Source organism: Podarcis filfolensis (genome assembly GCF_964270895.1).
Source record: "Podarcis filfolensis genome assembly, chromosome: 2".
Taxonomy (NCBI): Eukaryota; Metazoa; Chordata; class Lepidosauria; order Squamata; family Lacertidae; genus Podarcis; species Podarcis filfolensis.
Window position 1 is genome coordinate 17,378,131 of NC_139605.1, and position 214,398 is coordinate 17,592,528.

A 214,398-nucleotide genomic window follows, 5' to 3' on the forward strand; every position below is an offset into this window, starting at 1 on the left:
ACTTCTTATAACATTTCTACTAAAGCCATATAATTTCATTCCAACATTTTTCTAACACTCATTAATTTTACAGTATTTCTATAAATAAACTTTAAACTTTTTCCAATCTTCTTCCACCGTCTCTTCTCCCTGGTCGCGGATTCTGCCAGTCCTTTCCATCAATTCCATATGGTCCATCAACCTGGTGATCTTCTGTCCGAGGCTCTTAACTCTTTTCCAAGTCCCTTCTGCAGGTCTTCTTCATATTTATACATGCACTTTACTTTGTCTTCTGCTGATCTTGTTCTTAATTTCCTTCCTTTGATGCCAAAGAGTAGATCTCGGGGAAGCTCCGACTTAGCAATGTTTTTATTCCTTCTCGACAGATCAGCCAAATCTCCGTAATTAAAACTAAAATCCAAAAGATATTTCAAGACGTGTTTCAAAATCCCTCCAAATCTGAAGGTCCCCACAACTCCAATCTCCTCCTGACCCAAGTCCAGGTCCCAAAGGTCAGAACATCCCTGCATGGGGGGATCTATCCAACTTTCCTTCTCCAGTCCAAGCAGGGCTCCAATCCTCAAAATCTGACTTTCTCTGAATTCAGTCATAGAAGGCAACAACTTATATTCATCAACTTGCCTCTGTAAGGCTGGGGCTCTCTCCCTCTCCACTTGTATTACTTGAGGTTCAACAACAACTTTCTCCCTCGCCTTCTCCACAATTTGCCATGTCAAAGTAGATTCCTGTATCGATTCCTGAATAGTTTCTGTATAGATGTTCACTTTTTGTCCCAAATTAGTCACTTTTTGTCCCAAGTTATCAATTTTGATAGTCATCACATCTGTCTTCTTATGGAGCTGTTCCAATGAATCACTTATCTTGCATAATGCAATCACTAAGGCTTCTTCTGTTGACATTCTTACCGATCCAAGGTCAATCCCTGGTTCTCACGGTTTTTTATCTTGCAGCTGGAGATTCCCCCAGCTCAACTCTTGTAACAGTTTCAAAGGCTCCCTCTAGAGGGAAACATTTTCTATTTGTATCAATCCTTTTAAGCACGGTTCAAGCGATAAATTTAGTTTCAATTTTCAGTTACTTTTACTCCTTTTTAAACGCAGAAGGAAACAATGGAAACAATGTATTTCTCTTATTTAACTACCTGTCAACAAACGTTTATTCACAGTCAATGAACTTTCCCAAAACGTCAGACTTACTAGCAGCCCGTTTCCAGGTTCAGAGCGGTGGTAATTTAACTTTCTTCACTCTCTCTCCTGCAGGCTTTCGCGGTCCAAAACTTCCCCCCTCTTCTGCCTCCAAGGGGGGTTTAATGATTTTAGCCGATTGAAGTTTAACCCTTTACAAAGGACTTTCCAAGACTTTAGCTTGCAGCCTCTTTGCTTCAGTCTATTTACAAAAGGGGAAGGCGGACTTCCTGTTTGAAACCTCCCCGTTTCGATGCCAAATTAAGACATTTAAAAATCCAATTTTCCGTTCTACTCATGGGTAGTTGTTTTAAGATCAAATTGTCCACAGGAAAAAGTCAGCGCTCTCCGGCAACAGCAATGTGGCTTCACTCCGTGAAAGAAGCAGTCAATTCGAAGCACCGCGCCACTCACCCCACATCGCTCCGGATCCCCGAAACCGGGTTTCCCCACGAGTAAGGGAGGCGCAAAAGGTGCCAGCCGAATCCCACGTTCACAGGCTTCTCCAGCCTGTGATTTTTAGTGGGTCCCCGCCTTCGCCGTGGCGGCCAGACCCTGATTTCCACGAAGCAAATTCCTCCCGATCAGAGGAAGTCAGCCATTGCTGGAGGCGCCAACCCGGAAGTATGTCTGGAGTCTTGGAAGCTTGACTACTCTACGTTCTCCTACAAATGGACCTTGAGCTTGTTTGGAGGTTCTAGCAGGGGAGCGCAGCTATCGTATACCCTTGACCGAAGAACGGTACACTCCTTCTATCTGGGATGGTCGTCCTCTTCCACCGAGCACGCAGCTTTGGGAGGGACGCACATGGAACGGTGAGGGAGGAAGGGGAAATTTTTTTTCTTTTTTGTTTTCTTCCCCGCCCCCCAAAAACAGTTATTCTCTCATTTCTCCATCTTCTTCTTCTTCTTCTTCCACACCCCTTATATAAAGGACATTATTGCACCTTATCAGAACTTCACCAAGGTGTCCAGATAATGCACCATCAATATATTCTTCTGTATTTGCAAGCTGCATGTTCATGTAGCCATCGACGGAGACGAGGTAGCCTTTGTATTCCATCCCCCACTTCAGCTTCACCATCACTGGCTTCCCAGTCAGCCCGTTTAGGAAGGGCTTTGGATTGAGAGGCAGACTCATAGCAACCAGACCAACCTAAGGGCGGCTGCAGCAACAAAAAAATTACTCGCAGGCAGCACGTGTGCCCGCCAAAGCTCTTTCTCATTAACATGGGAACAAAATCCAAGTTCTCCTTCATCCCTAGCAGCATTATTTATTGAGAAGTTACATTTGGAGGTGTGTATTGAGAACTAATATCCTTTTTTAAAAAAGATATGTTTAATTATTGTTGAAAATGATATGTTAAAAAAAACTAATAAAATTAGATAGATAGATAGATAGATAGATAGATAGATAGATGATAGATAGATATAGATAGATAGATAGATAGATAGATAGATAAAAAGGACTGCCATTAATACGACTGTTGGGTTGATGGGAATAAAATGGAGGATAAAATTTCCTTCCTACAGATCTACTGTAAGGCCAAAGATGGGAGGGGAAGGAAGGTGGGGAAAACAGTGTCAAACTGCTTCTGCAGGATGGAAGTCACCCCCACCAAAGTAGCAATAATGCCACATGGCTGGTTCACATGACACAATGACAATCAGCAGCTGTAAAATGCATTGAACAGAAAAGCAGTGTGTTGGTGTGGGGTGTGTGTGTGTGTGTGTGTGTGTAGAACTGGCAGACAGCTAAGATGAAATATCTTGGATCAGAAAGTCAAATTAAGGGCCCCTGCAGCTGTCCTTTTTAACACACATTCATAACCCTTTGTGCTCAGGATGCTTTTGGGGTGGTCACATACAATCCAACAACAACAACAATTTTATATGTACCCTGCCCATCTGGCTGCCCAAACGATGCTGGTTGCACCTGCAGAATTTGGGGGGCAGTCACACTGCTGCATTTCCATTCAGTGCAAACTTCCTGTTGAAATATTCTATACCACAAATGTTTGGTGTAGGGGGTTTCTCCCACATCTGTTATGCTATAGCCCCAGTAGTTATGTGGTAACACTGAGGAAGCATCACAGAACAACCTGAAGCAAATTCTTTATGCTACCACTAATCAGTGCTTTTTTCGGGGGGCACAGGGGTACGCATACCCCTAATTTTGTGAATCCAAGTTTGGCCTCATTGAGGGGCAGTATTTCAATATGAGTAGGAAAATGAGAGCACCCCTAAACAGTTTTTTAGGAGGGAAAAAGCTCTGCCACTAATACACAATGATGGTGTCAAATACATGTTCCTGAATATCACTGACAGGGCCTTGAATAGCAGTACATCACCACAAGTAGGGGTGAACTGTGTCGTATGCATAGCAAGAGACAAAAAGCCAAGGGGGAGAAAAACCAAATGTGGATCAGTTCCTAGTGAATTTTGTGGCTGTATGATGATGTGAACCCAGATCCCCCCCGGACTAAAACTAGTTCTCTAAATATGACACCAACACGAGGTGTCCAAAGAGCAAATCGGAGTACACAGAAATATCAATATGCAATGAAATAAATTTATCCGACCAACTTCGAAAGTTCCCGTATAGCTAGTTGATTCAAAGACTTTTGCTCCCTAAGGAGTTAAGTAGTATTTTTCTTTCCAGGTCTTCCCTCATACAAGTCACAGGCTCCAGAGGACATTGCGCAAGCGAGGAGGAGGAGAGTCCTTTGAGCCTTCGTAAAATTTTCCCCTAATTATTGAGTCTGAGTTCTGTTCCATCTGCGGCTCCATGGTGGTTCTTCAGGGAGCTGCTGAAGATGGGGGTGGGTAGCAACTTGCTCCACCACCTCCCTGCTGGATAACATCATAAAGTCACTTCTCCTGACTCCAGAAGGCCCCTTTTGAGAGAGATTGTGCTACTATGGTCATTTAGATGTGCAGGTACTAACAGATACTATGGGACATAGTGCTGAGACAGAAGGGCCCAGGCGCTGGACTGAATTAGGCAAGCCAACCCAAGTAAGAGTTTTCTGGGGGGAGTATTCCCTTTTTCTTCCACCTTTTGCACTGATCATTATGCAGATGTCTCCAAATATATGCATAGCTGTCAACTTTCAGATTTCAAAATAAGGGATTAGCAGCCTCGAAAATAAGGGATCAGCAGCCTCACCTGTCCCGGGGACAGTCTATGGGATATCTAACAATCCGGAATAGCAGTGGGAAGCAGCGGGAAACGGCGCTGGAATAAGGGAATTTCCCGCAAAAAAAGGGAAGGTTGACAGCTATGAATATATGAGATTCTGTATCCCTGTCTCCTGCTTTGAGCTGTCTCCCTTGACACTCTCCCCCTTGAATGCCCTTTCTCTTCATTCAATCTTATTTCATTCTTCATCTGATTCAACTATTTCTGTACAGAGCAGCCTTCCCTGGTGTGGTGCCTGCCAGATGTTTTCAGCAACAACTCCCATCAATGCCAGTTGACAAGACTAAGAGTTAAGAGGGAAGAGAGTTTTAGTCTTAAATATCTGGAGGGCATCGGGTTTGGACAAGGAGGGTGTCAAGGCTAAAGGTTTAATTCATTCATTTTCTTTGCAAATCTAAACTTAGGTGAACCGCTCGCTCTCCCCTCTCCGAGTCAGCCTTATAATCTCATCTCCCTGGCATCCTCCCTCAGGCCTTTCTTTCACAGTGTAAGCATTGCCCAGCAGGTCGACCACGATCGACTCGTAGATTATCTGACTGATTTCTGTCGATCGCAGCCCAACTTCTCTGTGAGGCAGCCTGAGGGAGCTCAGCACACTTCTCTAGAATGACGCACGCACCTAACAAAGGCAGAAGGAGAAGAAGGGAGCCGGCTTGAGGCAGGAGGCGGGAGGAGGAGGGGTACGCAGACTGGCTTCTCAGAGAAAGAACTTTTGCCTCCCTTTCCTTCCCCCCGCAACTTAGACTCCCCCCTGCCGTGTCCATTTAGCCACCTCCTTCCACACAGGCACCCATGCACGCTTCTCATCCTTCCAGTTTGTGTTAATCGAGCCTGTATTTGGCTGGTTTGGATGGCGCTGGTGCTGACCTGAGCAGGCAACGCAGACGTCAGTGGCCCACCTCAGAGTTGTGCTTGGGCATAATCCAGGGGTCAGCAAACTTTTTCAGCAGGGGGCTGGTCCACTGTCTCTCGGACCTTGTGGGGGGGGGCGGACTATATTTTTTTTGAGGGGGAAGAATGATTTCCTATGCCCCACAAATAACCCAGAGATGCATTTTAAATAAAAGGACACATTCTACTCATGTAAAAACACGCTGATTCTCGGACCATCCGCGGGCTGGATTTAGAAGGCGATTGGGCCGGATCTGGCCCATGGGCCTTAGGTTGCCTACCTATGCACTATAGCATGGACTTGACTTCTGTAACCCTTGAGGATATAGTTCATCCCATAGCTATGGTCTGGGTAGGAAAACCAGTCAGAAGAGCTAAAGAATCACCTCAGGGTCATGTGTGGGGTTTCTCCCCACACATTGCTATAGCAAGGTGTGAAGTATTAAAGCAGGGGAATCATTGGCCCTGCAGATGGTGTTGAACTAAAGCTCACATCACCCATAACTATAGGTGGAAAGAAGGAGTGGATATATCCTCCTCATGTGGTAGCCATGTATTCTGCAGCTGCTGCACTAGTCAAACTCATCCTAGATATGAAGAGCTGTTTGCCCCAGTGAAGCCTAGAGAGATTCCCTCTGAAGATCTCTGCTTACAGTTTTGCAATTCTGAATACTTCACAGCTACTAATACCAAAACAGAAAACCACACTATTCTCTCTGACTCCAGTCCACTTACAAAGAAGTCACTTATGTCATGAATGTTCAGCTTTTGAAAGAGCCTTTTGTAAGAGATTTTGTTTAAGAAACCAAACCAAACCAAATCAAACAGATGCTTTAGTGGGGATTCCTACATTGGGGTCCCTTCCAACACTACAGTTTTATTATTCTATGAAAATACTGTTATGAGTTTGAGGGGGAACAGGCTGTATGCCTGGGCCCCTTCTAATTCCTGGATCCAGCATGGATTCAGTTCTTGGACTAGCTAGACCAGCCTGGTAAGGTAAAGTTAAAGGGACCCCTGACCATTAGGTCCAGTCACGGATGACTCTGGGGTGGCGGCGCTCATCTTGCTTTATTGGCCGATGGAGCCGTTGTTTTGTCCACAGACAGCATGACTAAGCCGCTTCTGGCAAACAAGAGCAGCACACGGAAACACTGTTTACCTTCCTGTCGGAGTGGTACCTATTTATCTACTTGCACTTCGTGCTTTCGAACTGCTAGATTGGCAGGAGCAGGGACCGAGCAACGGGAGCTCACCCCGTCACGGGGATTCGAACCGCCGACCTTCTGATCGGCAAGCCCTAGGCTCTGTGGTTTAACCCACAGCACTACCCCTTCTAATTCCTGGATCCAGCATGGATTCAGTTCTTGGACTAGCTAGACCAGCCTGGTAATGGCCCGCTAAGTATGATTTAAGGTAACAAAGGAAGTGGCTCTGTGCAAATGGGTGGGCCTCCCTCCCTAAACTGCCTGCTAGCCAGGAAGACCAGGGCCAGAGTGCAGAATTGAGTTAGGAGAGCTAGAAGCTGGAGAAAAAGCTAGAGGCTAGAAAGACAGAGGGAGAGTCATACCTGATTTCTACTGGAATCCAAGGCTGTGGCTATGGGAGAAGAAAGACCCTCTTGGAGTGTAATACTGCCAACCCCTCCATCATAGGCCCAGGTGGTATATATGTGCAAATAAACCATCTCTCTTAAAGACACCACCGTCTCCGCTGTCCCTCAGAACCCTGGGTAAGCATCTGGGACCGTTTGAATATTCAGGGGGCATGGACCAATACTGTTGAAAGCAAAGCTACACCATGTCTTCATGTTGATTAAATGTGTATCGCCCGGGGATGGAGGAGACATTTGATTGAGGTTCTAATTTAAAATGAAGTTACGTAATTTGCTCCTTCTGAAATAAATATGCTAACCTAAACACGGCCATTCTTTGAAATTTACACAGCACAGCACTCCAGCCAAGTAATGTGTATAAAACTGCATATAAGTCTGCACCCTAGTCTTCTGACAATCATCTGGTTTAAATGTTGTTGTGTTGTTGTTTTTCAAAAAATAGCAGATTACCTTTGGCCCTCCAGATGTTGGTGAACTACAACTCCCATCATCCCAGTATTTGGCCATGCTTGCTGGGGCTGAAAAGAATTGCGCTTCAGCAACATCTGAAGGGCTGAATGTTCCCCATCCCTACATTAAGCTATGTAAAAATGAGACGGTTTTCTCGTTGTACACATGGTCCTGGTTCATATTCATACTGCATAGATTCAGAAGCAGTTTGGGTAGAGAGTATACTTAACTGGAGCTTGGATTTGGAGAACGGGGACGAGTTTCATGTCCAAGAATGAGAATCATTGGGTGATCACAGTCTTGCAACCATGCCACTATTGCTTTTGTGCCAACTGTTTATTCCAGCTCCATTTTCAGTAGGTATTTTGCTATTTTTGTTTCTTCCTTTTCTAGATAATGTACAGGGAAGGATTGTGGGAAGAAGGTAATCAGAGCTATGAAGGAGAATTCATTTTACTGGGAGTGGCTGACCGCCCACACTTGGAGATGTTGCTCTTTGGTCTTGTCCTGACCTGCTACACGATTACCTGGCTGGGTAATACAACCATCATTGTGGTGTCATGGCTGGACCCCCATCTCCACACCCCCATGTATTTTTTCCTCACCAATCTCTCTATCATTGATCTTTGCTTCACCACCAGTGTGGGCCCTCAGATGTTGGTGAACTTCTGGCGGGAAAGGAAGACCATCAGTTACGGTGCCTGTGTGGCCCAGCTCTACATCTACCTTGCTTTGGGCTCCACAGAATGTATTATTTTGGTTTCCATGGCTTATGACCGCTATGCTGCTGTCTGCCACCCACTGCGCTACACTACCATTATGAACCACTCTGTATGCTACAAAATGGCTGCTGTTGCCTGGGTTAGTGGCCTTTGCAATCCAGTGATAATAACAGTGATGACTCTTCGGCTCCCACGGTGTGGAGAGAACCGAATAGACAATTTTTTCTGTGAGGTGCCCGCCTTAATCAAACTGGCCTGTGTTGACACCACGTTCACTGAAAATGTGCTCTTTATTTCCAGTGTGCTGTTCCTTGTAACACCTCTAGGCCTCATTGTCGTCTCTTATAGCTTCATTGTGGCTGCTGTGTTAAGGATCCGCTCAGCTGAGGGCAGGCGGAAGGCCTTCAACACCTGTGCTTCCCACTTGACTGTCGTGTCTCTCTTTTTTGGAACAGCCCTTTTCACTTACCTCCAACGCCCGTCCAACAATGTTCGTGACCAAGCCAAGATGGCCTCCCTTTTCTATACATTTGTTACCACTATGCTTAATCCACTCATTTATACCCTGAGGAACAAAGAGGTGCACAAAGCTCTAAGAAGATTGATGAAGAGAACTTAAGCCCAATGTCTCCCAACTTCATTCGGAGCTCTGCAGTATATTTTAATAAAAAAGTCCTCATTGATCACTTATATGGCACTGTTCAAATGTACAAAGCTCCCCTTTCATTTTCGTCTCCCACAGAATAATCCAATGAATTAGGCTACTTTCAGCGTTATTATAATGGTAATTCCCGAAGGTCGACTACAAGTTGCTTAAGGTGAGCCAACTGGATCAAGCCAAAATCCTATCTAGACCACCGTTGCCATATGTCTGGGAATTCGCAGACATGCCCTCTTTTGGGGGTCCTACATGCCCATCCTGGGGCGGGATTTTATATTTTAAAGCAAATGTCCTGGATTTGGGGTTTTTTTAAAGAAAAAATGTGCACGGGTGACTCTGGTTCAAGCTCAGGCCCTGGCACTGGCTTCCCCTGGCTGTGGCATGGGTGACTAGGGCTCAGTGGCAGCAGAGGTGCTATTGGGTGATTGCCCTAATAAAGCTCAACAGATTTTTGTGTCTGTAGTTTTTCCCTCTTGAAATATGGCAACCCTAAGTCTAGTATCCTGTTTTCACAATGACCAATAAGATGTCTAGCAAGAAGCAAGACCTAAGTACACTCCTTACTTTTGGATCTTGTCAACTGATATTTAAAGCCTCAACACAATGGCTGTGCATGTTTATAGCATCTTTTAATAATAATTAAAAACCCTCTTTGATCACTTTTGTGGCACTCTTCACTTGCCTAAAGCTTTATTTTTTTCTTTCAGTTTGACTGTCATTAATTTGACCATTAGGTAGATGGGAATAAAAATGGAGGATCAATCTTCCTTCCCAAAGATCCACTGTAAGGCCAACGTTGCAGGGTGGGGAGAGGGGAAACAGTGCCAAACTGTTCCTGCGGTACTGAAGCTGCTCCCACCAGCAGTAATACAACACTCTTGGTTCCCCGGACATGATCAGCCATAGTAAAATGCTGTCATGGACTGGTTTGAAGTTGAGGAATGGTGGGAGGAAGCAGCTCAGAGCTTGGGGATTGGTGGTGGGACAACACTGAGTGGTCAAAGGGAGAAGAGGCAGAAGACTGGGAGGAGGTGTTGGAAGCTGAAGAGGTAGCAGGGCTTAGTGACTCAGAGGAGCCTGTAGCAGAGAGAAGTCCAGAATCAGAGACAGGAGCTGAAGCAAGAAAGGAGGGAGACCACGAGGTAGAGATGAGTCTGGCTGGTGAAGAGGCATGGGTGTCTCCCTCACCTGCTGTGATGAGCTCCCCTCCCTGCTGGTCTCCTATAACAAGGAGAGGCGTGAAAAGGGAGGAGAAGTTAGCTTCACCCAGGCGCAGTCTCAGATTTATTTGGGGGGGGGGTAACCCTGGTGAGGAGGGGACTTAGGCAGCTATGGGGAGACTTGGCAATTGCTTCATGGGGGCAAGACCTGCTGGAGATGAGTTGCTGTGCTCATTAGGTCTGACACTCCTCTACAGATTCTGTTTTTGCTAGTTAACTCCAATTTGCTCAGTGTGATTTACTGCTGGCTCACTCCAGTCAGATGCATTAACTCAAAAAAGGCTGGTGTTCTGCCAAAGACAGCGGACCTCTAAGATTCAGATGGACAACAAAGACCATCAAAATTGCTCTTTAATGGGTTTTATTAACAGGATGAGAAAAATAAAGAACGAAGGAAGAGGAGACAGACAAGATCTTATGGCCCCATCTGTTGCTGGAGAATCCCCCTTCTTGGACTGGCAACGGGTCGAATGGGTCTACAGGAAGGTCTGCAATGAGATTCCCTTTGGTGGGCTTGGACCTTATACACTCTATGGAAGTATTGACCCTCACCTTGCCTATTCCCACATAGCTAGTTAATTCAAAGACTTTTGCTCCCTAAGGAGTTAAGTAGTATTTTTCTTTCCATGCTTTCCCTTGTGCAAGTCACAGCCTCCGGAGGACATTATGCAAGCGAGTAGGAGGAGAGTCCTTTGAGCCTTTGTAAAATTTCCCCCTAATTATTGAGTCTGAGTTCTGTTCCATCTGCGGCTCCATGATGGTTCTTCAGGGAGCTGCTGAAGATGGAGGTGGAGAGCAACTTCCTCCACTACCTCCCTGCTGGATAACATCATAAAATCAGTTCTCCTGACTCCAGAATGCCCCTTTTGAGAGAGACCGTGCTACTACGGTCATGTAGATGTGCAGGTACTAACAGATACTCTGGGACACAGTGCTGAGACAGAAGGGCCCAGGCGCTGGACTGAATTAGGCAAGCCAACCCAAGTAAGAGTTTTTTTGGGGGGGAGCATTTCCCTTTTTCTTCCACCTTTTGCACTGATCATTATGCAGATGTCTCCAAACATATGAGATTCCACATCCCTGTCTCCTGCTTTGAGCTGTCTCCCTTGCCACTCTCCCCCTCTCTGCATGCTTTTGTAGCTGCAACATACTCTGCTTCTGTGGAAGATAATGCTACACAGTTCTGTTTGTAACTACCCCATGAAACAGGTCCATCCCCAAACATAAACACATATCCATCAGCCCAATCTGCCTCAGTATACCCAATCAAACTAGGATTACTGACAGCTGGTAACCTTAACTTAGAATATATAGTACCCTTTAGATACTGCACGACCCTTTAAACTCCTGCCCAATCATAGTGGGGGCATTTACTTTTCTACTAAGTATCCCTACAGCATTGGCTATGTCAGGTCTACATGTGGTACCTGAATACAAAGGTTTACCAATCATTGACCGATATTGTTGTCTGGCAATGGGTTTGAACTCTGCTGATTCTTTAAGAAGTCAGTGGTCATGGGTGTAGCAACTGTGTTTTCAGCTTGCATCTGCATGCTTTCAATTAGTTCATGGATCTTCTGCCTTTGGTTGGGAAGAAACGAGCTGTCTTCTTCTCTTTCAACTTGAATCCCGAGGTAGTACTGAGTGTCTCCCACTTCCTTGACCTCCACTTCTTTGCTAAGATGTTTTACAAGCTGTGCATAGTCTTTTTCATTTGCTGTAGCAATAATCAAGTCATGCAACTGAGCAGTTATCTCTCAAAACTCCCAGCAACCGCCAAACTGGTTGTCACAGCGACCGGTTAGAAGATGGAGGTCATTAGTCCTCTGTCGGAATGTTGCACTTGACTGTCCCTTCACATCCCACAGGGGTCCCTTCCAACACTGCAGTTCTACGATTCTATGAAAATACTGTTATGAGTTTGAGGGGGGACAGGCTGTATGCCTGGGCCCCTTCTAATTCCCGGATTCAGCATGGATTCAGTTCTTGGACTAGCTAGACCAGCCTGGTAATGGCCCGCTAAGTATGATTTAAAGTAACAACAGCTCTGTGCAAATGGGTGGGCCTCCCTTCCTCAACTACCTGCTAGCCAGGAAGACCAAGGCCAGAGTGCAGAATTGAGTTAGGAGAGCTAGAAGCTGGAGAAAAAGCTACAGGCTAGAAAGACAGAGGGAGAGTCATACCTGATTTCTACTGGAATCCAAGGCTGTGGCTATGGGAGAAGAAAGACCCTCTTGGAGTGCAATGCTGCCAACCCCTCCATCATAGGCCCAGGTGGTATATATGTGCAAAGAAACCATCTCTCTTAAAGACACCACCGTCTCCGCTGTCCCTCAGAACCCTGGGTAAGCATCTGGGACCGTTTGAATATTCAGGGGGCATGCACCAATACTGTTGAAAGCAATGCTACACCATGTCTTCATGTTGATTAAATGTGTATTGCCCGGGGATGGAGGAGACATTTGACTGAGGTTCTAATTTAAAATGAAGTTACGTAATTTGCTCCTTCTGAAATAAATATGCTAACCTAAACATGGCCATTCTTTGAAATTCACACAGCGCAGCACTCCAGTCAAGTAATGTGTATAAAACTGCATACAAGTCTGCACCCTATTATTCTGACAATCATCTGGTTTAAATGTTGTGTTTTTTAAAAAAATAGTAGATTACCTTTGGCCCTCCAGATTTTGGTGAACTACAACTCCCATCATCCCAGGTTTTTGGTCATGCTTGCTGGAGCTAAACAGAATTGTGCTTCAGCAACATCTGGAGGGCTAAATGTTAAGTCATGTAAACACTGGAATGTTTTCTTGTACACATGGTTCCTGGTATATATTCATACTGCAAAGATTCAGAAGCAGTTTGGGTAGAGATTACACTTAACTGGAGCTTGGACTTGGAGAATGGGGACTAGTCTCATGTCCAAGAATAAGAATCACAGTCCTACAACCATGCCACTATTGCTTTTGTGCCAACTGTTTATTCCAGCTCCATTTTGAGTAGGAACTTTCCTATTTTTGTTTCTTCCTTTTCTAGATAATGTACAGGGAAGCATTGTGGGAAGAAGGTAATCAGAGCTATGAAGGAGAATTCATTTTACTGGGAGTGGCTGACCGCCCACGCTTGGAGATGTTGCTCTTTGGTCTTGTCCTGGTGTGCTACACGATTACCTTGCTGGGTAATACAACCATCATTGTGGTGTCGCGGCTGGACCCCCATCTCCACACCCCCATGTATTTCTTCCTCACCAATCTCTCTGTCCTTGATCTGTGCTTCACCACTAGTGTGGGCCCGCAGATGCTGGTGAACTTCTGGAGGAAAAGCAAGACCATCAGTTATGGTGGCTGTGTGGCCCAGCTCTACATCTTCCTTGCTCTGGGCTCCACAGAATGTGTTCTTTTGGTTGTCATGGCCTACGACCGCTATGCTGCCGTCTGCCACCCGCTGCGCTATACTACCATTATGAGCCACTCTGTATGCTACAAAATGGCGACGGCTGCCTGGGTTAGTGGCTTTTGCAACCCAGTGATGGAGACAGTGATGACTCTTCGGCTCCCACGGTGTGGAGAGAACCGAATAGACAATTTTTTCTGTGAGGTGCCTGCCTTAATCAAACTGGCCTGCGCTGACACCTCGCTCACTGAGGCTGTGCTCTTTACGTCCAGTGTGCTGTTCCTTGTAGCACCCGTAGGCCTCATTATGGTCTCTTATAGCTTCATTGTGGCTGCTGTGTTAAGGATCCGCTCAGCTGAGGGCAGGCGGAAGGCCTTCAACACCTGTGCTTCCCACTTGACCGTCGTGTCTCTCTTTTTTGGAACAGCCCTTTTCACTTACCTCCAGCCCCCGTCCAACAATGCCCATGACCAAGCCAAGATGGCCTCCCTTTTCTATACATTTGTTACCACTATGCTTAATCCACTCATTTATACCCTGAGGAACAAAGAGGTGCACAAAGCTCTAAGAAGACTGATGAAGAGAACTTAAGCCCAATGTCTCCCAACTTCATTCGGAGCTCTGCAGTATATTTTAATTTAAAAAGTCCTCATTGATCACTTATATGGCACTGTTCAAATGTACAAAGCTCCCCTTTCATTTTTGTCACCCACAATCAATCTTCCTTCCCAAAGATCCACTGTAAGGCCAACGTTGCAGGGTGGGGAGAGGGGAAACAGTGCCAAACTGGTTCTGTGAGACTGAAGCTGCTCCCACCAGCAGTAATACAACACTCTTGGTTCCCATGACATGATCAGCCATAGTAAAATGCTGTCATGGACTGGTTTGAAGTTGAGGAATGGTGGAAGGAAGCATCTCAGAGCTTGGGGATTGGTGGTGGGACAACACTGAGTGGTCAAAGGGACAAGAGGGAGAAGACTGGGAGGAGGTGTTGGTAGCTGAAGAGGTAGCAGGGCTTAGTGACTCAGAGGAGCCTGTAGCAGAGAGAAGTCCAGAATCAGAGACAGGAGCTGAAGCAAGAAAGGAGGGAGACCACGAGGTAGAGATGAGTCTGGCTGGTGAAGAGGCATGGGTGTCTCCCTCACCTGCTGTGATGAGCTCCCCTTCCTGCTGGTTTCACATAACCAGGAGAGGTATGACAAGGGCAGAGAAGAAGTTAGCTTCACCCAGGCACAGTCTCAGATTGCTTGGGGGGGGGGAACCCTGGTAAGGAGGGGAGTTAGGCAGCTATGAGGAGACTTGGCAATTGCTTCATGGGAGCAAGACCCACTGGAGATGAGTTTCTGTGCTCATTAGGCCTGGTACTTCTCCACAGATCTTGTTTTTGCTAGTAAAGAGTTAATTCCAACTTGCTCAGTGTGATTTACTGCTGGCTCACTCCAGTCAGATGCATTAACTCAAAAAAGGCTGGTGTTCTGCCTAAGACAGTGGACCTGTAGGATTCAGTTGGACAACAAAGACCATCAAAATTGCTCTTTAATGGGTTTTATTAACAGGATGAGGAAAATAAAGAACAAAGCAAGAGGAGACAGACATTAATAAACATTAATAGAATTAAAATGTATCTATTAAAGATTAACGTATCTCTTAAAGGTAACAATTAATGCAATTTATTCTTAGAGAGCTGTGCTCTACAAAGCTGCAAATGCTAGGCCCAGCCTATGCCTGGGCACTTCTGAAGGGGGAAATCTTCAGAACTCCTTGTGATACAATGGTCTTCTGAATATGTCCCAATGCAGTTGCCATAAAGCAAGTCCGATATATCCTGGAACAAAGGGTTGGAGCTGTGGGCCCTTCCAGATGCCTCTTGTTATTACACATCTATAACTCTTTGTGCTCAGGATGCTATGAGCAGGCGTTATGTGCAATCCATGGGCGTTGCTGGGGGGGGGCAGGGGACAGCTGTGCCCCGAAATGAAGTCAATAAATAAAAATACTTATCTAACTGACCAATCAGGTCGCAGATAACTCAGTTCCCCCCTTCCCCCAAAAAACCCATAAAGCCTGTCTATGCCCATGGTGCAATCCCACTTTCAATACGGCTTGTACCTTGGAGAACTCACACTGCTTCATCCCCATTCAGTACAGATCCCATAACTTCCTGCTACAGTCCCATAACTTTTTAAAGCACAAATGTTTTGGGGTGGATGTAGGTGTCTCCAAACAGTAATCTGGAGTACTCGGAAAAATCAATGTCTTCTAGCAACTTTTAAAGTTTACTTATTGCTTGAGGATTTAAATACTGTAACGGCACTCCTCCACTGCCCTTTGCCCTTAAAGGGTTAAGCAGCTCTTTTCCTTCCAACCCTTCTCTGGTGCAAGTCAACTCCTCCTGAGGATGCTGTGGAAGGGAGGGGGAGCAGGGGAGTCTTTGGGGCTTCCTTGCTCATTATAATGTGTATTTTTTCTCTCCCTAATGATTCCATCTGAGCTCTGGTCTTTCTGGGGCCCCATGACAGGAGAGCCGCTGGAAAGTGGGAAGAGACATTACTGCCCTTCTCTGTGATGTCATAATAAAATCATCTCTTCTGACCCCACAGGTCCCTTTTGAGTTAGAGAAATCATGCTAGTGCACCCATGCAGGTGCACAGGTACATGTAGGTACTCTTGAAGGCAATGCTGAGCCAGAGAAGCCAAGGCCCTGGGCTGAATTAGGAAGGCCAACCAGGGTAAGAGCTGGCGAGGGAGCTCTCCTTCCCTCCCTCTGCCCCACTATCATCGATCCTTACGAAGCTGGCTCGAAATGCATGGCATTTCGACTCTCTGCATTCAGTTCCATTCTTCATCTGCTTCATCTCTTTCTGTACATAGCACAGAGGTGTCAAGCAGCCTTCCCTGGCATGGGGCCTTCCAGTTGTTACCATCAGCCCAGCTGACATGGCTGATAGTCAGGGAGGATGGGATTGTTATGCTTATTCACAAGAGTTGTAGTCTTGAAACATCTGGGGGGCACCAGGTTGAGGACGGAAGGCTATGTGTTGAATGCTGTGATTTTCTTTGCAAATCTAAACTAGGTCCACTCCTCCCTCCCTCTCCTCTCCCCATCATCAGCCTGACGGATTTCTCTCCCTAGCATCATCCTCAAAGCCTTCCCTTTCCCACTGTTCCACTCTGCTTTAGTTCTCTCTCTCTCTCCATCTCTTTGCCTCTATCCGTCTACACAGTCTCCTCCTTTGCTTGGCTCCCCCTCACTTGGGTGTCTCCCACAGTCTTTGTCTTTCCTTTCTGCCCCTCTCCTTCTAGTCACACAGGGAAGGCTGTAGCTCAGTGGCAGAACATCTGCTCTGCATACAGGCGCAATCGCCAGGAAGGGCTTGGAGGGACCCATGCTTGCAACCTTGGGCAGCTGCTGCCATCAGTGTAGACCAATGTCCTTCAAGCTTGGGTCCCCAGATGTTGTTGGGTTGCAAGTGCCACCATCAGCTAAGGTGGCTGGGGATGATGGGAGTTGAGGTCCAACAACATCTGGGGATGCAAGGTGGAAGAACATGGTACAATACCGAGATAGATGGCCTAACGCTCTAACATGGTGTAAGGCAGGTTTCTATCTTCTTGGTCCATAGGCACACCTAAGATACCTCTGGAATCCCCCTCACTGCAGCCTCATGACTGCACCTATGGACTGCAGAATCATGGAATCTTTGAACTGTAGAGCAGGAAGGGACTCTGAGGATCATCTAGTAGTCCTGCAAGGCAGGAATACGCAGCTGCTCCATACAGGGATCAAACCTGCGACCTTGGTATTATCAGCACCACACTCTAACCAACTGAGCTATCCAGGCTGACCTGAGAGTTCTATCCAGAGTTAGTCCAGTGAGAACTTCATTCGCCCAGGGTTGAGCCACCAGCTCCCTGAACAAAGGCTCTCCTAGCAGACCAAGAGACAAAACTATGGACCACTCCATGGAATAACGAGGACAACAGGAGGTTGGATGCAAGTGAGCTGTGCAGGAGCAGGCTGAAAGGCAAGCTTCGTGGAGCCTCTTTTTATTGGATAAAATACAGTTGGAAAAGAGGTAGTGAAACCACTCTGAACTTTTAACACATTCCATCTAAGCACATTTTAAACGTTAGCTAATACACGTGTCAGCAGGTGCTTCCTGCAGATGTTGCAAAAGTGGATTGTGTCTGTGTTCCTTGTCATGCTTCAGCCAAGCTTTCTGTCTAGTAAACGGATCTTATGAAAGGACAAAAGATCAGGGGGGAAATCTTGTCTTCTAGCCAAGGGGCAGGAGTTCAAGGAGTCTGGGCACAAGGCTCCTTGGCACACTGTTGCACACTGGGTGCGAGGTGTGCCTCAGCACAAGCGGAGTGTTTTTTTTTATAAGATATTTTATTAGCATTTTCCATTTTTTACAAACAATAAAAAGAAAAAATAAAAAATAAAAAATAATAAAAAAACACATAACGTTCAAAACTTATTTTTGAATAACATCTTTCACTGACCTCCTCATACCTCCCCTTCTTGTATTCCAGTTCGAATTGCTTATCCAGCAAATCCTTATCTCCCAACATTTACAATTAAACCCCTTATTTTCTAACCATCCTCTTATATTATTATATCTTAAGCTCTTAATTATTTACCAAGAAAAAAGGGACCATTTTTTCATAATCTTATTACCATTACAGCTAGAAACCAATTAATTTCAATCCTGCATCATTCAACATTCATTAATATTACAATATTTTTGTAAATAATCCTTGAATTTCTTCCATTCTTCTTCTGCCAACTCTTCTCCCTGGTCACGGATTCTGCCAGTCATTTCTGCCAATCCCATAAAGTCAATCAACTTCGTTTGCCATTCTTCCAGAGTGGGTAGATCTTGCTGGAGTGTTACCTCCACACTCTTGTGGGTTTCCCAAAGGAAATCTGGTCAACCACTGTGCGAACAGGACGCTGGACTGGATGGGCCATTGGTTTGACCCGGCAGGGCTCTTCTTCTTAATTTCTTGTTAATTTTATTTATTGCAAATGGCTTGTGTTTCCATGCTTCAATCATCCCCCACCCAGTATCTCGGAGATCTCAGAATGCAGTGCAGGCTACTCACATTTTAAAGAATTAAAATGATACCCGTAGCCCACATGCAAAACTAAGCTGGACATAATGGATCTGCTTCTCACTGAGACAGAGGTGAGGTAATGCGAGGAATGTCTTGAGAAAGAAAGGGGCTGTGAATTATAGAATTAAAGAGATTAACAAGATGAAATATTCAAAAGACATTTTTCCATTCCATTTCCATTCATTTCACAATATCCCGGTGTGTATTTTGCTGTGCTTTGCTTTCCTCCCTAAAGTTTCTTACTGTCACACTTTTGAGACATGTGCTTGGAAATGAATAGAAAAAACGTGTCAGTGGAAGGTAGTTTGAAAATGCAGGTGGGGAGCAGATTGAATATCTTTATTGCAACTTTCTCCCTCATTTTTTAAAAACAGCTTTAGTGGTTCTGTTACTTGATTTTGCAGCTAATGCGTAGTTAGGTCAATAATAATCTTTCAAGGAATCCAAACTCTTAGATTTTCCTAGTCTAGAAGAGCTTCTTCTTTTTTTAAAGGTTTTATTGTTAAAATAATTCAGCATTAATACACACATATTGCGAATATACAAGCATACAAACATACATTTCATACAATCCTTAAAAATGTTCAAACATACTGTAATGGCTTTAGGGGTTGCTTGTGCGTAAGTTACCGCCGCTCTGGGCTAGGTTGCCTGGTTAAACCGTTTCTGTCTGGACAGCCATCCACTCCGTGGCTGTTCAGTCGCTGGCAGAATCCGTCAGTGGGCGTTTCTTGAACCTCTTCCAGCAAAGAAGTTCTTTGACGCCAAGTCGCCGCCTGCTTTCCCTGCGTGGAAGTCTTCTGCGCAGGGTGGGTGTGGGCAGCGGAGGACCTGTGCTCTCCTCGCTGGTCTCCTGCGAAGAGTCCTGGAGCCTCCTCTCTGCTTCCCCCATAGGCTCCCCTCTATCCCTGGTGTTGCGCTGATTTTCTTCCCCAGCCGGAGACCTGCCTCTCTCCCTGCTTGGCCCCTCTCCAGCATCGCTGTGGAGCCTCGCCTCCTCCCCTAGTTCCGATGGCAGTTCCCTGACACATACCTACACTCATTCCCACAGATAATTCATTTTCCCATCACCATCCACCACCCCTCACCCCATCTTTGTATTAGACTTCCAATCTACTCAACTGCAATTTCTTTCCACTTCTATTACTTTCTTTCACACACCTTTAACCTAATTTCATGCTTCTTTTTCTATTACACATTGTTATCCATCTTATTTAGTATTTCAGTATTTAAAACGGAACTTGTTTATTCTAATAGGAGTTCTGATTTTTCAATATGGTTTTGCAAGTATCCTTTAAACACCTTCCAGTTCCTGTCTCTGTGGTATTATACCAACAAAAATAGAGTGGCTTGCCAAATTATTGGAGTACTACAATATATCCAAAACAATGGGAGAAATTGGAAGGATCTCGAAAGAGAAGATAGACAGGGTCTAGAAGAGCTTCAAATCCAGTAACTTTCTAACGATGAATTTGTGATATCTTGATTCATTTGTGATATTAAGCCTCAGTCTGGAAGCACCTGCAAGAACAAGGAGAGAGGCTGAGCTGCCGATGCCTAAAAGAAACAGGGGAACAATAAAATGGCAACTAATGATCACGAAGAAACGAGTTGGCTTCGTGGGTCATCAGACCTCTAAATGAGGCTGGATGTTAAGGAAACCAATACAATATAAAGTGGGGGAAGCATATCATTCAGTGCCATGAGAAGTGAAAATTTCGCCCCATTCCTTGTGACTGCTCAGTTCTGGGGTGGGGAAGACTTTTCACCCAAAGACATATTCCTTCTGGCAACCCTCATCAGTGGGAGGGGCCAAGGGCAAAAGTGGGTGGAACAGCAAATGTAAGCTTTGCTTTTCATATGTTAGGCTAGTTTCTACACACCCTACCCTCAAGCAAGAGACAGCAAGCGAGAGGCAGTAGCAGAATTCAAGGGCAGATTCCAGCCAGGGAGAAACACTTGGGGGGCAAAGCAGAGACAGTGGGGAGAACTCTTAAGAGACCTGGAAGGCTGCCTTTCACTGCTGGGCATGAGGTTTCCCAACCCTGGTTTAGTTGGTCAGATGGGACTCAGCTTCAAATATAATGTTTTTAAGTGTGTTTTAATTGTGTTATACAAATGTGACACTAGATGGTGATAGTGAGCTAATGGGAAATTCAATATATTTTAAAATGTTTTTTTTTTAAAAAAAAGAGCATTTTCGCAGCGTTTTTTTATATATGTCTAGATTCAACCATGGTCTCATCTTACTCTTACCTCTGGATCCACCCCCACCCCCCGGTAATGCACAAATATAGCTATCCTCAACCATGTATTATGCACTATAGCAGGGGTCAGCAAACTTTTTCAGTAGGAGGCCAGTCCACTGTCCCTCAGATCTTGTGGGGGATGGGACTATATGGGGGGGGATGAACGAGTTCCTATGCCCCACAAATAACCCAGAGATGCATTTTAAATAAAAGGACACATTCTACTCATGTAAAAACACGCTGATTCCCGGACCATCCGTGGGCCAGATTTAAAAGGCGACTGGGTCGGATCCAGCCCACGGGCCTTAGTTTGCCTACCTATGCACTATAACATGGACTTGACTTCTGTAACCCTTGAGGATATAGTTCATCCCGTAGCTATGGTCTGGGTAGGAAAACCAGTCAGAAGAGCTAAAGAATCACCTCAGGTTCATGTGTGGGGTTTCTCCCCACACATTACTATAGCAAGGTGTGGTGTATTAAAACAGAGGAATCATTGGCCCTGCAGATGTTCCTGAACTAAAGCTCACATCACCCATAACTATAGGCCATGCTTGCAGGGGCAAACAGGAGCTGTAGCTTGGCAACAGCTAGAGGACCACAGTTAAGCCATGTGGAAATAATAATGTTTTCTTGTTGTACACATGGTTTCTGGTTCATATTCATAGATTCAGCAGTCGTTTGACAGAGGTGGCACTTACTAGAGCTTGGACATGGAATATGGTAGGGTTGCCGTACGTTGAAATTTCCCGGACATACACAGAATCCTTCAATCAGAAGTAGTATCTGGGCAAAATGTTTGGGAAACACATGTCAGCCGTGTTGTTTTTGCAGATTTCCCTTAAAAATAGCTCAAAAATGTTGAACAAAGCTCAACAACATTGCCAAAAATGCAACCCTAGAATAGAATGTGGAGATCTATTTTCTTTTCAAGTACAGTGGTACCTCGGGTTAAGTATTTAATTCATTCCAGAGGTTCGTTCTTAACCTGAAGCTGTTCTTAACCTGAAGCACCACTTTAGCTAATGGGGCCTCCCGCTGCTGCCATGCCACCGGAGCACGATTTCTGTTCTCATCCTGAAGCAAAGTTCTTAACCTGAAGCACTATTTCTGGGTTAGCGGAGTCTGTAACCTGAAGCGTATGTAACCTGAGGTACCACTGTATGGGAATCTTGGGTGATCATAGGCTTAGAACGATACCACTAATCTTCTTCTGTCAGCTGTTTATACTAGCTCAATTTTAAACTTGTGTTTCACTGTTTTCCTTGTTTTCCTTTTTCCAGATAATGTACAGGAAAGCAGTATGGGAAGAAGGTAACCACAGTTACCAAGGAGAATTCATTTTATTGGGAGTGGCTGACCGTCCACGCTTGGAGATGTTGCTCTTTGCAATTCTCCTGCCCTGCTACATGATGGCCTTGCTGGGCAACACAACCATCATTGTGGTGTCGCGGCTGGACCCCCACCTCCACACCCCCATGTATTTCTTCCTCAGCAACCTCTCTTTCCTTGATCTTTGCTTCACCACCAGTGTGGGCCCTCAGATGCTGATAAACTTCTGGCGGAAAAGCAAGACCATCAGTTATGGTGCCTGCGTGGCCCAGCTCTACATCTTCCTTGCTCTGGGCTCCACAGAATGTATTCTTTTGGTTGTCATGGCATACGACCGCTATGCTGCCATTTGCCACCCGCTGCGCTACGGTGCCCTTATGAGCCAATCCCTATGCTTCAAAATGGCTGCCATCTCCTGGGTTAGTGGCCTTACCACCTCACTGGTGGAGATGGTGATGACTCTTCGCCTCCCACGGTGTGGACAAAACCGGGTGGATCACTTTTTCTGTGAGGTGCCAGCCTTAATCAAGTTGGCCTGTGTTGACACCTCAGTCAATGAGGCTGTGCTCTTTGCTTCCAGCGTAGTGTTCCTTGTAGTACCACTAGGACTCATTATGGTCTCCTACGGCTACATTGCAGTTGCCACGCTGGCAATCCGCTCAGCTGAGGGCAAGCGAAAGGCTTTAAACACCTGTGCCTCCCATTTGATTGTGGTGTCCCTCTTTTTTGGGACAACCATTTTCACCTACCTCCAGCCCCCGTCCAACAGTGCCCATGACCAGGCCAAGATGGCCTCCCTTTTCTATACATTTGTCACCACGATGCTCAATCCACTGATTTATACCCTGAGGAACAAAGAGGTGCACAAAGCTCTAAGAAGACTGATGAAGAGAACTTAAGCCCAATATCTCCCAACCATTCAGAGGCTCCACAATATATTTTAATAATAATAAAAACCCTTCAATAAAATCACTTCTATGACAGTAATCGCTTACACAAAGCTTCTTTTTTTGTCATCGCCCACACAATAATCCAACAAATTAACTGATGATGAGAATTATTGTGGCAGCACCAAGGAGGTATCCTAGAACAAACTAAAGCAGAATAAATCCGCCACTAATTCACAATTATTGTGTCAGGAACGTGTTGAAGAACAATAGAAAATAACTGGAAGGGCTCTGAGTAGCAGGATCAACACAAGTGGGGGGAGTGAACTGTGTCGTATGCATTGCAAGGAGACAAGCAATGGAAGAAGGGGAAGGAACCCTGATGTGAATCATCTCCTAGCGCAATGGTTTTCAACCAGTGTGCCATGACACCCTGGGGTGTCTTGAATGATGGTCAGAGGTTCTGTGTGCAACACTGGCCTCTGTCTCTCTTTCCTTCCCTCCCTCCTCTGATGCCCTCTCACTTCTCTGCCTCTCAAAGGCTTGCACAGCTGTTTATTGCAGCAGCCCTGGGTGCAAGCTACCCTGGCGAATGGTGCCTCTGGGAGGCGCCTCTCTTTGGGGGGGAGGGCAGCTCAGAAACCGGGGCGGCAGCAGCGGTTATCCATAGAACTCCCAAAGAGAGGGGAGAGGAGAGGAGGCTGAGGGAGCCTTCCACAGGGGAGGGTGTTTGAAAAAGGGTGAGAGGCTGCCAGCTCTGCAGCAAGGGGTGACATAACTGGGCTACACAGGGGTGTAGTAGTTGGTCAAGGGAGCCAGGGACTCAGCAAGGTCAAAAACCTTTTTGTGACTGCGTGGTGACATGAACCTAGATCTTCCCATGGATCTTCCCATGCGTTTCCAAGCAGCAATTTGAACTACTCTGAATATTAATAAGCAATAAAATAAATTTCTTCAAGCAACTTTCTAAGTGTCCACGTTGCTTGTTGGTTCAAAGTCGGCAGAGGCATTCTTCCTCCCTTTTCCTTAAGGGGTGAAGTAGTCCTTTCCCTCCCATCCCTTCTCTGGTGCAAGGCACCCTCTCCTGAGGAAACTGGGAGGAGGAGGAGGAGGAGGAGGGATCTCTAAGCTTCTTTGCTCATTGCTGCAGTGTAAGATGTAGCTTTCCCCTAATTACTCAGTCTGAGCTCTGGTCCTTCTGGGACTTCATCGGAGAGCTGCTGAAAAGTGGGGAGGCAGCTTCCTCCTCCTCCTTCAGGATGTAATCATAAAATCAGCTCCCCTGACCCCACCAGGCCCCTTTCGAGTTAGAGCAACCATGCTAGGGGGCCCATGTATATGTCTAGATGTATGCAGATACTATGAGAGATGATGCTAAGCCAGAAGAGTCAAGGCTGAATTAGGCAGACTGACCAAGGTGTCCTCTGGTCCATGGGGTCACGAAGAGTCGGACACGACTAAATGACTAAACAACAACAACAACAAACCAAGGTAAGCATTGATGGGGGAAATCCTTTCCTTCCGACCCCCATCCTTTACATTAAACATGATGTTGCTGATTCCAAACGTATGCCATTGTGTTCCGCTGCCTCCACCTGTCTCCTGTTTTGTCCCTTTACCCCCTCCCCCTTTTTTATTTTTTTTTAAATAATATTTATTAGAGTTTCAAACAATCACAAAAATAACAAAAAAATAACAAAACAAAAAAGAATAAGAAAAAATAAAGAATACAAAATACAAAGAAGTAAAACCAATTAAAAACAAGTCAATCCTTCCATGTCTTATCTTTCATTTGCTTGTTTCCCTGACCTCCTCACACCTCCCTTTTTTGTATTCTAGTTCAATAGTTGTTACAGCAAATCCTTACCATTTTTTCCTTTATCTTAATAGTTTATCTTAATATATTGTAACTTTACATTCTCACCTGTTAACAATCCATTTTTACATACCCCTTTGTAACATTACTGCTAAAACCACATAACTTCATTCCAACATCCCTCTAACATTCCTTAATTTTACAATATTTCTGTAGATAATCTTTAAATTTCTTCCAATCTTCTTCTACTTCTTTTGACCCCCAAAAATGTTAATGCCCTCTCTGCTTTTTAAAGACTTTTTGTTTCTTCACTTTCAACCTCCATCTGCTTCAGCTCCTTCTGCACAGACAGAACAGAAAGGTTTAAAGCAACCTTTCCTGGTGTGCTGCCCTCCCAGTGCTTTGAACAGCTCCTGCAAGCTTTCCCTTTCCAACCGCACCACTCCTCTTCCATGCTCTGCCTGCCATCTCCAGAAAGGGCTTGGCAAAAACATGTCTGCAGTCATGGACAGCTGCTGCCCGTCTGCATAGTTCTGAGATAGGTGGACTAATGCTCTAACTTTGTATAAGGAAGTTTCCTGTCTTCCTTGGTTCACATATCTCCTCAGGGTGTCTTCCTCACTGGAGCCTCGTAGCTACATTGGCCCATCTCTGGTCTACAGAACTCCATCCACAGTCAGTCCTGTAAGAGTTTCATGGGCGCAGGGTTGAGGAACCTGCATCCCTATCAAAGACCCTCATAGCCCACCAAGAAGCCAACCTATGGACGACTCCATGAAATTAATGGCTTATGCTACTTTTTTATCGCAAACGGATTATGTCTTATTGTCCCCTGCCCAGAGATCTCAGAATGCAGTGCAGGGTATATGCATTTTAAATAAATAGATATCATTTGCCAGTGTGCAAAACTGACCTAGGCGTAATGAGTGTGCCTCTTACTGAGACAGGGGTGAGTTAGTGTGAGGAGTGTCTACTTGAGAAATAAAGGAGCCATAAATTATAGAATGGATGAATGTGAAATGAAGAAAAGAACAGCTATAAAATGAAACAAAATGAAGAGCAGAGCAGAGATTACATATTCAATATTCTCAATTCATGGGATGTACTGTAGCACTTTTCACAATACTTTGGTGAGCTATTTGCTTTTCTTGTCTCCCTCCCTAAAGCTTCTCACCCCCATATTTTTGAGGTATATGCCTGGAAATGAACAACAACAACACTTTATTGTATTTAGCTAAAAGCCATTACAATCCAATTACAGATCCAACAAATAGAATAAAAATAAAACCTGTTAAAAGAGATCCAGAATGTATATACAGTGGTTTATGACCGTAATCCGTTCCGGAGGTCCGTTTGTAAACCAAAACAGGTAGTAACCCAAGGCACGCTTTTGCCAATGGGGCCTCCCAAAAAAGTTGTTCGTAATCCCAAAAAAATTGTTCGTAAACCAAAAAAAATCGGAATCCAAAAAAAAAGGGTCGTAATTCAAAAAAAGTTTGCAAATTGGGACGCGCACTTCTGAGTTTGAATTGGTCGTAATCCAAAATGGTTGTAAACTAGGCTGTTCGCAAATCCAGGTACCACTCTATTTGCAATAAATAAGATTAATGAATCCTCTGCACAGTCTACAGTATTGTCTTTAATGAAACTAGCGCAAATACTTTTACCGGCTTTAGTAAATAAGGCTGTTTTATATGTGACACGCTTAGTTCTAAGCTCCTCCTCTTGATCCCGCCCACCATCACATCTAAGGAAGACTGTTTGAAATCGCTTCTTGTGGATGCAAATCCCCAAATTTCACGTGGGGTGGCAATCTTTATAGTGCAGGCTTTGAAACTCAGGGCTACACTGACTGGGTAGTGTGTCCCAGACCTGGACCTGTTTTAATTCTTTGTATTACCTTTTTAACCTAATGTGCCGAGCCTATTTTGGGGCCATTATATGTTTTATATACATCTGCATTTTAGATTGCCGGCGCTGGCAACTAAATTTTTACATTATTGTTTTAGGGTAATTTAAATGTCACAATGCCAGTAATATCGTTTGAATCTTGTTAGGTTGCTTCTCTCTAGCATTTTTGTCTTATCCTGCTATGGCTGTATGCTAATGCAATAAAGGTTTGATGATGATGATGATAGGTGACACGCGGATCACAGTCAGATAAGAGCCGGCATATTTACACTTCAGGGGTCTGTCCCTGTAGCAGAGCCAGCAGCTGTTCCAAAAATCTCTTTCTGGGGTTTGGATCGAGCTGACAATGGAGTATATAATGGGGGAGATCTTCTACTTCGCCTGACCCGCAAATACAAAATCTTAAATGCCTTGAGACATTCCTATATCTTCCATCTAAGACTGAGGTGGGCATTGTTTGAAAACGGAGGGCTGTAAAAGCTGTTCTCAGGGAGGCAAAGGTAAGAGCCTAGGGAATGCCAATCAGAAGGTTGGCGGTTCAAATCCCCGCGATGGGGTGAGCTTCTGTTGCTCTGTCCCTGCTCCTGCCAACCTAGCAGTTCGAAAGCATGAAGTGCAAGTAGATAAATAGGTACTGCTCCGGCGGGAAGGTAAACAGCGTTTCCGTGCGCTGCTCTGGTTCACCAGAAGCGGCTTAGTCATGCTGGCCACATGACCCGGAAGCTGTATGCCGGCTCCCTCGGCCAATAAAGCGAGATGAGCGCCACAACCCCAGAGTCGTCCACGACTAGACCTAACAGTCAGGGGTCCCTTTACCTTTACCTATGGCTAGATTTCAGAAAGTGGTACCAGTAGGAAATTTTTGAGATATGGGTTAAAGATAGGTCTTGCTTGTTATCCTGTTTATAAATCCAATAGCAGTCTTTTAATTCCAGGTAATGCAAAGATATCTGTTGTCAGGTTTTTTGAGGCTAGGTGGTCTTGTACTATCTTAGCCCAGCCACACTTCTTCCGCTGTTCCTCCTGCCTGGAAATGAAGAAGAGAAAAGCCTCTGGAGAGGGGATTTTGAAGCTTCAGGTGGAACATTGATTGAGCATCTTTATTGCAAAATGCTCCCTTCTGAAGTTTCCCTTTAAACAAACAAACAAAAGCACCTTTGTGTTTCTGTTACTTGAGTTTGCAGCTAATACGTAGTCAGGTCATTAATAATCTCTTAAGCTTCCCTAAAATAAAAGGAACCCATTTTTTAAAGATCTTTTTAGTAGGAAAAGCCTTCACTGCCGGATCATTTTATATTTTGTCTTCTTCTTTTTTTTTACCTCTTTGAAGTCTATGTTCTTTCTGAGATCTGGAAACCAGAATACTATTGCACTATTTAAAATGTGGGTGATCGTATGTTCATATATAAGAGTATGATCACGGGTAGTTTATTTCATTCTAATAGATTTTAACTGGGAATTTTTATTCTTTACTTTAACACAATACATTGTCTTTTTCAGTAAGCTTTGTAATCAGACCCCAAGATGTCCAGTTCAGAGCCAAACAGTGTTTACTATTTATTTCCTTCCTTCCTTCCTTCCTTCCTTCCTTCCTTCCTTCCTTCCTTCCTCCCTCTATTTAAAACAGGTGTGCCTAACTCACAGTTTCTGGATTCCTGTCAGCAATGTACCTGCTTCATTTTGTACTAACTAAACTTCTCTGGTGCATTTTAAAAAAGCACCATTTAGCACATATTTATTTCTTTATGAAATATATATATTTATATACTGCTGTTAGATATGTTTACAACAGTTACACATTAGACCAAACAATTAACACCATAAAAAAATGGAAACCAATGATATTGCACTAGTCCTGCAACTTCCATCATCCTTGACTATTGGCCCTGCTGGCTGGCGCTTGTGGGAGTTGGAGTCAAATCACATCTGGAGGGGGGGCCACTAGGTGGCGCATCGGAAGATGGCTGACAATAACATCTCTCCGACCCACACGAGGTAATTTGGAGGCTATGATGGGGGTAATTAGCCTCCTTAACCCCCCCAGGATTGTGGGGGGGCGGCCCTTGCCTGCTGTGCCCTATACCACCCCCGAATTTGTGGGGGTGGGGGCACTAGGCACAAAGCCCTCCTGTGGGATTTCGGCACTCCTGGATGCCGTCCCTGATTCGCGCCGCTAGTTGCAAGCATCTTCAAAAGAAACAATTTGGACGAGATAAATTGCACATGCTTCAAGGAAAAAGGGGAGTAAAGACTGCTGACAGAAGAGAACTCTGATAACAAGACAAGAATAAAATAAGAGAAGATACATCAAGATACGGTATGACTGAGGGGGGAGGGGGAAAAAACCTGCCTTCCTTTTTATTATGTGATTTAACAAGAATCCCCTCCCCTAATGAGTCAGAAACTAAGGACTTAAGCTGTGGATTTAAGGCTGTGTGGAGATAAACTTTCGAACCAAAGCAATGTTTCAAGATGAAGCTGGAAAGCTAAGAGTTTTGGAATGACGCAGTTAAAAATGCCGTCGCCATTTTGGGAGGCATTGTTGGAGCTCTTGGGTCTGGGAGGAGAAAGAGAGAAATAGCGTTGTTTACATATCGTGGATCAACTCCTCGGTGGGACTTAAGAGCGACAAATGCCAAATTCATGATGGAAAGAGCGATGCTATCTACGAAGGAGATATATGGAAACCATCTGGACTTAGTGGAGGAACGGGAAATCCACACAGGATTATTATTTTGCTTATCGGCTTAAGGAGACTAACAGAAGAGATCGTAAAAGAAAAATAGAAATTATATGAACAAGATATGATGTGGAAACACCAAGATAAGACTGGATAGAATTATGAATTTTGTTTGGACTGATTGGGACTGATTTGGACATTAACGCAGTAATAAGAAGATGATCTGAATCCCCCTTTGGATCTTGAAGTATGGGTTCCCCCAACAAAATTTAAAAATTTGGCTTTGAAATTTGGAATTTGGAATATATGTGATGTGATTTAATTTGATGTGATTGGCCAGTTAATAAAAAATATTTTTTAAAAAAAAACAAATCACATCTGGAGGGCACCATGTTGGCTATCACTGTGCTAGAAAAAACTGGAGTAACCACATTAAAACATAGCAACAGCCCTGCTAGATCAGAGCAAATGCCTCCATCTAGGCAAGCAAGTAGCAAGAGGGACTCAGCTATACAGCGGCAAATAAAACGTTTTAAGGGTGTTGTAAAGTGCATTATGGACGCAGGTGGCGCTGTGGGTTAAACCACAGAGCCTAGGACTTGCCGATCAGAAGGGCGGCGGTTCGAATCCCTGCGACGGGGTGAGCTCCCGTTGCTCGGTCCCTGCCTCTGCCACCCTAGCAGTTCAAAAGCACGTCAAAGTGCAAGTAGATAAATAGGTACCGCTCCGTCGGGAAGGTAAACGGCGTTTCCGTGTGCTGCTCTGGTTCGCCAGAAGCGGCTTAGTCATGCTGGCCACATGACCCGGAAGCTGTACGCCGGCTCTCTTGGCCAATAAAGCTAGATGATTGCCGCAACCCCAGAGTCGGCCACGACTGGACCTAATGGTCTGGGGTCCCTTTACCTTTACCTTTAAAGTGCATTATACAAATGCGACTCTAGATGGCGATGGTGAGCTATGGCAAATTCCATATATTTTTCAAAACTTTTTTTTTAAAAAAAAAGCATTTTCACAATGTTTTTTTATATGTGTCTAGATTCCACCCAGCAGAGTTCAAGGGCACATCCCAGCCAAGTGAAAACAGTTAAGACAATGAAGAACAGGGTAGGTAGACCTAACAGAAGAGCTACAGAACCTCTGGAGAGCTGCGTGCCAGGTTGTTTTTCTCAAACATTGCTATAGCAAGGTGGGGTGAACTGAGCAGTAGCCTCTCCAAGCACCACCTTCCTGAATTGGTCCTTTGTATAGAAACTGAACCAGAACATGTGGGATTCAAGATGTTTCTAAAAGACAACTCCCATCATCCCTTGCTATTCATTGGCTATGCTTTCAGGACTGATGGAGGCTGTGGTTCAGGAACGTCAGGAGGGCTAAAGGTTCCTCACCCCTGTACGAAGAAGAAGAAGAAGAGTTTGGATTTGATATCCCGCCTTTCACTCCCTTTAAGGAGTCTCAAAGCGGCTAACAATCTCCTTTCCCTTCCTCCCCCACAACAAACACTCTGTGAGGTGAGTGGGGCTGAGAGACTTCAAAGAAGTGTGACTGGCCCAAGGTCACCCAGCAGCTGCATGTGGAGGAGCGGAGACACGAACCCGGTTCCCCAGATTATGAGACTACCGCTCTTAACCACTACACCACACTGGCTCTCAATCTCAATACGAATCAAGTGTAGCATGTGTTCCTTCCTCATGTGTGTGATTCCTGGATCGTATTCATACTGTTATTGAGTCCTCGGTCTTAGAAATGTGTCACTATGGCTCTTGTGTCAGCTGCTCATACCAGTTTCCATTTTGAAATGGTCTTTTGTTACTGTTTTTGCATCTTATTCCAGATAATGTTCAGGGGAGCAGTATGGGAAGAAGGCAACTACAGCTTCCAAGCAGAATTTGTGTTATTGGGAATGGCTGACCGCCCACACTTGGAGATGTTCCTCTTTGGTCTTGTCCTGATCTGCTACACGATGACCCTGCTAGGCAACACGACCATCATTGTGGTGTCATGGCTGGACCCCCACCTCCACACCCCCATGTATTTCTTCCTCACCAATCTCTCTGTCCTTGATCTTTGCTTCACCACCAGTGTGGGCCCTCACATGCTGGTGAACTTCTGGAGGAAAAGCAAGACCATCAGTTACGGTGCCTGTGTGGCCCAGCTCTACATCTTCCTTGCTCTGGGCTCCACAGAATGTATTCTTTTGGCTTTCATGGCCTATGACCGCTATGCTGCCATTTGCCACCCGCTGCGCTACGGTGCCATTATGAGCCAATCTCTATGCTTCAAAATGGCTGCCGTTTCCTGGATTAGTGGCTTAACCACATCAGTGGTGGAGACGGTGATGACTCTTCGCCTCCCACGGTGTGGAGAAAACCGGGTGGATCACTTTTTCTGCGAGGTGCCAGCCTTAATCAAGTTGGCCTGTGTTGACACCTCTCTCAATGAGGCTGTGCTCTTTGCTTCCAGTGTAGTGTTCCTTGTAGTACCACTAGGACTCATTATGGTCTCCTACGGCTACATTGCAGTTGCCACGCTGGCAATCCGCTCAGCGGAGGGCAGGCAAAAGGCCTTCAATACCTGTGCCTCCCACTTGATTGTGGTGTCCCTGTTTTATGGGACGGCCATTTTCAGTTACCTCCAGCCCCCGTCCAACTACTCCCGGGATCAGGGCAAGATGGTTTCCCTTTTCTATACATTTGTTGTCACCATGTTTAATCCACTAATCTATACGCTGAGGAACAAAGAGGTACACAAAGCTCTGAGAAGAGTAATGAAGCGGAAGTAACGCACCCGGCTTCATTAAGAGGTTCTGCTATTTATTTTTTTTTAAAAAAATAAAGATTCCTTGTTGATGACTTGCTTGGAGCTGTTTACAGTACAAAGCTTCCGATTTATTTTGTACCACCCATAGTTGAATCCAATGAATTAGGCTGGATTGCGTATTGCGATTAAAGTCCTTCTAGGAAGTTCTATGAGGCAACCATATGTTTGTGGGAAGGCAACATGCAGGACTTGAGTTCAGCGGTCCTCTACCTATGTGATTACTCCAAACCCAAAGATCTCCAAATTCTCAACTTGGCATTCCCAGCATTTATTGCCCCTGCTCACTAAGCCCTGTTACCTCTTCAGCTTCTAATACTTTCTCCTCCCAGTCTTCTTCTCTGTCCACTTATCATTGTCCCACCACCACTCCCTGGGACCCAAACCTTATTCTCTTGCTGGTTCCCCAGCTGGTTCACCACCACCATTTCTCTGCATCCAACCAGTTCATACCACATAGATTTCTCAGCTTTGATTATATCAAGCAGATCAACTCTAGCCCTGGTCACTAATAGTTGATAATAAATGGAGGGAAGATGGTCCCATCTGTGTTGTGCTTCCAAATCCATAATCTCTTTTCCCAACCCTTTCTCCCCCCCCCCTTGTGTTTCTTCTTTCCCCCCTGCAACTACAATAATCCTACGTATCACTGCTTTGAAAGCACTCCACAATATACAGAGTTGTATCATCTACCGATCCACAATCAAGTCTGAAATATTCGTGTATTTCCTTCTGAATCTGTTGTCTAGCTTCTCTTTTGTCCACTATAGTAGGGTCAAAATGACAAGTTATTTCTCCTCGGTGTAAATTCCATTCTGTCCATGGAGCATCAACAGAGGAATGATCCGAAACCAACTTGAGTTCAATTTTAGCTGCTGCCTCTGCTTAACATAATCTGGGAGATATTAATATGAGGTTTTTCTTTGAATAGGAGTTGCAATTCACTGAGAGAGAAACTTAGGGTAGCTGGGTAAAGGAAGAACAAAACTGCTGGACTTTACATTAGGAGTATGCAGGGGGAGTACAGTGGTACCTCTGGCTGCGAACGGGATCTATTCCGGAGGCCTGTTTGCAACCTGAAAAGAACGCAACCCGCATCTGCGCATGCGTGGGTCATGATCTGCCACTTCTGCGCATGCGCGTGATGTCATTTTACGCGTCTGCGCATGCGCGAGTGGTGAAACCCGGAAGTAACCCTTCCTGGTACTTCCGGGTCGCCGCGGGACGCAACCTGAAAACGCGCAACCTGAAGCAAACGTAACATGAGGTATGACTGTATATGGGAAAAGAGAGAAGAGAAAAGGAGGGGGAGGAATACTCTTCTACGTGCACCAAAACTAGGAGACAGAACACAGTTTAAAGCAAATTACAGCCCCAAGAAGGCTATCAATGGCTGCTGGCCATGACAGCTACGCTCTGGCTCAAAGTTCAGAGGCAGTAATGCTTCTGAGTGCCATTTCCTGGAAATTGCAGGAGTAGAGTGCTCTTGTGCTTGAGTCCCTGCTTGTGGGACATCTGGGTGGCCGCTGTGAGAACGGGATGCTGGACTAGATGTGTCATTGGCCTGATCCAGCAGGCTTCTTCTCATGTTCTCAGGGTGGGTCCTAAAACCTCTCAAGTATCAAAGCAACCACATTATCGTGTGGACGAGTTGCAAGATACACCTGCAAAAGGCCACCATTCCGGAAGGGCCCTAGATGATCCTCACATACCAGTCTCAGGCTTTGGGGAATCGGATCCCTCCCCCGGTGGCAGTAAATAAGCAGATCAAATGAAAGGAGCATTCTTACCAGTTAGTTTCTTTAATAATCACACCCAGAGATAAAGGAATGCATATCTCTCTAGAAATGGCATTGCTCCCAGTACATGTTCACCCCCTCCGTCCCCCTTAATCTACGTCACTCCTACATTGGGTAATCTGAGCTTGTTGCAGCTGAGCTCTCTGTTCTATCACTCTCAACGCCTGTCTAGTCTTAGGCAAAGGGGGCGGGGGCGGGTCAGGAACACTTTCCAAGGATACTGAATCTGCCAGCTCTCTCTCTCCTGGTGTTTCCTCTACTAGCTGTTCCTCACCCAGTATTTCCCAGCTTTTCCCCTCTGGACTATGCCCCTCTGCAAACCACTGTTCTAAATCAATACTGTCTTCCTGCCCTTAGGAAGGATCAGGAGAAGGGGGTCGGCCCCCACCATTCCTCCTCAGTCCTGCCCCTGACAACCAGCAGTCATTTGCATTCTTCCACAAGGTGGCAAAAGCCTCAGCTGAACCTCTGTAACTGGACTTGCAGCTCTCCTGGACTGGTGTTTCGATGGCATCTACACTTCAAAAAAAAGGGACGCGAGTGGTGCTGTGGGTTAAACCACAGAGCCTAGGACTTGCCGATCAGAAGGCTGGCGGTTCGAATCCCCGCAACGGGGTGAGCTCCCATTGCTTGGTCCCTGCTCCTGCCAACCTAGCAGTTCGAAAGCACGTCAAAGTGTAAGTAGATAAATAGGTACCACTCTGGCGGGAAGGTAAACGGCATTTCCGTGCGCTGCTCTGGTTCGCCAGAAGCGGCTTAGTCATGCTGGCCACATGACCCGGAAGCTGTATACTGGCTCCCTTGGCCAATAAAGCGAGATGAGCGCTGCAACCCCAGAGTCGGCCCGACTGGACCTAATGGTCAGGGCTCCCTTTACCTTTACCTTACACTTCAAAAATATTTTTGCATAGATGAGAAGCACCCATCCCGTGATAAACATCCATCTGGAAGCAGCACCATAGTTATAACTGCAATGTACTGCGTTTAGGGAGCTCTGTGGGGTTGTCGCCAACCACCCTGTTCCGTTTGTGCAAGGATTTCCGCTTGCACAACAAAACTCCCCTCCCTTTCATCTCCCCACTAATTTGCTCCAGAGTCCAGATGGAAGACCCAGAATGGATTTGGAAAGGCACATGGGGAAGTGTGGGTTAACGCTTGTTTTGACACAGCATCATCAGACCTCCCGGCAAACAAATCAGGATGAATGCTCACTAAATAGCCAACATGGTCTAATCTCCCTGCAAATAAATCGGGATGAAGGCTCAACAAAACAAGCCATTTGTAAGTGCCTTGACTTTCATCTGCCAGGTTTTTTCCCCCTCCCTGCTCCCCCAGTTTAAGGAGGTGCATTTAAATATCTCCAGTATGTCCTTAGGAAACACATACAAAGGCCGCAGTCTCAGGACCCCAGACATATCATTAGCTGCCAAAAGCCCAAGGGTGTAAAATGATTTTAAGTATGGCGCCTAAAAGACTGTAGGCTACTCAGGAGGTGGCGGCCTCTCCTTCCTTGGAGGTTTCATAGTGGAGGTTTGATGGCCACCTGTCATGGATGCTTTGGTTGAGATTCCTGCGTTCCAGAGGGTTGGACTAGGATGATCCTCAGAGTTCCTTCCATTCAATGATTCTGTGGCATGTGGGCCCTGCATGAACGTGGCCTTCAACAAATGTGTTTGGGGGGGAGATAGAGATTGCCCATTCCTGCCCTCTTTTACTTCCCTGATCTAAACAGCTCCATGGACTAAACAGCTCCATGGGTATCTGCAGCATCAACAATGGCGATTTAGGTTGCAGAAACAGCACAACAGGAAGGAGTTAACAAACATACCCCCCAATGTCTCTTCTCCTATTAAATTAGTATCTGAGATGTTGCCGGTCCAATGACAGGTCTCCAGAGCCATGTCTGTTTAGGCCATCTCTGTCTATAGAGAAGGTTGAATGAGCAGGGAGTGAAATGCCGTCCAAGGGATCCTGGTCCCTACTGGAAGCCATCACTGCACCCCACCATTCCTCATTAATTGCCACCATGTGGCAGAGCGGGCCTTGTTAGTGTCTCTCTGTTGGGGATGGCAACACCGGAGAGCCCTGTTTCTTCTTAATGCCGCTTGCTATTTATGAGAACGGAGACTGTAAACAAGCATTCAGTTCTTTAGCAAGCGGGAGTCTCTTGATGAGCCCCAAAGGGAGAGCCAAGAAGTAACAAAGTCAGAGAGTGTTGCAGCAAAGTTTCAGGGAATCCATAGGGGAGCTGGCACTTCTACAAGTACCCAGAAAAACTCCTTCAATGACTGCATGGAGCGATGGAGAAAATGTCCCCTGATAATGCAGCTCTTAAGTAGGGGTGGGGAGAACCTCAGGTTCAGGTGCTGAATAATAGATACCAATTGTATTTGCTTGATTGATTTCCATTCTGGATATGGGACAAATCTGCAGGCGTCAGCAGTTTCTTGTTTCTCTTATCGTTGGACATCCCCAGCTGCAACCACCTAGGATGGCCAGATGCGAAAGAGAGAACTGCGCTCTTGCACCTTTAATAATCTTCAGCGCAACTGCTTAAGGTGCAGGAACCCCTTGTCCTCTTTTGCACCTGGATACCTTAGACTGAGGGGGACCCGGGTGGCGCTGTGGGTTAAACCAGAGCCTAGGATTTGCCAATCAGAAGGTCGGCAGTTCGAATCCCCGGGACGGTGGGAGCTCCCATTGCTCGGTCCCTGCTCCTGCCCACCTAGCATTTCGAAAGCACGTCAAGTGCAAGTAGATAAATAAGTACCGCTCCGGCGGGAACGTAAATGGCATTTCCGTGCGCTGCTCTGGTTCACCAGAAGCGGCTTAGTCATACTGGCCACATGACCCGGAAGCTGTACACCGGCTCCCTCGGCCAATAAAGCGAGATGAGCGCCGCAACCCCAGAGTTGGTCACGACTGGACCTAATGGTCAGGGGTCCCTTTACCTTTACCTTAGACTGAGAGCATGTAGAGGATGGGCAGGAAAGACCAATATTGAACTGTTCCCATAACCCATGGCCCTCTAGATATTAGAAACCAAGATACTTCCTTTTATGGGTGACACTGATAGGGTTTTTTGTTTGTTTTTGTAGCTGTTCCAGACATTGTTTTGAAGATGCCCGGAGCATTCTTGTTTGTTTTTCCTGCATGGCCCCAGATTATCATTTTCCTTCAGGGCTGAGTACACCCTTTGAGCACACAGAGAGGGAGAGAAAGACGCAATAGTCCTCTTCAAGGGGAGCTTCATTCTTCAAACAGGAACAAAAGCCATCTGAGAGAGGTAGCGGCAGCTGCAACAGAAGGTAAAACTGGCTCCCTTATCTATCCCAGGAAAAGTAGAGACAGACCTTTAGTCATTGCTGCACTATTTTAGGTGAGGGGGGGGGACTCAAAAGTCTAAGTAGGAGAAAGACGAGATCATGCAGATCCGGTTTTTGATAATAAAGAGTAAACGCCAACTTGCTCAGGGTGGTTTACTGCTGACATTGTTGGAAGGAGGGAACACAGGAAGAGACATGTAGATATCCAAAGGGTAGAGAGAAAACCATCTCATTGTCCTATTCTGGTCTGCAGTGATAATCTTATGTTTAAATGTCCCCTAGGGACAAAAGTGAGATGTGGCCACAGAAATCATTTCAATGTACAGTGGTACCTCGGGTTAAGAACTTAATTCGTTCTGGAGGTCCATTCTTAACCCGAGGTACCACTTTAGCTAATGGGGCCTCCCGCTGCCGCCGCGCGATTTCTGTTCTCATCCTGAAGCAAAGTTCTTAACCCAAGGTACTATTTCCGTAAGCCAAGGTACCACTGTATCTGTCACAGGGCATAAATGTGTCGATTAGTAAACCCTCCCAGCTCAAAATGGAGAGAGAAACCACTTTCTTCTTCTGCTGCTGCTGCTGCTTCTGCATCTGCTTCTTCAGTGATCACTAGTAGCCGAGTAAGATTGTCTTCCATAAACATGGTTTTAACAATGACTCCAAAAGTGACTGTGGAGGCCAATTCTGGATCCACACGTCCTTCCACAGTGGGGACATTGGTTTCCGGGCAGGAGTTGATCACGGTGTGGATTTGCCAAGCGTGCCTTCCTCTTAGCACGTTTCTCCCTTTCATCCTGAGTTTGAGTGTCTTCAAAGCCCATGACACCTTTGGTAAAGGCTCTTCTCCAATTGGAGCGCTCGCAGGCCAGTGTTTCCCCAGTTGTCAGTGTATATCCTACATTTTTTCAGATATGTCTTCGGACAGTCTTTAAACCTCTTTTGTTGACCTAAACAGAAGGGGAACCCCAAAACAGTCCAATGGAAACTGAGCATGCTCAGTGTGCATGGAATGCTGGTTGGCTGACAGAGAAGGGAAAAGAGGAAAATCGGGGAGGGGTGAGTGAAATCGATTGCCTGGATCCCCCAAATGCAAAGCACTCCACACTGCAACATTTTGTTGCAAGCCCCCCCCCCCCGCTTCATATGCCTCCAACTCTTGTTCCGCCTCTCACCTGCAGGTCCACCGGCAAAAATGCTCATCAGAATCAACACCGCCCAGTTTCTCATTGTCTTGGTCCTGCTGCTGCTCCTCTTGTTCTCATCCTGGAGAAGGCTCGTGCCCCAGGAAGGAGTCTCGGCTCCCACCCAGACCCATGTGCTGATCCTTTCCAGCTGGCGCTCCGGCTCGACCTTCGCAGGGCAGCTCTTCAGCCAGAACCCTTCGGTCTTCTACATGATGGAGCCAGCCAAGCATGTGTGGCATCGCATGCCCTGGGGCAGCCCCGAACTCCTCCAGGGGCCCCTGAGGGACTTGCTGCGCTCCGTCTTCCTCTGCGACATGGGGGCCCTCCTTGCCTACATCGAGGAACCCAGCATGGTCTACCAGCTCTTCATGTGGCCCATGAGCAGGGCGCTCTGCTCCCCTCCGGCCTGCGAGGCCTTCCGACGCTCTGACATCATCGGGGTGAAGGAGTGTGAGTCCCGGTGTGGCCAAACGCCCTTTGAGAAGATTTCTGAGGCCTGTGCCACCTACAGCCACGTTGTGGTGAAAGCCGTCCGCTTCTTCCAGATGGAAGCGCTTTACCCACTCCTGACAGATCCCTCCCTCCGTCTCCGGGTAATCCACTTGGTCAGGGACCCACGCGCCGTGTACGCATCGCGCCAGGCCGTGTCTCTTCACCCCGATGACCTGGTCATCGGCAACGCCGTCAACGGCACTCCCAGCACCCTGGGAGTCATGCACAGGGTCTGCCGCGCCCAGGCCGAAATGTACCTCACGGCCTTGCACCGCATGCCTCCGGCCTTGAGGGGGCGATACCTCCTGACGCGGTATGAAGACCTGGTGAGGGACCCTCTGGAGCACCTGGCCAAGTGGTACCAGTTCACCGGCCTGACTTCCTCCCACAGGCTCGAGTCCTGGGTCTACAACATAACTCACTGGCCCACCGCCAACAGTGACCAGAAGCTTGGCATCTCCAGCGTGGACCCCTTGGAGATACAGAAAAATGCCAAGGTGGCTTCCCAAGCTTGGAGGAAGCACCTCAGCTTCCAGGAGGTGCAAGACGTTCAAAGCATCTGCAAGGAAGCCATGGGAGTCTTTGGCTACAAGCCAGCTGCATCAGAGGAGGAGCAGAGAGATTTGACGAAAGACCTTGTCCTTCCCAGGGGAAAAAAATAAGTCTCATGGAGATGGGCTTTAATGCAAGGGAGAAGAGGAAGGGTGAAATGGAACCCCCTAGCCACAGCCTCGCCTTACACTGGAGGGGATCTCTGGAGATACAGTGGTGCCTCGCAAGACGAAATTAATTCGTTTCACGAATTTTTTCGTCTAGCGAATTTTTCGTCTTGCGAAGCACGAAATCCCATAGGAATGCATTGAAAATCAATTAATGCGTTCCTATGGTCAAAAAAAGTCCAAACAAAGCCAAATTTGGTACAACAAGAGTTTATTAAGTGCTCTTTAAAGTCACACATACTGTAAAGAGCATTTCAAAATTCAAACCCAGAATTTTTTTTAAAAAACAGCAGAGTGGCCCAATGGTCACAGAAAATCATAAAAATGCAGAAAAAAAGCCACAAGCTTCCAGATTCTTGCAAACCCCTCCCCAACTGTTCCCCCAGCCACCCAGCACACAGAAATTCAAATCCAGATTTTTTTTAAAAAAACAACAGAATGGCCCAATGGTCACAGAAAATCATAAAAATGCAGAAAAAAAACCACAAGCTTCCAGATTCTTGCAAACCCCTCCCCAACTGTTCCCCCAGCCACCCAGCACACAGAAATTCAAATCCAGATTTTTTTTAAAAAAACAACAGAATGGCCCAATGGTCACAGAAAATCATAAAAATGCAGAAAAAAAACCACAAGCTTCCAGATTCTTGCAAACCCCTCCCCAACTGTTCCCCCAGCCACCCAGCACACAGAAATTCAAATCCAGAATTTTTTAAAAAAACAGCAGAGTGCCCCAATGGTCACAAAAAAATCATAAAAATGCAGAAAAAAAACACACAAGCTTCCAGATTCTTGCAAACCCCTCCCCAACACCAAGTCCTTGAATTCCAAACACCCCAACCGCAAATCCAAAACCCCCCCAAAAAGTTTTAAAAGCTTAACTTACCAAATGGCTGCAAAAGAAGTTTTGGAAAAGCTTCAAAAATCACCAAAGTCTTTAAAAACCTCAAAAAAGGCTACTATGTACACTGCGTTCTATGAGTTGCTCCTCGAAGTCAAGTCGCAACTGTATTAACGGTGTTAAGAAAAAGGAAACAAACTTGCAAGACGGTTTCGTCTTGCGAAGCAAGCCCATAGGGAAATTCGTCTTGCGAAGCAGCTCAAAAAAAGGAAAACCCTTTCGTCTAACGAGTTTTCCGTCTTGCGAGGCATTCGTCTTGCGGGGCACCACTGTATTTGCCCAAAGAATGCCCACTATATTCTAGAATTGTAATGTGCTGCAATCTGTCCTCCAATTTCCTCTGAAGTTTTATTCCTCTGTGAAAGAGGTTCTAACTCATTCTCACGGCACATGCAAATTCCATTCGCATTTTGGTGGGTGCGGGATTTTCAGGGTACCTTGTTGTTGGGAGGGGGATGGCTGCAGGTGGTGTGTGTTTTTTCCCTTCTGTTTCTCCAGCACTTGCAGCCCCCCTGGCTGCCTGCACTTCCTAATCTAAAAAAGCCCCTCCACCCGGCCTTTCAACTAAAACATAAACACCTGGGAAGGCTGCCGAACACAGAACGCTGATGAGATGATTTGCAGAATAGGAGAAAGAACATTGGCAAACACCCCTTGGTCATCTCAAAAGGAAGGTAAGCACAGGGTGAGAAGTGAGAACCTGTCTCCCGCCCATAAAGACTTCACCAAATTCTTCTCTCCCTTCTAATCATTTTCAGACACAAATTCTCATCTCATTAATTGGAAATACAGATTTTTTTTCCTTCAACACCACACTAATTCTGCCATCGCAAAAGCAAGCCAACATCTCTGTGACAATCTAAAGACCAGCCTAACATATTTATTGTGGCAGGAGCTTCTGTAGGAATTATTATTATTATTATTATTATTATTATTATTATTATTATTAATTTCTACCCGGCCCATCTGGCTTGGTTTCCCCAACCACTCTGGGCGGCTTTCAACAGAACAATAAAAACAGAATAAAACTTCAAACATTAAAAGCTTCCCTGAACAGAGCTGCCTTCAGATGTCTTCTAAAAGTCGGATAGTTTTTTATTTCCTTGACATCTGAAGGGAGGGCATTCCACAAGGCGGGTGCCACTATTGAGAAGGCCCTGTGCCTGGTTCCCTGTAACCTCACTTCTTGCAGTGAGGGAACTGCCAGAAGGCCCTCGGAGCTGGACCTCAGTGTCTGGGCTGAACGATGAGGGTGGAGACGCTCCTTCAGGTATACTGGGCCGAGGCAGTTTAGGGCTTTAAAGGTCAGCACCAACACTTTGAATTGTGCTCGGAAACGTACTGGGAGCCAATGTAGGTCTCTCAGGACCGGTGTTATGTGGTCTTGGCGGCCACTTCCAGTCACCAGTCTAGCTGCAGCATTCTGAATTAGTTGCAGTTTCCGGGTCATCTTCAAAGGTAGCCCCACATAGAGCGCATTGCAGTAGTCCAAGCAGGAGAGAAAACACCTCCTTCATTGGATGCAAACCTATGGAGCGTATGGAAAGGAGAGGCTCCTGGGGAAGCTGCTCCTTCCTTCCTTCCTGTAGGTACTTTCCTTGTTCGCCAGAAGAACCCTTAAACCCATGCTGCTTTAGGAAGCCTGCCAGGGAAAGCTTAGTCACGGGTAGTTTGGCTGCTCTCTCTTGACACTGAACGGGTTCCAAAAGTGAAGCAGGCACTCCGAAACAGGAGAGACTCCCTTATATGTACACACAACTGAAGAACCACATTTGAGTGCTTTCCAGAAGAACATCCCCTGCAGCCTCCATGTTCAGGTTTCTGCCACGTTGTGGTAGGCTAGTTTAATCTGGAGAAATCAAGCGGCTGAAGCTTTTCCTGGCATGAGAACAAGGGGTGCGGTGGGGGAAGCATGGCCTGTTCAATTCCTGTGCTTCAGGATCCTGTTAAAGCAGGAATGGGGAACCTTAGATTTGGCCCCCTCTGGTTCTCCATCTGGCCCTTGGGACTCTCCCCAGGGCATGCCCTCCTGAACCACACCCTTCTCCCGCTTCCTTTAAAGCCCTTGGACCCTTGCACCTACGGGACTGCCTCTCCTGGTACGCCCCGCGGAGGACCTTACGGTCTACAAATAATAACACCTTGGAGATCCCGGGCCTCAGAGAGATTAGGCTGGCCTCGACCAGGGCCAGGACCTTATCGGCCTTGGCCCCGGCCTGGTGGGACGCTCTGCAACAAGAGATCAGGGCCCTGAAGGATTTGACATCTTTCCGCAGGGCCTGTAAGACGGAGTTGTTCTGCCAGGCCTTTGGTCAGGGCTCAGCCTAACTCCCCTTTTCTTTTTGTATAAGAACTAATATGAAAGAGGCCTCCCAGCATTCTCACAGACCCATATAAGATCAGCGTAAACAGTTGGGCCGATGAGCATTTACTGTTCCCAACCCTAACCCTGTGGAAAGCCATCTAATTAGACTTTAATTTGATTTTGACCTGTTTTTAGGAGGTAGTTTAATTACTGTTTGATTTTATACTAATGTTATATATTTGATGTTAGCCGCCCTGAGCCTGACTTTGGCCGCGGAGGGCGGGATATAAATAAAAGTTTATTATTAATTATTATTATTATTATTATCGTTATTATTATTATTATTAGCTTTTGCCTGGTTGGAATGAGTCCTTGAACCCTGCTCGTGCTTCCTGCTTGCCTGATGGAAAACAGAGAGGGGTGTTTGACCGTGAAGGAAGTCGTCTACTGTACAAAGGACAAAAATAACATCCACTTTTGCATTTGAACCTGCCCACAAGCTGGAATGTGGTAACCCCAGAAGGTTCCTCCAAAGGGATTGCAGATATTTATAGAATTACAGAGTCGGAAGAGACCCCCGGGGTCATCTAGTCCAGCCTCCTCCAATGTTGCTGGCCTCCATCTGCCATCCGCCCCAGCCAGCATGACCAATGGTCAGAGATGATGGGAGTTGCCCAGCAACATCTGAAGGGCTACATGGCCCTCTCACCCCTCTGCTATAAAGGTGCAGGGAGGTCCCTTCGTTCCTTCATACCGCAATCATCCAACCACGAGCTTCTGTTTTAAAAGAACATAAAGACTTGCCCTGTTGGGTCGAACCAAGACCCAGAAGGTTCTGGGCATCCCCAAAGAGTGATGCTCTTTGTTCCTAGCATGCAGGTCAGAGATCCGGCCAGATGTTGTTACATTACAACTCCTGTCACCCATGACAATGGGCTATGCTGGCTGGGGCTGATGGGAGTCGGAGCCCAAAAACATCTCAGAGGCCACAGATTGACCATCCCTAATCAAGAGGCTGAGTCGTCACTGGACTTGGAAGTTCCATTTAGCTACAAGGGCTAATCACTGTTGGCTATCGGAAGTTCATCCACATCACCCACATTTCAAGCACATGGCTTCCCCACACAAGAATCCTAGGAACCATCGTTTACCCCTCTCAGGAACTGCAATTCCCAACAGCCTTGACAAACTACAGTTCCCATAATTCTTTGGGAGAAGCCAGGCCCTAAAAACGTGCTTTAAATGTACGGTGGCGATGTAACCGTTACACATAAGAAACACCATCTTTTTGTGCCAGTTGGCTGCCTAGGATTTGGAAGGAAGGAAGGAAGGAAGGAAGGAAGGAAGGAAGGAAGGAAGGAAGGAATTCTCTCTCCTGCACCCCTCCTCTGCCCAACAACCTCAAATAGATTTATAAACCCATCTCTCCCCATCAACCCCTCCTTTGTTGTCTTTTCTCTAAACTAAAAAGCCCCACAGACAAAAGCTGTTCCCGCCCATTGATCCAAAGGAAGTTTGTCAAACGGCTTTAAAAACAATATCCCCAGAACTGCAAAATGCACACGGGTAATCCATGTAAATAGTTAACGATGAATAATAGCTGAGATTAAGCTTTTGGTTTCATGGGCCACTGCAAACTCTGGTATCATTCTACGGGTTCACTGGGAAGAAGCCAGCCTGACTTTTCCATTGCAAAAGCTTCTGCTAGCAATCATCCAGCCAATTAAAAACACCTGTCTTGTTAGAGGCTCTCTCCCATATCCGAGGAGAGAAACCTGTGCCAATTTTTGTTTGCCTTTTTGAGGGAGGGCAAATGCACTGTGGCTGAATCCCTTGTGGGGCTCTGTGCAACCACACGAAAGGTCCCACTGGTCAAGCAACAGTCTAATGGCTAACTAGATGCCTCTAGGAAGGCAGCAAATCCCTTCCCCATCCCCCGCCGCTGCCACTAACCTGCCTGCCCGCCCGCCCAGCTAGACATATGCCCGTTTGTTGGCCGATGTCCATTGAAACTGGTAGGGTGGTGGGCAGGGAGCCCAACAGTAGGTGGCGCCAGAGCCAATGACTACTAGATGGCAACTTTAAGTTCGCCATTGCGAAGAAGGACTATTGCTACAAACAGGGATGCGGGCGGCGCTGCAGTCTAAATCACTGAGCCTCTTGGGCATGCCGATCAGAAGGTTGGAGGTTTGAATCCCCATGACGGGGTGAGCTCCTGTTGCTCTGTCCCAGCTCCTGCCTACCTAGCAGTTCAAAAGCACACCAATGCAAGTAGATACAGTGGTACCTCTGGTTATGTACTTAATTCATTCTGGAGGTCCGTTCTTAACCTGAAACTGTTCTTAACCTGAAGCACCACTTTCGCCAATGGGGCCTCCTGCTGCTGCCGCACGATTTCTGTTCTCATCCTGAAGCAAAGTTCTTAAGCCGAGGTACTATTTCTGGGTTAGCGGAGTCTGTAACCTGAAGCATATGTAACCTGAAGCGTATGTAACTCAAGGTACCACTGTAAATAGGTATCGCTGTGGCGGGAAGGTGAATGGCGTTTTCCGTGCGCTCTGGCTTCTGTCATGGTGTTTCATTGCACCAGAAGTGGTTTAGTCCTGCTGGCCGCATGACCCGGAAAGCTGTCTGTGGACAAACGCCGGCTCCCTCGGCCTGAAAGCAAGATGAGTGCCGCAACCCCATAGTCGCCTTTGACTGGACTTAACCGTCCAGGGGTCCTTCGCCTTTTTATTTATTTATTTTACAAACAGAATATTGTAAGTTCAGCTGCAGATTTTCCTGCATTAGGCTCCTTCTCAACACATTACAGCAGGCATCCCCAAACTTGGCCCTCCAGCTGTTTTGGGACTACCATTCCCATCATCCCTGACCACTGGTCCTGTTAGTTAGGGATGATGGGAGTTGTAGTCCCAAAACAGCCGGAGGGCCGAGTTTAGGGATGCCAGCATTACAGGCGTACTTCATTTTAATGAGCAGCCTCCATAGCTCAGTTGGTAGAGCGTGAGACTCTTCATCTCAGGATTCCAGGTTTAAGCCCCACGGGGGAAAGAAGATTCCTCCATTGCAAGGGGTTGGACCTCATGGTCCCTTCCAGCTCTATGTTGGAAGCGCTTTATTGCACTTCGCGGATATTGCTTTTAAAACACACACACAAAATGAAGGACTGGAGGAGTCAACATCGAGCCAAGACCCTCCATCAGCAAAAAGATCCTGACTTGCTGAAGGCTCAGATGATGGTTACCATTTTTAGCAATAAAGTATTTTTTAATTAAAGTACATACAATGGTACCTCGGGTTACATACGCTTCAGGTTACATACACTTCAGGTTACACACTCCGCTAAGCCAGAAATAGTGCTTCAGGTTAAGAGCTTTGCTTCAGGATGAGAACAGAAATTGTGCTCCGGCAGCGCGGCGGCAGCAGGAGGCCCCATTAGCTAAAGTGGTGCTTCAGGTTAAGAACAGTTTCAGGTTAAGTATGGACCTCCGGAACGAATTACGTACTTAACCCGAGGTACCACTATACATTGGTTTTTTAAAAAACATAATGCTATTGCACACTTAACAGACTACAGTATAGTGTAAACGCAACTTTTATATGCACTGGTGGGGGGAATTATGCAACTTGCTTTATTGCAATATTCGCTTTATTGCGGTGGTCAGGAACGGAACCCCGCAATATCTCGGAGGCATGCCTTCATTTACAAATATGACCAATGGACAGCAGGAACAATCCCTGTGCAACAAACATGCAATGGGCATAGCCAAAGGGGGAGTGGGGCAGCTGTCCCCCCAATCAAATAAATCAATAAAAATACTTAACTAACTGGGGTTCTGCTCCCCTCAACATAAAGCCTGCCCCCTATCATAAATCCTGGCTACGTCCATGAAACATCCCAAGCCCTAATTTGGTTTTGTCCTGCTTTTCTTCTTATTCCTGAGCTGCCCCACTTTTTCAGTTATGGCCACATCTCACTTTTGTTCCTGGGGGACATTTAAAAATTACCGTATTTTTCGCCCCATAGGACGCATCAAGTTTTTTTGGGGGGAAATAAAGGGAAAAAAATTATTTCCCCCCCAGGCGCTTGTGGTGCCGGCAGCGGGGAGAAGCACTCTTCTCCCCCCCGCCTGCCTTCAGACCAGGTCCGGGGACAGCAGGGAGACGCGCTGCGCCTCCCAGCTGTCCCCGGAGCTTGTGGGGCAGGCAGCGGGGAGAAGCGCTCTTCTCCCCGCAGCCCGCCTTCAGGCAGCGGGGAGAAGCTAATGGGGGGCGGCAGTTCTAAGGAACAAAGTGAGAACCAAAACAAGGCCATCCTTTGAAATTCACAGTTACCTGAATTCTGTGATGTACTTCTCCAACTAACCAATGCTCACGAAAAGTCAGATTATATGGGGAAAGCATGCATAAAAAATGAATGTTTTTGTAAAAAAAAATTTAAAAAGCATACAAAATGTGTTATATTAGGGGGAACTGTTTGCAAAAAATATAAATTGCAAATTTGCTGCAAAGATTTGGAGAACTGAATTTAAGATTCTAAAAATGTGAAACTGGGAGGACCAAAATAGACAGATCCTTCCATCTCTAGCAGCTCCGTTTTGAGTGTTTGTGCTGGAATGAGCTTGAAATAATTTGATATTCCTTGCCGCCTGCTCTTTATTGCTGCATTGCTTATTTTAATATTTTACATGCTGTCCAGTGATTTTATCAAATATCGTAAGCCAGTTTGGGAAAATGTTGCATTTTGAAAAGGAAGCTAACAGTAAATAAATACATAGGCATGTTGATGTGAGATTACTGTTAATCTGATGCCATGCAGATTATTAGTGTTATTAATCTGATTTATTAATTAAACACTAATTAATTATTAGCGTTATTAATCTGATGCCATGCAGTGTTATCTTTTGATTGTACTTGTCAGAGACTGACAGTGCAATCCTATGCATGTAACTGTGTTCTGGGGTCCCAGGTCTACATGATGGTGGTGACTCTAGGGCAGGGGTCAGCAGGGGGCCGGTCCACTGTCCCTCAGACCTTGTGGGGGGCCGGACTATATGGGGGGGGAATGAACGAATTCCTATGCCCCACAAACAACCCAGAGATGCATTTTAAATAAAAGCTCACATTCTACTCGTGCAAAAACATCAGGCAGGCCCCACAAATAACCCAGAGATGCATTTTAAATAAAAGGACACATTCTACTTATGTAAAAACACGCTGATTCCCGGACCGTCTGTGGGCTGGATTTAGAAGGCGATTGGGCCGGATCCGGCCCCCGGGCCTTAGTTTGCCTACCCATGTTCTAGGGCTTGTGGGAGTGGTTTGATACAGGGAAACCAAAGAAGGATGTCAAAAGCGCCAGAATGGCCAGTTCTAGCACTTTATTAAAGAAGGTGTCAATGTGCAACACACTGTACAGAGCCTTGCTACCTTTGCAGACACAGGTCGAACATCGCAGCCAATCTGGGCAGCTTCCAACATATATAAAAAACATGATAAAACATTTTTAAAAAAAGAAATTCCCTATACAGGGCTGCCTTCAGATGACTCCAGGTCAGATAACTCGATACCCTCCAACGTTTCTCCGATGAAAACAGGGACATCCTACCATACCCTCCAATACTTCTCCGATGAAAATAGGGATGTCCTAAGGAAAAGGGATGGCGCTGTGGGTTAAACCACAGAGCCTAGGACTTGCCGATCAGAAGGTCGGCAGTTTGAATCCCCGCGACGGTGGGAGCTCCCATTGCTCAGTCCCTGCTCCTGCCAACCTAGCAGTTCGATAGCATGTCAAAGTGCAAGTAGATAAATAGGTACCACTCTGGCGGGAAGGTTTCCCTGCGCTGCTCTGGTTCACCAGAAGCGGCTTAGTCGTGCTGGCCACATGACCCAGAAGCTGTACTCCGGCTCCCTCGGCCAATAAAGCGAGATGAGCGCCGCAACCCTAGAGTCAGTCATGACTGGACCTAATGGTCAGGGGTCCCTTTACCTTTAAGGAAAAGGGACGTGGGTGACGCTGTGGGTTAAACCACAGAGCCTAGGACTTGCCAATCAGAAGGTCGGCGGTTCGAATCCCCACGATGGGGTGAGCTCCCGTTGCTTGGTCCCTGCTCCTGCCAACCTAGCAGTTTGAAAGCACATCAAAGTGCAAGTAGATAAATAGGTACCGCTCCGGCGGGAAGGTAAACGGCGTTTCTGTGCGCTGCTCTGATTCGCCAGAAGCGGCTTAGTTGTGCTGACCACATGACCCGGAAGCTGTACGTCGGCTCCCTCAGCCAATAAAGCGAGATGAGCACCGCAACCCCAGAGTTGGTCACAAGTCCCTTTACCTTTAAGGAAAAGTGGGACATTCTGGGATCAAATCAGAAACTTGGGATGGCTTCTATAAATCCAGGACTGTCCCTGCCTGGAAAATAAATAAAAATTTAATTTTGTTATTTATTTCGACCGCGTCAGACCAACACAGCTACATACCTGAACCTGGAAAATAGGGATACTTGGAGGGTCTGCAGTTTGAGAGAAATTGTGGTCCTCTCTGAGACATGCTTTTTCTCGAGTTCCAGAGTTCCTTATGGATAGGCAGGGAGGAGAGAGAAGGGACACAGATGCCAGGGACAGTGGGGGCCAGTGCCATCGGCACAATGTGGAGGCTCGTGATGCGTGCCAGTAAATGTTTAGTATGCATGGGCATATACACCATGCGGCCACAACTGGATATAAAAACACAAAGTTCTTCTAGGGACAATTGACGTTCTATATAAGGAAGCTCTAGTTTTCAAATGATTATTCTGAACCGCCAGGGGGCGCAAGAGGCGCACGGACGGAGACGCTACTGGAGGGAAAAACCAGCCTTGAAACCAAGTAGGAAGATGGAGGGGGCGGTTCCCAAATGTGGGCGTGTCTGGTGCGGGCTGCTGGCGGCGGATTGGAGGAAAGCAAAAGGGGAGGGGCGACGAGACCTACCTACGTCGTTTTACGTCCCTTCAAGCGCGCGCGCGTGAATATACATATTTCTGAGGCGAGAGCGACGTCACCCGCCGCGCTTCCCCCGTCCTCCTTACGGAAGAGGTGACGCTTTTGACGCGGCGGGTCAAGGGCGAGCGGGGCGTGGCCGGCGCTGGATCGAACGTCCTTGCGAGTCGTGTGTTGGTTCGGAGCGCGGAGGGAGGGAGGAGGGCGTGGCCTCCGGCGAGGACGGACTCGCCTTAAGAAACCGCCCTCCAGTCTCCGCCCTCGCATGAGGGAAGGAAGGCGTGGCCTCAATCCGAAAGCGGGTGGGGTGGGGGGGGCGGGACGGCTGGTTGCCATGGGTTCGCTTCCGGCGCTGCCTGGCGGAAGTGGCTGGAATTCTGTTGCTGGCTGCCGTTTGCTGCCGTTGCCCTCGGTCAGTGCGCGGGGAGGCGGGGGGCGCCCCTCTCGCCGGAGGAGTTGGGGGGCAGCGCGGCCCCCCCCCCCAGAGTCAGGCGGGCGGGGGAGAGAGGGACCGGGAGGGCTATGGAGGGGAAGGGAGGGAGGGGAGGGGGAACCGAAGGACACGAGGGAGGGAGCAGGGCAGCCCTTCTCCGCCCCGCGCCCTATTTATCCGCGTATTTAGTAGCGCCTGTGCTTAGGGAGCGAGCCTGAGGGAAGCGAAGGGGCTGCTCGCAGTCGGCCGGGAGGTCGGCGCAGAGAAGGAGCCGCGAAAGGCCCTGTCACTTGACTTTTTAAAGGGGAGACCTCTTCCCTATAGGACCTCCCTTCCCCTGGTCAGTAAGGGCGCATATAAGCAGCACTGTCCTCACAATATATAGGTGAGCATAAGAGGCTGCCTGGTACATGGGTACCTCGGGTTAAGTACTTAATTCGTTCTGGAGGTCTGTTTTTAACCTGAAACCATTCTTAACATGAGGTACCACTTTAGCTACTGGGGCCTCCTGCTGCTGCCCTGCCACTGGAGCATGATTTCTGTTCTCATCCTGAAGCAAAGTTCTTAACCTGAAGCACTATTTCTGGGTTAGCGGAGTCTGTAACCTGAAGCGTATGTAACCCGAGGTACCATTGTACTGGGTAGCCCAGTATCGTTTTCTCTCACAGGTAGTAGCTGCCCCGAATCTTAAAAGCTGCACTGGTGTTTGTGTGTGCATATATATATGTGTGTATATATACATACATGCACACACAGTGTTGCCTCGGGTTACATACACTTCAGGTTACAGACTCCGCTAACCCAGAAATAGTACCTTGGGTTGAGAACTTTGCTTCAGGATGAGAACAGAAATCGCGTAGCAGCAATGGGAGGCCCCATTAGCTAAAGTGGTGCTTCAGGTTAAGAACAGTTTCAGGTTAAGAACGGACCTCCGGAACGAATTAAGTACTTAACCCGAGGTACCACTGTATACACACACACAAGATATATATATGTCTGTGTGTGTTTATTTTGAGCTGGGATCCATTGTGATAAAGGGTGGGCTAGAAATGTACCTAATAAAGAAAATTATTATTAATTATTAATAAGAGTTTGTTTATAAGCCACCCATCTGACTGGGCTCCCCCAGCCACTCTGGACAGCTTCCAACAAATCAAAACACTAATTAATTATGTGACCACTGCAATCTGTGCGAGGGAAGGTGTGTGACAGGCGGCCCCATCTGTCCTTCAGCGTCGGGCAAGAGGTTACATTTTAGAGAAATGATTAGATGACTGCCCTCCCGGGTGGTGTTTGCGCGAAGCAACAGAGTTATTCACGGAAATGTTCTGGTCTCAGTCTGTGTTTATTATGTTTTTATAAGTGTTGGAAGCCACCCAGAGTGGCTGGGGCAACCCAGTCAGATGGACAGGGTACAAATAAATAATTGTTATTATTAGTGGTAGTGATCAAGGCTTATGTAGGAATGAGTTGCTTGAAAGGCAGAAGGTTTTTAATCCAGTTTTATATGCTACACAGGGGCATGGTGACTGAGGCCAGAACAATTGGCAACGCAGTGTTGTGCCTCCGACCAGGGAATCCTACTGGCATTGTTTAAATCCAGCAAGAACTTGTGTCTTTTTTGAGATAGTCTAAAAAAAATCTACAGTACTAAGAGATGTGGAACCAGGCTTAAGGACAACTGAGAAGAACAGCTAGACACTGAGGACAATGAGAATCCTTTGCTCCATGGGTTTTCTGTAGCGGAGTTTATGATCAATTGTGAAGACTGAACTTCCCCTCTGTGAAATGGAAGATTCCACACGAGCCTTAAAAAAGACTTGAAGGGGATTATCCTGGCACCAGAAGACCATGCTGCCATTTGTTTTAGTGGTGGCTAAGGCTGCAGGAACATTTCACCCCTACCTTTAAGCATAGTGGGGTCTGTGTAAGAAATTGAAGAAAGAAGACTTTTTCTGGCTTATCTCACTCTACTGTTTCTTCAAGGTGGAGTCTTTGAAGGGGGAGGGGGGTGTCAAGAGACCCCCCTCCCCCAGGAGAGAAGAACATTAGACTGGCCACCCTATATCTATGGCAATATGACACCTTCCAGGTGAGTAGTTAGGTGCAATTCAGTCAAAGCTTACACTTGTTTTGCACTGTAACCATATTCTGTTTAGCTTGCAAGTGTTTGGATGTCATGCACTATGTGTTCAGTTATGAAAGTGCAAGTATGAAGTGAATGAATCAAACCCCATGTTTTTTACCTTTAATCTGTTGAAATCTGGGCTTGATAGGTTATGTGAGTAGGTAGGATTTCATGTACCTCTTGTCCCTAATGTCTGTAGTGTCCCATTTCTTTCCTAATAAAGTAGGTACGTTAAGTAGACTTGTGTGCATCTGTTTGGCTTTCACAATTTATACTTGGTGCAGAACTCCCAATCAGCTAGGCACACATAACCCTTCACAGTAATTGAATCTTGTTGCAACAGGAAGGGTGTGAGGGCCTTTTGAATACACCCTGTAGTAGATCTGGGTGCTTTCCTGTATCGGTTAACTGCAGTCATTCAGAGACAGGGACCACTTGTGCATGTACTGCCTGAGACCTGTGAAAGGACAAAAATAATCATTACAGGAACAGATGTCCAGAAATGTGGTATGTATTTCTGAATAAATCTCTTCGGTGGAGAACACATATGCTAAAATATGCTGGGCACATTGATCATACGTTTCTTTGTTTCTCTTTATATGGTTGTGTTGGGTGTAATTTGCATTTATTTGATCTAGAGGCTTCATTTAGTTTGGATATGAGATATTTCTAGATTGACTTAATGGAGTGGTTGTACTTATTTCTTTAGCCAGATCTATATTTCAGTTTCAATATATCCTATCAATATTTTGGTAATCACAGTATTATAATGGTTGTAATAATCACAGTATATGGATAGAATGCTTGTCAGAATGCTTCAGATTACAAGGCCTTTGTAAGTTAACATTTCAGTCTTCCTGAGCGTTGTTGTTCAGGGGTAGGGAACCCCTGACAGGGGGCTGGCTACGCATCCTCTTGATCCCTGTCAATCTTGGCTGGTAAAGTCTTGTGGGAAGTAATGACTGGATGGTCCATTGTGGTGAATGCCTTGCTATTGGAGGTAGTTATGCCCACTGCCTTGAAAGAGGTGGTAGTGTGGCCCCTTTTGAAGAGGCCTTCATGGGCTCAGATGTTTTAGAAAATTGCTACCCAGTCTCTAATAATTCCTTCCTGGGCAAGGTGATTGAGAGGGTGGTGACCAGCTAGCTACAGGTATACCTGGAGGAAGTAGCGTGAGATACCGGTCCCAGTCAAGGTGTTAGTAAGAGTATACAGAGCCTTAAACAAAGCATGGGACTGAGGTACAGTACCTAAATATGTGCCTCCCTCAACACCAACCATCTTGGGCCCTATGAAAGGGCCCTGTTAGCAATACCGCAGTGTTGACTTCCTGGTTGGTGTTGACCTGTGACAGAGCTTGGGTGGTTCCCCGTTTGTGGAATAACCTTCCTGCTGATGTACAACCTGTCTCCCTCATTATTAACTTTCAGGAAGATCTTAGAAGCATTTCTGTTCACCCTGCCATTGGATGGCTCAAAGATACTGTTCCTTAACTCCTTGAATTTGTTAAACATGAGGGTATGTGATTGTTCTGCAAGTTTCTGGGTTATTCGTAGTACAGTCATACCTCAGGATAAATAAGCTTCAGGTTGAGCGCTTTCGGGTTGCGCTCCGCAGCGACCCGGAAGTAACGGAGCGCGTTACTTCCGGGTTTCGCCGCTCGCGCATGCCCAGACGGTCAAAATGACATCACGCACATGCACGGAAGCGGCAAAATGTGGCATGCGCAGACACGCTGTCGCGTCTTACGTTCTGTTCGGGATGCGAACGGGGCTCCGGAACGGATCCTGTTCGCATCCCAAGGTACCACTGTACTTTTAGATGTTTTGAATGTGTTTTTATTATGAAATTTTTATACTTGGGTGTCTGCTGCTCTGGAATTATGGGATGGGATAGGAAGAGATAAAATTTAATACATAATAATAAATTGGCCTGGCACAGGTTCCAGTTTTGTCTGATACCTCCCCCCCCCCCGCAAACCACACCCACCTGATACTATATGTAATGCCTGGTGTGGAGCAGGTAAAGACGTGGCTGCCAAGGAACTATCAGGAGCCTTGGAAGTGTGTTGAGGTTGTACCTTAAGCTGACTGGGTACGTTACAGAGTTTCCATTTGGGAACTCAGTAACACAGCTGTCCCCTCTCTTGCTATGTGGTATGTGAATCTGTGAGAGATAGTAGTTTACTGAAGGCAACCTAATGTCAGAAGTAAGATCTGGGCCAGAGGCCTCTAGTTCACAGATCAGTCCCATGAATTGCAAACCTGTGTATGTTTATCTAGAAGTCAGTCCTAATGGACTCACTTGTACTCCCAGTAAGCATTTGCAGGATTGCAGCTTTGGCGACAGTGAAATTGAAATACTTTATTGCCACTTGTACAACTTGTATACAGTGAGATTCCACGAGCACCCCCCACTCAGCTCTCTTAGTCTTAAATTCCCCTAGTTTACTGACACACACACACCCAACCCGAAAGTCAGTTGCCCTGTTGTTATCTTTTCATTCAGCAGCCTAACAGCCCACGGATAGAAGCTGTTCTTTACCCTGTTGAAGCAGTAGATAGGAAACTGGAAGTTGAATTTAATGGTTTCTGTGACACGTGAGTCTAGGGCCCAGGGTTGTCTGTCCTGTCTGTTTAGTCTCTGAGTCCTGCCACACATGTTATTGAGTTCATACTAGCATAATTTTGCACTGAGGAAAGGGTGGTTCAACTGGCGTGGATAGGATAGTGCTCAGTGTGGCCACTGCCCTGCCTACGTGATGCCACTCTTGCCAAGTCTGACTTGATCAGTTGCACCCTGATCAAGTTGTGGTATCATGAGGTGTTGTGGTAGTGCATAACCACAACGCATGATATCACACTGCAGCAAAAGCCCAAATTGCTTCCTTACATAGCAAATCACATGCCAGGCTATTAATCTGACATGGGCAAAGCAGGGGCTGGCATGGGGTATTTTTGTAAAGTTCTGTTTATAGTGTCTATTTGCTCACTACTCAGTATACTAAATATTGCTTTCTGAGCACTATTTTTGGCACTTGACCCTCTTGCTTTGACGAGTCCCACAAGCCTCTGCTCTCTTTTTTTAAAAACCTGTTTGATTACTTTGATCCTTGCTTTAAAAATTCAAACTTGTGAAAGCCCTGATCACCTAGTGGGCTTATTAAATCAATGTGCACATTTCCATATATCTGAATACAGCAAGTCCAAACATGATTGTAATTTACTCCCAAGAGTTGTATATGGGCTTCCACAATACAGATGGTGCTTAGCTCTGATACCATGCTAAATTGGAGGGGAGGAGATATTAGGATGTCCCAGATGAAAGATGAAACAAATATGCAGAAAGCGCAGAAGGGGAGGGTGCACATGGAAATGCTTCTGTTTCACTGATCCCATAGAGCAGCAAGGATATGGAGCAAAATGGTTGTACTGCCTGCTACCTCGAATTTGCACAACAGGCAGAGTCATTAGGACTTTAGGGAGAAATTCAACCTTGCTCTAAAGTGATTGTTCTTTCATGGACTTGCCAGATGATATGGTCCCCCCTCTTCCCCCTCTGTGCACCGCTCCAGAGTTTGTATCTCCCCTCTCCCCTCCTCTGACAAGACTTCTGACAGGGCTTCCTCTGATGACTCATTAGCTGAATCCCACCGTAAGTCTACAATAAGCAGCCCCCATGTTTTTAACACTGCAAGATTGGCCTTAAATGGGGTCAAGTTGAATCCTCCACAGTGTTTTACACTGTATATTCAGTATTCTATGCAGCATGTCCTAATTTAAAGTTAAATGTTGGCTCGTAAGGTCAGTGATACTAAAGTAATTTAATAATGGTTGGCTAGGCATGTATTGTGGGCAAGATGTTTCAGCGACTCCCTGTTTAGTTCCAACATCACGTACAGTATTCCCTGTGAATACTGAATTCCACCCTTCTCTGGTTTTCTGAGATCATGACTGTACAAGTACTTTGAGGCCCTAATTAACTCAGTCTCTTCGAAATATGTTCAGCTTCTTATGACTTTATGCAAATTAATGGGGGAAGAGGGAGACTGAGATCCAGGTAACCACAGAAGCTAAACTGAAGATGTTATTCTGATGGTGGATGGCTTTGGGTAGCAGCTCCAGGGTCTTTTCTGAGGGATCCATGTTATCCCCTTACTTGGATTGAACCCAAGCAAAGCCTTGGACTTACACCTGTTCTTCACTTCCATGTGGTGAGGAGGAAGACTTTGCTTGCATTTACTTTTGGTTTCACAGAATCCTGCTGCCTTTTTGCATGCAAAGTAATAAACTATGGTTTGAAGTTGGCTTGTTTATTTGACCAGAATTTGTTTTAAATTCCAATCTTTGATTGGTATGAAAGAACAGACCTCTGTCAAAGTAAACACTAATGAATTCCTTTTCCCAACTGTTATAGGAGGAAAGGGGGAACATGAGATTTCACTCATTCTGACCTGCTCACGTATCACTGAACAATGGTTTAGTGTAACACACAAACAAGGTAGCTGTCTGTTTGGCTACTCAACATGCACAGCATAATAGTTTATCCTGTCTGACCAGAGGGCTATTTAGACTGAAATGTGTCATGTGGTTTCTCTCTTCTCTTCTGCAACACCTGAGAGTTGTGTTGTTATTGCCTTGATTGTGGGCGATCCCAAATTTAATTAGTGTGCCACTCTAAATCAAGATAAACTCTACTCAAGTATAGCCAGGACACTTCAACAAGCAATGCCTTGGCTGCATCTCTTACTCCCTCACTTGGAAGTAGTTGTATGTGTTTACTGTGTAATTTTGGTTCCTGGGAACATAAAAGCCAGTGGAGAAATAGTCTTAGCTAGCCAGGTCAGTGGGAAGGGACATCCTGGATGAAATGTGAGACAAACGGGGGTGGATGTGAAGCTTGCCTCCCTATAGAAACTATTTGTGCTTCATGAGGGTGGCCCCTCTCACAGCTGGAGAACTCTTAACATTTCACTTCACCTGTGAGCTGCTCGTCTCCATTCTTAAACCAATGAATTGTTTTCCTGCAAGATTATTGCGTAAATTACATTATTTCTGTTTACAGCTCTGCCCAGTATAACACATTTGTAGTAAGTAGACACAGGTACCTGCAATATGTTCTGCGCTAGAATGGGAAGCCTGTAGCTTTCCATGTATTTTTGGGCTCCAACTCCCATCAGCCCCAGGCCAGGAGTTGTAGCCCAATAACACTGGGATTCTCCATCCTTATTTTGTAGTGTCCTCACAACCTCAGGAAGAAGTCACAATGGGGCTTGGCCTGTAGATTCTAACAAGATTGCAGGTAGAAACATCTCTATTTCTCATTAGACCTACAAGAATTCCCTGGCATTCACTTTCTAACAGGAATCAGCCAGATGTTTCTAACAGGAATGAGCCACTATCTATGATTTACCCTCCAGCAACTGGTATTCAGATCTGTATGGCCTCCATCTGTGGTACCTTCATTTCAGCTTTCATGGCTAACAGTGATTGATAGGCCTATCCTCTGTAAATTGGTTTGGGCATTTTAAAAAGCCATTTAAGCTGCTGGCCATCTTACATTCTGTGAGGTGATCTGATTCAGAGTTCAGCTGAGACTGACTTGAATGAGTGTTCAGAACTCAGCGATGGCTTCTGTGTTCTGGGGAAGAACTCTTTTCATTAGTGTTAAATATTGAAAGCCATTCAATTAAGTCTCTGTTGCTTGGCAGAACCCAAGAAACATTGCAAAGGGCAGACACGTGTTTTCTGACAGATTGCTCTGATCTGCAGATCTAGAAACCTTGGCTGACTCTGTTGAGAATTCTGGTTACCATTTGACTGGTAGTAGGAAAGAGTCTGTGTAATACTGATAACATATTTTAAGAGCTTGTTTTTAGGAAGAGTAGCAGAACTGCTAATTGCAGAAATGTCTGCCTTCTAGAAGCCAGAAGATTTCTATCCTACTTACAACAGACATGTCCAAAGTCTGCTTTGGGAGCCTAATCTGGACCGCGCCGGCCAAGTTAATCCGGCCCCTGTGGCAGTATATGTCCTGGGGTAAAATCCTAAAAAAAGCTCATCAACAACTCTGGGCGGCCCTCATACATGTTCACTTCATCAAATCTGGCCCCCCTTGAAAAACATTTGGGCACCCCTGACTTACAACCTTTACAAGTCAGCAAGCCGGGTTAGTGTGATGTAACAGCTAGAGTTTCGTTCGTAGAACAGAGAGGCCCAGCTTCAAAAAGCAGCTCCGCCAAAAAGTGACTAGCCCAATGTTTCCCAGTACTATCTCTCAATCTAACCTCCCTCAAAGGGTGGCAAGCAAAAAAAAGGTGTGGTGAACGCTGTAGTTCTGAACTCCTGGAGAAAATATGGAATGGAAATTGAGCACCTTCCTCACCACCCCAAATGCAGTTACCTTGGTAATAAACTTGACTTCAGGGCACTTGTGGTCTGTGCTGAGTTTTGCTTAAGTGAGCACCTTGGAGAAAGGCCAACTTCCCCGTCTCAATGTTCATCCCCACCTGAAATTCTTTCAGATAAGGGCTCAAGGGCAAGTGTGCTCCCAAGCATGTTCAGATGGCCTTTCCTTTGTGAGGATAACGTTTCCCTGTCTGGGGGGGATTGTGTAATTTGGTGACTTCATCTCTCCTGCCTCCAGGGACTGCAGCCTCACAACTGCAGCACTGTCTGAGATGTGACCCAGTGTGAGATGGTGGTTCAGTTGACAGGGAGGGGATTGGCCCCTCTGCTGCACTTGCTGACTTATCTTTACCCATCTAGACAACCACTACCGTATTTTTCGCTCTATAGGATGCACCCAACCATAGGACACACCTAGTTTTAGAGGGGGGAGCAAGAAAAAAAAACTCCCCCTCTCTGCGCAGCGCACCTTCAGCGGAGCGGCAGGAGAAATGGAGCCCCTTCCATTTCTCCTCTCGCTTTGCTGAAGGGGCGCCGCGCAGAGAGGGAAAGCTGCGCATCACCTCTCCAGCGAAGCGAAGCCAGGAGAGCAAGAGGGATTGGTGCGCACCGACCCCTCTCACTCTCCAAGCTTCAGCGAAAGCAACATGAAGCCTCCGGAGCGCTGCGAGAGCGCTCCCGCTGCGCTTCGGAGGATTTGCATTGCTTTCGCTGAAGCCTTGGAGCCTGCATTCGCTCCATAAGACGCACACACATTTCCCCTTAATCTTTGGAGGGGAAAAAGTGCGTCTTACAGAGCAAAAAATACAGTATATACATACTCATGTGGTCTCTCCAGGTGCACTCTACAAAATGGTGCCTGCCACTTCCCTGATAGCCTCGTATTGAGAGGCAGAGCTGAATGGAGCAATACAATGTTCATTGCAGTAGCAGCACAAAGCTTTCAGTGCTTTCACATGTGTACCCCACTACAAATGCAGTTACTGCCCCCATGTGATGCCTCAGCGCTTGCTATAACGGCGCACATGGGCACAATAATAGCACAAACTGCTCAGCTGGAACTTTTTGGCTTTGCGTTCTCTCGTGATGGCAATTGGCCAAGCCTGTAAAATTCTCTCTAGTTGGCAGCACTAGACTCGTCCCCTCTGCAACTGCTTGTGTGTTTCTTTTTGTTTTGCTCCTAACCTCTCTTTCCTTATTTCTGTTCAGATATGTCAGTAGGAGAAGCTTGGTTGTGTAGTTTTAATTGTGGCAGTAGAACTGGAGGGAGAGTTACAGGGCAGATGGTGGCAGATTGTATAGGAAGGGTGGGATGCGTGACTAGGCAGCATGGAGACCTTACTCCTGCCATTGAGAATGGATGGCACTGTTGCAAGAATGCCACTTTCACAATTAGCCACAATTGGACACTATTAGATAGGCTGTTGGTTGACATTTGGTCTGTCACTTGGTCAGCATTATAATTCTAACCAGGTAAGGCTGGAATCTGTTGGATTAGTCTATCATTCTGAAGAACTTTCTCTAGGTTTCGAGGCTTCAGTGGATAAGCCTGGAAACCAAGAGGATGTCAGTCAAAGATGGGGCTTTTAAGAATCATGGGGGAGGCATCATGTGTGAATGTAAGTCTCTGACATATTGACTGACAATCCGAAAGCAACACAGTAGGCTAATAATATAATTACAATACTTTTGTATCACTATTGAATTATGTCTTAATTGGCAATCAGATAACGTACAATATATACATGGTGACACCAACTAATGTGAGTTAAGAAAACGTCCCAAAATAAGGGATTTTTAGGCTGGTAAAACATCACGAAGAATCACGAAAGCTTGAGGCAAATGTGCAGTATTTGCAGAGAGTAAGCTGAAGAAAGTTGGTGCTCCAAACACAGCAACAGGACAGTCCTTCCAGGATGACCGACTGTTTCAATCAATGTTCTTCCTCAGCTGATTGATAATAATACCAAATGGAATCAGTTACATTCAAATACAATAAATGAGATGATATACCTGAACATTCTGTAAATGGTTTATTACACAATAAGAGATACATTACCAAGTAAAACGTCCAAAAGGTACACAGGATACAATGTTGGTGTCACCATGTATATATTGTATGTTTGTATTGTATTGTATTGTATCTGATTGTCAATTAAGACATAATTCAATAGTGATATAAAAGTATTGTAATTATATTATTAGCCTACCATGTTGCTTTTGGGTTGTCAGATTGTTCTGTTCGCAACACAGTGGTCCTTTTTTATTTAGTCTCTGACATATTGTCAGGTATTTAGGAGCCCTCAGTGGCTGCTGTTGTGTAGAAATGTTGGCACATCTGAAAAAGAATCTGACTTACATCACTTTGTGTTTTTATTTTATTTTTTATTAAACCTAAAATGCATTACCCCTTTTGATGTAAAGACCCATATTTTATTATATGAGGTCTCCTGCCTATTCCCCCTGCACCCCCTCCCAATCTGCTTCCACTATGTTACACAGTTTATAAGGCTGTTTATTTGCATGTCCTGGGAGTACAGCATGACTGCAAAAGTTGTATGAAAGCTGAATTTTTAAAATTTGTGCCGGAAATCCAAGTTTCACCATCCAAAGCATGGAGATTAAGCTTTCTGAAAAAATTGAACTTGGTCTTCTGACATCTCTCTCCTGATCTTTGTGTCATGCCTCATCTATCCGTGGTGCAGTACAGAGATCCTAATGGTACATCAACCTGTACTAGTTATATTTGAAGTTTTCTTTGGCAGCAAATATCAGACTTACTTTTTCTTTTTAATTAGGTGACTTCCAGGATTCCTCAGTCTTTCACAAAGTGGATACAACATCTGCACACATGTCATCATGGGAGTTGTCTTACACGCTATACTTGCGTTTAAAAATATAAGGAGCTTTTTGTGCCTGCTTCTGAGAAAAAGGTAGGTGGGGACTCAGTGAGCATGGGTCTGTTGTAGAAGTGGGGGAGGTGGATCAAACTTTTCCCAGCTTACATTTTTTAGATGTGGGAGTGCCATGCATCAACTATCACTTATCTTTAAAATTGGCCGTTTTAAAAGAAGTATTAAAATTTTATCAAGGTCACTTATTTGGATGTGCATCTTGCATTTTTATGTTATGAAGCACCCTAAAATCTACAGATGAAAAGCAGTATACAAATTTAATAAATAAATATTGAAATCAGTGCGAAGGTGGCTTGTTGACAAGTTAGCTTTGCATTTGAGATAACCAAGTTTATTACCGGAGAAATTTCATGCACTTTGTCATGGCTTATGACTTTGAGCATATGACTTTATAACCCTGCTGTTTTGCCCCGAAAGGCTTTCATTGTCTCACAGAATGGCTGGGAATGAGTTCCCACATAGCAGTTAACTAGGGTTGCCATATTTTCAAAATTGAAAATCCGGACAGAATTGTTGTTGCTGTTTTAAGTGGACCCTGCCACCTTCCCAAAGCCTGCCTGATTTTGAGAAGGCAGCGTAAGGGCTCTTGGATGCTCCCACAGCCCTGGCACTGCTTTTCCAAAGTGAGACCTGCCTGCATCTCCCTTTCCATCACTGCAAACTAAGATGCCTGAAAGCGCTACAGAAGCCCTTGGAGGGAGGGAGTCTGCTCTAGGAAGCAGAGAAAGGGAGAGAATGGAAGAGGGATCCTGGCAGAAGGAGAGAGAGGGAAGGAAAGGAAGAGGGTCTGGAGAAAGAGGAGAGGGTTCTGGGGGGAGGGATGTCCAGACAGGAGGCGGGTAAAGGAGGGAGGGGAGGAAATTAAATCAGGTAGTCCTAGGTGGAGGCAAGGAGAGTCTCCCTGAGCCAAATATATCCTCATTTTCTGGAGAAAAGGATATTTGTTGGGGGGGGGAGGCGATGTTGGATGGAAATTGAGAGGAGAGGGGGGATGCAGAAGAGGCCTGCTGGGGAGGAAGGGGAGGGAGCCAGAGGGGGGGCTGCTACTTGTTTTGTCCTTGGGAGCTTGGATTGGGATGTGATGACAGTTGGGTGCTGAGGAAAAAGGCAGCAATTCTCATTTGTGATTTGGCAGTGGGATAGGAGAGGCAAGTGCAGTGGCTTAAAGGCTAGATTTCCCAAATCAATACAGTGCCAAAAGTATCTCTTTAGGGTCCAGTTTTTAAAATTGCTCAAGGTATTGGAACCGTTTTACCTACGCCTCTCTCATTTTTATTCTTTCTGTTAAATGCAGGTATGCTAACAATCTTGCCCTATATTTGCTGTTTGATCTTCCATGTCCATTTTATTTTTCTTCTGGCTCAGTGGCAGTCTGCTGCAAAGCATACCATCTCTCTCCTGGAGTCAGGCATGACATTTCTTCCCTTCTTTTGATGCTCAACCTTTGTGGATGTCTCTATTCATCTTAAAACGCGCCCTAGAAAGAGAGGCAGCTGCTGAAGGTAGATAGAATAAAGCACAGGGAGAAATGTAGCTTGCAAGTGTAAAACGAAATGGAATAGCACCCCATAATAAGATGACAAAAGAATGGGGGCCTATAATGGGTCCTGTTTCATTCTGTGTTGCTTTAAAAAACAAACACTATTTTTAAACCTTCCTGAGGCTTCCAGCAGACAATAGTATTCCTGACCAATAATCTTGATTATTAGCAAGTGTTGCACATCACCTTAAAGTGGTTCACAAAAATTACTTGCCAGCTTGGTGACTATTAGTCCTTTACTGGCATACTGGCAATCTGAAAGGGTTCATTCCCTGTTTCCCTGTTGGGTGGCAAATCTTCCTCAACCCAGACAGCCAATGCTAACTATTTACAAGGCTAGCCAAATAGTAAGAGCAGGTTGGGAAATGAGAAGGCAAGCCATGGGAGGATTGTTCAAGTAACTTCTGCTTTTGTACATGAGGATAGCCACTCCAAAACCAGCACATGGTTTGATGAAGAGGTGTCTGCCCACTGTAATGTGGCAGGTTTCAGGTTTGAAAAAACAGTGTGCAAATTGCAGTAAGTTGCTTGAAACTGAAACAGGCAAATAGGGTGCACACATCTGGCACAGGAAGTTGTTTTGCTGGTGTGATCAAAGTTATCCATCCATGTCCTAGACTAATACTGGGGTCAGATTCCTTTATTAAGGGTGCATATCCTTAAAATGCAGCAGAATGCATAGATAGAGCCACACTAGGCATATTTATTTAACAACATTTTATATAGGTAAAAATAAAGGTAAAGGACCCCTGGATGGTTAAGTCCAGTCTGGTGCAATGGGACACTGTGACAGAAGCCAGAGCGCATGGAAACGCTGTTCACCTTCCCACCGCAGTGGTACCTATTTATTTACTTGCACTGGTGTGCTTTCAAACTGCTAGGTTGGCAGAAACTGAGACAGAGTAACGGAAGCTCACCCCATTGCGAGGATTCAAACTGCCGACCTTCCGATCGGCAAGCCCAAGAGGTTTAGACCACAGTGCCACCCACGTCCCATTAACATTTTCTGTACCACTTGATTGTAATAAAACCTCAAAGTGGTTTCCAAAAAATACCAAAGTTATCAGAAAAACAATTTTAAACAATTTAAAAAATCATTAAAATAAACTGTAGAAAATATTAAAACACACCAACATTTATGGGTCTGGGTTGTTGTTTAGTCATTTAGTCGTGTCCGTAGGATTGCCAATACCTGTTACAAGCAAGTGCCAAAAAGAATGTAGTCAGGGCACCTGCCCAATGTCAAGAGGCAGGGAAATTCAAAGTATGGGTGCTGAAATACTCAAAGACTTGATTCCTTAAAACTGTGTAGCAGGTATTATGTGGCACCTGTAACAGTGCCAGTTCTGTAGATCAAAGTGGTTTAGAGGGCACATATTGGGTAAGGTGATCCCACAAGTAAACCAGTCCTAAGCCATTAAGGGCTTTGTATACTAATAGTAACACCTTGAACTCTGCCCGGTAAGAAATCAGCAACCAGTGCAGATATCTGAGCAGGGTCTCCTGTTAGCAACTGTGCTGCAGCATTCTACACCAACGGCGGTTTCTAGGTCAAGCACAATGGAGCGCCACTTAGAGTACATTGCAGCAATCCAGACTTGAAGTCACCAGTGTCTGAACTATTGTGGTCAAGTTTTCCCAGTCCAGGAAGAATAAAAGCTTTTGTACCAAGCGCGGCTGGTAAAAGGCGCTTCCGGGCACTGAGTCTACCTGTGGCTCCAGTGACAAAGCTGGACCCAGAAGCACCCCTGACTGCATATCTGCTCCTTTAGGGGGAGTGCAGCCCTATCCAGGACAGACAGCTGTCCAGTTTCCCAGACACCAGAACCACTCACCCACAGTGCCTTTTTCTTGCTAAGATTCAAGCTCAACTTTTTCAATCAAGCTCAGCTCATTACATAGTATGAGGAGAAAGACAGCAGGCAGTTATATATGTTATTAGCATGTCACATTTTTTCTTATATTAACTGCGATCCAACCTTGGCTCACCGATTGTCCACTTCTGCCACTCCATATTAGCATTACTTAGCCTAATAACCCATTATGACTATACCACAGTTCTCACGTTTTTGTTTTTTTTTAAAAATCAGGTGTATAAGCTTGTGTGTTAGCCAAGATCTCAAAGATTGCTCACATTGGAATGCAGCATAAAGGACAATGGAACCCCATCAGGAAAAAAATGTATTCCAAATTAACAGGCTACAAGGAAAACAAATGAGTAATAATTTTTTTAAAAATATGTAGGCAGATTCTGACATTGTTCCAAGAGGACAAAAGCTTTACCAGTCTTCTAAACTGTTTGTAGAATTGGTCAGGTGAGCTTTTCTGGATAAAGAGTTCCTATCATTGGGGCACCACTGTGGAGGAAACCATACATCTTAGGCGCATGGACTATGCTTCGTGGTGGAGGTACTTACAGCTAGCCTTCCTTCGAATATTTTTAAATCCTGGGGTGATGTGGAAAGCAGAAGAGCTGAAAGCAACACCACCCCTCATTCACCTATGATCTGATTACTTCCTTCCTTAAACCTTTTGAATTCCCCCTTTATGCAGAGATGGGAATCCGTTTCAAGTGTTCAGTCTCTTGTGCCCTGCCTGTAGCCCTTTATCATGCTGTTAGCTGGGTCACTGTGTCCCAAGCAAGGCAGATTGCTTACAGTGCCCATTATGCCCAGGGAAGGTATCTGTCACCAGTTCTTCTGAAGGATAAAGGAGAAGCTACAAAGCAAGACAATGGGTGTTAAAAACAAGTCTACAGATCGGATTCTCTCAGAATAATTTCCAGGGATTTCTGCCCATGGTGTGCATTATTCCTATATTTTTACAATTTTAGTTTTGCCTTTTCTTTCCAATAGTTTATTTGTTGTTTGTCTTTATTGATTTAAATATTACTTTATATCTCACTTCTCCTCCATTATATTCCACCTCTTTCCAAGGGAGTAAACATTCAGGCACTGAATAGACCCAGAGCTGCTTAGCTTCAGCAAGGCCTCGTGTGTGTGCCTTCAGATCATACACTAGGACCATATCTACAACAAAATGGTGCTTATTTCCAAGTAAATGTGTTTTCCATTCCTTTAGCAAAAGCAAACTGCATTTATTCATGTAGTCATGATACTGTTTTCAGTTTGAAATCCAAATTTCACATGCTTAAAAGCATTTCTATCCCATCAGCACAAGCTTTTCTACTCGGATAATGGGACTTCTTCTACTTCTCCACACCCTTGGTTCTGATTTAAGCCCATGAATACAGTCAAACCTGCTGGTAAATGCTATTCAGCAATTTCATGCTGGATTCTCCCTTGGAAGTTGTTGTTGTTGTTGTTTTTTTGCATGAAAAATATTTATGTTTACGTCAATGGTAGAGCATCCTGGAAGGCTGAAATGTTCTCCTGCTGGTTTCTAAATGTACATGGGATTTATATGTCTGGCTTGTATCCATTTACACTCCTGCATAGTGACTGATCTGTTTGCGCCATATAGAAGGGCTTTGTTGGCAGGTGATGGCTTTCATCACATGTTGAAGATGGGAGGGGGGCTGTGCAGGATCAGTCCAAAGTCCCATCTAGTCCAGCCTCCTTTTCTTACAGTGGCCAACCAGATGCTGCTGAGACATTTGCAAGCAAGACCTGAGTGCAAGGCAGTCTCCCTAACCTTCCCATTTGTTATTCCCAGCAACTGATGTCCAACAGTGGAGGTAGTTGAATGAGCCCCTGATGGTGTGGTGAATATTATTAAGCCCTACACCAGTGTTGTCTGAATGGATAGGCGGGCAGACAAAGTTAGCATCTGGATATGTTGCATGATCTAGTTGCTGGGTTTCTATCTGTCTTGGGTGGTCCAGTATTATTCATTACAGGTGTTTGTCCCACCTTTCAGAATACAAATTCATCCAAGGCATCTTACTAATAAGATTAAACTACATTAAAAAAAGCAATAAATTGCAGCAACATATAAAACGTAACTGGGATCCTTTCTGTGCTGCTGGTGGTAGTTCTGTGGAGTCCAGCCAGCGCAGGTCCTGATGCTGTTGTCTTTGCCTTTCTCCCTGTCTCCAACCTTGAATCCTTCCTACAGTCGATGCTGAAACAGGCTCAGTCTAAGGAATCTTTCCTGTTGCTGACTAGCTGTTGGAGATAAGACAGGCCAGAAGAAGCAAGAGACTTTGTTTCTAAGCCTTCAGCCTTCTCTTCCTCATCCCACCCCTTTTCCACCTGAAGCTGGCACTTCCTGAAAAGGGACAAATTGTGCCCGAGGACATGCGTATTTTGTGCTGTGTCACAGAGCACAGAACCTGCCATGGGATTTGGCTCTTTGAGCAATTGCACTTGCATGCTTTCCAAGTGACACAGGCTTTTGGTCTCTGCAGCTTTGAAGATTTAAAGCTGCGCAGATGGGGCGAATGAAAGGCTAACAAACCAGAAGGGATTTTCTATGAGGTCTTCAAGTGGCAAGGCTTCCCTGGCTCTGGAGCTTTTTATTTCCCTTTCTGTAGCTTGCATTCCTTAGCTCTGGTGGCCCCAATTCTGACGGGCTTGGTCAGCAGCCAAGCCTCAAGAGTCTGTTTCCGTTTTTCCAGCTTAGTGCTGCCCCTTCTTGGCGGGAGGGTGCTGTATTGCTCAGTTCCACTCAACAAGCAAGCAAAGCCACTGAGCAAAACATGATCAATTTACTCACTGAGTTCTCTCTCTTCCTCACACACCCCTCTTTAGATGGGAAAGGTTGATCCTCCCTGATCTGGTAGCTGATGCTCACAGCGGAGGGAGTTAGGTATCATGAGGGAACCAGCTGGACTAGAATATCTCCATCCTGGAGTCTCAAGGGAAGGCATTTTTTTTGTACACCTGTGAAACAAGGCTTCCTGGCTGCCTTCTTAACTCTCTGCGAGTTCACATGTCTTTCTCCTGTTAAGTGCTCATCTGGTCCAGAAAACTATCATGAAAATTGTTGACTCGTATTCCGGCAAGTGAAACTGAGAGACAAAAGGGAGGTTATCTTAGTCTGCTGCTGCTTCATCACCATCAGGGTGGAGAATGTGGCATTGGAGTTTTTTCCCTTTGGGCTCCTATAGCTGCCGTTCCTCCAGTCCCTGGGATTTGGAGACTTCAAGATTGGAGGTTGGTTTCAGTGGGGAGCTTTCTCTGATTTCCATCTGCCTGCTCTGCTCATAGGCATGAAGTGCTCCTCTTTTCTTGCTTTGAGGACTTTCAGCTTGAGACATTTATCCTCTAGAGCCCTCCAGGTGTTTTGGGACTACAACTCCCATCACCTCTAGCTGACAGGACCCAGTGGTCAGGGGTGATGGGAATTGTAGTCCCAAAACATCTGGAGGGCCACGTTTGACCATGCCTGGGCTCTAGAGCTGTGGCTAGAACAAAGGAGTCCTGAGCAAGCCTGAGCAAAATACTTGAACTAGTGGCCTGGTTGACAATTAGCTTCATACTGGGGGCTGTATAACTGAGCAACGGTGGAAGGGCCAGCAGTTTTAGACCTGCCTGCTGACTTAGTCTAGTACAATGTATGGGCAAATGGTTCTTTAATCCCCTCCTCTTCCTTAGTGCACAACATAGACTTGGACAGAGCTCTCCCCTGAAGATGAATCACAGCTGCACAGTCCCCTGTGTGAGTCAAAACACAGGCAAATGGGAGTGAGCAGCTGAGGTGTAGGTGAATGCTGCCAATGTTTCTGTTGCTGTTGGCACAGGAAGATTTTTTTGCAATATGTGAGCTCCCGTAGGACAAAGTGACCGGGTTGCCTAACGAAGAGCTGCCTAAGTAACAAGGAGGGTTCTATCTTGGCGGCCAAATGGGAAGCCCCGTGGGCCAAACTTGGGTTTGTTGCTAGCCTGTTTCAGGACTACTGAGAAACTAGGAACTGTGTCCTTGCACAGAGATGAGACTATTTCTCATCTCTAGGCTCGAATCACATCTCGACAGTATGACCTTTCCAGCCATCCTTCCTTCTGTAATTGACTTGGCTATATGCACGTTAGCTTGGGAGGGAATAGATCATAGGAATATAGTTGCCCAGACCTGTCTGCCCTCTGCTTTGGAAATGCATGTTGTCTCCATAGTCAGAAGGCACGGGATATAGCAGCTTTGCTAAAGCTAAGCAGGTTTGTGTCTGGTCAGTGCTTGGCTGGGAGACTGCCTTGGATGCCCTGTGTATGCTACTTGGAATTACATTGTGGAAGCAAGGTGAGAAATACATTTTAAAAATCCATGTTTTGAACCTTCCTCAACCTGGTGCCATTCAGAAGTCATCTGGAGAATACCGGGTTAAGGAATGCAGAGTTCCTTCAATGGTTCTGAGCTATTAAGTAGACATTTACTGTAAGGTTGCATATGGAGGATTATCAGTGACAAGATGACTATACGTTACCTCTGCTATCCAAAGTGGCATGCTTCTGAGTATCAGTGACTGAGGATCATCAGCAGGAGTACTCTTGTGCTCATTGTGGGATTCACTTAAGCATTTGGTTGGCTACTTTAGGAGCACAATGCTGGACTAGTAGGGCTTTGGCCTGATGTACCAAGGCTGCTCTTAATTGTCTGCCTTGGTTTTGTTGATGGCTTCCTGTTTTTTTTTTGTTTTTTTTTTGTCCATTCTGTTCATTTCCCCTCCCCCCCAACATAATTACGCAGAAGACCAAGCAGGCTGGGACAGAGTTCTGTTTCCTATTAGTGAGTAGGCAGCTGTGGTGGGGATGGAGTTGAGTGATCTGGTCCTAATTTTGCGTCTGGCTCTCCCCGTGTTCAATTGCAGCCTTGATCTTCTGATGCAAACTTGATCCAAATCATCCAATAAATATTTTTGTTGTTTGGTGTTACAGATATAACACCAAAGTCTGATTTGTCACGTCATAAAATCAGTGAGAGCAAGAGAGTTTGGTGGACTCAATGTGTCTGATTAGGCATTTTAACCGTCTTTGCCTTCCGTGTCAAGCTGAATCCTGTCCTCATAATTAAACTGGTTCCCAATGCAGTAAAGATTTTCTTCTTTCTCTCCCGCAATCCCCCAGCAGCCTCTTTGGTTAAGGAGGATTTTAAAATGCTCCAAGGCACATTACCATTGTATCTCTTTTCCTTCCTCCCCAGCAGGCTCTTCCCTTCTCTCACAGTTCCATTGTGCTGGTGTGGAAGACAAAAGTACACACCCAGCCATAGGTAACACTTCACTTTTTCCCTTGCTGTCCCATTGAGACTTCTGAGTGGTCTGAGATCATGCTCATGCTGCATCTCCCGTAATCCCCTTCCCACGATGGGACTCTGAGTGGTGGTGTACATTGCACCCTTAATGCACAGCTCGCCTAAAGTGGTCTTCCTAATTTCCCCACAATTATCCCCTCCCTCTTCTGTATCCTGTTTACCTCGAAACCAGCACATTCTCTCTCTCACACACACACGCACTTCCTCCACCACCACCAACACCAGAAACAGGCGACCAGCTGGCTGGGAAGAGAGCAGTTAATGGTTAACGCTCCTCTGTGGGGAAACGTGGCAGCAGAAATTAGCTCATTGCGGTCATTGCTTGCTTTGCTTTGCTAATCATCTCCAGGAGAACTGTTTTCTCTTCCAGACCTATTCCTAGTATTTTAACAAGAATATTGTACCTTTCGCCTGTGCTTCTTTGCTGATACTCTACTTCAACTCCACCAAAGCCCACTTTTAGCAAAAGAGGGTCGTGTTGATCTGTTTCCTTGGCATAAATGCAGTATGAGGGGTAGCTTGGCATCCACTTCTGTCACTTAGGTCAGAATCTGATCCCAGCTTTGACTCAGTAGAATCATCCGGACTAGTAACTGAGGTCAGAATCCAGGCTAGTAACTGAGGCTAGTAACTGAGGCCAGAATCCAGCCCTCACCTTTCCCATATTGGCCAGTGCAACAGTTTCAGGATTACATTAGCTTCACTGCACTCGCTGTAAGATGCAGACTTGAGAATCCAACCCCTTTATCTTCAGCCTCCCTATGGATATTCTGGGTATGTGAGGGTTAAGCCTTCCCTCTTCAGGTTGAAGGAGGAGAGGGGCCCTGACTTCCTGATAGAGAGGGCTGCCCTGTGGCAACCTCTTAACCCTGCCCCCTTCCCTCCTACAAAGGAGGGGCCACGTTTCCTGATTTCCCCGGGGAAGTGAAACTAGCTCTCTGGGTTCAAAACTTTGCAGCAGGGCAGCGTGCCTTGCCGTCTTTTTCCCCTCCCTCAATTCAGGCATCCAGCGAATCTGTCAGATTCTGCCCTGCCGCTCTGCTGCCACTGGAAATTGGATACCGGCGGAAAGATCTTTTTCAAGCGATAAAAACTGCCAGAGAGACAGAAGGCAAGTTTATAACACTGGACTTGGGCTGTTGATTGCAGAGCGGGACAGAGAGGGGAGGTAGAAGCTGAACATAGCAGCAGCGGCAGGGTGCTCTTGAAGTGGACTTATTTGTCGAGGCGCACAAGGAATGTCTCCTGAGCTGGACTTGCTAATCGGCTCGGGACAAACGCTGTGTGTTAACTCCACAGAGCTTCAGATAGAGGGGAAAGTGCTGGCACCATGTGGCAACAGCAACTTAATGGTGACGGTGGGTACAAGCTGAACTTCTAAGGCACTATGCAGAGGGGATTTAGGAACACTTTACAGTGGCGCGGCCTTTTAAAAAGGATCGAATTCTAGGTTGTTCTGGTAATTCTACGTTTAGTTGTTTATATCTGATGAACTTGGTGCAAAAGAACTGTATAAACAGCCCTGCGTGCATTGAATGTGTTTCCTATGTAGTAGTCGCTGTACAAGTCTGCAGTGGGTATTAGACATGGGAGCAAAACTTTTGAGAGACCTTATCTGACCGGTTTTAGATCTAGGAGTGCTTGTGTTTGTTGTGGCTCATGAGTACATGTACTTTTCCAGCAGTGCTGTTTGGATAGTGGGCCTTTTCGTCCTGCCTTCTGCCTTCTAATAGCGCTTACAGCAAGGAATTAGGTGATAGAATGGTCTGCACCCCTTAGAATCACTTGGAAGGAACAATTTTGCATGGTCATGGCCTCTCTCCTGTTGTCGCCTTGTCTTCTCCCATCATGTTTGCATCCCTCATCTTACCGCCCAGCTAGATCCTTATGGTGGTTTATAGATGAAATATACAAAATAACTGCACAGGCTGTCTTAAGAGCTGGCTATTTACTACACTGAGATGCCTTTAGCAGCTGAGCCACTATCTGAACAGACTTGCTTGAGCCTCTGGGACTCTGTGTGTTTAACTGTAACTAGTTCTAAGTCCAAGGTTAAAGCATGGAGCCGGTCATACTGATATCCTGTCTTGCTAGGCTGCCTCGTGATTAGTCGCTGGCCGTTTCTGTTTGCTGAACAGCTGAGACTGTTGTGTATTTTTTCTTTTTTCTTTTCAGTCTTTAAGTAGTTTTGCTTCCCATTAACCTCCTGTCCCCACACTTTGTAACCTCAAATGCTTTTCTTCTCATGCTCCATTTAGAGCAGGTGTAGATAATCTTTGGCCCTCTGAATGTTAGTGAACTACAACTCCCATCAGTCCCAGCAAGTGTGGCTGATGGCCAAGGATGATGGGAATTGCAGTCTGGAGGGCCAAAGCTTCCCCGTGCCTGTTTGTGAAGCTTTCACAACCAACAATTATGGCTTCAACTGTTTTTATGGGCCTGGCAGAGTAGAAAGTGGGACCTGGTTCCTGTGAGCATTAAACCCAGATGGAGGGAAGAGTGTTTCCATCACTTTGCCTTCTGAGCATTAACACCAGTAACCATGAGGCTGGCAGCTGCGCTGACTTCCTGAAAGGTTCAGTGCTGCATTTAGCGTCACGAAAGTACAAAAACAGAATTTACTTCCTCTGGGCAGGGCAAAGTGTTATCTAAGCTGTCACCTAACAATGATGAACTGAACTAGAATTTGCCTAGAGGCTACCTTTCAGGCAAGATCAAAACCCTACATCTATCCTGTTTTAGTAAATACATTACCCGTTTGCTTGTGGATACACACAACTAGAAAGAGTACTTTAACTCTCTCTTTTGGGGTGGGGTCCGGATGGGGGAAAGAATATGCTCAATTCTGGCAGGGCTGGAAAACCTGAGTCATGAAGGAGTATGATTCAATATATTTGGGGTTAGTCTCTTGCTCATCTGAGTAAGTTGCACAGGGCTAAATGTGTTGAGGTTTGGGTTGTTTTCCCAATGTAGCCTCAGGCTTGTTGCATGTAGTGTAGTTTCTCCTCAAATCCTGAGATGACCTTTGTGAAATTGTGAATCCCCAAAGTTCCCTGTCTTTGCACACAGTTCCATTGCATTGTCTGATGCATGGCTGTGGGTCATTGTGACAGTCGAGGCATTTGACCAGGCACCTTCCCAGTGTATGCATTACAACTCCAATATCAGTAACCTTGTGCCAATTGCAAAGGTAAAAATGGAGGCCCTGATCATCCAAAGCTCCTTGCATACTACTTTCTGATTTGCTTTTTATCTCCAGTTTTCCTATTGATTGTATACTCCAGTAAGCAATAAGCATAGGTAAAAGACACAAGCCCAGAGAGTGTGATTTGCATGAGTCTTCTGCTTCAAAATCTCCACCCTTCCCTTAGTAAGCATGACTTCTTCGTGTTGTATCTGAACACCACCATGCCCAGACCTGACCTTCTCAGGGTCTCCTCCGTAAATGCAATTGTGATAGGAAGTGTGTAAACCTTAGTCTGTAGTTTGGAATGTGAAACGCCTCCTCTTCATATTTAAGGTGTTTATTTTTTGATGAGAGAGAGAATTGAATTGTTAGAACTGATTGATTTCTTGGAAGAGCATTGTGTAGGCTTCTAAGATTTAAGGCCTCAAAGCCCATTGCTTAGAGGTGCTACTGTGGCCTGCCAAAGGCATGTTTCATGAATCTATTGCTAGGATCAGCCAGTTGCATATTCCTTCCCAGCAGCGTGAGGAAATAGAACTAGTCATAGCTCTCCAATAGAACAAGAATTTCTATTCACGCTGCCAAGAACCCTTTTCTTCCCCCTTCCTGTGTTAACCTAGCAAATGTTTGAAAAATCATTGTTATTCTGCAATGACTTTGCCCTGTGTACTTCCCAGATTTCAGAAAAATAGGAGCAGGTCCCAATTAGCTTGCAAAATCAATCCCCAACTCTGATACAGAAATGGCACATAGTTATGGCTATTTATGGCGAGATCCCTATTACTTTGTGTCCTTCATATCTAGAGGGCTGAAGTGTCAACATATGAATTTGAGGGAGTGCTGTTTTGCCATAAGGGGAACAAATGTGTAAGACCACAGACACTATAAAACCCTGAGCAGTACCCACAATTGTTACCCAGTATTTCAGTGATCCAATCCAGAGCTAAAATCCTGTTATTCTAATGTAAGGCGTGTATGCATACATATACATCTAATACAGAAAAAATGTTTCAGTGCTCCCTGCATTTTTTGAAGGAACCAATTTCTTCACTGATGCAAATAATGTGACTCATATCTGGTGCTTTGACAGTATTTAGTTGTGCATGTGGGGCTGTGAGGAATTTAACTGAAACTCAACAGTATCTGTTCCTAGGTTCCCTTTTGGGACCAGGGTTTTCCTCATGTGGATAGAGCTGGAGCCAGACAAAACAGGGATTTGTTGACCTTCCACCTTTGATTTTCTAATCCAGACCAGGGCTCAGCGTTGGACAGTCAAACAAGTTTGGCTGGGAGTTTTCCACTGACAGTTTGACAGATGCTTTGGAAGTTTCGGCATAGCTATTAGTCTGCTGGCGGGGGTGGGTGAGGGAATTCCTGGCTTTGGCTGGATGGACTTGTCTGGACCTCAGCTCCTGGTGGGAAAAAATGCTCAAGGTGTTTTGATTTGGAAAGTGGTATGTCTGGAAGAGGTCCCTCTTATTTGAAGTCCCCATGCTGAAGAAGCCACTATCGACACATAAATAACTCTCATTCATTGACTCAGCTTTACTTCAGTCATGCAAGACAGTAGACCAGGTTGGGGCACTTGGTTGTTGGTTCCCCCTTCCCGGCCATAACTGGAAAGTGGGGGGCTTAGAAGTTACTGTGGTCTGCAGCTCTCAAAGGAAATATCTGTTTGGATTCTGCTGTGCCTGTGTTGGGGGTTGGAAAGGAGGGGTGTTGGGTATAAAACAGACCCGATGCTCCAATATTCTTGAAACATGGAACTCAAAATGGGAGGGTGTTGAATCCTGCAAGTCTCACTGAGTCCAGTCGTGGGCATTACTAATCCATGCGACATGTGTTCATGCACTTGGAATGTTTTCTTTTGCTAGGGACTGAAGGGAATACATGAGGCAGCCCTGAGGAAGTCTTATTCAACCCAAAGAAAGAAGAGGCCTGTTGAAGCTAATGCAGTGGATGCTCGGGTTGCGAACGTGATCCGTGTGGGAGGCACGTTCGCAACCCGCAGAGTTCGCAACCTGCAGTGCTGCGTCTGCGCACGCATGGGTTGCGATTCAGTGCTTCTGTGCATGCATGAGCATCGAAACCCAGAAGTAACCTGTTCCGGTACTTCTGGGTTCGGCGCGGTGCGCAACCCGAAAACGCACAACCCGAAGCGTCTGTAACCCGAGGTATGACTGTCTTGTGTTTGGATTTGGTCATGAGATCCTAGAGTTATCACCCCAGCCCAGCTGGAGGCTTTGTAGTTGCCTCAAAGGTGTACCTAAAATTACTTGCGTCTCTTTCCAGGGAACTGGAAGATGATGGTGTGCTTTGATGAACAAGTTGGTTGAAGCATTTTACAAACTAGGGCTTAATTCCTGAACACACTTATCTGGGAGAAACTGAGTTTCATCCATTTTATAATTGAGATCATTTTACATCAATCTGGCCAAACTATGGTTAATACAGGCCAGGTTCTTCGCAGTTATTACGTGGCGGCATCTCATTCCATCATTCTCTTGCGGGATGGGTTTCCTGCCATGTTTGCAAGCACAGCAATCATGGCCTACAGTGTTAATAAATGTTGTCAGTCAGCTCTTTCACTTCAAAGACTTAACTTAGGGGTTAACACTCCTGGCTTGGTCTGGTCTGAACCAAGGGAAGCAGGCTGCAAGATGTCTTGGTCCCAAGTTGTTTATTGCTTTAAGTGTCTGTAACAAAATACGGACTTACTGGGTAGCTTATTAGCAGCCAGTGCAGATCTTTCAGTGCAAGTGCAATATGTATAAAGATGCCCAGAATTTATTTTATGAGGTGTCATAGAAAAAGCAAACAAAGAAATAGAAGAGCTGTATTTTGTACTAGCAGGAGCTTTCAAACCAGGTGCAAGTGTAGCCCCACATACAATACATTGCGGTACTCTAATTGTGAGGTTACCAGTGTATGGACCACTGTAGCCAAGGCTATCACTGTCTAGGTATGGTTGTAGTACAGTGGTACCTCGGGTTACATACACTTCAGGTTACATACACTTCAGGTTACAGACTCCGCTAACCCAGAAATAGTACCTCGGGTTAAGAACTTTGCTTCAGGATGAGAACAGAAATCGTTCTCTGGCGGCGCAGCAGCAGCAGGAGGCCCCATTAGCTAAAGTGGTGCTTCAGGTTAAGAACAGTTTCAGGTTAAGAACAGACCTCCGAAACAAATTAAGTACTTAACCTGAGGTACCACTGTAGATGCACGAACAGAGGTTGATGGGCACACCTAGCCACTGAGGGCCCCTGGACCCCTAGTGACAAATTAAATCCAGATCCCTTAGGGACATTGGATCACTTTTGCAGCTTCTGTAGGTGTGTGTATTCTGTGTGTATATTTGTGTTCATGCTGAAGGTCCTTTAAAAGATTTTATAGACCTGGCACATGTTACCTTTTGAAAAAGCACATCTTTCACAATCCAGACTTCATCCCACTTCATTTTAGTAGTGGGGAAAGAATGAGTTGCTCTGCGGTGGTTTTTTAGGGCATGAGGAGTCCTCATGCTAATTTTATAGAGGATGTTGTGTTTGGAAAGCAGAATCTGGGGTCAGTGGAGTTCGTCAAGTAATTGGGAAAGGAAGGAGTGTTTGGAAGATAAGACAAGAAAGGGGGAAGTTGAATTGGAGCAACGATTTTGCATTAGGCAAGGGGTCATTCACCACCATCACACACACACACACCCGACATGAAAGTAGTAGAAGCTGGCAGAAGGATACTTACGGTAATTGGGATTGTGCTGCTGCTGCACCTCTTTAAAATGCATCCTGTTTGAGGATTCTAAAGGGGAAGGGAGCAGGCAGATTCTGCTCAGGTTATGAGGATGATGGTATTTGACTGTACTGATACTTAGTATGGTGTAAGCTGCCCTGATCCTAAGGTATATAGGATGTGAATCTGAAGTCAAATAGCAAGAGGGCTTTACCTGCAAGCTTGCATATGTTTGCATATAATAACTGTTGCTTTCTCACTCCTTACTTATTAAACAAACCTATAGGGAAAAAAATCAAAACTCCAGCTCAAAGTATAGACAAAGTTGGTGGCTACTATGCACAATGGCTATGTTATTCCACCGCTTTGGGAGCAATAGTCCCCTGAATGCTAGTTGCTGGAAGCTGCAAGTGGGGATGGCACTGTTGCAGGCATCCCATAAACATTTGGTTGACTACAGTGAGAGCAGGTTGCTGGAGTGGATGGACTTTTAGCCTGATACAGTCAGGGCTCTTAACATTTTTATTGGTTGTGGGGGGAGGAGTATTATCCCTCCTCCCCCTTTTTTTGCCTCCCTAGAGGAATTCTAAATTTATTCTCCACCTATGTTCCCTAAATTATCTTAGTGGACAACTTTAATTAGAGCCTACAATTGAAATGGAAAGAGGTGGGACCTGTCCTACACATCTGAGGTTCTCCATCCATTTTAGAGGATGTTTTGTCACCAGGGTAGACTTCCCCTGCTTAGACATTATCCCCTTTCCCTTTGTTGCTCTTTCCCTGTCCCTTCTCTGCCTTCTAACAGAGAACAGTTTAAGAACTTGCTTTATGTTCTTGCATTTGAGGTGGCTTTGCAAACTTTTTGAACCTGCCTGCTCAGCTTACCCTACATTCTGCCGCTTGCCTCGGCTTACCCAATTCTAACCCTCTGCTCTACAGTAGAGTGCACAGAAGCCCTTCAGCACAGTACAAAGATCTGTGAAGGACACATGACACTCACGTGGCATACATTGGAGGGGGTTGGACTAGATGACCCTTGAGTCCCTTCTAACTCGTAAGATTCTATGATTAGAAAAGGAGTAGAATAAGACACCTCTGTGATCCCATCCTAAAGCTACTTTTCCCAAATCTGATTGGGATGGTGTTGTAAATTTAAGAGAAGGCATCCCTCAGCCCAGGATTACTCAGAGAGGATCCTCTTGGCTGGTAGGCAGAGGAAGGGTACAGTTTTCTCAGTCATATTCTTCCCTGGACATTTTTGTCCTCTTCCAGGTTTTCCACCTACTTCCCACCCAATCTTTCCTGCAGTTCAAAAGCCACTGTTCTAAAGAAATATAAAATGACTTTGAGTTGAAGTGGCCCCCTTGAGTAGGACGTCTACTGCTTAGGAGCTGCCCTTTGTCCTCCATCTTTGGTTCCATTCCTTTTCATGTGTCCTAGTTTCCCTTTCTCTTGAACATATGAAACTGACTTAGATTGAGTCCATCCAAAGGTCTATTTGGCCAGGGCTGTCTACTCAAACTAGCATCAGCTCTCCAGTGTCTCAGATCTTTCCTAGTGCTGCCTTTCAGTTGGAGCTACTGAGGATGGCACCTGGAGCTTCTTCTATGCAAAGCATCTGCTGAGCTGTTGTTCCTATGGCTCTTGCCTTGGTGTTCATAGCAAAGCTCTTTCGGTTTTACCCCAGGAAAAATGCAAACCTGTAGAATATTTATTTCGACCCATTTTTTTGTTATGCAAAAACTCAAATGCAGTGTTCAGAATTTGGAGAAGATTGACAAGGAGAAATTTGGTGCCAGGAAAGATACTGAAAGTTAACACCAGTTAGTGCCAGTACATGCAGGAGACGACAGGTAACAATGCAGACACTCTTTCAAATTTCACTCATCTAGCAGATTGGGTTATAAACAGCACAGCTTGCTGTAAGTTGTAGAATAAGCGCTGGAACACTGACTAGTAAGTCTTGAGATAAGTTCTAAGTATTGCTAGTTATTAAAGGTTAAACCCACAACTGCATCCCATGGATGGTGAAGCCTTCTCTTCCCATCATCACCCTCTGGTTTGTTTGCACATGATGTGTCTCAGTGACCATTGGGAAATAAAAATGAGACTCCAGGCAGATAAAAGCCCATACCAGAAATGTCCATGGTTCTCATTCCACAGCTCCCTTTCTTTGCTTTCCACCATGCTGCCCTTGCTAGTACAATCAACATTCTAAAAAAAAAGAAGAAGAAGTAACAGGGTTGGAATAAATCATGCAACTTAACTCGACAATTTGCATAATTCCTATTCTGGATGCAAGGTATTTGTCTGCGTGTTACCGGCCTTGCACTTCTTTGTTGGGTGTACATGGTTGTCTGGCTTTGCAGGAATATGAGTGCTTTTCTCCATTAAGACCTTGACAGATACAGTTGGACTTTCTCCTCATTTATATCAGTGGCTTAGTGAACTTGGCTTTTGAGATCAGTGTGCTGCTGGAATAATCTGCTTTAAAGCTGACTTGGTTCTCATATGCCTTGCAGATAAGGAAGGAGTGTGGTGCTGTGGCAAGAACACATTCTCTGCAAGCAGAAGATTGCATGTTCAGTCCCCAGCATCTCCAGGTTTGGCTCAGAAAGACCCCTCTCTGCAACCCTGGAGAGCTGCTGCCAGTTGGTGTTGAGTGATTAGTATTAAGCTAGGCAGACCAATGGTCTGACCTGGTATAAGGCAGCTTTCTGTGTTCTGTCACAGAGGGATGTAGGAAGAAGATGAGCATGTCTGGTGGTGCCATCCTGACAACTCCACCTTACTCAAGGCTCTTTTCTGACTTGCTCACTGCTGATTTAGGCAACCCTCTGCTTTCTCTTGTTGTTTCTGGCATCCATGGGTGGAATGCAGAATATATGCAGTCTTTGGTTTTGCGGAGTGCAAAGATGGAATTGTTCTCTCATCTCTCTGCTTTGCTGAATCAGAAATGTGTGGCTGCTTCTACTTCTGGCTCATTCTTAAGGTGGCTGCCCTTGCAAGAGCGTCAGGCCCTCTTCATTCTCAGGCCAACAAGTTAATTCTGCCAGTGCCCATGTCACTGAAAACATTTAGGGGAATTTCTCTTCCGACTCTGTTGACACCGATGTTGTAATGTTTGAAGAACAATGCTACAGCTGAAAGTTCTCTTTTGTATCACCATATCCTTCCCCAACCCCCTTCTAAAATCCTGGCTAATCTTTATTTTTGCAAGGCATATGGAAAAAACACGACTTCCTGTTCTAAACTGCCCTCAGTTTTTTAGCAAGGCGAATACAGTTCCTCTGAAACAGTTAAAAGCAAACCTGTTCTTCTGTATGACGCTTGCCTGGTCTGGCATCCAAGCACACAACTGTTTTCGGCCAGATTCATGAGGCCCTCTAAAGTTGTATCCAGAGCAGTTAATAGCCAAGCAGACTTTTTGCAAAACATGCACTCTGGAATAGAATCCAGGCACTGGAGATTGTAATCCTCATGGCTGTGAAGAAATGCAAGTATCATGTATGTGACTGGTGCAAGGCTGGGAGTTGAGTACAGTACCATTTGAGTGCCCTAGTGAGGGTATTGTTGCTGGGGGGGGCAGGGGTGTCTTCTGTGTTCTGCTTGTTCCTTTTTAGCAATGTGTTCCTGTGGGATCAATCGTTGCAACTGGGTGGCCAGTGGTGGGAAGTAACTACCATAGATTTCCTTCCTTGACTGCCCCACTTTAGTTTTGTTTTTCTGCTTCATTTTTAAGATCCCCATTCAAACTATAGGCATGTTTGGTGCAACTTCAGTTGAATAGTCAGGCATAGTATAGGGCGTCACCATTTATCATGTGCGTGTTGTGACAGAGATATGGCAGTGCTGGCTGGGCTTGCCTGGTGAGATAAGGAGATGTTGAGCAAATAGCAAACTTCTCTTTTTACTCTCTACTTCCTTTACTGGGGACTCTAATTGCCAAGTCAGCTTCTCTTTGCCTGTTCCTGTTAAATGCCAGATCAGTCTTAAAAGGAACAGCGGTAATTCAGCATTTGATCCTGGATAATGAAGCCACTCTGGCTTGGATCACAGAGCTGGTGGGATGAGGCAGCTGACCCTGCGACTGTCCTACTTTCTCCAGCCAGGTATTTGGTCTAGCATCAGTGTAGTGGTGGTGGAAGCAGAGGAGAAATCTATAAAGATTCTATCACTCTCACCAGACACCTTGTCCTGCAGAGGGTTTTATTTAGTACATTTATCTTCTATGGCAGGGGCAGCCCTGGGGGCTTGGTCGTCATTCCACCCATCATAGTGCCTGACTCCTTGATTGACTGTGCAGATGTAATCTCAAATTTGGTGTTTACCCACCTCAAAGCGATTCATTCTTCTTTTCTAGTGCAGTCCAAAATAACCAGGAGGCCAGTGTATTTTGAGCTCTACACATTCTACCAGTCATAGATTCATTTTGGGTTTTGCATAGGCTATGAGAGCTGTTTCTGGTGTCTTAGCCATAAACCGTGAAGGTCAGTATCACAGGATTTAGTTGTTTTCCGCAGGGGACCTGTTGAAATGGTCTGCCCCTGGGAGCAGTTGAATCTGTTGGATTTCCAAGCTACTCTTTGGGTTTTTCCAGCAGACCTTGCAAGCTCTCCTGTCAAATCGCTGGTGTGTTCCTAGCGTAAGGTATCAACATGGGTGGCTGACTATTGCTCCTTTAGTCCAGTGACTAAAATAAAGGCTGCTCCTTAGTTTTTTGAGGAGCTGTAGGAGATTAAGCAGTTGGGATGGCAGCAAAAGTGCAAGTGGTATACTATTCAAGGAAAATCTGCCTGAATGTTTATTCACACTTACCTTTTGCCCCACTCTTTCCAGGCACACGTCTGCGCTTAAAAGCTCTATGTGCAAGCATTTTTTTTTCATTTTTTTGGCCCCGGAGCTTTCCCCATAAAAAGCCATACTTTAGCACTCAATCAAAGCTACTATCATTTCGGGTTTTCTGTGGATTGCTGTTTACTTCAATAAAGCTTTAAAGAGTGGGTTTTCATGGTGAAAGCTCTGGAGCAAAAAGGGGGGGGAGGGGGGCTTGGACACAGAGCTTTAAAGCATGACTGTGCCTAGAAAGAGCAGAGGAAAGCTAAGTGTGGATAAGCCTGAATGTGGTTTAGGAAGAGTAGGCAGAATTGGTAACAAAGAAGCCTATTTGTCATGTTGCCCTATGGAGCTACACCAAGTGGTTAGACTGCTGTTGCAATCTTTGCATGGAGACATCTGCAGCCCACTATCACCAATTTTGCCAAGCTTGTTTGCACTTGAATCACTTGCCTCCATTCCGCTGCCACTTACTTTGGAGTCTGTTCATGAAATCACCTTAGCTTTAGTGAGTTGCTGCTGTTTGGATGAATTTCAATTGATTTCAAATGAGGAAAGGGGCAACGTTATAGGAGAGTATGGGGCACCAGTGGTTGCGCAGTCATTGCCCCTCCTTAAACCTTTGAAGGACCCTGATGACCTTAAGTACTTACTGGTTGTTTTCAGCATCTGTCACTCCAGGTTCTCTTAGGTGAAGCTATTCCCCCCCTCTCCATCCTTAGCAGTCTGATTTTAGCACCCACTGTTGCAATAAAGGAAACGACCATGGTTGCTCTGCCTGATGACTTCCCCCAAGAGAAGTATGGGGGAGTGTGACCATGTTTTATAGAGAAGTTATCTTTCCAGATTCCCTTTGTGGGTTGGTGATTGGAGACACCATATTGTGGCAGTTTTGCTCTTATGTGGAGGGTCGAATTCAGAAGGCAGGGCTAGGGGATTGTTACTCCTGTGAGATTCCACAGGGATCAGTATCGTCTTCTGTTGTATTTGGTGCCACTGGCTGAAGCCATCTGGGGATGTGGTGTCATCAATAGGCAAACCACTGGTTAGGTACTTGTTCAGACCATCCAGTTTTCTCCAGAACACAGGCAAGAAACTGATGCTAAGCTGCTTCAATCTGTGGGTGGACTAGCCTGCTTCATGTATCTTGGATCTGATCCAGTAAAACCCTCTGTATTCCTCTGCAGTCTTCTTGGATAGTTAACATGTTGTGTCTGGGTCCCAAGGGCCACAGCTTCTGTGCTTTTCCTTTCTGCTGCCAAACGTTTGGAAGAAGGCAGTGACTATTGGAGGGGAGAAAGGGGAGTGAGAGATCTGTGTTGCTGGGTGTAGATCCATTGGTGCTTCTGCCTTGCTTGTCTCTTTCAAGTACTGGGTCTGCTTTTTTAAAAAAATCTTACCCATGAAAACTGTGGAATCTTTCCTTAAGATCATCATCCCAGGTCCTCTGGCAGCTTGAATTCTTTATTGTACCTCCTGGGTGCTTGCTATCCTGACTGTGGTCTTTCTAACCCCTGCCTGGACAAGAGGTGGTCATTTTAGGAATCTGACTGACTTAAACAGATGTTGAAGGAAACATCTTGAGAGCTCTGCTGAGCAGCACAGAGGGACACCAGACAAGCACCTAAATGTAACTTCTGCATGCCTTCCTTGATCTCAGGGACGCCAAACAATTGCCTCTCCTTTTTTTCTGCATGCCACACAAGCTGCAGGCTGCCACAGGGCATTTTTATTTGTTTCAGGAGTCAAATTATGTGTGGGCAAGCCAGTCAATATTGATTGTCATCTCCTGTAAGAAGCTGAGGTTCCCTCAGAGTAGTCTGGCTATTAAGTGGGATTCCATGGCCTCAGAATAGCCAGGTTTTGCACAAGCCTGGCTGCAAAGTCCATCTCCAACCCTGCAATGTTAAATGTATATGTCTGGTTCTCTTACTGAGTGGGGATTAAGAAGGTTGCCCATGCAGCTGCTAAGCAGCAGGGGCCAAAGGGAGTCAAGAAGATTAGAGGATTGAGGATTAGTGTTTAAGGGGACAAGTGGTTATGGGGGTCAGCTGCAGAGTTGTGGGGGGTTAAATCGGGGGAGATTTGCAGGTCACTCACACCACAGACCCATAGCATGAAGTGTGAAGGTTTAGATGAAAGCCTATTGAACCATACACGTATGCCTCTCACAAAGTCGCTATCTGCAACCTCACATTCATGAAACCTGCAGCTCCATAGGTACAATAATATATGGTATAAACTTTGTTATGCTGTGTGGTTTTTGCCAGTATTTTTCGTCTTCCCATAACTAGGTTTATGGCTGCCGTTCCCCTATCACACGACAAGCAAATTATGAGCAAGGATGCTTTTAAGCCCTTGATAATTTACTGCTACAAACTCTTGAAGTTGATGCCACTGGAGACTTGACACGTAGAACAAACCAGCTTTACTTACTACTCTGAAACTCTTGCTGCTGCAGCTGATCTCAAAACACTTCTTTCATAAGCTTTCAGTTCGCTTTTCACATTACCTCTGCACACACCCACTCATGAAATGTGTTGTATTATTAGAATAATTTATTTATATCCCAATCTTTCCACTTACCAAGGTAGTGCTTAAGATGACTACTGGCTGTATCCAAAATTCCTACTGACATTGAGAGAGGCTGATCTGAGCCTTGGTTGCTCACAGAGGAACTTGTGGATATAACTTTACTACAGGAGGGGTCTTGGTTAGGCAGGGCCTTGCTCTCTTTCTCATTCTGAGTGTGCTGGTTTCAATGACTGGGTATGGCAGCACTGATTCATTGTGGAATAGTCAAGTACCAAGGTAGCCAACAAGGGTCCCTTCAAATGTTATTGGATTTTAATCCCCACCAGCCCCAGTTGGCATAGCCAATGCTCAAGGGCAATGGGAATTGTAGTTCAACAACATCTGGAGGTCACCATTTTGGCTATCCGGAGTCTAGCAGCACTCAAGCCCCTTTGTATAGAACTGTGCACCCTTAGGTGTGCATAAGTTGGTCATCTGCTTAGGACTTGGGTCCAGTGGAAAGTGTTTCACTTGGATCAGAGTTCAGATTGCAGCCTCCTTAAGGCTTTTGCAATTGCAGCCTAGCAAGGAGTTTAAGCAGAATTTCAATGGACAGGGGTGTAATTTCAGGGCTCCCTGTTTCTTTGTCTCACTATCCGAGACCCAAAGAAGCAAATGTGTACATCGTAATAGGGCCGCCTACCACAAAATGAATCCTGATTGATAATCAGCCACTTCTTAACTGATCAGCTGGTTGGTTAATAAAATAAATTTGCATGTTCTAGATTTCTCTCAAGAGCTTACATTTTTAATAAAGGCTGCCACTCACTGTTAGAAAGCTGTCTCAAATATTTCCTCTTTCCCTCCTTACTGCGGTGGCAATACCTGCAGCCAAAGAAAGACAGACCTGGCTTTGATTCACCCTGGTCTGTAGCAAACTGCTGCTGGATACTCGAGTCATGGCTCTGCAGCGCTGGGTTGGGCTTTGTGCCAGTCCGTGCCGTGCTTGGGTAGTCTCCATTCAGTTTTGTGGTTTCCTCAAGAAGTTAATTGTGCTCTTTCTTTGCCCTGAAAGGAGAGCTGTCCCTGCTTTGTTCTCCCAAAAGATCGGATTCTGCTTTCCAAATAAATTATGCAAATGGAAGTGCTACAAAATTGTCTTGTGCGCAACAAGCTCATGTTACTTTCTTTGTTCTGAACTCAAGTCCTTGAGGTTTTCTGGAGGGAGAAGCGTGGTGAAAATGGACTGTGCTGAGCAAAGGAACATGGGGACTGAATGGAGAAGGGGCACGAGATTTCAAGGCCACGGCCCCAAACACACACAGCAGGCCAGTTGGCACGTGTTGTGCAGCACAATTGCTCAGCAAAGTGAATTGTTCAGTCTAAGCAGGGGTAGAACTGATGTGCCCTTCCCCAGCATTTGGGATGTTGCCTAGTGGTGGGAAAGGAGATCCCCCCCCCAAGCTTTTAATCTCCCTCTGCCAAAAAACTATTGTCAAAAGAAGTGTTTACGTTCGCTTCTACTGGTTGGTGGAGATGAAAGGCTGGCTGGGGGTATAAAGAAGTGTGTTTCTCTTCTGCCCAACCCAAGCAGTTGAATGGCAATATGCATTTTTGATTTTGTCACTGAATTGTTTTATGTGGACGCTGGAAACATGTATAGCTTGACTCATCTTTTGTACACAGCCTGTGGATAGCCTTGCCCTGAAACACAGCATGCAAGGACTTAAAAAAAATATGTCGGGCTTTAGCAAGGAATGAGGGGAGATGGGAAGGCCTGAATTCGTTGTTTAAGCCTGTTGGTCGCTTTGCCTTAGGGCAGGAGGGTGTGACTTGACCAAACTGGCCTGTTGGGCCTAATTCAGCCTGTGGGGCAGAGTGGGGGGCACATTTCCAATGAAGAATTAGCTGATTAGTGTTTTGCAGGCAAAAAAGTGGTCATCTGGTGTCATTGTGATGCCTGGTGATTGACAGGTGGGTAGCACTACCCACCTGTCAAACTTGGCCCACCACAGGTGGGGTAGATAAGCTGGCCAGATTCAATTCCCCACCCCTGCATTAGATGCTAAGGCTGTCCTAACTCCAATCAGCAGGACTTAACTTTTGAGTAAGCATGACTAGAAATGTGCCTTAAGTTTTCAGGTCTCTTCTGGGTGGTACACAGAACGGGAAAAGAGTTTATGTAGGGCACAAAACCAAGAAACCCTGGGTGGTAGCTGCTGCCGTTAGCCAATACTCCTGCTTTGAAAATAGGCAGAGATTTTTCCACCCCACCCTGGTCTGTTAAACACACTTTAATTCAGAAAAGAATGGAACTGGAGGGTGTTTATAGGGCAGATGCTGGGATCGCTTCCAGTCTCCTGCAGAGATTCTTCTACTCAACAGGGGACAAGACTGTAGCAAGAACCAATGATTGTCCCAAAGCTGCTATGTGGAGAATTTGTATTCTTTGTGGTTTTCCCGCTATAAATTCAGATACTTTGCTCAGATCCTCCAAGTGTCTCTATTTTCCAAGGACATCCCTGATTTAGAGAAGCTGTCCCGGTTTCTGATTTGATCCCAGAATGTCCCGCTTTTCCTTAGGATGTCCCTATCTTCATTGGAGAAATGTTAGATGGTATAACTTTGCCCTGTTTTAAAGTTTTCTTATTTTCAAGAAGGCTGCACTGCAGACCAGCTACTTTAATTGCAGGCATGCAAATGCCCATTTAGCTGATTGCCTGTGGCAGAAGAATCATCTCCAAATGCCCAGACCAGGAACTTAACAAAACTATTTCTTAATCTACAAAATGACTGACATAGTTTAAAAAAAAATGTATGTGGGCTTGTAACGTTTTCTGGACTTGCTGGTACAGCTGCTTGGTCTACAGTGAGCAGTAGAATCTCTGTGCTGGGCAGGACCATGCCCTCAGCTGACTCCTTTTCTCTGCAAAATGATGGTTCTCAGTGATTGGTCATAAGAGCCCTGTTGGACTTTATCAAATAGATATTTATGGGTCAATTAGTGCCAGTCCAAGCAAGCTAAATTGTGTAGGCCTTTGATTTGACGTGACCATGTTTTCTTGCCACAATGACTCTGACATTATGTTTATTTCCTTGCAACAGTTCTGTATTTCAAGTAGCCCAAACATTCAGGCATGCATGCCTGTTGCTTTCGCTTAGCATAACTGTCTTGCTTCCATTGCCCTTCTCTAAAACTGCTAATATGAATGGTGGGGCCTACATGGAGCAAGGGAGCAAGGTGGAGTGGACTTCAAAGTAGAAGTGATGCTGAAGGTAGATGATGAATCGAGACTGAATATACCTCTGGTGTTTCTCTTGTTGAAATACCTGGAAAGCACTGAGAGCGCAGGCCCATTAAATCTCTCCTACCTACTGCAGAATTGCACCTTCCATTCAGAGATCTGTGTTAAACATTGCATGTATCATCTTTTTAATAGTCTGGGTTGGTAGGGGGCAAGCAGTGATGTGGGGTAAAAAATAATGAATAGATGCCAATCGCAAATGCAGTATTATGCAAGCTTGGCCGTTTTCATAGTTGTAATTGTTGTTTTTCAAGTACAGTGGTGCCCCGCAAGACGAATGCCTCGCAAAACGAAAAACGCGCAAGACGAAAGGGTTTTTCGGTTTCTGCGTCGCTTCGCAAGACAATTTTCCCTATGGGCTTGCTTCGCAAGACGAAACGTCTTGCGAGTTCTTGCGAGTTTGTTTCCTTTTTCTTAAAGCCGCTAAGCCGTTAATAGCCGCTAATAGCCGCTAAGCCGCTAATAGCCGTGCTTCGCAAGACGAAAAAACCGCAAGACGAAGAGACTCGTGGAACGGATTAATTTCGTCTTGCGAGGCACCACTGTCATTATCTCTGGCAATGAGATAGTCAGCATATCATGCACAAGCCTTTGGATTGCTAAAATGGATTAGTGTGTCAAGTTTTCAGCACCTCTGTTTTTTTGCTTAAATTTGAACAGTATAAGAAAATTGCATGCTATTAACGGTAAGTCTCTCCCAGTAATTCTTCCCCCACCCCCATAATGCAACACTTAAACCACATTAATTTAATAGATGATGATGATGATGATGATGATGATGATGATGATGATGATGATGATAAGGGAAGGCTTTGATTTTCATCCCCTCAAATATATCAGGTCAAACTTTTGTGGTGTGTTGGGGAAAAAAAAACTTTTGTTTACTAAATGCAAGCAAAATAAACGTGATAAATTAGTACATTCTCTAAGGTATCGGAACTTGCCTCCAAGCAAATTATCCTAATTTGCATAGGATTTTAGTGTTTGGAAAACCCACATCACTGAGGGCAAGGAAGGAGGAGAAAAACAGATGGAACATGTTGTGGCCTCCCCTAACACCCTTTTATTTCCCCCCTACTTGTTGTGCAGGTCCATGGTGGTATTGTGACGCCCATCGGAGGGGAAAGCGAGCACGAGAAGACAGGGTGGGGGCCTGCGCCTGTGAAGGATGCTGAAGAAAAGCAACCTGGTTCTCTGGGGCGTGGTGCTTTTTGTGGCCTGGAACGCCCTGATCCTCTTCTTCCTGTGGACTCGGCCTCAGTCCTCCTCTGACCACAGCCGCCTCACCGAAGAGGTCATCCGACTGGCCCAGGACGCAGAGGTGGAGCTGGAGCGCCAGAAGGACCTCCTGCATCAAATCTACCGCTACAGCGCTCTCTGGAACAGGAGGAAGGCTATTGAAGCCAAAAGGCTCCACCTCTCGGCTGCGTCCTCCGCCCTGCCTTCGACAGCTGCCCCCTTGCCCCGCCGCAGCCAAATCTCTCCAGACGCCGTCTTGCCAGTGCTGGTGATTGCCTGCGACCGCAGCACGGTCCGCCGCTGCCTCGACAAGCTGCTGCATTACCGCCCCTCTAAGGAGCGCTTCCCCATCATCGTGAGCCAGGACTGCGGACACGAGGAGACCGCCAGGGTCATCGCCTCCTATGGAGACGCCATCATGCACATCAAGCAGCCCAACCTGAGCGACATCCCTGTGCCCACCGACCACCGCAAGTTCCAAGGCTACTACAAGATCGCCCGGCACTATCGCTGGGCCCTGAGCCAGGTTTTCAGGAACTTCAAGTACCAGGCGGCCATTGTGGTGGAAGACGACCTGGAAGTCGCTCCAGACTTCTTTGAATACTTCCAGGCCGCTTTCCCGCTCCTGCTAGCCGACCCCACCCTCTGGTGTCTCTCCGCCTGGAACGACAACGGCAAGGAGCAGATGGTGGACGCCAACCACCCGGAGCTCCTCTACCGCACGGATTTTTTCCCCGGGCTGGGCTGGCTTCTGCTGTCCGACCTGTGGGATGAGCTGGAGCCCAAGTGGCCCAAGGCCTTCTGGGATGATTGGATGCGACACCCTGAGCAACGGCAGGGCCGTTCGTGCATCAGGCCCGAAGTGTCGCGCACCATGACGTTTGGCCGCAAGGGCGTGAGCCACGGTCAGTTCTTTGACCAGTACCTGAAGTTCATCAAGCTCAACGACCGCTTCGTGCCTTTCACCCAGATGGACCTCTCTTACCTCAAGAAGGATGAGTACCAGCGCTCATTCCTAGCCCAGGTCTACGGGGCCCCTGAGCTACGGGTCGAGGAGCTGCAGGGTAACCAGCGCCGGGAGCTGGGCACTGTCCGAGTGCAGTACACCACTCGCGACTCCTTCAAGGCCTTCGCCAAGGCCTTGGGGGTCATGGACGACCTCAAGTCCGGAGTGCCCCGTGCCGGCTACCAGGGCATCGTCAGTTTCCTCTTCAGAGGCCGCCGCGTTTACTTAGCACCTCCTTCGGACTGGACAGGCTACGATCCTAGCTGGAGTTAGCAGCTGACGACCCTTAAGCATGTTGGACCCTGTTGTCAAAGGGGTGCTTGGAGTTGGGAGTGGGGGGCGGGGGCAAAACTCTGTATTTTTCTTTTCCTGTGTGGCATTCGAGTGCATTCCAGGGATGAGGGTGGTTTTGTGCACTTAAAATTATGGGGTAGGAGGGGCGGGGTTGCGGGGGTTATTCCGATGCCCCAAAGAGGGGGTGAGGTGGAGCGTTCCAGTGCTCTCTCCGTTCTACCCTCCAGTGCCTATTCTCTTTTTCTTTTTCTTTTTTTTTGACGTGGTGGTCTGTTCACTCATTAGATCCTTGGTGGCTTCTCCAAGTCGGTGTGTTTTTGAGGTCAAAGCCCGTGCTAAACCAAAGCAGCAACCCATCGAGGTTTTCCCAGCTTCGTTGAGCTCACGGAGGCCTGCGCAGCTTGTGGCCCAGCAAGCCAGGTGCGGCTCCACAGGCACACAACATGGCTTGATAACTTCCCTGTTCCACGTATGCAGGCAAGCAAAAAAATTGCTGGTAGGTCGCTTTGCATAGCTGGTGTGTTGCATTCCGCCTGATGGGTCGCAGTTTGTGCAGGCCTGAGCAATAGGGAGGAAATGAGGGCCTTTTCTCCCCTCTTGACTGCCTGTTCCTTTCTCATTTGGACATAGTTGAATGCTAGCATTGCAAACAGGAAACTCCTTTGGACGTTCAGTGAGTCCCTTAGAAGGACCACTTTTATTGACCATATTGGCCATTTTTACTTGGGTCTTCTGAATAACTCATTCTTGAACTGTGTTCGATGGGAGGTAAGGTGCGTGCACTGATAAAGGTGATGTGAGGATTGCTCAGGTGAGGCGAGTGTCTAAATCTCCAGTTGTTTTTACCTGGTTAATAGGCATGGGGGGAGATGTGGTTGGTTGCCAAAGGAGGTTCTTGTCAGCTGGTCCTTACTGTAAGCTACGGCGACTGAAATCCAGGCGGGCTGGACCATTTCAGGTGGCAGGTGGGGGATTAAATTTGAAAACTCACCCACATGAAACTCCCCTTATATGTGCAAGGCTAGCATGTCCAGGAGAAGGTCTTGGGCTAGCTTTTTCCGTGACGTGTGTGAAGGAGCATTTGAACCCCCACTTAGTCAGAAATGGTACCGTCTTGAGCACCTATTTGCTCTCAGTTATGTTTTGTGGCCACCATTATATAATGGCTACATGACATCTAAAGGGAGGTTGGTTTAATTATGGCGTGGTGCCACGTTCTCTTCCCAGGTTAAGTGAGGAAACTTGTCCCCAATGGCTGCCTTAATTCGCCTTGGGTTTTGGGGGGAGGGGCGGTCCCTAAATTCGGCCCCACCACAGAGGTGGCTTATCCCTCAGTAGCATTTCTTGCAACTGGTTGTCATATTAGCACTGATCCACCACCAGGTCTGTGGGAGCAACGGGGCAGAGGTAGAATCCCCGAGTCAGCAGAACACACCATGGGAGGAGCCCAGCCTTATTCAGCAGTGCAGAAGCTTCTTTCCCCATTCTTGCCTCTAGAAGGCGCTGTTGAGCTGCTTCAGAGCTTCAGATGAAGTAAGCATGGAGAAGGAGCTTCGGACCTCATATGGCCAAAATTCAGACCACACCAAAGGGTAGTATTTTATTTGTTTCTTTGGATGCTGTATTACTTTTTGTCTTTTTTTATAAAAAAAAAACCTATTCAAACTCTCCATGGTGAATGAAGAAAGAAATACGGGGTTGTATTCAACATAGCACTAAGGAGATCGTTCTGCCAGTGCAACTATTTCTTCTGGTCCAACAGAATGATCTCCCCTGTCCTCCTCCATCCTTGTGTGCTGTTGTGGGTTCTCCTAACCCTCTGGAGCAGATATGGAAAGGGCGTGGGGAGGAGAGGGGAGAAAGTCCTATTGCGCTAGCTGGGATCCTTCTGCTGGCTTTCACTGGTTCCACAATTTAGTTGAATACGGCCCCTTGTCTCTGTTTTGGAATTCCACTTCAGTAAGGAATTTCTCTCCTGCGGCCAAGTTCAGCAAAAGGGTGTGGGAGGCCTTCCTTCCGCATCTCTTGTTTTCCAAGCTGGTGCAGATGGAAGAACAGGAGATGATGCCTCGGGGGAACCGCATTTGAATGATCTTGTTGCATCTATTTAATTATGTTTCATTAGTACTTCCTTGAAAAAGCAGTATTGCTACTGGGATCGTGAGAGAAAGACGTCTCTTCCGTTGAAAACCCTGATCATGAGATTATTATTTTCTTTTTTCAAAGGGTGATCCATCTTGGGCTTCTCTCAGAGGAGGAACCTCTGTGAGGGGATACATATTGGTGAGGTTTTGGGGGAAATAATTCCGTTCGAAAGGGTGTTCACTTATGAATGGGAGATTCTCCATTGAAGGCAAAGGCCTTCTCTTCTCCCCTTGAATGGGTACCTGTGGAAACTCACTGACAAGACCATAGGAGGGTGAAAGAGCGCATGCAGTGATGGTGAGTTGCACTCTCAGTAGGTCCTACACCCTTCTTTGAAATTTGCTTGAATTGGGGGTGGCAGGGAGACAACAAGATGAAAATGAGGAGTAGCTCCAGGACTCTCTTTAGTTTGGGGTTCACATTCCTAGACACAAACTGATCTCCAGTGCAGGGAAGGAAGCACCTTGAAAGATGACCTCTTTGACCAGTGAAAGGCAGTCAGTGAGGTTGGGGTTGGGGGAAGGAGGAGCATATTCTGTCCCTATGCTTCCCCTTTCTGTCTTTAGGGGCACAAGCAAAGGCCCCTGAATTAGAATGGGATCTACCCTTCTTCCTCCTGTCCAGGCAGGAGTTGGTATTATCACCCACCTGTAGAATTCTGAAGATTCAGCCAGTGGATGGGACACTGTTTTTAGGGAATTGACTCTACCTTTAACGCCAACGCAAGGGCCTGACATTGAGGACTTTCTCTGTCCTTCCCACCTAACCCATTGTTTTGGATGGCACAGTTCTGTCCATCCAAGCCATCTATGGCCTGAACTCTTTCTTGTGGCATGTGGTCCGTGTTTTGTGTGAATGTCCTAGCTCACAGTGCTACTACCTCCCTTTCCATTCCCAGAGAGTGCTTCAGGTGAAGGGACTTGAGATCAGCTGAGATGGCATTGGCCCCGGAAGAACGTTTTGGGTCAGTCGGGGAGAATCCGCCAGCATCTTCAGTTCCCTCCTTCTCTCCCAAGCTCCCCTTCCGCTCCTGGAACGGTCCGTTTTGAAATTCCAACTGAAAGTAAAAGCTTGTGAAATTTTGGGGTGGTTGAACTCTTTAAGGTGTTTGCTAGAGAGACGCTGTTTTTAATGTCCAAATTTCAATTGGTGAAATGTTTGAAGATGCAAAAACTTATTTTCCACAGCAAAATAAAAGCCGGTCCTTTTCAAACAGCTCCTGTCTTTTGTGCCTTTGATCTTACAGAATCGCTCGGTGTCAATTCTTCAGTGTTTCACGAGAGTCTGTAACAAAGGTCTGGCAGGGAACAGGCAGAGAATGAGCAGACCAAAGATTCATCTAGTCCATTGTTCTGTCCCAAAGTGGCTGGCTAGTTGCTCCTGGACAGTTCAGAAGCGGGAGGCAGGGGGCTACTAGGTGGCGCATCGGAAGATGGCTCACAATAACATCTCTCCGACCCACACGAGGTAATTTGGAGGCTATGATGGGGGTAATTAGCCTCCCTAACCCCCCCCCAGGATTGTGGGGGGGACGGCCCTTGCCTGCTGTGCCCTATATCACCCCCGAATTTGTGGGGGTGGGGGCACTAGGCACAAAGCCCTCCTGTGGGATTCCGGCACTCCTGGACGCCGTCCCTGATTCGCGCCGCTAGTTGCAAGCATCTTCAAAAGAAACAATTTGGACGAGATAAATTGCACACGCTTCAAGGAAAAAGGGGAGTAAAGACTGCTGACAGAAGAGATCTCTGATAACAAGACAAGAATAAAATATGAGAAGATACGTCAAGATACGGTATGACTGAGGGGGGAGGAGGGGAAAAACCTGCCTTCCTTTTTCTTATGTGATTTAACAAGAATCCCCTCCCCTAATGAGTCAGAAACTAAGGACTTAAGCTGTGGATTTAAGGCTGTGTGGAGATAAACTTTTGAACCAAAGCAATGTTTCAAGATGAAGCTGGAAAGCTAAGAGTTTTGGAATGACGCAGTTAAAAATGCCGTCGCCATTTTGGGAGGCATTGTTGGAGCTCTTGGGTCTGGAGAAATAGAGTTGTTTACATATCGTGGATCAACTTCTCGGTGGGACTTAAGAGCGACAAATGCCAAATTTATGATGGAAAGAGCGATGTTATCTACGAAGGAGATATATGGAAACCATCTGGACTTAGTGGAGGAACGAGAAATCCACACAGGATTATTATTTTGCTTATCGGCTTAAGGAGACTAACAGAAGAGATCGTAAAGGAAAAATAGAAATTATATGAACAAGATATGATGTGGAAACACCAAGATAAGACTGGATAGAATTATGAATTTTGTTTGGACTGATTGGGACTGATTTGGACATTAACGCAGTAATAAGAAGATGATCTGAATCCCCCTTTGGATCTTGAAGTATGGGTTCCCCCAACAAAATTTAAAAATTTGGCTTTGTAATTTGGAATTTATGTGATGTGATTTAATTTGATGTGATTGGCCAGTTAATAAAAATTATTAAAAAAAAAAAAAAACAGAAGCAGGATGCAATAGTGATTTACTACACCTGCCGTCTTGTTCATTGGCAGCATAATGGGTCCAGAGGCAGCATACATCTTAACCTGACAGCTCCATTATACTTTGAATATGGAGCTTACATACCTAGTTAACATAGCTAACAAGAGCCATTGGCTAACCTATTCTCCATCCTCCTGTTGAGTAAAAACGCCTCAGGTGGAAGAGGCATCTGTATAATTGGCACTGTTTGAAATGTGATGTAACATGAATAAAACCTGCAGCTTTCTCACTCATGTGGCTACATGTTGAGGTTAGCTATGTGGGTAGCTCCTTTCTCATATACTTTTTTCGCTGGAAATCTATTTAAGAAAAGACAAACATGCACAAGGGGACAATGAAACAAAAAAAGAATTGCCATCTACAGTCACAATAAATATAGATCTATTCGTATTTACACTTAATGTATTGACATATGCTCTCCAAATCGTAGAACTGTAGAGTTGGAGTGTCTGAATAGGTATTCAAACAAAGTTGGTGTTTATAGAAAATAAGTTTGAATGTAACAAGCGTATTAAGGTGAATATTTACCCTTCTAAATCTCTTAGCACCTGCAAAGGCTTGTAATTTCCATTTTGTGTCGTGCTGATTGCTCCCATAGTACAAGAATATAATGTAAAAGTATATGAACATTTGCAAAAATCAAGGATTTCACTGATAATAAGAGGTAGCATGGACAGCAACTTCAGACCAAAATGGAAATATCGCTGGACAAGCCCAGATATCTGGGCAGTTCATGATGAATTCTCAAGAGGCCTTGGCAGAGCAGACCAGTTGAGGCATCACAGGAATGGAATAAGTGCTTGAATAACTTCATGGGTATATTTTATATATACCTCTTCTCTTCCAAAAAGCAATACAAAACCTTCCATTCTTTGCAATCAGGAACTTATGCAAAATATGCCAATACATGCAAGTCTGTCGTTTAATCCAGTTGTCAAAACTAAAACAAGAAGATTCCCTTCATTTGAAAGTGTATGTTTAAGCAGAAACTTTGGTGCTTAGACCTCTGCAAACATCTGGATTTTGTTAGGCGGTGTAACCTCCATTTTTCGTCTCATGAAATCAGTTTCTCCTCTCAAAGCCTCCCAGATTCTGTGTACAAGTAGACTTTCTCCCACCCATTCAAAAGTTGATAGGGTTGTCATTTGTAGTTAAGGAACTGATTTCCGCCCTGGATCACAGATCTTTGTGTTCCAAGGTGTTCCTTTATTTCAAATGGGAATTACTGTGTTTCCATAGGCAGTAGCAGCAGTAGAGTCGTGAAACCTGGGGCAGCATCTGACTTGGCCAGCTTTTCTTCAGGTGTTTCTCTAGAATACCTGCGGTATCCTAAGAAGATGTGGCAGCTGTCCATGAAATACCTGCAGGACACGACAAATGGGTTTTTGGAAAGGGGAGGGGAGAGGAAAACAGGCTTAGGCCTGAAGGTGAGCCCTGCTGCTGTTATAAAAGAGAGAACCAACCGTGATTTAAGGGAAATAGTTCCTTGTTCTTTACCAGGAAGGAACAGCAAAGGGGATCAAGAACATTTCAAGTTAAAAGCAGTTATTCTCTCGCACGCACACCCCACAACAAAATGCAAATGGAACAGATGCAGGTTATGAATGCTTTGCCAACAACAGCAAAACTTCCTGGAATGGCTCCTGCTGGATCTTCCAGCAAATTGTTTTGTTTCCTTTCTCTGTGCATTTCAGTGACAGTTCAGGAGAGGGGGCTGCTCTTTTTCCCCTCTTTCCCACCCCCCATCCTTCCCCAGTTGCAACTCCTGCCGGCTTGAAAGCAGGCCTGTCCAAACAGCCTGCCAGTCACCTAGGGCAGGCAACCAGAATCTCAATAACAAAAGACAAAATCAGCTTGACAGCCTGTTTTATTTATTTTCTTTCATAAAAAGTTACGCACCGCTTGACTGTTTAAAAAGCCCTTGTAGCTGTTTGCAAAAAGATAAAAAAATAAAAATCCAGAAATTTTTCCACCTATGCTGTGAAGCATTACAAAAGTTAACATATTAAAACATATTAAAATTGCCACCACTTTCTAAGCATCTGCATAGACTTGTCTCCCCAGGAATGTTTTGAATCAGGTGCCAAAAGTATAGCGAAGGTGCCTGCTTGATTCTCAATAGGGAGTTCCAAAGTTTAGGCGCCGTCACACACTAGCCCTGGGATCTCCAGTCTGGCTCCACGAAAATCTCGCTGGTGGGAATAAAATAGAATAGAAATAGAAGTGGGCCAGCAGAGGAAAGTATCAAGATTCCAAGCGTCAGAGTTGGAACCGCTGGCAGAATCGGACCCGCATGTCGTGATCCAGCTTCGCCGCTGACCTACCGCCACCGTGTGGCAGAACCAGGGTAGGGCAGCTGTTTTGCTTGGAAAGCTGAGCTGCAAATATGCATAAGCACGCACGCGAGCACAAAGGCAGGTTCACACGTTACTCTCGCGCGCCCTGCACACGCGCGCCCATTTGTACACGTTCCTGTGCCTCTCTCTGCGCCTGTCCTTCACGCCCTGCCGCCGCGTCGCCCAGTCCGATTAGCAGGATTGCCACCCTGCGCGCATTAATCTGAGAGTAATCCCTTCTGAACACCGAGGAGTTTCCAAGTCAACACGGATAGCATCGACCAGCTGCACGACGACGAGCGTGGTTTAATTCCCATCTGTCTGCAAATATATATATATTTTGCATATATATATATGCAAAAAGATAAAACCATAAAATCCAGAAAAATTTCCACCCATGCTTTAAAGCATTGCAAAAGTTAAAATATTAAAACATATTAAAATTGCCACCACCACTTTCTAAGCATATATATATATTTAATTGCCTCCCCCCTCCATGCTAAATTGGTCAGTTTTACAGAACGTGGCTGGAATGCGTTGCTTTAGAGTTAGCAACGTGCCTTCAACGTCATCTTTTCTGTTGAGTCAACAAATGTGGAATTTGGAAGGCGGGAAAGCAAAGAAACGAAACTGGACGCGGAGGCGCTTATTTGCTGTGACTAAAAGCCACGAGTGCGCTCCTTCGATAGCTCAGCTGGTAGAGCGGAGGACTGTAGAATGTGAAAAGCCGTCATCCTTAGGTCGCTGGTTCGATTCCGGCTCGAAGGACATTGTTTTTTCCCCCTTTTCTATTATAAATGCCCCACCAAATTCCAGATGCGTTCTCAATTTAATTCACAGGTGATCAGAGTGCACTGCAGGCTGAGGGCATCAAAAGTCTCTCCCACCCTCCCCGCAAAAAGGCCCCGCCACTGGAATGCATTTCCTTATAAAGGCATTACGACCAGAGAACCTGGTAAACAGAAATACCTTTAACTGTTAGTCTCCGCTGGGTCAGATCTCACATGTTTCTCTGGCAATGATAGACAGATAGATAGATAGATAAGGAAAGTTTAAATCTGTTTCTCTGCTTTCTGTTCGTGGGTTTGGGTTGCACGTGTGAGCTTTGCAACGAGGGGAGATGCTCATTGAACTAATGGGTGTTACTCGAGAGTAGGCATGCACAAGATCGCTCTGTTTGTCCTTTTTTAAAAATTATTTTTAGTACTGTAACACCAAAACCCACGATATCTGTGTATCTGAAGAAGTGTGCATGCACACGAAAGCTCATACCAAGAACTAACTTAGTTGGTCTTTAAGGTGCTACTGGAAGAAAAAAAAAATTTTTTTTTTTTTGTTTTTGTTTTCACAACAATGGTGGAGTTATTAGGCTGCACCTGGAGTTTCCTTACGTAAAAACAGCACAGGGGTAGGAATAGAACTTCTGGGGAAATGCTTAAGTACAGAACTGGAACTAAGCTCTGCGATTGGCTCGTTGAAATTGTAAGGAGGTCACGCTATTGGGTGCAAACTCCTACGGAAGCAGCGAACGCTATTGGTTGGTCTGTTGACTTGGGCCACCCCATTGGCTACTACTTTTTAAAGTTATTCATCCCACTTCTGCTTTTAGTTTTTTTGACTCTCTGCTCATCTGCTTTGAGCACATGGACACAAAAATGCCGGATTTTTCTTGCTAGCGCACGTTGGAGAAGCCACAGCGATCTCACTGAATAACCAGGCACAGAATTCGAGGAAAAGTGTCGATCACCGTGGACTAGAATCTTGTCCCGAAGTGATTAGGAAAAATACAACCTTATATAGCGGATCTCGGTCCGCCCAGCTCAGCGTTGTCCACACTGTCTGGCAGCAGCTATCTCTCTCAGCCCTCCCTGGAAATGCCGACCTTCGGGCCTTTCCGCAAAACATATTGTCCTTCGAGCCGGAATCGAACCAGCGACCTAAGGATGACTTTTTCTTAAGTATTCTACAGTCCTCCGCTCTACCAGCTGAGCTATCGAAGGAGCGTGATTCAGCTGTCAAAGGGATGTCGTTTAAACCAGCCTGCTCAAGAGTGTTTTGCCTTGTGCATTTGTCAAAATGTAAAACTGAACAGGTTCTTTTAAAGTTCTGCTAATTTAAACCCGTCAGCAGTGCAGATGATCAGGAATCAAAGTGTAGTCGCACACAGGCAAATCAGCCCCCCTTAGGGCAGTCATCCTGTTAAATAAATCTTATTTGGTTGATCAAATGAATTTTAATGGATTAAGTCTGCATGGATTTGCACCCTAATGCAGAAACAGGATTTTTATTTTTAAAGTACTTTCTTTTTAAATGATCGTGTGTTGCAGCAGGTACAGATTGGAAGACGAATTCCGCACAAAGGGGAAGTGTTGGCAGAAGGATGATGTGAGGGGAATAATAGAACCATAGAACCCCGAAGGTCATTTGTTTCAACCTCTTGCAATGCAGGAATCTCAGTACAAAAATGGCATGAATATACATCCATCCATCACAACTTGCATGAAGTTTAAAACTCAGCCTTTCCGACCTCAAATTTACGTTGCTTTGTGTCTGCTGCCACCTGGTGGTTCTTGAGGCAATTTCATTAAAGATCACTTTGTTATGCAGACTGCTGCCAAAGTCAGGCGGAGTCCAGTGCAAGATTTGCAAGATTTGTTGTTGTTTAGTCGTTTAGTTCTGTCCGACTCTTCGTGACCCCATGGACCAGAGCACGCCAGGCACTCCTGTCTTCCACTGCCTCCCGCAGTTTGGTCAAACTCATGCTGGTACCTTCGAGAACACTGTCCAACCATCTTGTCCTCTGTCGTCCCCTTCTCCTTGTGCCCCCCATCTTTCCCAACATCAGGGTCTTTTCCAGGGAGTCTTCTCTTCTCATGAGGTGGCCAAAGTATTGGAGCCTCAGCTTCACGATCTGTCCTTCCAGTGAGCACTCAGGGCTGATTTCCTTCAGAATGGATAGGTTTGATCTTCTGGCAGTCCATAAAAGGTAAAGGGACCCCTGACCATTAGGTCCAGTCATGGCCGACTCTGGGGTTGCAGCGCTCATCTCGCTTTACTGGCCAAGGGAGCCGGCATACAGCTTCCGTCATGTGGCCAGCATGACTAAGCCACTTCTGGCTAACCAGAGCAGCACATGGAAACGCCGTTTACCTTCCCGCCGGAGCGGTACCTATTTATCTACTTGCACTTGGACGTGCTTTCAAACTGCTAGGTTGGCAGGAGCAGCGACCGAGCAATGGGAGCTCACCCCGTCGCAGGGATTCGAACCGCCGACCTTCTGATCGGCAAGTCCTAGGCTCTGTGGTTTAACCCACAACGCCACCCACATCCCTCTAGCTCTCCTTACAGAACTTAAAATCCCGGGAATCCTTGGCCTGGGGAGAGATAGTATTAAAATTATGTCTAGCACAGGAGATGTGGCCTTTCATAACAGTGCTCTCACAGGCATGGCAGCCGCCTCGCTTTCTTAAGGACAGTTTCTTTTTAAATGGCCTCAAGTTACCACCTTATCTCACTAACCTTTCTCCTATGCATTCAAAAGCTGTCTCATTAACTGTTGCTTTTTCTGCATCTGCAGCACTGAAGTGACCTCCCTGGGCTGCAAGCCTGGGCAGTGTACATGGAGGTCCTGGGATGCCCAGATAACAAGACCCCACTCTTGGCCTTGCTGATGTGGTTCAAAGGAAAGGAAAGAAATATCTTTAGCTGAAGGAGTTGCCAGAAGGAGGCATAGAAGGCAACATCTGACCCTTTTAGGGACTCCACTCTTGATTTGTGTCGCGTTTAGCCGTTTCTCCTCCCAAAGATGTCCCACAAGCCAGCAGGTATGAATTTTTCCTCGAGTTTCACAAATGAGTATATCCACAAGGCAGCGGAGGTTTGTTGTTGTTGTTGTTTAGTTGTTTAGTCGTTTAGTTGTTTAGTTGTTTAGTCATGTCTGACTCTTCGTGACCCCATGGACCAGAGCACGCCAGGCACTCCTGTCTTCCACTGCCTCCCGCAGTTTGGTCAGACTCATGTTTGTGGCTTCGAGAACACGGTCCAACCATCTTGTCCTCTGTCGTCCCCTTCTCCTTGTGCCCTCCATCTTTCCCAACATCAGGGTCTTTGAGGAGATTTCACCCCTCCCATATCCAAGAATCTGCTGATGATCTCTGCTGATTCTCCAGAGAGGAAGGGCGGTTTTCTGCTCTCTGCTTATACTGCTCCAGCACCACATCAAAGAGTCAGTCAGTCAGTGTGTTGGAGAGAGAGAGAGACTGAGTGTTAGAGAGAGATCGTGTGTATAGATAAGGTTGCTGCTAAGAGCAGCTGCAGGCACTCAGTGCAGTTTAGCATTCATTTACGTTTAAACCTCATTTAGCTCTGTATATAGCTGTGTATTATAGTTGTAGATAGAATAAAGAAGATATTCTACAGAGCTGCTCTCCGAGTTGTTTATGCTCTGCTATACTCTGCTGTGCGACGACTGACTTCTTGTGGAAGTGGATCCGGTGCTCACAACTCTAAGCTGTGAGTCCACAGCACTTTGACCTGTTCCTGTGCAGAAGGTGGTCTCTGGAAGTGCTACCCAGCTCGCCTAGCCCAGTCGGGGCTGAAGTGGATGAGTCCAGTTGGTGACACTGGCTCAAGGGCGATGCTGACATTTTCAAGGGAGTCTTCTCTTCTCATGAGGTGGCCAAAGTATTGAGCCTCAGCTTCAGGATCTGTCCTTTCAGTTAGGATCAGAGTTTTCCATCTCCTAGATCAGGGGTTGGCAACCTACGGCCCGGGGGCCGGATGCGGCCCAATTGCCGTCTAAATCCGGCCCGCAGATGGTCCGGGAATCAGCATGTTTTTACATGAGTAGAATGTGTCCTTTTATTTAAAATGCATCTCTGGGTTAGTTGTGTGGCACAGGAATTTGTTCATTATTTTTTCCAAAATATAGTCCGGCCCCCCACAAGGTCTGAGGAATGGTGGACCGTTCCTAACTCATGGAGGGTTTGAGACCCATCGGCTACCCTCACCTGGTTTAGCCAGCAAGTCAAAGCCGTTCCCAGAGTGTGACTACTGTTGCACGCTGACTGATGTACATAATTTCAGCAAGCAAAGCCACGCCCCACCCCAGCACACAAATGAAGTGCAGGTGAAAGCTTCACCTGACAGGTATCTGTCTGGTTAGGTGCTGCTGACGGTGTAGGATGGAAGGGAGCAGGCAGAGGAAAAGTCCTCAGCAATCCTAATAGTGCCGTTTGAATGCATGCTTATACAGAAGCCAAACTGCATTCAGTGGGGCTTACTCCCAGGTAAATGTGCAGAGGGTGGCAGCAATCCTGCACGTGTTTACTCAGAGGTAAACCCTACCAAGCGCCTTTGTAAGCATGTTTGGAATTGCAGCCTGCAGCTGCCATCTTATACAGACATCCCAGAGACTAAATCACATTGAATTCAACGGGGCTGACTTCCGAGTAGTCCTACATAAGCTTGCACGACAAATCTATTTCAAAATGTTTGTTCATTCTTTTATTTTATATAATTTATACACTGCTTGATTGCAAAACAAACAAACAAAATGCTCAAAGCGGTTTACAAAACAGAACAAAACAGTAAAATTATCAATAAGGAAAACTAACCATATTTTTATTACATATTTTGTGTGTGTTTCTTCTAATCTTGAATATTGTGTGTGTGAACCACCCTGAGATCCACGAATGTAAGCGATATACAAAATAAATTTATAGAATAATTTAAAACTTTCCCCCAAAAATTAAAACAATAGACTAAAAACGGATTAAAAATCGCGTCAACTTTCTAAACATCTGCCGAAACAAAAGCGTTCCTTCCAGGCTCCATAAAGCCTCCACTAACAAAATCACAACTTAAAAAAAAACACAAAAAACCCCACAATCAGCCATGCAAATTTGGCTGCTCAGCTCTCCGTAAAATATATATTTTGAAACCCTCATCGCATCCCCCCCCCGCCCCCATTCCAAGGCGTTGGTCGCCGCTTGCGCCTCTCGGCATCTGCACTACAAACACAAACCGGTTCCAAAACTAGTTCAGCTAGTCCGGGTCCGCTCTCTCCCAGGGAACTCTGGGAGTTGTAGTTCCGGCGGGAAGCAGAGAGACTCCGGCGAAGAGAGGCGCCGCCTCTGGCCGAACTACAGTACCCGGGCTGCCTTGCAAGGGAAGCCACGACAGCTCCGAGTGCCTGGGTCTTCTTTTTTCCATGTTTCCCCCGCTCGGTGCCGCGAAGTGTGTGGACGTGCTGGCGAGGCTCCTCCGCCTCCTTTCCTCGGAAGCAGCAGCAGCCGGAGCCATTGCTGCTGCCTCCTCCTCCTCCTCCTTGCGTTGCAAACGCGCTCCGGGATCGCGGAGCCTTTGCAGACGCGTCACTTTTGCAGAAACCAAACACCCAGCAGGTAGGGGGGTAGAAAAGGGAAAAGGTGCGTCTCTAGGACCTGGCCGGAGTTGGGCGAACTGTGAGTCATTCTGGCAGGTCGGGGTGGCCCTGGAAGTGTATCAGAGTTTGGGGTGCGAGTGGACACCCCAGCTCCCGTGATCGCGCGTTCTCACGTGCTTTTTTTTTTTTTGCTTCCGCGCTGTTCCTGCTTCTCTTGCAGATCTTGGGGTTTGGGAATGGGTGTGCGGTGGATCGGGTGAGGAAACAGCGGCAAGTCCTCTGGACTTTGCAGAAAGAGAAATCCCCCCTCCCCACCCCCTAATAATGATTGCTAGAAATCCAGAAACCCAGAATCACAAGAGGCGGAGAAGGCGATTAGGGAGCTGAGATCCCCCTCTTCCTGCCAAGAACGACTTGTTTGGGCTGGGGAAAGTAGGGTGGTGGTCTGTGCTGGTGGACGTTTTCCCTGGGGCTGTGTAAGCCGGTGGTGGAGTTGGTGAAGTTCTGCTTGTGAAATAAGCGCAACATGATGGAACTCAGTGGAACTTGTTTCTGAGAGGACAGCAATAAACTGGTGGGAGGCTTGGGGGGGGGTGTTTTTCCTGTATATGCCTGCATAAATCCACCCGGATGAGGAAGAGAAGGTTGAGAAGTCCAGGGCAAGAAGCGAGGTGCTTCTGCCCCTGGTTTCTTCAAATTCCCTAAAGAAAATTGAGATCAGTACCGCCACTCTGTCCCCTTTCCTCACTGAAACTCCAGTGTCTTTCTCGTTTTTTAGTCCTGGGGTCCTCAGCTGACACCCTCACCCCTGCCTTCCTCTGTGTGTGGCCTCAGCTGCACTATATTATTATTATTATTATTATTATTATTATTATTATTATTATTAATTAACTTATCTGTCCTTCACCCCATGGTCCCAGGGTGGGTTTCATCGTTAAAGCGCAATAGTAAAAACTTACAATCAAAAGGGGTGCTAAAAATATACACCTCTAGTGTCAAAAGCTAGGATAAAGAGATGTGTCTTCACAGCACTTTAAACAATCATGGCTTCCTCCCCCCCCCAAAGAATTATGGGAGCTGTAGTTTGTTAAGGGTGCTGGAAGTGGTTAAGAGAACCCTGTCCCCCTCTTAGAGCTACAAGTCCCAGAGTGGTTTAACAATCAGTTCTTCTTCCTCAGAACGTCTGTGAGCTTTAGCTCTCTGAGTAGAATAGGGGTCTCCTCTAACAGCTCTCAGCACCCGTAACAAGCTACAGCTCCCAGGATTTTTTAGGGGAGGCCATGACGGTTTTGTCTAGTATGATACTGCAATAATTATTATTATTATTATTATTATTATTATTATTATTATTATTTATATACCACCCTTGATCCAAAGATCTCAGGGCGATTCACAAGATAATGTATAGGGCCTGAGTTCTGATTTTTATTTTTAACACGTCACTACTTTAATTATGGGGACGTGGGTGGCGCTGTGGGTTAAACCACAGAGCCTAGGACTTGCCGATCAGAAGGTCAGTGGTTCGAATCCCCGCGACGGGGTGAGCTCCCGTTGCTCGGTCCCTGCTCCTGCCAACCTAGCAGTTCCAAAGCACCTCAAAGTGCAAGTAGATAAATAGGTACCGCTCCGGCGGGAAGGTAAACAATGTTTCCGTGCACTGCTCTGGTTCGCCAGAAGCGGCTTAGTCATGCTGGCCACATGACCCGGAAGCTGTACGCCGGCTCCCTCGGCCAATAAAGCAAGATGAGCACCGCAACCCCAGAGTCGGCCACGACTGGACCTAATGGTCAGGGGTCCCTTTACCTTTACTTTAATTATTTACTTTTAAGAGAGAGTTGCAGGTGGCATGAGAGAGGCAGTGTTGTCCTGGTTTGTGTGCATGCATTGTTAGTTTCTTTTGCCCCACCATAGAGCCCGGTCCAAATGGTTTTGAAGAGTCTGGAAACTGTCAAAAAAACCTGCAGTGCTATTTGATCAGAGGTGGTGGTGGAATAAGTGTGAACAGACACAACTGTCATGCTATGGGAGCCAACCCTGTTATGCCCCCAGCCTTGGGGGGGGGGGGGAAGAAACCCTCTCATTTAGACTGAGTCTGAAATTATTGTTCTGCCGGTTCTGCAGTAGACAGTCCCCAGATACGTTATGCTGCATTTGCTACTCTGATTTCCTTCTGTCTCGGGACAGTTTCCCAAGCGGTAGCTCTTATTTTTAAACAAATCGACAAGGTGTTTGGAATCTGGTTTCAGCCACCTTCCTCGCTAGGCAGACACGACTTGCCCACCGTACTCCAAAAAGCATCAGGCAAGATTCCTGGCTGGGCTTCCAGTTAAGATCTCACCTATTTTAAAGCAGCTGGACTGGTTGCCGGTTCATTTCCAGACCCGATTTAAGGTGCTCAAAATAGTGTTTAAAGCCCTAAATGCCTTGGCCTGGGAGAGGGCATTCTCTGTTGCAACCTCTAAGTCGGGCATAGGCAAACTTTGGCCCTCCAGATGTTTGGGACTACAATTCCCATTATCCCTAGCTAACAGGACCAGTGGTCAGGGATGATGGGAATTGTAGTCCCAAACATCTGGAGGGCCGGAGTTTGCCCATGCCTGCTCTGAGTTGTAGGGGTCTCTCCCCACAGAGTGGCACCTCTACCCTTGCTTTTGAGGTGTACATTTTTAGCGCCTGCCTTATTTTTGTGATGATAAAACTGTTTTAAATATTGCAGTTTGGTGTTGCAATTTCCCAGGACCTTAGGGTGAAGGGTGGGCAAGGAATAATAATATCAACCACAGAGACAGGCTCTCAGCACAGAAAATAACCTCTTTTGAAATTCAGAGGTGGCATCTTAGAGCCATCATTGTTGCTCAACGTATACGTGCGGTCTCTTTCCCCAACCCCACCAGCTGGGATCTCTGTTCAAACTGGTTTTGCAGGTTTTAATGGTGCTTTTGATGCAGGACCCAGGAGGAAAAAACCACCCTGAAATTGCTGGGGTCGCGTGTCCCGGAAGGCTCAGAGCAGCTTCCGAAACCTGGTGGCCCTCTCAGGGGTGCTGTAGTTGCATCCCTGTATTGTAGATCCTGTATGGAGCAGCAGGGTTGGGCTAGAGGACCTCTTAGGACCCCCTTCCACCGGAAAATTGCTGGAAGCTAGACAAGAACTTGGTTGTTTCTCTCCAACAAGAGCAGTAACAGGAAATGCCTGACTTCACCCAGACACAACTAAATCCTGTGCCACCTAATGACTGCCAAACTACATAATGGTACATTATTAGCACATCAGGCAAATTAAGTGGCTCTTGGCACCCCTTTTGGTTTCTGCCTTTGGCATGGTAGCCTGAATTTTATATATATACAGCGCATGAGTGTTTGTGTGACTGGCAGGCCGATGAGTCTAGTGGAGGGTAGGCTGGATGCCCAACTCCCAATTTCTGAGCTTGGGCTTCAGCCACAATGACACTGGATCTATTTGCCAGGTTGTTGGGGCTACATTTTGGCTCCGGCGGGGCTAGAACTTGCCCTTTGTGGGCCAACTTTGACAAGTGGGCGGGGCAACCCACCTGACTGTCACCTGATGCCACAACTGGGGATCATTGGATCTGGACTGTTTTCACACACTAATTTCCCATCCTGTAGAAATCTATCAGTTATATTTTATCTGCACAATCGGAATGAATTTCTGGAGCCAAGATGCTTTTTCTGTGCAGCCTGAGAAGGAGCAGTCACTCTTAAGAAAAAGCGGTTAGAATAGGCCAATAGAGTGGTACCTCGGGTTACATACGCTTCAGGTTACATACGCTTCAGGTTACAGACTTTGCTAACCCAGAAATATTACCTCGGGTTAAGAACTTTGCTTCAGGGTGAGAACAGAAATCGTGCTCCGGTGGCGCAGCAGCAGCAGGAGGAGGCCCCATTAGCTAAAGTGGTGCTTCAGGTTAAGAACAGTTTCAGGTTAAGAACGGACCTCCAAAACGAATTCAGTACTTAACCTGAGGTACCACTGTATATATGTGGACTGTCCCTGGATCAAGTTACTTTTCTTCTCAAAGTTCAAGGTTGTCATCTGAACTTGCCAGATGTTTAACTGATAATCAGCCATGGTCAGTCCAGGAGAAGATGGCAAGTGTGGCAGGAAGATTCAAGGACTATCAATATTATATTTTGGGAATGATTCACGTTCTTATGTAGCTGCGTCATTTTATACTTTCTGGCCGCCCATGATCATATTATAAAGCAGTTGTGTTCTATGTTATAAATCAAACACTGCTAGAAGTTGCTGAATCTGCCCCTCTTATCAATAAAATATTTTCTGGTATATGCAAGCAAATTTTTATTCTGAAAGTGTGGCCCAGGGAAAAAAAGTTTGAGAACCACTGGTCTAAAGCAACTAATATAAACAATGCAATAAACATCAATAGTTTAAAATGGCACTGATTCACAGACAGTTACACCGGGTATAACAGAACGAGCTATCCAGAGCCAAAGGCTCCAGAAAAAAGGACAAATTTTAAAGAGAGATTTGAACAAATGGAGTGAGGGGGCAACTCCACAATGCTTCCTGGAAGGTGATTCCAAGCATATGGAACAGGAAAATGAAAAGGGCCAAGACATGCTAGAGAACAAGAAATTCTTGAATGAGTTAGAAGCGCAGAATCAGAGAAAACAACAACAGACAGGGTGAGCAGGCTTTGGCTTCAACCATCTTGCAGCATTAGGTAAAAGGTAAAGGACCCCTGATAGTTAAGTCCAGTTGTGAACGACTCTGGGATTGCGGTGCTTTACTGGCCGAGGGAGCCAACGTTTGTCCACAGACAGTTTTTCCGGATCATGTGGCCAGCATGACTAAGCCACTTCTGGTGAACCAGAGCAACACATGGAAACGTCGTTTACCTTCCCGCTGGAGTGGTACCTATTTATCTACTTGCACCTTGACGTGCTTTCGAACTGCTAGGTGGGCAGGAGCAGGGACAGAGCAACGGGAGCTCACCCCGTCGCGGGGATTCGAACCGCCGACCTTCCGATCATCAAGCTCTAGGCTCAGTGGTTTAGACCACAGCGCCACCTGTGTCCTACTGTTGCAGCATTGGGTGCTCCCAAATGATTCACCGTTTCCTCTGCTTTCCCCCTACATGTCACAGTTCCTTGGTCGAAACCGTGGGAGGAGACATTTGGCCCCGTGTATTTCTCTGGATGGTGGTGACTCTTGAGCCCAACAGTGGTGGGACTTCATCAGGGAGCCGTTTTGGGCCAGAACCAAAGAGCCCTGCGCTGGGGGTGTTGTCATGCAGAACAACTTTGCAACGATGGCCTTGCTGGGTAAGAACCCCAAATCCTGCCCCCTCCCTTCCTCCCTGCCCCCACCAACCTTCCATCCAGTAATGCTAGAATTCATTTTATTGTGGGCTCGGGTGAAGCAATGGAGAACATCTCCCTAGCCAATGATGGTTGGAACGGCCAACTGACCTGGGCCTTGCTGCTCTTCTGCTCCTTCCTGCGCAGGGTTGCCTGCTGACGAGCCAGAGCTGATCTGCAAGATTGAGTCTGAGGAAGAGCCGTGGATCCCAAGTGAGCAAGCTGCGAGAGGGAGGCGGATCCTGCCTGGAAGCAAGTTAGGTGAGAGGCCAACTCCACCTGGAAGGGCTAGCGCATGCCTTCTAACCAGGAAGTCTGCTCTCTTGTGCTATAGTTTTTATTAAACTTTTTTTGCAATTTTATTAAACTGGTTTGCAATTTAGAATACTCATTTAAGCAAGCTTAAAATGTCAGTGGCTTCCCTTCTTCTCTTTCCATGGTTCATTTTGCATATCATAAATCCCTGCATATTTTGCATATAGTAAACCATTCGGTATTCCATTATTACATCCACTCAAACTTCTTTGCACGGTTGAATTTATCTTAATGCTGCCAACGTTTTCAAGTATACACAATCCCCTCCCATACATTCAATAAACATTTTCCAATCTTTAAACGTATGTCCCCCTTGCTCTCTTATGTTAGGTCTGCAAGCTGCAGATATTCCATCAGTTTAAGTTGCCATTCTTCTTTAGTTGAGACTTTGCTCAATTTCCATTTTTGGGCTAACGAAACACAAGCCGCAGTAGTGGCATACATTAATAACCTTTTTTTGACACCTGGGAATTTCGTCTGAATTATCCCCAACAAAAAGGTGTGTGTTTTTTTTAAAAAAGTAGTGGTAGCTCAGGTTACATATGCTTCAGGTTACATATGCTTCAGGTTACAGACTCCACTAACCCAGAAATAGTACCTCAGGTTAAGAACTTGGCTTCAGGATGAGAATAGAAATCGTGCTCCAACGGTGTGGCAGCAGCAGGAGGCCCCATTAGCTAAAGTGGTGCTTCAGGTTAAGAACAGTTTCAAGTTAGGAAAGGACCTCCGGAATGAATTAAGTACTTAACCCAAGGTACCACTGTACTTTAAAACATTTTTTTTCAATTCATTATGAATTATTTCCCAATGCTCTTTTACCATTTTACAGGTCCACCACATATGAAAGAACGTTCCCTCAACCTCATTGCAAGGAAGTCTATTCTCCCTCTGTTTGCCCAGAGTTTGAGTGAGCAGGTTGTGCTCACTCAGCATTGAGGAAGATGCACCCTCCTCATTCAAAGCAGAATCAAAGAATTGTGGAGTTTGAAGGAACCACGAGGGTCATCTAGTCCAACCCCATGCCATGCATGAATCTCTTGCCCAATGTGGGGCTCAAACCCACCACCCTGAGATTAACAGTCTCATGCTCTCCCGACTGAGCTATCCCAGGGGATCCGTGCATTGTGTGCCTCAAACCTGGCTGTACAGCAGAGTCTACTTGAGGAATACTGAAAACCTTCTAGCTTCTTAGTGTCAGATCTAGTGCAGTCCTTATTTTTCTTGACACCTCCCTCTGTCTCAAGAGTTTAAAAATTATTGTGATGCTTCAGGACACACATGCAAAAAAAGATACCGTATTTTTTGCTCTATAAGACTCACTTTTTCCCTCCTAAAAAGTAAGGGGAAATGTGTGTGCGTCTTATGGAGCGAATGCAGGCTGCGCAGCTATCCCAGAAGCCAGAACAGCAAGAGGGATTGCTGCTTTTGCTGCACAGCGATCCCTGTTGCTGTTCTGGCTTCTGAGATTCAGAATAATTTTTTTCTTGTTTTCTTCCTCCAAAAACTAGGTGCGTCTTATGGTCTGGTGCGTCTTATAGAGCGAAAAATACGGCGATTAAATATTCTCAGCTGTTTTCTCCCCACCCTGTTCTTTCTGATTTAACCTTTCTCTCTCTCTTCACCTCCCTCCCACTTGGCTTCACCTCCCTCCCACTTGGCTTCACCTCTCTCCCACTTGGCTTTCCAGCGGCCGAAACGCCTGAGCCTGCCATCGCCCCCTACAGGCAGTATCGCGGCACCACGTGGACCTACCCCGAGATCATAGACCTGCTGGTCATTTGGCGCGAGCGGGAGATCCAGCAGGAGCTGCAGCGGAGCCACCGGAACATCGAGACTTTCCAAGTGGTGGCCAGCAAGATGGCGCAGAGAGGCCACAAGCGCTCTGCCCTAGAGTGCCGCTCCAAGATCAAGACTCTGAAGAGGGACTACCGGATAGCCAAGGCCAACAACTCCCCGGGGAAAGGACATTTGGCCTGGCTCTTCTACGACCAGCTTGATCACCTATTGGCCAACGAGGCGGACGTCCCGCCCCCGGAGGTGCTGCCCGCCTTGAGCCGCCGCGGGGCGTCTGTCGCCGACTCGATGTCTCAGTGCTCCACTGAGGAAGAAGCTGCAGCGGAGGGGGCGAAAATGGGCAGCCAGGAGACGCTGGCTCTAAGGACGCGGTCGCCCCCCCAGGTCCCCAGCCTGGGGGGCGGCTTCCCTGTACTGCGCATAAAGGAGGAAGCCCCCGACGAAATGCCTGTGACGTCTCCCACGGGTCAGTGGCGGCATTTGATGTCTGAGGAGAGCCCTGTGGAATGAGGTTTTCAAAATAGCCTTTAAAAAAGAAAGCAATCCCTGGGAGACAGTGTCTTTTGTTTTATTTTTGTGCATTTAGATTCCGCCTTTTCTTCCAAGGAGGCCGAGGTAGCGTACATGGTTGTCCTCCTCATTTAATCCCCCACAACAACCCTGCGAGGTCAGTTAGGCTGAGAGCCTGTGAGTAGTCCAAGGTCAAGGTCATTGAGCTTCGTGGCAGAGTGGGGATTTGAACCCGGGTCTCCGTGCTTTTCTTGTAGGGAAAAAAGTGCCGGTACTCACCATGAAGTCGTTGCAGTAAAGACCACACATTTAGTCAGTTCTTTTTGTCTAGGGGGAAAAGGGTGCCAGTTGGGCGCTGTGGTCTAAACCGCTGAGCCTCTTGGGCTTGCCGATCGGAAGATTGGCGGTTCAAATCCCTGTGACGGGATGAATTCCTGTTGCTCTGTCCCAGCTTTTGCCAACCTAGCAGTTCAAAAGCACACCAGTGCAAGTATATAAATAGGTATCACTGCAGTGGGAAGATAAACAGCATTTCCATGCACTCTGGCTTCTGTTACGGTGTTCCATTGTGCCAGAAGCAGTTTAGTCATGCTAGCTAAATGACCCGGAAAGCTGTCTGTGGACAAACACCGGCTTCCTCGGCCTGAAAGCGAGATGAGTGCCGCAACCCCATAGTCGCCTTTGACTGGACTTAACCGTCCAGGGGTCCTTTATCTTTACCCTTGAGTACCCCCAGGGGAAAAAAGCATGGCCTGGTCTCCCAGGTCTGACACTTTACCACCTGTATCACTACACTGGCTTTAATGTGTGTTCCACCTTTCACCCAAGAAGCGCTGATATCCAGTGCTGAAATTAGAGGTGTTAAATAACCTGTCCTACACTGAGTTTTGGATGCTAATAGCTGAAATTCCTTCATTGTTCAGGAATCCTTCTAACTCTCCAGTTCTGTGATTCTGCAAGCATGGCTAACTTTGGCTATCAATAATAATAATAATAATAATAATAATAATAATAATTCATTTATACCCCGCACATCTGGCTGGGTTGCCCAAGCCACTCTAGGCGGCTTCCAAGACATAAAAACATATTAAAACATCAAACGTTAATAGTAACAATCTGATCCAATATAAAAGTCGCAATAACTTTAAAATAAACAACTTCTATCAAACAAAGCAACGTTCAGCAATCCATCAGAATCTAATAGTAAAATAGTAAAATAAAATATCAGCAAATAGTAATTAAACAGTTCAACCACAATAAAGAATTACCAATCTGCAATCAATAAAAGTAACAGCAAAATACCATAAAACATACAAAAACCATGTAAAAGGATCAAATTGAGAAACTAAGAAGCACAACCTAAAACTGTATTAAAAAAATATCCCTGAACTCCTCACTTCCCAGCTGCTGCTGCTGCTGCTGCTGTTCTCAAAGTTATAGTCTGGTAAGGCTGGGTGGGGACAGACAGGTGGAAAAGCCATTGCCTGATGAGGAACAGAAAGTCTCTCTCTCTCCTAAGCACTTTTGCACCATAAGGATAAATAAAAGTGACCCGCTGTTGCTGTGAAAGGTCAAAGCTACTGTGGCATTTGGAAGGCTTAAATCCATTTACCGTGGCATAATTGCTGCTTTTGCAGCATACATCTAGTTAAACAGTCCAAAGCCTGCGAAAAAAGTGGAATAACTTGGTCTTCAACATGCCACAGGACTCCAGAGAGCCACTGTGGGGTAGTGGTTAGGAAGGCAGGCCATGATGGGAGACGGCAGGGTTCGAATCCCCAGGAAGCTCACGAGGTTTTTGCGAAGATAAAATTGAGAGGTGGGGTGACAACCATGTGCTGCCTGGAGCTGCTTGAAGAAAAGTAGGGTGTGTGTGTATATATATCGTCCTCTCCTTTGCTGCACTCATTATAAGCATGAAGATCCAAGCAGATGATTTTGTGTCACTGTGCCTCTTGGCTGTCATCCCTCTCCCATAATGCACTGCTGCTTGGCCAGTGTGTTGCTGGTGGTGCACATTAGCTACCATGAGATGTACAGGGACGTGGGTGGCACTGTGGTCTAAACCACTGAGCCTCTTGGGCTTGCCGATCGGAAGGTCGGCGGTTCGAATCCCCACGACGGGGTGAGCTCCCGTTGCTCTGTCCCAGCTAATTCCAACCTAGCAGTTCGAAAGCACGCCAGTGCAAGTAGATAAATAGGTATTGCTGCGGCAGGAAGGTAAACAGCATTTCCGTACGCTCTGGTTTCTGTCATGGTGTCCTGTTGCACCAAAAGCGGTTTAGTCCTGCTGGCCACATGACCTGAAAAGCTGTCTGCGGACAAACGCCGGCTCCCTCGGCCTGAAAGCGAGATGAGCGCCGCAACCCCATAGTCGCCTTTCACTGGACTTAACTGTCCAGGGGTCCTGTACCTTTACCTTTTACCATGAGATGTAGTGACAGCCGGCCAGCTTAGACAGGTTCACTGGAGAAATTTGCGGAGGATTAAAAAAAACACCAGTGACTGCCTGCCACAATGGCTCCGTAATACCTCCAGCGTTACAGACAGTGAGTCATATCCAAAGTAGCGATAAAACCTTGCAAGAGAAGAGCTACTTCCACTTGCGCAGTGAGACTTCCAACCCCCCACAGTGTGCTCCCTAAATCTGTTCTGGGGTTGCCTCCGAGCCTCCAGAGCAGATTTGGGAAGGGCATGAAGCACATGCTCTGCAGGAGGCGAGAGGGAGCAAGTCCTCTTGCATCAGCGCATGTCCTTCCTCTCATGCAGTTATTTAGTTATAAAGGAACGCAGGTGGTGCTGTGGTCTAAACCACTGAGCCTCTTGGGCGTGCTGATCAGAAGGTTGACGGTTCAAATCCCCGCGACGGGGTGAGCTCCCGTTGCTCTGTCCCAGCTCCTGCCAACCTAGCAGTTCAAAAGCACGCCAGTGCAAGTAGATAAATAGGTACCACTGCAGCAGGAAGGTAAACGGCGTTTCCATGCGCTCTGGCTTCCATCACGGTTTTTCATTGCACCAGAAGTGGTTTAGTCCTGCTGGCCACATGACCCGGAAAGCTGTCTGCGGACAAACGTCGGCTCCCTCGGCCTGAAAGCGAGATGAGCGCCACAACCCCATAATTGCCTTTGAATGGACTTAACTGTCCAGGGGTCCTGTACCTTTTTACCTTATTTAGTTATGGGATGTTTAGTCAGAATCTCCTTTCTTGTAACTTGAATCAGTGGTTTTGGTCCTACCCTCTAAAGCGGCAGCAAAACGAGCTTGCTCCATCCTCCACGCGGCAGCCCTTGAGATATTTGAAGATGGATATCCTGTCTCCTCTCTTCCAGGCTAAACACATCCATCTCCTTCAACCGGTCTTTCATTAGGCTTGGTTGTCTTTGGCTGCCAGCCTAGTGCTTGAAGACTAGGCTGTATTACTACAAAGGAATTTCAGAAATAGACTGGAAAGAGAAGCTGCTGAATTGCAACTCATTACCAAACTTAAAACCATGGAGAGACCTGGTCTGAACAAAGACATTGGATTCTTATCTCATTATACATGACAAAGCCATTTTTCACCTTCCCACCCCTTGCTTTTTCCTGTAAGACCTATTGCAGTCGTTAAGAGTCGTCAACAGGCTCATCACAGCTATCTGCCAATCACCCATTCCCACCACCCTTCTGAGTAATACCCCTCCCCACCTTCTCACTATATAGAAGGATCTGGCAACTTCTGTTTCAGTGTATCTGAAGAAGTGTGCATGCACACGAAAGCTCATACCAAGAACTAACTTAGTTGGTCTTTAAGGTGCTACTGGAAGGAAAAAATTTTTTTGTTTTGAAGAGAAGAGTGTTATATTCTTGAACTCGATAATCAAAATGCAAGGGCTGGGTTAATGCCCAAGGGATTGCATTGTGTTTTGTATATGATGATCATTTCATTCTTATGCTTTCTGCATTCACACATCTGCCCCCAAGCATTTCCTCAGTCCGTTCTGCACAACAATATGCATACGTTGTGGTTTTTGATACGATAGACCAGAAGCAGAGGGGGGCTAGGGCTGTTGCTGTGGACAAAGGCCAGCTATGCTCCTGAAATTAATCAATGTTCTGTCTTTCTTCAGGAACAGCAGAAGCCAGCAGTCCAGCTCCACCTCTGCTGTCTCCTCCCTGCGATAAACCGGGCAGCTCTGCCTCAACAGTAGGTAAGAACAAAACAAAACAAGCAGATAAGAACTGCCAATTCAGGAGGTTAATCATTTGAATGACTGGATGTAAATTAGATGCTCGCCTGGAGCAAGGAAGAATCCTTTCTAATAGGTGGAGTTATGTTAATAGGTAGCCTTATTAATTTATGAATCACTTTTTACATACTGTCTCAAGGCAATTGGCAGGCAGGCCACAGAAGGAGCGGAACACACACAAACACACAAAAAAGCTTTTAAAACCCAAGTTGACGTTTTTGTTTTGTATTGTTCAACCTAAGGCCGCTTCTTCCAGGTGGAGAATTGTGTCGAAACAAAATCGTCTTCAGTGTTTCCAGAAATGTCATTCATTTCCAGAAAGTACTGGTAGCAAGTGCTTGTCTCATGTCAACAGGGACGCTGTTTGAGGGAACAGCCTTGCAAGTTGGTCTGCAAACTTCACTCGCCCATGGTCATCTGCAGGAGCTTGCCGGCCCACACAAAACTATGTTAGTCATTTGCGGCCCACAAACCAAAGCATAACTCTTCCCTGTTGGGTTACCAGGATGCATTTTTCTTTCTTGCCACAAGGAACCAGGCAGGTAGGTACCAAGAAGCCGACTCGCAAGGGATGGATAGGAACCAACACATTTGTCTTTCCTTCGCACTGTGGCTCAGTTGAACCAACCCATGGTAGAGAGAGCTTACAAATCATTTTTTTTTTAAAAAATCAAGCTATACCAAAAAATGACACAACACAAAAGGAAAATAAGAGGAGGAGGAAGAGGGGGAAAAGCAAACTCACGCACTGCTTCTTAAAGTTAACGCTGAAAATCCGAATCATGTTGACTCAGAAAGTCCCACTTTGTTCGATGGGACTTGCTGTTGAGGAAGTGAGTTCTAAGCATAATTTTGTTTCGTTCTTTTCAGACGGGGCCATAACCCCCTCCCCAAGTCCCTTGCCTGACCCCGCCAGGTCATACGCCGCAGAGCGCCTCGCCAACATCCGGAAGCGGAAGAGGAAAAACAGGCAGGATCTGGCGCTGGAAATCACCCACGCGGCCGACAGAAGGGTGCAGGCAGCCACCGACCGGATCCTGGCAGCCCTGGGCGAGTACACGAAGGCCGATCTGGAGGAGCGGGAGCGGGACCGCGTGGACACTGAACAGATCATTGCGCTCATGAACCGCCAGACGGAACTGCTAGAGTCGCTCGTGCGAAAGCAGGCAGAGGCCCAGGCTCCCCCAGCCCCGGCCTTAACCCGGCAGGCCCGTTTACCCCGGCTCGGGCAGCCCGGTCACGCGGCAGACGCTTCTCCCTTGCGCTTGGGGTCCACCAGGCGGTCCATGGCGAGGGCGAGGTACCGGAGGTGACTCCCGAGATGGCTGTGGCGGCGGTGTGGCTGTGGCGACGCTCTTTGGCTGTAGTTCTGTTAGCGTGCAGGACATCCGGGCTGCGTTTGTAACAGGTTGTAGGTTTCTTTTTCAGGAATTTAAAAAACTTTTTTGCAATTAATGATTTTGGCTGGCCAGTTGTGTAATTAGGAAGGGGGGGGAATAAAAGTTGGAGGGTGGGGTTCTTTCATCCCCTCCCCTTTCTTTCCCCACATTACTAGTTCTGGTAAATAAGGGGTGGGAGAAAAATGTTGTAGCACAGAGACTCACGTGCCGCTCAACATAAAACCATTTTGTGCCATCATATTTCTCTCTATATGTACACACACACACACACACAGAGAGAGAGAGAGACAGAGAGAGATATGTGTGTGTGTCACATATCTGGGACCTTAGGGTGAAGGTTTTTTGTTGGCATCTGTCTGTCTGTCTTGGAAGACCATGGAGAAGTGTGCCTTTTGGGGTAAAGTCAAACTGTTGGAGTCACAGCACCTGCTGTGGCTGTAGAGGCCGATACAGGAGAGACATGTTTTGTTGCAGCTGGGGCATATGAAGGCGTCTGGTTGTGCTGTTGCCGATGCACCATGGTGCATCTTCTCTCTACACGACCTGTCTGTCTCCAGGCACATTTTTACAATGACGGATGGCCTGGAGACCATGGATAGGGAAAAGTTGGTGGCAGCGTCTTCTGTGACATCACAAAGGATCTCAGATGCACCTCTTGGTGAACACAAAATACAGAATAAAGCATGAACAAAACAGCCCCCTCCCACAATCTGTCTGAGTGGGTGGGTGCCAACATATATAAACCTACAGGCAATATCTTCAATGTATGGTTCCTCTATTCCGCTTCTACTGTATGCAGGAAGTTGTAAGCCCCATGCTGGAAAATGACTTACTAGGATAGGTTAAAAGAATAGGCTGGCATTTGAAATAACACGCAGCCATTGGCTAAGCTGCTGCAACATCATGGAATGTTGTCGAGTATTCTAAATGCAGAAGGGGAGGTGATAGTTACATACTGTTGACAAATCGCTTGGGAAGGAAATGAAGAATGGATTTGGCTGGAAGAAAACTCCACGTATGTGTGTGTTGAAAAGAGGGGTGGCGGTGTTAGAATTGGGGGGTGGAAGGGAGCCCAGAGGATGGAAGGATAAAGAGCAGGGTGGCTGAAAGATGGAGACAAAAGCAAACGATAATGGATAAGAGCGCAATGGGTCGGTGCAAATGGATGTTAACCAGAAAGTTGGGGTTTCGAGCCCACCCAGGGATGGCTGTGCGCAGGATTCCTGCATTGCAGGGGGTGGGCTAGATGACCCATGGGGTACCTTCCAGCTTTTATGAGTCTATGGGGGGGGGGAGAAGAAGATGACACTGGGAGGCAGGGTTGAGCAAGGTTGCTGCGGACAAGAAGGAGGATGGACAAGGCAAGAAAACGGGTTCTGGGATGGCCTTTCTCTGGGGTCAGCAAACTTTTTCAGCAGGGGGCCGGTCTACTGTCCCTCAGACCTTGTGGAGGGCTGGACTATCTTTTTTGGGGGGGGGGGAGAACGAATTCCTATGTCGCACAAATAACCCAGAGATGCATTTTAAATAAAAGGACACATTTTAGTCATGTAAAAACACCCTGATTCCCGGACCATCCGCAGGCCGGATTGAGAAGGCGATTGGGCCGGATTCGGCCCCTGGGCCTTAGCTTGCCTACCCACGGCCTTTCTGCAAGCTTCTGGTTAGGGGTGGTGCTACATCAGAGAAGTGGTAGATTTGTCCTTTGCAAAAAGGTTTGGAGGTGGCGGAGGTGAAGAGACCTTGTCAGACGAGTCTGCCTGGCTGGGTCTGTTTGTGTGTAGAGGGCTCTTGTTGACACACCCACCTCTTCTTTGAGAATGGCCTGGAGCATCTTTTGTTTTCTGGGATGCAAGAACCAGCTGTTCCTACCTAGACACATTATAACAAACAGGCTCCACATTATTATTGGGGGGCTCAAATAATAATAATATAATAATAATAATTTATTATGAGTTTCCCCAGCCACTCTGGGCGGCTCCCAATCAAGTGTTAAAAACAATACAGCGTTAAATATTAAAAACTTCCCTGAGTATTCAGATGTCTTTTAAAGATAGGATAGCTGCTTATTTCCTTCACATCTGAAGGGAGGCTGTTCCACAGGGTGGGCACCACTACTGAGAAGGCCCTCTGCCTGGTTCCCTGTAGCTTTGCTTCTCGCAATGAGGGAACCGCCAGAAGGCCCTCGGCGCTGGACCTCAGCGTCCGGGCTGAACGATGGGGGAGGAGACGCTCCTTCAGGTATACAGGACAGAGGCTGTTTAGGGTTTAAAGGTCAGCACCAACACTTTGAATTGTGCTCGGAAACGTACTGGGAGCCAATGGAGATCTCTCAGAACCGGTGTTATGTGGTCCCGGCGGACACTCCCAGTCACCAGTCTAGCTGCCGCATTCTGGATTAATTGCAGTTTCCAAGTCGCCTTCAAAGGTAGCCCGACCATACAATGAACCATGCAGACCCAAACAACCACACCCTCCTTCCTGGTATCATTTCCCTTCTAAGTATTTCTGCAGAAGCATTTCTGTACTGGAAATTCAGACACAAAGCTTCACATCCCCCACGGCTGCCAGGTGAACATGGCACTACAAGACCCATCATGCCTAAGGTGGGTGGGGTTGGAAGTCCAGTAACATCCCAAAGGCTACAGGTAGGAGATGCCCCATGGCGTTTCTTCTCTCTGGGCTCCTCCCAGCGGTCATCCCCCCTCTGGTCACCACTGTTGATGCCTGACCTGTTTGAGCAGGGCAGGCTGATTCTTGACCAAGTTGATCACCCTGTGTGCCCTGCACCCATGGCAATCCTGGGGTCTGGAGGAATTGCATGAAGTCTGAAGGAGCCTGACTCCCCTGGTCGTAAAGGTAAAGGTAAAGGGACCCCTGACCATTAGGTCCATTCGTGACTGACTCTGGGGCTGCAGTGCTCATCTCGCTTTATCGGCCGAGGGAGCCAGTGTACAGGTTCCAGGTCATGTGGCCAGCATGACTAAGCCGCTTCTGGCGAACCAGAGCAGCGCACAGAAACGCTGTTTACCTTCCCGCTGGAGTGGTACCCATTTATCTACTTGCACTGGCATGCTTTCAAACTGCACTTTGATGTGCTTTCGAACTGCTAGGTTGGCAAGGAGCAGGGACCGAGCAACGGGAGCTCACCCCGCCGCGGGGATTCGAACCGCCAATCTTCTGATTGACAAGTCCTAGGCTCTGTGGCTTAACCCACAGCGCCACCCTCTCCTGGTCATAGGTGCCGGCTAACTGGGTGCCCAGGCACCCACAAAATCCCCCATGAAGGGGCCCGGGCACCCAACAAATTTCAGTGCCAGGGTCATGCATGCTGCATGGCACCCACGGCCCCGGGCACCCACGGCGGCGGGGCCACCCCCTGGTGCCAGGGCACAGTCACGATGCCTAAGGGAAGCAAGAACTGCATCGCAGGCACAATCTTGGTGAAGAAGCCGACCCAGAATAACAACTCCCGGGAGTACGCAGGCTTTAGGACCCTGAGGGGAGCTGACACGTAAGAGATCTTCAGGCGCAGCCGCCACAGGAAGAGGATCTCCTCGGTCCCGTGGCTGTCGGGGGAGGGTTTGCTGCCGATCCTGGATTCGTCTCTCTCCTTGCAGGCTGCACGCGCGTTTTCTGCCTGCATTTGCAGAATCCGCGAGACTTCCGGGAAGTGGGGGACCCCAGTAGATCCCAGTCTCCTCTGCTGCTTACAAGGCGGAGGAATCGTGCGGGGCGGATTTTAGAAACCCAACTTTGCCCGGAGAGCCGATCCGATCCTGCGGGGGGAATGTGAGATCTTTTCATCTCCCAGATGGAGCGAACAAGCAAGATGATTATTCTGGTCCGCAGCTTGCGATAAAGGAGCCTGGCGCCTCTCTGAATGCAAACGGGAGGATGGTGTAAGGAAGACGCCGACAAGGCTGGATCAAGTGGGAATCCGGTAGGCGGAAGGTGGCTCGAGATCTGCTGAGATCTGGTTTGCAGTAGATCGGCAAGGGCTTCCAGCGCTCGGTCGTCCCATCAGCAGTGAAGAAATGATGTTCTCCACCCAAACATAAATTCCTGAAATGGGGGGGGAAATCCCTAATCAGGAATAGATTTCCGCGTGAAATTCATCTTCGGCTCAATTAATTTCTGGCCCTGGAAATAAATTATTGCTGCTCAGAAGCACAAGGTAACTCCACCGGCGCCCTTAAGTGGTTTTGGGTTATAGCTCCCATCCTCCCCGACCTTTGGCAATGCAGGCTGGGGCTTCTGGGAGTCGTAGTTTGAAGTATTAGGAAATCACCACACAGGCTGTCCCTGCCCTAGACTAGAGCAACGTTTCCCAAACTTGGGTCTGCAGCTGTTTCTGGACTACAGTTCCCATCATCCCTGACCCCTGGTCCTGCTAGCTAAGGATGATGGGGGTTGTAGTCCAAAAAAACAGACACCCGCATTTGGGAAAACCGCGCCCTGGAGGTATGCCTTTTGCATCTGGCCCTGGTTGGAAAATCTTGGTTTTCTAGGTAAAAATAAATAGGATATCAGACAAACCTGAAGACTGCCTGCCTCTGATTTAGCCATACATTGTCTGCAGCTCCACCCAATGGCGAGTCTCCCAAGTCAGGAAAGGAAGACCTGTGGCTCTCCTGGCAGTGTGGGACTCCAGATCCCATCAGCCACAGGCAATGTAGCTACTGACCAGGCATGGTGGGCAGTGTTTCCCCCAGCTATCCACCCCCCCATCCCTGCCATAGGCAGGTCCTAAGCCAGGCATCCCCAAACTCAGCCCTCCAGATGTTTGGGGACTACAGTTCCCATCATCCCTGACCACTGGTCCTGTTAGCTAGGGATGATGGGAGTTGTAGTCCCAGAACATTTGGAGGGCCGAGTTTGGGGAAGCCTGTCCCAAGCCTTCTCAGGCTAGCTACCTGAAATCCTGAGGTGCCTGGGATTAAACCTAAGACTACTTCCACCACAGAGCAATGGCCACCTTCCCCAATCCCAGCCCAATCCTGCGCATGTTTCCTTTGGAGCAAGTGCCAATGAGTTCAGCAAGACTCACTTCCTAGGAAGCTTGTTTAAGGGTCGCTATTTTAAGTTGGCAGCAGCCTCCACAATTTCCTGGAAGTGGGTCCAACGCAGACATCTTCTGCACTATACCATTAAAGCAGCGTCACGCCACTTTAAAGGCCGTGGCTTCCCCCCAAAGAATGCTGGGAACTGGGAGCAGTGTTATTTAACCCCAGGGAACTCTGGTAGCTCTGCGAGTGGAATAGGGATCTCCTACTTGCCTCACTAGGCCAATGGCCCATCCAGACCAGTACAGTGGTACCTCAGGTTACATACGCTTCAGGTTACAGACTCCGCTAACTCAGAAATAGTGCTTCAGGTTAAGAACTTTGCTTCAGGATGAGAACAGAAATCGTGCTCTGGCGGCGCGGCGGCAGCAGGAGGCCCCATTGGCTAAAGTGGTGCTTCAGGTTAAAAGCAGTTTCAGGTTAAGAACGGACCTCTGGAACTAATTAAGTTCTTAACCCGAGGTATCACTGTATCCTGTTTGCCCCGTGGCCTGTGGGAAGGTTTGCCAGCAGGACATGAGCACAACGGTACTCTGCCTCACTGCAGTTCCCAGCGACTGGTCATCAGAGACACGCAATGACCCTCAGCACCTTTAACGAACTACATTTCCCAGAATTCTTTGACCTTTTTTTGAGCAGAATGATACTGCTTTCAATGTACAGTACGGATGGGGATGTGGTGTTTCTGTGGGGGTCTGGTGGGCATTAAAATGGCGGACAAGCCACAATGCCTGGCACTGTTCAGAGCGCTGGGTAGATCCGCTCTGATGCCCAAGGATGTCAGACATTGCCCCTGCTCAGTATGGTCATACGGAGTATGTGAGTGTCTCCAGCTTCTTGATAATTTTGGTTGCGTTTTTCTGGAGCTTTTCCAGCTCTACCAGGAAACCAAGCTGTAATTCCTGCATTAGAATGGTAGAGTTGGAAAGGGACCATGCGGGTCATCTAGTCCAACCCCCTGCAATGCAGGATTCTTTTGCTCGAACCCACGACCCTGAGATTAAGAGTCTCATGCTCCACCAACTGGATGACGTTTGACGTCCCTTCCAACTCTAAAGGTAAAGGGACCCCTGACCATTAGGTCCAGTCGTGACCGACTCTGGGGTTGCGGCGCTCATCTCGCTTTATTGGCCGAGGGAGCCGGCGTACAGCTTCCGGGGCATGTGGCCAGCATGACTAAGCCGCTTCTGGCGAACCAGAGCAGTGCATGGAAACGCCGTTTACCTTCCCACCGGAGCGGTACCTATTTATCTACTTGCACTTTGACGTGCTTTTGAACTGCTAGGTTGGCAGGAGCAGGGACCGAACAACGGGAGCTCACCACTGTTGTGGGGATTTGAACCACTGGCCTTCTGATCGGCAAGTCCTAGGCTCTGTGGTTTAACCCACAGCGCCACCCGCGTCCCTCCTTCCAACTCTATGATCCTACAAAAATCTGTTTCAGAACCTACTCTGCTCAGCACATGCTTGGATGATTATAATCTTTGGAGCTTCTCATCTTGTAAAGGCAGCATCTTGCCACAGTAGGAGCGGCAGGCCTTGTTGGAATCTGCCAGCCCCTGGTGGTTGCCTTTGTTCTGGCTTCTCTTTCCTGATTAGGTTTTCCTTTCTTAAAGCCTAAGGTGAGGTTGAGGATGGAGAGAGAAGAAGCAGCATGGAACCTGGACCCCCAGGACCCTGAGAAAGAGGAGATACCAAGGAATACCAGCTCAGGTAAGGACTCCTATAGAAAAACAAAATGGAAGAGTATATCAATGGCAACCATGTGAGTCAAAAGTTTGAATTCCTCAGGTGAAAGGTGGATGTGCTTGCAGGCCTTCGGGTCCCTTCTGTCTGGTGCGCCTAAGAGGCTGCCTTTTGAAGTACAGTCATACCTCAGAAGTCAAACAGAATCCGTTCTGAAGTCCATTCGACTTCCAAAACGTTCGAAAACCAAGACGTGGTTTCCGATTGGCTGCAGGAAGCTCCTGCAGCCAATCAGAAGCCCCATCGGACGTTTGGGTTCCAAAGAACGTTCGCAAACCGGAACAAGCTCTTCTGGGCTTGCTGCATTTCGGAGCCAAAACGTTTGACTCACAGTTTAACCATGCGCTGAGACTGCAGCGGCAAGAATGTTACTTGCCCCAAATTTGGAAAGAAGCAGAAGTCCCAGCGAAAGAAGAATGGGTGCAAAAACTTATGGAATATGCAGAAATGGCCAAACTTATCAGAAAAATAAAGAATCAAGATAAACTTTTTATAAAAGAATGGAAATGGTTTATTGGATATTTACAAGCAAACTGTAAACAGGTAAGAACACTGGCAGGGTTGTTGTAATAACCCGCAGTTTTATAAGAGTATATATTTAAATTAGATGAGTAAATTGAGTTAATTTGGATATGCAGGAAATATTTAAAATAAATTTAAGAAACCGCAGAAAGGAAGTCGAGTTTTAAAATGTTAGAAGGATTGTAAAATTATTGAAATGTATAAAACTGAAAATCATTTTTTAAAAACCCATGCACTGTGTGAAAAAGCCCTTTATTTTATAGGCCCCACCTAATATCAGCAGGATAAGGTCCAGTTGTAGAATGAGGCGACCATTTCTATTGAGTTGCAAGCCATAGGCCGCCTTTCATATAAATAAACAAATGCCACTCAGCAGCCCCACCTGACCTAAAATGAAAGTAACATCCATTTCTGGCAATGAGGAGGATAGCAGCTCAGCTGGAGAGAGACTACTTGGCCTGCACCTTCAGCCTCAAGCATCTCCTGCTCAGCCGAAGGTGGTGCAAGGCTTTTCCCCACTGAGGTTCCTGAGACCCATTGCTTACCAGATTCCATCACCAGAATCTGCCCTGGTACAAAGCAGCTCCTTTCTGGTGTTCCCAAAATGACCTCTCTTGTCTTTCCTTTTCTCCAGAAGGCGATCAGACGGTGTCAGCTGCTCTCGCCGCCGCAACAGCTGCTGTGGCCGCCATCACGACCGTCGCGGGGATCCAGTCACGCATCTTTGCACGGCTGGCGACACGCCGGAAGCTTCTGCCGCGAGGGCACGACGACCTGGCCGAGCTGGAGGAGATGGTGGAGACGGCCGCGTCGGTGCGCCTCCGGGCGGTGGTGGAATCGAGCATCGACTCTCTGAAGGCCATGATGTGCTCGTGCCTCTTCCAGTCGCCGGCCGTCCTAGCCGGCCTGATCGACGAGCTCTACATCATGGAGAGGGCCTTCTGGGTGCAGCCGGGCCGCTCTGAATGGTGGGAGAAGGTGGTTCTGCCCCACTGGGACGACCATCTCTGGCAAGAGAACTTCCGCATGAGCAGGAGGACTTTCACGGAGCTGTGCGACCGGCTGAGGCCCGTCCTCGAGCGACAGACCACCAACATGCGCGCTCCGATCACCGTCGAGAAGCAGCTGGCCATCGCCGTCTGGAAGCTGGCCACCCCGGATAGCTATCGCTCGGTGGCCGAGTGCTTTGGGGTGGGCCGCTCCACAGTCTCCAGGATCGTCATGGAAGTCTGCCAAGCGCTCTATGACGTCTACCACCATGTGGTCCACCTGGCCGGTGCCCAGGAGGTGATGGAAGGCTTCGCTGCCAAGGGCTTCCCGCACTGCATCGGGGTCCTCGACGCCACCCACATCCCCATCATCGCCCCGGCGCACAGAGCCACCGAGTACATCAACAGCAAAGGCTACTACTCCATGGTCCTACAGGTACTGGTGGACCACAGAGGCAGGTTCACGGATGTCTACGCGGGGCGCTCGGGGAAGCTTCCCGGAGCCCGGATTTTCCGCGGCTCGCCCATCTTCCGTGCCATGAACCAAGGCACCTTTGGTCCCGCTGTGACCGTGGACGTGGGGGGCGAGCAGCTGAAGCCGGTGATCCTCGGAGACCCCGCTTACCCACTGCTGGCCTGGCTGATGACTCCGTACGGCGGGCACTTGGATGCCCGCCAGCAGCGGTTCAACGACGCCCTCGGCCGCTGCCACGCGGTAGCAGAGTCCGCCTTCGAGCGCCTCCGGGGCCGCTGGCGGTGCCTGCTCTCCCGCCTGGACGTGAGGGAGCGCTACGCCCCCCGGGTGATCGTGGCCTGCTGCATCCTGCACAACATTTGCGAGACCAGAGGCGAGCCTCTCCAGGAAGGCTGGCAGGAAGTGGTGAGGTCCGTCTCGCGGTCTTACCAGCAGCCGGAGAGGCAGCCGGTGTACGCGACCAACCCCCGAGCGCGGGAGATCAGGGATCTTTTGAGCACGTACATGGAAAGGAGAGAGTGGGGGAAGTCAGACTGAATCTGTCGCTTTCCCCTAAAGGAACCTTTATGGCAGGTCTTGGAAAGAACGGGGCCTTCTCTGCAGTGACTCCTCGTCTGTGGAATGCTCTCCCCAGGGAAGTTCGCCTGGCGCCTTCATTATGCACTTTTAGGCGCCAGCCAAAATTGTTCCTTTTGTTGAACTGATCAACACCCTATATACCCTTTTTAAATGCGGCTCTTTTTTGGGCAGGTGTTATTGGGTCATTGTTTTTATTTTGATTTTATACATTGTGATCTTTGCTGTGAGACCTCCGGGTGTAGGACGGTATATAAATTCAATAAATAATTAATAAATAAATAAATAAGAAGAGACCATCTCTTCTGTCCCCGTATGAAATAAAAATAAATGACCTTTTTTGACGGCAGCTATGAAATACATGGGTCCCAGCTGGCTCTCATGTAAAGGGAAGGGATATCGTGGCATAATGGCTGAACACTTGTGCTATGAATTTGAGAGTTGCCTCCTCCTCTCTTGTAATGAGTCCACTCAGGTATCCTAGACAAGCTTCTCTCTCTGTCTCTCTCACCTCCACCATTTGCAGCCCTCAGATAATAAAACTGACCTACCTTGCAGGCTTGTTGTAAGAATTGCAAAAGGATGTATGTGAAAGGTTTGAATACGAGTACAGTGGTACTTTGGTTCTCAAACTTAATACGTTTCGGAAGTCCGTTCCAAAACCAAAGCGTTCCAAAAACAAGGCATGTTTTCCCCTAGAAAGTAATGCAGAACAGATTAATCCATTCCAGACTTTTAAAAACAACCCCTAAAACAGCAATTTAACATGAATTTTACTATCTAACGAGACCGTTGATCCATAAATGAAAGCAATAACCAGTGCAGTGTACTATAAAATAAATAAGACAGTATTGTAAATTATATAAATAAAAAATTATTACCTGCACTGATGATAGTCATTGTTTGGATGAGGTTTTTTTTATCCATTTCCACAGTCACACAATCAGTCAATCAATCAGTAGCTGAATTGGGTTCCACACAGTCAAAAAAACAAATTAACTGAAAATGCCTCAAAAACAAAAATGCAAAATAAATAGCAAAACAAAAGAGCGAAACATAATCTGTTCCGGAATTCCGTTTGACTTCTGAAATGTTTGAAAACCACGGTGCAGTTTCTGATTGGTGCAAGCGCCCCAAAATAATAGCCAACAGCCACATCAGCCGTTCGGCTTCCAAAAAAAGTTTGAAAACCGGAACACTTACTTCTGGGTTTTCAGCCTTTGGGAACCAAGGCGTTTGAGAACCAAGGTACCACTGTACAGCCTGAATATTCCTATACAGTGGTACCTCGGGTTAAAAACTTAATTAGTTCCGGAGGTCCGTTCTTAACCTAAAACTGTTCTTAACCTGAGGTGCCACTTTAGCTAATGGGGCCTCCTGCTGCCGCCAGAGCACGATTTCTGTTCTCATCCTGAAGCAAAGTTCTTAACCTGAGGTAATATTTCTGGGTTAGCGGAGTCTGTAACCTGAAGCGTATGTAACCTGAAGCCTCTGTAACCCGAGGTACAACTGTAATTATATAAAGCTGAGGAAGCAAATTGGGGGAAGGGAGGGATGGGGGAGGGCAACCAATCTGTGGCAATCAATGACCCCCCTCGATATTCCCAAAGTAGAGTCTCTCAAGGCTTCACTCCTAACTTCACCTGCAATTGTCAAACTTTTTTCCACAGATAGATACTGTGCCACCAATCACAGAGGCCCATGTGGCAGGAACAAATCTGTTTAATTAGGGGTTGGATTAGATTAACTTCACATATACCCAGGATGTATTACCTCACCATTATCAATTACATTTAAAGTCAAAATGAAGTTCAATTGACTCATTTTCTCCTCCCTTAACCCCCTCCCCATCACACATAAAAATTAATGTGGGGACTCTAATATTCCAACCTACCTCACAGTGTCGTAAGAATTGCTAAGAGAACGTATTGGTGTGTTTTCAGCAATTTGTAGTGCTGTATAAATGTTTAGAATTATCCTTATTAAAATGTACTCAAAGTTGTGAGCTCTCGTTGCCCAGGGCTCCATTCCTTTGGGGTCTCCCAGGTGTCTGGAACTAAGGGGGCAGACCATTTATACCTCTCCCCCCACTGAAATCCCATCGAGGTAAAGTAATATCCGTCCCACATCTCCCTTAAAAGAGGCACCCCTTATGATCATTATGAAAAGTGGAGGGGGGGGATGAGGGGAAAGCTGAAATGGATGTATAGAAAATATGGGAAGAGGAAAAGGCAGAAGACCAGTGTGGTGTAGTGGTTAGAGTTAGACTTGGGAGACCAGGGTTCAAATCCCCACTCAGCCATGAAACTGGGGGCGGAACTTGAGGCAGACTAAGCTATGCTGACACCTAGATAGGGTTGCTGCATTTGGTTATCTTTTCATCTGGGTTTGAGCTGAAAACCCTTGTACAGAAGATGCTGTTTTTCAACATGGTCATGCAGAGATGGGAAAGCCATACCTGTTGAGTTTTTTGCCTGTGGAGAAGCTGATTCAGACACATAAACTTCACTTTCTTATCTGCTATTATTATTATTATTATTATTATTATTATTATTATTATTATTTACAACCCTTCCATCAGAAGACCACAGAGCACTTTACACCGCACAACTACATAACATAGTTTCAGTACAACGTAGAAATCAAAACAATTCTATAAATACAATTTTAATGGGAATATTTGCATATATTCCCTATTTTGCCATAGAGGCCGCTTCTTCCCTGTCTTTTGCCATCCGCCTTATTAGGATTGTTTGCTGTCCAGTGAAAGACACCTGCCTGCTCCTGCCCCTTTAAAGCGGCCTAGTGTGCAGAAACCAGCAAATGAAGCTTTTCATGGTATGAGGATGAAACATCTCCTGCTCATGGCTGCAGATCAACAACAAAAGTGAAAGCTACCAGCTGTGGCCACTGGGATTCTAACTTTGCCTTAGAGCAGGCAGGTGACACACCTGTGTCCTGATTAGGTGTCTTGGGTATTTAAAGGTGTGGCAAGCAACTCTGTGCAAGGTCTTTGCAAGCAGTTATAGACAAAATGACAGTGGAAGCTCTGTTGTGTAGATCAGTAAGTGCCCACTGCTAGGAGTCCGCCTGTGTCCGGACTTGTTGGCCTCTATGGGATGTGGACTAGATCAGCTTTCGCCAACCTGGTGCCCTCCAGAGGCTTTAGCTGATTGGGAGCTACAGCCCCCAAACACCTGGAGGGCTCACCAGATTGGCAAAAGCTAATCTAGTCCACATCCCACAGTGAGGCCACCTGTCCCATCTGCCTAGAGATTCTTAAGGAGCCTGTGATTCTGGACGGCAGGTGCAATTTTTAAAACTGCTTGCATTGACTTTTCCAAAGAGATACTTCTGCCTTTTGGCCACTAGGTGGCAACAACATACGCATTTCTTGCAGTATTTCCATACTACTGTATAGAAAAGGCTTGACCTTTTGGGTTTCTGCCAGCCACACAGCTGTTAGCGGCTCAAGATCCCTGGCCGCATGCCCAAAGGCTAAATTGTGCTTTTGCTAGTAATAACAATAATAACAATAATTTTATTATTTATACCCCAACCACCTGGCTGCATTTCACCAGCCACTCTGAAAAGCTCCCAGAAGAATAGTAAAAATACAATAAAACATCAAACATTAAAAACTTCCCAAAACAGGGCTGCCTTCAGATGTCTTCTAAAAGTCAGGTACTGTAGTTGTTTATTTCCTTGACATCTAAAGGGAGGACATCACTGCCAAGAAGGCCCTCTGCCTGGAGACAATCTTTCCATTCTTCATGCTGCTGAGATATGGAGCCCAGATGAAATTATGTACTTAAAGGCTACGGACTGGCAACCAATTTACTAGAGAGGCTAGCCAGTCTGGTTATGTTAAGTTTTAGAGTTAAGCTGTCTACTGGGCAATGTTTTCATAGGATTGTTTGTAAATCTCAAAAGTTGTACATTTCCCTCCAAAGCTAAAAAAATAATAAAGTGCTGAACTATTTATCTGAGATTTTGTGTTTTCTTATGCCACTAGACTAGGGGTGGGGAAGAAATGAAACCAATGACGAGTAGTGTGAGTCCTTTAAAAGAAGCCCCATGGATACCAAGTACACATGTTCCACGGGGCCTCTTTTAAAAGATTTGCCCTGTATAAGACACATGGCTTCTCCTAGACAGAGGTGAGTTTGTCAGTTCTGCTATGCTGATCCAAAACAGTGACCTGAGGCTGGGGGCTGGGAAATCCATAAGACTTGTTCAACCTGTGTATTTCTATTACCAGAAGAGCTTGTCTTTCTCCACAACCCCCTCTTGGTTTACTTCAAGCTGTCACTTGTCTCAGCAACCTGCAAAAGGGGTAGGATGGGGTGAGAGGCCTTGATGCTGCTGCTACAAAGTGAGTCACAACCCTTTGCAAATTCCCCAAGTGTACTAGCATTATGTAGCAGTTGGAGAATAATGCAGGGCCCTGGAGGCAGTGCCTTTTGGTGGAAGTTGGTATACAAAATAGTTGGAAAGCTGCTAGTATAACTGGCTGCAGGCTGTATCCAACCATACAGTTATATAGGAAATCATCAGGTAAGTGGCCCATTGGAGCTATGCAATCCTTTTCCTAAAGCATGGGGTGCTGGTGCTCATATGGATTCATTGTGCATGCAAGCACAAATTAGCTGTCATGGTCCCCAAAGTCGCTCATCGGAGTCATATAAAAAGTTGGAATTTCTGCTCACATGGAATTTAAGTGTCTAACCAAAGCAAGGGATGTGACCAGCTTAAAAGTGATTTTAAAAATGGCCTAACATGACCCTGAAACCTCATTTCCCAGGAGTCTTAAAAATCAATGAGCCAATTTCCCAAGCCAACAGCTTTAATTTATTTAAGAGTGGTTTCGTTCTTCTATGAGTGTTGTGGGTGGCTCTGAAAAGAGCCTTTGGGTCGGGATATTTGGGTGCCCTCGGCAGGACTTTTTGCCATTTGCTCCTTACTGAACTGCAACGGGCGCGGTGCTGGCCTTAAGGGCCACTTTGGTCCCTTTGGCGGCCTTGGCGGCGGCCGCGCTATGCAAAGCTTCGGTCTTCTTGGGCAGCAAGACGGCGTGGATGTTGGGCAGGACTCCGCCCTGCGCGATGGTCACACCGCCCAGCAACTTATTCAGCTCCTCATCGTTGCGCACAGCCAACTGCAAGTGGCGCGGGACGATTCGACTCTTCTTGTTGTCTCTTGCTGCGTTGCCGGCCAGCTCCAGGATCTCAGCACTCAGGTACTCGAGCACCGCGGCCAAGTAAACGGGCGCTCCGCCGCCGATGCGCTCAGCGTAGTTTCCCTTGCGCAGCAGCCGATGGACTCTGCCCACAGGAAACTGCAGCCCGGCTCTGGAAGAGCGGGACTTGGCCTTGGCTCGTGCCTTCCCGCCTGTCTTGCCGCGGCCTGACATCTTCCAAAGCACCTGACTCCTCTCTCGACGAAATAACGAAAAGACTGCAGGTGCTTGGAGTGGGCGCCTTTTATATATTTCTTGAGCTGGCTGTGATTGGTCGAAGATGAACAGGCCAATAGAAAAAAGGATTCTATTTCTGAACCAATGGGAAACGAGTGCGCGCGGGTGGGGTCCAGGGAGAGGGGAACAGAGTTAGAATATATTTATATTGTAGGAGGGCAAATAGTGTTTCTCTCTGCTTTCTGTACATCCGACCCTTCCTGAATGTTTTTCTAATGGAAATATTGATGCTTTTGGCTTTTTTGGTTTTGCTTTTTTTTTTTTACACATATGATGTTTGGTGAGAGCTGGGGATATTTTGCAAGTTTTCCCTCTGCATTGAGTTCCTAGCCGATTCCTTTGCTTATACATTTCCAGGGCGTGAAAGCTACAACGGTCATCCAAGAAACCTGTTACGGAGTTTACGTTAGACAATTCCCTGCGGTACTTCGTTAAGGTGCCCCTCTAGACTCCAAGACTAAATATGCGCAGGCTGCAGAAGAGAAAGCCGAAGGGGGCGGGGCTTGATGCTCCTGAGCAGTTGGGGGAAATGGCGGCCAAGCGCTTCAGATTTTCCCGCCTTTTTTCTTCCCCGGCACCTCGCTCGCCTGCCTGAGGGAAAAGTTGCGCCGCTCAAAAGGACACTTCTGGGAGACGTTGTAAACTTAATCAGTTTTGACGTTCACATAGGCAAAAGAAGGTTACCAACAAATAACATCTGAGGAGATATCTCATTTTAATATTTCCTTTTAAAATATAATCTTGTCCGACATGGCTACTTTTCATGAACTTAAATTCTATTTCAGAAACTTTTGATTTTCAGTAATAATTACTCCTATGTATAATCTTATACATAGCCACGTTCTCGTCTGTTGCCACAAACACAGCAGTCTTTATGGCAACTTAAAAAAACTATGAAGTATATTCTGGCAGGAGCTTTTTTCCCCGCTGCAGTCCCACATATATCTTGCATTTTTTTAAATTTACAGATGTTAAGAATTTACAGATTGTGTGCCCTCTTACCTGTGAGTAAGACACTGAATACAGTGGGACACACCTAGAATACACAACTTCTTCCAGGTATCTGAGGAAATAGGAATATCATACTGAACTGCCTTTGTGTTATATTTTGGGGGTATTGTTTCATTTTGAGATTTGATTGTTTTCTTTAAATGTGCACAGAAATATTCTGGGCGTTTGTATTAGGCGGCCAATAAATTGAAATAATAATAGGATTACTCTGTATGTATATAGTGCGTCTGACTTGATTCTCTCACAAGCGCAGCCTTAAATTGTTCCTGGTTAATTCACTGACAGTCTGAAACCTGGAAAAAGATTTCAAATCTACGTTATTTTATTCATTCATTCGATTTATATACTGCCCTTCATCATAAGATCTCAGGGCGGTTATTGCCAACGAATGTCAGAGAGGCAGATTGAGCATGGCTTTTGTTAATTTCTGTAGCAGTCAAAGGTTTTACAGTTGCAGCAAAACAATTTTAGGAATTTCTGCGTTCTCTTCACATCAGGACCAGACTGAAATGTGATCCAAGCGCCACTGTATTTTCCAGACAATTCCAGCATATTAGCCATCGCCGTAAACTGTCCCTAGCTATTATTGTATTCATATTGCTATCCACTATCAAGTCTTTTTCATTTACCAAGTGCCAAATCCGCACAGTACTATAGAACCACAGAACATCCTGGCTTCCTTTCACCTTTCAGTCATCCCACTTTTTGTGTAAACATTTTTGACACCACAAAAAAAATCCTTCTTCTGTTCCTGGATGTCCAAATTAACGCGTGAGGTTTTGTTGGCAGATTCCCCCCCCCCTTTGGTACTTATCCCGTCCTTTACTCAGTGGGAACAGTCTGGCTTAAATATATGCATTCATTGACCTTTGGTACTAACTTATTCTTAAATTACTAACCTAAGTTGTAGACCAATCAGAACCTACTTTTTAAGAATCCAACGTGTATTAATCGTCAGGATGATTAGTAAACAAAACCGGAGTTTGCGTATGCGCATAAAAAGGCTGACATCAAGGCAGCTTTCCCGCCTCTTTCTTCGCCTTTGCTGTTCTTACATAACGAAGAGCTTTGTAAACACGACAACTTGCTCGTTGTTTTGTGACATTTTGGTTTCTCCTAATAAATGTATTGTGGAATCATGTACTGAAACGTGCAGAGCTATGGCAAAGCTTCAGTTTCAAAGAATCCACGATCCCCGAGTCGATACCACTCACAGTACCACCAGATGATGCATCCCTAGTATGATCTCGCTAGGGAAACCTTTTTTGTTTTGCTCAGTCGTCTTTGCATTGGTAATCGACGTTATAAATTGCCTCCGGGTTTTATTTTCTTTTTCCTTTCCTTTTCTGATTCCACTTTGGTACGCAAGTATATTTGCCCTTCATACAGCGCGGGGGACACGAGATTGATCGGAGTAAAGATAATAAACTCCTATCTGAGATTATAAATCACTGCAAACCACCTCGAGTGCGTGGAAGCCAACAGGAAGGAACAGAATATTCAAAAGATTGGGTTGCTACGTGAAAACAGCCAATGAGGCAGTCTACATTAAATATATTCTAAATTAATATGTTCCCAATGATATGTAGCTTTCCCGCCCCGGAAATGTACAGTATAAGCAAACGAATCGGCAAAAACTCTATACTGTACACAGAGAAAACTTGCAAAATATCCCCAGCTCTCACCAAACATCGTATGGGTAAAAAAACAAGAAGCCACGAGTATCAATATTTCCATTGGAAAAACATTCGGGAAGGGTCGGATGTACAGAAAGCAGAGAGAAACACTATTTGCCCTCCTACAATATAAATATATTCTAACTCTGTTCCCCTCTCCCAGGACCCCACCCGCGCGCACTCGTTTCCCATTGGTTCAGAAATAGAATCCTTTTTTCTATTGGCCTGTTCATCTTCGACCAATCACAGCCAGCTCCAGAAATGAATAAAAGGCGCCTACTCGAAGCACCTTCATTCTTTTCCTTCTTTCGTCCAGACAGAAGTCGGGAGTTTCTGAAGATGTCGGGTCGCGGCAAGACAGGCGGGAAGGCACGAGCCAAGGCCAAGTCCCGCTCTTCCAGAGCCGGGCTGCAGTTTCCTGTGGGCAGAGTCCATCGGCTGCTGCGCAAGGGAAACTACGCCGAGCGCATCGGCGGCGGAGCGCCCGTTTATTTGGCCGCGGTGCTCGAGTACCTTAGCGCCGAGATCCTGGAGCTGGCCGGCAACGCAGCCAGGGACAACAAGAAGAGCCGCATCATCCCGCGCCACTTGCAGCTGGCGGTGCGCAACGATGAGGAGCTGAACAAGCTGCTGGGCGGTGTGACCATCGCGCAGGGCGGAGTCTTGCCCAATATTCACGCCGTCTTGCTGCCCAAGAAGACCGAAGCTTTGCATAGCGCCGCCGCTGCCAAGGCTGCGCCCAAGCCCGTCACCAAGGCCGCCAAAGGCACCAAGGCGCCCCTCAAGCCCAGCACCGCGCCCGTCGCGGTCCAGTGAGGCCAAAAGGCCAAATAGCCCGGACCACGGCCGGCGACAAAATACCCAGACCCAAAGGCTCTTTTCAGAGCCACCCACAATGCTCCGAGAAGAACGGAAACACTGCCGCCAAAATAAAATTAAACCCCTGTGCTCGCTCGGACACTAACCCCATTGCTTCGAAAACGCCTCCCTAGCATTTTACGCCTTACTTAACACCTCGAGGCTGCTGCTGGCCACAAGCGGGAAGTATGCAAACAGACCCCTGCTTAACTTCGGTCCCATGGGAATGGAAATCGATCTTTTTGTGCCCATGATAGCTGTTTCTTGGCACCCACAGCAGCACATCTATATAAGCACCGTGACTAACGAGGACCTGATCCCCTGCCTGGTGAAGCAGAGATACAGTCTGCAGCCAATAATTCTAGCAGCTATTCGCCTTTTTCTTTTGTAAACCAATTTATACCAAAAGACACTGATTCAATGGCTCTGCACTATTCTCCGCCTGCTACATAATGCTAGGACATTGGGGGATTTGCAAAAAGTTCTGAATCGTATTTTTTTAGAAAGAAGTACCACCACCCGCAATGCCAAAGCATTCAACATACCCAGCCCCTTTCCTAGGATGCTGAAACTGACAGGTTGGAGTGAACCCGGGGGGGGGGGGTTATGGGGTGTAATAATTTTGAAAAACAATAAAATAATTGGCAAAAAGAGGGTCTTGTGGGGAAATGCAATATCAGTTCTGGTACAAAAAGCACAGGTTGCGCAAGTGCAATATATTGCCTTGCTTCCCCCTCTCCAGTGTTTCGAATCAGCATCCTATGAGAATCCAAAGATTCACCAAAGCAGAACGGACAAACTTATCTCTATCTAAGAGGGGACCCATGTGTTTTATACTTGTCAGTGGTTTCATCTCTTCCCCACCCCTGTTGTTAAAACTTTATCCTTCCTCTGCAATATGGCAGGGTGACATACAGCTAGCCTAGCTAGTCTCTCTAGCAAGCCATACTACAGAGGAATGGTAAAGTTTTCAAGTCCAATTCAGAGCCTTCAAGTACCGGTACATCTGGGCTCCATATCTCAGCAGTATGAAGAATGGAAAGATCATGGGTAGGCAAACTAAGGCCCGGGGGCGCATCCGGCCCAATCGCCTTCTCAATCCGGCCCGCGGAAGGTCCGGAAATCAGCATGTTTTTACATGAGTAGAATGTATGCTTTTATTTAAAATACATCTCTGGGTTATTTATGAGGCCTGCTTGGTGTTTTTACATGAGTAGACTGTGTGCTTTTATTTAAAATGCATTTCTGGGTTATTTGTGGGGCATAGGAATTCGTTCATTCCCCCTCCCCAAAATATAATCCGGTCCCCCACAAGGTCTAAGGGACAGTGGACCGGCCCCCTGCTGAATAACTTTGCTGACCCCTGGGAAAGATTATCTCCCCAGCAAAAGCAACTGCCATGAAAGTGGTAATCAAGCTACTGGAACTGGCATCAAAAATGCCATTCTCCTTCCCTCGTAGTCCTGATAAACACAGATTCTGCTGAACTATGTCCCCAAGGGCAGAAAATCGAGATCTTATTTCAGAGCCCAGATCCCCTATCAAGACCCACTGCAATGCCACCTATCATTTTGACAGATTCACAGCAATACCCACAGCCCAGCGCCCACCCCGCGAAATTATTGTTACCTCCCAGTAATGCCTCCCTGAGGCAAACCCCTCACAGCACAGTGCACAGACAACCGAATCAAAATACATTTAGGTAGTTAGAGATCCATGCTTCATGCACTTTCAATTTTCAAACAGCACTAGGTGCGGATGCACGCTAGTTGGATCCTTCGTCAGATTTGCTTGTGGAAGAACAGCGGAAATGCACATTAGAGGAAAGCCCAGGCTAGGAGCAGACTTGAGTAATACGGAGCTCAGAGCAAAGAAAAAAATATGCTTCCTAAATATTTATTTGGTGCCCTCCTCCCATCACTTTCTGTTACGTGTATGCTCTCAAGTGCACTACATAATAGTTGTGGCAACTCCATATCCTTTCTGATTGGGGCCCAACTTTAAGTAGATATTTGTATAAATATAGGGATTTATATAGCAATCCGTATTAATGCTAGTTCCACATCTCCCAAATGTAGCATTCTGTAGCAGGTGGAAAACAGAGCAGAACACGTCTGTTTTGTGCAAGAACCGCGTCTTTTTGTGCAAGTTGGAAAGCTACTAAGTATTCCTGGCTACAGGCTGCAACTGCAAATTTAGGGGATTAGGTTGTTGCTTAGTGCCCGGTTGGGGTTACGCAGTGCTTTTAACAGTAGATGGGGTCCTAGTGCTCATTCTGTGTTGTGGATGCCAGCAGAAAATAGCTGTTATTGGCTCAACAAGCTGTAATAATCATCTGTACGTGGGCAGCCAGATGAAAAGGTCGATTTCCATTCCCATGGGACTGAAGTTTGTAAAGCAAGCAGGGATGTGTATATAGACTTCCCACTTACGACCTGCAGCAGCCTCAAGGTACTTTTAAGTAAGGCGTAAAATGGTAGGGAGGCGTTTTTCGAAGCAATGGGGAGTGTCCAACGAGCGCAGAGGTTTAATATTATTTTGGGCGGTTGTGTTTCCGTTCTTCTCGGAGCATTGTGGGTGGCTCTGAAAAGAGCCTTTGGGTCTGGGTATTTTGTCGCCGGCCGTGGTCCGGGCTATTTGGCCTTTTGGCCTCACTGGACCGCGACGGGCGCGGTGCTGGGCTTGAGGGGCGCCTTGGTGCCTTTGGCGGCCTTGGTGACGGGCTTGGGCGCAGCCTTGGCAGCGGCCGCGCTGTGCAGAGCTTCGGTCTTCTTGGGCAGCAAGACGGCGTGAATGTTGGGCAAGACTCCGCCCTGCGCGATGGTCACACCGCCCAGCAACTTGTTCAGCTCCTCATCGTTGCGCACCGCCAGCTGCAAGTGGCGCGGGATGATGCGGCTCTTCTTGTTGTCCCTGGCTGCGTTGCCGGCCAGCTCCAGGATCTCGGCGCTGAGGTACTCGAGCACCGCGGCCAAATAAACGGGCGCTCCGCCGCCGATGCGCTCGGCGTAGTTTCCCTTGCGCAGCAGGCGGTGGACTCTGCCCACGGGAAACTGCAGCCCGGCTCTGGAAGAGCGGGACTTGGCCTTGGCTCGTGCCTTCCCGCCTGTCTTGCCGCGGCCCGACATCTTCAGAAACTCCCGACTTCTGTCCGGACGAAAGAAGGAAAGGAATGCAGGTGCTTCGAGTAGGCGCCTTTTATTCGTTTATTGAGCTGGCTGTGATTGGTCGAAGATGAACAGGCCAATAGAAAAAAGGATTCTATTTCTAAACCAATGGGAAACGAGTGCGCGCGGGTGGGGTCCTGGGAGAGGGGAACAGAGTTAGAATATATTTATATTGTAGGAGGGCAAATAGTGTTTCTCTCTGCATTCTGTTCATCCGACCCTTCCCAATGTTTTTCCAATGGAAATATTGATGCTCGTGGCTTTTTTTTTTTTTTTTTTACCCACACGATGTTTGGTGAGAGCTGGGGATATTTTGCAAGTCTCCCCTGTGTATACAGTTTCTAGCCGATTCCTTTGCTTATACATTTCCAGCGCGTGAAAGCTACAACGGTCTGCCTAAAAATCTGTCACGCAGTTTGCTTTAGGCAATTCCCTTAATACTTCGTAAAAGCGCCCCTCTGACTTTAGGACTTAACAGGCCCAGGCTGTGGTGGAGAAAGCAGAGCGGGGCGGGGCTCGGCGCTTCTGTGCAGTTGGGGAAAATAGCAGCCAAGCGCTTCAACGGGTTGAGGATTATGGAGACATGTGAACACTCTCCGTACTAGGATAGCAGAAATACTGTGCAAAAGTTAAAATAAAAAAATTAGGAGAGCAGCAAAGCAGTGTGATGAGTGTCAGGGGCCGCTTTCCTGAAGCTGGAGGGAACGGGAGGGAAGGAGTCGGCCTCTTTCAATGCTGGACTTTGCCGGTACAGTACTTGAAAGCAGCAATAATCTGCTGCATAAATAACAATGAAGGAGCCTCCCCACCCCCATCGTTCTGCCCGGACGCTGAAGACAAGTGCCAAGGGCCATCTGGTGGTTCCCTCACTGCAAGAAGCAAAGTTTACAGGGAACCAAGCAGAGGGCCTTCTCGGTGGTGGCGCCAGCCCTGTGGAACACCCTCCCATCAGATGTCAAAGAGATAAACAGCGTTTATCTCAGTGTTACTCTGAATTGCTGCCAATATCTCCTCTTGCAGGTTTGCAGAAAAGTCCCACTGGCCATGGCTTGAACAATGAAGGTTTCTCAAAAGCTATTGAGGGCAAGCATGCCAAGGAACGAGTGCCCTGCAACAGGCTCATAAACATTCTTCTAGCCATCGCAAAGCTAGGCTGCGAAATCTGAGATGGGTTGATGAGCTTCCGATCTTGAAGAAAGTGTGGACGTTTCCCCCCCCATGAAGAAGTGACCCACTGCGATCTCGTTTCAGGGGCCTAATCTGGCCTGCTAGTCGGTTTAATCCGGCTCTTGTGGCAGTTTATTTCCTAGGTTATTATCCTAAAAAAAAAAAAAACTCAACAACTTAAATCCTAGGAAAAGGTCAACAACTTTGGTTGGCCCTTTGGTCAGTCCTCATGGCCCTTCACTTCATCAATTTTGGCCTTCTTTGAAAAAACTTAGGACACCGCTGCTCTAGGCTCATGGGCAGAAAAGTCTTAGCGGAGTTGTGCACCCAGTAATTGCCACCATTAAAGGAGATGGCCCAGATCCCCTCGCTGGGCACATATGAATCGGCCCCTTCTCTATTGTAAACAACCTAGCTTCTCGCAGTTTCTAGAAATCTCACACAGATTAATATACACAAGCTGTTGTTTCTACGAATGAATGAATGAACATGTGCCTGATTGCCACAAAAGGGAACACAGGATTTAGGGAGGTGTGGGTGGTTTCCCCCGCACAGGACACCAAGCCAAAGGGTTGCAAAAACAATAATAAGGAATTATTGTGAAAATAAGTAATACTTAGTGGGTGGTATCAAATTTTATTCTTGCTGAGGGTGCCACATTACCAAAGTCCATCCCTGGGCAGACCATGGTTAGCGTGCCTGCAACCCCATGAATTTACGCACCACTCACACAGATTCAGGTGATGTGTAACAATACATTGAAAGTAATATACATGAGATACTTAATACAAAATAGTGACAGGGTTTTCGATTGGCCTAAAAGATATATAATACTCCACTAGAAGTTTCACAGCACTCTTTCATTTCCAGCATGGATCTAACCGGGATTGCATTTTGCAGCATGCTCAACTGCCCAATATTCAAAATAATAATATTTTTTTTAAAGCGAGAAGGAGGGACAGCAGATTGGAGCCTCATACAAAATACCTGGGGGTCAGGACCCTGGGCCAGGCATAGGCAAACTCGGCCCGCCAGATGTTTTGGGACTACAACTCCCATCATCCCTAGCTAGCAGGACCAGTGGTCAGGGTTGATGGGAATTGTAGTCCAAAAACATCTGGAGGGCCGAGTTTGCCTATGCCTGTGGGCCTGGGCTAACCCCAAACTATACTCCACCTCAAACACATGTATCTTAAAATGATATATTGGCACCAACATTGTGGAATGTTAAAATGTTCCTTTACTCACAGGCATTTCAGGGGATAGGATGGGATGGTTTTAAACATAGGCCTGGTTAATTGGTGAGCCTAGTTGTGTTATTTTGCTGGGATGGTGGTTTTTTAAAAATAATTCTTACACTATGAACATTATCTGTATCATTTTTGTTCAGTATGGCACTTTAAAAAAACGTTTTTAGGATGCCTTGAATCTTTTATGAAAAGCAATAGAATAAACTAAAATTATCATAACAGAAGTGGAGCATAAATATTAGTTGAGTCAAAACAAAGGTTAAAAGGATTTTAAAAAAATTATTGAAAGATTAATGAAATGATTGAAAGATGGCGACATCAAATCACAGGTTTAATAAAAGTAAAATGCTACAGTTCTATGCTAACAAATAGTAGGGTCAAAAATAGACAATATTTAGTTTATTTAGCATTAAAAATGCAGGTTTGTAAAGTTGCAAAATGCTGTGAGAAGCTAATGATTATGTGAATCCCAAAAAAGGTGGTGGGGGATTTAACCCTTCGCTTTGGTCCCAAGTATAATCTCTCCTCTGAAGCTGCTATTTGCACTGGGAGGAAATCCCCCATTGGCACCACCAAGAGGTTGTAAAATTAAAGTAACATTATTTGCAATACTGTAGTGCTCCTTTTCTGTACTGGATGATAAAGCAATCATCTGCACAGTCAAGCCAAAACACCATGGTCCTTTGTTGAAGGGGAATGTGGGACAGCAGCATGGGATGGAAATTGCAGCCTGTGCAGACTTCCAAAGGGATATCTGCTGCTCTTTGGAACTAACACCTGGACTCCTCTGAGCACCCAGGAAAGGCAAAGCACAGGCCAAGGACCATGTGCTTTAATAGCACAGCTGGAGGGGAGCTGATGAATCGACAATCCGGAAAAAGGGAAAAACTTCCTCCCCATCAAAATCAATTGACTCAAAATTAAAGAGGTAGGTGTTATCTACAGCATCATAAAAAGCCACAGTTCCTGCTTCATAGTTCAACGAAACTTGGATTTGTGCTGGGCCCTCTTCTGGGTCCAAGTAGGTAGGAGGTGAAGTCAGAGCTTTGAACCGATCATGGCGGCTAAAGCCCAGTGCCCAGATCCCTTCATAAGGTTCAAAATTAATTTCCCTATCCCTCTCCACAGACCCTCTGGCTATGCCCACAGCCCAATGGTTGACATTCTGGACATCCACCGTCCAATAATGTTTCCCTGAGCTGAATCCCCACATTCCAAGTACACAGCGGGCATATTCAAACCGAATTGAACTGTAGGGGTAGTTGTGACGGACATTTCCCCAAAATAATGCTTTTCCATCTGGAGACACAATATATCGGGGATGGGCTGTTTCCGGATCAAACACCACGTTTTCTGAAACACAACAGGAAGACGGGTGGTAAAACAAAGCAAACAAGACGAACACTTAACAGAATCGGTTACCTACGTAAGGTAGTGCTCGCAAATTGCACGTATTCTGTAGGAGGAGAGGAATGCAGAACCAAAGTAGGCCAATTCATACAACCAAATTTGCATGGTGAGAATACAGGGGCACATGGAGGGTGAGAGTTGCAAGCTGGAGGCTGTGTGTACAGAAATTTACACTCGCTGCTTCACCCACTTCTGACTCTGGCCCCCCACAACATAGCATGTGGCCCTTGGAAGGCTGTTTAGAAGAGAATGTGGCCCTTGAGCTGGAAAATGGTTAATGTAACCTTTTCCACAACACCATTTCCTCCTATCTAAGTCCCCCTTAAGGTATCTACTTGCTGGGGGCGGGGTTGGTTTAGACTGGAATGACAGGGCAGGGACTAACTCGCTTCCTCCACCCCTCAGCACTGCTGCCAGGGCCTCAGTCCAGTTTGATCTCCCCCTGCAGCAACTTTTATCTCAAGAGAAAAACGTCAGGACGTCAAATGGTGAAACTCTCCAACATCTGGGCTGCTTTTGCTCTCCAGAAATAGCAGCTTACCTCTTATCCATTTTGATTTCCCCTTCTTGGGAATATAATAGTCTAGGAGGAGAAAAGAGAACAGGGTAAAATGTCTGCTGTAAGGCTAACAGAAGAGATCTTAAAGGTAAAGGTAAAGGGACCCCTGACCATTAGGTCCAGTCATGACCGACTCTGGGGTTTGGCCGAGGGAGCCGTGTACAGCTTCCGGGTCATGTGGCCAGCATGACTAAGCTGCTTCTGGCGAACAAGAGCAGCGCACAAAAACGCCGTTTACCTTCCCGCCGGAGTGGCGCCTATTTATCTACTTGCATTCTGACGTGCTTTCGAACTGCTAGGTTGCCAGGAGCAGGGACCGAGCAACGGGAGTTCACCCCGTCGCGGGGATTCAAACCGCCGACCTTCTGATCAGCAGTCCTAGGCTCTGTGGTTTAACCCACAGCGCCACCTGCGTCCCGAAGAGATCTTACAGCCTGTTTAATCATGCACCAATGAAGCTTTCTTGCTAATTAAACTGCAAGAATCATTCACAATAATTATTGACTAATGCATGCATCGTGTTCTTAAGGCTAACTGTCAGATGAACAACTGCTGTGTCTTTGCCTTTCCTCCAGGGGGCAAGAGAGGCATGGCATGCATTCGTTTATTTCGCCCCATTTGACGACCCAGTGTTGTTAGACCCGCAAACTTATCGTCAAAAACTACTGTCAACTGTCAGGGAAAGGCCCCTAGGTTCTGGCGAAAGAAAAAGAGGAGACATAACATGCCGTAAATTTTATACCGGTGGTCCACAACCGTTCCCAGTCCTCAAACATAATGTTATGACCAATATCTTGTGCCCACTTGATCATAGCTGATTTAACTGTTTCATTCTGTGTATTCCATTCCAACAGCAAGTTATACATTTTTGACAAGTTCTTAGTTTTGGATTCTAACAATTCTGTCTCCAATTTTGATTTTTCCACCTGGAAACCAATTTTCCTGTCTAACTTAAAAACCTCCATTATTTGATAATAATGGAGCCAGTCTCGCACTTTATCTTTCAATTTCTCATAACTCTGCAATTTCAGTATATCCCCTTCTTGTTCCAAAATTTCCCAATATTTCGGCCATTTAGACTCCATATTAAGTTTTTTCACAGCCTTTGCCTCCATTGGGGACAACCACCTGGGAGTTTTGTTCTCCAGCAAATCTTTATACTTAATCCAGACATTATACAATGCTTTCCTGACAATATGGTTTTTAAAAGCTTTATGAGCTTTAACCTTGTCGTACCACAAATATGCATGCCACCCAAAAGTATTATTGAACCCTTCTAGGTCCAAAATATCTGTATTCTCCAGAAGTAGCCAGTCTTTCAACCAGCAGAAAGCTGCTGATTCATAATAAAGTTTAAAATCTGGCAGGGCAAATCCCCCCCTTTCTTTTACATCAGTTAATATCTTGAATTTTATCCTGGGCTTCTTGCCCTGCCAGACAAATTTAGAAATATCTTTCTGCCACTTCTTGAAACAGTCCATCTTATCAACAATTTGCAATGTTTGGAACAAAAATAACATTCTAGGCAATACATTCATCTTTATAGCTGCAATTCGACCCAACAAGGAAAGCTTCAATTTTGACCAAATTTCTAAATCTTTTTTTACTTCTGTCCAGCATTTTTCATAATTATCTTTAAACAAATTCACATTTTTAGCTGTCATATTAATCCCCAAGTATTTCACTTTCTTAACCACAGTTAAACCTGTCTCATTCTGAAACCTCTCCCTTTCCATAGGTGTTAAATTTTTCTCCAATACCTTAGTTTTAGATTTGTTCAATTTAAATCCTGCTACTTGGCCAAAATCTTGAATTAGTTCTAAAACCCTTTTAGTACTAGATTCTGGCTCTTGTAACGTAAGTACCAAATCATCTGCAAATGCTCTCAATTTGTATTGTTTAGCTCCGACCTGTACCCCTTTAACCAACTGATCCCTTCTGATCATATTCAGCAAAACCTCCAGGACTGATATAAAAAGTAATGGGGAGATTGGGCACCCCTGACGTGTCCCTTTTTCTATCTTAAACTCTTCCGTAACCACAATTAACTTTGCTTTCTGCTCTGAGTATATTGCACCTATACCGTTTTCAAATCCTTGGCCTACCCCCATCCCCTGGAGATTCTTCTTCATAAAACTCCAAGAAATATAGTCAAAGGCTTTCTCCGCGTCCACAAATATCAAAACTGCTTTAGTATTTATGTTCACTTCTAACTTTTCCAAAATGTCAATTATATTCCTTACATTGTCTGACATATGTCTTCTCGGGAGAAAGCCCGCTTGGTCCCTATGAATCTCCTCCATCAAGACTTTTTTCAATCTCTTAGCCAAAATGTCAGCAAAGATTTTATAATCCACATTTAGTAACGAAATAGGGCGGTAGTTCTTAAGTTGATTCTTTTCAGTCTCAGTCTTCGGTATAAGTGTAATATAAGCTTCTTTCCACGTTTCTGGTGCCCTTTTCCCCTCCAAAATTTCATTGCAGACTTCCTTCATAGGTTGTAATAACCACTCCTTCTACATTTTATAGTATCTGGAAGTGAGCCCGTCCAGTCCCGGGGACTTGCCCAGTTGCATGTTTTGAATGGCACCTTCTATTTCCTGCTCAGTTATTTTCTGATTCAAAACTATTTTACTTTCATGAGAAATTTTTTGTAATCCATAAGTCTTAAGAAATTTGTCTATGTCCATTTCTTTCTGCGGCCCTTGTGTGTATAATTGTTTAAAATATCTCTGGAAGCAATTTCTAATCTCATTTGGCTTATATATATTCTTTCCTTCCACTTCTAGATTTGTAACCGTATTTAATTTTTGTCTTTTCCTCATTTGCCAAGCCAATAGTTTACCACATTTGTCTGCAGATTCAAATGTCTTTTGTCTCATTTGTTTAATTTTCCATTCTATTTCTTGATTTCTTGTATTTGGTATAATTTAATTCTCTCAAAATCTCTTTGGACTTTGGTTTTGATCTTAGTTTCCTTTCCCCTTCTTTTATCTTCTCCAAAATCTTATCTTTTTTCTCATTTTGGCTTCTCTTTTTTATTGCATTTTGTTGTATCAAGAATCCTCGCATAACGGCTTTACTTGCATCCCAGATTACTCTTTTTTCAACATTGGCATTCATGTTTATTTCAAAATAGTCTCTCAATGTTTTTTGGGCCTTTTTATACACTTCTTCATCTCTAAATAAAGTGTCATTCATCCTCCATCTGAAGGAGCCAGTTGTTATTTGCTTCATCTCCATTCTTACTGCGTTGCGGTCGGAGCAAGTTTTTGGGCAGATTTCCACTTTCTTTATCTTTGATGCCATTCCTCTAGTAACCCAAATTTGGTCGATTCTGGTCCATGTCATTTTGGCTTCAGAAAAGAAAGTTCCCTCTCTTTCAAGAGGATTCTTTGTTCTCCAAATGTCAATCAGGTCCATATTGTCAGTCATTTCAAAAAAAGTTTTTGGTAGTCTTCCATCCTTAGTAAGTACCTGTCTCTGTGCTTTGTCCATATTTGTAGATACTACTGTAGATGTCTCCCATCAAAATTAAATTATAGTCCAGATAGTCCAACAAAGTCTCATGCAACTTCTTGAAGAATTCAGATTTCCCCTCATTCGGTGCATAAATTCCTACAGTCAAAAATTTCTCCCCTTGGACTTGAATTTCAATTGCCAGGAATCTTCCTTGTTCATCTTTAAAAATTAATTTCGGTAGCAATTTTTCCTTTGCATATATCACGACTCCTCTTTTTTTGACTTTGTCAGATGAAATAAATTCTTGTCCCAATCTTTTATTCACCAATATTTTCCTGTGTAACCTCATCACATGTGTTTCTTGTAAACAAATCAAGTCCAATTGTTCTTTCTTCAATATATGAAAAACAGCTTTCCTCTTTCGAGGCATATTCAAACCATTACAATTCCAGCTTAGAAGTTGCAGAGCCATGATGAGACTATTTACTTACTCCTGCTGCTCCAAGTAGTTGTTCTTCCTCTGTCGGTGGTTTCAACCCGAATGACAAGTTTGATATGTCTGATATGTCCAGTGTTCCTTTTCCCAATGGCATCAGTTCCTCCCCAGATTCCACCTCCTTCTGAAGATCCTCTTCGTGGTCTCTCAAGAATTTGTCTTTATCACTCAGTGTCCTTATTCTTATCTTCCTTCCTTTGTATTTAAAAGATAGGCCTTGTGGAAATTCCCACCTGAAGAATATCTTGGTTTTTTTCAGTAAAACAACCAGATCTCTGTAGTAGGTTCTTACATCCAAAATATGCTTCGGGATATCTTTGAAGATCTCCACATAAGAATTTTCAATCTCCAAGGTTTTTTGGTAGTGCAAATTCAAAATTTTATCCCTTTCTTCTTTTGATCTTAATGTTATCAAGCAGTCTCTTGCCTTATTCTTCCTTTGTCTTGTACCGAGCCTAAATGCACTCACTATCTTGAATTCATCCTTCTCCAGGCCCTGTTGCCAAAAGTCCAGAAATTCTTTTGTCAGGAAGTCCGCCAGGTTATCTCTCTCACTTTCCGGAACTGATCTGATCCTTAAATTTCTCTCTTTTCTTTGCAATTCGATCATAGACAAAGTCAGATCATGATCCTCCAATTTCTTAATGACCGGTGGTATCCTCTCCTGGGTAGCAGCGGCAATTTCCTTTGCTTCCTCAGCAATCTTTCGAGTTGTAGCCGAGTCCTCCAAAAGTCTTACAATAGTCTCTGTATTAGAATTTACCTTCCTTCCCAATTCATCGATACTTTTCTTGTTCAGGTCAATTTTTGCTGAGAACTCAGCCACTTGTTTATTAGTTTCCGCAACTTGTTTACTTGTCTCTGTTCCCTGCTTCGTTAAGTATTCCAAAGATACATTAATTTTGCCAAGTGCCTGTGCCAGAGCATCTTCTGTTGACATAGCTCTTATTTTTGTTTGAGAGGCAGCAGCTGCACCCGTGCCTCCGGATGTTGAAGCTCTCCGCTGGTGGGAAATATCAGTCTTGTATTGTCTGCCTTAAAAGAAAATATTATGAAAATGATTTATAGGTGGTACATGACTCCAGTCAAGCTCGCAAAAATTTACCACTTGCCTGATAATAAGTGTTGGAAATGTAAAGAGACTGAAGGTACATTCTTTCACCTTTGGTGGACATGCCCAAGGATTAAGGCTTTCTGGGAAGTGATTTATAATGAAATGAAAAAGGTATTTAAATATACCTTCCTGAAGAAACCAGAGGCCTTTCTCCTGGGCATGGTCGGCCAATTGGTGTCAAAGAAGGACAGAACATTTTTTATGTATGCTACAACAGCAGCAAGAATACTCATCGCAAAGTATTGGAAGACAGAAGATCTACCCACCGTGGAATAATGGCAGATGAAGGTTATAGATTATATGGGACTGGCAGAAATGACCGGCAGAATCCGAGACCAGGGAAAAGAGACGGCGGAAGAAGATTGGAAGAAATTTAAAGACTATCTTAAGAAACATTGTAAAATTGAAAAGCTGGCTGCTTCTTGAAAACACAGACATTTTGGATTTGGAAGGGTTCAATAACAGATTTGGCTGGCATGCATATATATGGTATGACAAGGTTAAAACCCATCAAGGTTTCAAAAACCATATTGTTAGGAAAGCATTATATAATGTTTGGATTCGGTACAAAGATTTGTTGGAAAACAAAACCCCTAGGTGGTTGTCACCAATGGAAGCTAAGGAAGTGAAAAAACTTAATATGGAATCCAAATGGCCAAAATATTGGGAAATTATAGAACATGAGGAGGGAAAAGTGAAATTGCAGAGCTATGAGAAATTGAAGTCAAAAGTAAGAGACTGGCTTCATTATTACCAGATAAATGAAGTTTTCAAACTGGACAGGAAAATTGGCTTCCAAGTGGAGAGGTCAAAACTAGAAACAGAGCTATTGGAACCCAATACTAAGAATCTGTCAAGAATGTATAACTTGCTGTTGAAATGGAATACACAGGATGAGACGGTTAAATCAGCTATGATTAAATGGGCACAAGACATTGGGCATGACATTATGTTTGCTGACTGGGAACAGTTATGGACTACCGGTATAAAGTTTACGGCATGTAATGCCTTAAGAGAGAACATTATGAAAATGATTTATAGGTGGTACATGACCCCAGTCAAGCTTGCAAAAATCTATCATACGCCCAATAATAAATGCTGGAAATGTAAGGAAACTGAAGGTACTTTCTACCACCTTTGGTGGACGTGCCCAAGGATCAAGGTCTTCTGGGAAATGATTTATAATGAAATGAAAAAGGTGCTTAAATGCACTTTCGTGAAGAAACCAGAAGCCTTCCTCCTGGGCATGGTAGGCCGATTGGTGTCAAGGAAAGATAGGACGTTTTTTATGTATGCTACAACAGCAGCAAGAGTACTCTTAGCAAAGTATTGGAAGACACAAGAGCTACCCACACTGGAAGAATGGCAGACCAAGGTGATAGACTACATGGGATTGGCGGAGATGACTGGCAGAATCCGTGACCAAGGGAAAGAGACGGTGGAAGAAGATTGGAAGAAATTTAAAGTTTATCTTAAGAACTGTTGTAAAATTAATGAATGTTAAAATGTCTCGGGTAACGCAAAATAGAATTGCAGTGACAAACAATGGGATATGAGAAAAAAGATTTAAAGAAAGTGCGATAAGAAATTGAAATTAGGGGTTGCTGGAAAGATTTAAAACAGGGATGCAGAAAGGGGAGGTATGGGGAAGTCGCTGAAAGAAGGTCTAAGGAAAAAAAGGTTAAGAAATTATACGTGTTTATATGTTTGTTTGTTTATGTATTGTGTTGTATTGTCTTTTAATATGTGTTGAAAAACCAATAAAAAATTTATTTTAAAAAAAAGAAACATTGTAAAATTATTGAATGTTAGAACGATGTTGATTCAGAAATTAAGTGGTTTTAAGCTGTAATGATTATGTAATCAAGAAAAGAAAGGTCAAAAATTATATAGAAATTAGGGGAAGGATTTGCTGAATTGAATTAATTAGAGATTGGAATACAGAAAGGGGAGGTATGAGGAGGTCGGGAAAGTAAGTTTTATGAATATAAGGGATTGAAATTATACTTGTTGTTGTATGTGTTTTGTATGTATTTTTTGCTGTTTCTGTTTTTTCTATTTTATATAAACTTTTAAAACTTTAATAAATATCTTATAAAAAAAGAAAAGAAAAAGAGGAGACATAAATGAGGACAAGAGTTACGCTCAGGGCAAGAATGTACATTATGTAGGTCATTGGGTTAACTGCCCAAAGGTAGTAGTACAGCAGGCAGTTTGTCAAAGGATGGGCCAAGTGAGGGGACCGTCTCATTTTGCTGAAAAGCATGGAACTCAGGGATGGCAAACCTTCCGGATGTTGCTAGATTCCCATCAGCCACTGGCCACCCAAATATTTATCCCCATGCTCTCCCATTTTTTACCTGTGGGAGGTGCTGTATAGACAAAAAGAGAAGTACATCCGTGCTGACTGAGTTGCTGTGGCACGCTTCCTGGATTCAAAAACACAACAGTCACCCCGTTCCTCTCTGATCAGTTAATTTCAGTCTAACACGAATGTCTGAACATGCACATGAGGCCAGACAAAAGGGCTGGGAGGCTGCATCTCCCAATTTCCCTCTGTCTGAAAGCAGGCACCTGCTGCTCAGCAACGGTGCCCAACCACTGGGGCCTGGCTTTCATATCCCATGGAAGGTTCTAGACCAAATGCTTCTTTCCCATTCCGGCATGGATGCAAACTCACCTGCTCTTGGACTGGCCAGTTTTGGAGGTGCTGGGGAGAGAAAGGTGGAAGGGAAACTCAGACAAAGTTTCAGATACCATGTACAGTTCACACTGGATGTGTACTCTATATACGTGTGTGTGTGTGTGTGTGTGTGTGTGTGTGTGCTCTTCATTTTTGAAGGGAGAAACCAGAAAGGCTGCAATATTTAACTGCGGTCCCAATCGTGCAGGCAAGATTTTAGCTGGTCATGCTGGGAGTTAAGGGGATACTTGTTTAATATTTACTGCCTCGTTCCCTATGAGGGAAAGCAGTCTCAGAAAGAAAGTTTGAGTCTCCCAATACTGAGTAGTAGCTTTGGTTAAGCTGTCTTGTTCCTGCGACCCAGTACTCCGAATAATTCTACAGACTTTTTACAAGGATCTGCTCTAATTACTTCAGGATTAACCACAGATGCAGATCAAGACCTGACTTTGTGAACTGCCAATACAGTGGTACCTCTGGTTATGAACTTAATTCATTCCGGAGGTCCGTTCTTAACCTGAGGTACCACTTTAGCTAATGGGGCCTCCCACTGCCGCCACGCCACTGGCGCACAATTTCTGTTCTCATCCTGAGGTAAAGTTCGTAACCCGAGGTACTACTTCCGGGTTAGCAAAGTCTGTAACCTGAAGTGTTTGTAACCTGATAATAATAATAATATTTTATTATTTATACCCCGCCCATCTGGCTGGGCTTCCCCAGCCACTCTGGGCAGCTTCCAAAAAAATATTAAAATACTGTAATACATCAAACATTAAAAGCTTCCCTAAACAGGGCTGCCTTCAGATGTCTTCTAAAAGTCTGGTAGTCTGAGGTACCACTGTACTGATATGCACTATGTGAGATGAAGAAGGACTCCCATATATATAACACTGCAGTGGCAACTTTTGTCTCTTTTGGGGGTGAGCCTGACTGACTCATGTGATTGTTATTATCCTAGTTAAAACATAATCTGTTACCTGAAAGCTCACACAACTTGGTCTGCACCAGCTGTAGTTTTTCATTAAGCCACTCAACTTTCTTATTCAGATCAGCTTTGGGTTTCCCATATATTTCTGTGTTGCACCTGGAAGAACATATGATTTAAAATAAAGCACTGCCCTGTATTGCTCCCCGATTCCTTTCCTGTTAAATAAACTAGCAACTGCTTCGCTTTCATGGCATAATCAGCTGCCTGAGATGGCGGCCTTAATCTGCCTAATGGCAGGACTGTCCCAATCTTGAAAAATAGCTTAGTTGGTCAGAGCAGGGTGCTGATATAACCCCAAGGTTGCAGGATCAATCCCCATATGGGACAGCTGCATATTCCCGCATTGCAGGGGGTGGGACTAAGATGATCCTTTTCAAGTCTATGATTCTGTAAACAGGGGCTTACCTGCTCAGCAAGGGATCCATAGCCTAGGGGGAAAGATAAATTGATCAGTTTATTACAGTTCATCAAGTACTAACTCTTAATGCATTTTGCCTATTTACAGCCCCACCTTCCTTTCAAGACGGAACAAAGAAAACAGGTCAGACCATCAACACTACAGTAAAAAATAAGACCATTATTACGGGTTGTATTCAAATAGCGTCTACCAAAAGCAGACCCATTGAAATTAACGAACCTAAGTTGACCATGTTCATTAATTCCAGTGGGTCTACGTTGAGTAGGATTAGCACTGACTACCACCCTACAGCTCCTCCTCTGTCAAAAAGGGGTGTGTGTGAGAGAACACAAAAGCCTCATATTTCTGTGTTATTGCTATCAGTTTATGCTTCATATTTGCCATCAAATTTATAATGAAATCTTAAAAAACAAAGGTTTGTCTGGACTGAAACAAATCTGCTGTACCCTTTTCACGTCACAGACCAACCTTTTTTAATTTTCCCCTTTTCTGTTGCGGAGGGGAACAACAACAAAAAACAGGCTTCGGGAGAGGAATGTCCACCCACCCCAAATTTCCCTGGGCTTTCACATCTTCTAGTACAATCTCACCTGCAGGAGTTCAAAGGCAGACTTCAGACACATCTCCTCTGCCTCTTTAATCAGCTTGGCAAGATGAGAACTGCGCTCTGAGAATTCGCTGGCTATTTTGTCGATTGACTTCATGATCTCTTCACACACATCTAGCAGTTCCCACTTTCCCGCAGCTTGATTTCTGAGGCTTCCCACGCGTTTCTGCAAAGAGTAGAGGACAAGAGAGACCGAATTCAGTGTGCTGTTGTGATTCCATCCCCAGGGAAACAGGCTCAAACGGGGGAAAGAGCCAGTTGTGTTTAGTTTCACCAGGGCTTATTCATTCCACCATAACAAGCAGGAGGTGTAACCTAATGCAAAGGTCAGTAGGGTGGATATTTCCCCCCAGTGCTTGGGGGGGGGGGCTTCCCAAAGGCATCTGTTTGGTCACTGTGAGAATCGAATTCACACTTCCAACGGCCAGCTTGGGGTCATCTCTTTCTGATTCATTCCCAAACCCACCACCATTCTCTTGACAATAACCTTTTCACCCACTTCTTTGCTATTACTGACCTGGACAAGAGCATTACTTCCTCCTGTCTTGCAATCCACGTATTTCCAACCTTGTCCCACTATCTGATCTGATACCTTCAGCTAAGCTATACAGTGGTACCTTGAGTTAAGTACTTAATTCGTTCCAGAGGTCCGTTCTTAACCTGAAACTGTTCTTAACCTGAGGTACCACTTTAGCTAATGGGGCCTCCCACTGCCGGAGCACGATTTCTGTTCTCATCCTGAAGCAAAGTTCTTAACCCGAGGTACTATTTCTGGGTTAGCGGAGTCTGTAACCTGAAGCGTATGTAACCCGAGGTACCATTGTACTAGTAATAATAATAATAACAACAACAACAACAATAGTTTATTATTGTTTGATTGGCTCCCAATCAAATATTAAAAACACAATACATAGGAGGTGCCAACTCCTAAGGGTTTTCAAAAAAGTTGATGGGCACTGCCATTCAAATGGTTGTGTGTGCACTGCATCATGTGATCAGTTATGCGGGGCGGGGTTTACCTTAAATGTTACGAAAGCATTTTGTAGATGCCTTGATACACTTCAGCTTATGTTGTATGGACCTATCTGCATTTAGCTGTGTTTTGTTGTTTTTAGATTGATTTCACGATATAGCCAATTTTCATAGTTTTAAATACCCCAAAAACTGAAAAACAAGCCTGCACTTTTGAAAAAACAACAACCCTGTAATAACCAATATTATTTTAGATTCTAAGATGAACTTCGTTTCATTAATTTTTTCTTTTACAGCTATGTATTGTAGGAAAGTTGTACCCAGTTCATTCCCCCCCCCCATGATGTCCAAAAAACATAAAATTTTGTTACAAGACATAAGAGACCCATAAATTTTATTCTTTGTTGAGAAAGAGCATGTCTTTGCAATAATTTTCACCATCAAAAACTTCTGATTGCATTGTGCCCTAACGCTAAAAATTTAGGTTTTCTAAACCTAGTTTTTCCAACAAAAAGCTACATTTATACATTTTTTTAGGCATTTATAGAATCGTTTGAGTGCTGGTGTATTTTTTCCTGAAATCCTCATCATGTTATTGATCTCTGTGTAAAATTTCAAAGAGATCTGATCATTGGTTATGGAGAAAAATAATAAAATGCACATAATACAGAGGATCTCAAGAGGGACAGAAACACAGATTTCATGAAACTTTGAAGTGCTATAAAATTAAAACCGTTTGAGATAGAGGGGGGAAATTAAGGGTTGTTGTTTTTTCAACCATAAGGGAAGGGTGTACACCAAGTTTCAACAAAATCCGAGACGGTGGGTGACATGACTGCGTTGAACTTATTGGAATTTCAGCTCCGGTCGTCCGAGCTGATAAGGTTCATCTTCCTTTGAGCCCAGCAGAGCATTAAAACAATGCCACAGCGGAAGGATGAGATCGGTATGGGCTATATTGCTATACTTTATTACTAAGCTATGCAGAGAGCAAAGAAATATACATGTTCTCTCTATGAGAAGCAGAGAGCAGCAGAACAAAGGAATCAAAGAACAAAGGAAACAGGAAACCAGTAACGTCACATCCCGTCTCCCTTTCCCGTGAGACTCCAACAGTATCTGGACTCTCTGGAATGTAAACAGAGTCCTGTGACTGCTAGCAGATGCTCAGTGAGAAACAGAAACTAACAGAACTGACATGGAATGCCCCAACAACAACAACTTCTCTAGTGGGCCTGAGAGGAGCTGCAGTCCAGAACATCTGGGGAGCACAAAAAGGAGGCAGCTGCGTTCAGTGGATGGCAAACTGGGAGCCTGCCTACCTTCATTTCCTGAATTTCTCTCTCACTGCACCATTTCCCCTTCAAAATTTCATCTCTCTCCTTCTTCAAGGTTGTTAGGCAGCTTTGGAGCTGATCCTAAAAGGGAAAAAAAATGGCATTCAGCGCTTATACTATTAATTAAAAGATTTAGAAGCTGCTTTTTCACTAAAGAGCTCTCAGAGTGGTATACAAGTAAAACTGTAAATAAAATCCTGGGGATGGTGGCATTTGAAGATCAACATTTTCTGGAACAGGCATAGGCAACCTCGGCCCTCCAGATGTTTTGGGACTACAATTCCCATCATCCCTGACCACTGGTCCAGTTAGCCAGGGATGATGGGAGTTGTAGTCCCAAAACATCTGGAGGGCCAAGGTTGCCTATGCCTGAGTCACCCTTTTCCCATCCTCTTCGTGCTCCAAATTCTCCCAAAATGAGGGGCGATTTCGCTTACCTTAGCATCCTGGGCAGCCTCGTCGATGGGGAGGGCGACGTGCGCTTCGTGCGCCCGCGATTCCCTGCAGACCAAGCAGATGAAGGCGCGGTCCTCTAGGCAGAAGAGCCGGAGGGCTTCATTGTGCTTCCCGCACAACTTCGGCACTTTCTCCTTGGGCTCCCCTTCGTCCAGGCGGAGGCTCTGCAGGCGGAGGCGCTGGATCGCTTCGGCCATATTCGCCAAGTGCCTGTTGCGCCGCACGTGGCCCCGGGGGAAAGCGATCCTGCACTGGGGGCAAGACGAGTGGTCGCGGCTCGGCCCCTCCGGGCACTGGGCGATGCAGGCTCGGCAAAAGCTGTGCCCGCAGGCGATGATCATCACCGGGTCGCGGAAGTAATCCAAGCAGATGGAGCAGGTGGCTTCGTCCTGGAGAGTTTTGGAGGGGTCCCCGGCGGCGGCGGCCATGGGTGCGCCTCCTTGCGCGCAAAATGCGCGGTCTGGGCAGCGCGGGAGAAAGAGAGTCCCGCCTCGCCGCGGTAGAGGTCAAGTTGGGATCCAAAGACGGAGGATCCCTTCTTTCGCCGCAGCCTGGATCCTTGCAAACCGAGGAGGAACGGAAAGGAGGAGACAGGCGAAAGCGAAAGCGAAGACGCAGCGCAACACAGAGACGAGCGTGACGCCAAAGGGTCTGAAGGGGGCGTGGCGCTGAAGCGAAGTGGGAAAGTGCCGCGAGGGGACAGAAAACTTTCACTTTTCAGGAAATGGCTCACACCCATGAAGATATGCCTGATGGTCGTGCTTAAATGCGCTTTGATTGCACCACTTGGCTTTCTTACATTTGCATCCCTTAAGGAGCGCAGGGCGGCATGTATTAAATTTCTGCTCCGCCTTTCCTCCGAAGATTTTACAATATAATACCACGAAAATATATACATAGCATAGTAAGCAATGACCCGCCAACCCAAAGTTTAAAAGGTCAAAGATTGTATTTATTGTTTAACAGGGGCAGGGCCGGATTTAGGTTTGATGAGCCCCTAAGCTACTAAGGTAATGGGGCCCTTTATATGTCCAGCTGTCCTTTGTCAACAACAAATTGTCAGCTTTTTGTGTTGAATCTATGCTATATGGTAATTTATGGACCTAATAGGTATCTAAAACCATTTGACACTGTTGCTGGATGTAGGTTTTATTTGTTTTTTATCTTATATTTTGGAAATGTACATCCGGGTTTTATTCCTTTAAATTTTTTTGGAGCCCCAAGAGAGTGAGGCCCTAAACTATACCTTGTTTAGCTTAGTTTACCTCTTGTTTACCTCTCCTGCTTGGCAGGGGGTTGGACTCAATGGCCCTTGTGGTCTCTTCCAACTCTATGATTCTATATGTAAATCTGGCACTGAACAGAGGCCATGCCAGATATTAAACTCGTAAGATATTACATTTGATCTTTGCCAAAAGGCAGAGAAGCTTCCCCCCTTAACCTCACAACAACCCTGTTGGGTAGGTTAGGCTGAGCAGCCTTGGCAACATTCTGCCACATGGGGATGGGAACCCACCCTAGTCCAAATTTTAAGAAGTGGTACCCGAGTTTGCCTTTTTCCTGCTCTCCGCTTCCTCTTTCTTAATTAGTTTAGGATCCAGTTGACTAGAGGAGCAGGACTGGTGGGTGTCTGGGGTCTTGTTAGGATATGCTTTATTTATATACTGCTTTTTAGCCCCCAAACTCCCAGAAGTAGTGAACAACATTAAAACATGTCAATAAAAAAGAAACAAACTGTTTTGAATTGAAGCGGGGGGAGCAGACTCCTCATAATTCCTGGATTTAGGAAGTCTAAATTATCAAGGTTTGATTTGTTGTTGTTTAGTCGTGTCCGACTCTTCATAACCCCATGGACCAGAGCACGCCAGGCACTCCTGTCTTCCACTGCCTCCCGCAGTTTGGTCAAACTCATGCTGGTAGCTTCAAGAACACTGTCCAACCATCTCATCCTCTGTCGTCCCCTTCTCCTTGTGCCCTCCATCTTTCCCAACATCAGGGTCTTTTCCAGGGAGTCTTCTCTTCTCAAGAGGTGGCCAAAGTATTGGAGCCTCAGCTTCATGATCTGTCCTTCCAGTGAGCACTCAGGGCTGATTTCCTTCAGAATGGATAGGTTTGATCTTCTTGCAGTCCATTGGACTCTCAAGAGTCTCCTCCAGCACCATAATTCAAAGCAAGGTTTGATTAAACTTTGACAAATACTGAAATCTCCTGGATTTAATTATTCTAATGAGCCAAGCCACATCTGCAGAGCTGGCTGGATGGGCCATTAGCAGGGGACAAAGACCAGTGATGGCCCATCAAGGAAACCATCAGAGGACAAGAGTGCCAGGCAAAGGGGAGTGCGCCCTCTTCCATGATAGGGGCTAGTGGGTATAGACAAAGCCAGGTTCAACTTTGAATGATCCTTGCAGAGAACACCATGTGAGCTGGGGATCACAGACTGGAACCAAGAGACAGAGGGTGGCTTTTTTTGATGTCCTATGAATCCACTGCTTCCTTTAAGGGGGAAGCCAGACCCTCATAGTGAAGGAATGGGTTTCCAAAACCCAAAACTGACTGTGCAGTCAGTTTGAAACTGCACCAAAACCCCTATTTTTCCTTAACTAAAATCCATTAACTTTAGCTCTGAGCCCAGTGCATAAACAAAAGCCCGGCTGTACAGACAAGTGCTCAGAGCCCTCTTCTTTATCACTTGTGACGGCAACTATGGCTTTCACTGTACCAGTAGTAGAACAGAACAGAGAGAAGACACGTCTGTGCTTTATCTTACATCCTGGACACACACTGACACACAAACCCAAGTCCGGGAGAAAACGCCAGAGCGTGTTAGCCTCACACAAAATACAATACTCCATCTTGAAAACATGTATCTTAAAACAAAATATTGGTACCAACATTGTCATTTTTCTGGCACAATGCTAAGATGTTCCTATAGTTGCAGACATTTCATGGGATGTGAGGTGATGATAGGCCTGGTTAATTGGCTAGCTTGGTTTTGTTATTTTTCTGGGATGGTGGATTTCTTAGTTAATTCTTGCGCTATGAATATGAATGTTCAGTATGGTTCTTTTTTAAAAAAGAAAAAGGGTTAGGATGGGATGGTTTGAAACATAGGTCTGGTCAATTGGTTAGCGTATTTTTGTTATTTTATGGGATGGTGGTTTTTTTAAAAAATAATTCTTATGCTATGAACATTATCTGTATCATTTTTGTTCAGTATGGTACTTTAAAAAAGTTTTTAGGATGCCTTTAATCTTCTAAGAAAAGCAATAACATATCATAACAGAACTGCAGCATAAAAAGTTAGTGGAGTCAAAACAAAGGTTAAAAGGAATTTTTAATAACTTTATTGGCGGATTAATGAAATGAGTGAAAGACTCCAATGGCGACAATCACGACATCAAATCACAGGTTTCTTAAACGTTAAAAGCTAAAGAAAAAAACCTGAGGAGTTACATGCTAATAAATAGTGTGGTTAATATAAACTAAGAATCAAAACCAGACAAAATATGGCCTTGCATTTAGCATGCAAGTTTTTAAAACTGCAAAATGTTGAGTGAGGGAAGCTGATGATTATGAGAATCACAAAATGCGGTGGAGGATTTAACCCTTTCCACCTTTGCTTTGGTCCCAAGGATAATCCCTCTGAAGCTGCTACTTGCGTTGGGAGGAAATTCCCCATTGGCACCACCAAGAGGGTGCAAAATTAAAGAAACCGTATTTGCAATATTATAGTGCTTCTTTGCTGTACTGAATTATAAAGCTATCATCTGCACAGTCAAACCAAAACACTTTGGTCCTTTGCTGAAGGGGAATGTGGGACAGCAGCCTGGGATGGAAGCAGACTTCCAAAGACAATGTGCACAGAAATGATATCCGCTGCTCTTTGGGACTAATACCTGGACTCGTCTGAGCAGCCAGGCAAGGCAAGGCAAAGCAAAGGCCAAGAACCATGTGTTTTAAGAGCACAGCTGGAGGGGAGCTGATGAATCGACAATCCGGAAAAAGGGGAAAACTTCCTCCCCTTCAAAATCAATTGATTGGAAAATAAAGAGGCGGGTCTTATCTTCAGCATCATAAAAAGCCACAGTCCCTGCTTCATAGTTTAAAGAAACTTGGATCTCTACTGGATCCTCTTCTGGCTCCAAAACGGTAGGAGGTGAAGTCAGAGCTTTGTACTGATCATAACTAAAGCCCATCGCCCAGATCCCTTCGTCAGGTTCAAAATCAATTTCTCTATCCCTCTCCACAGACTCACTGGCTACGCCCACAGCCCAGTGGTCAACATCCTCGACATCTACTGTCCAATAATGTTTCCCAGAGCTGAATCCCTGCGTTCCAAGCACACAGCGGGCGTATTCAAACCTCTTTGGGTTGTAGGGGTAGTCCTGGCGGACATCTCCCCACCGTACTGATTTTCCATCTGAAGACACAATATACCGGGGATGGGCTGTTTCTGGATCCAACACCACATTTTCTGAAAGAGAACAGGAAGCAGAGCAAGACAAAGGCTTAACAGAATTGGTTACTTCCGTAAGGTAGTGTACTGAGCTCGCAATTGCATGCATTCTTTAGAAGGGGAGATATGCAGAACCAATTAGGCCAATACATACAACCAAGGGACACGGGTGGCGCTGTGGGTTAAACCACAAAGCCTAGAACTTGGCAATCAGAAGGTCGGCGGTTCGAATCCCTGCAACGGGGTGAGCTCCCGTTGCTCGGTCCCTGATCCTGCCAACCTAGCAGTTCGAAAGCACATCAAAGTGCAAGTAGATAAATAGGTACTGCTCCGGCGGGAAGGAAAACGGCGTTTCCGTGCGCTGCTCTGGTTCGCCAGAAGTGGCTTAGTCATGCTGGCCACATGACCCAGAAGCTGTACGCCGGCTCCCTCGGCTAATAAAGCGAGATGAGCGCTGCAACCCCAGAGTCGCCCACGACTGGACCTAATGGTCAGGGGTCCCTTTACATACAACAAAATTTGCATGGCGAGAATACAGGGGCACATGCAGGGTGAGAGTTGAAAGCAGGAGGCTGCGTATGCAGAAATGAAGATTGAATTTACATTTGCTGCTTCACCCACTTCTGCCTCTGGCAGGGGCAAAACTAGGATTTATTTCACCCGGGTCAAAGGCTCAGTTTGCCTGGGAGGCTGGGAGTCTCAATGGTGCCCCTCTGAAGTCTTCATCTCAGGCAAAAACCCTGGCTAGCCCCCCTGTAGCTATGGCTCTGTTTCTGGCACCACCCAGCATGGCCTGTGGTCCTTCGAAGGCTATCTTGAGAGACAGCCTTCTCTCAAGGCTGGATTGTTTTTGTATGCAACAACAGCAGCAACAAGGATGCTGATTGCTAAGGGGTGGAAAGGAGATAAAATTCCATCAAAAGAGGAGTGGCAAGCAAAACGGCTTGAATAAATGGAACTAGTGAAAATGATGGAAAAGATCAGGGATCAACCGACCCAAAAGTTTAAAAAGGAATGGGAGATTTATGGACAATATTTAAAACTTTCGATGCTTTGAACAACTCTCGGAACTGCGTAAGGCATATAATACAGGCTATATTTATTGAAAAATAAAGGAAAGTAACAAGGAAACAAAGAACCCACATCAAGGAGGTCGGAAGTCAACGGCTGAAATCTTTCGTGTCTTTGCATTGTACTGTTTTATTTTATTTTATTTTATTTTTGTTATTTGTGAGTTATGTGCTGTGTGTTATTTTATTGGGGGTTTTTTGTGTGTGTGCAGCTTATAAACCAATAAAAATTGATTTTTATTATTATTATTTTTTAGGAAGGCTGTCTTGAAGAGAATGTGGCCCTTGAGCTGGAAAATGGTTAATGTAACCTTTTCCACAACACCATTTCCCCCAATCTAAGTCCCCCTTAAGCTATTTATTTGCTGGGGGGAGTTGGTTTAGACTGGAGTAACAGTACAGGGACTAACTTGATTCCGCTGCCCCTCAGCACTGCTGCCAGGGCCTCAGTCCAGTTTGATCTCCCCCTGCAGCAGCTTATATCTGAAGACAGAAAGGACAGGACATCAAATGCTGGAACTCTCCAACATCTGGCCTGTTTTGCTCTCCAGAACTAGCAGCTTACCTCTTATCCATTTTGATTTGACTGTGTTGGACTGAGAGCAGTTGGACTCAGAACCGTCTAGGAGAAAAGAGAGCAAGGTAAAACGTCCATCATAAGGCTAACAAAAGGAACCTTGTAGCCTGTTTAACCATGCAGCAAAATGAAGCATTGTTGTTAACTACAATAATTATCGACTAATGCATGACTCATGTTCCTATGGCTAACTGACAAATGAACAACATCTCTGATACGATGAATGATTCTGTTAAAAGCAAGGGCAGCTGTAGTGGTAAGAATGATAAACAGGATGAATTCTGGGTAGCCAGGAAGAAGAGATGGGGCACATGCCACACACTTTGGGTAGCAAAGAGCGAACGCCCTTTCCCCCATACTTAAGGTGCACAACTTGCATAATGGCGACTCGATAGCAAGAGACAAGAATGGGGAACTGGCCAGATTGTTCTCTCCTCCACCCCATCACGAGCCAGATTTGACAACCCCCTGATGTCATAATGATGTCAGGTGACCCTTTCCCCCCTCCTCCCACTTCATGGGTCTAACAGAGAGCTTTGCAAGGGGCTTCACTAGGCCAGACTCTCAGCTAATCACCAGGCCTTGCAAGGTGCTCAGCAAAACCCTCTGCAAGACCAAAGTATCAGCTGATAGGTCCCGCCCCCCCCCCGAGTTCTTTGCACAGGGCTTCTCAGGCACTGCTGATTAGCTTACAAAGCCCCTTTCGACTGAGCCTGGTCATTACCTGCCCTGCTCCTGATGGCGGGTGCAGGGCAGATGTGCAGGGCATAGCCAACTTGGCTTGCAGTCCAGATGTGGAGGCCTGGCGCAGGAGATTGGACAAGATGACCCTTATGATCCCTTCCAACTCTACAATTCTATTAGTTCTATCTATAATCAGAGTGGTCCAAGGTCGCTTAATGGGTCTTATGCCTGAATGGAGCCTCGACACTAGTCGTCCCTGGTCTTAGCCAGACCTTTTATCTAAGCCATCAAACCACACTAGCACAAAGTCACTCTCTTTTTCTAATAACGAGCACCATGGGGGAGAATCTATGGCTGCTCGCATCACCCTGCTACGCTTCTCTTAAAGGTAGAATGCTGCTGACCATAAGGAGTGTGGCACCTCATGTTTCATCCCTGCAATCCGATTTAGGGTTCTCTTTTACAAACCTCTGACTCTCCTCAGAGAACTCGTCAAAGATGCACTTTCTTGAGAGAATTTCCTCAGCCTTTCTTTCATGTCTGCAGAAGCAGGAGTAGCTGGAAACTGAAATTTCTCTGTCTCGCATCTAGTGGGAGAAAGTGAGATATTCAAAGGACCACCCTCAATCTAGTTGTACAGTCCCTTATTTTAACTGCCACCTTTTTTGCTTCACAAAGGCTCGCTTGCAGCTTCATCCACCACTTGATAGCATATGGGTGCTACGATGGTAAAAAGTTTAAATTCGGCCTCATAGTTAATGGCATAACGGTGAATGCTGAAGTGTAGGAGCCTTATAGCCGTGGCCCCTTCAGCAAGCTTTAGAGTTCTCCAGAAATCTTTGGCCATTTCTAGATTACCTGCTTACATACATGCCGATTTGCTTCAAAGGAGATTGGATGACATTGGCTATTTAATGAGCATTCATCCTGATTCGTTTACAGGGAAGTGAAGTCAAAGCAAGCATCACCCCATACTTTGCAGTACATCTACCTGTCCTTATCTCAAAAGAAAGTCTGATTTTGAGGAGGTAGCTACATTGTGCAAAACCTTCCAATCAAATTGCCGGTATGTGACTGAATCCCACCCTACAGTAGCATCAGTCTGGAAACACCTTTAATCAAGCTAGAGGTTATGCTAAGTGACGGATTGGGCACCGGGAGAAAGGGGAGCAGGCAAGGAAAAACAAAGCACAAAAATTGTGCTGGATCTTGTAGTCATGTCGACTGAGGTCAGCTTAGATAGTGAACTAGGTAGACAACTGATTATTTATCCCAGAATCCTAGGTGTAGCCGTACCTGCTATCTGTTGCACCAAGGTGGAGACTGCAGGCTGAATAAGGTCTCTACTTTGTGCCAAAGGGATCAGGTTACATACCTAGGATTCTGGGATGAAATAGTGATGGACTCAGCTATACAGCTGCATATAAAACATTTTAAGTGTGTTGTAAAGTGCAATATACAAATGTGACACTAGATGGTGACAGTGAGCTATGGCAAATTCAATGTATTTTTCAAAAAATAATAATTTTTTTAAAAATGTGTGTGTGGATTCCATCATGGCGTCTTTACCTAGTTCAACATCCAAAATTTTAATCCCTGTTTTTGCTAACACAAAGGCACCACTTTTCTTTTTTACTTCTGTGCTCCGCCTAAAAAGGAATCCTGAGTTGCGTGCCAAGGGCTGTCTATCCTGATATGATGAGACAGAGGTCTCAAGAGTGACATTAGGTTCCCCAAGCCTGGGGATCCCCTAAACCAGACAAACTTCTGCCCTGCCATTGCATGTAGCTGTTGAAAACAGAGAGCACTCAGGTTTGCTGGGAGATGGGGATGAACGACTCAGTGTCATCGCAAAAGAGATCAAAGTCTGGATCCTCTCTCTAGGCTAGGCTCTATGCATTTAGTTTTACTAATCAGGACTCCCTTGTCAAACCCAATTTAAGACCTATCACAATAAAATAAGAGAGTGGTGTATTCAAAATTATAGGGGAGTGGGACTGAGGGCAGGAAGGCCCTTAATGAAACCCCAAAGCCCTGCCCCACTGACTCGCCCATTTTAACCCAATGATGGTTCCCTGCAGCCTTAAAACAGTAGCTAAGAGGCGATTAAAAGGGTAGTTGGGGAGGCGAGAGGGGGCCCCAAGTAAGTCAAGCATTGTTATAAAGCAAAAGCAGAAGGTAGGTACCTGTCCAGTATGCTTCCAATACCCTAGAAGTGAAAAGAGCAAAGACAAATTAGCTACATTTTGCACACGGTGTAATTTCAATTTAATGGGTGACATCCAATGTTAATAATACTCAAAGCCATTGGTTTCAATGGGTCTGCTCAGAGTATGACTTTGCTGGACGCCAACAAGTTATCATCATCATCATCATCATCATCATCATATCTCTCTCTCTCTCTCTCTCTATATATATATATTAGAACAATTGTTTCTCTCTTTGCTATGTTTCAATGCCCTTTTATTGATTTTATACTGCTTCGTGCGGCTTTGTATTAACTTCTGTGCTAGGCTGCTACTGCCTCAATTGTTTTATCCGATTATATTTGTTTTTAATTTATTTTAAGTTGTGAACTGTGTAGAATGTAGAGTCATACCTCGGGTTACAGACGCTTCAGGTTGTGTGTTTTCGGGTTGCACACCGCACCAAACCCGGAAGTACCGGAACGGGTTACTTCTGGGTTTTGGAGCTTTGCGCATGCGCAGAAGCACCAAATCGTGACCCACGTGTGCGCAGATGTGGCGCGGCGGGTTGCAAATGTGCCTCCCGCACAGATCACATTCGCTACCCGAGCGTCCACTGTAGTTAATTGGGTGGTATGTAGTTACAGAAAAATGGATGAACGAACCAGTTTTGAGCCTCTTTCCCACTGTGCCTGTGTGAAAGACAAAAATGTTCTTGTTATCAGATTTCTTAAACCCTGTGATTGTCGTGCAGGAAGGTGGATTTACAATTGTACTTCATCCTACTCCTGTTATGGTTCTCTCGTCACCTTCTAACAGATGTCTTCCATGAAGCTGTTTTAGTCCTCCAGATATCCTTTTGTTTCAAACGGGTCTATAGATTTGACAATGGCATCTTTCACATCCTAGTCTCTTCCCCTTGCACAGAAGTGTCTCTTTGGCCACTCACGAAAGGGTGAGACTTCCTTGCCTGCTTCCTGCTAATTTTGCACAACTGTGAGGAAGGATCCACTGCATGGCCATTTCCTTAATTATCTCTGCCCACCTCCCTTTCCTAGTGTCAAGAGAAAGCTGGGTCAATTTCACCAGCGTACTTGGCTCTCCAATTGTAAACTTACCCTACGTAACTTCACAATGGAGAACTGTGGTCACAAGCACACTATACATTAAAGCACAAGGCTTCAACCAAAGAATCCTAGAAACTGTAAGCTAGTTTCTCCCCTATGGCATATCTAGCTAAACCTAAAAGTCCCTAAGCACCGGAGGGCCTTTGGCTGATGTCATGGCCTCCCCTCAGCTGTCCTTGAAGGCGGATACAGGAAGATTGCTTATCTGGAGAGGCAGTGCCCTGTGACTGTGGACAAACAGAAACAACAGAGCATGTGCTTCTCCAGTGTCTTTATTATAGACATTCATACTAGCCTCATCTTACCAACGCTGCATAAGTACCCAGGGCACACAGGACAATTCTGTACCTCCCTACTTTCAGGTACCAACCCTGCTACAACATACGTTGCCAGATTCTGCACGGCAGCACTCAAAATTTGCTGGATGACCTGTGCTACAAACTAGATATAATGGGCACTCTTATTAAGAGTGCTCTGTAGACTGATAGGTATAGTCTCACACTCTTTCACTCTTGTCTAATGTTCCTAACCCTTCTTTTAGATTTTCTTAGCTTCTTTTGGATTCTTATAGACTTTTAAAATATATTTTCTGCTTTAACTCATTTTAGTTTTGGGGTTTTTTAAAGGTTTTGAACAATTGTATCCCACCCTCCTTATGCTGGCCTACGACCGTAATAAAGATTTGTTGTTGTTGTAAGCTAGTTTATGGTGCTTGAGACTGTAACTCTGCTACAGTTCCTAGGACTATTTAGACAGAGCCATGCACTTTCAAATGCATTGTATGGATGTGACCACAGAAAGGGAGAGGGGTGGCTGGTTCTCCAAACTAACACTCCACCGGGATTCAGAGTCTGCGTATTGCCTGATATGCAGGCTACTATGAGTTCTCTCATAAACGCATGAAACAACTAAAGCAAAATCTATATAATATGAAAAATTATTTAACTCTACTAACAGAGAATATTCATTTTTCTCACATGTGCATGAGAATTTCTTTAGGTTTGATTGTTTTCTAATACCATCTTTCTTCCAACATATACTTATCCCCTGTATGACTTCTTTGATGGACTGTGAGATTGGCTCTCACTGAACTTCTTCCCACATTCTCAGCACTGTTGTGGCTTCTCCCATGGATGAATTCTTAGATTGGAAGTGAGATGGGGGCTCAGAATGAAGCTTTTTCTACATTCCAACTAGTGATACAGTTTCTCCCCTGTACTAATTTTTTGATGGAAAGTGAGACTCATCTTGGAATTGAAGCTCTTTCCACATTCTAAGGATTTAAAATGGTTCCTCCCTACTATGAGTTCTTTCATGTGAAGTGAGACTTCTCATATGAGTGAAGCTGTTTCCACATTCTAAGCAAGGATATGGTTTCTCCCCTGTATGGATTCTTTGATGGGAAAGATTAGAACTGCTGAATTTACATGGTTTAGCGTTCCATCAATTACCTCATTCATTTCAGTCTGCTTTACATACCTGGATTTGCATTCTATGCTTGTATATAAAGGGTAGGAATAAAGTGATAATCAATTACAAAATAATTTGACAGTCACATGTCCACTAGCTTCTTTGGCTTCAAAAAACATGGGATTCAATCCAACGCTATAGTCGATCTACCCTTTGCCGTTTTTCAAGAGACTTGGGACTTTGAAAGTGGTTGCAACTCCAACTCATTCTGAGAATGATGAGGGATGCATACTCAATGAGAACAACTTACTTGGAAAAAAATCAACCATTGGTGGCCATTTTTCTTATTAAACCATTGCTTATCACACATGCAGTGAGCTGCTGGCCAGCTGCCTCTGCCAACCAATTTGTGCTGGCTATGAATCAATATTGGATTAGAATACCAGCTCCAAAAAATCTTTTGCCGATTGGCCACCCTTACCTGCCATCTCACCAATCAAGTCACCGATGCAGGATATTTCTGTCATGAATACATTCTGGTTCAGAATACTAGACCTACCTCCAAGAATTCATCTGGTGATTGAGTGCCCTTCTTTTCTATATCACCAATCAGATCGTTGATGTAGAATATTTCATCCTCAAATTTGTTTGCATAATCATTTCTTCTCTTCTCAATCTCCCTTTTTATGTCTTCCAACCTGGCCAGCTGGCGTTGCTCTTGTTCCTCCAAAAACTGCCGCTGTTGTTGGAATTCAGACACAATCTCCCCCCTCTTGGCTTCTGTCTCTTTCTACAATGGAGAGATACAAATGACAATGGGATGTTCTAATAGATTGCCCAATCCAGATCCTAATAATATCACATTAGAATATATATCACATACTCAGTGGGGGCTTTTCCTAGAAAAATAGGTGCTGGTACTCACCGTGAAATTGTTATAGCAAGTGTCACACTTTTTAACAACAACAAAAAGATGTGCTGGTACTGCGTATCCCCTGGAAAAAAGCACTGCACGTAATTGGAATTAAATTGATTAACATCTCATTCAGGTGTTCACATCAAATGTTAAGAAAACATATGAGAGTGTTAAATGAACACACCAGCCATTCACTGAACAGAAACTAAAATGGGATACAGGATACAGGATAACATTAAAATATTTCAACTCCTGTGACTGTATTTTTTAAACTGTTTTCAATCATGAATTTTAAATTGTTTTAAACCAACCTGGGGCCTGCTGGTGAAGAGTAAAAAAAAAAAGTCGTTATCATCACATGGTACAAAAAGGTATTAACACAGGCACCATGCAAACCTATTCCACAAATTGGGGGCCACCAGCAAAAAAAGCCCTTTCTCTGTCGCCCTCCATGCTTCAGAATGAGGGGGCATTTGGGAAAGTTGGTTTCAGTGCCAAACCCAGGCCTAAAGTGAAATGGATCCAGAAAATCTGTTTCACCCATAAATCTTGACTTGAAAGCAGCCTCAAACATATTCCAACTTCATGATCACAACAACATCAAGGCACTTATCTAGTCCTTTCCCCTTCCTTGATACTACAGTAATGTAAAATATAACATAGGTCAGGAGAATGTGGATCCTTATCAAATCACACTCCCAATGTACACAGATCCTTGCTCTCAAATGACAACATTGCCAGTGGTGATCAGCTCACTGTAGACAGGCCTTAAAAGGAGGAGTTATGCACATGGGTAGGCGAACTAAGGCTCGGGGGCCGGATCCATCCCAATCGCCTTCTAAATCCAGCCCATGGACGGTCCGGGTATCAGCGTATTTTAACATGAGTAGCATGTGTCCTTTTATTTAAAATGCACCTCTGGGCTATTTGCGGGGCCTCTCTGGTGTTTTTACATGAGTAGAATGTGTACTTTTATTTAAAATGCATCTCTGGATTATTTGTGGGGCATAGGAATTTGTTCACCCCCCTCAAAATATAGTCCGGCCCCCCACAAGGTCTGAGGGACAGTGGACAGGCCCCCTGCTAAAAAAGTTTGCTGACCCCTGAGTTATGCCAATTCTTACCAATAGCTCCTGGCACGGCTTCTCACCATTTGATTTAACCGACAGAATCTTGTTTCTTTCTTTTTTCAGTTCCTTTAGATGTCCAAGTAGTATACCCTAAGGACAGATAATGGATGATATGGTAGATTTAAAAGTTTCTGCAGACTGATAATGTTTTATTTACAACAAGCAGCAGACTTGAAAATGTTTATAGGATGGGACAGGGGGAGCCTGCAGCTGACCAGAAGTTGTTGGGCTCTCAACTTCCATCAGCTGCTACAGTGGCACAGCTTGGCACAGGTCCCAGGAAAGTGGCCAAAACAAAACACGCCCACTGTTGTAAACAAAAATTGCCCTTTTCCCTTATGGGGTATCCAAGAGCCCGTATAGAGTCCTTACATAGGTTCCCTATTGGTAGGAGAGAATAACAGAGGCCAACCAGAAAATATTGAGAAGCAAAGCAGCTAGTAAGCCTGATCTTTATTAAAGCTGTTGCAACAGGGTGCTCCCCTCACCCGCAGGAGAGAGGAGGAACCCAGAAAAATGGCGCGCAAGGCCTTATAAAGACTTTTGAAATTGCCACCCTGTAGATCAAGACCACCCCCAGAAACATCATACATACATCACAGAAGGGGTGTAACCTAAGACCACCCCTCAGATACATCACACCTACATCACAGAAAAGGCGGTCTAAAACAGAAATTTTGAATGTTGTTTTTCTCCTGTCGTTTATCTCATGTCTGGCAGGTTACTTGATTGGATTTCCTGGAGAGCCTGGCTAGTCTTTTCTAATGATAAATACTTAGTTCCTGGACCAAGTCACAGGCTCACACCCTATTCAAACACAGACATACCCTTAAGAGGATTTGTGAAGGAAAAGACAATGGGGAGGCTTTTCCATTTTCCTTTGACCTTGCAGAGAAAACATTTGGTCAGTTTGGGAATCAAAATGGTTCCAGGTCGGTCTTCCTGTGCTGATCTATGTATGTGCTTGGTTGGTACACTTATGAACATTGCCATATGTCTAAGACCATAAAATTCCTATCACAGGATCCACCCAGGCTCTTTTACAGAATCTGGATTTTACAAATTTTTGGCATTATTAAAAAAAATATAGCACTTCATGTGGCAACCTGTGAAAAAAATCTAAAAAACAAAAAGGCAACCATTTCACTATAAATGTTATGCACAAGGAAGACCCCAAGACAGAAACAGCTGTGGCTGCTTAAGACAGGAATTGCCAACCTTTGGGGGCCAATTGACACCTTGGAATTTTGAGGGGAAATTCCTGTAAACCCGTCACAAAATGGCTGCCACACTTGAAAGAGGCTGGCCCACAAAATGGTGGTGAGGCTGCCCATTATTGAGGGCGAAGGGTGGGTCTCTGGAAGTATCAAACATCAACCTTTGCAGAGAGCTCTGTGAACCACTATCACACTTCAAACAGAATTGGCACAATGTGGTTTGAAACTAACCCTGATTGTAGATTTAAAACACCAGCTCTGAAAAGGGTAGGAGAAATATACCAAGTGAGGTGTTCACCTTCTATATCTGGAGAGGCTACTCACCTGTGACCCTCAAGGTGCTGCTACCCTACAACTCCCATCACCCTTGCCTGGGTTTAATGGGAGCTGGGCTCAAAACACCTGGAGGACCACAAGTTCCCTGTCTCTGTTCTATATCGTGGTTAGATTAGAGATATCACAACTGCACCGGGCATACACATGCAATTGCATTCTTTGCTAAAATGCACCGTCATTACCTTGTAATCTGCAGCAGCTCTTTCTGGGGAAATAACACGGTGGTTTCTGTGAGCCTTGGATCTCTCACAGAACATGCAAATAAGGGCATTTTCTGTTGCGCAGAACAGACTCAGAGGCTTCTTGTGCTCCCTGCACATTTTCTCCCTTCCTGGACTTTGCTCCTGTTGCAGACGGAGCTGCTTAGCCGCTTCCACCATGTTCGCCAGGCGCCGGTTGGGTTTCAAGCTTTGCCAGGAAGCGGCTCTTCTGCAATCCGGGCAGCAAATGGAAGCTCCTGATCTTTTCCAATACTTTGTGATGCAGGCTCGGCAAAAGTCGTGCTGGCACTCCGTGATCATAACTGGATCCTTGAAGTAATCCAGACAAATGGAACAAGTGACTTCGTCCTGAAGGTGTTTTGCTGGATCTGCGGTAGCCATGATCGCCCAAGAAGCAGCAGCAGCCGTTTTCCGAGAGCTGGAGGAGAATAGGCAAGCTCAGTTTCGCTTTCGTGTTCCTGCAATCGGGCGTTTCGTTTCTTCCCAGGCAGAAAGCCTGGGAGAAGAGGAAGGAGTACTTTTATGTTGAGGCACTGACGCGGGAAATGGTGGATAGCCTCTTGCTACTTTTGACCCTAGTTAGCAGATTACTAATTAACTCAAAAGTATGAAATCGCTTTATTGGGTCACAGCTGCTGGCCAGGCTTCATTCAATACTCCTCTCTTGCAAGATGCAGCCCAAACACTTTCTCTTTTTTAAGTATCCAGCCCTCATTGTGGTGGTGGTGAAGGAAAGAAAATGCAAGGGTTGCTTAGCAGCTTCGTTATACATCTTTAAGGCAAACACAGGCCTTTCAAACTTTGTGTTTGCTACTATTGTTATAAGAAAAACTGCTCTTTCCTTTCTGGGGTATTTCAGGAGCCCATATAGAGGGTTTCCTATTGGCAGGAGAAAAATAACAGTATTTTGAGAAGCAAAGCGGCTAGTAAACCTGATCTTTATTTAAGGAACTGTTGCAACAGGGTCCCTCCCAACAGGGAGAACCCTGAACAATAACTTTTGAAATTGGCCACCCTGTAGCCCAAGACCACCACCCCAAAACATAATATATACATTACAGAAGGAGACCATCTACAGCAGAAATCCTGTCTCCCAGGATACCTCATCATGGTCACTGATTGCATGACCTGGGCAGCCTGGCCATTCTTTCGTGATGGTAAACACTTTTATTTTTTAAAAGTTTTACTGAGTTTTACAATTTTATACTCGCCATAATCCATATATATATATATATATATATATATATATATATATACACACACACTTAAATTAATAAGTTTTAGAAACAAGCACGTGTGCTAACCTTGAAAAGGGTTTCTAAATGCGCTCTGGAGCCAGCATGTTGAATGGGTGTGCAAGTTTCTGCAGAGCTGTTTCTAAGCATCCGGTTCGTGCGAGTCTTCTCTCTGCAACTGTGTTTTGGGATTGCGGTGCAAATCCGAAATGCAGTGGTGGTTTGGCTTTAACAAAATCAAGAGGATTCCTCCATTTCCTTGAGAAGAAGATTGAGAAGCAGTGTGGTATAGCGGTTAGTGTCGCACTAGGACCTGGGGGAAACCAGACCCGCTGCAATTGTGAAGCTCCCCCTTCTGGACTCTGGCATGGTCTTTTTCTTTTTTTGCTAAATACCCAGAGCCCCCAGGACACTACAATTCATTCCGCAGCCTTCTCAAGCTCCTGCGCCTTTAAGTGTTTCCAGGCAGGCAGGAAAAGTATTTGCCAGCATTGTATATCCAGGGTGGGGTAAAATGCACCCGAACATCCCCCCCACGCCTCTTACACACATTTATTTCTTTAAATTATTTCAGGAGAACCTTGCAAAGCAGTGGGCATAAAATTGCTGCAAGCAACACCAATTTAGAAATCATAATAATCAGAAAACAGCTGTTTGCTTTCTTCTCCCTTAAGGAAACCACCTGGGGGTAGCTGGAAGAGACAACCTCTGGGAGCTGCCTATGGCAGCAAACCAAACTCATGTCCTTATTTCCAGTTTTTTAAAGGCCCCGCTCCCTTTTTCTGTTGGTTTGTTATAATCCAGATGGGTGCCTTATAGGAGAGCTGACGCAGCCGGCAGAGATTGGGAGCGCTGTGCGGGGCGGAGTTAGGCCGCTGCTGGGCTCTCTCCTTAGGCCGGGCCGGGTCGGGCTTTTGCCTTGCAGGTTGGCTGATGATTCCCGGGGGTCGGACGCTGCATTTTGGCAGGCGAGAGCAAGAGGGGAGCAGAGCGAGGTAGGTGGGCGGGTGGGCGGAGAGAGAGAGCTGCAGGCGACATGGGTGGAGATGGGACAGCTGAAAAGCCATGGGAGAAACCCCGGGAGGTCCGAAGCGTGGTCTGCTTAAGAGGTTTTGCTTTTCCAATTTAAACGGCGCGGTGGCAGTGTGGCATAGTGGTTAGAGCGCCGGGGAAAGGTTCGGAAAAGATCAAAGGGATGGAGGAGCGACTCCCCTAACAAGGAAAAGCTGCAACGTTCGGGGCTTTTTAGTGCAGAGAAAAGGTGTGTCTCCCTCTCGCACAGCTCTAGAAGTCGTGGGCGCCTAGAGAAACAGTGTTGGAAGGTTCAGGTCCAGCTTTCGAGCTTCCCACAAGCACCTGGCTGGTCACGGTTTGGAGCCATCACAGTCTTTCAGCCTCACCTACCTCACAGGGTTGTTGTGAGGTTAAAATGGAGGTAGGGAGGGAGGAAGCATGTTTTGTCAGCTTGTGCCCATTGGAGGAAGGTGGGGTCAAAAAGTACTAAAAACTAATAAAACAATTAACTGTTGGGGAGAGAGAGGCTTGCCATAGTGGTACACATTGTGTGGCTTTTTCCTCCACTGAAGCAGTAGCCCTGCAGGAAAACTATAGGCTGCAAATGCACCATGCATTTAAAGTATATCCCCCCCCCCCAAAAAAAAATAAAATAGAATCATGGGAACTGTAGTTTACTCCTCACAGAGCTACAATTTCTGAAACTACATTTCCCACCATTCTTTTAGGGGAAATAAATAGGCACTGTGTGTGCTTTAAATGCATGGGGTGTACACCTAGAAACATATTGTATTGGGCCACAAATAAACCGAATGAATAATAATGTTATCTGATCGGGCTTTAGGCGTTTTTGTAGTTTTTGCTTCGTGTAAATGCTGCTTTTGCAAGACAGAGTCAAAGTTATTAAGGCAGGCTCAGCCCTTGGCAATAACTTCATCAGCCCAGTAGTTTGGAACAAATGAGGAAAAGGAACCAACTTTTTTATGAAAGCATCCCTGCCAGGAGATTTAGGAGTCACCCATCCTCTTCTACCCCACCCCCCACCCCATAAGCCCAGGAAAATCATTCTTTAGTGCTCAAATGGTAATTCAAGCTTGCTGGGGGGCGGTTCCCTGGGAAAGGAGGCAGACAAGAGGAAAACTGCTCAGTGTGGACGAGGCCTTAGAGGCAGTTCTGACACATTTATAATCTGCCTTTAACCATGTGCAGATGGCTTTAGTATTAATGACTTTGGGTACTTTTGGATGGCGGCTTTGCATTGCAAATGAGAATATTCAGATATTGCACCTGGGTTATTGGCAGCAATGTTTTAAGCAACATCAGATTTCCACCATAAAAGTTAAATTTGGATTAAAGAGAGGTGGGCCAACAGTTCTATGCTGATGTTGCATAACAATTTGTTGTATGTTTTTATACAGATGTTGTTTGAACTCTGTAGAAACCCCCCTTGCATAAACACCCATCCTTCACCTTTAAATAGCATACAGTATGATAGGGGACATCGGGCTGCAACCCTGTACACACTTAATAGGATCAGGTTGCTTGAATAAATCTTTAATAGCGGGTCCTTCATCAGTATGGCCAACCTGTTGAATGCAGTGAGATTCTGCATTTATTTTACAATTATTTACTGTAATAAAACTTGTAAGCGGCTTACAAAAAGAAAAACGTAATGAAATAAGCAGTAAAAATATGTAAAAGCAATTATTTAAAGCATTTTTTTTAAATTAAATCAACAGTAAGTTAAAAATCAGATTAAAGCACATGTCAACATTCTGCATGTCAGGATAGGCTTCCCCAAACAAATACTGTTTCGGGGAAATGATTCAGAACATACGTTTGTCCCTCTAATAGTTAAAACCACCTTCAAACACTCCATCACTCCCTCCCTTGCAATCTAGTTCCCTGTGAGGCAACCACTTCCTGATTGCAAAAAGGAGACACACCCCTCTCTGTAAGCAAAACTAAACTTTGTTCCTCTGCGTTGCAGCTAGAAGACGCCAATGGCTGCGCCGAACCCAGAGAAAAGCCTCCAGGATGAAGCCACCTGTTCCATCTGCCTGGATTATTACCAGAACCCGATGATGGTCATCGACTGCGGCCACAACTTCTGCCGGGACTGCATTGCCCAGTGCTGTGAAGGCTCCATTGCCAACGTGTTCTCCTGTCCGCAATGCAGAAAACCCTTCCCTTGGCAGAACCTGCGGCCAAACAGGCACCTGTGGAATATCGTTGAGCTGGCCATGCAGTTCAGCAAGCGGCGAGCCAAGGAGTCGGGAGAACAGGCGCTCTGCAAGAAACACCAGGAGCCGCTGAAGCTCTTCTGCGAATACGATCAAACGTCCATCTGCGTGGTTTGTGACCGGTCCAGGTTGCATAAATATCACAGCGTGATTCCTATAGAGGAGGCCGCTCAGGTTTACCAGGTAACGTGAGTGGCTGAGAGGGGCTCGTATTTGGGGGTGGGGGGTGGGGGAGAGATTTTCAATCATGTTTTTTGTAATTGCTAAAAACAATGAGGTTTGGTTCTCAAGGGGAGGGTCAGTTAACAGCCGAGAGCACAGGAAGGGAAGGGAAGCTGTTACTGGGGGTCTAAGGATTGCAGACACACGAAGGGGCAGGGAAGGGAAGACCTCTCCAGGTGAGAGTTTTCTGTGTGAGACAAAGGGAAAGAGCTACTTTTCATAGCATCATGCAATTTTGAAGTTGGAAGGGACCCCAAGGGTCATCTAGTCCAACCCCCTGCAACGCAGGGATCTCAGCTGAAGCATCCATGACAGATGGCCATCCAACCTCTGCTTTAAAACCTCCAAGGAAGGAGAGCGCAGCACTTCTCATGGGAGTCTGTTCCACTGGCAAACAGGAAGAGGATTCTACTTTCACTTTCAGTTTCTGTTTTGATGTACAGTAGTTTGTTTTACCTTATTGTATTAAGAAACAGCTTTAATAAAATCTTATTTTTTTAAAAAAAAGAAACAATGGAACAAACTCCTAATCTTATTTTTAATACGTTTTTATTGATTTTTTAACTATCAGTTCCAACAGTCATACGACAGATCTTCTCATCTTATACAATATTTTAGACTTTTGTCAACACCTCTGATGATTTTCCGTTCTTTATCACTTATTCTGCATTTCTTAATTTCTATATTGCATTTAGTTGTCCTTAACTAATAATTCTTTCCATAGTCTTTCCTGTAATATTTCAAATAATCCACCTTACAAAACTTCTTGCAGACCTACTAGCGTAATCTGTTCATCAGAATTACTTTTCAAATAGTTCATATATTTACTCCCGTCCTCTAAGAATCTCTGATCCCGCAGGTTTCGAATCCTTCCTGTTAATTTATCTAATTCTGTATAGTCCATCAACTTCATCCTCCAGTCTTCTTTCGTCGGGAACAAACTCCAAATCAGTGGGGGTTCTTGGGGGTGGGGACATCTTAGAAGAACTGGAAAGCAACCAGGATTCATGTATTGGTACATATGAAACAACTTATTGCCAGGTTAGTTTGTCTAGCACTATATTACCTGCCCAGTCTGACAGTAGCTCTCCAAGGTCTCTGCAGGGTTCTTCCCCCTTAACCTGCTGTCTGGATCCTCTGTCTGCAGAGAACAGAGGCCTTCTTACCCTTCTCCATCAATCCTGCGTCTCTTGTTTCCTCATTGTCTTATTTTAAGCTATAAGATCTTTGGGGTCGTCTGCCGCCTGTCTCTTTGGAAGGTGCGACGTACTTCAGTAAGATAGCACTCCTGCAAACGGCTAATGTTAAACAGTCAAACTCAGGTCCCCAACCGTTGTTGGACTACAACTCCCATCATCCCTGACCACTGGTCCTGCTAGCTGGGAGTGATGGAAATTGTAGTCCAGCAACAGCTGGGAACCCAAGGTTGTGTTAAATTAGGCATGGCCAAACTTGGCCCTCCAGCTGTTTTGGGATTACAATTCCCATCATCCCTGACCACTGGTCCTGTTAGCTAGGGGTGATGGGAGTTGTAGTCCCAAAACAGCTGGAGGGCCAAGTTTGGCCATGCCTGTATCAAATCAAGGGGATCAAGCTTTGCAACTCCCTGAACAAGCCCTTCCCAAATCGTCACTTTCTTGGTGCAGCTTCCTAATTTTTGCCTAATTTCACAGAGAGGCTGTCATTAAAGACCTATAGGCCTGGGATTGGGGGGGACAGGACCCTGTCACTTTCCAGGTGTGCTTGAACTGCAACTCCCATCATCCGCAGCTGGCACATCCAGGTTGGATGGCCATCTGTCATGGGTGCCTTAGCTGAGATTCCTGCATTGCAAGGGGTTGGACTGGATGACCCTTGAGGTCCCGTCCAATTCTATGATTCTAAGGGAGCTACAGTTGGTTAGAGCACAGTGCTGATTACACCAAGGTCTCAGGTTTGATCCCCATATGATCCATATTTGATCCTCAGGTTTGATCCCCACAATTCCCATCATCGCTGTTAGCTAGGGATAATGGGAATGGTAGTCCCAAACATCTGGAGGGCCGGAGTTTGCCTATGCCTGCCCATATGGGACAGCTGCGTATTCCTGCATTGCAGGAGATTTGACTAGATGATCCTCGGGGTCTCTTCCAACTCTACAATTCTATTATTCTGGCGGTCCACAGATTTTCCCATTCCTGATACAGTCATACCGCGGGTTACAGACGCTTCAGGTTGCGTTTTTTCGAGTTATGGACGCACCAAAACCCGGAAGTACCGGAACGGATTACTTCCGGGTTTTGGCGGTCGCGCATGCGCAGAAGAGCTAAATCGTGCTTTGCGCATGCGCAGAAGCGCCAAATCACAACCCGCGCATGCGCAGTTGCGGCGCTGCGGGTTGCAAATGTGCCTCCCGCACGGATCATGTTCGCAACCCAAGCATCCACTGTATAGACTAGACTCGAATAGGCCAAACTTTATTTCAACATATAAATTGTCCAGTAGCACCTTAGAGACCAACTAAGTTTGTTTCAACAAACCCCCATAATTCCTTGATGCTTATCCCTGGGTGTCTCTCGCAAAATATTGCCACCAAAGCAACAAGCACAATCAATACATTAGGAAAAGAAAGGGTTCATTTCTGTTCTCTTCTCAGACAGTATTGTTGTTTTATTTTGTCCTTCTCTTGGACAGATTTTCCTTTTCTTTACCAGTATTTATAGGTCACCCTTTATTTGGGTTCTCTTGGGAGCAATAGACATAGCAACAGGTGTCTTCTAAAAACCTGCTACAATTGTTTTATTTAGGATGCCTCAAGGGTGGCAAAATGAGGGGTATAAATGCAAAGAGATAAATGAAGGGTTGGTGTAATCTGTCATACATAGTGGAGGCACTGCTTATCTCTTGGCTACTGCAAGCTTTCTCAGTTTCTGATTAATGGGAATTCAGATGAAGAAAGAAACTTTAAAACCTGTCTGGTGCTTGAGCACCACAAATCCAGAAAAATGAACAGCATCTGTGTATCTCAGCGAGGCTGGAAGAAAATAGGTCTTATTTGAAGATTGTGTCTGAAATATGCCGGAGGAGCAGTTTTAGATTAGTTCTACAGCACAGATGCAAATTTGCAGTCTGATGGTATTTAGATGTTGTTACAGCGCTGAGCTTAAATAATTCTCTCTTGCATGTGTAGCTGCTCATTTGAGAAGGACATGGTGAATGGCTCAAAAAATGTGTTATTCACATCTGTCTTAGGAGAAAATACATCACTGCTTGCAAACTCTGAAAGAAGAGAGAGACAAGATTTTATCGTTTAAATTAGATGCAGAGAAGCCAAGCCAGGATCTGCTGGTAAGTGCAAGCACAATCAGAAGTTAGTGGGGAGTTAACAACACCATTACATCTTCACTTGGTTTTTAATTTGTATATGATGTTTCTACATTTCTGTGTTGGGAATTTCAGCTCTACATGTATTATCCATTCAGAGTGCCAGTTTTTAGAAGCTCAGGACTATCAGTTTATAATAATAATAATATTTTATTTATATCCCGCCCTCCCCAGCCGAAGCCAGGCTCAGAGCAGGGCACCTGTAGCTGTTTGGATCTACTTCAGTAAAGTGTACACCTGGAATTGATGTAGGTTCAGTTCAGGTTTTGTATAACAGCAATTAATTTGTATACAGGAGTGAATCTTTTGAGTATCTATTTTCATTAATGTTTTAATGTTTGACATTTTAAATTACCATATAGCATATATTCAACACAAAAAACAGTGACAATTAGTTGTTGACAAAGCTGGACATATAAAAGGCCCCATTACCTTCAGTGGCTTGGGGCCTCATCAAATCTAAATCCGGCCCTGGGTGCAGGCAAGCGAGCTGCTGATGGTAGAAAGCTGACTTGCTCAAATTTCAGAGCATATTTATATAGTACCTGAGAACCTTATCTGGAAATATGTCACTGTCCCATAAATTAGTCTTAGAGCCTATACTATGTTATGGTTTCTAAACATCCCCACAACTTTTATCTATGTTAAAGCTTGTTCATGCTTACTAAATAACATTCCCTATACTTTCGTAATATGCATACTTGGAGACGTGTACATTTCATCTGGATAATGCTCAATTGATAATTGATAATTCTCAATTTGCTTTGGTGAACCAATCCTAACATTAATACATCAGCTTACGATTCTTCTTATCGTGACATCCATATATCCAGCTCATCATGTTCAGACATTCCATAATCCAAAACTTACTGACCGCTGAAAGATGAGCAAAACTTTCAGTACCTTTGTCACCTCACATGACTGAGCATCTTCCAAATTTCAACTAAATGGTGGTTTCCCAAACTTGGGTCTCCAGCTGTTTTTGGACTACAACTCCCATCATCCCTAGGCAGCAGGACCAGTGAGCAGGGATGATGGGAATTGTAGTCCAGAAACGGCTGGAGACCCAAGTTTGGGAAGACCCTGGGCTAAACTTTAACCTCACACATTAGAGTTATATGTTTCAACGTGGTTCTGTGTTTTATAAAAACAAACCTTTCCACCTGTTGCATTAAGTTGATACCTATTGTCCCCCAAAGTGTTATGAGCTTGCTTTGTGCACCTGTGAACTAGCTCTTGACAGCTGGATTCTGAAAGTAGCGATTTTACAAGAGCATCTAATTATAATCTGTTGCTGAGTTTCAATTTCAGCTGGTGTTTCACAGCACCAGACCAAGGTCAGCTTCTCTTTCTGCAGAAGAAGACACGGCAACACACATCTACAACGACTCGGTGCAACACCATTTTGCATTATATGCAATGGAAGCAGCCTGGGGAATGGCTGGATTTTGACACTACAAAGCAGGTGCAGGGACCTTTTAGCCCTGTAGATGTTGCTGAGCTACACTTTCCATCAACCAGCAGCCAGGGATGTTGGGAGTTGTAGTTCAGCAACTTATGGCGGGCCAAAGCACACCCGTGCCTCTCGCAGAAACATTCGCTGTGGGTTAAACCACAGAGCCTAGGACTTGCCGATCAAAAGGTTGGCGGTTCAAATCCCTGCGACGGGGTGAGCTCCCGTTGCTCGGTCCCAGCTGCTGCCAACCTAGCAGTTCGAAAGCACACCAGTGCAAGTAGATAAATAGGTACCGCTCTGGCGGGAAGGTAAACAGTGTTTCTGTGCGCTGCTCTGGTTCGCCAGAAGCGGCTTAGTCGTGCTGGCCACATGACCAGGAAGCTGTACACCGGCTCCCTCGGCTAATAATGCGAGATGAGCGCCGCAACCCCAGAGTCGGCCACGACTGGGCCTAATGGTCAGGGGTCCCTTTACCTTTGGAACACACGAAATGGTGTTTCATGTGTCGAGGTGCTTTCCTATGGGTGGGTAAGAAATATTACAAATAAATAAACCAGTGTCGTCCCCCCCCCACTGTTTGCACCTGTCCCAATCAGGCAGAAACTGAAGCCGAGAGGCAGAAGCTTGTGTTGGAATGTCAGCAGCTCCACCAGTTTCTAGAGAAAGAAGAGCAGCTCCTGTTAACCCGGCTGCAGAAGCTGGAGATAGAGATTGAGAAGAAGAAGGAAGAGCATGCAGCTAAATTTTCCGAGGAGATTTCCCATATCAGCACCCTAATTGGCGAGCTGGAGCAGAAGGGTCAGGAGCCGCCAGGTGGGCTGATGCAGGTAACGCAAGTAGTAAACTACTGTAATTCGCTCTACGCGGGGCTGCCCTTGAAGCTGTCCCAGAAACTCCACTGGGTGCAGAATGCTGTAGCGAGGCTCCTCATGGGGTCTCTGCCATGGGAGCATATTCCCCCAGTGCTTTTCCGGTTGCACAGGCTTCCGGTGGAGTAGAGGGTCAGATTTAAGGTGCTAGTTTTGACCTTTAAAGCCCTTCACGGCCTAGGACCCTTGTACCTACGGGACCGCCTCTCCCGGTATGCCCCACGGAGGACCTTAAGGTCCATAAATAGCAACACCCTAGTGGTCCCGGGCCCTAAGGAAGTCAGATTAGCCTCAACCAGAGCCAGGGCCTTTTCAACACTGGCTCCGGCCTGGTGGAACGCTCTATCTCATGAGACCAGGGCCCTGCAGGATCTGATTTCTTTCCGCAGGGCCTGTAAGACAGAGTTGTTCTTCCTGGCCTTTGGCTTGGAGTCAATTTGATCCCCCCCCCCCTCTTTCTTTTTTCCTCCTGTGATGAGGCTGCATTTTAATGTTTTAATGTTGTATTTTAATCTTGTTTTTAAGTTGTATTCATTCAACTTGTTTTTATTATTGGTTGTTAGCTGCCCTGAGCCCGGCCTTGGATGGGGAGGGCGGGGTATAAATAACATTTATTATTATTATTATTGAATGCCATTATATAAGGGCCATAGCACAGTAATAGCACATGCAGAAGAAAGTCTTGGGTTCAGCCCCCGGCATCTCCAGGTAGGGCTGTGCTGGAGGGGAAGCTTTGCCTGAAATCTTGGAGAGCTGTGCCAGTCAGAGTAGACAATACTGAGCTGGATGGACCAAAGGCCTGATATGGCACAGGGCAGCTTTCCTTTGTTTGGAAGAAGAGTTTGGATTTGATACCCCGCTTTATCACTACCCGAAGGAGTCTCAAAGCAGCTAACATTCTCCTTTCCCTTCCTCCCCCACAACAAACACTCTGTGAGGTGAGTGGGGCTGAGAGACTTCAGAGAAGTGTGACTGGCCCAAGGTCACTAGAAGTGTGGCTAGCCCAAGCAGCTGCTTGTGGAGGAGCGGAGACGCGAACCCGGTTCACCAGATTACGAGTCTACCACTCTTAACCACTACACCACACTGGCTCTCTTGTTCCTAGTTATTTCCCATTTGGTTGCATCCTCCTCCTCATTTCGCCTTCTCACCCCTCTCACTGCATTCCTCCAGTGGTGCATCGTTGCAGAGTTAACACCTTTCCTGATCTCTGGAAGCCCAGTATTTTGAGCCTGGGGAAAAAGACGACCTGACTTTCTGCTGGTGTTGTGTGTCCAAAGCAGGGCCTTCTTCCCCCTCAGCAGAGCGAGATCTTAGCCTGTACTGTGTATCCATCTGTCTCGAGAGTGCGTCTCTGGGGGTGAAGTCAAACCGGGCAGTGTGTATGAAGGTCCTGGGCTGCCCAGACGACAAGATTCCCCCAGTCTCGGCCTTACTGATGTGGTTGAATAAGGAAAGGAAAGCAGAGCAATACGTTTGGCACCTGCTTGGCTGCAGGAGTTGCCAGAAGGAGGCATGCAAGGTGCCTTAGGGACTCCACTCCGATTTGTGTGGGGTTTACTCCAGGGGTAGGCAACCTAAGGCCCATGGGCCACATGCGGCCCACGGGGGTTGTTTAACCGGCCCATGAGACACCCCCGAACCGAGCTGCCTGCTCGGCGAGTCCCCGCAGGCTGCACTAAACTGGCACGGTACGGGGACTCACTTCCGCGGCGCCGAAAATTGCATCTGCGCAGAAATTGCGGGCTCACATGTGAGCGCAATCTGGCCAAGGGAGGGATCTCCGCTGGAGTGAACCGGCCCAGGTGAGGTAAACCTTGCTGACCCCTGGTTTACTCTTTAGGTTTCTCTTCTCCCAAATGTATCCCGCGAGGCAGTAGGTATTGTGCTATAGATCCGCAAAGAGACTGAATGAATTGGTTTGCTAATGCCGCCAAACTGAAACGAATGCTTTGAGGGTCGAAAGCAAAATGAGCTGGGAAGGTAGTAGGTACTGGATGAAGCAACCTTTCAGCGGCTGGGCATGTCTAGGCCTGGTCAGTGCCTGGATTAGGGGCCACCAGGGAAACCTACGAATGTCATTTTGAGTTTTAGGATGTAAGGAAGGCAGGATATAAGATGAACCCCTGTAGAAATTAATTCCAAATATGACGGGTGTTGGACTGGATGACCTAACCTCTCTGTCTTGTCTCCTCTTTTCCTCGCTAGGATATTGGAAGTATCTTCAACAGGTATGAGGCCGTTCTTCCTGTTGCCATTTCTCCACCCTTCACAGAAGGCAATTCTAGTAATGTTCTGCACGCATGCCAGGATCAAAAGCAGTATGTCTGAGTGGGAGAGCGTGATTGTGCTCATGGTCCTGGTGGCAGCCTTCTCCAAATCATCTGCTTAGGAGGGAATGCTGCCTTTTTTATATATACAACATTTTTTATTTATTTTTTTCCAGTTTGTACATCTCAAAATAAACATTTTACATCATGCCATGAAACAATGGACTTAACCTACTTCGCTTTTCATGGTTCATTTTACATAGCTATCGATCCTGCGTATTTTACTGTAACCAATCTAATCGTTTCTCCATTTTGCATCCTCCAAATATTTACCGTGCTGTTGAATTTATCTAAATACTACCAGCGTTTTCAATTGTACAGTTATTTTCTAAATATTCAAGGGGGGGGGATTCTCTTTGAGTAAAGATTCTTCTTGCTCTCTTATTCTATAAGTTAAACCTGCTGCTTCCGCAAATTCTATCATCTTAAGTTGCCAACCTTCCTTACTTGGGATCTCGCTCACTTTCCATCTTTTGGCTTGGACTACATAGGCCGTTGGTCTGATTTACCGGGATGCTTCTTGCATCCTTCCCCTTCTACCTAGAGTAGAATTTTCACTAGCATGCACCCCTAGCGCACCCCCACCCCCAAAGTTGCAAATCCATTGGCCAAGGTTGTAGTTCACCTTCCGTCAGCTTGGCCAGCTGTTTACACTATGTAGATGCATTCTGCGCCTGATGTTCTGAGAAGCTGCGAGTGAATAAAGATTTCTTTTCATGCGGTTTCCTGTTTGTCAAACCTCTAGGTGCAAGAGAGGCAAATTTCAGTTTCCTACTCCACCTGATTCTTCGGAGCTCAGTACAGTGCTTCAGGAATTCTCCAAAGAGAGTGCTTCACTGCAGGGCAAACTCAGGAAATTCAGAGGTACTAAATGGGTTTCTGAAGCTGATCACTGGGGTGGAAATTTTACTGTTGTTCTTATTTAGCTCTTTTTCCGGGCGATCAGTGAACACTTGTCCCAATCACATTTTGCCTTTGTACAATACCCACCATTAAAATACAGGCACTGGATTCAGAATAACTTGGTCATTCTTTAGTGGTTGAAATTGTTGGGATTAGATTGTGATGACTAACCTGTCTCTTTGATTTCAAGGATCTTAGTGTGATGCAGCAGCTAAAAAAGCCAATGCAATTCTGGGCTGCATCAATAGGAGTATAGCATCTAGATCAAGGGAAGTAATAGTGCCACTGTATTCTGCTCTGGTCAGACCTCACCTGGAGTACGGTGTCCAGTTCTGGGCACCACAGTTCAAGAAGGACACTGACAAACTGGAACGTGTCCAGAGGAGGGCAACCAAAATGGTCAAAGGCCTGGAAACGATGCCTTATGAGGAACGGCTAAGGGAGCTGGGCATGTTTAGCCTGGAGAAGAGGAGGTTAAGGGGTGATATGATAGCCATGTTCAAATATATAAAAGGATGTCACATAGAGGAGGGAGAAAGGTTGTTTTCTGCTGCTCCAGAGAAGCGGACACGGAGCAATGGATCCAAACTACAAGAAAGAAGATTCCACCTAAACATTAGGAAGAACTTCCTGACAGTAAGAGCTGTTCGACAGTGGAATTTGCTGCCAAGGAGTGTGGTGGAGTCTCCATCTTTGGAGGTCTTTAAGCAGAGGCTTGACAACCATATGTCAGGAGTGCTCTGATGGTGTTTCCTGCTTGGCAGGGGGTTGGACTCGATGGCCCTTGTGGTCTCTTCCAACTCTATGATTCTATGATTCTAGGGCATGATGGCCTGGATCCATCCCAATGATATAAAACTCTGTGCTTGGTTGATAGGGCTACAATATTGTGAGCTTGATAGTTTACTTGCTATCTAATAATAATAATAATAATAATAATAATAATAATAATAATAATGGTATCATTGCTGTAAATGTGCTCCAAGGCTTGATGCCTACAAAGGAGAGAGAAATTAGGAGTGCAATTGGGTAGCTGTAGATTTCCAAAGTGATAATACTCCTAAGGCTTTAGAATGGTGCATGTGAATTAATGGTGTATTAATATACGAAGTTCATTTGTTGCTAAATATAACACATTAACAAATCACAGAAGTTTGCATATACTTATCCTCCTTTTCTTCCTCTAGAGACTTTGGATGAACAAAAGTGGATAAATGGTAAGTCCCCACAGATTCTGGATATCTCACGGTAAAGATGGATTCATGCCTTTTTGTATTTAAAAAAAGAAAAGAGGCAACCTGTGGTTTTCTATATATTGTTGGACCACAACTCTCCTCGTTCCCAGCCATGCTGGCTGAGACTGATGCATGAGTCTCCGATCAGGAGGAATGCTCAATAAATAGGCCGCCTTCAGAAACAACCATCTGCAGCAGATGAACAGTTACTTGTTTTATACATTGGTCTTTGGGAAAGGTTCGTGGAGCTTGGCTCCATGCCTGACGGTTGCATTTGATCTCTTGCATCTGAAGGAGCATCTCCATCCCCATCATTCTACCCGGACACTGAGGTCCAGCACCGAGGGCCTTCTGGTGGTTCCCTCACTGCAAGAAGCGAGGTTACAGGGAACCAGGCAGAGGGCCTTCTCAGTAGTGGCGCCCCCCCTGTGGAATGCCCTCCCACCAGATGTCAGAGAGAATAACAACTACCAGACTTTTAGAAGACATCTGAAGGCAGCCCTGTTTAGGGAAGCTTTTAATGTTTGATGTATTACAGTATTTTAATATTTTTTTGGAAGCCACCCAGAGTCGCTGGGGAAGCCCAGCCAGATGGGCGGGGTATAAATAAATTATTATTATTATTATTATTATTATTATTATTATTATTATTATTATTATTTATTAATTACAGAGAACGTGACACTGGACCCCATGACGGCTCACCCTCGATTTGTTGTGTTTGATGGTCAGAAAGCTGTTGCATGGGGATCTGTCCGCCAGGAGCTTCCCTACAGCACCCGACGATTTGACCCCACCCGCTGCGTGCTTGGCTGTCAAGGATTCACCTCAGGGAAGCATCACTGGACAGTGGATGTGAGCAAGGGAACTTTCTGGGCTGTGGGTGTGGCCAAAGAATCTGTGAAGAGGAAAGGACATCTGAATATCGTCCCTGAGGAGGGAATCATGGCTGTGGGTTTTAACAACGGTCAGTACAAAACCTTAACGTCGCCCCCGACCATTCTGAACCCAAGTAAACACCCTCAAAAGATTCAGATCCGTTTGGACTATGAAGGAGGAACGGTGGGGTTTTTTGATGCGGAAGAAAACAAGCGCCTTGTTCTCTTTAGTGTCAAATTTGTGTCAAAAATATTTCCTTTCTTCCGAGTTGGGGACATGAACACTGTGCTCCGCCTGTGTTAAATTATATCTGTTCTTCTGTTGGACTTGGGTCTTTGGCCCTTCCAACAGTGAAGTAGTGTCAACATAACTCTCTCTGGCTGTAACACACAACACTGAGCTTCAACGCGGTTAATACAGCAGCTGCTTTTGATTTGCCTTAATTCCCTTATCAGGTTACTATACTGAATGGAGACTGGAGCCTAGGCTTACAGAATGTGGGAGACCCAAATGCATACACCATTTAAAACTACTTTGTAGATATAGCTTCTAGTATGTTTTAGCAACATCTTTGTCTCTCCTGGCTATATTTCCTCTCATTTGGATACAGATTCCAAAGTACAACATTTGTACCCCTCATATCAGATGCAAGTGGTACATCTTTTATACTGCAGCCTCTCAGAAATACACGGAAATGTGATCAGACAAGAATGGAGATCCAGCTTGTGGACATAGTGCTGTGAAAAATGGGAATTGAAAGTGTGCATGTGTGTACAAAATCGATATGAGGTGTGTGTACAGGTATTTTGCATTTGGATATTTGTACCCAAATGAAAGCAGTATTGCAAGATAAAGCCAGTAGTTAACGGTTGAGTGCAGTCAATTTATCCAAGCTAAGCTGAAACTAAGAAAGACGATGAAAATTGATAAGAAAAGTGGTGCTTTGTAATTTTAACATGGTAAATACAGGGATACAGGAGATCACCTTGGTTTTCAATTGAGATCTGTTTAGGATGCCTTGTTAACGTACCTTGCAAATTTTTACATTCTGGGAATTTTTTTTTTTTAAATTGCAGACTTTTAAAAAAAAGTAGAGTAAAAGTTTATCCAAATTTGCGTAAGTATTTTAAGAATTCTTTTTTACTTTTACTTTTTTATATAGAATGCTGGAATGAAAAAGCACAAGTGACAGGAAACGTTTAGGTACTGGGTTGTCAGAATTATTTGCTCTGCCCTGTACCTGTTTGCCAAAACTTAATAAATGCTGACATCTCCTTAAATATGTTGCCGTCCTTTACTCTATAAATACAATATTGGTCAACTTAAAAAGCCATTCTGCAACCTTCTGCAATCGGCTCCTTTTCATTTGGAGGCTGTTTCAGTTCATGCCCCATTTAAAACACTTGCCGTTCTCTCTTTCCTTGAGTGGTTCAGTCTATAACTCACAAATGGAAACCTGATGGATGTTTGCTGCAATTTGGTGGCAAACAGCGGGTTTTCCCAGGGGAAAGCAGCAGTGTGGGTGTGCCCATGGTTAGAGTCTTCCAATGTAGGCGTAAAGGTAAAGGGACCCCTGACCATTAGGTCCAGTCGTGACCGACTCTGGGGTTGCGGAGCTCATCTCGCTTTACTGGCCGAGGGAGCCGGCGTACAGCTTCCGGGTCATGTGGCCAGCATGACTAAGCCGCTTCTGGTGAACCAGAGCAGTGCACGGAAATGCTGTTTACCTTCCCGCCGGAGCGGTACCTATTTATCTACTTGCACTTTGATGTGCTTTCGAACTGCTAGGTTGGCAGGATCAGGGACCGAGCAACGGGAGCTCACCCTGTCGCGGGGATTTGAACCACCGACCTTCTGATTGGCAAGTCCTGGGCTCTGTGGTTTAGACCACAGCGCCACCCGCAACCCTAATGTAGGCTTAGGGGTACTTAAATGAATGAGGTAATTAATGGAATCCGGAACCAGGTATACCAAGTAGATCTCACCTTAGCACTGAAGAGGCTTTTATTTATGTTCATTTAAACAAATATTCAAGAATAACGACACACCTTTCACTAAAATCTTGGACATAATCACTTTAGGCAAATCAAGAATGCTACAGTATCATTGTCTGCCATCTCATTACTTCTGTCCTCGTATAACTCTCAGTACGTCTTGTGTTTGGAGGACGGTTGGACAAATTGCTTAAAAATGAAAACTACCCACACATAGTGAATCCAGTCAGTGGAGGAGATTTGAATTGGTAAACACCAAAGGTGCTCTTGAATGTTTTTACCTGCATGCAATCCAGGGGGAAGCCGACCCACAAATATTCTTCCTTGGCTATCGCATTTGAAGGCAGTGGCATATAATCAGAGCAACGCTTCCGTGGTTAACGCTTCCTCTGATATTGCCGCTGTTAGCTGTCAAACTAGCTGCTGATGGTGGCATCACAGAGTGAGGGTCATCCTCTGGTTTTGATTGCCTGTTTTATTCATGCTCAAGGATGCCTTGCAACCTTCATCCTGTCCATTTGCTCCTCTGCGAAGGGATAGCAGTTCGCCAGCTGCCCATGCTTTTCCTGCTGAAATTTGATGATGGCGGTGATTTAACTTATATGACTCCCACCTGGCTGGGTTGCCCCAGACACTCTAAGCCAGGGGTCAGCAACCTTTGTCAGCAGTGGGCCGGTCCACCGTCCCTCAGACCATGTGGTGGGCCGGACTATATTTTGGGGGGGGGGGATGAACGAATTCCTATGCCCCACAAATAACCCAGAGATGCATTTTAAATAAAAGGACATATTATACTCAGGTAAAAACACGCTGATTCCGGGACCGTCCACAGGCCGGATTGAGAAGGCAATTGGGCTGCATCCGGCCCCCAGGCCTTAGTTTGCCTACCCTTGCTCTAGGCTGCTCCCCACAAAATATTTAAAAGCGCAGGAAAACATAAAACGATAGATGCACACACCCCGTCCCCAGTGCATAAGCAGAGATGACTTTTGAGGTGCCTTCCAAGTCCGCTGTGTCATGCCTTGCTTGCCCATTAAGCCTCACACAAGGAAATTCTCAGGGGCACAGTCGAAGCCAGCATCCCACCCCGACCTGCAGGAAAGGGAAGACCACCTCCCCGTCAAAAGCAGCAGAGGGGAAAGTGAAGATGGGTGTCTTGTGGTTGACGTCATGAAACGCCACCTGCCCCGTCTCGTAGTCCAAGTAAATCCCGAGTTTCCTGGGTCTCTTCCGCAAAGACAGGGGCGTCTCGGGGACGGTGAGAGCTTGGTAGTGGACCCGGCACTTCTCCACAGCCCAGATCCCTTCGCTGGGGTCAAGGCTGAGGCACTCCTTCCTCCTCACGGAACCCCTTGCCAGCCCCACGGCCCAGTACCCCTCCTCGCCCACCTCCACTTCCCAGTAGTGCCTTCCTGAGGAAAAGCCCTCGCTTCCCAAAATGCAGCGCTCGAGGCTGAATCTCAGGGGGCTGTCAGGCAGGCTGTGCCACGTGAAGCCTTGTATGACGGTCTTCCGGTCCGCAGACAGGATGAGCTCGTTGTTCGCTGTGTCCGGATCCAGGGTTACATTTGCTGCAGGATGGAGAAGATGAGAAGGAAAGAGGTCACGGAAGGAAGGAGGGCAATATCAATGTTAACCAGACAGTGTTGCGGCTGAGGGCCAGCGTAACCAGTTGCACTGGCACGTGCTATCTGCCTGCTGCCTTCTTGACTTATTGGAATATTCTAGAAAGAATTGGTCTTGAACAGGTTGCTAGGCAACAGAAAAATCTCGTAACAGGAGCCTCTATTAAGGGCATGTGGTCATTAAAGGTCAGAGTCAGTGAGTAAATGAACAAAGTTGAAAACGAGCAATTGAATCTCAGAGTCGGATGGATAGAGGAGAAGGAATTACCGTATTTTTTGCACCAAAACACTCACTTTTTTCCTCCTAGAAAGTAAAGGGAAATGTCTGTGCGTGCTATGGAGGGAATGCCTACGGGTGGCGGGGGGGGGGGGGGGATCTGCTGCAGTCGTGAGCAGAGGATCCATGGTTCCCCTTCCTTCCCTCCTCCGTGGCTCGCTTTGAAACAGCAAAGCGGGAGAAGAGCCGCTGAGTGGGGAGGAGAGAGGGACAGAGAGCCTGCTTCTTTAAAGGAGCAAAGCAGGAGAAGAGAGGAGCCTTCTCCCCTTATACCCCTCTTCTTCATTATTAGCAGCATCCTTCTCCACACACCCCACGCGTGCTCCTTGTCCCTTGAGTGCTTTTCCTTCCCTCCCCACTTAAAACGTGGTTACAAAGCACAGATCCACATGGATCCTCAGGATTTTTGCACTGGGTCACCCCAAATTCACCATCAGATCACATAGCATGTCCATGGCTACATCTTGCACCAAAAAAATCACGCACCCACTGTTGCCTGGAGCCGCAGTGGTGCAAAAATGTGGTTACAAAGCATGGATCCACATGGATCCTCAGGATTTTTGCATTGGGCTACTCCAAACTCACTGTCAGATCACATGTCTGTGGCCACAGCATGAACCACAAAAATCATACATCCACTTTTTCATTTAGAATATTTTTTTCCTTGTTTTCCTCCTCTAAAAACTACGTGCGTGTTATGGTCGGGTGCGTGTTATAGAGCGAAAAATACGGTATGTTGTTTTATTTGACCAGTGTAAATTTGTGTAAATAATAAAGATTTTCTGTAAGAAGAAACTCTGCTGCAAGTTTGAATTAAAAGAATACACCCAAGAGTAGATGCTCACGTGTCAACTTTATGCACCGGTAATACTATCTGGAAGTCAAGTGGAAGAATCGCCTTTCCCCCCTAGAGATTTGAAATTTCTCCACAGCAGCAGTGTTTCCTTAAATTGGTTCATTCATTTCATATGGTTGATACACTGCTTGATTGTAAAAAAATAAAAATAAAATTCCCTCAGGGGTTGATGAAAAGAAGGTAACAATAAAATCTTTAGTCAAAACTTATCTGAGCATTCAAAAAATTGAAACCAGCAGCAAACTAAAAACACACCAGCATTCCAATACCTGAGTAGGCTTGTCTAAGCAAAAATGTTTTTGGCAGGTGCTGAAAAGAGTACAGGGATATCAACAGGTGCCACCACACTAAAATATCTATTTATTTCAGATGCAGAACAGGTATTCTGTGGCACCAGTAACAATTAATGGAGGATATCAAGGTTTGTAAAACGCTTAGAGGTTTTCTTGTTCTTTAAAAACAAACAAATCAAGTGGTATATAAATCTTGATAAACAAACAAACAAAGATTCCCTTAACCATTGAGAATCTTCTGAAGTCACTATTAAAAAACGTGACCCGAATGGATAACACCAGATTCCCATCACATGGTGAGTCCTAAATCTCACCATGCGAAAGATATTCACCTCACAGGTTCTCCTTCCCCACCCCACTCAACCGCACCATGGTAGTTTTATTGCGTCCTCAATTAATGTCAAAAATTCAGCATCAGGGAGTGGCGACAGATTTCATGCCTGAAATAATGCATTGTGACACGCATACGAAAACAGGAGACCCGTTTACCTTTTTTGATTGGCATCACCAAGTTCCTCCAACCTAAAAGCAACCACACAATGACAAATTAACATTGATATGGAAAATCTTGATCTTTGGGTGCTTTACGCATAAAAAACACCAATACTATTTCAGTGCTGACAGCTATGTAGGCCTGGCACAAGACAAGGTACCATCTGAAGGAGATGTGCTGACTGCCTTCTCTTCTGGCGTGCTGACCTCCTCTGAGGCCTGTTCTGAATAGTTTTTGGTGCCATTAAATGATATGGGCCCTTCTAGACTATCCTGGGTTATTTTGCCTCAGAGTAGGCCATTGGACATTGTACAGAGAGTGTCTGTGCTTTGTGGCAGTTCTGGGAACTGTAGTTCCCTCAAGAGCTTCAATTCCCAGCACCATTAAACAAACCACAGTTCTAAGGATTCTATAGGGAAAACGATGTTGAATATGTACATGGGGAGAGCCTCCTCCTATAATTCAAACTTTTTTTAAAAAAGGAACCGAGGCTGAATGCCTCAGTTTGATGAATTTCACCTGTTCTTGGAAACATGGAGAGAAAACACCCAGTGTCCTGTAATAATAATAATAATAATAATAATAATAATAATAATGGTATAATAATAAATTATTATTTATACCCCGCCCATCTGGCTGGGCTTCCCCAGCCACTCTGGGCAGCTTCCAACCAAATACTGTATTAAAATACAGTAATACATCAAACATTAAAAGCTTCCCTAAACAGGGCTGCCTTCAGATGTCTTCTAAAAGTTTGATAGTTGTTGTTCTCTTTGACATCCGGTGGGAGGGCGTTCCACAGGGTGGGCGCCACTGTTAGTGTAGAGTTGGCAGTTTTGCTACCTAACAAGCCTTATTCTAAACTGGGGAAAGGTTTTTGAAATACCTTTTACAGTGGAAATTCTGAATCAATTATTTTTACCCACTCAAGCTGCATGTGTTGTTTCAGCCATCAGTTTTTGCTATTGGCTTGAACTGAACCAAACTTTCACGTCTACTTAAAAACAACAACCTAATTTTACTAAAATAGTCTCCCCCCCCCCTTTTTTTTAAGGCCACAGTCCAATACAGAGTCAGTGCAATTCTATGCACAATTACTGGGGAGTAAAGCCAAGTGAAACCAGTGGGATATGCGTCTGAGTAAACAAGAAGAATTGTACTCTCAGGCATGGTTAAGTTTATTTAAATTAATGGACTTAAGACTGCCTGTCTCTGCACAGGACTGTGACCTAAATGTGTTTTTCTTCTCAAAAGAGGCAGAATGACTTACTCAGTTCTGCAGAAAGCTTTCCTAGAAGAGAAAGGAAAGAAGAAATAATTATAACTGCTGTAAACATTTGAGTGTACAATCTAGCCACCCGTTGTTTCTGGTCTGAATAAGGTGTGCTGATTTTCCTCTAGTATCACGATTAATTAAGAGCAAGACTGAAGCAGATGGGACCTCTTCTTTTTGGCAATACAAATTGTAAGTCTGGATGCACAATCTGAATTAGGCCCACTGTGGGGGCCAAGAGTTAAAGCCACAGCTTCTCATTCTGGGGACCCTGCACGGGCTGCTTTTCAACAAACAAACCCAGCACTTAGGGCCAGAGCTATGTAGGCTGGCCCCTAGACCACCTTCAGTCAAAGAAGACAATCCTAGCCTAGATGAGGGGTGAGAAGTATTCTTGGCCCAACGGGCCTGATCTTTATCTCCCACCACTGCCACCCACCTGTAAAAGTTGGTCTGTGGGGATGTGGGATGGGGGAGAGAAAGAGTAAGTAGGACTGAATACCCCATTGAATCCTGTTATCTACTGGGTTTGGGTCAGCGAGGGAGTTCCCAGTGGGGAACTTGTTGAGATTTTGCCTACCTGCAGCTTCACACAAGGCAATTAAGAGTTGGCCGAAGGCCAAGAAGACTGAGCAGAGGGAGTTATTCTGCCTAGAGATATGGGACCTTGGAGATTTGTTTGGAGTTTGTTAAGAGTGAGAGTTTAAGATCCGTATCTGTATCTTGTATATAGTAACTTGTGAGTCTGCTGCAAATAATAAACACCTATAAGTAACCAAGTTACTGGCAGCAGCGTCTTGTTCCTGCTTCATCCTACCTGCCTGCAACTGATTGCTTCTGGAAGTCTGCGTATGCTCTGCTATATTCAACTGGGTCTGGCTAAGGTCCTGCAACAGGTTAAAGTTGCGAAACACCAATAGAACTCTTGTGCGCTCCGACCAAGCAGTTATCATCAGATAACTGACAGGGAGTTCAATCCAGCCACATCTCTCTACCTGTCTCACACTTCACATCACATATGATGACAGTTGTGGGGCCGTGGGCATTGTTTGGAAGACAAATGGGGAGGCCTGGTGCAGCAAATCTGGCCTGTGGGTCAGACGTTTCCCCATCCCTTGTCTAGATGCCCCGACTGTAAACAAAGCAGAATGTCTGCTCTGAAACAGTTGCAGATGCCAATCGTCCTGAAGTGGGGTCTCATGTAACTGCCCCAATAGCATTGTGAGCACAAATCACAGTGAGTGAAAGGGAGTGAAAGGCGGGATATCAAATCCAAACTCTTCTTCGTCTTCTGAATGAATGAATGAATGAATAATGAAAAGGATAGCCGCTTCTTCCAAATCTAACCTCAGCATAACCTCTGTGCAAACAAATCAGGACGAATGCTGAATAAACAGGTTGTCTGGAGGAAGAAGAGAAGATGAAGAAGAGTTTGGATTTGATATCCCGCTTTATCACTACCCTAAGGAGTCTCAAAGCGGCTAACATCCTTTCCCTTCCTCCCCCACAACAAACACTCTGTGAGGTGAGTGGGGCTGAGAGACTTCAGAGAAGTGTGACTGGCCCAAGGTCACCCAGCAGCTGCATGTGGAGGAGCGGAGACGCAAACCCGGTTCCCCAGATTACGAGTCTATCGCTCTTAACCACTACACCACACTGGCTCTCCAGGAGACCTGTGAATACACACCTGTCCGGAGACTAGGAAAGAATTTTGTAAGCCTCTCTCTAATAAGAACAGAACTGTAACTTCTGACTTCCTCCCATGTATTTAGAACCACAGAATTGCAGAGTAGAAAAGTATCAAAAGGATCATCTAGTCCAGTGTTTCCCACATTTGGGTCTCCAGCTGTTTTTGAACTACAATTCCCATCATCCCTGACCACTGGTCCTGCTAGCTAGGGATGATGGGAGTTGTAGTCCAAAAACAGCTGGAGACCCAAATGTGGGAAACACTGATATAGTCCAAACCCCTGCACCCACAACCCTGAGGTTAAGAGTCTGCTGATCTACAGACTGAGCTAGAAGATGCTACACAGTGCCACCTGGTATCAAAAGCACATAATGACAACATTTACAGACTGGTGGCGCTGTGGGGTAAACCACAGAGCCTAGGACTTGCCGATCAGAAGGTCGGCGGTTCGAAACCCCGTGACGGGGTGAGCTCCAGTTGTTCGGTCCCTGCTCTTGCCAACCTAGCAGTACGAAAGCATGTCAAAGTGCAAGTAGATAAATAGGTACCGCTCCGGCGGGAAGGTAAACGGCGTTTCTGTGCGCTGCTCTGGTTCGCCAGAAGCGGCTTAGTCATGTTGGCCACATGACCCGGAAGCTGTATGCCGGCTCCCTCAGCCAATAAAGCGAGATGAGTGCCGCAACCCCAGAGTCGGCCATGACTGGACCTAATGGTCAGGGGTCCCTTTACCTTTACCTTTATGACGCAGCTTCCTAGGTACTCACTGTTTATATTAAACAGGTAAAGGAGGAGGATAATGAAACCGAGAAGAGCCAAGAGGGAGACACACAAACCAGCTATCCACTGAGAGATCTTTGGGAAGAAGTGATCTGAAAACAAAGCAAATTACCAACGATGTTATAAACCTGGTTTCTGAATCAAATAAAAGAAAAACAGATGCCAAAGATTTGGCAGTGCCTCTCCCTCCCCCCCGCTATTGCGTTCTCCCCCTTCTGATCACGCTGCGGGGTTTTTTATAGCCTTCTGAGCTGCATGCTGGTTCTGCATACTTGAGGCCCTGAATTTTGCCCTCCTTATCCTCCAAGCACTGAACTTTTAATAAGCCTCCTGTCCTGCAGGAAATTCCTGATCCTGAGAGGAGCTTCAAACGAGTCCCTGCTGCCTCAGTAGGAGCTCACCATTGCCCAGATCCTGAATCGAAAGTGATTTTAATCTAACATATTATAATATAGCACTTCTTCCTATCCTTGCTGAAATATACTCAGACATAACACTTGCTTCATCCAGCATGGCATCCCAGTACATATATATATGCAAGGGTGATGCTGTCTGGAACTGAATAGCAATATGTCCCAGAACTTTCGTCAGCCAGGGGTTTAAGGACTGCTGTGAGTTTGCAGGGGAAGGGGTAGTTTATTATGAAAACCACTTTGAGAATCACCCGACTGAAAGGCAATAAATAAAATGGGGTCCCTGTGTCTTCCCCATCTCTCTCTCTCTCTCTCTCTCTCTCGCCCTCGCTATCGCTCTCGCTCTCTCTCTCTCTCCCTGCTGATGAAAATGTAACATGGAGCTGAGAAAGGGGTGCAGCAATAAAATTGCTAGCACATTTGCAGCACTCAGCAGGTTCCAGTATGGTTTCAAGCTGGATGGGGAACTAGATCAGGGGTCAGCAACCTTTTTCAGCCGCGGGCCAGTCCACTGTCCTTCAGACCATGTGGTGGGCCAGACTATATTTTGGGAGGGAAATTGAACGAATTCCTATGCCCCACAAATAACCCAGAGATGCATTTTAAATAAAAGGACACATTCTACTCATGTAGAAACATGCTGATTCCTGGACTGTCTGTGGGCCGGACTGAGAAGGCAATTGGGCCGCATCTGGCCCCTTAGATTGCCTACCCCTGGACTAGATGACCATCAAGGTCCCTTCCAACTCTACAATTCTACAGTCCTATGAAATCATCTTGGTGCACATTTCAACAGCGAATTTAATCTGCCACTGTCTCTAGTGACCTAGTTGGGAAGTGAGCCTGCTAGAAGTTCTCACTGGTTCTCTTCTTGAGTTCCTTCTCTTTAGAATACGTTGGTGTCAACGTTGGTTGACTTCAGGCTTCTCCCCTCACTCGTTCACTGCACATCACTTGAGAATTTAAAACGCTGTGGGTTAAACCACAGAGCCTAGGGCTTGCCGATCAGAAGGTCGGCGGTTCAAATCCCCGCGACGGGGTGAGCTCCCGTTGCTCGGTCCCTGCTCCTGCCAACCTAGCAGTTCAAAAGCACGCCAAAGTGCAAGCAGATAAATAGGTAACGCTCTGGCAGGAAGGTAAACGGCGTTTCCGTTTGCCAAAAGTGGCTTAGTCATGCTGGCCACATGACCCGGAAGCTGTACGCCGGCTCCCTCGGCCAATAAAGCGAGATGAGTGTCGCAACCCCAGAGTCATCTGCGACTGGACCTAATGGTCAGGGGTCCCTTTACCTTTACCTTTATACCTTCAAAGCACATTCAAAGTACATCCTTTCCCTCAAAGGATTCTGGGCACTGTAGTTTAGCCCTGACCCTTAACCAACTACATTTCCCAGAATTCTTTGAAGGAAAGAATATATTTTGAAGGCATCGTTTGTACAGAGCCACAGCCCCAAAATACAGAACCGTTATCAAGAATTCTGGACAGCTTACCTGCTATATGAATAGTTGATTCCTTTTCCTGGTTGAGGAAGCTGTTCCGGACCACACAGGTTAGGCTATGATTTGAACTTCCTGTTAGGATGATGTCGTTCTGCACCTCAAACAACCCATTGCCCTCCGTGGAAATTTTTTGTCCCAGTGAAGGGAAGTGCCTCCCATTGGGAACTCTCCATAGGATCTCAGGCTTTGGGTACCAACCACTGGATCGGCAAACTATTCGGATCCCCCTGTCCTGATAGCCTTCGATGGAAATAAGGGGAGCAAGGCCTGTTGCTGAATTGAGAACGAACAGAAATAGTGGGATAATTCAAAGTCTTCCTGGAATCTATTCAAAAGAAGCATAAAAAAACCCAACAACAACAATTGTTTCTTTAAACCGCTTTGAGGTTTTCTTTTCTTATAATCAATCAGTATAGTTTATGAAATAAATAAAAAGGTATCAGACTGCTCTAAATGTATGGCATGGTTATGACGTTAATAATCTTCCCTGAGACCTGGGTTTGACCACAGCTGGTTCCTGAGCTAGATGGACCTAAGTATGCCACAACAACTTACAATTTCACGGTACTTTTGGGTACGTATGAGAAGCTGGTATCTAGGCTGCTGGTAGATTTTTTTTTAATTATTATTATTATTATATCTCCCTTCAGAGAAAAATAAGACACTTTAGCCACGAACAATAACATTTCTATGAGAGGTACTAGTGAGAGTCTTACCAGGGTCCACATTATTTATAGGTGGAATAACAAAGAAAATGGTGAGAATGAACAGAAAGGAACACATTTCTGGGTCGCAAGAGAAGATGGGTGCCTCCATTTTCTTTCTTTTCTGGCCTCTGGGGGATAAAGCAAGATAAAGAGAGAAAGAAAGAGAGAGAGACAGAAAGAGAGAGAGAGAGAGAGAGAGAGAGAGAGAGAGAGAGAGAGAGATTTACAAACTGATTATGATACCCAATCCTCTTTCTCTCTCTGTTTTCATAAAGTTTTGTAACTTAAGGTGCATGCCTGCGGAATGGTCCATGATGACCACAAGAAGATGCTAGGAAGATGTTACTTTGAGATTAGCTTAAGGATGGGGAGCCTCAGACCCCCCAGGAGCTGAATATGGCCCTCCATGCCTCTCTATCTGGCCCTTGGTGCTCTTCCAATTATCAGCCTTTGCTAATTTGGTTACCTCCAGATGTTTTGAGCAACTACTGCCATCAGTCCCATCCAGCTCACATGCTGGGGCTGATGGCAGTCGCAGTCTAAAGCACCCAGGGGGCACCAGGTCGGCGACTGCTGCAATAGGCTTTTGTGATGGTTTGCAGTCCAGTATACTTGAAGGAGCGTCTCCACCTCCATCATTCAGCCCAGACACTGAGGTCCAGCGCCGAGGGCCTTCTGGCGGTTCCCTCACTGCGAGAAGCCAAGTTACAGGGAACCAGGCAGAGGGCCTTCTCGGTAGTGGCACCTGCCCTGTGGAACGCCCTCCCACCAGATGTCAAAGAGAAAAATAACTACCAGACATTTAGAAGACATCTGCAGGGAAGCTTTTAATGTTTAATTGGTTATTGTATTTTAGTGTTCTGTTGGAAGCCACCCAGAGTGGCTGGGGAAACCCAGCCAGATGGGCGGGGTATAAATAAATTATTATTATTATTATTATTATTATTATTATTATTATTATTGCAAGAGGACTCTCTTCCCATTTGCTTTGCCTCACCGACACCTGCAGTCAAACAGGATTTTGAAATAAGAAAGACATCTGGCTGTGTTTACTCTGCATTAGGGCTGCCATACAAAGGTGGAAAACCCGGATGTATAGCAAGAAAGGTTTTTTAAAAATAAAAATGCTTTAAAAATCAAATAAAAGCCCCAAAACAGTCAACATCTCCCCAAAAAAGCTGAACAACTTTGTCCTGATTGTCACTTTTAGGAATATTGCACCCCTGCTCTGCATCCAAGGCAGTGGTCTGAGAAGCAGCATAAAGCACGACATTTGCCCCAATCCTCATCTATCCTGTCGTTTCTTAGGAAATACTGTGTTTTGATGCATTAACCAGCTTTGATCCAGATTAAGAAAACTGGTAGCGTGCACACACAGCCTCTGTTTGCCAGAGGCAAATCGGGGATGAATGTATACAGTAGGAACAGTCACATCTCTTTCAAACTTCTTACCACCTTTAAGTCTTTCCTTTTCCTTTTCCTTTTCTTTTTTTTTTTTTTTTTTTTTTTTTTGGAGGAGGAGGCAGGCAGGGGAGAACGATGGCCCATCTCCAGAATGAAGCTCTGTGCCTTTAACTGACATGCAGAAATTACGCATGCAGGTTTCCCCTGCATGGAGAGGTAATGAAGGAATGGGCTGTAGTGGCTCAGTGGTAGAGCATCTGCCTTGTCATGCAGGACGTTGCAGGTTCAATTCCCAGTATCTCCAGGTAGAGCTGGGAAGAGGTTCCCTGTCCGAGAGGAGAGCCTCCGCTAGTAACCATAGGCAAGACTGTAAAAAGAAACTTCTTATGTTCCTGTATGGGGAAAGTTGGAACCGGCTGGATTTCTGCCTGTCATAGATGCCATTTCCAGTCAATCTGTTAACGTCAGCATTTGCCCTAATTTGTCTTTATGACATCACGTCAAGCAATTTGTTAAGTTGTGGGTGAACATATCAGACGACACAGCGATTCTTCAAGCAGCTCTTGTTTATTCACAGGCCAGAACAGAACTGAACTGAAGGGTTCAGCCAGCCTGCTTATATAGAGCTCCACTACAACGCAACAGTAACCACTTTCTGTAACTATCCAGTCACTGAATGTCACTTTCAATCCCTTATTTGCATATGTGGACCTGAGTGAAAACTATCTACAGTGTCCCCCTGCTGGCCCAGGGTGAGAACTTCAGTACACAACACAATTGTTACCAGTATGTTGTTCTGGCACAAACAGTATTATCTTTTTTTATTATTTCCAGAGTGCCCAATCCACTTTAACTGCACAATCTGAACTTGCCAGAATGTGATTGACTCCCACCCACAAAACTGCCACATTCTGGAAGTGCCCATAGTTGGTAAAACCACAAGAAAAATGTGTTGGCTACTGTTATTCCTAAAGGCATTTGTCATTCTCCCAGTCCTTTGGAATGAATCACTGTTTCTCCACAGGATGCAACCTTGGCACCACACTCTAACCATCTGAGCTCTTACCTTCCCTTCTATCTGCCATCAAGCCATTATTTATTTTTAAAGATGTGTTTTCAAGCCATCCAAAGTCAAAAGCCCTTTTAAAGTTGAAATCCTTTAACCACAGAGCAAGCCTTGCTCCTGTGCTGAATTCGATGGGACTTTGAACACATATCTGTCTGTAGTGGTGCTGACAGTTCCACTGAGTTCCACTATAATCAATGAGAATTAAGAGTGTTTAACTTAGGTTGTTACTATCTACTGTACAGTATTAGTTTTATACAAAGCTCTCCCGTAAATAATTGAAGTACTACAAAAATAAAATATTTACATACCTTATCATCTACTGTATCTATCTATCTATCTATCTATCTATCTATCTATCTATCTATCATCTATCTATCTATCTATCTATCTATCTATCTATCCATCCATCCATCTATCTAATCATGTCATTAAAGGGTCTAACAAAACAGATATATTAAAGGTTTAAAACAAAACATTTCAGTTCCCCTCTTTTTTTAGCTGCTCTGGTGTGAAAAGGGTTCACATCAAAGCAGCCAAGAAGGCAGAAACCGAAACATTTCACTTCAAAACTTTTAAATAACTCTTTCATGTTAGTCACTGCAGTACGTATATGGTTTCAGGGATTAGCTACATATTTTGTGGTCCATAGCAAATTTGTCTGAAGTGCTCTTTTGTTGCTTTAAAGCTGACCGGCTGCAAAATCATGCTATAGCACTTTCTTTTACCTTACATGTGAAGAATATTTGTCACTGATATCCCAGGTCGCCTTCAGCTTCCATCTCCTGAAAACCAAAGAATTCTGAGTGATTCTTTTCCTCTCGAATCTCCCCTAAGTTAGAAGACCCTTTTTTTCCCTTACAATATCACAGCTGGACTTGAGCAATCAATGAAAAGATGAAAGAGGTTCCAAACGTTCTTATCAGTCAGCTGGCATCTGTCAGTCATCTCCACGTTCGATGGTCCTCAAGCCAAGCTAATGTGAGATGGAGAAAGAGAGGGGGACCTCTATTTGTAAGGAACCCAGCCCCAAATCTCCATGTCTGATGGCTGTTACGTTATTCTTCTAAGGTTCCCCATCTGTCTCCGTCTTATCAGCTGCCCGCAGATGGACAGACAAAATGGGAAGGAGGCCAAGTTTCAAGCCCACGTCATCCGCAGCTTATCACCAGCAGTCAATAGTCTACTCCCAAAATGTTTACAGAAACCGCAGCATAAGTAGTTTGTTTTTATGTCTATGAAATCATGAAATCCTAGAGTTGGAAGGAACCACAGGGGTCATCAAGTCCAACCCCCTGCAATGCAGGAATTTTTTGCCCAAGGTGGGGCTTTAACCCTTGACCCCAAAATTAAGTGTCTCATGCTCTAGTTAAGTACAGGGAAGGAATTCTGAAGGGCATTTTGTTCATTAAAATGCCTGGCTTTTGCTCAATGCATCAAGCTCCTCCTTAAATAACTGTACAGTGGTACCTCTGGTTACGAACTTAATTTGTTCTGGAGGTCTGTTCTTAACCTGAAACTGTTCTTAACCCATAGCTGTCAACGTTTCCCTTTTTTAAAAGGAAATTCCCTTATTCTGAATAGGATTCCTCGCAAGAAAAGGGAACAGTTGACAGCTGTGTCTTAACCTGAGGTACCACTTTAGCTAATAGGGCCTCCCGCTGCCGCCAGCGTGTGATTTCCGTTCTCTTCCTGGGGCAAAGTTTGTAACCCAAGGTACTATTTCTGGGTTAGCAGAGTCTGTAACCGGAAGTGTTTGTAACCCGAGGTGTTTGTAACCCGAGGTACCACTGTACGTATGTTTGCATATTGCTCCACAGAAGGAGCAGAACCTGTCCCCACCAGAGGTGCTCCTCCTAGCATCTCATATAACCCTCCTTTGAACAGACTTTGGATAACAAGTGCAAAGAACGACAGGACTCGTATGTATTTATTTATTAAGCCATTTATATACTGCTTCACCCTTAGCATTTCTAACAAGCTGTATGGCTCACTGGTAGAGCATATATTTTGCACCCCAATCTGATTATTTGGCATCACTCTGAGAGTTTATAGTAGCTGGCTGTGTGTGTTTTATGATATTCATCTGGAGAGTAGCTAGAGAGATAGGGCGAAACTGCCCTTTGGTCCAGTCCCTATCACAATTCAATTCCCCCCTGCCATGGTTGCTAATTAATAAACAGCAAACAGGATATAAAATGCAGACATACACTTAACGTACAGTCCAGCTTGGTCATTACTGTAAGTCACCTCCTTATCTGGAATAGAGCATGTTCAGGTTTCTTTCACTTCCACGTGAACCTAGTGAAATTTCCCTCTTAAATTTCCATATTAATGAAAGCTGAACCATGCAGGAAATTCTTCTTCTGTAACTGATTGCCCAGAAACATGGCCTTACTTTGCATAATGATTACTCTAGGTTGGAAATGGACAGCAGTTTTAAGAGCTGAAGGTGGAATGAGAGAGAGGCATGGTCCTTTTGGTCTCAGGGGTTAAACAGTTTTGGCAGGTATCTGAAGCAATACACAACGAAACCCTCTGCAAACCTGTTTATGAGAGATGACTTATGGCAGTGGTGAGGAATCTCTGGTCTTGGCCTGCTGAAGGGTCCAATGTGGCATGTGAGGCTCTTTCTCTAAAACCACACCTACCTGTCAATCAGCTAATATCATTGTGTGATGTCAGCTGATGCATGGGACTCAGATCTGCATTGGCTGCGCCCGCCAGCTCCCTATAGGGAACTGATACACACAGGGAACGCAGAAGACTTTAATCCTCCACTCATTGGCTGATGAGTGGAAGTTAAATCCTACTCAGGCCCCTGCAAGGGAGCAGGACTGAACTCTCCCCTCATCTGCTGATGAGCAAAACGTTGAATCCTGCCAGGTGTTTCTTCGCCAGCACATTTCCTGAGGGGAATGCACTAGCAAAACAGAAGCCTCCCTCCAAAGGATGCAAGGCGAATTTTGACAGGTGTGTGGGACCATCCACCTATCATTCACCTGCTGGCATCATGATGTCAGGTGATTGATAGGTGGGTGGCTCCATTCACCTGTCAAAGTTGGTCAGCAGTGATGGTGGTGGTGGAAGATCAGGATCTGGCCCACTGCGCCAAGAAAATTCCCCATTCCTGGTGAACAGGGTACCAAAAATGATGCCTGTTTCTCATGCCACCTTCAACTCTACAACATTTGAATCTGAAAGGTTGGGGTTGAGGAATTAGAAGAAGAAGAAAATGGAAAAGATACAATTCCAAAACCCTTGAAAACAAACATTACATACTTATTACCTAGTACTTCCCCCAGCCACCCGCAGCTTGCCTCCACCACAATTCGACTTCTTTAAATCTCTATCTCCACATTTATCTTTGCATTCTCCAAATGTATCATTCTTTGTACATCTTTTATCTCTTTTCTTATTCATACATATACTTTACATTTTTATTCTAGGCATATCAGCACATCTTTCTTAGAACAACATTTTAACATGTAATCTTTGAAACATTTCCATTTTAAAATTTTTGATTTGACTGATATCTTATAATTGATGTTAGCTTTGCCAGTTCTAAATATTCATTTAATTTGCAAATCCACTCCCCTTTTGAGGGCAAGATCTCAGATTTCCATTTAGAAACAGTCACTACCCTAGCTGCTTTAGTTGCATATAGAGAAGTTCTTTTATTCATCTGCAGTATATCTTTCCCTATCAGACCTAGGAGATATGCCTCTGGTTTTTTAACAATTGGGATTTTCAATGTTTTCTTTAATTCCTCATGTATTAATCTCCAAAATTTCCTAATCTCCTCACAACCCCACCACATGTGTATTGTTGTTCCTGCGTCTTTACCACATGAAACCAGAGACTCTTAAATCCTTAAAAATGCATGGCGTGGCGCTGGCGGGGAATTCTCCGCTCACTCTTTTAAGTCGTTCAGGCGGAGTGAAACACCTCCACCCACATAGAAGAAAGGATAAACTACCTCTCCGTTGCGGGGAACATCTTTCTTAATGACTTTACCAGCCATGTAAAAAGTCACGGTGTCTTGATCGCAATCCAGAAGAACCCCAATGGTTCCAGAGCCTTGGGGAGGTGGTTGGGGGTCGCTTTGCCGACGCTGAAGCCACCAGAGACCTTCCTGCACAATCCCCTCCTCTGGGGTAAGGGAGAGGTAGACATCCCTTTTCACAGACTCCCGTGCTACCCCGACTGCCCATTCCCTCTGGTTTCCGTACACCACTTCCCAGCAATGTTTCCCTGATTTAAACCCTGGAGAGCCCAACACGGCAGGGCTTTTAGTGAACCTCTTGGGGTTGGGAGGCACGGGGTGCTCCACACCTTCCGATGTCACAGTCTTCCGGTCTGTAGACACAACAAGTGCTGGGTGGGCAGTGTCCGGGTTAAAGGTCACTTTAGCTGCAACTGGGGGGAGACAGAACATCAAAGTGTTATGGGCCCAACCAAGTCCTTGCAGAGGAGGGTTGGGCCAAGCCTAATCTCCCCCCCTCGCCCCTGGCTGTGTACACACCATATATTTAAAGTACATTTAAAGCACATCCTGCCTCTAATAATAATAATAATAATTTATAATTTGTACACCGCCCATCTGGCTGGGTTTCCCCAGCCACTCTGGGCGGCTTCCAACAAAAGATTAAAAATACATTAAAACATCAGTCATTAAAAACTTCCCTAAAAACAGGGCTGCCTTCAGATGTCTTCTAAATATCAGGTAGTTGTTTATTTCTTTGACATCTGATGGGAGGGCGTTCCACAGGGCAGGCGCCACTCCCAAGAAGGCTCTCTGCCTGGTTCCCTGTACCCTCACTTCTCGCAGGGAAGGAACTGCCAGAAGACCATTGGATCTGGACCTCAGTGTCTGGTGGAGATGCTCCTTCAGGTATACTGGGAATTCTGGGAATGGTAGTTTGCCCCATCACAGCACTATAATTTCCAGCACCCTCAGAAAACTACACTTTTCATTATTCTTTAAGGGGGTGAAAGGGACATGTGCTTTAATGCATAGTGTGTATACAAGCTAAGCAACATGGAACTTTGCTCCAACAAGTCCATCTCTCTTTCCTGGGTAAGCCATTATCTTTCCTTTCTTTGGTAGATGTACTGTGTGTGTGCGCGCGTGCGCACGCGCACACACACACATACACACACAGCACTTCGAAATGGGGACTTAATTTGTGCATGAGAGTTTTGGCTAGAAGCTTGTCTTGTTCTGCACTGGACCCAGAGTTATGGCTTGGGGATCTCCCTGGGAACCAAATACACAGGCAAGACCAGTAGAGTGCCGATGCTTTGAGCCCCTCCATCTTATGCTCAGGTTGTGTATATATGTGCAAATAAAACCATAAATCTTAAAGACACCACATTCTCTTTTGACCTTCATTCTAAGAAAACTGAACCCTGCCTGGGTAAGCACAGGCACCCCTGGAGTCTCTTGCCGCTCAGAGGTTGGGGTACGCACAAGAGAGCATTTCTATGATGGTCCCTTCAGCAATTACACCAGAGATGCTGAACCTGAGACCTTCGAGTTGTGCTGGACTACATGCTGGCTGGGGCTGATGGGGCTTGTACTGTAGTCCAACTTTTAGAGGGTAGCTGTATCCCCACCTCTGAATTTAACACAGCTAGGGCTGTCATACATCTGGAATTTCCTGGACATAGCAGTCAGAACAGTGTCCAGCTAGAAATCACTGAAATGTCTGGGAAAATCCGGACATATGGCAACCGATTTCAAAAGCCTATATTTTGGTGAATTTCCTTTAAAATAGCTCAAAAACTTCACTCTTATTATTTTTAATATTTTGCACACACACAAAAGTTCAACTTGGTCAAAAGAAGCTCAACAACTTTTGTGCCCAGATTCTCACCTTTTTGAAATATGGCAACCCTCACAAAGCCCCAAAGTGCCTTGCAACGTCGCCAGCTTTGAATGCACTGGGATTTTCTGGCAGTATTTCTCAATTCAGCCAGAATGACTTTTAGATAGCTGCATCATCAGCATCATCATCATCATCATCATCATCATCATCATCATCATCATTATTCCAACCCTCACCCCACAGTCTTATTTTACTCATCGTTTACCTTGGTAGCATCCCCTTGGTAGTGAAGCCAGGACTTTCCCACCACCTTTCTGCTCAGCCAGAAAGCACAGCATTAGCCACAGGATACAATAGAATCCTAGGGAGGCACAAAGGGGAAAAGAAAATGAAACCAAGAACAAGATGCTTCCATAAATAGAACCAGCATGGACTAGTGGTTAGGGTCTTGGACCAGGACCTGGGAGGCCAGGGTTCAAATCCCCACTTGGCCATAAAGCACACTGGGTGAACTTGGGTCCGTCACTATCACTCAGCCTAATGCACCTCACAGAGCGGCTGTGAGGAAAAGGTGGGATATAAATGTAATAATACCGTATTTTTCGCCCCATAGGACGCACCGGCCCATAGGACGCACCTAGGTTTTTTTTGGGGGGGGAAATAAAGGGGGGAAAATTCCCTTTATTCCCCCCCCCAAAACCAGGTCGGGGAATCCAAACACAGATTTTCCCTTCATTTTTGGAGGGGAAAAAGTGCGTCCTATAGGGCGAAAAATACGGAAATTATAATAAACTAGGATGCCATGGGGAGGTGATGGTGTTTACTTATGTGTCCTTTATAGAGGATGTTCAGTATTTTGCAGAGAGCTTTACGGTCTTTGCTGTGTTTGCCCTCAGAGCATCCTTGCCAGGTAATTTCCTCTATATTACCAGCCCTGCCAAAGAAGACATTGGGTTTAAGCCAAGCCTGACTGACTTGGATGGCGGCCCGAATCTACAAATGTAGGTCCGGCTAAGTAGCCTCTGGACCCTTTCAGTCTTGCCTTATGATATCCAACGGGTTCTGAGATAAAACGAATAGCAGCAGTTCTGGCCATTACCTTTCAGCGTCGGCTGAACACCACTTCTCATTGGAAAGTTCCGGAAGCTCAGCCAAGAGACCAGAGAAAAAGACATAGCTGCCAGGACCTCTTCCTTCTCACTGAGGGTGGCCGCAAAGAAATAAAAACAAATGAAATATAATAAATATTTGTTTTTGTTTTTTTAAAATACAATCAATAGAAACTTTTAGGGGGAAAGTTATTTATGTATGCTACAAGAGCGGCAAGAGTCTTGATAGCACAAGGATGGAAGAATGAGGAAACCCCGACAAAAGAAGAGTGGCAAGAGAAATTGATGAACTATGCAGAACTGGCTAAATTGACATACAAACCGCGAGATAAGGACAACTGTGACTTCAAAGAAGAATGGGAACTTTTTACAAATTACTCAAAAAGACAACAAAATGAATTGGACTCCTTGGCAGGTTTTGAATAAACATACACAAATTTATTGATTGTTAACATAGTAGACAGATAATGTAGGGATATATACAATTTTACAGTACGCAGAGAATAATATGTGTTGAGAAATAAGAGAGAGGAGCTGAGGGAAGTCTCAGCAGGGAGGGTTTGATGGGGAGGTGGGGGGGGAAAGGGGGAAATAATGAATATGATATGTTTTGATATTTTGTTATGTTGAAATTGTTAATAAAAAATTTATATAAAAAAGAAACTTTTAGGGGGAAAGTTGTTACTGTTTTGTTACATTGGAATCAACTCAAAAGAAACAAAGCAGTAATTATGGAGCTATTAGATATAATGCATTTAACTGTATATCTCTTAGGTTTGTAAGGCAATTATATATTTCATACTCATGGAATTTGGGGGGGAAAACAGTATTAAAAACCAAAAGTAATACTTTGTCCAGCTGTTAATCCCACTATGAGTGCGAGATTGGGATCAGGACTACACTGATAATAGGACCCATGGAGGGGAAGGTGGGAAGTCTAGATATTCGGAGAAATGTCTCAATATAGATATTTTATTTTGTACAGTCATACCTCGGAAGTTGAACGGAATCTGTTCCGGAAGTCTGTTTGACTTCCAAAACGTTCAGAAACCAAGGAACGGCTTCTGATTGGCTGCAAGAAGCTCCTGCAGCCAATCGGAAGCCACATAAACCGCATCGAACGTTCAGGTTCCAAAAGAACGTTCGCAAACCAGAACACTCACTTCCAGGTTTGCGGTGTTCGGGAGCCAAAATGTTCAACTCACAAGGCGCTCAGCTTCCGAGTGGTTTACAAGCCAACACACAGCCTCTTTTTTCTGTTTTCTTTTTAAGGCCTTCCATAATGAAGCTTGCTAGTAGAATACATGCATTAGGTCACACCACATGTTTTCCACTAGCCCTTGCACAACAACTCACAGAATTGCAGCACTTCCACAATTTATTCAGTTTATGTATCACACTTTCATGGAGATCAAGGGGGGAGCTGAAAACTAGGGTGGGTGTAGGATTTGCAGCTGTGGACACTTTTAATTTGGGAGCAATAGAAAGTCCAAAAGTACCCAGTTTGGCAAATCGAGACTTGCTTTAATCATCAGGGATCACGATTTAAGGTGACGAATCAGTCTCACATTTTCAATCAGCATAGCATTCTGGTGGCAGATCATCACGTCCTGACATGTGTTTTGAAACCTTTAATCTTTATTTCCAATGAAATTTAGACATGTTTATGCAGAAACCTAGACAGCATCTTAAAAAGCTGAGACATCACCTTGCCAACAAAGGTCCGTATAGTTAAAGCTATGGTTTTCCCAGTAGTGATGTATGGAAGTGAGAGCTGGACCATAAAGAAGGCTGATTGCCGAAGAATTGATGCTTTTGAATTATGGTGCTGGAGGAGACTCTTGAGAGTCCCATGGACTACAAGAAGATCAAGCGTATCCATTCTGAAGGAAATCAGCCCTGAGTGCTCACTGGAAGGACAGATCCTGAAGCTGAGGCTCCAAGACTTTGGCCCTCTCATGAGAGGAGAAGACTCCCTGGAAAAGACCCTGATGTTGGGAAAGATGGAGGGCACAAGGAGAAGGGGGTGACAGAGGACAAGATGGTTGAACAGTGTTCTCGAAGCTACCAGCATGCGTTCGACCAAACTGCAGGAGGCAGTGCAAGACAGGAGTGCCTAGCGTGCTCTGGTCCATGGGGTCACGAAGAGTCGGACATGACTAAACGACTCAACAACAACAACAACAACATGCAGAAAGTAAAGGTAATTGTGCTGGGCCACAAGATTTGTGAATGTGAAATGCTCACAATGTTCAAAAAATCAAATTCTGGTATGCTATTAGTCTTTGGATTTCAGCCATCACCATTTACAGACTTTTAAGCCACGTAACCCATTCCGCAATGAAATAAAACACATGAAATATTCCTTGCATCACATGATCCTGTACAAGATGTTCAATAGATGATGCTTTGCATTTCACAAACAATTGTTCCAGCAATCAACACTTATACCTGCATCGTAATGGCTTACCTTGTTTTCCAGAAAGAAACGTATTTTTATTTGCGCTGACAGTGCCCAGCCTATTCCAGAAAGCTGGCAGGACTTCTCTGTGGTTAATGACTGGAGCTCACTTTGCTGAGGGCTTTTAAATGATCTAACAAGGATGTGGCAAGTCTTCCAACAAGGATGTGGGGACACATCTAACCCTTTCCTAGATTGCAAAACAGCCTGTAGAGCCTGTTCTACAGCACTCTCCGAGTGGCTTATAGGGGAGCTAGCAAGTAGAAGTTTATTCTTTCTTTTTGAATTCTATAAGTTTTAGCTGATGCAAGTTCAGGAAACATTGCAAGCCCCCAGGAAAGACTTCATTTAGGAAGAGAAGGTCTTTCTTTCAGCTGTTGTACCACATATTGGGAACTTGGATGGCACTGTGGTCTAAACCACAGAGCCTAGGACTTGCCAATCAGAAGGTCGGTGGATTGAATCCCCGTGACGGGGTGAGCTCCCGTTGCTCGGTCCCTGCTCCTGCCAACCTAGCAGTTTGAAAGCACGTCAAACTGCAAGTAGATAAATAGGTACCACTGCGGCAGGAAGGTAAACGGCGTTTCCGTGCACTGCTCTGGTTTGCCAGAAGCGGCTTAGTCATGCTGGCCACATGACGGAAGCTGTACGCTGGCTCCCTCGGCCAATAAAGCGAGATGAGCGCCGCAACCCCAGAGTCGGTCACGACTGGACCTAATGGTCAGGGATCCCTTTACCTTACCACATATTGAGAAATGATATTGTTGCGCACACAGGTGGTAAGAAGTTCCAGAAACTGTGCTGCCTGGAGTTGGGGTTCCTTTAGAAGAGAAAGCACTGGAGACTTGAGGCACTTTATATACAAATGTACAGGGAGAGAATAAGGGGTCCTACCTTGTAGATGATCTGCTGTCTCGCACCAGACTCCCAGAGACAGAGAGAGCTGTTCACAAGCTGTCTTTAGGTCTGTCTAACTGCTCACTCACTGTCTGTTCCCAAAAGTGCCCCAAATGCCAGGGTTGGACGCCTCCCTCATCATTTCCACTCCCAACCTCTGAAGGCTTTCATATTTAAAACACAAGAGAGAACTTCAGTTTCGGTCCCATCGATGAAACCAAGATGCTGGCAACGAACCAGCAAGCTGCTCCACAAAAGCAATTCTTTGTGCCAGTATCGCTTACGCCTCCACGGGGCCCAGGAAGTGGCGTACAACAATTAAAAAGGACAATGAGACGTACAACCGGTTCCAACACATGTTGTACCCATTGTAGCTTTTCTTTTTCCTTTTTACAAATAGAAGAGAGAGAAAGAAATGTCGTCAGTTGACTTTTCAGCAAAATAACATACCATTGAGCCTGACGTGAACATTAATTGCTTTGTGTTACATTGATCAATGATGTAACCCTTACAAAAATTATATGGGCAGTCCATATATCCAAGTAGGTTTTAGAGTGATGATTATACACTATGCAGTCAAGCACGGAAAGGGCAGAGAGATCTTCAGACCACCAAGAGTACATGGGCTTGCCCTTGAAGATTATTATTACAGTGGTACCTCGGGTTAAGAACTTAATTCGTTCCGGAGGCCCGTTCTTAACCTGAAACTGTTCTTAACCTGAAGCACCACTTTAGCTAATGGGGCCTCCCGCTGCCACCGCGCGATTTCTGTTCTCATCCTGAAGCAAAGTTCTTAACCCAAGGTAATATTTCTGGGTTAGCGGAGTCTGTAACCTGAAGCGTATGTAACCTGAAGCGTATGTAACCCGAGGTACCACTGTATTATTATTATTTCTGACTTTTAGAAGACATCTGAAGGCAGCCTTGTACAGGGAGGTTTTTAATGTTTTAGGTTCTTTGTGTTTGAACATTTTGTTGGATGCCACCTAGAGTGGCTGGGGCAGCCCAGTCAGATGGACTGTTTATCATCATCATCATCATCATCATCATCATCACCATCACCACCACCACAGAAACTTCAATTGGTCAAAAATGCTGTGGTCAGATTCCTGGCTGATATTCCATCAGGGTTTTTATTATTATAAAAACTATTAATTGTTGAGTATTGAAAATAAAAAATAACGATCGGCGATAAAGGAAAATATTATGAAAATGGTATATAGATGGTACATTACACCGGTTAAGCTAGCAAAAATGTGTAAAACATGTAACAAGTGCTGGAAATGTAAAGAAAAAGAAGGATCTTTCTTTCACATGTGGTGGGAATGTAAGAAGGTTAAGGGTTTCTGGGAAATGATATATAATGAGTTGAAAAAGAGGTTTAAATACACATTTGCAAAGAAACCAGAAGCCTTTTTGTTAGGAATAACAGGAAGAGAGATCAACAGAAGGGACTATAAACTTTTTCAATATGCAGTAACAGCGGCAAGAATATTAATGGCCCAAAAATGGAAACAACAAGAACTACCGACACTTGAAGAGTGGAGAATGAAACTTATGGATTACGCAGAACTGGACAAAATGACTGGGAAAATTAGATATCAAAAGGATCACAAATTCATTGAGGACTGGGGAAAGTTTACGGACTATCTGAAAAATATATGTGATGTACAGACAACGTTAGTGGGTTTTAAAGAAGCTTTGTGAATGTTAAAGACGTATTGTAAAAGAAAAAATAACCTGATAAGTGAGTACCAATCGGCAATATGAGAAATGGAAAATGTGTAATGAATAGATAATATGGATGATTGGTGGAGGAGCTGGTGGAAGTACAAAAAATGTGAAACATGAGATTAGGATGTGCTGAATAATTTGTAAAAGAAAATCTAATAAAAATTTATATATATAAAAAAAGAAAGAAAATAAAAAATAACGAATGGAACATCTCCCCTCCCCGCTTCTTTACACAACCTGAAGGCATAGATCAGATCTAAATAATAGCAGTAAAGATCATGTAAGCACTGAGGTGGAGAGAGTCTGAAAGTTCCTGGAGTCAATATAAAGGAAGATGTTGACGCAGCCCAATATTACGGAAAGCGGCAGGTATTGCTTCTCTGCAGAGTTTTTGCTTGTGTGCGGGACGAATGGCCACCAGTCCACCATGAAAGTCTCTCGGTTTTTTGCCCTCTATTTCTTGCGTTTGTCTGGCAGTTTCTAGGCCTGGGTCCCAGAGCTTTTTATTTCATCCTGCCGCTTTCGCTGGGAAAACCCCTGGTTTGCTGATGAATCAGAATTAATGTCAATCTGCAGAAAACTAGATTGATCCCCCCCTCCCGATTCAGCAGTAAACAGCAGGTTCTCTCAGGGAAAGAGGCAGGGAAAACCTCTCAGACCCAAGTGTGGATCAGCCCTGAGACAAAGATTAACAGAAGAAAAGCAGAAAAAGCATAAATAAAAGGATCACAGGACTAGAGTATCTCCTGTGAGGAAAAGTTACAATGCCTGGGTCTTCTTACTTAGAGGAAAAGGTGAAGAAGCGGGGACATGACAGAGGTATATCAAATTACACATGATGTGGAG

General features: G+C 45.5%; 14 protein-coding genes and 2 pseudogenes across 34 annotated transcripts; 10 read left to right on the forward strand and 6 right to left on the reverse strand.

Annotated features, from left to right (window-relative positions):
• Window positions 1–2,053: 2,053 nt before the first annotated feature.
• Window positions 2,054–2,396, reverse strand: LOC310757318 (small nuclear ribonucleoprotein F-like). Its single transcript, XM_083602642.1, has one exon. It carries the CDS (start codon window positions 2,322–2,324, stop codon window positions 2,061–2,063), a length of 264 nt encoding a protein of 87 aa, XP_083458768.1. The 5' UTR covers window positions 2,325–2,396; the 3' UTR covers window positions 2,054–2,060.
• A 4,550-nt stretch (window positions 2,397–6,946) lies between these two features.
• Window positions 6,947–8,914, forward strand: LOC310757330 (olfactory receptor 2G3-like; annotated as a pseudogene). Its single transcript has 2 exons — window positions 6,947–7,008; window positions 7,735–8,914. The product of its transcript is annotated as an olfactory receptor 2G3-like (transcript).
• A 2,890-nt stretch (window positions 8,915–11,804) lies between these two features.
• Window positions 11,805–13,950, forward strand: LOC310757329 (olfactory receptor 2G3-like; annotated as a pseudogene). The gene is made up of 2 exons: window positions 11,805–12,289; window positions 12,981–13,950. The product of its transcript is annotated as an olfactory receptor 2G3-like (transcript).
• A 2,054-nt stretch (window positions 13,951–16,004) lies between these two features.
• LOC310757131 (olfactory receptor 2G3-like) lies at window positions 16,005–22,992 on the forward strand. The gene is made up of 2 exons (XM_083602328.1): window positions 16,005–16,066; window positions 21,991–22,992. The coding sequence occupies exon 2, from the start codon at window positions 21,994–21,996 to the stop codon at window positions 22,936–22,938; it is 945 nt and encodes a 314-aa protein (XP_083458454.1). The 5' UTR covers window positions 16,005–16,066; window positions 21,991–21,993; the 3' UTR covers window positions 22,939–22,992.
• Window positions 22,993–31,021: 8,029 nt separating this feature from the next.
• LOC310758200 (olfactory receptor 2G3-like) lies at window positions 31,022–32,112 on the forward strand (the record flags this gene model as incomplete). The annotated part of the gene is made up of 1 exon (XM_083604128.1): window positions 31,022–32,112. The coding sequence occupies exon 1, from the start codon at window positions 31,087–31,089 to the stop codon at window positions 32,110–32,112; it is 1,026 nt and encodes a 341-aa protein (XP_083460254.1). The 5' UTR covers window positions 31,022–31,086.
• A 5,105-nt stretch (window positions 32,113–37,217) lies between these two features.
• On the forward strand, window positions 37,218–39,641 carry LOC310757041 (carbohydrate sulfotransferase 5-like). Its single transcript, XM_083602147.1, has 2 exons — window positions 37,218–37,254; window positions 38,451–39,641. Exon 2 carries the CDS (start codon window positions 38,465–38,467, stop codon window positions 39,608–39,610), a length of 1,146 nt encoding a protein of 381 aa, XP_083458273.1. The 5' UTR covers window positions 37,218–37,254; window positions 38,451–38,464; the 3' UTR covers window positions 39,611–39,641.
• A 10,351-nt stretch (window positions 39,642–49,992) lies between these two features.
• MGAT1 (alpha-1,3-mannosyl-glycoprotein 2-beta-N-acetylglucosaminyltransferase) lies at window positions 49,993–93,947 on the forward strand. Of its 8 annotated transcripts, XM_083601946.1 has the most exons (5): window positions 50,169–50,257; window positions 51,797–52,370; window positions 61,612–61,746; window positions 75,539–75,838; window positions 89,138–93,947. In XM_083601946.1, the coding sequence occupies exon 5, from the start codon at window positions 89,217–89,219 to the stop codon at window positions 90,564–90,566; it is 1,350 nt and encodes a 449-aa protein (XP_083458072.1). In that variant the 5' UTR covers window positions 50,169–50,257; window positions 51,797–52,370; window positions 61,612–61,746; window positions 75,539–75,838; window positions 89,138–89,216; the 3' UTR covers window positions 90,567–93,947. The 8 variants fall into 8 exon arrangements, with proteins under 8 accessions (XP_083458069.1, XP_083458072.1, XP_083458073.1 ...); XM_083601943.1 differs by lacking the exon at window positions 75,539–75,838 and having other exon boundaries at window positions 49,993–50,257; XM_083601944.1 differs by lacking the exons at window positions 50,169–50,257; window positions 75,539–75,838 and adding an exon at window positions 50,400–50,663.
• A 9,830-nt stretch (window positions 93,948–103,777) lies between these two features.
• On the forward strand, window positions 103,778–117,645 carry LOC310757004 (uncharacterized protein). 2 transcript variants are annotated; one of them, XM_083602078.1, is made up of 6 exons: window positions 103,778–104,022; window positions 109,132–109,309; window positions 109,493–109,606; window positions 111,348–111,920; window positions 116,071–116,151; window positions 117,061–117,645. In XM_083602078.1, the coding sequence occupies exons 2-6, from the start codon at window positions 109,276–109,278 to the stop codon at window positions 117,501–117,503; spliced, it is 1,245 nt and encodes a 414-aa protein (XP_083458204.1). In that variant the 5' UTR covers window positions 103,778–104,022; window positions 109,132–109,275; the 3' UTR covers window positions 117,504–117,645. The 2 variants fall into 2 exon arrangements, with proteins under 2 accessions (XP_083458204.1, XP_083458203.1); XM_083602077.1 differs by lacking the exon at window positions 103,778–104,022 and adding an exon at window positions 108,482–108,715.
• Window positions 117,646–120,973: 3,328 nt separating this feature from the next.
• On the forward strand, window positions 120,974–127,295 carry LOC310756853 (uncharacterized protein). 2 transcript variants are annotated; one of them, XM_083601711.1, is made up of 3 exons: window positions 120,974–121,533; window positions 124,273–124,369; window positions 125,559–127,295. In XM_083601711.1, the coding sequence occupies exons 1-3, from the start codon at window positions 121,474–121,476 to the stop codon at window positions 126,923–126,925; spliced, it is 1,524 nt and encodes a 507-aa protein (XP_083457837.1). In that variant the 5' UTR covers window positions 120,974–121,473; the 3' UTR covers window positions 126,926–127,295. The 2 variants fall into 2 exon arrangements, with proteins under 2 accessions (XP_083457837.1, XP_083457838.1); XM_083601712.1 differs by having other exon boundaries at window positions 120,979–121,767.
• Window positions 127,296–131,792: 4,497 nt separating this feature from the next.
• Window positions 131,793–139,136, reverse strand: LOC310757278 (histone H2A-like). 2 transcript variants are annotated; one of them, XM_083602583.1, is made up of 2 exons: window positions 138,687–139,136; window positions 131,793–131,974 (listed from the first exon to the last, which is right to left on the reverse strand). In XM_083602583.1, the coding sequence occupies exons 1-2, from the start codon at window positions 139,111–139,113 to the stop codon at window positions 131,925–131,927; spliced, it is 477 nt and encodes a 158-aa protein (XP_083458709.1). In that variant the 5' UTR covers window positions 139,114–139,136; the 3' UTR covers window positions 131,793–131,924. The 2 variants fall into 2 exon arrangements, with proteins under 2 accessions (XP_083458709.1, XP_083458708.1); XM_083602582.1 differs by lacking the exon at window positions 131,793–131,974 and having other exon boundaries at window positions 138,599–139,136.
• On the forward strand, window positions 135,448–136,043 carry LOC310757279 (histone H2A-like). Its single transcript, XM_083602584.1, has one exon. The coding sequence runs from the start codon at window positions 135,467–135,469 to the stop codon at window positions 135,941–135,943; it is 477 nt and encodes a 158-aa protein (XP_083458710.1). The 5' UTR covers window positions 135,448–135,466; the 3' UTR covers window positions 135,944–136,043.
• A 2,701-nt stretch (window positions 139,137–141,837) lies between the features above and the next one.
• LOC310756836 (E3 ubiquitin-protein ligase TRIM39-like) lies at window positions 141,838–157,081 on the reverse strand. 2 transcript variants are annotated; one of them, XM_083601676.1, is made up of 10 exons: window positions 156,053–157,081; window positions 155,601–155,696; window positions 153,290–153,472; window positions 152,687–152,709; window positions 152,271–152,377; window positions 151,291–151,320; window positions 150,971–151,039; window positions 144,205–144,234; window positions 143,521–143,562; window positions 141,838–142,922 (listed from the first exon to the last, which is right to left on the reverse strand). In XM_083601676.1, exons 1-10 carry the CDS (start codon window positions 156,497–156,499, stop codon window positions 142,402–142,404), a joined length of 1,548 nt encoding a protein of 515 aa, XP_083457802.1. In that variant the 5' UTR covers window positions 156,500–157,081; the 3' UTR covers window positions 141,838–142,401. The 2 variants fall into 2 exon arrangements, with proteins under 2 accessions (XP_083457802.1, XP_083457803.1); XM_083601677.1 differs by lacking the exon at window positions 144,205–144,234.
• Window positions 157,082–159,395: 2,314 nt separating this feature from the next.
• On the reverse strand, window positions 159,396–172,775 carry LOC310756890 (zinc finger protein RFP-like). The gene is made up of 8 exons (XM_083601810.1): window positions 172,709–172,775; window positions 171,366–171,822; window positions 169,625–169,720; window positions 168,144–168,374; window positions 165,048–165,070; window positions 163,330–163,448; window positions 162,166–162,222; window positions 159,396–160,548 (listed from the first exon to the last, which is right to left on the reverse strand). Exons 2-8 carry the CDS (start codon window positions 171,783–171,785, stop codon window positions 160,031–160,033), a joined length of 1,464 nt encoding a protein of 487 aa, XP_083457936.1. The 5' UTR covers window positions 171,786–171,822; window positions 172,709–172,775; the 3' UTR covers window positions 159,396–160,030.
• LOC310756923 (zinc finger protein RFP-like) lies at window positions 172,451–188,433 on the forward strand. Of its 4 annotated transcripts, none has more exons than XM_083601868.1 (8): window positions 172,451–172,561; window positions 175,644–176,079; window positions 179,350–179,445; window positions 181,534–181,764; window positions 184,015–184,037; window positions 184,882–185,000; window positions 186,227–186,256; window positions 186,948–188,433. In XM_083601868.1, the coding sequence occupies exons 2-8, from the start codon at window positions 175,657–175,659 to the stop codon at window positions 187,454–187,456; spliced, it is 1,431 nt and encodes a 476-aa protein (XP_083457994.1). In that variant the 5' UTR covers window positions 172,451–172,561; window positions 175,644–175,656; the 3' UTR covers window positions 187,457–188,433. The 4 variants fall into 4 exon arrangements, with proteins under 4 accessions (XP_083457994.1, XP_083457995.1, XP_083457992.1 ...); XM_083601869.1 differs by lacking the exon at window positions 172,451–172,561 and adding an exon at window positions 173,483–173,564; XM_083601866.1 differs by lacking the exon at window positions 172,451–172,561 and adding an exon at window positions 173,501–173,634.
• Window positions 188,434–189,139: 706 nt separating this feature from the next.
• Window positions 189,140–199,806, reverse strand: LOC310757080 (butyrophilin subfamily 3 member A3-like). Of its 2 annotated transcripts, XM_083602226.1 has the most exons (7): window positions 199,060–199,806; window positions 198,335–198,616; window positions 196,419–196,523; window positions 193,962–193,982; window positions 192,688–192,720; window positions 190,537–190,718; window positions 189,140–189,716 (listed from the first exon to the last, which is right to left on the reverse strand). In XM_083602226.1, the coding sequence occupies exons 1-7, from the start codon at window positions 199,157–199,159 to the stop codon at window positions 189,633–189,635; spliced, it is 807 nt and encodes a 268-aa protein (XP_083458352.1). In that variant the 5' UTR covers window positions 199,160–199,806; the 3' UTR covers window positions 189,140–189,632. The 2 variants fall into 2 exon arrangements, with proteins under 2 accessions (XP_083458352.1, XP_083458351.1); XM_083602225.1 differs by having other exon boundaries at window positions 189,140–190,718.
• Window positions 199,807–203,449: 3,643 nt separating this feature from the next.
• Window positions 203,450–212,019, reverse strand: LOC310757210 (vespryn-like). Of its 4 annotated transcripts, none has more exons than XM_083602474.1 (5): window positions 211,816–212,019; window positions 211,664–211,741; window positions 208,451–208,551; window positions 207,617–207,712; window positions 203,450–205,933 (listed from the first exon to the last, which is right to left on the reverse strand). In XM_083602474.1, exons 2-5 carry the CDS (start codon window positions 211,666–211,668, stop codon window positions 205,434–205,436), a joined length of 702 nt encoding a protein of 233 aa, XP_083458600.1. In that variant the 5' UTR covers window positions 211,669–211,741; window positions 211,816–212,019; the 3' UTR covers window positions 203,450–205,433. The 4 variants fall into 4 exon arrangements, with proteins under 4 accessions (XP_083458600.1, XP_083458599.1, XP_083458601.1 ...); XM_083602473.1 differs by having other exon boundaries at window positions 203,450–205,939; window positions 211,816–212,010; XM_083602475.1 differs by lacking the exon at window positions 211,664–211,741 and having other exon boundaries at window positions 203,450–205,939; window positions 211,816–212,003.
• Between the last annotated feature and the right edge of the window lie 2,379 nt (window positions 212,020–214,398).

Coding starts and splice junctions, on each gene's coding strand:
- LOC310757318 (XM_083602642.1), bottom strand. CDS start 2,324: ATGAGTCTGCCTCTCAATCCAAAGCCCTTCCTAAACGGGCTGACTGGG.
- LOC310757131 (XM_083602328.1), top strand. CDS start 21,994: ATGTACAGGAAAGCAGTATGGGAAGAAGGTAACCACAGTTACCAAGGA.
- LOC310757041 (XM_083602147.1), top strand. CDS start 38,465: ATGCTCATCAGAATCAACACCGCCCAGTTTCTCATTGTCTTGGTCCTG.
- MGAT1 (XM_083601943.1), top strand. CDS start 89,217: ATGCTGAAGAAAAGCAACCTGGTTCTCTGGGGCGTGGTGCTTTTTGTG.
- LOC310757004 (XM_083602078.1), top strand. CDS start 109,276: ATGCAGAACAACTTTGCAACGATGGCCTTGCTGG. Junction 109,310..109,492: donor TGCAACGATGGCCTTGCTGG/GTAAGAACCCCA, acceptor CTTCCTGCGCAG/GGTTGCCTGCTGACGAGCCA. Junction 109,607..111,347: donor CCTGCCTGGAAGCAAGTTAG/GTGAGAGGCCAA, acceptor TTGGCTTTCCAG/CGGCCGAAACGCCTGAGCCT.
- LOC310756853 (XM_083601711.1), top strand. CDS start 121,474: ATGCAAACGGGAGGATGGTGTAAGGAAGACGCCGACAAGGCTGGATCA. Junction 121,534..124,272: donor CTGGATCAAGTGGGAATCCG/GTAGGCGGAAGG, acceptor CCTTTCTTAAAG/CCTAAGGTGAGGTTGAGGAT. Junction 124,370..125,558: donor ACCAAGGAATACCAGCTCAG/GTAAGGACTCCT, acceptor CCTTTTCTCCAG/AAGGCGATCAGACGGTGTCA.
- LOC310757279 (XM_083602584.1), top strand. CDS start 135,467: ATGTCGGGTCGCGGCAAGACAGGCGGGAAGGCACGAGCCAAGGCCAAG.
- LOC310757278 (XM_083602583.1), bottom strand. CDS start 139,113: ATGTCGGGCCGCGGCAAGACAGGCGGGAAGGCACGAGCCAAGGCCAAG. Junction 131,975..138,686: donor CGTCACCAAGGCCGCCAAAG/GCACCAAGGCGC, acceptor AGGCCGCCAAAG/GGACCAAAGTGGCCCTTAAG.
- LOC310756836 (XM_083601676.1), bottom strand. CDS start 156,499: ATGGCCGCCGCCGCCGGGGACCCCTCCAAAACTCTCCAGGACGAAGCC. Junction 155,697..156,052: donor AGGCTGCCCAGGATGCTAAG/GTAAGCGAAATC, acceptor TTTCCCTTTTAG/GATCAGCTCCAAAGCTGCCT. Junction 142,923..143,520: donor GAAATCAAAATGGATAAGAG/GTAAGCTGCTAT, acceptor GTTGTGTTTCAG/AAAACGTGGTGTTTGATCCG.
- LOC310756890 (XM_083601810.1), bottom strand. CDS start 171,785: ATGGCTACCGCAGATCCAGCAAAACACCTTCAGGACGAAGTCACTTGT. Junction 169,721..171,365: donor GAGCTGCTGCAGATTACAAG/GTAATGACGGTG, acceptor ATCTGTCCTTAG/GGTATACTACTTGGACATCT. Junction 165,071..168,143: donor CACCAGATGAATTCTTGGAG/GTAGGTCTAGTA, acceptor TTTCACTTCTAG/GGTATTGGAAGCATACTGGA.
- LOC310756923 (XM_083601868.1), top strand. CDS start 175,657: ATGGCTGCGCCGAACCCAGAGAAAAGCCTCCAGGATGAAGCCACCTGT. Junction 179,446..181,533: donor AGCCAAGCCAGGATCTGCTG/GTAAGTGCAAGC, acceptor TGTCCCAATCAG/GCAGAAACTGAAGCCGAGAG. Junction 184,038..184,881: donor ATTGGAAGTATCTTCAACAG/GTATGAGGCCGT, acceptor TCAAACCTCTAG/GTGCAAGAGAGGCAAATTTC.
- LOC310757080 (XM_083602225.1), bottom strand. CDS start 199,159: ATGGAGGCACCCATCTTCTCTTGCGACCCAGAAATGTGTTCCTTTCTG. Junction 198,617..199,059: donor TATAAATAATGTGGACCCTG/GTAAGACTCTCA, acceptor TTCTCAATTCAG/CAACAGGCCTTGCTCCCCTT. Junction 190,719..192,687: donor GGTGATGCCAATCAAAAAAG/GTAAACGGGTCT, acceptor TCCATCCTGCAG/CAAATGTAACCCTGGATCCG.
- LOC310757210 (XM_083602473.1), bottom strand. Junction 207,713..208,450: donor TGTTCAGCCGACGCTGAAAG/GTAATGGCCAGA, acceptor GTGCCTCCCTAG/GATTCTATTGTATCCTGTGG. Junction 205,940..207,616: donor ACCAAGGGGATGCTACCAAG/GTAAACGATGAG, acceptor GTCTCCCCCCAG/TTGCAGCTAAAGTGACCTTT.